The 288,358-nt window shown below is 40.7% G+C and overlaps 1 protein-coding gene across 4 annotated transcripts; it reads right to left on the reverse strand.

Annotated features, from left to right (window-relative positions):
- Nucleotides 1-7,147: 7,147 nt before the first annotated feature.
- Nucleotides 7,148-203,383, reverse strand: LOC122559658 (fatty acyl-CoA reductase 1). Of its 4 annotated transcripts, none has more exons than XM_043709498.2 (12): nt 203,280-203,383; nt 140,823-141,046; nt 89,269-89,435; nt 87,318-87,497; nt 48,987-49,164; nt 34,093-34,137; nt 31,681-31,799; nt 29,114-29,181; nt 14,903-15,074; nt 13,848-13,977; nt 9,719-9,846; nt 7,148-8,110 (listed from the first exon to the last, which is right to left on the reverse strand). In XM_043709498.2, the coding sequence occupies exons 2-12, from the start codon at nt 141,009-141,011 to the stop codon at nt 7,948-7,950; spliced, it is 1,539 nt and encodes a 512-aa protein (XP_043565433.1). In that variant the 5' UTR covers nt 141,012-141,046; nt 203,280-203,383; the 3' UTR covers nt 7,148-7,947. The 4 variants fall into 4 exon arrangements, with proteins under 4 accessions (XP_043565433.1, XP_087853358.1, XP_087853357.1 ...); XM_087997232.1 differs by lacking the exon at nt 203,280-203,383 and adding an exon at nt 201,559-201,579; XM_087997231.1 differs by lacking the exon at nt 203,280-203,383 and adding an exon at nt 199,938-200,012.
- Between the last annotated feature and the right edge of the window lie 84,975 nt (nt 203,384-288,358).

The following is a 288,358-nucleotide window of genomic DNA, read 5'->3' on the forward strand; positions in this document are numbered from 1 at the left end:
GCACTTCATGATTATTGAGGTCAGAACCACTGGCTTTCTTTGGTAAGGGGATGATGGTGGTCTTCTTGAAGCAGGTGGGGACTTTGGCTTGTAAGAGGGAGAGATTGAAGATGCTGGTGAATATCTCTGCCAGTTGGTCTGCACAGGATCTAAGTGCTCGTCCAGGGACTCCATACGGGCCCGTCGCTTTCCTTGGGTTGATTCTCAGGAAGACCGATCTGATGTCTGCAGCGGTGACAGTGGGTACAGGTGTGTCCGGGGCTGTGGGGGCAAGCATCACCGCGCTGCTGGCATTCTGCTCAAACTGATCATAGAAAGCTTTGAGCACATCAGGGAGGGATTTTTTTTTTGTCTGCTATCTTGCTCTGCTTCAGTTTGTATCCCATAATGTTGCTTAGGCCTTGCCACAGACGGTGGGAGTACTGATCCATGTGCTCTGGATCTTGCGGCTCCTCTCGCAAGTTGTTCCAGTGCAGCTACAACACTGACTTCTACCCAACATTGTAAAAAATTGCACATTATGTCCTATACACAAAGAAAAACAGGAGAAGTATAATCTGGCTAATTACCACAGCACTACTCCACCGTTTGATGGTTATCTAACAACAATGAGTCAGAATACAGAAGCTTGGTCACATGGTGTAGTGAGAACAATCCCCCTCTCAATGTCGGCAAAACTAAAGAACTGATCATTGCCTCGTACCTTAATGAATACTGCCAATGGCTCTGACCTCCATAATCATGATTTGCTTCAAGACGTTGGTCATAGCCCATGTCAATTCTAGTCTTCTATCAGTAAAGTGATGGAAGTGTCATCAAACACACTTGCTTAGCAATAACTGACTCAGGCACCCAGTTTGCATTCCATCAGGGCCACACAGCTCCTGACCTCATTACAGCCTCAAACATGGACAAAAGAGCTGAATTCCAGAGGTGAGGTGAGGGTGACTGCCCTTGACATCAAGGCTGCATTTGACCAAGTGGCATCAACGAACCCTAGCAAACCTGGAATCAGTAGATATCATGGGGGAAAAGCTCTCCCCTGGCTAGAGTCATACCTGCCACATAGGAAAATGGTTGTGGTTGTTGACAGTCAATCTTGTCAGTTCCAAGACATTTTTGCAGGAGTTCCTTAGGGTAGTGTGCTAGGTCCCAAACATCTTCAGCTGCTTCAATAAATTCATCAAATAAATTCCGTGTATGCTCAAATGTGAAGCATTTATCAAAATGCTGAAAATCAGCTCGCAAAAGAACCAATTATAATGAAAGCAGTCACATTTGGTAAGTGCCAACACACTAATTACCATGGAAATACACTTGTAGTAATTAGTGTTGATGAGTATTAGCTTCAGCAATAATCACAGATTTAAGTTTGTAGTTAGACTCAACATAGAGTCATAGAGAAGTACATCATGGAAACAGACCCTTCGGTCCAACCTGTCTATGCCGACCAGATATCCCAACCTAATCTAGTCCCACCTGCCAGCACCCGGCCCATATCCCTCCAAACCCTCGCTATTCATATACCCATCCAAATGCCTCTTAAATGTTGCAATTGTACCAGCCTCCATCACTTCCTCTGGCAGCTCATTCCAAACATGTGTGAGAAAAAATTGCCCCATAGATCTCTTTTATATCTTTCCCCTCTCACCCTAAACCTATGCCCTCTAGTTGTGGACTCCCCGACCCCAGGGAAAAGACTTTGCCTGTTTACCCTATCCATGCCCCTCATAATTTTGTAAACCTCTATAAGGTCACCCCTCAGCCTCCGACGTTCCAGGGAAAACAGCCCCAGCCTGTTCAGCCTCTCCCTGTAGCTCAAATCCTCCAACCCTGGCAACATCCTTGTAAATCTTTTCTAAACCCTTTCAAGTTTCACAACATTGCCAACTGTTAGATCTATCTGTAGTTAACTGTAAGCATGCATTTAAAATGACAATTGAGAAACCATTGAATGTGAAATTTTTTTGGTTATGTTTTTCCTAAACAAATACTCAGTGGCACTCATCCACGTAGTCAAGAGTTTCCTCCGTGTTGCACTGTTTGTTTTTGAGTTCATCTCCTAAAGGCCAAACTAGTGCACAAGATTATTTAAAGATTGGCTCAACATTAGAAATTAAGCGTCACAAGGGTTAGAATAGAGCCAATACCACTTTCCAGAACAGGGGAAGTGAAATATCATGGAGTAGAGTACACAGGGAGAAAACGTCAGGAAACAGTGAAGCAGAAGATGCAAAGTGACAGAAAACAGGAGATCTGTTTATCTCATTCACTCTGTTTTCACTAATGCTATTCACGCCAACTATTTGTGGTATCATTGGGTATAACAATTTTATATAGCTTGAAAGGGTAGGTGCTGAAAGGCTGATTCTCTTAAAGTCTAAACTTAAGAGTCACAGACTGTCATTTAAGACTGTGATTCTAAGAACTATCCACTCAGAGAAGTGAAACTTTAGAAAGTGCTGAATACGCTGTCGAGGGATTGAGGTAGACAGCTATTAAAACACGAAGGAGATTGAGGGACAGATATGAATATAGGAAGTACCGTTAGTAAGTTTGCAGATGACCCCAAAATTGGTGGTGTATTGGTTAGCATAAAAGATTATCTCAGAGTACAGTGGGTCCTTGATCAAATGCATCAAGGACTGGCAGACGGACTTTAGATTACTGTGAGGTGTTACATTTTGATAAAGCAAATCAGGGCAAGACTTATTAATTGTAAAGCCCTGGGAAAGAGACTGAGGGGTGCAGGTGCATAGTTCCTTGACAGTGGAATTGCAAGTACACAGGGTAGTGAAGAAGGTGTTTGGCATCCTTGCCTTCATTGGTCAGTGCATTGAGTATAGTATGTGTATAAGTACATACAGCAGCAGCCATGTTGCAGCTCTACAGGACATTGGTGAGGCTGCCTTTGGAATATGGCATTCAGTTCCTCTCCCTGTTTAGGCAGAGGTTTAAGGTGAGAGGGAGAGCATTTAAAAGAGCAACTTTTCCACGGAGAGGGTGGTGCATGTATGGGATGGTACAGCATTTAAAATGCACCTGATGGGTATATGAATAGGAAGGATTTAGAGGGATATAAGTTAAATGCTGGCAAATGGGACTAGATCAGTTTAGGATATCTGGTTGGCATGGACGAGTTGGACTTAAGCATCTGTTTCCATTCTGTACACCTCTCTGACTCTGTATGAGGATAGGACAGTAAACTGAAGTTGAGGTACAAGATCTTATTGAATATAGGAATGAAGAAAGCTCTCGGGACCAAATGAACTATTTCTTATGTTCTTATTATAGAGCTTTCTCCTGAATTCTCTATTGGATTTATTTTTGACTGTTATATTTGTGGTTATAGTTTTAATCTACTCCATAAATGGAAATAAGTTTTTAAACGTGCTTTCCGAATTGTGACAGATACCTATTACATCATCCCTCAACCACCCAAAAAACCCTTGGTCAGCTTCTCCTGATAAATATATTCTTTCAATTCTGGTATCACTCCTGTGATTTTTTTTTGGTCTAACACAAGATTCAATACATATTTAACATAACATCTGTTTTTCAATGCCGACTCTGTTAAAATGCTTTTGCTTTTTATATAGACTCATTAAACTAAGTTGCTATCTTTAGTGAGTGACATATCTGTTTGCTTTTAGTCATAATTTATATTTGTTATCCAAGCAGGATACAATGGCCTATTCTTCAAACAAATGTATTATGCATTATACTTACATTAGAATTCATTTGACATTTACACATTCCTTCTGTAGACTTATGGTCTAAGATTTGACTAAGGTCTGGTCAAGTGAAAAATCTGGACAAAGACTTTTTATAATTATATACAGATATGTTAAGGAGGCTTCAGGACTTTAAATTCCCTTGTGCACTACTTGTAGCACAACTAGTCATTGACAGATTTCCATCAAATTTCTCTTTGGACTACTTTCACAGTCATTGACCTAGTTATTTTAAACAGGTTAATGACTTTGTTAAAATACTGCACACACAAATTGGACACAAACATGCCAAACTGGACACTACAAATAGCTCTTGGGTATTGCAGTCTTTATGATTACTTCCTAAGGGAACTCCTTAGCAAATTAGTCTTCCTGTTTATTCACAATGGTTCTGCTTGATATAACATGACTTTGTTGCTATCATATTTGGATTTCTCTCTGAAGACATGTAGGTGGAAAGGCCAAGATACGGTACTGGTGTTTTATGGTGTCATTCTCCAATTAAATAATTGATTCACAGGGGTATTGTGCAATGCAGAGATTCAGGAAGCAAACTGAATTTTCCAAGGGGAAATAGCAACATCTAATTAAAAATGTAATTTATAAGATAACTAGAAATGCTGCAAAAGGCAGGGAAGAAAACCTGAGTTACTCTGCATTAACTGATTCCTTATTCCATACTTTCTTCCTCAACTACATCTTTATACATTAACAACGCAAAGTGAATTTGTTCCACCAATGACAACCACATGTCCAGCTATCTAAGCTGAAGTTATGGAATTTCCTTCATGACCATCTCCTTTAAAATATAATTTTTTTTGTCTGATAAGAATCCTATGAAGCACCTTGGGATATTTTATTAAAGGTGTGTTATTTGTGCAAATTGTTATTAGTAAGAATAAATATAAAAATAAGTGTGAAGGTTATTCTCATTATGTTTCAATATTTTTTTTCAAATATACGTTCTATTCATTACCAGAGGTTAAAGTAATAATTTTATTAGCAGACAGAAATTTCTTTGAACATATGACAAAAGAACCAGACCTGCAAGAGAGCGAGGAAGCCCACGTACGTGAGTAAAACTGCTTAAATAAGCACAGAATGCTGGTGAAAATGGATGGAATCTGAATAATGTACACTCTGGCTTGGAAAACTGGATGTTGAGTAGTCAAAATAGAAGCCCTTTAATGGGTTCACTAGATATTGCTCTATTATAAAATAGCACAAGAAATCTTTCCTTCTACATTCACAAAAAATGCCAACCATTTAGGGATGGTGAAATATATAATAATTTGACTCATTTTTGCATTTGAAGATCAAGCACCATGAGTTGCTTGATTTAAAAAAAAAACTCTTACTATTTCATTCATTAAAAATCTAGGAACAACTGATTTATGAGTGAGCAGTTTTGATTTGGACAGACCACATTCCAGATGCTGCTAACCTCCATTAAACTTTGCACTTAAAGTGTGCTTTTACTGAGAATGTTGGCCATATTTTCCTGACTTTAACTGGAAGACCTCTGATTAAATGAAGTAATGCTTAACATAAGCTGAATCAGTCAGATCCCAAGTGTTCTATTAAACAATGTGGACAATTGGGAAGTTTGTAAACCACACAAAACTGCAAAATAGGTTTGAAATAAAAAACTTACTTTATTCTCTTCTTTCATAGTAGTACTAGACCTTTGTTCTCAGTCAGGAGATGTTGAGATCACTGAAATAACTTTGCTTGCAGCACAATTGTATTATATGTTTGAAATCATTCAAATTTCATTTGAAATCAGGACACATGCCACAAGTAAGACTACAACTTGGTAATGCATTGAGAAGGCAGAAACCTTATACTTCAAGATATGAAATCAATCTGTCTTTACAAAATAATCTTCAAATCCCACTGTTAGAAGAACTCTTCCCTCATCAAGGTTGTGTGAAAAACATAATTAACATAATTCATGGTTACTTTGTTGAAGGATGATTGATGAGTGAAAGTTTCATTTTATTGGCCACACAACATTCTTATGAATACTTAGATTAGATTAGATTACTTACAGTGTGGAAACAGGCCCTTCGGCCCAACAAGTCCACACCGCCCCGCCGAAGCGTAACCCACCCATACCCCTACATTTACCCCTTTACCTAACACTAGGGGCAATTTAGAATGGCCAATTCACCTGACCTGCACATCTTTGGACTGTGGGAGGAAACCGGAGTTGAGGACTTGCATCATCTTCCATTATAATGAATTGCCATACATTCGTCTTGAGGACCTTAATGTTTGCAGGGACATTTATGTTAGGAAGTTACATGCTAATTGAATCTCTGCTGCCTCTTGCTTAAATGTGTGTGTCTGTCTGTGTCTCTGTCATACAGTGAAAACAATTACCATAGTTCACTTTAGAAACTCTCAATCTACTAGAAATACTGGACAAGCAAAGAATGCTCATAATAACATGATGCTAATATTTTTTGTTACAAGTATCAAAAGTAATATTTAATTTTTCACCACTTGTGTTGGAAGAAATGACATTAACATATCTGGTTTTGATTTCCAGCTGCTCTACACATTGCAATTAAGAGGTTTATAAGATTGTTTTGGGACGGTGACTTTAAGGTATAAAAATGAAGAGGGTCATGTGACCATTTTGCAGTCTGTCTGCGAGCAAGTCGGATGGTTTGAGTGTTCAAGACCAAAGTAGACCCAGGTCATTTTATTGGGAAGGTGGAAGGTGTTTACATTTGGAGACAATGGCAGTTCCCTGTAAATTAACAGTGGGTAAACAGGGAATTTCCAAAGTTCCAGAAAAGTGTTGAGAATATTAGGTTGTAAACAGTTTTGCTGAAATTCTTTATGGTTTGCCGCACAGGAATGCAAATGGACTTGAAAAATTTGTAAGTAGATCAAATGAAACTGGAAGCTTTAGATAAATAGAGAAGATTCCAGGAAAACTTGCACTGTGAAAGACAATTCTGGGGTTAAACATTTTTAGACTAGGAGAGAAAAAAAATCAGAAGGAAACCTCTAAGACCTAAGAATAACTTTTGGACTATTCTGGAAGAATTGAATGTCTGCTTAAAGGACAGTACAATGTATACCTCAAAGTGTTTTTCTTCTGTTTGAAGTTCTAATCTATTCTGTACTCTAAAGTATAAATTGCTTCCGAAAATAGGATTTAGTGAACTGCTTTGAAGGCATTTACTGTAAAAGACTCAAAAGATGGAATCTTGTTGTGTCATCCTTTCAACTATTAACTGTGAGTTTGAATTCCTCTTCTAAAACTGATTCTGTCTCTATGAAGATTATAACACCAGACATACTTCCTTTCTGTTTTATCAAGAATCGCCTTGGCCAATCATAAAGTCTTGAATACCTCTCCTCTAATGATTCTCAGTCAGGCACATGACACAACAGAATTTGTTTCACATATCAGTTCTTTTTATTCTGTTGTCATAAAAATGTGATGTGTTGCTGCTAAGGTCTCCAGTTGTTGGCATGTTGGCAAACTTAGGGAGGGGGGAAATGGAGGTGTCCTGCAAGAAATAGGAGCAAATTCATATGTTTTGGTCAAGTGTCAACTTTTATATACATTTGACAAGTGTAAAACACCCAGAAATGTTTAATAAGCTTTCTTTGCCATTTTAGCACCAAGAAGTAGAATGTTACTGTGTTATTGCTGGAAAGTGATTTCTTATTACATTAACTGTACAATAGGCCTCGAGCCGTATTCACAAAGATAACTGGATGCAAAACCAGTCATAAATGTATTGGGACTAATCAACTCTATACACTGTGCAGGTTCCTTTTGTGAATAAGGGCCCTGCATCCAAAATATCATGATGCAGAAGAGACAATTTTGTACTTTACAATCCATTCCAGCAATTACCTGTAAAATCAAGCCAGGGTATTGCATGACAGTGTGTAGAAATACAGACATTGAAAAACTCTCGTTATGTTATCAGTTTGAACAAGGTGGTAATGCTAGAAAACCAGAAGGTCACACCAGCATACGCTTGGTGTGAAAATACTATTGTTCTTTATTTTAACATTGGCAGTGTGTAGTTCGGTTACGTTGGAATGCAGAGTCATAGTATTTTCTTTACGATGGCTTGGGAAGTCTTGTGGCCTTTTTGGGAAGGGAATATTCCAAAAGGTTGCTTGTCATTTGCAGCAAATTGATGTCCTTCAATTTGCAGTAAGCCATATGGGGTAGGCCTCAGTGCCGGAGAGTACTGGATGCCCTGAAGTAGGACAGGAATTTGTAGCACAGGCTCACCACAAAATACCAGATGTGGCGAGCCATTTGTGATCGAGCAATAAAAACACGCCAGATGACGACGAGGAGAATTGTGTTGAAGGCATAGCGGATGTTTCGTAGCCTGCAAAAAAAAAATGTTGCAGATGTCAATGCACCTTCCTATGCCTTTATGAGTAGAAACTAAGATATGAATTGGTACTTGCTCAGGACACCATTTTGTGAATTATCCACAATTCAGATTGTTACATATTTGCATTATTTTAGTGGAAGTAGTTTGACAGGTACAAATGTTACTATCCTGCACCATTTCCGACGTTTCTTCTTACAACAGTGAGTTATCTTTTCAAACAGGTCAGTCTCTGGAGATGCCTTTGCTGCGTGTAAAGCAAATTAGACTAATTTTAAAGTGAGCCTGAGGCATTACTTCTGAGAATTATTTGCTCATTAAGTGTACTTTTTTTTAAGCTTCATCTTTAAAATTTCATTGCGCCACTTTAAGTTGGCACATTGTACTTAATATAGCAATCCTGATCATTAAATCTTCTGCCCCAATGAGAAAGCAGCCTCCACTTCTCACTAGCATTCAGTCTCCACACCTAAACCATTAATTTGACGATGCTTTCTTTTCAGATACTGATCATAAGGTGTTCAAGAGTTGAATAGAGAGACATTTCTGCCATCTTTACTGCCAAATAGTGTTGCTGCCCTGGTGTTAGGAGAAACTATTTCATCAACATATACATAATATTATGAAATGGGAAGGGGAGCAGTTTAAAGTCATGCCCATGAGGGAAGCACGAATTTAGGCCTTCAAATTTTAAGACATTGAAGAGGCAGTTAAATCCAAAACCTGTAAAGATAGGAAGATTCTGGAATACTCCCAGTGCTGGAAACTAGTGAGTTTAAGAACAATGAGAGAAAATTGGTCAATGCATGGCTGCAGAAATTGTGAAGACGTAACGGCTTCATTCCTGGAACCAGTTCTAGGTCAGGATGAACCTGTACAAGATGAACATTGTTGTATACAACAGGGCTCACGGTGAGGTTAAATTATGCTGTTGGGGGGGAAAATGGGACACCAAGCCAAAGGATGACTGAAGAGAAACATCATGTATAAATGACTGAGAAAGACAAATACAGCATTAGAGTTGCAATAAAAAAGCACAAGTGATATGAGAAACGATTTTTCATATATGGCACTGATCAAATAATCTATTCTGCATTGAAATGAGGAGTGGTCACACGTTCGGATTAATTTATATAAAACTGAGGAAAATAATGGAGCAATTATACCACTAGATGCGTACTATAGGCCAAAGCAAGAAGGTGATGCAGGCAAATTGCGGGGATATTCATGAATTATGGGGACTTTGTTCTTGTATGCGAGTTTGGTTTTGATATTACTGTAACTTGAGTACAGGAGGAGACTTCCATCTGTGCTGTAACATTTTATTTGAAGAAGTTAACTATCACTGAATGTATAACCTTGGGGTGTCTTACCATCAACTGCTTGCATATCAAAATTATCTTTATATTCCTGTTATTCATTTTAATCACTTTCTTTGAGAAGAAAACTGAAACTAGCCTACTTTCTTTGGGTGTCTACATCAAAAATGAAATGCTAGTTGAGATGGTGAGGATGTGACCATACATTATCAGTTTCCTGTTTGATCAAAACAAGTTTTGCAAAAACAAAAGATAAGCATCTAGTGAAGATGTTTGTACTCACTTCTTTAGATGCTGTCGTGCTGCTGGAAGTCCAGACATGTCTTCATTAAGTACATATTTCTTAGTTCCTATGCAGTAATTCTCAATGTATTCTGGCCAATGAAGCTGGCGAACATCAAAATTGAATCCCTGCAAACATACAATAAAAGTTGACCTTACTGCCCCAATTCAAAATTCCCTTTATTCACCTGCTGCAGAAAGACTCAGGCTGGCAATTTCTTTCACGAACAACTTTGTTTAAAATCAAATTTTTGGATTACACTTTCATTTTATTTTGTTTGAACCTTTGGATAGGATTACCATTTGCATAGAAATATTTGCTTATTATGAGAAACAAGGACAAACTACAATTCATTCTATGAATTCAGTGTTGCTGCTGTAAACTGGCTACATTCTTATGACTTCTTACCCACAGTTTGCAGCAGTACTCAATCACAACATCTGATAGCTAGCATTACCAGTTTTCCAATGCATTAGAACCTCCTGGAATCCAGAGAGTTCTGGAATATTTCAACCAATGCTTCCACGAACTCCTCCTGCTACTTCCTGGTGACATGTCTTCCTTTATTCCCATTAGTTTGTCAAGTACTTTGTCCCTTATCATAGAGACGATTACAAGGTATTTCCTACCGTGAACACCTCGCTTTTATCTTTGGAATTTTTATTGTGTCTTCCACCATGAAGACCAATGCAAACTATTGGTTTAAATGATGTGCTATTTCCCTACTCCCTGTTATCAATTTCCCCAGTTTCTTCCTTTAAGGGTTCCACACTTACTTTAGCTATTCTCTTCTTGTATATCCGTAAACGCTCTTGCTGTTTGTTTTTATATTTCTTGTCAAAATTAGTTTCATAATCAATTTTCTCCCTCTCTATTAGCTTTTCAGTCACCTGTTGCTGGTTCCTATAAATTTCCAATCTTCCGGCCTACTGGTTTTTGCTGCTTTGTATGACTAAATTTTTGAGTGGATATACTCTTTAACTGTCTTTCACCACTGCGGGTGGTTCATCCTTCTTATCAAGTCCTTTTTGACTAGAATAAATGTTACTGAGAATTCTGATATATCTACCTAAATGTCTGCAACTTATCTTTCCTTCAGCCCATCTTCCAGTCCTACCATTCTATCCAAAGGAAAACAGGGACTGCTCCTGCTATTGCAGTCAGCATTCATCCTCAATTAATAACTCACTTATAAATCACCTGATCATTTATCTCAGTTGCTGTTGTGTCACCCCTTCCTGTTTACAAACTGGTTGCCGCACTTCCCAAGAGTAAAGGAATTTCAAAAGTAATTCATTGATTGCAAAGCATTTTTGGATTTCATGAGGATTTTTGCTTTTTGCTGCACACTTCTAACTGTAAAATATTTGTTTTAAAGCCATTTTATTTATTCACCTCCCCATATGCAAATATTGTGTGCAGATAACCCTATTTAACCAGACTTCTCAGGTGTAACACAGACCTCAATCTGTTGGTTTTAGTAGTCAATGGGCTTAAGAACTGGTTTGATGTCTTTCCATGTGTTTATGGTAAGAGAGAAGCGAAAGTTGAATATCCAGACAGCTTAACCAAAAAAAGCATTTACATAAACTGTCTCCTGTTGAACATTAAATTAAAATGGTGAACTGATATTTAATAGATGTTTCTAACTGTATGATCATGTGACTACTCAGTTATAAAAGAAAAGGTTACTGGATTCCCTGATAAACATATTTCAGAGCAGTGACATTTGCAGTTCATGGATAAGCCACTAGATGGAGGTTCTTGTAAAATTTAGTTTTACATTAGATTACATTCCCTTACAATGTGGAAACAGACCCTTTGGCCAAGCAAGTCCACACCAACTCTTCGGAGAGTAACTCACCCATTTCCCTCTGACTAATGCACCTAACACTATGGGCAATTTAGCATGGCCAATTCACCTGGCCTGCGGGAGGAAACCCACACAGACACGGGGAGAATGTGCAAACTCCACACAGCCAGTTACCCAAGAACAGGAATCGAACCTGGGTCCCTGGTGCTGTGAGACAGCAGTGCTAACCACTGAGCCACCGTGCTGCCCTTTCATTGATGAATCAATCCAAGGCAGTTTGTTTCAGTGTGTCCAATTTTTCTCTGTCTCATATTTAAAAAGTCACACTTCACTATTTAACTTTTTTCTACAGGCCTGCAAAACCTACTTGCAAGTTTTTCTATGTCAAACATGTTATATAAATAGAAATAGTTATCTGGACAGCCCTGTCCCTTCCCAGTCCAATGCTGTGTTCTTGGGCAACTCCCAGCTGCACCCTATAGCAACACCATAGTTGTTCCCATTGTTCATGGGACATTAGTTGAGGTAGTTTTCACCTTTACATCTCCAGGTGTGAAACTATTCAAAAAAATATTAAAACTTATATATGCTACCTTTTTAATAGCACTTTGATGAATTTTGAAACAAATTATTTAATCAATGAGTTACTGCTATTTTTTAAGGATACAATAGATATATATTTGTTCAAATGATGGATAGTTGTGTATGTGGTTGATTGTTGGAAATAACTTTCTGCAGATTGTACTTCATGACATGTTAAATGGGTAGCCAGTTATTCTACTATTGAAGATGATACAATTAAGATCTCTCCAAATATTGTTTTGGGAGAAGATGAAGTTTAATTAGAACATTGTTCTCTCTAGAAGCTGCCATAATTTCTTCATCAAAGGAAAATATCATCTCAGACAGATCTTCAGTAATAGTGGGTTCCATTTATTAAGGTATCCTTACATCACTGTACACCAACATTTTCTTCCTTGACATCATCGCTATTATTTACAACAGCTGCCTCAAAGCCGATTTATTTTAGCATGCCTTGCCAAAATATTCAGTCTGAATCAATTTTTGAAAGTTTAATACTTTCGTCTAATTCAGATTTATAAAATCAGCCAATGGAAATAGAAATTTGTTTTGCAGAAGTTAGTGGAATGTGTAATGAAATATCTTCCAGCATTCAAAAGGTTAATGGCTTTTCATGCTATGAACAAATGTTGTACTGATTTCCCTGCAAAGATGGCTCACTCAGCTGTTCCACCTTCCATTGCCTGTCATGTGCCTGAGAAATCCATTTTATCCAATGACAGCAGCAAATGAATAATTTACAACATACTGCTGTTGCTAAGGATGGCATTCCATGCAGCTTCACAGAACTGTGGATTCTAAACGCCTCCCTGCAAATACTCCACACTGCAAGTATGTATATATTAATCTCCAAGACAATGGATGAATTTGATACACTTGATATTGAACCAAAAAAAGCACAATAAATGTATTCATTTCAATACTCCATTTGAATGTTTTAAAATCCCCACAATGGCTTATTTTTATTTGATAATTATTAATAATTACAATTATAAAACTAGCCTTGGCATCTTAATTTGATGCTTATTGCTGGGAAACATTAGTGCTGTTATTTGATGTACTCAGCATTGTATCCGAGGTGCAGTGAGTTAATATTATTATTTAGAGTGGTTACTTTCCTGGGATATTTTTGGGTTCAGATACGAGCATTTCCTGTCAGCATGACAGAGTAGAACACAATATATGTGACACTGCAGGCCACACTATATAACTAGTGACCTTGTGCTTATATTTGTATAGTTACAGTGCTGAAGGTCTGGTTGTGTATAAATACATAAAGTGCATAACTAAGGTAACATGAATTTTGATTTTTCATGCAGTAGCTAACATCAGCTGGGGAGAACCACCAATAGTTGCTAACACCATGCAGGTACAGTCAATAGAATGCCGTCGAGCCACATCAGCTGGGGAGAACCACCAATAGTTGCTAACACCATGCAGGTACAGTCAATAGAATGCCGTCGAGCCTTTCCCACCGCCATCTCTTGAATGTAATTTTCATATGAAGGTAACAGGTCCAAAAGCATCAGACTTATACATAAATTTCAGCTTCCAAGGTAACATTAAACAAGGTGCCTATACTACTCATGAGGTCCTGTTAAAGTGAGTATGGAAGTTATGTCTTCAAGACAGATCAATTTACAGTAGTGGTCACCTTCCTACTTAGTCAGCTATTTGAGGGTTAGTATGGATGGCTGCTCACCCTCCTGCATGGTGGTTACTATTTGTGCTTACCCTCTTATCCTCGAGGCTGAGTTGACTCAGCAGCATGTTCATGTTCTCTGAACTCCAGTCCCAGGACTTGCTGCTGAAGTACTCCAGCAGCATCATGGATTTATGAAGTCTGTTGAAAATCTTCATCATTCTGCAATTGCATGTACAGTTATGTAGAGCTTCTGTTCAGTTACTCAATCCTTACATTGTAATCATTAGTTGCTTTGATGGAAATTAAAGTTCATGCGTTGCAATGAAGTTACATAATATTTTCTGTAAGGCAGGATTACATGAAAATTATTATTTTTGACTGATACTTAACTAACAGCTGAGATGTTGGGATGGAGAACTGTGTAGGGTTGAAAAAGCTGTATTTGCCTTTGTTGTTTCCAGTGCTTAGGGTGAAGCCAGGTGGCCCATCTGGCTTCATTCCTTTGTTCAGACTTTGTACCATCTTAATACAATTGACTGCTTACTATATATTTCAGAGGGCAGTGAAGAGTCAACCACATTACTAATTGTCTGGAGTCAGATGACAGGTTCCCTTCTCTAGAGGACATCAGTGGATCAGATGGCTTTTTACAACAATAAATGGTTACATGGTTACAATGTCATCATTAGGCTAGCTTTTAATCCCTCTTTTTTTTTTTTGAAAAGGTTAATTTCAAATTTATCATTGTGGGACTCAAACTCGTCTCTCCAAAATATTAGCATGTGGCTGTGGATTACTAGTCTAGTGGCATTATCACTGCATCCCTAGTAAACTGTAAAATCTGACTTGGGTAAAATGTAGGTGTTTTCTTTAGAAAGGAGGTTCTACACTCTCTTTCTTTTGTGCATACATGCATGAGAGAAAGGACAGAGATAGTTTTTACTTCATGATTATAAAACTCAATAAAATACATTAAGCTATCAGTTATTTAACTGAGTTGTTTTCCAAAGAATGTTGAGCACATGGCTTTTAACTATAAGACCTAATTATCAATGTTATCTTAAATACCATTTTAAGCAACTTGCAAAATTTTTGTAATGAAAGATTCTTTTTAATTCGGAAAAGGTTTCAAGGGTTTACTTACCGTGGTTTCTGCCCCGTTAGCCTCAGATAAAGATCATAAACCAAAGCAGGAGCTTTGTGACTGACAGCAATCCAATACTGATTAATCAAGTAGTTTGATGTAATATTTGCGTTGGGCCTTCTAAAGGCCTGATCCAGAGGGTTCCTCTTAAATGTGGAAATGACATGGTACTCTAGGAAAAGCAGGAAGAGAATCAATTAATTTTAGTATGATGGGCTATACGTAATAATTTGTTCAGGAGGTTGAAGGCTTGCTTTCTACTCAGAACAAAGCAGGGTGGAAAATCAGGTCACAGGGATTTGTGTTTTTCCAGAGAACATGGTTTCGCACAAAAATATTGTGCCATATTTCACATAAACATACTCAAATGTACAACTAGTACAGCATATAGCATAAACTGAGACAAACTAAAGATAGATTCTGTAGATAATTTCATGACCTCATAATGTTTGAAATAAAAATAATTAAATACACTAAACCTACTCACTATCATAACTCCTTTGACACATCATGATCTCTGAGATGGATAACTCTGTTTGGCTAAGTCTTTAAAAATCAAATATTTAAAGCAAATAGTTGGAAAATTATCCTTTAACCAAATGTTATTTAAAATAGTTCCAATTCTTAAAAAAAACTTTGATCATTTTGTCTTCTTACAAATAAAATGTTAAGCATGCCCATTAGGAAGACTGACCAACTTTCCATCATTTAATTGAAATAAGTCGCAGATTATTTTGATTACAAAGAAACCTCTCCATCCATTTTAATTTATGTATTGTATTCAGGTGAGTACAATCCTTGAAGCTTCCTTTTTAAGGAAAAAGTTGTACAGTCCATGGTTACATTTATCTTCTGCCTAATGGAATGGTTAAAAATGTTCACGACAGGTTAAACAAATTTGGTAGTTAGATGATTCAGCTCCATCCTCAATTGGCTTCGAGTTGATCCCAGCTTAACTGCAGTGGACAGAGGCTGACACAACTTCAGAAATTGCTCCATTGGTTGCTTTTAATTCATTTTGTAGAGGTTAGGTGCTATTAAGTTCCCGAAGAAGAACCACTATACAGAAATATACTTTCTTTTGGAAACAAATCTTCCCCTCAATGGCAGCCCCAGTCACCACAGCTCTAATACAACAGACTTGCTTCTAAAGCCAGCTTCTCCATCTCCTTCAGGTAACATCCCCCTGGAGCATGGATAGTCTATCCCAAAAATATTAAAGCCATAAAAATCAGTCAAGGTCAGTGCTGCATCATTGTGGCAAGTGGAAGTTCTGCCTTGCCCATGGTGCACTGATGTTAGAGTTCCTAATGCTTAAACAATTGAGAACTTCATGAAACGGAGGGTACCTCTCCCAAGTGCTGCTTCCAACATCCAAGGATCAGCAACTTAATTTTGCCATCACAGAGACCCTCACCACTATCAGGTCAAGTTACAACTGTGTGCTCTGCTGGTGGGAGGGGATTCCAGAGCTGGGAATCAAAGGGAATTCAGCTTTGGATACAGTTGCAGGGGTTTCTGAAAAGGTGTGGAATTCCTCAGTATCCCTCATTGATTGGTTATGTCCTCCTGTCCTCCTGGCTCACGTGTCTAACAGCTACATGAACAAATATACTCCGGGGGACCCAACAAAATTCAAAATCATTGATTTAGGTTACATGATCAGGCATCAGCTGGTGTGCTATTGTGTGATCTGGATATATCCACGAATGCCTCTAACCAGAGTTGGCAAGTCTCATTCTCCAAAACAGAAAATCCAAGCTATTTAAATGATCATATTGAAAACTGATTAATCCAGAGTCAACAAGGAATTCTATCAGTCAACAATAATGACTCAAGCGGTGACTCAAAATCTTTGCAATCTCTATATAATACCAAAGCTTTCATTTTTGTGATACATTTGGATTTACTGCTGATGTCCATACCACTTTGAACATGAGTTCCACTCACCCTGTCCTTCTGATAAGTGAAACTGATCTTCCTTTGACAGCTTAATGGTCAGGTGAGTAGAACCAAACAAAAGGAAGATTCACAGTTAGTTTAAATTAACACTTTTTCTGCAATGAGCCTTCCAAAAGGAATGCAGGTTATGTAGCAATTGTCAGATATTTTCTAACATTTGGATCTTGTACCTTAAATTCTCGTTCCCATATTTGGGCCCACCAGTACTTTATACATCCTTGATTAAGTGAGCAACGTGTTCTGAGGATTCTGCCAGATCTGAACTGAATCATCTGCATGGAAGTGTAGAATAACTCGGGTGAATTGCCTTATGAATTTCCTTCCCTTTGCTATTCTAGTGGCTCAGGTGAGGTCAGCAAATCAATAAATAATGCACTCTAGTGTGGGTTTGATTAATCACATAGTAGATTTACCAGTAAATTTGAAGTTCATGAAATAAAATGGGCATTGGCACCAAGGCTTATGTTGCCTGAGTAACAGAAAACAATGTCATGTGAATTATTGTTTTCTTGTATTGGAGGAAGATGTATAGCACGGTTCTCCAAGGGGTGGATTCTAAGACCACTGATTACCTTGATATTCATTCATGACTTAGGCTTAGGCAAATGACATAAAACTTGGAAGTATTCTCAACTTTAAGGAGGATGTGACAGACTTTAACATGACCTAATTGTTTCAGAAAAAGGTTTAGAAGTATACATTACAAAAGTAAGGAAGCTATGATTATTCTTCATAGAGCACTGTTTTGCCCTCAACCGGAGTACTATGTTCAATTCAGGGTACCCCACTTCAGGAAGGTTGAGAATGTGAGTGCAGGGAAAGGTTTACAAGAATGGTTTCAGATGAGGAACTTAAGTAATGCGAATAGGTTGGTGAAGCTGGGTTATTTATCTTCTGGAACAGAATATTGGGAGGGGATTTAAGAGGTGTTCAAAATCATGAGTTTGAACAGAACAAATAGAGTGAAACTATACCCATTGGCAGAAAGGTTGAAACAGCAGGATGCCAAATTAAGATGATTAGCAAAGTGGCACAGGGAAAAATACTTTTCAATTAGTCACATCATTCCTGAATCAAGATCAAAAGCTCATCAGAAGACACAAATGAGCCAAGGCACTTGAAACTATATGATCTGTGAAAATTTCTTTGCTGATACTGTTAAGAGATTTCCAGTTGATTTGGTGTCGAGGTTCCAAACTTGGAAAAGCAGAGGAATTTGGAGAATGAACTCCAAAAAACAGGATTTAAAGATTGAAAATACAACTGGTAAGTGATGATGAGCATGAAATGGGATTGCAGGTCAGAGTTGCAAGGATGGTGAAGACTATGCAAAAAAGGGAACAGCATGGACTGGTTTTAACTAACAATTAAAAGCGGTTGACAGAAAATGCTGGATGAGCGTGTAAAGTAGATACTCAAAGTAGCACTACTAACCTGTGTGGTAGTTGCCTAGCTCCTTCTAACCCATGATCACCATCAAAATTGTGCAGGACAATGATCAAATAGAAGAATTTCAGAAGTTAGGAATAAACTTAACAACTGTCATTATGTAGGCTGACATGTCTCTTAGGTAATGTGCAAGAATCCCCCAAAATGTCTATCTACATTATTACAACTAATACATTCCCAACAGATCTGCAACTAATTTCTTATCCTTCAGTGCATCTGTGCTACTTGAAGAAAAATAGGAAAATATAAAGAGCCAAATGATCCAAAAATATAGCATAGCCCAAAGCATTTTAAAAAATGCCATGCAGGAGACATAATTTTCTGAACAGATGTTGTAGGTAATGTTTGGTCATAGTTAAACAAGATGCTAATAGCTAAAAATTAGGAAATTAAACTAAATAATTCTGCTGGATTGACCATAATTGATAAAATGCAGTACATTTTTGCATATATGGGAGCATAAGTAGAAAATGGCAATCAACACAAATAGATTCTTTCTGTCCATGAAACTAATTTGTAAGAGAGTGGCTCTGAGATAAGCACTGTGTATGCAATAATACCTTTTGATACATTTAACACATTGAGCCAACACAGCAAAGTGAATAATAATTACTCGATTGTGTTATGAATGTGACTTGCAATAGTGTGTATGCATACTTTACAGTTTATTCAGCTAACACACTGTTTCTGATTCTTTGAAAATGGGTGACAAGACAGAAAAGACATATTTAAGCAGTATTTTCTAAAGCTATATTATTACCAGAAACAGCTAGGTTGAAAAGGGAAGTGTTAAACAGGCTGTTCCAGGCATCTGTGCCTAGGACCCTTCTGTTTCTTATACACATAAAATAATTTGTATTGTAAGTTCCAATTCAAAGTAGTAAAACTGAAAAATTGCACTCGGCTGTGGAGGAATAATTATTCTGTGAAGAGAACATGGACTAGTAAATGGGAATAAATTCCAATATTAGCACATGTAGTATACTCCTCGCTGGAAACAGGAAATACCTTGTATCCTCCAAGCTTGCCATTTTGACAATGGGCTAGCTAAATTGTCATTCACAATGTTCTAAAAGCAAGAAATGAGAGTAAACCCAGCAAACAGGATCCTTGGACTAAGATTTGACTGGCCCCTGGGCGGTGGGCTACAAGCCAAGATGGGGGTGGGCGGTGTTCAAATGCCAGGGAGCGATATCAGGTCACCTCACCAATGCTGTCCCACTACTGAGCTATTTCCCCAGCAGCAGGAAATGGAGTCACTCCACTGGATTGCAGCCAATTTACAGAATGTTCTGCCTTACTGTCAGTTTGTCAGTGGAGGAGCAGAACCTCTGTCACAAGGGAAAGCCACCATGTCCATGGAGGCAGCTTTCATAAAGAAGTGGGTATTGGTGCCCTAATTTCAGGAGGCTCCAGAGCCCAGGAAGGAGTCCATTCTACCTCTCCCATCTCCCCTCCCAATCTCCAAACCCCCTCCACAAAGATGGCGATGTTGCCACTGGAGGATTTACCCTTTTGAATACTGTGGCCTGCCCTGTTTGGTCCTGGCACACACACAATCCCCTAACCCTCGAATACAAGGCACTCTCTCGCTCTCCTTGCTGCCTCAGCAACATCTAGCTCTCTCAATAGCACAGCCAAGGCTGCAGAGCTAATAGCCCTCTGAATGGGCAGCCTGCCTACTGTCTTTAATTCAATGGCAGGCCTAATAGTAGCTTCTTAATTGACTACTACTGAGAAGGTGAAATTAAGGTCTCACTGCTATCATACACCCTGGACCCACATTTGGATTAACCTTGTGCCAGGAAGATTCCCAGTCGAGAGTGTGGTTCTGGAAAAGCACAGCAGGTCAGGCAACATCCAAGGAGGCTTCTGCTCCTCGGATGCTGCCTGACCTGCTGTGCTATTCCAGCACCCTACACTCAATTCTGATCTCCAGCATCTGCAGTCCTTACTTTCTCCCAGAAAGATTCCAGTCCGGTTAAGCTGCATATAGGTTCACTTCTGATCTCCAGATGTCCGTGTATTGGGTCAAGAAGAATTTCACCATGGCTCTTCAGACAGCACCTTTCAAATCCCAACCACATCTAGAAGGTCAAGTGGAGCAGATACACAGGAACACCATTATCTGCCATTCTTAGAGTTCCTCTCCAAGCCACTCAGTGTCGCGACTTGGAAATATAATGCCGTTCCTCCAGTGTTGCTGAGTCAAACTGCTGGAACTCACTCCCTAACGACATTGTGTGTCTATCTACAGCAGATGGACAGCGGCAGTTCAAGAAAGAAGTCACCACTTCTCAAGGGCAACTAGGGATGGGCAATAAATGCTGGCCAGCCAGTAATTGGTACACCTTGTGAGTGAATGTAAAAATAAATTTTATTAAAAACCTTCAATACCTGCATTCAGGCTTGTGAACAGAAGGAGAGCTATGAGAACAGAAATACAATGCAGAAGAAAGCAGCAAGGGTTATCTCGCAGAGGATGAACTATGAGAAACTAACATATAAGCTTGAACTTTCCTTTCTCACTTTAAAAGGAAACCCTTTTAGTGCTAAAGAAATTTGTAAAGGTCTACAATATATAAAGCAATGCAGGAAATAGAATGGAAAGAAAAAGATGGAGTTCACAGACTCAGAGTAATGAAGGGCAAATGCTGAGAAGATGCAAGGAAACCCAACATCTGAACTCGGTTACTGAAAAACGCAGAGTTGAATTTCACAAGGAAGATGTTCTGCTTGCCACTTCCCCCCACCCCCCCACCCCATTCAGAAGTCTGTCAATAGCCTGACCTATACAGTGCCCAGTCTGTGACAATGATACACTGCAGAGTAAATAAGCAGAGATTGGGAGCTCTGCCCCTTTATGGCTGCCCTCTATCGCTGCCAGCCAATCTAATTGGCTGATAGCTCCAAGAGGATCGGAACTCAGTGATGGACACTGCTAGTTCTGCAAGCAGGCACACCGAGAACTCTAATGAACCAAAGAGGGTGGTCATGGGTTTCTCGGGCAGGGAGGGATCAAGGCATCTTTGGGAGAATAGTGAAGGATTTGATGTTATTGGAGAGTAATCAGGAAGGAGCAAAGGCAATGTTAGAGGAGTGTGAGGAGCACCCACCAAATGATGTTATCCCCAAAGTCACTTTAAAAACCAGCTTTTTCACCCTCGCCTGTCTGTCCACACCATCCATTTTATGATGTGGGCAGCACAATCTTTGGGTCAATTCCCTTGTTAACAAGTTCATAGTCATAGAGATGTACAGCACAGAAACTGACCCTTCGGTCCAACCCGTCCATGCCGACTACATATCCCAATCCAATCTAGTCCCACCTGCCAGCACCCGGCCCATATCCCTCCAAACCCTTCCTATTCATATACTCATCCAGATGCCTTTTAAATGTCGCAATTGTACTAGTGTCCACCACTTCCTCGGCAGCTCACCCCATTTATATACCACCCTATACGTGAAAAAGTTGCCCCTTAGGTCTCTTTTATATCTTTCCCCTCTCACCCTAAACTTATGCCCTCTAGTTCTGGACTTCGCCACCCCATGCCCCTCATAATTTTGTAAACTTCTATAAGGTCACCTCTTAACCTCTGACTCCAAGGAAAACAGCCCCAGCCTGTTCAGCCTCTCCCTGTAGCTCAAATCCTCCAACCCTAGCAACATCCTTGTAAATCTTTTCTGAACCCTTTCAAGTTTCACAACATCTTTCCGATAGGAAGGAGACCAGAATTGCGCGCAATATTCTGACAGTGGTCTAGCAATGTCCTGCCACATCATGATCTCCCAACTCCTGTACTCAATACTCTGACCGATAAAGGTCTGATCAATCAATTGCCCATTAAGTTTTTCTTTCAAAATGATGGGTGAGGGAGGCTCCTACCTACTGTATTATGGCTACCAGCTCAGCCTGGGCAGCAAGTCCACTGGTGAGTCACCAGTCACATTTACATGATCCCTTCGAATACACACCCACCAGGGGACCATAAATCAAACCCATAGCTCAGACAAGGGCACAAACACATTAGAATAAACAGGATGCAGTATAGGGATGATAATAAGATTGAAAGCAAATGGTTGAGAGGAAATTTATCCAAAACCACCTCATGATCTTTAATGTTAAACTACTTGCTGAACATTTGATGAGTTATTCCCTGAAATACACAAAATACTAACAGAGAAAGCAGTTTCTGAAGTGTATTTATATATTAAGATTGATTTTATTTTTTTCTTCAAATGGAGTCATACAGAACAGAAACAGACCTTTCAGTCCTACCAGCCCAACCCAAACTAAACTAGTTCCACCTGCCTGCATTTGGCCCACACCCTTCCAAACCTTTCTTATTCATGTACTTATCCAAATGTCTTTTAAACATTGTAACTGTACTTGCATCTACCACTTCCTCTGGAAGTCCATTCCACACACAAACCAGTCTGTGTAAAAAAAAAAAAGTTGCCCCTCTTTTTTTTTAATATTTCTCCTCTCACCTTAAAAACATACCCCCTAGGGAAAAGACACCTGATGACTGGTGTAAATGATCTGAGATGACAAAACATGCTGTGATGGAATTTGTAAAGCTGTCAGTCCAGATCTTCCTTGTGTCAATGTGACTGTCCAAATGAACTCCTGTGGACAAGTTTAAACATTTTCAGAGTTTATATATTAGGTAATTATCTGAAGGAACTGGACAGCTATGACAGTTTAAAGATGCATACAGTTTCAGCAAATGGCGATTTATTGTTGGCTTCAATTATTACCAAATTCTAGGGAGAAGGAAATAATGACCACAAGTTTTACAATCCATTACACATGCTTAAAATCACCACCATGTTTCCTGTTACCCAGTAATGCTGGACTGCTTGCTGACTGCTGGATTGGGCACTGCTCAACATTAATGAGGTGATGATGATGTTGGAAGATGTGATAACTGATGCCACTCTGTTCTTATTGCTTCATTTAAAATGATATTTTTGCCTTAAATGCCAAGAGTGAAGAGCAACACCATTAAGAGATTGGGAGAAGTGTCAAGGATCTCGTGAAGCAGACTGTAAGGGGTATGTAGCAGGTCAGAATCTCCATGGAACAGAGAATGAATCAGACAAGGGCATGGTGTAGCAGACTCGAAAAAGGATGCAGCAAGTTGGGATCTTGGTGGAGCAGATCATGAGGATTTTGAAATAGAATGGGAGCTATGAGTAGCAAGATTAGAGTGGTGCTGGAAAAGCACAGCAGGTCAGGCAGCATCCGAGGAGCAGGAAAAATCAACGTTTCAGGCAAAAGCCCTTCATCAGGAATGCTCCTCAGATGCTGCCTGACCTGCTGTGCTTTTCCAGCACCACTCTAATCTTGACTCTAATCTCCAGCATCTGCAGTGCCCACTTCTGCTATGTGTAGCAAGGCAGAGTGTGAAGCAGACTGGAATTACAAGTGTGAGGCAGAATGGGGTCACTCTAAAGTAGATTAAGTTCACTAAAATAAGGAAGAAAAAGAAAATCGAAAAGTGACATCACGGGAAGATCTTGTGTTGGCTGACGAGTAGGTATTGCAACTTTGTTCACCTTTCTCCATGATGTGGAGTTGCCGGTGTTGAACAGGGGTGTACAAAGTTAAAAATCACACAATACCAGGTTATAGTCCAACAGGTTTATTTGGATATACTTGCTTTCGGAGCGCTGCTCCTTCATCAGGTAGTTGTGGAGCAGGATCATAAGACACAGAATTTATAGCAAGATTACAGTGTCATGCAACTGAAAGTTCTGGGATTTACATATTAATGAATCAAAACCTGCAACCCATTCTAAAAGATGAAACACTTAACAGCAACCCTGGTTTGTTCAATATATCGTTTCAGTTGCATGACGCTGTAACCTTTTGCTATAAATTCTGTCTTATGATCCTGTTCCACAGCTACCTGATGAAGAAGCAGTGCTCTGGAGGCTAGTACTTCCAAATAAACCTGTTGGACTACAATCTTGAATTGTGTGATTTTTAACTTTGTTCACCTTTCTCCAGTTAACTTAAATGCAGCCAAAAGCACTGGCTTATTGCTCTACAAGAGAATTAGTCCCAGCTCTTTTTAGGTTTAATCTGTTTAGTCTGTAGAAGACTTGTATCCTCTGGTGATGTCAATGCCCCACGATTATAAAACCTTTCTTTGCAACATCTTCCTAGTCATGCATTTAAATATTTATTTCTAGGCACGTACTGGGAATAATCTGCAGATTATTATTTTAGAGATCTTATTTGCCAATTTCCTCCTTACTCCCTAAGTTCTGACTGTGACACTACTTCCCACTTTTTTAACCTGTGTTCTTGATATTAATGTGAACCATGCCTACTGGCTGTTCATCCTCCCCTCTGAAGCCATTCACTGAAACCCCTCATTCTGGAACCAGGAAAATAATGTGCCATCCTGGATTCAGGTCTGCAATCAGAGGAATGTCTGCCTTCTCTTTACTGAGTCTCTTATCCAGATGCTTAAGAATTGACCGACAGGTTTAGACAGTACATTTGGATAGGCTCGGGCTTGGAGGGCCGAAGAAAGAGCCTGTTCCTGGGCTGTAAATTTTCTTTGTTATCATTATTGCTCTTCCAGTCTTTCATTGCAGGGAGGTGACTCCCAGACCGGAGGCCATCACAAGGAGAAGCCCTTAGCAGCCTGGAGATGAGGCCTCTTGGTTTGAAGCCCATTGCGGTCTAGAGGCTTGGCCTGGAGTGGTCTGGAGACTTGGCCCGGTGTGGTCTGGAGACTTGGCCCGGTGTGGTCTGGAGGCTTGGCCCGGTGCGGTCTGGAGGCTTGGCCCGGTGCGGTCTGGAGGCTTGGCCCGGTGCGGTCTGGAGGCTTGGCCTGGTATGGTCTGGAGGCTTGGCCCGGTATGGTCTGGCGGCTTGGCCCGGTGCGGTCTGGAGACTTGGCCCGGTGCAGTCTGGAGACTAGGTGCCAGCACGAACTGGGGAGGAAGGACTGTAAATTGAGTACTGTCCTTTTCATTTTTTCTTTTTATTCTTATGTTGGACTTTTCTTTTCTATTTTATACCAAATACTTAAGTATTTGTACCTAGGCATCTTGTACCTAAGATAACACCGTAAGTGGTGACATTGCAAACTTTTCACTGCATTCATTCACTTGACAATAAAGCAAATCCAATTCAATACTTCATGTGCCCCTGTAACAACTAAGCTAGAAGTGGTGCCATGGACTTGGCTCAAGATGTATCCCTGAGAGGGACCATCACTGTATTCAGACTGTACTGTATTCAGACTGAATGCTGGTTGGAGAATGAGATGCACTGAGTGGACCTCTGCACTTTTTTTTTCTTGACTGCCTGGTAATCACCCAATCTCTCTTTCTCAGCAAACTCTTTGGCTGTGAGGTGACCACACGCTACACTGCAGTGACCACACTGACACACTGCAGTGCTGCTCAAGCTAAATGCCCAGAGCTCAAGTTGCTACAGTTGACAATAACTCCTGCACATATGATCCAGGATACAGGAAAAGACCTGGAGTTCCCACATGAAAGAAAGGGGCATTTAAGGAATCATGGCTTTCCTGCCATTCCTCTATTAGACAATAATAGTTACTACTTAAGTCAAGAGTTGTTTACTTTTCTTCTGTCAGTCCAGGGAGATAAATTGTCCTGTCATCTGCTGCACCTGTTTTTGGTAGATGTCATGAGTTTGGAAGGAACCTTGGTGCATTGCTGCAGTGTACGCTGTAGATATTAGATACTGCTAGTATTGTGAATTGGTGGTAAAGGGACTGAATGCTGAGCATTGCAGATGAGGTGGCAAACAAGTAGGTACTTTGCCCTGGAGGGTATCAAGTATTGAGTATCATTAGAGCTGCATTCATCCAGGCAAAAGGGGAGTATTCCATCACACAACTGACTTTTGCCTTGTAGACAGGTGAACAGGCTTTGGAGAGACGTGACTTGCTGCAGTGCATTACGTAGTAGAATACACTGCTTCCCATGCATATCAATAGAAGAGGGAGTGAATGAGACTTATGGACGGGTTGTCAATTAAGTGAACTGCTTTTTCCTTGGTGGTGTCAAGCCTCTTATGTGGTGTTGGTACTGCGATCATCCAGAGAAGTGAGGCAGAATTCCATTGCACTCCTGAAATGTGCCTTTGAGTAGCTGACAGGCTTTTGAAAAGCCAAAGGGGAGTTCATTCCACAGAGTCACCAGCCTACGAACTGTCTTTGTATTCACAATAATTATATAATTTGTTCAGTCCCAGTTCCATTTCTATTCAATTATAACCTTCAGAATTGTATGTTATAACCTTTAACAATAGTAATGTCAATGAATGTCACAGGGAAATTGTTCGACTCCATCTTGTTGGAGATGATCATTACCTGGCAATGCTGGCATGAATGTTCCTTGACATTTACCAGCCCAATCCCTAATATTGGTAATAAAAACAGAAAGTGCTGGAGAAACTCAGCAGCTTTGGCAACATCTGTAGAGAGAGAAAGTATTAACTTTTCAGGTCCAATGACTCTTCGTCAGAACACTGTCCAGTTCTTGGTGCTGCAGGCTTGGAAAGCTCTTCACTGTCTGAGGAGTTGTGAATGGTGCTGAATGCTTTGCAATCAGCAAACATTAAGATGAAGAGAAGGTAATTGATAAAACATTTGAAGTAGGTTGGGCTCAAGACACAACCCTGAATAACTCACACAGCAATGTTCTGAGGATGAGATGATTGACCTCTAATAACTACAGCCATCTTCCTTTGTACTGAGTATTTGTCTGAACAGTGGGGTGATTTCCCCTGTCTCACATTGATTTCAATTTTGCTAGGATTTCTTCATGCTGCTCTTCATCAATTGCTGCCTGTCACTATCACCTTCCCTTTGCAATTCTCTGCAGATTGAAGTCCTCAGCTGAAACCTCCAGAGCAGAACTCATATGCACTTACGCAAGCTGGCATCTGTGTTATTCTTGTTTTATTCTGTGACTGTGGTGCCCTTCTCCCCAGTGTCTCACTATATTGCAGATCTCTCTTCTCCAGTACGCTCTCTGTGACATGCACAGTGTCAGATTCTGGGTTGCAGACTGCAAGCATAGAGACAAGTGAACGAGTGACTTTGCTGTTGCGTTGGTCTCTTCCATTATCTGGACAGGTAAACCATGAATCTCAGGAAGGAAAAAGCCTTCCAAGGATAAAGTTGGGGCGCGGTGAAGGGGAAATGTAAAAGGTACATCCTTACATCAGCTGGAGCTTGTAAAACAAAAAAATGAAATGAGAGAAGCATGATTAGGCATGAGGATGTCATTATCTTCAATTTATGCTGCTAGCCACAGCTTCAGCAATGGTGTTTCCGATAATGAATATCACTTTCTCCTGGATGGGAGCTAGGTCAGGCCCTACATTTAGTTGCCTTTGCTTGTGCACTACCTTCTCCTGCAAAAGAGAGGGAAGTAGTGAGTACAATGTTACCTGTTTCAGTGATGTCACGCTTGAACAGCTGGTAATATGCCTATGCTGTGAGATTTGGATGTGAGAAACGTCGATTCTCCTGTTCCCTGGATGCTGCCTGACCTGTTGCGCTTTTCCAGCAACACATTTTCAGCTCTGATCTCCAGCATCTGCAGACCTCACTTTCTCCTCGAGGATTGCAACAGTGCCAAATGTGTGAGAGTTAAGAGAAACATATAAATCTTATGTAAGTGTCAAGAATTGATTGAGATTTTAGGAGCTGAGCAATGAAAGTGTGATGAATTGAGAGCATGGGGCTCATGCTGACATTGGAGGGAAATGGCATTTGAAGATGCACTCTTTTACCTTGACATATGATTATTAAAATTCTTGTAGGACCACATCCAAATCCTTGGTGCTATATTCCTGGCATTCACCTCCGTGGCTCTTTTCTCATGCCTCCTTTTCTCTCCATCCTATCAATACAGGTCATCCCTCCTCCACCAAGACCTCCAACGCAGCATCGGAAAATCTTGGCACATGCTTTCATCCATAGTCAGCCACTGACCTTATTAGCACAACATTATTCTGAATAATCTCAGTACCTTCAGCAACCAGAAAGCCCCTTAAAAAGTACAGTCTAGCTTTAAGAACTGCTGGCACATAAGAGTACGAGGTCCTCTGCCGATGCACATAGCCCTGAACAATGTAGTTGGTGCTGCACACAGAAATTGGGATTTATGAACAAACAGTACAAGCTTGCACACTACCTCCGTTACTGCATTACACTAAACAGGTATGTGCTCATTGGACATTATGATCCCTGTATTCATTTTTAAGAGTTATCACTTTCTTTCCATGTCTGCATTGTGGGAAAGGTTTACTTCTATTTGTTGTGTCAGGATAGATTTTATGCTGAATGGATCTTAGCATTTGCTGTGCCCATATTACTTGTCTTAATTTTCCTCTGGCCAAATCATTTCATTTTAGGGGAACCTGTTACTTTGGGGTGTAGTTAGGAGGGAGGGGGGGATTGGAGATTTTAGAATTACTCTAGTCATTACTCGGACTATAAGTAATCTTAGAAAATGTATCGACCATGTTGATAGACAATACAACTTACCAGTTTGCCCAGATATTGAGTTAGTAAAGATATTGCACATTCTAAGAAGACTCACCACATTTTCTCATTTTTGGCTACACTGTAGCATCCATTATATCAGCCAAATAACTAACTGATACATTATTTAAAATTGATTTTAATTAATTGGATGATGTGGATGGCCATACATCAGAAAACAATTCTGGGGAAGAGGTTGTGCCAACTGGAAATCATTAGTCTCGTTTTAACTTACAAACTCAAATCTTACCAATCTCTCCCCAGTGAAACGGGTTGATGCCTCCTGTCGTACAATTGTAAATAAGGGTAGTTTTTGGCCTGTAAAAAAAAAAGGATAGCAACAGAGTCAAAGAAATGTGTATTCGGAGTGTAGGTAAAACTGGTAGAGTTTTTCATCTGGACACTGGATAATCAGACCAGTGGCTGATCACAGTGCTTCTTGTGGAAGACCTGCTAACAAGCAGGAAGGTTCAGCACTGCTGGTCTGAGGTCACAGTGAAATGTGATGGACTATTCAAATGATCCTGAGATGTACAGCAATGTAAATGTAAGCAAAAGAAGGGATTAGCAAACAAAAGGTATCATTTATATCTCCCCAATGCATCCCTTCTCATCTGTATACAATGCTGTCTTTTAAAAGTAGGGTTTGTTTTCCTATCCTAACTTCAAATGTATTTTCTACATTCAACTATATCTGGCATCTCTTTGTTCATCTTCTCTATATTCTTCTACCTTCATCATCAGATTAGTATATTTCAGTCTTGTCTCCCAAAGTATTATTTACGAATAAATTTGATACAAAATATTGTAGAAAGATTGTTGAATTGAATGTGGAGACCTACCATTTCCAACTAAAACTTACTAAAATTATTTGCAGAGGAAAGGTGATATCTAACTAACCTAGTTAATGTTTTGAGAAGGTTACTAGCAGGGTGTATTTACCAATGTTGTCTATCCAACTTCCAGAAAAAAGCATTTTCTGAGTATCTGCTTGAGAAATTATTAGAAAAATAATAGTAAATAGAACTGGAGGTAATCTCATAACCATTACAACATGGTTAGAAATTAGCAGACAGATAGGCTAAAGTTTTTGCCCTGTGATTAGTGAATGTAATAATCCTGTCCTGTCGGAAATTTTATTGGGATCCTCAGCTTTTCACCATACCTCACCTCAAAAAGATTAGGGTAATTGGAATAATCAAAGTTAAAAATCACACACCAAGTTATAGTCCAACAGGTTTAATTGGAAGCACACTAGCTTTCGGAGCGTCGCTCCGAAAGCTAGTGTGCTTCCAATTAAACCTGTTGGACTATAACCTGGTGTTGTGTGTTTTTTAACTTTGTACACCCCAGTCCAACACTGGCATCTCCAAATCTGGAATAATCAAGATTGAGATTAATAGATTTTTTTCAGGTAAAGTATCACAGAATTCAGGAAAAAGACAGGGCAGTGGTGTTGACCTACAGATCAACCTTGATTTTAGGCTTTCAGGGATTGAATGGCCTAATTCTGTTCCTACAATCCTATTTCTTTTATGCTGCTTCCACAGTTCATTCCCAGTGCATGTGTTTACCAGTGTCACTGAATCCTAGTTCGTCAGTCAACATAATTTCCCTGGCCTTTAACTTCACTGTATGTGAACCACAGAAGCTTTCTCTTACTCACACTTTGCCATTTGCCTTCCACTTATTCATCCACCCTTCCTCCTCCTCTCCTTCCTCATGCACCCCCAAATCTCAGGTCTAATTATTCTCCTTCTCCATTAATCTAGCTTTCACCGAAAGGCATACTTGAGTTTGGATCTCTAATTGCAACATCATGTCAAATCACTTAGTTGTGAATTAAAAAGAAACTATTACAGAATGCTGTAGAACAACAATGCTTGAAATGGTATAAAATGTTGTTAAAATTATTTTAGTGCGGGATTTGGGAATTGTTAGCAGGGCCAGAATTTGTTGCCCATCCCTACTTTCCCTTGAACTGATTTGGTCTGGAGGCCATTTCAGAAGGCAATTAAACAACCACATTGCTGTCTGTCTAGAGTCACATGTAGGCTAGACCAGGCAAGAATGACTGGTTTCTCAATTCAATCAGCTGGGTTTTGAAGACAATGGTAACACGGTCACCATTAGGCTAGTACTTAATTCCAGACTTTTTAAAAATTGAATTCAAATTTCACATTTACCATGGTCCAATTCAAATCCAGGTGCTGACATAGCCTCTGGATTCCAAGTCCAGTGACATTACCACTAAACCACAGCATTTTTCTTTCACCTTACATTTATGGAGATTGAAAAACCAACCAAACATTAGTGGGCACTATGTCTGCAACCACAAGGGTAACTGTGGCTCAACTGTACTTTTTTAATTTAAAACAGAAGGCAGCTGGAGAAGAGTTATTATTTGTTACAAGTTTATGTCAAAGCATTTGCTTAATCCAAACAGCAGGGAAACCTTACGATATGTTTAAAAGAGGTAACCTCAGACAAGCAGCTCTTATTTCTACTACCCTTTAATAAAGTGCATTAATTCGGTTTCTCCCAGAGAATGCTGAACTCCTGTCAAATATTGCATAGAACAAGGCAATAAAACCTGTCACCATTAAACCTGAAATTTTGTTCCAATTATAACAGTTGATGAATGACAAGATGATTTACATTGGCAAAATTCAAGAGGAAAAGGATACTTATAGCTACAAATCAGTTGAGCCACAGTTACCCTTGTGGTAGCAGACATAGTGCCCACTAATGTTTGGTTGGTTTTTCAATCTCCATAAATGAGTACTAGATACAGAGAGAAGCATATAGATCTCTCACCTGTGAACTGCTGTATACCAGCCAGCTGCAAGCGTGAGATTAACCACTACATCAACAGGGATCAAGTCAGCCACTGCATCATTAGTAGCTCTCATAGTGCGAAGAATCCCTTTGCCAGCCTGCAGAAAACAACATATTTATAACATATGTAAAGAGTCAATTATAAACTGGCCTATAGTCAGTCCACCTCAGTACACTACAAAGTTTCATCACGCGCTGACACTGTATGATATTTGGTCTTCTTTGCCCCCTTATCTCTATCATTTTCTGACAACCCTCTCTTCACACCGCAAAATGCAAGACTAAGCGATAGAAATGTGACATGATGATCTTTGATGTAGCTGGAGTAGCAGAGGGTGGGTGCAGAGTCTGATCTCTCTGTGTGAACAATGAGGTTCTTTGGGCTCTGTTTCAAATTGAGGTGGAGTCAGCATGGCTGAACAGTCAGAGGAAACAGAGATCGTGTTGTTGTCAGCATTACTGTGGCTTTTACAGAAATGAGGGCCAGGAGTGTGTGGTGGGTATGGTTCGAAGTTAGGGACGGAATTCAGGAACTAGGCAAAGAGAATTGGTGGCCAAAGAGTTTCAGAGATTAGAGAGATCAGGGAGTGTTCCTTAAATGTGAGATTAAGATGAACACTCTTTGTGCTCCTAGCTCAATATTCAAGTTAGCTACTGCAAATAAAATCCGGTTTTCTTGAGTTCAATTGCCTCTGATGTCAGTTGCCTCAAACCAATTTTGTAGTGGAGACTTCATGGTTATTTCATGGGCAAAGGACATAAAAATTGTTTTAGACATGTACCCTGCATTTCGTTTCCTTTCCCAATAGTCAGTATTTCATGTCCAGCCAGGAAGCTCTGAACGTATCCCACCTGCTGCATTGAAGAGCTCATAGGCTGTTTAGCATCTTGAAAACGGGTGTTGTGTGGCCAAACTTATAGATATATTATCTCATGAAACTAATCTTGATCTTTATCATGACTTTGTAACTGAACAAACTAGTTTTCTTTTCTTGGCTGTATGACTGCAAACATACCTCTCAAATCTTGTCAAAACTCGCACATACTTCTCATTTAAAGTGTTGTCCTGACCTATTTTATAACAATCCTAGTGACTTTTTTTTATAAAGGCAAGCTACCTGTGATTTACATACTATCATAAACTATCATCTGCACCTCTCAATGATTCTCCAATGTGGTATTCTCTCCTCATTCCATTCTTACATCTCTCCAATCTGGTTTTAGATTTAACCATCAGTTATGTTCTGTGAGGCTGTAGTCTTGACTCAGTGTTCCCCATCACTCTCAATTCTGCCTTCTTTGACAGTGTTGATCAGGTTATATTAACTCATTGCATACTTTCTATCATCTGCATCCTTTACTTTTGCGGTTTCACATCTCCATGTTCCAATGCAGTCACTACATCCCATTTTGTAGGGTTTGCAGTGAAGCAATTGAATCCATGTGTTTTGGAATTCAAACAAGTCTAACAATAGCTCATATGACTAATTTCCAGGTTGGTGGGGATGTCCCCTGAAGAGAGACTGGGAGCAGGCACAAAAATGGAATTGAGGCGGAGATGAAATCAGTCATGATCATATTGAATGGTGGAACAGGCTTGAGGGATTGAATTGCCTACTCCTGCTTCTAGTTCTTAATAGAATTATTTTTAAAAATTCTAAGGAACCATATAAATTATTGTACAGAGGAGCCCAGACAAATTATAATCAGTCTGCATGAATTTGTTAAATCAAGGTCAGGTCTAATTAACTTGATTTCTTTTGAAGAGATAATAAGGTAGGCTAATGGTATCAAATTTTATGCAGTCTCAGGTGGATTTCAGGAAGGATTTTGACAAAGCCCTACATGGAAAACTGATTATAGCCATGGGTTTCAAGAAAAAAATGGAATGTTAGATCTAAAATCAACTTAGTAGCATGAGGCAAAGGGTAATGGTTGAAGGGAATTTTCACAACTGGAAGGTTGCTTCCAATTAGGTCCCACAGGGCTCAGCATTTGCTTTTCATAGTATGCACCAATGATTTTAACTTCACTGTAGGGAAAATTATTAAAAGGTTTGCATGTTGGTCATGCTGCCGATAGTGAAGAAGAAAGGTGAAAATCACAGGAAGATATGAATGGTGTGGTCAAGCGAACAGAAAAATGACAAATGGAATTCAATCCAGCGAAATGTGAGGTAATCTTTATGAGAGAGCAGACCAGGTGAAGGAACAGACAGGACATGATGAAAATGAAAGGACAGGTGAAGAGAACATCAAGAGCACTGCTTTGTTTCGTATTTAAATCTGAGAAGGACAGGAAACTTAGCCATGCGATATATCACCTGTGAATTCAATAATTCTTAAGATTTATTTATTCATGAAAACACAACTAAAAAGATAATTTACGTACAGCAATGAAAAGCCCACTTGGTCCATTGAAATTGTCAATCCAACCCTATTTAATAAAAAAAAGTGCACAGTTAGATTTTTTAAAAATTCTATAGTCTACAATTGATTTTACAATGGTCAGCAAGGCATTCTTTACCAAATGTTTTTATAGTATTTTCACAGTTTCCACAGTAAGGCATAAGTCAGTACGAGAAGCGAGAAATAATTTGAGAATTGATTTTCGTCCCACTATAGAACATTACCTATTTTAAAAATTACAACAAATTAATTTTCGGATGTAATACAGAAGGAAGCTTACTAAAAGCTGAAAATATTCTATTTTCAAAGGATTATAAATGCAGGATAATTCATGAATGTGATTCAGAAACATTAAATATATGCTTATTTGTAAATCCTCTTCACTCTCAGCTTTCATCCATAAACGTTTCTAAAGGTGTAATGGAGACAGAATGAAATCATTTTTTCATTGCAGTGAGAAGTAAAAAAGCTTGACAGGAATATTATCTAGCTTTGTGTATTGAATGACTTGTGGATATCAGCACAAATAGTTTTGGAAACCATTTTTAGTGAAAAGTGTATGATATATATTAAACTCATACAAAAGATTATATTACATCTACTTGATGATATAAGGCTGACTAATTCAAATAGAGAAACTCTAGGGTTAACTTTAAATAAGATGAATGTTAATCTGTCTCTCAGAATGTCTGGTAGAGAACTTACCTCAACAAGCTCAAATCTCTCACCATTGAGAGAACAGTTCACTGCCACTTTTATGTTCTTCATGTTACCAAAGGAACTCACTTTGATTTTACTAGGTGTAACCCCAAACTTTAACTAACCTTCTCATGCCTGACTGTTGATATTTTTCTCTGGAGAGTGTTGCAAAAGACAAATAACTTTGTATACAGAAAATAACATTCTGTTTCTGTGCATTTTATTTAAATTTACATTGTTAGCTACAACATAGAAATTGTGATCAGGGAGAAGCAGAAACATGCGGAGAGCAAAGCTATAATATTTCAAACAACAATCATGTGCTGTATCAAGTACATAAACCATACAATAACACAAGGTCTGTGGTCGGAAAGCATTGCTTCAGGCTTCAGAATGTTCATCTATTTCCGCTTCTCCACCCAGGGTTTCCCTACAATGTGTGCCTTGTATGACCGATGATGCATCAGTCTATCAAATGCCATACATTTGATTATTAATGTTGTAGTGATTGTAACAAGGTCAGCCAGGTAGATCTCACAGAATATGAGTTCCCTAATTGGGCTATTAATCTGGTCCCGTTAAGAGCCTTGGCTGACAGGTAAGTGCCAGGCATCCTGCCACTCGAAGAGCTGGGTCTGAGGGACCTGGGTCAGTGTCAAGGACTTTCTACATGTAAATAAAGGATAACTTGCTGACAGGATATCGCCTCTGTGCAGTTATTTCAGTGGTGATGAGAGTAAAGCACGCTCCTGAAGACATTCACTCACAATAGTCATCTTTGAGTTGGGGTAAGCATTTCTGGCATCATGCCGTTATTTGGGAAGCTTGACTCGTTCAATCCTGCTGTTGAAGAATGGGCACAGTATGTGGAAAAAAACACCCTATTTTGCAGGCAAATAACATGGGGGCAGATGAAAAGCAGCAAGTAATTTTTCCTGACAGCTTATGAACCGGCAGCTTTTCAGTTATTCGGAGCCTAATGTTCCCTGAAGCTTCAGATACTAAAGCCTTCCTGACTCCAAATATGACTCCCAAACCTTCCTTCTCTATACGGGCATATTTATGCTCTGCATTAGCCAAAATCCTGGATGCATATGCTGTTGGGCATTCCTCTCCATTGGCCACCTATGAGCTAATACTACCCTGATGCCATATAGGGAGGCATCACTTGTCAACACCAGATCTCACTTGGAATCATAGTGTGCCAACACCTTAGAGGATGATAGCTGTTTCCCCACTTCCCTGAAAACTATGGCTTGGCTATGCCGTAATTTCCAACACTGAATCTTTTTAAGAGTTGATGCAAAGGTGTCAGGATGGAGGCCAGGTTATGTATGACCTTTCCATAATAATTCACCAACCCAAGGAAAGACCTACGCTCCAGTACAGACGTGGGAACTGGGGCACCTTTGATCATCCTCACTTTATCTTTCAACAGGTGTAACCCGGTGTTGTCAACTCTGTAGCCCAAGTAGGTCAGTGGGGCGCTCAGAACACACATTTTTCCCTAATAAGGCTTACACCCACCTGGGAGAAATGTCTAAGGACTATATCCAAGTTCTCTAAGTGCTCCTTACTGGTCTTCCCTGTTATTAGCACATCATCTGGATAAATGCCAACCTGTGGTAGACTTGGTAAAATGTTCTCCATTGTCCGCTGAAAAATTGCACAGGCTGACGCTACCCGAAATGGCAATCTAGTATTCTGGTACAAACCCTTATGGGTATTAATTGTGGTATACTTCTGGCAATCTTTATCTAACTGCAATTGCAAGTTGGCATGGTTCATGTCCAGCTTTGTGAAGGACAGGTTTGCATATAAATCCTCCATATGAAGAATTGGGTATTTATCCAATTGTGAACTGCAGTTTACCACTTGTTTATAACGCCCACAAAGGTGAACTGATGTGTCAGGCTTCACAATCGGTATAAACGGTGCTGCCCATTTCACAAACTGGACTGGTTTGATGATTCCCTTACTCTCCAGCCTTCTAATTTTTGTCTCTACTTTTCCCGTAAGGCAAATGGCACTGAGCAGATCTTTCAGAATCGCAGAATTGCTTCCTGGTCAACATGCAAGGTGGCCTTGGCTCCTTTGATAGTTCCTGTATCTTCCTGAAAATCTTCTAAATATTTAATGTCACTCAGGCAGACATTTTCTAATCAAAAAAATGTTGAGCCAATCTAGGTGAATCTTCCTTATCCAATTTCACCCCATTAAGCTTGGGCCCGAGCCTTTTACTACAATCAATAGTAACTGAATCAGCTCCTTCTCATAAGAGACCGGAAACAAAGTTTAACCCTTAATATGTAAAGGTTCTCTGGTCTAGGTTCTCAAACTAGCTGAGGTCTTGTACAAACCTAAAAGTTGGAGTCCAACAGAGTGAATGTTGTTAGAAGGCTGGTTCTGCGATCACTGAAACAACCACACTGGTGTCAACCTCCATTAGAGCCAGCTGACCTTTTAACCAGACGGTTATTTTGCTTGGTTTTGATTTAGCTTTAAATTGCTCAACAATGTAACTGTTCCAAACCAGATCTAGGTGGACTTTCCAGGGTGTGGACTCTCCTGAAAACCAGCCAATGAGCCCACTTACTCAATTTAGATTTAGTGGGTCTCTTGCTGTCTTGAATCCACATACTGGCAGCAACTAAAAATGACCTGCCAGCCTAGATCCGAAAGAAAATTTTAGCTGTTTGGCTAAGGCTTGGCTTTATTTTGGGGTTTTGCTATGGGCTGACCTCAGAGTCCCTCTGTTCAGGATATGTCCTGTGTAAGGCTATGTAATTGCCTTCATTCAAGTTGTTGTGGTTATGATCGCCGAGCTGGGAATTTGTGTTGCAGACGTTTCGTCCCCTGTCAGGTGACATCCTCAGTGCTTGGGAGCCTCCTGTGAAGCTCTTCTGTGATGTTTCCTCCGGCATTTATAGTGATTTGTATCTGCTGCTTCCAGTTGTCAGTTCCAGCTGTCCGCTGCAGTGGCCGGTATATTGGGTCCAGGTCAATGTGCTTATTGATTGAACCTGTGGATGCGTGCCATGCCTCTAGGAATTCCCTGGCTGTTCTCTGTTTGGCTTGTCCTATAATAGTGGTGTTGTCCCAGTCGAACTCATGTTGCTTGTCATCTGAGTGTGTGGCTACTAAGGATAGCTGGTCATTCAAGTGGTGATCCCCAAGCTCAACTGGACTGCCGAGGGTGTCTACTTCATACTCATATGTTCCACTTACTGCATTTCCTGATAATAAAGCCAGTTGTAGTCCAGTTGAGCTTCAGGTGGTAGGCAGTTTTGCATGGGTACATCATTCATCCCACACATTAAATCAGCATTTCATTAAGGGTTAAACCAAAGTCATGTGCTTCTGCTGGTCATCCTAACCTAGTCAAGAATCCCAATACGGATTCCCCTGGTTCTCAGATTGCCGAATAAAAACTATAGTGTCTCAAAATTAAAGGAGGCTTGGGATCGTAATATTCCTTAACAAATCCGTCAACTCTTGAAAGGTTTTAGTATCTGGAGCCTCAGGGAAAGTTAAGATCCTAATAACCGAATAAGCTGCCGGTCCACAAGCTGTCTGGAGAATTACTCATTGCTTCTTATCTCCCCCAATGTCATTTACTAGGGAAAAAATAATGCATTCTTTCCACATACTAGGCCCTGTTTTCAATGGTAGGATCGAATAAGTCAAGTTTTCGAAATAACAGCATGATGCAAGAAATGCTTACCGTGAATCAAAAACAATTATTGCGAGTGAATTTCTTAAGGAGCGTGCTTTTCTTTCATCACCATTGAACTAACTCCAGACAGGCTGATCTCCTGTCACCAAGTCACCCTTTATATAGATGTGAAGAGTTCCTGACACTGATCCAACTCTCTCAGAGCCAGCTGTCAGTGACAAGATGTCAGACATTCCTGTTTTAACAGTCAGCCAGTGCTCCCTGATTGTTAATCTGGTCCAATCATGGAATTCATATTCTATGATGTCCACCAAGCTGACCTCATTACAATCACTACAGCCTTCACATTATGAATACCTTCTATCATGTTATGTGGCACTATCACCATGCTAAATTAACAGACTTTGAACAGATCTAGCAACTCAAGACTGGACATCAATGACACACTGTGGGCCATTAACAGCAGCAGAATTGTACTCCAGCACAATCTGTAACTCATGGCCTGGCATATTCCCAACTTAACCATTACCATCAAGCCTGGGGATCAACCCTGGTTGAATGGAGAGTGCAGAAGAGCATGCCAGAAGCAACACCAGGCATACCAAAAAGTGAGGCGTTAATCTGGTGAGGCTACCAAACAGAACTGCTTGCATGCTAAACAGCATAAGCAGCAAGTGATAGACTTAGCTCAGCAATCCCACAGCCAGTGGATCAGAGGTAAGCTCTGCAGTTTAGCCACATCCAGTCATGAATGGTGGTGGATAATAAAACATCTCACAGGAGGAGGAGGCTCCACAGAGACTCCACAAATATCTGTCCTGTCCAGGAGCAGCGGGAGACAGAACGGAGGTGACGTGGAGACCAGGAGGGTGCCAGGAAGGTAAGGACTTAGTATATATTTGGGCAGTGGCTAAACCTGAGATACTACACATGTAGTATCTCCCTCCCATGCACCCGCCTCCTCTAACCAGAAGAAAAGGACTCTGTAAGGTAAGTTTTTTATTTTTTCTTTATCTTTTCTTTCATATATTTAAGTGCATTATTTGGTTTTAGTTAATTGATATAAAGCTAAGGCTTGCAATGGCAGGGGACCTCAGACCCGTGGCATGTGCCTCTTGTTCAATGTGGGAGCTCAGGGACGTGGCTGAAATTCTTGACTCTTACACATGCAAGAAGTGCAGCTTTTGTTTGACCGCATGACGACTCTGAAGCTGCGGATGGACTCACTGTGGAGCATCCACGATGCTGAGGACGTCGTGGATAGCACGTTTAGTGAACTGGTCACACCACAGGTTAGAATTGCTGAGGGAGACAGTGAATGGGTGACCAAAAGGCAGAAAAAGAGTAGGAAGGCAGTGCAGCCGCCCCCATCATGGCCATTCCCACTACCACTCCGCCCCTCAAAATTCCTCATGCATCACACCCGCCCCTCACATCGTCGCTGATGCCACACACTCAGTGACTTCCGCCACCCCTACTGCCATGGTCACCACCACTTCCGCCCCCACCAACGCCACTCACCTGCATTCTGCTGACACGCCCCCCCCACAGACCCCACTGTCACTATCCCCACCCCCCAGAACCCTGAGGGGAACACTACCCCTGCTCATGACTAAACCCCCATTCCCCCCACCATCACACCCACTCCAGTTACAGGTTCCGCCCCCACTCCCAGCTCCACACCTACACCAGGTCCCAGCTCCCAGCCCTGCCGAGTTTTACCATCCCTCCAGATCTTCCCCTCACTGAGGACGAACGATCAGTCCTCAGCAAAGAACTCACCTTCATCCCCCTCCGTCCACGAATCAATGAATTTAATACACGCCATGACGTCAAACACTTCTTCAGTCGCCTCCGCCTCCGAACTTACTTTCACAATCAGGATTTCCGCCCACCTTCCGAGGACCCCTTCACCCAGCTCCAACACACTGCATCCACCTGGACACCCCGCGCTGGCCTATTACCTGCCCTCGACCTCTTCATTTCCAACTGCCGCCGGAACATTAACCGCCTCAACCTGTCTACCCCCCTCCCCCACTCCAACCTCTCACCCTCACAACGCGCTGCCCTCCAATCTCTCTGCTCTAATCCCATTCTCACCATCAAGCCAGCAGATAAAGGGGGCGCAGTGGTAGTCTGGCTCATTGACCTCTACACCACTGAAGCCAAACGCCAACTCGAGGACACCTCTTCCTGCTGCGCCCTCGACCATGACCCCACCCCCCCCACACCAAACCATCATCTCCCAGACCATACAGAACCTCATCACCTTAGGAGATTTCCCACCCACAGCTTCCAACCTCATAGTCCGGGAACCCCGCACTGCCTGGTTCTACCTCCTTCCCAAGATCCACAAGCCTGACCACTCTGGCCGACCCATTGTCTCAGCATACTCCTGCCCCACTGAACTCATCTCTACCTACCTCGACATTGTCCTATCCCTAGTCCAGGAACTCCCCACATACGTTCGAGACACCACCCACGCCCTCCACCTCCTCCAAGACTTCCGATTCCCCGGCCCCCAACGCCTCATCTTCACCATGGATATCCATTCCTTCTACACCTCCATCCGCCATGACCAGGGCCTCCAAGCCCTCCGTTTGTTCCTCTCCAGACATCCCCAACAGTACCCTTCCACCGACACTCTTATTCGTTTGGCCGAACTGGTCCTCACCCTTAACAATTTCTCCTTCGAATCCTCCCACTTCCTCCAGACCAAAGGGGTAGCCATGGGCACACGTATGGGCCCCAGCTATGCCTGTCTCTTTGTTGGCTACATAGAACAGTTGATCTTCCACTCCCCATCTCTTCCTCCGCTACATTGATGACTGCATTGGCGCCACCTCGTGCTCCCGGGAGGAGATTGAGCAATTTATCAACTTCACCAACACATTCCACCCTGACCTTAAATTTACCTGGACCATCTCTGATACCTCCCTCCCCTTCCTGGACCTCTCCATCTCCATTAATGACAACCTACTTGACACTGACATTTTTTACAAACCCACCGACTCCCACAGCTACCTGGATTACACCTCTTCCCACCCTACCTCTTGCAAAAATGCCATCCCATATTCCCAATTCCTCCGCCTCCGCCGTATCTGCTCCCAGGAGGACCAGTTCCACCATAGAACACACCAGATGGCCTCCTTCTTTAGAGACCGCAATTTCCCTTCCCACGTGGTTAAAGATGCCCTCCAACGCATCTCGTCCACATCCCGCAACTCTGCCCTCAGACCCCACCCCTCCAACCGCAACAAGGACAGAACGCCCCTGGTGCTCACCTTCCATCCTATCAACCTTCGCATAAACCAAATCATCCGCCGACATTTCTGCCACCTCCAAAAAGACCCCACCACCAGGGATATATTTCTCTCCCCACCCCTTTCCGCCTTCCGCAAAGACCGTTCCCTCCGTGACTACCTGGTCAGGTCCACGCCCCCCTACAACCCACTCTCCCATCCTGGCACCTTCCCCTGCCACCGCAGGAACTGTAAAACCTGCGCCCACACCTCTCCCTCACCTCTATCCAAGGCCCTAAAGGAGCCTTCCACATCCATCAAAGTTTTACCTGCACATCCACTAATATCATTTATTGTATCCGTTGCTCCCGATGCGGTCTCCTCTACATTGGGGAGACTGGGCGCTTCCTAGCAGAGCGCTTTAGGGAACATCTCCGGGACACCCGCACCAATCAACCACACCGCCCCGTGGCCCAACATTTCAACTCCCCCTCCCACTCTGCCGAGGACATGGAGGTCCTGGGCCTCCTTCACCGCCGCTCCCTCACCACCCGACGCCTGGAGGAAGAACGCCTCATCTTCCTCCTCGGAACACTTCAACCTCAGGGCATCAATGTGGACTTCAACAGTTTCCTCATTTCCCCTTCCCCCACCTCACCCTAGTTCCAAACTTCCAGCTCAGCACTGTCCCCATGACTTGTCCGGACTTGTCCTACCTGCCTATCTCCTTTTCTACCTATCCACTCCACCCTCTCCTCCCTGACCTATCACCTTCACCCCCTCCCCCACTCACCGATCGTACTCTATGCTACTTTCTCCCCACCCCCACCCTCCTCTAGTTTATCTCTCCACGCTTCAGGCTCTCTGCCTTTATTCCTGATGAAGGGCTTTTGCCCGAAACGTCCATTTCGCTGCTCCTTGGATGCTGCCTTAACTGCTGTGCTCTTCCAGCACCACTAATCCAGAGTACAGGTGTCATCTCCCTCCAAAACAGGTATACCGTTTTGGATACTGTTGGGGGAGATGGCTCACCGGGGAGGGCAGCAGTTGCCAGGATCATGGCACCACGGCGGGCACTGCTGTTCAGAAGGGCAGAAAAAAGACTCGTAGGGCCATAGTCATAGGAGATTCTATTGTGAGGGGAGTAGATAGGCGGTTCTGTGGCCGAAAACAGGACTCCCGGATGGTATGTTGCCTCCCTGGTGCTCGGGTCAGGGATGTCTCCGATCGGCTGCAGAGTATTCTAAAAGGGGAGGGTGAACAGCCAGTTGTCTTGGTGCATATAAACACCAATGATATAAGTAAAAAATGAGATGAGGTCCTGAAAGCAGAGTTCAGGAAGCTAGGAGAGAAGTTAAAAAGGAGGACCTCAAAAGGTAGTAATCACGGGATGACTGCCAGTGCCAAGTGCTAGCCAGCGTAGAAATGAAAAAAAATGTGCAGGATAAACACGTGGCTTGAGAGATGGTGTAGGAGGGAGAGGTTAAGTTTGTTGGACATTGGGACCGGTTCTGGGGAAGGTGGGAGTATTACAAATTGGGCGGTCTACATCTGAACCAGACCGGAACCAATGTCCTTGGGGGAGTTTTTGCTGTTGCTGTTGGGGAGGTTTTAAACTAATGTGGCAGGGGGCTGGGAACAAGAAGAGAAGACAAGTAGCCAGCAAGGTGGAAACTGGAAACTGTAAGAATCGTGAAGACAGCATTAATATGGGGAAGAGTAGGCAGAAAGCAGACGAACGCAAAAGGACCATGGCCTGAAGTGCATCTAATTTAATGCAAGGAGTATAATCGGTAAGGCAGATGAACAGAGGGTTTGGATTGGTGCCTGGGAGTGTGACGTTATTGCAATCACAGAGACTTGGTTGAAGGAAGGCCATGATTGACAACGAAATGTTCCAGGATGTAGATGCTTCAGACAGGACAGGGAGGGAACTAAAAGGAGGGGGAGGAGTTGCATTGCTGGTCAGGGATGATATCACGGCTGTGCTAAAGGAGGACACTATGGAGGGCTTGAGCAGTGAGGAATTATGGGTAGAACTGAGAAATAAGAAGGGTGCAGTTACATTGTTGGGGCTGTACTGCAGGCCTCCCAACAGTGAGCGTGAGGTAGAAGAACAAATAGGTAAATAGATTATGGAAAGATGTAGAGGCAATGATGATGGGAGATTTTAATTTTCCCAACATTGACTGGAATACACTTAGTGTCGGAGGTCTGGATAGGGTAGAATTTGTAAGACGTGTCCAGGAGAGTTTTCTAGAGCAGGATGTCTATAGTCCGATGAGGGAAGGGGCCATATGGGACCTGGTGTTGGGGAATGAGCCAGGCCAGGTGGTAGGAGTTGCGGTGGGGGATTTCTTTGGGAACAGTGACCACCATTCTGTAAGTTTTTGAATAATCGTAGACAAAGATGAGACTGGTCCTTAGGGAAGAATACTAAACTGGGCCAAGACCAATTATATCAAAATTAGGCAGGAGCTGGGAAATGTGGATTGGACACAGCTATTTAAAGGGAAGTCCACATTTGATATGTGGGAGGCTTTCAAAGATAGATTAAAGATAGTGCAGGAGAGGCATGTCCCATTGAAGGCAAAAGATAGGAAAGGCAAGGTTCGTGAACCGTGGATGACAGGAGAAATCGTATGACTAGCCAAGAGGAAAAGGGAAGCGTACATAAGGTCCAGGCAGATAAGAATGGAAATGGGCCCTGGAAGAATATCTGAAAAGTAGGATCAGTCTTAAACGAGGAATCAAGCGTGCTAAAAGGGGTCATGAAATATCATTAGTGAGCAGAATTAAGGAGAATCCCAAAGCCTTTTATTCTTATATAAGAAGCAATTGGGTAACTAGACAAAGGATTGGTCCACTAAAGGATAATGAAGGAAGGTTGTGTATCGAACCTGAGAAAATGGGTGAGATTCTGAATGATCAGTGTTCACTGAGGGGAGGGACATGATGAATGTTGAGATTAGAGATAGAAGTTTGATTACGCTGGATCACGTTGACATAAGTAGGGAAGATGTGTTGGGTAGGCAAGAGGTTATTAAGGTGGATAAATCCCTAGGACTGGATGGGATCTATGTCAGGTTGCTGAGGGAGACAAGACAGGAAATAGCTGGGGCCCTGACAGATATCTTTGTGGCATCCTTAAACACAGGTGAGGTGCCGGAGGACTGGAGGGTTGCTCATGTTATTCCCCCTGAACAAGAGTAGTAGTAGGGATATTTTGGGTAACTACAGACCAATGAGCCTGACGTCAGTGGTGAGAAAGATGCTGGAGAAGGTAGTGAGGGATAAAATCTATTTATATTTAGAAAAGAATGGGCTTATCGGTGATAGGCAACATGGGTTTGTGCGGGGGTGATCGTGCCTTACCAACTTAATAGAGTCCTTTGAGGAAGTGACCAAGTTGATAGGTGAAGGAAGGGCTGTAGATGTCATATACACGGACTTTAGTAAGGAGTTTGAGAAGGTTCCCCATGGTAAACTAATAGAGAACGTGAAGTCACATGGTGTGCAGGGTGTTCTAGCTAGGTGGGTAAAGAACTGGTTGAGCAACAGGAGACAGAGAGTAGTAGTTGAAGGGAGTTTCTTGAAATGGAGAAAGGTGACCAGTGGTGTTCCACAGGGATCAGTGCTGGGGCCACTGTTGTTTGTAATATATATAAATGATCTGGAAGAGGGCATTGGTGGTCTGATCACTAAGCTTGCAGATGACACCAAGACTGATGGAGTAACAGAAAGCAGAGACTGTCAAAGAATACAGGAGAATATAGATAGACTGGAGAGTTGGGTGGAGAAGTGGCTGATGGAGTTCAATCCAGGCAAATGTGAGGTGATGCATTTTGGGAAGTCTAATTCTAAAGCGAATCATACAGTAAACTTTGGGAAAAGTTGATGAGCAGAGAGATCTGGAAGTTCAAGTCAATTGGACCCTGAAGGTGGCTGCACAGGTGGATAGAGTGGCCAAGAAGGCAAATGGTATGCTTGCCTTCATCGGGCGGGGTATTGAGTATAAGAGCTGGCAGGTCATGTTAAAATTTAACACGATGTTGCTTCAGCCGCATTTAGAATACTGTGTACAGTTCTGGTTGCCATATTACCTAAAGGATGTGGATGCTTTGGAGAGGATGCAGAGAAGGTTTACGAGGATGTAGCCTGGTATGGAAGGTGCTGACTACAAAGAGAGGTTGAGTAGGTTAGGTTTGTTTTCATTCGAAAAAAGGAGATTGAGGGGGGGAACCTGATTGAGATCTACAGAATCATGAAGGATATAGACAGGATAGATAGAGATAAGCTTTTTCCCAGGGTGAAGGATTCAATAATGAGAGGTCACACTTTCAAGGTGAAAGGTGAAAAGTTTAAAGGAGATACACACGGCAAGTACTTTATACAGAGGGTGGAAGGTGATTCGAACGCGTTGCCAGCAGAGGTCGTAGAGGCAGACATGGTAGATTCATTTAAGATGCATCTGGACAGATGCGTGAATAGGTGGGGAGCAGAGGGATACAGATGCTTAGGAATTGGGCGGCAGGTTTAGACAGTACATTTAGATTGGCTCAGGCTTGGAGGGCCAAGGGCCTGTTCCTGGGCTGTAAATTTTCTTTGAGGATGGAGATAAACAAAGAACAATGATGGAAGAGCCCAACACATCAGTGCAAAAGATGAGGCTGCAACATTCACAACATTATGCAGCTAGAAGTGCCAAGTGGATGATCTATCACAGACTTCTCCAGTGGTCCCTGGCATTACAGATGCCAGTCTTCAGCCACATGGTATCAGGAAACAAGGAGGCACTGGATATTACAATGGCTATCAGCGCTGACAACATTCTGGCAATACTACTGAAGACTTGCGCTCCAGAACTTACTGCTTCACTAGCCAAATGATTCCAGTACAGTTGCAACACTGGCACCTACCCGACCATGTGGAAAACTGCCCACAAAATGTACTGTACACAAAATGCATAACTAATCCAATCCGGCCAATTACTGCCCTATCACTCTACTCTCATTCATCGGTAAAATGATGGAAGGTGTCATCAACAGTGTTATCAAACAGTACCTGCTCAGCTCAGTGATGCCCAGTTTGGGTTCTGTCAGGGCAACTCAGGTCCTGACCTCATTATACCTTGTTTCAAACATGGACAAAGAACTGAATTCCAGAGGTGAAGTGAGAATGATAGCCTTTGACATCAAGGTCACATTCAGTCAATATGGCATATAGAAAGATGGTTGTGGTTGTTGCAGATCAGTGATCTCAGCTCCAGGAATCACTACAGCTGTTCTTCAGGGTAGTGTCCTAGGTCCATGCATCTTCCGCTGTTTCATCGATTACCTTCCCTCCATCATAAGGTCAGGAGGGAGAGAAGCTCAGCAATGATAGCATAATGTTCAGCACACCATTTGCAACTCCTCAGATACTGAAGCAAATCCAACAAGATCTAGACAATATCAGGTTTAAGCTGACTCGTGGCAAGGAAAATTCATGCAGCATGAATATCAGGCCATGACCAGCTCCAATAAGAGACAATCTAATCATTGCTCATTGATATTCAATGGTCTTATCATCATTGAATGTCCCACTATTAATAACCTTAGGATTATCAATTGACCAGAAACTCACCTGGACTCACCACATAAATGCAATGACTAGAAGAGCAGGTCAAAGGCTAGGAATACTGTGATGAATAACTCGCCTTCTGACTCCCCAGAGATCGTCTACCATTTACAAGGCACAAGTAATGCGGATTACTCCCTACTTGCCTGGATGGGTGCAGCTCCAACAACATTCAAGACACTTGACATCATCCAGGACAAAGCAGTCTGCTTGGTTGGCATCAAATCCACAAGCATCTATTCTTTCCACCACTGACAGACAGTAGTAACAGTGTGTGCTAACTATTGCTGAAATTCACCAAAGGTTCTGAGACAGCACCTTCCAAATGCACAGCCACTTCGATCTTAAAGGACAAGGGCAGCAGATACATGGGAACATCACCACCTGGGAGTTCCCTTCCAAGTTACTTACCATCCTGACTTAGTAAAGGAATGGCAATGTGTTTCTGTCACTGGGTCAAAATCCTAGAATGCCCTCCCTAAGGGCACTGAGGGTCAATCTACAGCACATGGACTGCAGCAGTTCAGAAAGGCAGCTCACTGCCATCTTCTCAATAGTAGATTAGATTAGATTAGATTACTTACAGTGTGGAAACAGGCCCTTTGGCCCAACAAGTCCACACCGCCCCGCCGAAGCGCAACCCACCCATACCTCTAGATTTACCCCTTACCTAACACTACGGGCAATTTAGCATTGCCAATTCACCTGACCTGCACATCTTTGGACTGTGGGAGGAAACCGGAGCACCCGGAGGAAACCCACGCAGACACGGGGAGAACGTGCAAACTCCACACAGTCAGTCGCCTGAGGCGGGAATTAGGGAGGGGCTATAAATGCTGGCCAGCCAGCACCACCCATGTCCCAGAGTGAATGAAAAAAAAGGATATGCCTATGAAACGCTGAACAGAAAACTGAAAAGTGGGATTAGATTGAGTGGTTACACACTCTCTTGCATAGATCAGCCAAATGGCCTCATTTGATGCTACAAGTTCCTCTGATTCTATCTTTATGCAATAATATATGTTATCAGAACAGACAAGCTTCAATTTATTATGATACAATCCAAATGGGACCATGATCAAACAACTGCAAGACTTACCAAGTTTCATCCTGAAAAGGAACATTAAGCGAATTCCTACATTGTCATCATTAAGAAAACCATCTCTGAAGGGCCTATTTATTCATGCACACCAAATATTTCTCCACAACATTTCTTAACTCCCTATAAAGTACAAGTCTGCTAAGGCTTGAACACATCCATATTCAGAAAAGCTTTATCACCTGTCTCAAACTCTGTAGAAATGAGTAACTTACTCCACCTCATCTCCAGTGACAAAATGGCTTCTGTGACAGGAGATCTAATTCAATAGGCATGATATTAACTCAAGTATAATAGAAGCATTTCTCATTTTAATGTACCTCTCTTCTTACTTCCACCCAACTATCATCCAATGTCTATCAGTGTAATAACAACTAAGATGTATAAACAATTTTTTAAAAATTCATTCTTGGGATGTGGCATCACTGGCTAGACCAGCATTTATTGCCCATTCCTAATTCCTTGTAGCTTTAATTTAAGCTACAAATTGCTAAAGGGAAAACAGGATGATAAAATACATTATATAAAAGAACATCACTTACTGGAAATGGCTCTTGCCAACTTGCTCCAACAATAGATGGCCTGATTATGGCAATATTCAAATCCTCACTCTCTTGCTGCACCACATACTCTGCGAGTGCCTTTGTATAAGTGTATGTGTTTGGCCAGTCTCCAATCAGTTTGGGGGTGATGTCTTGGATCATGCTATCATCCATCCACCTTGGAAAAAAAAGATTCATTATATACCATGAGATATGATAAAAGGATTCCTTACTATGGCTAACCATTACAGACAATTGGTTAATTAAATACAGGAGAGATTGGGGATGGAACAAGGAACATTCTGAATTTTTCATTCTTTTAGTGATGGAACAAGCAAAAGCACAACAAAAATAAAACCACATGGAGACATGGGAGGGATAATGCAAAGGCAGATTATCCCTATCCAAGAAATGCCGAGAACAGTAAATGAATGCACTTAAGACCACTTTGCCAATTTTTTCCATTTTCACAGTTGGAAATGTAAAGAAAATCATTTAATAGATTTTAGACAAGCAAAATTATTGAGACTGTTACAAAGTTCAAATGTCCGTCAGAACTCAGAGGATTAAATAGTTGAGCTTAAATGGCTTATGACTTTACATCACAAATGAGCCTGAATGATTAATACACTTGCAGTGAAATTGTGAGATAGAAATTTTATAAAAAGGAAATTCTAATATAATTTACAAAACATCATGTATTGAAAACCTTATACATTTCTTCTTTGTTAAGTGTTTGAGGGGAATGATGGTATTGTGCAAACAGCAGTTTAATGGCTAATTGCAGAGCAGACAGTGGAATGTGTGACAGTGAATTTCCTGTGCTGAGCTGACTGAGTCTCAAATGAGACGTTCCACTAAAACTTCACAAACCTAACCCAAACCTAACCTCAATAATGTCTCGCTATGAAATTTGTACCTCAACACCGTCTTAATACTTTAGAGTTACGATGATTTTGAGTCAGTGACTTCTCCAGCAAGCTTCTGGTTTTTAACAGAAACAGTATTTCTGCCCTGATATGCCAGGTTCTCTTGGGAAAAAAATCTCCTTAGCAGATTTAATCTTGCAAAAGCCTGAAGAAGCTAAATTGAATAATCCTTGAAACGGGCGTGTAGATCATGAAGCATGGTTAACCCATGCCTATGCAAAGGGATGCAAGCAGCATGAACTTCACAACCAACCATAATAGAACCATGTAGCCACTCTAAACCTGAAATTGAGTGACAGCAGGAAAATAATGCATTTGGACTGGAGCAAGGGCTTGGAATGGTGAAGATGTGTTGAAGTGCAGGAAGAATCTACAAAAAATGACACTGCAAGCCAGGCAATATGTCTCATTGTTCCCCGATGCCTTGTTGCGGTAGTGCACAGAAGGAGAAGAGCTCCTCCTCACTCAGGAGCTGGGGGAATCTCAGTGGAGATGATGAGTAGATAATCGAAGCAAGTAACTGTTGTGGTCATCACCAGCACTCTAGCCCTGAGCCCTGGATGCAGTGCAGAAAGGAATTTGATGACCTTACACAAGACAGCAAGGTCTCTGAATGTATATCACATTCCACCAACTGCACCACTAGCCTTACCCAATGATGTATTCATCACAGCTTTCACTCACCTACCAACAATTCCTACCAAAAATGACTCATTATTCACATTCTTAGACTCACCTAACACATGGCGCTGCTGCAAGCTGCATATTCATATCATGCATCCATTGCTAGCTACACAGCTGTGGCAGGTACATCACTCAAAAACATTGCACCACATTCACAGATAGATTTCCTCTCTCCTGCAGGGACAAAGTGGTCCATCGGAGGGAGCAGAGGCCACCTAACTGTTCTGGGTGAGTGAAAGAGCAGGCAAGCCTGCCAGTGCTCATCCTTTTGCAGCAGATAATGCTGAGCATCACTACAGTGGCTGTCACTGAGGTAGTGGCTCACAGTGTGGTCAAAGCCATCAAGAATGGTTCTGCCTAATTCAGTTTATTGACTTTTTTCTCAGAATCTGTTTTGATTTACAATCTGCAAACAGTGTAATGACAGACCTCTTGGTTCCCTTACGCCAACTTTGTCCCATGCTTTCATTCTTTTAGATACCTTAGAGCTATACCCAAAATGAACAACTTCATATTTTCCCACATCATTCTTGATTTGCCAATTTTTCACCTACTAACATAACCTATCAATAGCACTCTGTAAATTGTTTGTATCCCTCTTGCAAATTGCCTTTCTACCTATTTTTTCATCTTCTGCAAATTTGGCAACAGTAGATTTGTTTCTCTCCTTTCAAGTCATTAATGTACATTTTAAACAGTTGTGAAGTCAGTACTGATCCCTGTAGAACCCCACTGGTCACAACTCACCACCCGGAAAAAGATTCCCTTATCCCAACTCACTGTTTCCTGCCCTACAGGCAAATCTCTGTCTATGTCAGCGTACTACCTCAGGCACCATGGACTCTTCTTATGTTATGACTGACCTAGGCAATGTTTGCTGACACCGACAACTACTGTCAACTGTGCGCACTCATTCAGGAATGCACAGTTCCAAATACTGATGTCATCATCTACCCTTTACTTGAAATGTCATACACTAATGTATTACTGTACATTTGCAGTGCTGTGTGCAGGATTTTTAACCAGGCTTCTGATGGAGAGAGGGTACGGGCATGGATGGAGACCCCTAGTTTCAGCAAGAAGGGCATAGGGCTCAGAAGCCAGAGGTTGGGAGCAACAATGGAAGCCCAGGGCTCAGGAAGGTAGGGGAGAGACAAGGAGAGTCCAGAAGCCAGGAGGCCTCTTGTCCATCTTTCCCTTCCGCACCCACCCCAGCTCTCCACCACTACTCCCCCAATAATCCCACCCCACCACCATCTTCCCCTCTTGTTCTTTCCCTCTTACTGGGTCCTCCTGATCTATCTCTCTCCCCACTGGTGCTGATCTCTCTCTCTCAACACATGGTCCTGAGCTCTAGACCCAATTTCTCCTAATCTCCTGCCCTTTGGCTCGATCCCTTTACCACCCCATCCTGATGTCTCCTCCCACCTCCCTTCCACCATCTTGATATCTTCCACAGCCCCGTCCTGATCTCTTATCCTCATTGCCCCATCACATTTCCCATAATCTGCGCACACAAAATTAAAAATGGCATGTAGCACACATGCATCAGTGTCAGCAAACATAGCCATTGACTTAACCTTCTGTGAGGTCCCTTGTCAAATGGCTTCTAAAAGTCCAAATACAACATATCTATTGTTTCCCCTCTATCCACTCTGGTTGAGACTTCCTTGAAAAATTGTAATAAATTAGATACAATTTCCCTTTCAGGAAGCCATACTGACTCTATTTGCTTTGATTGTGATTTTTCAATGTTAGGTCTATATCTACCCTCCCTTTTCGAATAGGGTGTCACATTTACAGTTTTCCAATCCTCCTGTACTTTTCTACAATCCAAGGATTTTTGGAAAATTACAACCAATGTATCCACTATCTCTATAGCTACTTTTTTTTAGGATCCTACAATTCAAGCCATCAAGGCCAGGGGACTTATCTCTCTTTAGCACCCTGAGTTTGTATAACACCCCATTTCTAGTGATGGCTATTGTACTTAATTGCTTACTTGTATTCTTTAGTATTAATGGGATGTTCAGCGTTTACATCAACAGAGCCGAACGCAAGGTCAGTGTTAGTTAAACTCAACTCCTTAGCATGTCACCAGTCCCCAGCTCAATCTCCAGTGATCTGCACTTGCAGCATTGTCAATTTGCTCCTCTCACTCTGCCCCTTAACCCAGATGGGAAGAACATTTACAAGTCTTACTTGGCACAATTAGCAATTTATTAGAATGTTTTTTTTTCACTTCTATGTTTACTGGCAAGCCAAACTTTACCTTTCTGAAATTGCACAGCTCTCTGTCACCTCGAAGCAGAGGCAAATTGAAATTCTTCCAACTGTCATGCAAATCCTAATTTCCAAATATTGTACAATCAAATAACAGCACATCAGAGTAATGTATGGGTCTATTGTTGACCATTGAAAGATTTTGCAGTTCCTATCAGATGTGCATGTCGAGTTGTATTCTGGTAAATTTGTCAGATAGGACTTACGATAGCCATAGTGGAATTAATTTAACACTAGTGCAATAAATATTTTTGTTTCAGCAGGCCATTAAGAATGTAATTCTCAAAAATCAATTTTATTTGGCTTCTCTCAAATACTTTAATCATGTAATTGTTTGACATCAATATTTGATAGCTTAAAGTGGTTGTAATATTCCTACTTGAAAGAAGAGAACTCCGCATTTGGGAATATTTCCAAGCATTAAGGCTACCATCAGACAAAAAAAAATCCATTTCCTTCAAGGATACTATTAAATGAAAGTAATCATGCTGAATGTTGCCAGTGGCTGTCAAAGTCAATGTTACCTTCAATATTTATTTACAAAAACTGATCTAGATTAGCACTGGGGCACTGCTCAGGCCCTTGCTACACTTGTATCGAGCAGGTCTATCATGCATTCCTTCAGGACAACAATGTCAGGAGAAGGAAACAGTGGCCCGGATATTCTGATGGCTAGTCAATGGAGCAGCACAGACTGGATTTGCAATGTCAGGACCCTGCAGAATCCCAGATGCACTAATTCCCTTTTCCAGAAACCTCCAAAAGAATTAATTGAAGCTGGAGAATTCAGAATTAAGACCCAGGCATGTTAATAGTCAATCAGGAAAAGTTAGACAATTTAAAGACTCAGTCTAACTCCTAGGTAATTATAAAGCAGACCCTCTAACTAAGAGACACCCAAGTATTGCCAACTACACCTGGACCTCACACGTATTTTATACATGCACCCTTTCACAGGGGCTGTCAAGGTTTTTGGCTGTGCTACTTTTAAATCTGTTCTACATTTCAATCTCAGAACACTGCCAAAGAAGGCATAATTTAACTTATTCCGATAATCCTGCTCCATAAGGAATGACCTGTGCTTGTCATTTCTGAATGAGCCAAGACTGCATAACAGAAAAACAGGAATGGAATGGCAATCTGAGCATGGTCTGAACCAGTATCAATTGTAGCTATCTTGCCACTCAGGCTTTCCGGCCTAATTCTGTGTCATGCACAAGGCACATGCATAGGGAATAAAGCTCCATTCTGGAACCTACCAATGGCAGGAGGGTGATGATGTGGTTATCAATTTCAGAGAACAGGTCGTGACCTAAGTACAGGAAGGAAGCTGCTATAGCACCGATTATATCTTTAAAATGAGGCTTACGATTTGGGAGGACAGGAAGTCTGACACAGCAGTCAAATGTCAAGATCCTGCAGCTTTACCGGTAACTGGCGAAGGTATCGGGACTGCAAACAAACCAGCAGCATAGAAATGTTTGCAGCTCCCACAAAAACACAGAGCTGAAATAACGGAAAGAATAATGGAATGCTTTGAAGCTGAAAATATACAAGGGCTATAGTCAAAAACGACCTACTTCAAGCTCCCCTGACTCTTGCCAAGGATCACTTTGAAAGCAGCATTCCCTGACCAGTACAATTCATGGCTTGTGGGTGGATTAAGGAAATGGTTACAGCTGACACAAAAATACTTTTGAGTCCTGACACTGCTTCTTGCAAATATTTAACCGTCACTCTCTCATCTCTGGTGAGGGGACTAGCCACCTAAAATAGACTCTGACTGAAAATTGGAACTATGGTCTTCCAGTTATAAAACTGGTGTTTCTATTTCAATTTCCAACCTGTTACCACACCATTTACAGGAATTAACATTATTGTAGTAAGTTAAAAATCAGCTCATGATTTAAACACCTACATCATACAGGTCAGCATTATTCCCCAGAAGATTCCATGATTTTTATACTTAAAGGCATTTGATTATTTAACACAGTGAAAGAGTTCTTCTAGCAGTACGGGATGGCACGATGCACCAAAATGTCTTGATACCAAAGTAGATGCCATGAGCAGAATCAATGCTTCAGTTTGAGGAAGCTTACACTATAATCAGAATTATCCACTTTACCATTGATATTTCTTACCTGAATTGATTGGGGCAGCACTGTATAATATCACAGCTCACTGGGGTAATGTGTTGGAAATCAAGTCCCACTATCCCCTGATTCATCACAAAAGTCGAAGATCTTAATATAAATTATAAAATTCTTTACCCGATTTTCAGAGCCAGATTGATAGAAAGCACAGACCTGTTTTCTGTATTTAGAAAGTATTACTGTTTATTACAAGTAAACAGTTGTATCGGCTTATATCACTTCTATTTACAACTCCAATACACTTATAGACTCCTCCTGCACATACACAGACAGTGACAGATGTATAGACAGAGAGAAAAACACATGGACCAAAGGAAGAACTGGCAAGTTAGTTCTTGCTGATCTGAAAGTTGTTTCTTGACTTCCCATTTCTAAATGCTTTGCAAGAGGCACAGATTTACTGGTTTACTTTTAATTGGTAAATCAGAGAAACTACAACTCACAGCTTATAGCAATTGCTGAAGAAAAGATTAACAGCTTTCTTCAGGTTTAACATGAGTTTTGACTGCAGAGAACAGAGAGACACTCCCTGAGATAGTGGAGAGTAACACCCTTCTCTGTATCTTGTTCCCAGCCCTAAGCTTTTAAGTTCCTAATAACAATCACACAGTTGTTGACACATAAAAAGGCCCCTTATCATCAGTAACCAGTCTCTAATCCATAGACCAATCAACATGCTACAAAATGTCTGAACTATGACCTGGTCTTGTTGTCATAATAATTTTATGGCTGGTCCAGTTCAGTTTCTAATCTGTGATAATCTTTAGAATGTTAATAGATGGAAATTTAATGATGGCAATTCCATTAAATGTCAAGGGGACATTATTGAAATCTCTTGTGTTGAAGATGGTCATAGCCTAACAATTGCGTGGCATAGTTGTTACTTGCCACTTACAAGAACAAGCATAAATGTTGTTCATGTCTTGCTGTATATGGTTTGGTGCTGAATGGTGCTGAACAATGTGCAATCATCAAAGAACATTTTCATTGCTGAACTTACAATAGAATGCCATTGGTGATTCATCTCAGCTTTCTGCAAAGGTCCCTAGCATCAGAGATGCCAATCTTCAGACAATTTAATTCACTCTACATAATCTCAAGAAATGGCTGGGGTCACTGGATACTACCAAGGCTATGGGCCTTGACAATATTCTGCCAATAGTACCGAAGGCATGTGTTCCAGAATGTCTGTGCCCTAGTCATGCTTTTCTAATACAGTTTCAACATTGAGATCTGTTCGACAACATGGTAACCTACTCACTAATGCTCAGTTTAGGTTTCAGCAGGGCCACTCAGCTCCTGACCACATTACAGCATCGGTTCAAACATGGGCAAATAAGCTAATTTCTGAGATGAGATGAGGTGAGTTGAGGGGTGACTGCTCTTTACATCAAAGCCGCATTTGACCAAATGTGGCATCAAGGAGCTCTAACAAAGCTGGAGTCAATGGAAATCAGGGAGAAAGCTCTCTGCCATTTGGAGTGATACTTGTGGTTGTTGCAGGTCAGTCATCCCATGTCCAAGACTTCTCTGCAAGAGCTCCTCAGGATAGGGTCCTTGATCCAACTATCTCCAAATGCTTCATCAATGTCTTTCTGTCCACCATTAGGTCAAAAGTAGAATATTCACTGGTGACTGGACATTGAACAGCATTTGCAAATCCTAACACTGAAGCAGTCTACGTCAAATGTAGCAAGACGTGACAATATCTATCTTTGGGCTAACAACTAGCAAGAAATATTCACAGAACATAACTGCCAGACAATGACCATCATCAACAAGAGAGAACCTATCCATCACTCATTGACATTCTACAGAAAGGCGAGGTCACGGTAATCATGGAGACTTCAATATGCAGGTGGACTGGGTGAACAATGTTGCTGGTGAATCTAAAGAAAGGGAATTCATGGAATACTTACAGGATGGCTTTTTGGAACAGCTTGTGATGGAGCCCACAAGAGAGGAGACTATTCTTGACTTAATGCTTTGTAATGAGCCAGACTTTATAAAGGATCTTAAAGTAAAGGAACATTTCAGAGGCAGTGATCATAATATGGTAGAGTTCAGCCTGCAGTTTGAAAGAGAGAAGGCAAAATTGGATGTAATGGTGTTACAGTTAAATAAAGGTAATTACAAGGGCATGAGAGAGGAACTGACAAAAATTGACTGGAAGCAGAGCCGTGTGGGAAAGACAGTAGAGCAACAATGGCAGGAGTTTCTGGGTATAATTGAGTACACAGTACAGAGATTCATCCCAAAGAAAAAAAAGATTATCTGGGGAGGGATTAGATAGCCATGGCTGACAAAGCAAGTCAGGAAATGTATCATAGAAAAAGAGAGAGTCTATAAAGTGGCCAAGAGCACAGGGAAATCAGAAGATTGGAAAGGCTAAAAAAACAAACAGAGGATAACAAAGAGAGAAATAAGGAAGGAGAGGATCAAATATGAAGGTAAGCTAGCCAGTAACATTAGAAGTGATGTATTCTTTCAATACATAAGGAACAAACGAGAGGCAGAAGTAGAAATTGGGCCACTCCAAATTGATGCAGGAAGGCTAGTGATGACAGATTAGGAAATAGCTGAAGAACTTAATGAATACTTTGTGTCAGTCTTCATAGTGGAAGACATGAGTAATATCCCAACAATTAAGGAAAGTCAAGGGGCAGAGTTGAGTATAGTATCCATTACAAAAGAGAAAGTGCTAGAAAAGCTAAAAGCTCTAAAACTTGATAAATCTTCTGGCCCCAATGGGCTACACCCTAGAGTTCTGAGGGAGGTGGCTGAAGAAATAGGAGAGGCATTGATTGTAATCTTTCAAAAATCACTGGAGTCAGGGAAAGTCCCAGATGATTGAAAAATCCCTGTTGCAAACCCCTTGTTCAAGAAAGGATCAAGATAAAAGATGGAAAATTATAGGCCGATTAGCCTAACCTCGGTTGTAGGTAAAATTCTAGAATCCATCATTAAGGATGAGATTTCTAAATTCTTGAAAGTGCAGGGTCAGATTAGAACAAGTCAGCATGGATTTAGTTAGGGCAGGTCATGCCTGACAAACCTGTTAGAATTCTTTGAAGAGGTAACAAGTAGGTTAGACCAGGGAAACCCAGTGGATGTTATCTATCTACACTTCCAAAAGGCCTTTGATAAGGTGCCTGATGGGAAGCTGCTGAGTAAGGTGAGGGCCCATGGTGTTCGAGGTGAGCTACTGGCATGGATTGGGGATTGGTTATCTGACAGAAGGCAGAGAGTTGGGATAAAATGTTCCTTTTCAGAATGACAGCTAGTGACAAGTGGTGTCCTGCAGGGTTCAGTGTTGAGGCTGCAGCTGTTCACTTTATATATTAATGATCTGGATGAAGGGATTGGGGACATTCTGGTGAAGTTCGCCAATGATACCAAGTTAGGTGGACAGGCAGGTAGTTCTGAGGAGGTGAGGAGGCTGCAGAAAGATTTAGACAGTTTAGGAGAGTGGTCCAGGAAATGGCTAATGAAATTCAACATGAGCAAATGTGAGGTCTTGCACTTGGAAAAAAGAATACAGGCATGGACTATTTTCTAAATGGTGAGAAAATTCATAAAGCCAAAATACAAAAGGATTTGGGAGTGTTCTCTTAAAGGTTGACTTGCAGGTTGAGTCCGTGATTAAGAAAGTGAATATAATGTTGTCATTTATCTCAAGAGGGTTGGAATATAAAAGCATGTGCTACTGAGACTTTACAAAGCTATGGTTAGGCCCCATTTAGAATACGGTGTCCAATTTTGGGCCCCACACCTCAGGAAGGACATACTGGCACTGCAGCGTGTCCAGCGGAGATTCATATGGATGACCCTGGAATGGTAGGCCTAACATACGACGAACGGCTGAACATCCTGGGATTGTACTCATTAGATTTTAGAAGGTTGAGGGGAGATCTAATACAAACTTACAAGATAATGCATGGCTTAGAAAGGGTGGACGCTGGGAATTTATTTCTGTTAGGCGGGGAGACAAAGACCCGTGGGCACAGCCTTAAAATTAGAGGGGGTCAATTTACAACGGAAATAAGGAGACATTTCTTCAGCCAGGGAGTGTTGGGCCTGTGGAATTCACTGCCACAGAGCACAATGGAGGCCGGGACGTTAAATGTCTTCAAGGCAGAGATTGATAAATTCTTGATCTCGCAAGGAAATAAGGGATACGGGGAGAGTGTGGGTAAGTGGAGTTGAAATGCCCATCAGCCATGATTGAATGGTGGAGTGGACTTGATGGGCCGAATGGCCTTACTTCCACTCCTATGTCTTATGGTCTTATGGAAGTTCAATGGCATGACCATCACTGAATTCCTCACTGTCAACATTCTGCGTGTTACCATTGCTCAGGAATGGAACTGGACTAGCCTGGATGAGGGAAAGAGGGATAATCCAGGAAACAACAGACCAGTGAGTCTCACATCAGTGGTTGGGAAGCTGCTGGAGAGAATTATTATGTATAGGATTTACACATTTTTGGAAAATAATGGTCTAATTAGGGACAGTCAGGCATGGCTCTGTGTAGGGCAGGTCGCGTCTTACTAACTTGACTGAATTTTTTGAGGAGGTGGCAACGGTGATCGATGAGGGTAGAGCAGTGGATGTTGTTCACATGGATTTTAGTAAGGTTTTTGACAAGGTCCCTCGTGATAGGCTCATCCACAATATTAAGATGCATGAGATCAACAGTGGCTTAGCCACATCGACTCAGAATTGGCTTGCCCATAGAAGGAAGAGGGCACTGGTGAAAGGGTGTTTTTCAGGCTGGAGGTCCTTGACTGGGGGTGTTCTGCAGGGATTCATACTGAGACCTCTGATGTTTGTGATATATATAAATGAATTCAATGAAAGTGTAGATGGGTGGCTTAGTAAGTTTGCAGATGATACAAATATTGGTGAAGTTGTGGATAGTATAGAAGGTTGTCATAGGACACAGTGGAATATAGATAACTGCAGATATGGGTGGAGAATTGGCAGATGGCGTTTAGTCTGAGTAAGTGTGAAGTGCTGCACTTTGGGAGATAAAATGTTAAGAAAAAGTATGGCAGGACTCTGTTCAGCATTAATATACAGAGGGATCTTAGGATTTAAGTCTATAGCTCCCTGAAAGTAGCCACGCAAGTAGTTTGGGTGGTAAAGAAGCCATATGGCATGCTTGTCTTTATTGGTCAGGGAATTGAGTACAAGAGTCAGGATGTCATGTTGCAGCTTTATAAGACATTCGTTCGGCCACACTACAGTACTACGTTCAATTCTGGTCGCCACATTCCAGCAGGGAGGTGGAGGCTTTGGAGACAGTGCAGAAGAGTTTTTCCAGGATGCTGCCTGGATTAGAGAATATGAGCTATAAGGAGAGGCGAGAAAAATTTGGGTAGTTTTCTCTTGAGCAGCAGAAGCTAAGGGGAGACTTGTTGCCTGCCTCCCCAACAACACTCAAGAGGTTTGACACAACCCAGGACAAAGCACCTGCTTGACTGGTTCCACATCCATAAACATTCACTCACTCCACCACTGTTACTCAGGAGCAGCAATGTGTACCACAGACAAGATGCACTGCAGAAATTCACCAAGGCTCCTTAGACAACACCTTCCAAACCAACAAGCATTACCACTTAGAAGGAAAAGAGTAGCAGATACATGGGAACCAACTTCTGCAAGTCATTCATCACCCTGACTTGGAAAAATATTGTCAATCCTTCACGTCACTGGATCAAAATTCTTGAACTCTCTCCCTCATGGTATTGTGGGTGTACTTATAGCAAAAAGGCTACAGCAGTTTAAGAAGACACCTCGTCACCATTTTCTCAAGGACAACTAAGGAACAGCAATAAATGCTTGCCCAGCCATTAATACTCACACCCCTTGAATGGATAAAATAAAACAGTAAAGATCATTGGACTGCAAACACTAACCTGAGGAACTCCCACAATGCTGTCTTGGGACTGACATTACTGACTTCTAACAACTACAACAACCTTTCTTTTGTGAGTACGAATACAACCAGCAGTGAGCGCCCCTTGATTCCCATTGACTCTAATTTCATTTGGACTCCTTGATCCCACACTCAGTTGAACGCTGCCATGATATCAGAAGCCTCTCATTTCACCTTTCGACTAATGAGGTCAAAAGGTGGATGGCCTTGGTGGAACCCAAATTGAGCAGCAGTACTGTTAATAACCCCTTCTATCACTTTGCACATAATCAACAGTAGATTAACAGAGTGGTAATTGGTCAGAGACATACTTGACATTCTCTTACTGGACAGGAAATGGGCAATTTTTGACATCCCTGCTTGACACCAGACATATCTAGCAGATACATCCTTTTGGACTCAGCCAGCTCAGTTAGTAGTGGTGCTACCAAGCCACCCTGGGTGGTAAACATTGAAGCTCCCCTCCCAGAGTACATTCTGTGTCTTTGCCACCATCTATGCTCCCTCCAAAATGTTCAACACGGAGATGTATTGATTCATCTGTTGAGGAGGCCGGTTATCCTTGCCTCTGTCTGACTATTTCCATGAGACTTTGTCAGGTCTTCCGTTAATCTGGGTTAATTTTCTATTGACTGTATATCACTGGCATCTCTGATGGTTCTGCCCCGCACAGGCAGGGGATACACAGAAATGGTGATGGTGGTGGCTAGGACATTGTCTCTAAGGTCTGATTCAATGAGTATGTGTATGTTCAGCTGTTGTTTGATGATCCTATGGGATAATTCTCGAAAATGTCAGCATAAACACCCTGATATAAATAAGGACAAAATTACAAGATTAACAGTGCTAGATTTGCCACTGTTATTTCCACTGTTCAGTGTTCTGTCCAGTTTTATTCTGTTGCCTAGATTTTGTAATGGTTTGAGTGGATTGATAGGCCATTTCAATGAACAGTTAAAGTCAACCATAGTTATATGGGTCTGGAGTCACATGTGGGAGTGATCAGGTAAAGACAGCTGACTTCCTCCCCTAAAGAATGCTAGGGAATCAGATAGCGTTTTACAATAATTGTTTCAAGGTCATAATTGAACTAGTTTTTAACTCCAGATTATATTAATTGAATACAAATTCCACCAGGTGCCCTGGTGGCATTAGCATTAGGCTGGCACTCTGGATCACTAGTCCAAAGACCTTGCCATTGCATTGTTGAGCACACGTAATAGGTGTGAAAGGCATGTGTTGGAAGGCTATACAGTTTTCCTAACAGCATCTTGATCCTGTGACCCCAGGTGAGTTTACCATTACCAATCATCTATGGTGATTGACAAATATCAAATACTCACAGCATCCTCCTCCCATGCATTGTCAGGGGAAGTGGTCAATTATTCAGCTCAGGACTGGGAGGGAACCTGACATCAGGACCAATTCTAGGTTCTGATCCAACAGTGCATCGATGTCAAACATGTCACATTTTTTAAAACCGAAAATGGTCAAACTGAATCAGAGGCAAATGCAGTGTCCCATTAGAGGCAGCGAGCACAGGATGGAGATAGACCCAGTTACAGGGTATGTTTTTAAAAGACAAACAGTAATCATTACTGGGCTTGCTGCTTCCTAAAGGAAAGGAACAGAAAGAGGAACAGAGAGTCAGTGGTCTCATGATCCACACAAGTGATTAAATGCTCACTTCTCAAATACTCAAGCAACTCTTCTCAGGCAATGGTGACTTTGTGCCCCTGCCTGAACAATGTAGTTTGACTATTTCTTTTTATATAACATTGCTCATCAAGCAGCCACAAACAATAATTGCTCCCTACCGCTGTCCCAAAAGCTGTATGCTGACATGTCCTCAACCATTTTCTCTTCTCACCATTAACTGAAATTTTGATTTTGTCCCCCTCAAAGCTCATCAAGATTAACTGCAAGTTAAAATGTTTCTGGTTATACCCTTTTAACTCCCTTTAAAAAGCTTCTGCATGTCATGGAAGAGTTGGAAGACTGACATGGCAAAGTGGGCACTATTTTCAGAGATTGCTAGCACCAGACTTCGCCCCATTGAAAATTCTGTCCATGACATTCAATCTTGAGCTACCTGCTTTACTGCAGGCTATGCCTTACCAGTATCTTCTCTCCTCTATTGAATTCTACCATCATTTGGCCATATAAGCATGGTCTATTCCTTCTCAATGTGTTTCCAAACTGATTAGCACAATTATCGGTTCTACGTTTTCAAATAGCTTGTGAACGATGTGGAAAATATAGCTTGTATTCTAGCCAAAAGATTAAAAAGTACATCAGATAAATCAGCAGGTTTCTTGTATAATATTTTTTAAGCTTATGAGACATAAGTTGCTTACAGTGAAAATATACGTACTTCATGTAATCCCCAACATCCCTGTGGCTCATAGCTTCCACAGACTTAAGAGAAAGATTCGAATGGATTTATAGCGAAATTGTTCAAGATAAAAGAACAACTCGCATTTATACAGTGCTATTTATGACTACCACATACCTCAAAGAAAGTCAGAGTCAATCAAGTCATTTTGCAGTTGTGACACAGGAAGCAATAAGTACAGATCCTGTACTGATTTAGCATTCAAATGCTGTCAGGAAATATTTCACCACGCAACAGCCAGCTTTAGATTAGGCTCTCATTTCTCTCCAGGCTGTGATACTTGGGCTTCTAAACATTTTATGGGCAGGGTGGTTAGTATTTAATTTGAGAAAACTGCAATTGTTGCATTGTTGAACAGAGAAATAAAATTCTAACACATGACATGAAGAAATTCTAAAAATTTACCTTGGACCAAAGTTTTATTCATCTGATCTAATATTGCCTAATGTAGTTTGGTGTCACATTTTATTTTATAATGGTCCTATGAAATATCTTGGGGGAGGGGGAGTGCTCATTAAGTTAAAGGTGCGATGTAAATGTAGATTGAGCTATTTTGAAAAACTTTCTAAGCACATTTGAAAGTGTAAGGTTCCTCAATTACTTCAGAATTATATATGTGCTGTTTAAAAGCATTGATAATATCGCTTAATTCATAACTACAGATAAGAACCATCATAAAGATTTGCTTCTTATTAAAGAATTGGATAAAGTTCAGATTTGATAATGTCTGTTGATCACATTTCTACAATAACGGAAATTAAGCATAATGCAACTCACAAAGCATTACAAAACTTGCTTCTAAATGATGCAATTAGGTTATGGTCTATTTAACCTTTCCCTCAGGAGTGTAAGATACTTAATGGCAATGCTTCGGCGATGTTTGAAGGTGATCCCAAATGCTGGAAAATATTTAAAGCTTAAGAATTGTAAATACTTTTAAAAATAACTTTAGTTGCACTTCGCATTGAACAATGGTTTCAGCTTCCCATTAATACAAAATGTCTGCAATAGCAATGATTAAGCTGCTATGACTGAATTTAGGACTGGATTTTCCCTCTGGGAACAGCAAACAGAGGTTAGGGCTATTTTAGGTGCTGAATCTGTCCGGAAAGGAAAATAGTTGGTTTTAACAGCATTCACAGGACAGTTCTCTGTCCTGACAGATTCTAGAAGGGAAGGTCAATTAGATGCTTTCCAGTTTAAAGGAGGAGCAGAAAGTGAAAGCAGGTAAATGAGGGGGTTCTTGGATGTGTCCTCTCAACATTTTAAATATTTATGTAAGAGCACTTTTGCGGCTAGGCCACTAGCATATGTTGGAGGGAGTAGTGTGGAGTTACTGTCACCCAGTTCACTGGTCTGGAAACCACTTTCAAGGAGAAACTGCTCACACTGGGGATGGAGCTTGGGAACTGGCGTGCCAGCAAACAGGACTATTTCAGTTTCCACCCATTTCCGATCCTGGCACCAGCAGCGTTCAAAAATCCAGTCTCCAATCCACATCAATTTGGCTCTCGGTAACTGCAGTGTAGCCACAACTGGCATGAAATAAACAGTTTATTTTAAGAAAAAAAAACTTTTAAATGATCCACAATAGATGGTTGGACCACATCAAAGTTAAAATTTTAGTTGAACTTTGTGTATATGCATTTTGATGGAATTACAGATGTTTGGTTTCCTTAACAAAAATGGACAAAAACATTTCCTTAATAAATCTGGCATACTCATTTAAGTTAGAGATAAAAACAAAACTGCAGATGCTGGAATCCAAAGCAGACAAGCAGGAGGCTGGAAGAACATAGCAAGCCAGGGAGCATCAGGAGGTGGAGAAGTTGATGTTTCAGGTGTAACTGTTCTTCAAGACTGGGGGGGTGGGTGTAAGGGGAGCTGCAGATAAAGGGGTTGGCAGGGGCAGGATGGTCAATAGACAATAGACAATAGATGCAGGAGTAGGCCATTCTGCCCTTCGAGCCAGCACCACCATTCATTATGATCATGGCTGATCATCCTCAAATCAGTATCCTGTTCCTGCCTAATCCCCATAGCCCTTGATTCCACTATCCTTAAGAGCTCTATCCAACTCTTTCTTGAAAGTATCCAGAGACTTGGCCTCCATAGCCTTCTGGGGCAGAGCATTCCTCAAGTGGGGATAGGTGCAGACAGGTGGAGGGTATGACCTGGTTGATCAATGAATGGAATGAATCCGACTGGTGACAGGATTTGCAGACTATGCATCACATTAAAAAAACTATTAAAACTACATTCTCATAGAAAGTTAAAGAGAAAAACGTCAAAAGAAAAATGAATTTAATGTAAGTACATTCAAGTGAAACTGAATTTGTTTCATTACTGCATATGGCTTTGTTTTAAAGTTTCCGTCATGGAAACTTTCCAACTCAGCCTCATTTCATGGTCGTAACACAAATTTTGGCATGGTCCTACATCTCATTCTTCTTGAATTTCATAACTGACCTCTTTTAACATTGCTCTAACTTCTGGGCAATGATTCAGAAAATCAGATAAGCAGCTTACCCAAAGCAGAAACTGCCTGGTCACTACTTTTTAAAATTACCTACAAATGCTTGTGAATCTGAAAATCTTCGATGCTGTGCTTAATAATCAGTTTTAAAAAGCCTACTCACAAAGCTATTTATACCAATTAATAATCCAAAGCTATTTATACCAATTAATAATCTAACTTGTCTGACACGTTGCTTACCTGCTGACTCTCATCTCCTGGAAAAAGGTTTTGGGAATTATATTCTCAAAGTAACAGTCATAACACGTCAGTTGAAATCTGATAGTATTTTGTTTATATTTCACGCCACTCTGATGTAATAAATATAAATTAAACTTTCTAACATGGTTTGATCTTCATAGGAAAAAAGCTCAGCAAAAGTTCTCTTGGTTTACACATCCCACAACACTCAGTTTGGTCAAAATCATGAATTTAGAGTCCAGATATTACAAAGACTGAAGGAATCGAGTCAAATATGGGCAGGGAAACCTCCCGCTGATTACATATTGTAGCCCCCCTTGGCTGATGAATCATATACCTCTTGAATAGGATTTGGGTGGAAAAAGCACAGAATGTACACTGGTGGGGGATCCAATGTTCCCCACCAACAGTAGTTCAGCCACATTACTACTGACCATGCTGGTTGAGTTCTCAAGAACGTAACTGCCACACTGGGTTTGTGGCAGGTGGTGAGAGAACCACCAAGAGGTTGAAAATTCTTGACCTCATCCTCACCACAATAATCTGTCCATTATTATCCCATTAAGTGCGATGACTGCACTCCTTGTAGAGATGAAGTTCAGTGTTCAGGCCGAGATAATGCTCCATTATGTTGTGTGGCATTATCACTATGCGAAATGGGACAGACCGAATAATCTAGCAACTCAAGATTGAGTTGATGAGGGCCATAAGTAATAGCAAAATTGTACTCAGACACAATTTGCGACCTCATGATCTGGCATAGTCCCCACTGTACCATTACCAATAAGCATAGGAATCAACACTGTTCAATAAAATGTGCAGGATGGCAAGTCAAGAATTACACCAGGTATATCTACAATGAGATGTCAATGTGGTGAAGCTACAACACAGTGCTATTTGTAGGCCAAACAGTGTAAACAGCCAGGCTTAAGCAATTCCACACTGATGGATCATATCTAAGCTCCGCAGTCCTGTCATTTCCAGTCATTAATGGTTGTGGACAATTAAATAACTTATTGGAGGAGGGGGTTCCACAATCATCCCCAGCCTCAATGATGGAAGAGTTCATAAAATTGGTGCAAAAGATAAGGCTAAAGCATTTGCAAGCTGTGCTAACTGGAAATACCTGGTGGATGAACTGTCTCAGCCTCCTCTGAAGATGTCGGTTCTTCAATAGATTTAATTCACTGTACACGAAATAAAGAAATGGCTATTGCAAAGGCTATGGAACAAGACACCATTCTAGCAGTAGCACTGGAGATGTGCGATCCAGTAATTAATATGCCCATAGCCAAGATGTTCCAGTACGACATCTTCCCAACAATGTGGGGAATTGCCTAGCTATGTTCGGTAACAAAATGTAGGACAAATCAAACCTGGACCAATTACCGCCAAACCAGTCTGCTCTCCATCACAGTAAAGTGATGGAAGAGGCTCCAATAGTCTTATCAACATTTGATGAGCAGTAACTTGCTCACTGAAGCTCAGTTTGGATTCCACCAGGACCACTCTACTCCTGACCATATTACAGCTTTGGTTTAACATAAACAAAAGCATAAAATTCCAGTAGTGAGGCAAGAGTGACTTCTCTTGACATTTGACCAAGTGTAGCATGAAGGAGCCTGGCAAAACTGGAACTAATGGGAATCCTAACCCTCCTATTTATCTCTCAGTCCCCTTCTGCTTCCACATACCTGATGAAGGGCTTATGCTCGAAACACTGACTCCCCTGCTCCTCAGATGCTGCCTGTCCCGCTGTGCTTTTCCAGCACCACACTTTTCGACTCTAAATCTCTGGAGTCAGACCTGTCACAAAGGAAGATGGTTGTGGTTGTTGTAGATCAGTCATCTCAGCTCCATCATTGCAGGAGTTCCTCAAGGTAGTGTCCTAGACCAAACCATCTTTAGCTGTTTCATCAATAACCTTCCTGCCATCATTAGGTCAAAAGTGGTGATGTTCATTGGTGGTAGCTCAATGTTCAGCACCATTTGTACGCACCTCCTCAGATACTGGAACAGCTACCAAATGCAGCAAGACCTGCACTTTGAGTTGACACAAGTGGCAAGTAATATTTACAACCACACAAGTACCAGGCAATAGCTATCTCCAATGACAGACAATTTAAACACCACCCTTGTCATTACCATAACTGAATATCTCACAATCAACATCCCACAATTAACATCCCAGAGATTACTGTTAATCAGAAACTGAACTGGACTAGCCATATAAATACTGTGATTACAAGAGCAAGTCAGAATCTAAGAATCCTGCAGGGCAGTAACTCATCTCTTAACTCCCCAAAATCTGTCCACCATTTACAAATCACATGATAGGAGTGTGATGGAATACTCATCACTTGCCTGAATGAGAGAAGCTTCAACAACACTCAAGAAGCTTGAAGCCATCCAGGACAAAGCATCCCGTTTGATTAGCATCACATCCACAAACAACAATTCCCTCTAAAACTGACAGTCAGGAGCAACAATGTGTACCTATCACAGGATGCATTGCAGAAATTTACTTGTGCTTCTTAGAAATGTCCCAAACCCAAGATCACTTCCATCTAGAAAGACAAGGACATGGGATACATGAAACCACCACCGATAGCAAGTTCACCTCGAAGCTACAGCCCATCCTGACTTGGAAATATATCACCATTCCTCAGTATCACTGGGTCAAAATCCTGGAACTCTCCACAGTGGGAGTACATACATCAAACAGACTGCAACAGTTCAAGAAGGGAGCTCAATACCACCTTCTCAAGGGCAATAGGACATTAACATCACCTAGCTAGAGATGCCCAGATCACCTGATTGAATAAAAAAAGGTCCAGAGCCTCTACCATTCTGATTTAAAGAATTTGTATGAGCTCCTAAATAACAGTGATTCCACTAACTAGTATCAGCTATCACTCAGTTAGCAGCACCTTTGATCCTAATTCACAGATCCTGGGTTCAAGTCCCACTCCACGGTTTGTGTGCAAAACTCAAGGCTGACCCTTGTGTGCAATGGTTCTGTTCAGTTGGAGGTGCTGTCTTTCAGTTGAAACATCAAAACATGGCCTCATCTATCTGCTTGGGTAAATGTAGAAAGGTTCCACAGCACTATTTCAAAGACGGGCCCGGCAGTTACCCCTGTTGTTCAGGCCAATCCTCAATCAACATTCTAGTCATTGTCACATTACTATTTGTTGAGTGCTATTTTGCTATTGTACCTACTTCATAACAGCCACTACAGTAAGTACTTTGTTGGCTGTAAAGAACATTGAGATACCAGGTGTTTGTGAGAAGTGTTGTATCATGCAAGTTTTTCTTCAAGTCTCCAGCAGCAGAAAGTCAAAAGCATTTTACATTAGACTTCCATGCTAATCTCCTTAAATAGCACAAGTAGGTACATGTCCACCTGCGCACTTTTTAGTTCTGTGAAGTTCAAAACAGTAGATCAAATGGTGAATCTGCACTTGACACTAATTGACATTATGATCCCCTCCGCACCCCATTCCATGTGATATTTAGCCCATCCAGCTGCTGTCACATGGAAAGGACCCCAATTATGGAGCTGAATTTTGCAGCCATTGTTTCTCCTTATCCTCCTTCAACAGGGTTCAAGGTAGATTGTTGCAAATGACTGGATTGTATTGGATGTGTGACAGGGACCTGCTGTGGATATGTGATCCATGAGTTAAAGTCATCTTCTATCTGAAATTGTTCCATTTTAGCTAAAAATTCCTGGACAAACATATTATTGTGTCGTCTGGTAAAAACAAGATACTATTTTAAATACTTAACAAAAAAAGTTTAACCACAAATTTAAGATGGTCTTCATGTCTCAGCACAAACATGTGATTGGCACCCGTGTGAATTTGCTGGCTGACAGCACTGTTACATTTAACTGGCCTCTGTGTGACTTCATCACCAACTGACTCTAGGTGTGTTAGATGCATGTCAAACCCAGAGATATTTCCAGCTGTTTACAACTGCCATTTTGCATTCACAACTAATGCAAACAGTTTGAGGTATCTTTATATATTATCTAAACAACGTGTTCAGAGATGCGATTACACATCTCTAGAGCAAGTGCAACTTCTACCTGTGCCTCCTTGCTCAGAGATAGGGGCATAACCACTGCATCGCAAGAGCCGTTAAGGCCCCTTTCTCCCTTAAAATCAGGGATTTTTCTTTTCCAAATGAACCCATTCAGAGATGTTATTACACACCTGAGAAGCAGGTGGAACTTGAACTGAGACCTCCTGTCTCAGAGGTAATGACACCACCACTACACTACAAGACACTTAAGGACCCTTTAATCATGTACAACCAATCAACTGCTCTTTCTTTCAATTATTGACATCATCCTCTGCACCTCTGTTTGTCATGAGCTGTCCTTACACCTTCCACACCGATCAAGAGCATCCAGTTCATTATATTATCCACTTTTTCCTCTATCTTTCTCTCTTATATTTTCCATCAGTCTTTCTTATCAATTAATTTTGGGCATGCCCACTAGATGCTCCGATGATGTGACTAAATATTATATCTTTTTCTTTTTGATATTATGTGTTGTGTTATGTCTCCTGGTCAGTACATCAATATAACTTTAAGAGACAGACTTATGATATCATCACTGTATCATGGCATGTGATCTGAGGGTATAAAGGTCTCAGTCTCCATGTTACCAGGGATCACTTGAAGCATGTGTTCCTGGAAGTGTGCTGCTCTGTTATAATCTAATTGCTTAGTCTTAGCCTAGGTGGGGAGGTAATGACCTAATGGTATTATTGCTAGACTATTAATCCAGAAAGGCAGCTAGTATTCTATGGGCCTGGGTTTGAATCCCACCACAGTGAATTATGGAATTTGAAATCAATAAAAAAAGATCTGGAATTAAGAATTTACTGATGACCATGAAACCAGTACTGATTGTTGAAAAAAAACCCTCTGGTTCACTAATGCCCTTCTGGGAAAGAAATCTGCCCTCCTCACCTGGTCTGGCCTATATAGAGTAATGTGGTTGACTCTCAACTGTGCCCTGAAATAGTCTATTCAAGGGCAGCTAAGGAAGGCAATAAATGCTGGCTAGCCAGTGACTCCTACGAGTGAATTAGAAATAAAGAGTCCAGACACTCAGATGCCTGAGAAATATAAGGGTTTGGATGCAATAGTTAGCTATAATAAGAATCTGCTGGGTTCTTCAATACCATGATGTCCACACCCACTTTCTTAACTTACAAGGGACAGCACCGCCACATCAGGTAAAATGGGCGGCACGGTGGCACAGTGGTTAGCACTGCTGCCTCACAGCGCCAGAGATCCGGGTTCAATTCCCGCCTCCGGCGACTGACTGTGTGGAGTTTGTACGTTCTCCCCGTGTCTGCGTGGGTTTCCTCCGGGTGCTCCGGTTTCCTCCCACAATCCAAAGATGTGCAGGTCAGGTGAATTGGCCATGCTAAATTGCCCGTAGTGTTAGGTAAGGGGTAAATGTAGGGGTATGGGTGGGTTGCGCTTCGGCGGGTCGGTGTGGACTTGTTGGGCCGAAGGGCCTGTTTCCACACTGTAAGTAATCTAATCTAATCTAAAATACCTGCTGCACACAAATTCACATTAGTAACACTAATTGTCTCTTGTCTCCAGCCATTTTCAATATTTCCTCAATAATCTTTCGATCTGTTTATATGATCCCTAATGACCTGGCATTTCTGCCCACATATGTCGGCATTATTTAGTAATCATTCCCAGGGAGGTCTAATAACTCTTTTAATAAACTACAAGTTTACATCTTGGTGTCAGACACGGGCCAGTTCCCAAACGCAATGATTATGAACAGTAGTTGGAGTTGTGCAGGGTTTCTGGTCAGTGATGCATCTGTACACTATTTATGTTGCTTCAAAACAACATTTGATTTTCATTTAGCAGTCTGTGAGAAGTTGCATCCAAGGGGAATAGTGAATACTAAAAATGATTTCTGTTAGTTCTTTCATGGATAATATTTGCATTATCAATTGGCTTTGCTCCCTGCCAAAAACAATCATAAGGGAATAAACCTTTCATATAGAATCTTATCAAAGTCAGAGAAAGAGTCCATTTAGTTTACTGTGGCTGAGACATCTCTAGAAAGAACAGTTGATTTAATCTTGGCCCTTTATGGATAGTCCTGTAATTTTTTCTCCTCCAGCATTTAACCAATGCACTTTAAAAAGATTGAGACTACTTCCAACATCCTTTCAGTCACTGCATTCTAGATTATGACAATTTACAGAATAAAGAAACACCAAAGGTGGTAAGGACAAGTCAGGGAACTATAGGCCAGTGAGCCTGACGTCGGTGGTGGTCAAGTTGTTGGAGGGAATCCTGATGGACAGAATGTGCATATATTCGGAAAGGCAAGGACTGATTAGGGATAGTCAACATGGCTTTGTGTGTGGGAAATCATGTCTCACAAACTTGATTTTTGAAGAAGTAACAAAGAGAATTGATAAGGGCAGAGTGGTAGATGTGATCTATATGGACTTCAGAAAGCTGTTCAACAAGGTTGCCCATGGGAGACTGGTTAGTAAGGTAGATCTCATGGAATACATGGGAGAAGTAGCCACTTGGATACAGAACTGGCTCAAAGGTAGAAGACAGAGGGTGGTAGTGGAGGGTTGTTTTTCAGACTGGAGGCCTGTGACCAGTGGAGTGCCACAAGGATCGGTGCTGGGTCCACTGCTTTTTGTCATTTATGTCAATGATTTGGATGTGAGCATAAGAGGTACAGTTAGTAAGTTTGCAGATAACACCAAAATTGGAGGTGTAGTTCACAGCGAAGAAGGTTACCTCAGATTACAACAGGATCTTGACCAGATGGGCCAATGGGCTGAGAAGTGGCAGATGGCATTTAATTTAGATAAATGCGAGGGTCTGTATTTCTTAGTAGGACTTATACACTTAATGGTAAGGTCCTAGGGAGTGTTGCTGAACAAAGAGACCTTGGAGTGCAGGTTCATAGCTCCTTGAAAATAGAGTCGCATGCACATTGGACAGTGAAGAAGGCGTTTGGTATGCTTTCCTTTATTGGTCAGGATATTGAGTACTGGAGTTGGGAGGTCAGGCTGCAGCTCTACAGGATATTGGTTAGGCCACTGATGGAATATTGCGTGCAATTCTGGTCTCCTTCCTTTTGAAAAGATGTTGTGAAACTTGAAAGGGTTCAGAAAAGATTTAGAAGGATGTTGCCAGGGTTGGAGGATTTAAGCGAATATTGAAGGGAGAGGTTGAATAGGCTGGGGCTGTTTTCCCTGGAGTGTCAGAGGCTGAGGGGTGACCTTATAGAGGTTTGTAAAATCATGAGGGGCATGGATAGGATAAATAGACAAAGTCTTTTCCCTGGGCTGGGGGGAGTCCAGAACTAGAGGGCATAGGTTTAGGGTGAGGGGGGAAAGATATTAGAGACCTAAGGGGCAACTTTTTCACACAGAGGGTGGTACATGTATGGAATGAGCTATCAGAGGATGTGGTGGAGGCTGGTACAATTGCAACAATTAAAAGGCATCTGGATGGGTATATGAATGGGAAGGGTTTGGAGGGATATGGGACAGGTGCTGACAGGTGGGACTAGATTGGTTTGGGATATCTGGTTGGCATGGACGAGTTGGACTGAAGGGTCTGTTTCCATGCTGTACATCTCTATGACTCTAAGCCTTATTTCAACTCTGGTTGTTTTGCCATTTTTAAAATGTATATCACTCTAGTCAACAGCCAACAAAGTAACTTTATGTGAAGCTCTAATTAGCCCAAATATAAATTTACTGAAAAGAAGGGCTCAGTCTTGCTAAGTTGAAACTTTATTGCTGGAACAGCACAGCAGGTCAGGCAGCATCCAGGGAACAGGAGATTCGACGTTTCGGGCACAGGCCCTTCTTCAGGCCAGTGATTACAATCCATGGCCTGTGCCCGAAACGTCGAATCTCCTGTTCCCTGGATGCTGCCTGACCTGCTGTGCTGTTCCAGCAATAAAGTTTCAACTTTGATCTCCAGCATCTGCAGACCTCACTTTCTCCTCTGTCTTGCTAAGATCAAGCAAAAGGAACACTTGGTAAATGTAATATAATTTAGTTTTGCATTTTTCTGCATTTGTGATTTACTCCAACAATGAAGTAAATGAAATTGTGAGAGCAATGAAAAGAAACTTTGAATGTAAAACAGAAAATGTTGATGAAACAATAAGAATGCATCTTTGTTAACTTATTGTTTTCAATTTAATCAAGATGTTTGTTGTGGTAGTGATGGATTGTAATCACTGGCATCAAAAGTATGCTCAAATATGTCCTGAAATACCTGAACCTCTCGGATTCCATACAGAGGCACTCCTTTAACTCAATCAGGTAATACATCTTCTCATCAGAATACTTCATGCTTTACACTATAAACAACACGAGAATTGATTGAATTTGTTGCCACCGTGCACTGTTTTTTACAACTGAGTTGAATTAAACTCCATTCATGCAGAGCAATCAAAATTGACTTCAGGAATAGGGCTGGTTTCAAAGAAATTAAAATTGTTTGTGGTGTGGGTTTTGTCTCCAGCAGGGTATTTTACCTGATATAGTAAAACTTTATGTTACCTCCTCCAACAGAAGAAACTAAGCATGGATTTGCTGCATTGAGGCATGTAGCAGGTTTATTACAGATGAGGATTATGTACATGGTTTCTTTTGCTGACACTGCAGAGTGAGCATGCTATTCCCTGCAACTAATCACATATACATTCACAGATGCAGCTGTGAATGGAGAGAGAGTTGGGGGTGGATCGGGAAGGCGGGGTTGAGAGATATTGTCCTCTGGTGTGTGGAGGCAAATATATTAAGCTTGGTGGGGGGAGGGGGGATGCAAGGAGAGAGACATTAGAGCGAGGAACCATCAAAGGGAGAGGGTTACAGGTCCAGTGGAGGGTCTGGGGAGGGGAGCTTGTCTAATGAAGGGGAGGAACAGATTGGGGGATGGGGGGGGGTGAATGTGACCCCTATGTTCTGGACAACCCCAATCATGTCTGTTCTCAACGCCCTCAGAAACCAGTAGTTCCTCCTAACCCCAAACCTATCCATTTTCACCCACCCACTCCAGCCCGTTGTGTTCTCTCCCCACTAGCCCCATCCATTTTCTCCCTCCCCTCACCCCGCCAACATCCGAACCAGTCAACCATTCTCTCCCTCTCGCTGGCCATATCTCTTTTCTCACCCCTAACGTAACTCTGTCAGTTCTGTCCACCCCTCACCCCCTGCTGGTCAGTTCCCATTTTATCGTTGTGCCTGTTCTGTGCACATGCACAGTGTAGACATTACACATGGAACAATGATGCACAGGATTTCCAAACGAGAATAGTATGCACAGTGGCCCTAGCATTTCTAGTGTCAGCGTGCACTGTCTCCACTGCCATCTTAGGCAATGTGTTCCGTATTTCCACTACCCTCTGGATGAAAAATAGTTCCTTCAGATTTCCTTTGAACCACCTGCTCCTCACTTTGAAATTATGCCTTCTGGCCTTAGATATATCCGCCAGAGGGAAAAGATTTGCATGATCCACTCTGTCCATGCTTCCCATAACTGTGTATACCTCAATCAGATCCCCCTCTCAGCGTCCTCAGCTTCCATCCGAGGCCACATCGGGTGCAGCGGATGCAGTAAATGATGTGTGTGGAGGTGCAGGTGAATTTGTGGCGGATATGAAAGGATCCCTTGGGGCCTTGGAGGGAAGTAAGGGGGGAGGTGTGGGCGCAAGTTTTGCATTTCTTGCGGTTGCAGGGGAAGGTGCCGGGAGTGGAGGTTGGGTTAGTGGGGGGTGTGGACCTGACGAGGGTGTCACAGAGGGAGTGGTCTTTTCAGAACGCTGATAGGGGAGGGGAGGGAAATATATCCCTGGTGGTGGGGTCCGTTTGGAGGTGGCAGAAATGGCCTCCTCTATATTGGGGAGACAGGCCACCTACTTGCGGAATGTTTCAGAGAACACCTCTGGGACACCCGGACCAACCAACCCAACCACCCCGTGGCTCAACACTTCAACTCCCCCTCCCACTCCGCCAAGGACATGCAGGTCCTTGGACCCCTCCATCGCCAGACCATAGCAACACGACGGCTGGAGGAAGAGCACCTCATCTTCCGCCTAGGAACCCTCCAACCACAAGGGATGAACTCAGACTTCTCCAGTTTTCTCATTTCCCCTCCCCCCACCTTGTCTCAGTCCCAACCCTGGAATTCAACACCACCTTCCTAACCTGCAATCTTCTTCCTGACCTCTCCGCGCCCCCCCCCTCCCCCCTCCCCCCTCCCCCCACTCCGGCCTATCACCATCACCTTAGCCTCCTTCCACCTATTGCATTTCCAACGCCCCTCCCCCAAGTCCCTCCTCCCTACCTTTTATCTTAGCTCGCTTGGCACACTTTCCTCATTCCTGAAGAAGGGCTCATACCTGAAACGTTGATTCTCCTGCTCCTTGGATGCTGCCTGACCTGCTGCGCTTTTCCAGCAACACATTTTCAGGACTGCAGTAATCGTCCTTCTCAGGAAGAGCGATTAGCACCCATTACTACAGCAATGGATTTCCATGCAGCCATTAAAACTGACAATGTCTGCACTGAAACTAACAACAATCACGCTGAAATTAACAAAGGCTGTGCTGGAACTGACAATGTATCAAAACTATCAACAATTCTGCAATGATTGCCATAAAAAGTCATGTTACAAAGACAATAACCTCATCACTGACATATTGTATCACAAGATGTATAAAAGTATCTTGACATGTGCTGTGGGTTGAGAGAAGAATCACAGCTGATCACTGTGCTGTTGGTGTCTCTCCCCGGAGCTCCGGTATTTTCTTGTACAATAAACTCTGTCACTGAACCCTGACTCTGACTCGGAGAGTGGTGATTTTCCCCAGAAACTTCCAATCACAAAAACAATCCTCCATTATTAACTTTTGCTCCCTATTTGCAAACCAATTTTGGAGTTAGTTTGTCAACTTGCCTTGGATCCTATGGGCTCTTAGCATTTTGATCAGTTTTCCATGTGGGACCTGTTGAAGGCCTTCTTAAAGTCCAGTTAAATACCATCCATTGGCTCTCCTTGGTCTACACTGCTCATTACTTCCTCAAAGAATTCTCGACGAGCGGTCAAGCATGACCTCCCCTGAAGAAACCATGTTCACTCTGCCCTATTTTACCATACACTTCCATGCATTCAGAAGTCTCATCCTTCACAATTGATTCCAGGATCTTACCCACAACTGAGGTTAGGCTAGTTGGTCTGTAATTTTCTGTCTTCTGCCCTACTCCCTTTTTAAACAGGGCTGTTACTTTAGCAATTTTCCAGTCCTCTGAGACCGTCCCTGATTCTAGTGATTGCCACTAGTGCCACCACTATCTCTTGAGCTATCTCCCTTAGAACTCTGGAATATAGCCCATCTGGTCCAGGTGATCTATCCACCTTCAGACCATTCAGTTTTTCTAGCACCTTCTCCTTGGTGATGGTTACCATACTCAGCTCTGCCCCCTCATTCTCCTGAAGGTTTGAGAAAATACTTGTGTCTTCCACCGTAAAGACAGATGTGAAGTAATAATTCAATTCCTCAGCTATTTCCTTGTTTCCAACTATTATCTCTCCTGTGTCATTTTTCAGCAACCAAATGTCCACTTTTGCCCTTTATATATCGAAAGAAACTCAGTAGCAGCCGGTGACAAGTGGTGTTCCATAATGCTCAGTGTTGGGACGACAACTTTTCATTTTCTATGTTAACGATCTGGATGAAGGAACTGAGGGCATTCTGGCTAACTTTGCAGATGATACACAGGTAGCATTGAGGAGGCGGGGAGGCTGCAGAAGGATTGGGACAGATTAGGAGAGTGGGCAAAGAAGTGGCAGATGGAGCACAACGTGGGAAAGTGTAAGGTAATGCACCTTGGTAGGAAGAATAGAGGCATGGTTATTTTCTAAATGTGGAGAAAATTCAGAAGTCTGAAGTGTAAAGAGACTTGACAGATCGAGTCCAGGTAAACTTGCAGGTTGAGTCAGTAGTTACGAAGGCAAATGCAATGATGGCATTTTTGAAAGGACTTGAATATAAAAGCAAGGATATACTTCTGAGACTCTATAAGGCTCTGGTCAGACCACATTTGGAGTGCTGTGTACGTTTTGAGGCCCGTAACTCAGGAAGGATGTACTGGCCCTGGAGAATATTCAGAGGAGGTTCATGAAAATGGTCCTAGGAATGAAAAACTTAACATTACCAGGAATGTTTGAGAACTCTGTGTTTATACTTGATGGAATTTAGAGGGATGATGGGGAATCTAATTGAAACTTACAGAATATGGAATGGCCTGGACAGAGTAGATGTTGGGAAGATGTTTCCATCTGTAGGAGAGACAAGGACCCGAGGGCATAGCCTAAGGGTAAAGGGAAGACCCTTTAGAATGGAGATAAGGAAAAACTTCTTCAGCCAGAGAGTGATGAATCTATGGAATTCACTGCCACAGAAGGCTGTGGAGGCCAGGTCATTGAACATATTTAAGACAGAGATAGATAGGTCCTTAATTGTAAAGGGGATCAAGGGTTACAGGGAGAAAGTGGGAGAATGGGGTTGAGAAACTTATCAGCCATGATTGAATGGCAGAGCAGACTCAATGGGCTGAATGGCCTAATTTCTGCTCCCATATCTTATTGTCTTCTGTGCATACTCATAGTTCCACCACTGCTGGACATTGGTATTTGAGGTAGAAGATTTCAGGAAGACAATATGAGCCTGGATTAACAACACAGTATGATAATACAATTGCATGGAGTGTGAGACAATGCAGTGTGGGACAGTCTCTTGTAGGCTGTGCCACCTACTAAGATAGACATCTTTCAGGAGGCATAGTGATAATATGTAAGCACTAGCTCCTGTGACAATTTAGCTTTTGATGCGTGTCATGGTTGTCAAAGCTTCTGCTTGCCTTATATCATCAGGATGGTGCGTGTATGTTATTACCAATATACACCTTCTAAAATCTATCTTTTGCTTCATTGACTCTGAAGTTCACAATGTTTTTGTTTGTGCACCATTGTTCTTTGCTCTCAGTGTTGTAGGAGAAAGTGAGGACTGCAGATGCTGGAGATCAGAGTCAAATAATATGGTGCATGAAAAGTACAACAGGTCAGGCAGCATCCAAGAGCAGGAGAATTGACATTTCGGGCGTAAGCCCTTCATCAGTGTTGTAGTCTTGTTGTCCACTTTTGCACTGGGGCTGGCTTGGCTTTTGGAACTAAATTTGTTACACATGTACATTCTCTAAGTCCTGTGGTGACTTATGTTTTACAGATAGCAAGGAAAGCTAGACAGCATTTGGGCAGGTGCAAAATACTATCTGTTGAAGCTTTGTTGGTTGGTGCACTTTGCTGGCAGTAGCAATACTGCTGGCTGTAACTAAACTATGTGATTGTTGTTGGCCAGTCACTATACTTGTCTCCATCCTCAAGTAATGCATCAAGGTTCGGTGCTTTATTTTGACTAAAATATCATTCCCAAACACTGTAAGTGGCATAGAGGCAATGAATAAATGATTTTAATGTGAATATAGGAGGTATAGTCACTAAGTTTGCAGATTACACAAAATTGGCGGTGTAGTGGACAGTGAAGATCACCACGCAATACAACGGGACCTTGATCAGATGGGCAAAAAGGCCAAGGGGTGGCAGATGGAGTTCAACTTAGGTCAATGTGAGATGCTTCATTTTGGAAAGGCCAATTAGTGCAGGACTTAACCACTTAATGGTAAGGTCCTAGGGTGTGTTGCCGAACAAAGAGACCTTGGGATGCAGGTTCATATTCCTTGAAAGTGGAGTCACAGATAGACAGGGTAATGAAGAATGTGTTTGTTACGATTGCCTTTATTGGTCAGTGAGTATAGGAGTTGGGAGATCATGTTGTGGCTGTACAAGATAATGGTTAGGCCATTTTTAGAATATGCATCTAATTCTGGTCTCCTTGCTATAGGAAAGATGTTGTGAAACTTCAAAGAAACATAGAAAAATTCAAAGCAGTCAGCATGATTTTAAGTGCCCAGTTATAAACTTGCTAATCTCAAATCTAACATCTTCCTCATGATAGATATTAAGCTGACTGGCCTATAGTTTCTTGTTTTCTACCTCCCTTTCCTTCTTGAGTAGTATGGTTATATTTTCTACTTTCCAGACTGATGGATCTTTTCCAGAATCTAACAAATTCTAGAAAAATAACAGCAATACATCTACCACCTCACTAGTTTATTCTTTTAAGAACCGAGGACGAAGTCCATCAGAACCTGAGAATTATCAGTCCATAGTCCATCAGTTTGCACAACACTACATCCCTATGGAGTATAATTTCACCAAGTTCATCTCGTCCTTTTACAGATATTATTCGGACATTTTTATAAACTCCACAGTGAAGACAGAAGCAAAATATTGTTCTTTGGATCTGCCATTTCTTTCTTATCTCTTATTAACTTTCAATCTCACCCTCTAGAGGATCAATCCATTAATTTTATTTACTCTTTTCCTTTTTAGATACTTACAGAAACTTTTGTTGTCTGTTCTAATATTTCCAGTCTGCCTTCTCTCATGCTGTAATTGTTTTGTTCTAATTAGCCTTATAGTTATTCCTGTCCTTTGTATTCCGCCCAGTCATCTGACCTGCAATCTTAACCCCAACCTAGAATATCATTCTGCAAAAGTTTCATTACAGTATTTCCAATCCCTATACCAGCTATCCTTGTCTGCTTTCTAAACATTTGATGTCACTCATTATAATTTATGACCAGCTTTGTGTTCTTGAGCTGCAATTGATAAACACTGACTGATACTCTCTAGATTCATTTTGCTTAGTACCTTTATTGCTGAAACAAAGATAAAATATTCATTTCATCTGTTTAATTCAAGGTGCATCCAAAAGAAAAACAAATACAGATTACCCAATGTTCCATTTATCTCCTAAATTACTTTAAGAAGCAATTGATCATAAAAGGTGTCTAAAATGTTATGGAGGAGAAAGTGAGGACTTCAGATGCTGGAGATCAGAGCTGAAAATGTGTTGCTGGAAAAGGGCAGCAGGTCAGGCAGCATCCAAGGAGCAGGAGAATCGACGTTTCGAGCCTGAAGAAGGGCTCATGCTCGAAACGTTGATTCTCCTGCTCCTTGGATGCTGCCTGACCTGCTGTGCTTTTCCAGCAACACATTTTCAGCTCTAAAGTGTTATGGCATTACTCATTTGTTGGCCACAGATATGATTAATAAAACTACACTACAGAATATTTTCTTCAAACTGCTGACTTCTAAACACCATTAAAAAACAAATTTTAATATTATCAATTTAGAGAATGAAGTCAATATTTTTCCTGCTATGTGATGAAGTCTACTTCCAGCATCAGTGACAATGTAACCTCCAGGAGATCTCATTTCCAATACACAATTCTGCCCAGCAATAGGGGAAGAGCATTTTGGAAGGTTTTCAATATGTTAATCAGCACAGTTCAGGATCATTGAAGAAGAGTTCAAAGGACACAGGCAATTGGAGAAACAGACAGACATATCTAAAGGTAGACCACTTAGAGGTTGTGCATGTGTGCACTCATGCGCGAGAAAAAAATAACTCTCACTAATAGTTCAGTTAAGCTGAGACTAGGGGGTTGTAAAGCCCACAAGCAGCATATGATAGATGGAACTGAGCAACTTTGGACCTGTGCGGAATATCCAGGAACATTAGTAGCTTTGGGAAGCTCGCTATCAATCAATAGCTAGACTTAGGACTGGAGTGCAGTTTTGGCGACAGGGGAGGGGGTTATTGATCCAAGAGGGGAGAGTGATCAACAACTGGAATGGGAGTAATTGTTGAAGCAGTTCATAACAGATTGACTTTGAGAGCCCAGAGCAACAAAATTAAAGAACTGTAATCTCTTGAGAAATGCAATAACATTTGACAATCCACTACGTCATTAATATCTGAAAGGAATTGCTAACAAATCTGTGGGACCGCTCTTTATCACATTGTGGTGTACTCAATCATAGTCCATTACCCACATATACATGCTACTTCTGACAGTCAGGTCTGGGATGGTAACAACAAATAGTACTCATCAACTGCTGTGGTTCCTCAGGGTAGTTTATTAGATCCATGCAGTTCATAGGATTGTAGGACAAGAAGAAGTCTATTTAGCATATCAAGCCTGCTCCGCTATTCTAGGCCATTGTTACGACACAGGGTAAACCCCTCTGCTAATTGAAACCAGAAACAGAAAAGCTCACCTCGCACCGTAATGTGCGCAATTTTGAGGGGCAAAGAACTATCCCAAATATCACTACTTAAAGAAAAAAATTAACAAGTTTATTCTTTAAGTCCAAAAGAGAACATTAAACAACAACCATTTATAACTCCTCTCTTAAACCTATTTTTCCCTCCCACTCTACAATGCTGGTCCGATAAATTCCCTCTTAAATTTACAGCAAGTCAATTTTCAAAACCAGTTGTTGTCTTCAGATATCAAACTTCCTCTGTAGATTCCTCTAGGTCATCTCCGGTTTTCTGCTGCACAACTTTCTTATGGACAGGTACTTTTCAGAGAGCTAGTCAGCTGGCAGTCTGTTGGTGCTTGGTTGTTCTTTGCTGTTCTCCCCAACTGTTCAAAATACACGATTTTATATACCCACAAAACATTGGACCGGCTCATTGGTCTGATTTCATCCAAAACAGTAAAATTCAAATTCAATTGGATTTTGGTATCTGGGGCATAATTTAAACTGCTTGGCCAAATTGGAATTTGGACGCAGCTCCAGCTATTTGTTTCACAACCAAATGTTACATTTTAAAATTTTTCAGCACACTCTGTGCCAGCCAGAAGTTTCAGCTCCCTTAAAGGTACAGTACATGTCTACAACTTCATAACACCATGCATTATCCAACCCACTACCCTTTGACATCATTAATATGAAGAATTCTATCAATCACTATCTTTGACATTCTCCATGACTGACCCTCCACAGCCCTCTGACATAGAACATTCCAATTAATCACAATATCCCGAGTGCATGACTTCCTTCTGATCTAACTCCTAAATAATTAGCCCTATATTTGGAGACTGCATTGCCTGGTTCTAGACCACCAACTCCGCCCCCATGACAGCGGAATTATTCTTTCTGCATTTACGCTGTCTTTACGAATTTTGTAAATTTCATTTATATACCCTCTCATTCTCCTGTAATTTCAGGCCCAATCTTCACAATCACTTAATTCGGCAGGTCTTCCTAAAGCAGGTAAAGCAGAACTCTCACTAACTCTCCAGCTAACTTGCTGATACTCTTGTCACCCCAATTAAATACCATTCAGTGTCTCTTTTTTAACAGAATTCAGAACAAATTAGAATCTTGGGTACAATCCTATTAACACTGTTTTAAGATGAAGACCTGGTTAATCCAATGACTTCCACATCCAAACCCCAGTGGTGCCTGAGGATCCCTATCTGCATGATCTTCATAGGAGCAGACAATTACCAAACAGCTCCACATATATCATCTAGTGGAGATGGTGATGGATGGGCTGCACAGGTAGAAAGGCCAAGTAGAGGACCCAAGGCTGTGGGTATTTCCTCCAAGAGACAGGAGTACTGTCAATAAAGGTGGAGGAGTACAAGGGACCTCCAATTGGAGGCACCCTCTGAAGAGGTCTGAAAGTATAAACATTAAGTATGGCGTATCTATTGGATGTTGGATTTCAATCATAGCTTGATTCCTTTGATTCCAGCAGCTACAAAATGGGGTATGTCAATATGGAGATGTCAATAGTGTTACACTTCACTGAGTTAAGGTACTGGAAAACAAGTCTTCACAAAAGTTAACAATTTTGTTTGCAAAATTCTCAATTTAGCCTGCTTTTAAACTCAGGTTGACAATAAGCACAGAAGAGGTTGCTGTATTTAACATTGATTCTTATTGACTTCATATAAATAGATTCTAGCTACAGACAAACAATTATGAACCATTGACATGTAAGTTTACTAGGTAAAACTCTAAACTGTTATAAACCTCCCTCTTTACACATGTATATACACACACACACACACACACACACAAAGATGGACAAAACAAAAACTGAGCGTTATGGTCAGAAGGAAAGACTGGGAAGGCAGCTCAATGGTCACTGTCCACAAGTTTCAAGGAGATGTTCCTTTTAGCTTGTCAGGACTTCTTGCACCTCAATTTTCTTTCTCCAGTTGCATACACTTACTTTCAGGAGGCACACAGTAACTGGTTCACAGTTATGAAGTATCTGACTTATTGATGAAGAGCCATAGCTTACATTAACTGATGGTGAAAAGTAAATTGACTTTCTTCAGGTTTGAGGTATTTTATGAAAAAAAAATGCAGAGAAAAGAACTGCTACTTCTTTATTGGAGGTTTGATGTCTTCTGCCAAACATTCATAACTAGAAGCTGTTAACTAGTTGGAAGCCAATCAAATAGCTGTTAGCAAGCAGACTAGCTTTGTCACTGACAACTGGTTACTATTTTATGAACCAATCAGCTAATTGTTGCCGGTGAATTTCCACTGTAAGAACACTCACTGGCTCCAACTTGTCTGATTAAATTCCCTACAGTGTGGAAACAGGCCCTTCAGCCCAACAAGTCCACACCAACTCTCCGAAGTGTGACCCACCCAGACCCATTTCCCTTTGACTAATGCACCTAACACTACGGCCAATTTACCTGACCTGCACATCTTTGGACTGTGGGAGGAAACCAGAGCACCCAGAGGAAACCCATGAAGACATGGAGACAATGTGCAAATTCCACACAGACAGTTGCCCAAGGCTGGGTCTCCAGTGCTATGCGGCAGCAGTGATAACCACTGAGCTACTGTGCCATCCTGCTTCACTGCCTGACCAAACATTTGCATAAACAACACTAACAATGAATGTCAGGTTAAAACATTTCAACTTTATTTTAACAATTGCAGCAATCTTTTCCAAAATCCTTATTTTTTTTTTAGAACAGTCCTTTTCTCATTTCAGTCCACACTTAAAAATACAAAAAAAAGATGAAATCTTCAAAATAGTTCCTGGCCTGCTACTGGAAGCCATCTTCAGTCACCTATTAAGTTTCATAAGAACCAGGAGTAGAAGTAAGGAATTCAGCCCCTTGAGCTTGCTCTGCCACTTGATTCGATCATGGCTGATCTCATCTCAGCCTCAACTCCACTTCTATGCCCGCTGTCCAGAACCCTTCAGTCCCAGTGTGGGAACCATGTCATTAGGATAGATTCTGGCCACTTCGCCACTAAGGTGGGCACTTAACTATCCTCATCAGCTACCCAATGGGCAAGACTGCTCAGAGATTTTGGGAGAATTGACTTGACACAGAGACCTCACAAACTCCTCATTCTCCACTTTCAAAGCTGTCCATGTGTGGCTCTTAGGATTTATTTTATGCACTTTGCAGGAGAGAGTATGTACTCACATAATATCATTTTTGCTGGGAAAGGACTGTAAGACTATTAAAGCTCCACCTGCCATTCAACTGTAGGCTTACAGAAATATTCGTTCCTGTGTCTCTTCTAGCATGAGAGTTCTCAATCGGACCCTGAATGAAGGCTTCTATTACGTGATATTGTACTGTATATAAAATACTCCCTGTAACATCCAATGAAATGAAGGCCAGTATCACATCAGTTCAAATCATTTAATCAGATCCAAATAAGCTTCCATAACATGCATAACCTATCATATTCCAAAAGATGAAGCAAAGTTAGGTTAACTGGCCAGCAAATCACAACAATACATAGGAATCTGACTAAAAGAGGAGACGGCATTGATGAGTTTTATATATGATGGTGCAATATTTGGGTTTCTATTGGCAAAATTCACTTGTCTAATGCTATTCTTTAAAGATGGGCTTTTGAATCCAAAATGGCCACCACATTCTAGATGCACACTTCTGGCAGGCCACACATTATTTTGGGCAGCAAGAGTAAATAGTCCTATGCATTCCCTTTGATGTCTGTTGCAGGTATTTTTGCATTTCCTAGCATTCCTATACAGTTTAGGTTTGAGTATAGGAGTTCAGGAAGGGCTTATGCCCGAAACGTCGATTCTCCTGCTCCTCGGATGCTGCCTGGCCTGCTGTGTTTTTCCAGCACCACATTTTTCAACTCTGGTCTCCAGCATCTGCAGTCCTCGCTTTCTCCTACTCCATCTGCCCTGGTCAATTTGAAACTCAGTTGCATTCATATTTTGTAAACCATGTACAGACAGCACGAGTTAGAATGTAGCCTGTTTCCCTGGTGTCCTGAGTATATTCCTTTCAGCCTACCCTCCGGACGCTGCCTATAAACTGGCTGTCACTCCACACCCCTCATTAATAAAACCCTTTGTTGCCACTAAAATCTAAAATTGTGTCTGCTTTCTATCAGAGATGAGATTGCAGCTGGAATATGCACCGACCCTCTAACTTCCACCTCTTCAGCCAAAATCTACATAGTATGTGACTGGCAGAAAACTGTATATGTTCCAATTTCTTAATAATTCTGAATAATTAACACACCACACAGGTTACACTTGCATGGAATTTGAATATTATGTTATCTCCAGTTAAATCTCTTCCCCTGTTTTACTGATGCAGCTTACTTGTATTGAATGAGCTTAATCTCTCTCCATTTCTTCCTCATACTTTATTCACCTACTATCCCCATTTTATTTGCAGCTTAAAGCTGTTTAAGATGGCTTGAAGAGTTGAAGTCAACCTAAATGATTTAAAGCAAGTTATACTGTGCAAGTGAACTCTGATGTGATACTGAAAATTAAATGTTCTTACCACATATCCTACAAAATATAAAAAATATAAATTTGCAGAACAAATGCAACTTTGCTGTATAAAAAAAATCAACATGTTTGGACATAATATGACACAGCTCCTTATCTGATGAAACTTTAACCAGACTTTCTGAACCTGGGGTAAGAATACCACCACTACACCACAAAAGCCACTATATAACTTTATTCTATGATTGTAAAACACTATTAAAAAGACAATCTGCTTACATATTATTTCACAATACAGATCAACAAAACAAGGTAACATTTGATAGACCAGCATCCCATTGCTGCTTTCCATCTTTCAAGTTGGCTGATATTTAAATTCCTGACAAGAACATGCAAATGAAGCTAAATAATGAAACAATTATAAAAGTAATCTTACTCTAAAGAGTCGATGAGTTTCTTTGGCTCTACAGGTGGAGGGTATATGACCTCTTCTACATGGTTCCGGTTGCAGTTTGCGTAAGCAGTGGAAATGTGAATGAAGGCTTCAAGCTTCTGCATCTGCTGGGCCAGCACTAACAGTTGCTGTGTAGCCACCACATTCAGCTGCAGGGCATGTCTGTGCAGGGCAAGAGCAAAGGAAAATAGGGTCATGGAGAGGGAAAACTAGTAAGGTAAATGAATGTACAAGCGTTCAGCCTATATGACAACATACTATTTTCTTGTGATTCCTGCGAAAACATATAATTATATCCTTTGGTTAAAATAATGCCATTACAAAACAGAAATCAATTGATTTGTCAAACCAATGAGCCTGAAAAGATAAACGCAACTCTGAAACTGCCAATCTGCCTTCAATTTGGCAAAACAGTGCAAATTGAAAATATTTGTGATTATGATTAAGCCCAGTAATGGCAAAAGGTAACCCTATAAAGTAAAACAAAACCATGCAAGCTTAATTCCCTTACTTCACTGAAAATGTGATTTCAGCTGCAGAGCTCTGAGGTGCCACCAATGAAAATTTTAATTTGCTCCCCATCAGCCCCCTAGCCATGGGATGAAATACTGGAGAAGAGTCCTCACTGGAAAGTAGCTCTGTGCCTTTTTAATAGCTAGCTATCAAACAGCATTAGGAAACATCTACTTCTGATGAAAGGTAATCAATGTGAAAGCTTTAATTTTGTTTCTCTCCACAGATGCTGCCTGACCTAATAAGGTTTTCCAGCACCTTTGTTCATACAGCATTAGAAGTCTGGGAGCAGGTCAAAAATGTGCCTTCACTCTGCAAGAGGTTTTTAGAATTATTAAGATTAAATAAAAATAATTTGGAGCAAATGTTGACATCACATCACCATAGAATAAAATCATACTGATCTAATATTCTTGTGGACATGCATGGATTGGTGCATTTCTTCATGAATGGTTGGAGTATGCTTCAAATTACTGGCTTATGGAGAGTTGTGTTTTCATTATTTTCTGTAACAATGATTTTACAAAATATTCTGCAATGATAACGTTGCAACATATTTGGAGGGTTTTGTTTCCCCCAAACAACTGTAGAAGTAAAGGACACAGAAGTAAAGGAATTGCTACAGTTTGTCAAAATACAGAATTAGTCTTAATATTTTAAAATACTGCTCTAGATAGTATCATCTAATTACTCTCTATGAAATACCTTTTCATGAAGTAAACATGCCTGATTTCAATCATGCTATCATTAATTGTGTGATGATTTGGAGATGCCGGTGTTGGACTGGGGTGTACAAAGTTAAAAATCACACAACACCAGGTTATAGTCCAACAGGTTTAATTGGAAGCACACTAGCTTTCGGAGCGACGCTCCTTCATCAGGTGATTCCTGATGATCAGGAATCAGGTGATTCATCACTTGATGAAGGAGCGCCGCTCCGAAAGCTAGTATGCTTCCAATTAAATTAATTGTGTGGTACTACTGGATACCACAATTGCCTGCAAAGTAGTTGTTGCAATGTTTAACCTGTGTTTAGAGAGGCTGGTTAGCTAAATTAGTTAACTGGGTGTTGTGTCATCAAGAATAACATCAACAGCGAGGGGTTAATCATTAATCCAGCTGAGATAGGAGCTTTACCTGTTGCCCTAACCTACAATAAAACTGCATCATAAACTGTGAGCTGGTGGCTCATGAATAATGGAAGATGCTACCTGAAGAACAATTCGCATTTATGGTGTGCTATCGTTAGGGGAAGTAGTGTCTGTGGGAGGGCAACAAATTCTAACCAATTATTCCGATGGTCACAAACAGATCAGAACCAGCAATAACTATAAAAAGTTATCAATACAGGAAATTAGAATTTAGTATAGCATTTTCTTTCCTTTCAAATCTGAGTGGATAGATTAGAAAAAGGACCTACTTTAAAGGCTCGTCGAATCGTATGGTAGCTGCACAGTGGAAGACAACATTAATGCAGGAGAGCAGATGTTCAGTGTCCTTTGAACTGATGGCCAGGTTAGGCTGCATCAGCTCACTGCCAATAGGAATAATCTTCTTCTGAAAATCTTCCCTCACCCTATCAAACAACTGCAATAGAAAGAAAGATTAAAATAGTGGCTACATTTTAAAAACTTTTTGCGACAATTTTGCTTCACTCAGTGTACGTTTTTAATATGGTGAACTTCTATGAAGTTGAAAAAGTGATTCTTAACCTGTTTCCATGGGTTACGAACATTTGTAATTTTGGCTTTGAAACTCAGTGCAATTTGATTTAAGGCTGGAGTAATACTGCATTCTTTGTGAATACATCATCCTGGAGGAGTTTAATGCCTTGGGATATGACTGCATTCAATAATCTTCAGGCAGGACACATTTTTATTTGCAGGATATCGAAATTCATCTTGAAGCTATCAGAAAATGAAGCATAACTTTGTCCTTTAGGAATATTCTATTTTTCAACACCAAGTATGATTCACTATGCACTGGAAATCTCAAAGCTTTAATCATTTAAAAATCAGCTGTCATTTATAACAAATTAAAATAAGCACACACAAAAAAAGTTAGGAGTCTAGGAAAATCTAGAAGTGTATATACACTGTTGATTTCCTCAGTTTTTAAGCTGCAATAGTCTAAACTCTGAGGAGGGTTTTAATGAACTGCCAGTGTTGGTCATTACCCTACCAACATTGAGTACAACTTCAGGACAAGATGCAGCAGAAATCAAGATTAATGCAAAATTCCAAGAAATTCCTGTCCTTTAATGCTCCACAAGAGGCTGTGCTATGAACCTGAGAAAATGGGTGAGATTCTCAATGATTACTTTGCATCAGTGTTCACTGAGGAGAGGGACATGATGAATGCTGAGATTAGAGATAGGAGTTTGTTTACTCTGGATCACATTGACATAAGGAAGGAAGATGTGTTGGATAGGCTAAATAATATTAAGGTGGACAAATCACCAGGACTGGATGGGATCTATCCTAGTTTGCTGAGGGAGGCCAGAGAGGAAATAGCTGGGGCCCTGACAAAGATCTTTGTAGCATCCTTTAACACAGGTGAAGTGCCGGAGGACTGGAGGATTGCTAATGTTGTCCCTCTGTACAAGAAGAGTAGTAGGGATATTCCAGGTAACTGCAGACCAGTGAGCCTGATATCAGTGGTGGGAAAGTTGCTGGAGAAGGTACTGAGGGATAGAATCTATTTATATTTGGAAAAGAATGGGCTTATCAGTGATAGGCAACATGGTTTTGTGCAGGGGACATCGCGCCTTACCAACTTAATAGAGTTCTTTGAGGAAGTGACCAAGTTGATAGGTGAAGGAAGGGCTGTAGATGTCATATACACGGACTTTAGTAAGGCGTTTGAGAAGGTTCCCCATGGTAAACTAATAGAGAAAGTGAAGTCACATGGTGTGCAGGGTGTTCTAGCTAAGTGGATAAAGAACTGGTTGAGCAACAGGCGACACAGAGTAGTAGTTGAAGGGAGTTTCTCAAAATGGAGAAAGGTGTTCCACAGGGACCAGTGCTGGGGCCACTGTTGTTTGTGAAATACATAAATGATCTGGAAGAGGGCATTGTTGGTCTGATCACTAAGCTTGCAGATGACACCAAGATTGGTGGAGTAACAGAAAGCAGAGACTGTCAAAGAATACAGGAGAATATAGATAGACTGGAGAGTTGGGTGGAGAAGTAGTTGATGGAGTTAAATCCAGGCAAATGTGAGGTGATGCATTTTGGAAGGTCTAATTCTAGAGCGAACTATACTGTAAATGGAAGAGCCTTGGAAAAGTTGATGAGTGGAGAGACCTGGGAGTTCAGGTCAATTGTACCCTGAAGGTGGCTGCACAGGTGAATGGAGTGGTCAAGAAGGCGTATGGTATGCTTGCCTTCATCAGACGGGATATTGAGTATAAGAGCTGGCCGGTCATGTTAAAATTGTACAATACTTTGGTTTGGCCGCATTTAGAACACTGTGTACAGTTCTGGTCACCACATTACCAAAAGGACGTGGACGATTTGGAGAGGGTGCAGAGAAGGTTTATGAGGATGTTGCCTGGTAAGGAAGGTAGCTATGAAGTGAGGTTGAGTAGGTTAGGATTGTTTTCAAAGGAGAAAAGGAGATTGAGGGAGGACCTGATTGAGGTCTACAAAGTCATGAAGGGTATAGACAGGGTGGATAACGATAAGCTTTTTCCCAGGGTGAGGGATTCAACAATGAGAGGTCACGCATTCATGGTGACAGGAGAAAAGTTTAAGTTGGATACATGTGGAAAGTATTTTACACAGAGGATGATAAGTGCCTGGAACGCACTGCCAGCAGAAGTAGTAGAGGCAGGCATGATAGATTCATTCAAGGTGCATCTGAACAGATGCATGAGTGGGTGGGGAGCACAGGGATACATTTAGGATTTGGATCGGCACAGGCTTGGAGGGCCAAAGGGCCTGTTCCTGGGCTGTAAATTTTCTTTGTTCTTTGTTCTGTGGCATCCCATTCCCTACCTCTTTGCATCAATTGAGAACTTCTCTTTTACAGTTCTGCCCATTAGAACTCTCATCTAAAACAAAACTGTTCTGTTCCATAAGATGCAATCGGGATGTAAACAATAATCTGAGAAATAACTACCGCAAACAAGATTTATTGAATGCTATTAAATGACAATGCTAAGATTTAATTGAGAGTTTTCAAACTAATTTTTCTCAATGTTTTTCATAACATTTCAACTTCACGCATATGTGGGTCCAACCTTTATTTTTCTGTATGTAATTGTTCAAAAATGATTCAATTTCAATGTTATTCAGGCCATCTGTAAGAATTCTTTCAGTGACTAGTTGCTTAAATACTGCAAATCCCCACTACCAAACATCACCATCTACAACATGTTGATGGGACACAAATTATCACAACAGGTTGCTCTGCTAGACTTTGCTTGAGGCCAGCAGTGAGTAGTCTTGTTTTGCCATTGATTGTAATTTTCATATAAACATCTTTAAAAACGGATGCTTCATATTTACACTAAACAGCTTGTTCGGGTCACTTGCATTGTATATAGTAAGTCAAACACAACTGTTTACTTTGTTCTTTGAAGTCATTTTGGGAGATACAAAATCAGCAATTAAATATTTCAGATGTTAATTACAGTGAACAAGTAATAACTTATTTTTAGAATAGTTAAGCTGGTAGTGAAAACCACCAATCATGAATAAGCTAAAGAAACCACCCATATTTGAACCTCTGCTGATACTAACTGTCCAGTGCCCGCCTGGAATTCAAGATTCCAGAGAGACAATCATAAAAATGGTTCAGCGTCAAAATGAGCTGTGGCATTTAGGCATGCTGACCCTTATTGTAAAGAGGGCACAAACACAACACTTTCTGATGGCTAACCTACACTTGAACTTGATCAGAACACAATGTTCTGCCAGCATCTGTGACTAATAATTTCACAAAGTTCTTCGAATGGAATTGTTTGACTCATCGCAGAAACAGGTGTCACGGAAACTATTCAGACTTGAGTATGTGTTCAACTCTAGACAAAAGCGAATGAGGTCACCTTCATATGAATGGGAAGGGCAATACTGCTCTACAGGACATTGACGAGACTACTTTTGGAATATTGCATACAATTCTGGTCCCCGTTGTATAGGAAGGATGTTAAACTTGAAAGGGTGCAGAAAAGATTTAGAAGCATGTTGCAAGGACTGGAGGGTTTGAGCTATAGGGAGAGGCTGAGTACCCTAGCACGCCCTGGAGCTTCCAAGACTGAAGGGTGACCTGAAAGAGGTTTATAAAATCATGAGGGCCATGGATACAGTGAATGGCTAGGTCTTTTTCCTAGGGCTGGGGGTGTCCAAAACTAGACAGCATGTGTTTTAGGTGAGAAGAGATATACTGAAAAAGCACCAGAGGGGTAACCTTTACACGCAGAGGGTGGTGCATGTATAGAACATGCTGCCAGAGGAAGTGGTGGAGGTGAGTACAAGTACAATTAAAATGCATCTGCATGGGCATAGGAAAAAGAAAGGTACAGAGATAAATGGGTCAAATTACAGCAAACGAAACTTGGTCAGATTGGGGTGTCTGGTCAGTGCAGATTATTTGGACCAAAGAGTATGTTTCCATGCTATATGATTCTAATGCCTATCACGGTGTATTTTTGCTTCCTTACTAACTACTATACTAAAACTTCATCCCTTGGTTAATTGTCTTAGATTGTGCAGTCATGAATACTGCAGATCAGCACTGTAGCTAGTCTTAGGGTCTCTAAATTAAGAATGGTCAAAAAGTATCCAAGACACACACTCATGGGGGAAATGGGTGGGGGAAGGTGAATTTCAAATGGGCTCTCCCAACCTAGCCTAAGATCCTGTAATCATGATTTGGAGATGCTGGTGTTGGATTGGGGTGTACAACGTTAAAAATCACACAACACCAGGTTATGGTCCAAAAGGTTTAATTGGAAGCACACTAGCTTTCAGAGCGCTGCTCCTTCATCAGGTGATACTGTCCTTCATCAAGACACTATCACCTGATGAAGGAGCGTCGCTCCGAAAGCTAGTGTGCTTCCAATTAAACCTGTTGGACTATAACCTGGTGCTGTGTGATTTTTAACTAAGATCCTGTACGAAGTGTATTAATAATCATTTGTAGCCATTTGCAATTCCTTACAACTTTCAGAAATCTCCCACTGAAGAAACTCCGATCAGAATGTCTCTTAACTATGAAGTTTCTCACAATCAAATACTCAACAACATTTAGCTAACACCTTTTCACCCACTAATATTTACTGCTCAGTCTCATATGGTATATCATCAAAGTACCGTAGACCTTTTGCATGCCCAAAAAAAATCCAGAAATGTGACTTACTCATCATAAGTAATGATTTGGAGGTGCCAGTGTTGGACTGGGGTGCACAAAGTTAAAAATCATACAACACCAGGTTATTGTCCAACAGGTGTATTTGGAAGCACTAGCTTTTGGAGCACTGCTCCTTCATCAGGAGGTTGTGGAGTATAAGATCGTAGGACACAGAATTTATAGCAAAAGTTTACAGTGTGATGTCACTGATATTAAATATTGAAAAAGACCTGGATTGTTTGTTAAATCTGTCATCTTTTAGAATGAACATGTTGGTTTCAGTTCTTTCATATGTAAATTTCATAACTTCCTTAAAGTTACATTCTCAAGTGAACTTTAACAATAGGTGCCATGTTTGCCCAGATAATGCATTGAAGGTGTGAGGTACCCTGTGTGAGGCTGTCTGACAGGCATCCATCCATGATTCATGACAAGCTGCAACAAGACACAAGGTTAAACAAACAAAGGAGCAGTGATTATCCAATGTGAGAAATGCATTGTTTGTTGCTCCTTGGGATTTAAACAACTGCTTTACTTTACTTTCACTATCTTACAAAGTAACTGAAAACTGGTGAGCAGAATTTTTTAACTCTGCCTATTTGAATACTGTGCAGTTGAAAAGTATTGAAAGTAGCAATACTTTTGATAGTTGACAATGAAATTCTAAGGCCTGAGCTCCTAACTGGAATTAAATATGCATAATCATATGATGTTTTCAGAATTAGCCAACCTTTCACTAACTGGAGTGAATTTCATAATTCCTTTGCCCATTTCCCAGTATTGATTATCCTTGTCTCTGCTAACAACAGGTAAAGAAAATTAGTGTGCTCCTATGTTGCTAAAATTTAACAGGTTAATGAATCACTACGCAATCAAATCTTAAGAAAATGCTGGAGTCATTAGCATTTAATGCAGAAGCTTGTGGCAAAAGAAAACAAGATTTTGGAAGATATAGTATGGTGCAACTTTCAAAAGCCTCTGTCATTTTCACAGTTTTTATTTCCTTGTTAATAAATATCTGTAGCGGCACGTGAATAGCATTGGTAGAAACACAGCAAGTATTAGATTTCAGCATTGCATTTAGCTAGAGAAATAAAGAGGAAACATTTAAAAGGCATCTGGATGGGTATTTGAATAGGAAGGGTTTGGAGGGATATAGGCCTGGGGCTGTCAGGTGGGACTAGATTGGGTTGGAATATCTGATCAGCATGAACGAGTTGGACCGAAGGGTCTGTTGCTGTGCTATACATCTCTATGACTCTATTTGCAGCAAGTCTACTGTTATCTGAAAAGAGAAAAGACAGGTCTTTTTTTTTCCCACTCAGGAACCTTATATTTCATACAGAAATGACAATATGTTCTCTTCTCACATACTTTGAAGACCCGTAGTAATTTAGGATTACTTAGAGGGAGCAGCCAGTCAACTTGATTCTGATTCTGGGCTTTGGAAAAACTGAAATAACTTCAGTATGATATTATAGAACAAATAATGTATGTTTTTACTGTAAATATACTCTCAGACCACCACTGATCAATTTTCTTCTGGTTTTTGAAGGGACAAAAAAGCAGAAGAGTTGTGCGGTGATTTTGCCAAAAGATAGCAATTTGCTGTATTTTGACTTCATATAACACATTGTAAATACACCATTCATTTTTCTGATGAGTGCACAGCTTTAAATAATGAAAATGGAATTGAGCCTAACTTCTGAAAGGAAAGTATTATTTAGCAGGCAGTGGAGCATCTCTTAATATCATCAATCTCAGGAGTAGTGCAATATCAACAGGTTTAGTTAATTATCGACCCGACATTTCTAAAGTCTCAGTTAGTTCACTGATTCTTGATCAGCAGTTTAGTTAAATATGCAGCTAAACTATTTGTGTTCTGTCAATTTGCATAATTAATTAAAGCAGATTAGTGTGACACCAGGAGATAATCCCTTAAAATGGCACTGTGCCTGAAGAAGAACATTAACCCTGGTATATTTCTAACAAAAGTTGTTTCCTTTATCTTTGTCAAATTATTTACTAATGCATTAAATTGTCCAGCATCATTCATTAAATAGCTTTAAAGTTAATACATAGCAAACTCCTTATTTTATTTGTAGCAGAATTTCAGCATCAAAACAAAGAGAATACAAGGGAAGGCTCCTCCTTCAGGGAGTTTCACATGAAGTGGTATCTGGCTGACTGAAATTCCAAATATTCCGTCTGTCCACCAGAATTAACCTCACTTAAGAATGTATTATTTCTGGTTCACATTTTACTCTCCTTTTCCTCCCCCTTTTTTTTCTGGAAGTGATTGTCCATGCTAAGATATGACACGACAAATGCTGATAGCCCTGCTGCTATATTGGCCAAGTAGCCATTCTTTAGGTTGAGCTCCAGACCCTAAAAGCACACACATCCTAGGACAGGCGAAACAAAGACACGCACGAGAATTCTTAGAGGCATGGCATTCTAAGCTGAACTCCATCAATAAATACATCGATTTAAACCCTATCTACCTTCCCTTATAAAAAACTGGAAATGACATTACCCTCCTGAAGAACCCACCCAGACCCATTCCCTTACATTTACCCCTTCACCTGACACTACGGGCAATTTAGCATCTTTGGACTGCACATCTTTGGACTGTGGGAGGAAACCGGAGCACCCGGAAGAAACCCACGCAGACACAGGGAGAACGTGCAAACTCCACACAGTCAGTCGCCTGAGTCAGGAATTGAACCCGGATCACTGGTGCTGTGAGGCAGCAGCGCGTGCCACTGTGCCGCCCACAGTGCTTCACCAGAGACTCTCACTGATGATGTTACCTAGTATGGTGATGAAACATATGAAAACAAACCATGTAGTGTCCTTGAGACCCTTCGGGTATCGCTTCTCGGCCTTTTGGCTAAGATCAAGTGTCTGTTCTTATCAGGACAGGGGTCGAGTTGCGAGTCATCAGAGCTAGTGGAGATCATCGCTGGATCGTGATTGGACGTTGGAGGATTGTTTGGTTGTGCTGACCTGCTATTGGTGGATCTTCATGCTGGCTTCGGCCTAACGCCAATTCAGGGACCAGCCAACCTCAGAGCTATGGCCTCAACAGCTGCCCGCATCCCTGGGCAGGGGGTTCGAAACACAGTCCGGGTGACTGTGAAGAAGGTAGAGGGTCGTACACCGGTAGATTCATCCTGTTTATTAAGAAGGTGCTGCTGGGATGCTGTGGGTTCGCTGCAGCGGACGTGTACTGCCTGCAGGATTTCCCTGGGGCAGGCTACTTTGATGTGACCTTCAGGAGTGTGAAGCAGTGCGAACAGCTCCTGAAGGTCTTCAAGGAGAAGGAAGGGGAGCCGCTGTTTTCCATCTTGTCGGCAACCCCATTGTGTATGCTCCCTGCACAGAGGAATCGGGTTGTTACAATCCATATGTACAACCCCTATGTTCCAGCAGCTGATGTCCTGACCTTCTTGGGAAGGTACGTCCAAGTTGAGGGAGAAGCCACTGATGTGATCGACCCCTTTGGGATCTGGACCAGTAAGCGGCAGGTCAGGGTAACTCTGAGGGTCGATGGCAATGGGAACATTCTCCACCCATCCTCGAGCTTCGCAATTGGAGGGAACAGAGGCTACCTGACATATGCAGGGCAGCCGAAAGTGTGCTGAACCTGTGGGAAGTCGGGACACGTGGCGGCGGACTGCAAGGTGACCATCTGCAGGAACTGCAAACAGGAGGGTCACCTGACTAAGGACTGTCAGGAAGAAAAGAGCTGCAACCTGTGCGGAGAGGCGGGCCACATGTACAAGACCTGCCCAAGACGGGGGGGGCCCCACTTACGCACAGATGGCTGGAGGTGGCAATGCGAGCCGTAGACCCCCAAAGACCAGTAAGGTCCACCCAGACAGCAGGGAAACAGAGTCTAGTGGCACCCAGAAAGAAGAACAGGCCGGAGTGAAGGAGGTGGCAACCAGCGGAGAGACACAGCAGCTGATCCTAGCTCTCGCTGGGCAGATGGAAGCAATGGAGGAGAAGGTAATCGAGCAGACAGAGAAGTGGATACCTGTTAAAAACAGGAAGAGAAAATCCGGCCAGGCCCCCAAAGCCTACCAGCAAAGGGGGAAAAGACAGCTGCACGAGGGAGGGACGGCCAGCTCTTCGGATGGGGAAGACGGGCGCACAGAATGTCATCACCACCAAGAAGAAGAGACAGAGCACCATAGATAAAGAGGAGGGCATTTCCTCCCAACCAGGAAACAACGGACCCCCCGAAGTCCACCCTCCACCCAGTGAGAACCAGGGGGTACCCACTGCCCCACAACCACAGACAACTGAGAGCTGCGATCCTCTGACAGTCCCATTGTCAGACACAGAACTGGACGGTGCGGACCATTGCCTTGGCTCAATGACTCCAGAGAAGGTAAACGACCACATTGAGAGCCTGGATAGCTACCTCAGCCCAGCGAGGGTTCAGCAGTTCGTGCTCACCAAGGGGATGCAGACAGCTTCCCCAGAGACAGGACAGTCAAATGGACAATGGTAACCCCATAAACTGGGATTAAAAAGGTGCATTTGCTATAGTATAACAGGGCACCCACTCAGTAGGTGGGTTCTGCTGAAGCCATAGCTAAATAATAAGAGACTGGATGGTTAATAAAGGGAACTGTAAATAGGATAACTGTAAATTCGAGTAATTCAATCTGTTCTTTGTAATGTTAAGACATGCAATGTATATATCTATGAATGACATGACAAATTGTACAAGTACGAAAGATTTATTTCTATGAACAAAGTATATTTTGAAATTAAAAAAAATATGAAAACAAACCTTCAAGCTCAGTGAGTTAATATACAGACTTATCATCAATCTGAGCTACAAATCTCAAAAATCATTAACCAATTATAATAATAAATCAAATCAATAGGGATTTTCAGGCATGAATTGCTGAGGTTTGAAATATGCAGAACTCATCAAAATGTTTTTGTTCAAGAACAATGGTAGTAAGAATATCAAATGTGATTTGTTGATGTAACTCAAAAACAAAGAGTGGAGTCATTAGCAAAAGGGAAAGAATCACACATCACAATAAATGAGTATTCTTGCTTCAGACACAAGTATTCACTGGAAGTAGGCTATAAAAATTATTTATGGTACATTCAAGCAAGTTCCAGATAATGTCAAAACTGAGTCAGTTCAATAAATCAGTCACACTGTCACCACACCTAGAATCATGGCAGATTTAATTAGTTTGATTGGATAGACCAGGACAGCTCTAAGCCCTTTGAAAACCACTTTTTTTTTTCTTGGCAGTCCTTATGTTTATGCTGATGACCAAAAAGCCTGAATTTTATTTTATGAACAATCCCATTACAACACTGCTGACAACTGACCTCAAGTAGCACAGAGTCAATGATATCTCATATAGCTCTTCACTAGACAGAGAGAATAAAAGTTCCAGTCGAAAGCAGGGACACTCAATAAAGCCACACACACTGAAAATTACTACAAAACACAATAAATACTCACAAATGAAATACTGATTTTCTACTTCACAAGTTCTATTTTTCCCTTTACTACACATGAAAAAAATGTCTCCTGACTATATGTAATTTTGATATCCATATATAAACTTAGACAAAACGATCAGTTTGATCATTTTTTTTTAATTCAAAAAGCATAATCCCTCCATTCCTGAGACCCCTTTTCTTCTATTCCAAGTTTCAGACAAAGCTGAAGGAGTCAACTGCTCTCAGTGCCAGGAGTTGTGCCCAGTGACTCTTCTCATAACTGAAACTTTTATTGCAGGCAACATCCTGGGAATCTCATCTGTATCTTCTCCAGTGCAATGACGTCCTTCTGATAGTGCGACAACTAGAACTGCATCATATTCCACCTATGACCTAACAAATGTCTTGTAAAGTTGCAACAAGACTTTCTTGCTCCTATATTCTATGCCCCAGCTAATGAAGACATGCATCCCATATGCATTCTTTATCACCCTATTGCCCACTTTTTGAGTAGGCTTTTTTCCAGCCCTCGCAATATGTCCTCTGGATCAGCACGACATTTTTAATGAGCTTTATGAAACACTTAGATTATTTTTCTACATTAAATACAGGATATAAACATAAATTCTTGATCACACCAGATTTCCAGCCATTTTCCTTTATAAATTCAAATAATTTTGAGCATTTGTGGTAAATGTCAAACTGAAGATTACAGTAATTTTATAAAACAAAGTACCTGAGATATTTTGTTATCACAGCATCAGAAAATTGTTAAGCGCACAGAATGAGGCCATTCAGCCTATTGTGTTTGTGCCAGCTCTCCAAGTAAGCAATTCTCCCGATGCCATTCCCCCATATTCCCTCAATAAGTTTGACCATTCTTCCTTTTCAGATAACATCTCCACCACATTCAGATTGTGCACTCCAGAGCCTAAATCAGTCTTTTGCATGAAAAGGTTTCTCATGATGTCTCCGCTGATTTTTTTGTCAAGTACATGCAATGCGTGTTCCTCTTGGGCCTTCTACCAATGAGAACATATATTTTCCCTGTCTATTCTATCCAGGTACCTCATGATTTTCAATATTGCTATCAGTTCTTCTCCAAGGGAAACTGACTGGAAACGTATGGGCTATAAGTGAATTTTCTCATTCCTGGAGCAATTCAGATTAATCTTTTCTGCAGTCTCTCCAATATCTTCACATCCTTCTAAAACTATCCAGTGGTGTCCAATAGGACTAGGGACAGAAATAACAGATCCCAGTGTTACCCCCCTGCCCCTACCCAGCACAGTGGACATACTTCTGACCTAAGCACAGTGGTCCTGCCACCAACTCAGGCACAGCAGTCCAGCACCTCAGTGGTAATGTCCCAGCCCCCATACCAAGCACAGTGGCTCCCTTAGAGTCCCGATTGACAGTTATTAGGCCCTAAAGTACCCACTGTCCCAGACCCGGGTGCCTAGAACTGGCTACCATGCACCAGTTGACACCAAGTCAATGCTTTGTACTCTATAGAGTAAGTAATAAAGCCTAGGATAATATATGCTTTCTTAATCTGCCTTGCCACCTTCAATAATTTGACTACACATGTGTCCAGAAGTGGCTACTCCTTTATCCTTTCAAAATTTCACCTTTTGTTTCATATTGTTTGTCCATATTCCTCCTGCCAAAATTAACCACTTCACATTCTCTGCAATGATTTTCATTGTTCATGCAGGGACACATTCCATCAATCTATGCCCTTTTCAAGTTCTACGCTATCCCCATGGCAGCTCAAAAAGTTCCCAAGTTTCACATCATCTGTAAACTTTATAACAGTCCTGTACACAAAGATCTAGGTCATTAATTTAAATCAGGTAAGGCCAAGGGTCCCAACACAAACCCCTAGGGCCGTTCACGACAAACCTTCCCCCAGTCCAAAAATAAACCATTAACCATCACACACTATTTCCTGTCACTCAGCCAAGTCTGTATCTGTGTTGTTACTCTCCCTCTTATTCTCTGAACTATATCTATGCTCAATTATGTTGTGTGCCTTTGTATCAAATGCCTTCTGGAGATCCATGCAGACTACATTCACAGCATTACCCTGATCAATCCAATCTATTCCTTCAGCAAATACTCCAAACTACGTAAACACAATTTGTCCTCAACAAATCCATACTGATTTTCCTTAACTAACCTGCAATCACCCAATTAACTATTAATTTTGTAATGCTGAGAAATAAAGTCACATTATGTTGAAGTTTTTCGTTTTGCACTCTTCAGGCTTTTTCATCAGAAAACAAATATCAAGGAAAACCCACGCTGAACAGTGCGTGAGAGGCAAGTGATGACTGCTTGTCAAGTAAATTGATGGGGAGGGGTGTTGCCATAGAGAATGCGCACATTAGTGTTAATTGACAGTTAAGAGCCAGGTTTTGCTTACATTTGACATCAGACAGGTTGACTCTGAGTGATCACAGCATTACCTCGTTAAATGAATCAGTGAATGGCAGTCACCTATTTTGTTGAATTGAAACAGGCACAATGTTCTTTTGGAGTACAAAGAATACGGCCCTCCAACTAATATATGTAGCCTCTAATGAGCCCAACCAGATCAACTGCTCTTTCCTATAATTTTTACTAATTATATGTACACAGAAGATTTTGGGATTCCCTTCCATGTTAGCTGCTATGATTTCTGTTTACTCTCTGCCTATATTATTCACCTTGTCTGTCCTCCACTGAACCTGTTTTAATCAGCCTGGTTGTTGATTTATTATCATTGTGGCTTCTGTCACAAGCAGACTTTCTTCTTCTACATCTTAATCTTCCACTGTTTGACATCCAGGAACTTGTTTGTTATATCTCTCTGCTCATGGAAACACACCTTGATTGTACCCAGGAAATAATCTTTAAAAGAGAACCTGTTGTTTAGATCCTGTTATTATGGACCGGAGCAAATTCCCTCAAAATATATTAAGAAGACAGTCCAGACCCTAACCTTTTCTTATTTTAAAGGTATGTGCAAAGCGTTGCATTCCAGATGCAATTTGATTGGGCAAACTACTTGACTTTAACAGAAACACATTTTATTTTTACATGTCAGTTAAAATACAGATAAGGTGAAAACAAAAGAAAAGGAAAAGAAATGGTTTCACTGTAACTCTATCAAAATGCTTAATAAAATATCGATTAACTACTACCAATTAGCTGTTTCAAAATAGTAACATCCCGTAAACACACCCTTGGCAAATGCAAATTCAATAAAGCAGGTTGTCTCATGTGCACTTCTCTCAGCTGAGGAAGGGAACCCCAGTTTCTGGCTGTAATAGAAAGAGAACTAAGAGATTCCACATCCAGCTTCAAGACCCCAGCAACTGCTGAAAGTCAAAACTAAAAGTCCTGGATGTGTGGGAGCTTGACTCCACCCATTCAGGTGACTTCCATTATATCAACCTTAAAAAAAACCCAAGGCCTTTACTTTGAGCAGACCATGCAATACGTCTGTCTCAACCTTTCCTCATCAAAAAAAGGACAAAATACACCTCTTAAAGGTAGATAGTATCATCACCACTCTTTTGTCTGCCAAACTCTGATTCTATTTTATCTGGCGCAGATCCTTTTTTAAGCACATCAGAGTTAATTATTCTTACAATAAATTGTTCTTTGTCCTTTTTCAAAGCCAGCTTAAACTTTATGATACAATGTTATGTTTAAAAAGGTCCAATAAAAATAAAATCTACACAATATACTTAAAGGTCAAAGTCTCTTGAGGAAACACACCAGTTCATACTATATGAAGTTCCATGAAAATATAGTAGAGGTTGTGTTTTGCAATTTAGTAAAATGCTGAATTTTGAGACAGGAGGTTGACTCACACATCACAAGTAAACCAGAGCAGATGTCAGGAACAGGGACTGTAATGGACAGTCCCTGCTCAGTTTGCCCAAGTTCTGTACTGAAGTATAAATGGCAGAGAGTGTGCAATGTACTAGTAAGCATTTCACCACATTGTGGATTGCCTATTGAAAGCTTGGAAAAAAGGGGCAAGAATGAGGGACATAATGACATGATGACGGGCTGAGCAATTTACACAGCATATACAAGGTGCACCCAAGGTGCAAGTATGGATGACTGTGAGTGAAGGACAAAAACTTCATGCTGTTTATCCACCAAGATTTTTTTTCAGAGGAAGAAACAGATCACGTACTGAGGTAACACCCAAATTGTAGAACACGGTAACTTATCACACAATGGACTGCTTCTAGAAAGTATGACCCTAGCTGTACTACAGCTCTTTTCTGGGAAAAACAAATTAAACAGTATAAAATGTAGTCTTTCCTTGGCCTACAAGTGCTTGAATGGGACTTGAACCTAGAGCTTCTGCCTTAGAAGCAAGGAAGCAACTCATTGCGCCACAACACCACTTCCAGCTGATGATACCAATGCCAAATTTGGGATTCATCACTGTCCATATATTTTCCATTCCCTCTGTAACGGCACTATGGGTGTGGTTAAATAAGAAGTTAAATATTTTATATAGAAGTAAAATTTTCTCTGGGATTGAGTATGTGAAAATGATACTTCTGAGGAAAAAGGGTTGAATTTGTGTTTATGGTTTATATTAAGATCCTTTCAAATTGACTAGCATATATGTATATATATATATATATATATATATAGCTGTTATGTGTGTAATAAACTTAGGCTCTTGTGTCAACTTCAAAACATGATCTAACGAGCCATGTTTCATTCTAGAATCTGATTTGACCAGTATTAGCATCAGCTGGAATCACAATAATACCCTTACCTCACCACTACCACCCACAATTGCTTCATTCACTCAGACTTGTTCTCTGAACTTCCTTACATTGATGATGTATACCTTATTTTTGAGATGGTTCACCCTGTTCTAAATCCCACTTAAAAACCTAATCACATCACTCACTCAGATTTAACAGGCAGTGGGTCTGGCCTGCAACCAACATATGGATCACCAGATTTGTCCTTGGGCTGCTGGCCAATGAAGCTTCTTTTCTGGATCCCTGGTGTCAACTGGAAACTCTCCTATAGTTTTCCCTTTCCCTGTTCATCCTCCCTTCCCTATCTAACTGCATCCTGTCAACTCATTTGCAGAGCCTGCCAGGCTGACCTCAGTGAGATTCCATACTTCCTATAGGTTGTGAAGCATCCATTATGCTCTTCCATCAGTAGTACCGGCAGTGGTTGGCTGCTCAACGGCAAGACTTTGTCCTGGAGAAGGACCAAATACTTGCTTCATAATAATTAAAGACCCTATGGCTGAAAAATTAAAGTGGGGTCAAGCAAGGCTCACCACTGCATTTAAAGAATTATAATGAAAATGTCCAGATTTAGGAAGTAATAATGAAATATAAAGTTACGATATTTTTGGGATAGCTCTGTGCCCATTACATTCTGTAACTTTGATAGTGGCTCTTAGTTTTGATTATACTCTTCACCAATATACAGCAATCAGGAGAAAGCCAGTACTGTTTATTTTCTAGCAGCTAACTCCATGGGACAATGATGAACATATGAAGACTGACAATAAGAATAGATCATTTAAATATTGAGACAATGTAAATTCTATACTGTACTTCAAAGTAGTCAGATCAATCTGACAACATTTAAGGCTGCATTCTTGCAACTCAAGTTCGATTTTCTTCCATAATAATTGCAGAGCACGTTAGTTCCTTTCCAGAGCAAGAGAATGAGTTTTGTCAAAGCAAAACGCAACATAGGCCAAATTACAATTGATGATAATAACAGATGAATAATTAACAGTCAAGTTCAATGACATTTCTTTATCTGTGATCCGCCATTAAATAGTTTAACCCTTCTGACAGAGAAATATCACACAAACATGTTAAGTATTCATTTACTGTTATTACCAACAGTAACTTCTAGTCTCACCTGGTTGACATTGTTTAAAATGCACAGCAAATTGCTTTGCAACCAAACAAATAAATGTTTGTACGACTCTTAAATAGAACTCAATTCTACTGTAATTTCTCACCCATATCCCCTCTGGGATTATTTATTTAAAATTATTAAGTTCATTATTTAAAATAATTAAGTTAACATTTCCTTAATGCATATAATCACACACACTTCTTGTTTTAGGTAGAGAAAGGATACATGTGGTAGTGAGCCACTGAACCAGTTTTGTTTGTAGAATACACTTGAAATTGAGATATACATAGCTATTAGCTGTAAGAGATATCAAATGACAGGGAGATAGGATGTACCTAGGTTAAGATCTACTGGATCCTGAAAAATTATACGGAGTCCATGCAAACACATTTACTCCTGTTATAAACAGATCTCCTTTCTGCAACTGTAGAACTTTATTGTGAGCAATTGGTTCCAAAGTGTACGTTTTACAATTTTAGATCTGAGTGGACAGTCTATAGCAGGAAACAATGGAGCAGTTGCATTCTGGTTTTGCTACTGGATTCCAACTTGGATAATAAAAAAGCAATCACTCAACTTTGAATAATACACTCTGTTTACTTGATGCACTGCAATCAGCGCAGACACAATATTGCAGGAATGTTCATGTACCAGTGATTTGTGAACACCCTGCAGCTGACGCTCCAGCACCAGGCTGAACCATCTGTCAAGGAGCAATTTAATCATGTTCTTCCCCAAACTACTGGCAGCACATTCATAAATTACCAAAGTGCCATAGTCCAATGTTAATCATCCAACACAGCATTTATGACCAGCTGAGTTAAACTCAGCAGAAAATGGTATACAGACCAGATTCTTGTTTATTTTTTGGCATAAACAAATTGTAGATTTTTACAAATAGGCAGAATTTGTGCTATTAAAAGCACAATGTTTTCACTTTCTACTAGATTGGTAATCCGCAAGGGAGTTCAGACCTACTTGAGCAATAAACCAAACATGATTCAAACAGAATCATCATCTGGGAATATGATCAGTAAGTCAATGGCTTGCTCACACAATGATTCTGAGGAGAGGATCGAGGAATGATTCTTGCCAGATGACTTTACCTTAACATTGTCATCTTTTAGCTTACTTTACTTTTCTCTTTACAGACCACTGACCCTTTATTTACTTCAGCTCAGACCTGCATACCTAGGTTATTGATATATTTCACCAAGAAGGCAGAATAGTCCAATGAAAAGACAGTTTTGTAATGTACTGGTACAGCATCTGACAATTTGTGTACCAACTGAGAAAGAAGTTATTTCTTCTCTGTCCCTTTCCTCTCCATTCACTTCAGGGTTAAGAGCATCACAATTAAGACCAGGATTCATTATCATGTCTTAGATGATACCAGCTCTCAATCATTGTACCCATCTTTTATGAATATCCTGTTCCTTCTTACTTATTTTAATATTCAATTTTAATATGTTAATCGTCCATTTGATATATGAAATTGCAATACTTGTATTTAATGAAATATAGTTGGTTCTAATATAACACAATAGTCCCGTTCTCATACGATCTTGTGTTATAAGAAAATTACGCAATGGCTGCACCATTTAAACTAATGGGGACTGGATTGCATTATAGGAGAAAGTGAGGTCTGCAGATGCTGGAGATCAGAGCTGAAAATGTGTTGCTGGAAAAGCGCAGAAGGTCAGGCAGCATCCAGGGAACAGGAGAATCGACGTTTCGGGCATAAGCCCTTCTTCAGGAATCATTGGATTGCATTATAGCCAATACGCATAAGGAAAGTTCATGTTCTACAAATAACTATCTAAATTTATCAATCGCGCTAAAGCCCATTTGCTGAAGAAACATGTGTTATAGCAGAACCAACTGTAAATCTGTAGCATGAAGACAACATTGAGGTTACTAGCTTGTCAGAATCTGATCAGCAAACATCATAATTCTGCCAATTAAAGATGTGGATTACTACTTATTGAGAATTGATAAGCAGTACAAGATATTACAGGCAGTTACAAAGCAATCCATAAGGTTGATTCCTACTTCGTGGCAGTCCCTCAGCATCCAGGATGACTTGCTCCAATCCCATTTTATGGACTTACCAGCCATCTCAGAATCCAATGTGTGATCTGCAGACTCTGCCAGATGCCAGCATGTGATGCTTGGAGAATTTGAGAGGCAAGTTATTTGGAGGTTTGTGCACTCCCCTGACACATTGACTTTGTTTTTGCATGTTCCTGAGGTATGCCTCTGCATTCAGCACCTTCTTGATTTTGGTCAGTGGGTATGTTTTATCTCTTCAAGGATGCTTTGAGGACATTCTGAAAGCAACTCATCTATCTCCTAGGAGTCGCCTGTCATGAGTTCTAAGTACAGAGGTTACTTCAAGAGTCTTGTGTCAGGCATATGAATAACAATCAGTGGCTCAACGCTGGGCATGTTGGCCTGGGAGTAGCTTCTGCTTTTGGACCATCTTTCTTCCCAGTGGATTTGGAGAACCTTGAGAGGTACCACTGGTGCTTTGAGATGCTTACTGCAGTTTCCCCAAAGTCTCTAAAGCATTTAGAATAGCAGGGATCCCTGCTGCCTGGTAAACCATTTTCTTAGTCTCTTCCTCCTTGCAAATATTGTTTCCTACATACCCCCTTCTCAATTATCATTCTCATCCTGAAAAACAATTTATTAACTGTTCTTCCAGTGGTTGAGGTCCCAGGTCCACCACCAGCCTCCTCTCCCTTAGTTACTGTGGATAGACCAGATGGACTGACTGTGGCCCACTGCCTTCAGCAACCTAATCAGACAGTCATGTCTATAGCTGAGAAGTGCCCAGACACCTGGTTGATGGCTGTAACTGCATTAGCCACGCCCCTGGTGTGGCTACTATAGAGGCACAGGACTGGCTAGAACCGAGTCTCTGTACTACTATGGGAGGCTGCCTTGACTTACTGTGCTGGAACCCTCCGACAGTGGCTTTGGTGAGGATAGTCCTCCGGTTGCCAGCTAGTTACACATGGAGAATGTTCACTACGTAAGCCATTGGCACATGATGCAGGTCTCAGACTGATCACAGAATAGAATCGCTACAGTGTGGAAGCAGGCCATTTGACCCATTGAGATCACACAAAGTCTCCGAAGAGCATCCCTACCTTATTCCTGTAATCACATACTTACCATGGCAAATCCACCTAACCTACACATCCCTGGCCAATTTAACATGGACAATGCACATCTTTAGACTGTAGGAGGAAACCGGAGCACCCGGAGTAAACCCATGCAGAGACAGGGAGAATGTGCAAACTCCACACAGACAGTCACTTGAAGCTGGAATCAAACCCGGGTCCCTGGTGCTGTGAGGCAGCAGTGCTAACCACTGAGCCACCAAGATGTAACACACAGCCACATGACAAGAAATGCAGCCCCTATTCTGAGGACTGCTGACTAGGAATGGAGGCTGCCTGATTGTATGACTGCACTAATTGGCAGGGGAAGGCAAGGTAGGGATGCTGCCAGCATACAGGAAGGTGCTAAGCAAGTGAGCGCTAACAGATCAAGTGAGCTGCTTTGAGTTGCACCTGGTCCAATGCCACTGTTCAAACTGTTGCTACTGTAGCCTTTCAGATGTAATTGTCAGTGCAACTCTGTGCTTCCTAAGTAACCTGAATGTGCATCAGAAGTCCCAAGATGGTTGGGAGGGTTTGGCAAATGTTGGATGCCAGCATCCTTCAACAAGGGATGCTTGCAGCTACTCCCTGTGGATTATGCCCTGAGATGCTCTTTGATCCAATGCAACATGGCAAGCCTTCAGAGCAAGCGACAAGCTGAATATGTCAGGTACCCATTCTGATTTCCATGACAAATTTTCTCGAGGTCCAGTTTGTTTGATAAGGTAGAATACTGAATATTAATGAGGCAAGTTGGCCTGTTAACAAGGTGTTTAACAAACAATAATCCCCAAACTTGGCAACTCGCCACCGCCTATTGAGAAACTCATCATGTCATTTGTCAAAAGCATAAAATGGAGAGAGATAATCCTGACATTGAGATTGTCTTCACTGGACTTCGCGTCCAATTCGACCATAAATCCCACTGTCGCCATATCGCTCAGACCCCTGTAAGGTTTGGCCCACTATTCTTCAAAGATTGATTCCTTTGGTGGCTTAATTTACTTTGACAATTTATTCTTTTAACCAAGTTAGTGCACAACCCTTTCGAAATAACTTTTTTTTCATAAAATTCAGTGAAATTTGTTTGTTTAATATTATTGAAGGAGGTTATACAAAAATGTAAGAATACAGATTCTCTCTCTTTAAACATTTGTTGTAAACATTTTCAACCCTGAAGTCTCTTTCATTCTTAATTCTCAATAGCATTTAGTCTGCACTTCCCTTTAAAAGTGGGGGAAGGTGAAATGACAAAATGCAGGCAATTTTTTGTATAAATTCTAAGGGGCATGTAATCCTTTCTGTACTTCGTTCGGGTGCTGACATCCAGACAACAAAAGCTTAATATCTACCTCATTAGAATAATTGATAATATTTTGATAAATAAACAGAAATGCATTAAACAATTTAAGGTCTGTTTATAAAGAACAAAACACAATATGAATCAAGTTTCAATGACGTAACTTTTGTTTCAGGTCTTGTCTAAGCTTAATACTCAAAGGAAACGCATGGTACAAACTTTGAAAGCTGCAACTGTGCTGATAAAATGTTGTGATCCCAATTACATATAAAATATTTAAGGAATAATTAATTTAAAGTAATAGATACTAGTGAAGTGATCATAAAATTTTGATTTCAACAAAGCAGTTAATCTTATAAACTGTTAACATTTTAGCTTTCGTGGTTTAGAATAGTTATCTTAATCCCTCAATGACTCACTGCCCAGTAGACACTCAATTATTATAAGATACAAAACAGAAGTTAAACGGTCAATTTATTCTGTTTTCTGATTTTCCAATGTGGAGGATGAAGGCAGGCCATGACAATCAGAACATTCAGATGTAGATTTTTCCCTTCTGCACTTGTACATATTAAAACTGCCAAGTTGCAAAAGAAGATAGGAAATCAAGCAGAGGAGATTGCATGCCTGTGACCTTTAACCTCAGGGTGAAAAAGAGTGGCTCAATAGTTAGCACTGTACCTTCACAGCACTAGGGACCCAGGTTCAATTCCAGTTTTAGTGACTGCCCGTGTGGAGTTTGTACATTCTCCCTGTGTCTGCAAGGGTTTACTCAGGGTGCTCCCATACTCCAAATATGTGCAGATTAGGTGGGTTAGCCCTGGGAAATGGTGGGGGAGGGGTGGGGGGTGGCAGTTTCTGGGATAGGATAGAGGGATGAGTCTGGACTTTGCTCTTCAGAGAGTTGATGTAGCCTCCTGATGGGCTGAACAGCTTCTTTCTGCACTGTAGAATATATGATTCTATGAAAACCAGCGGACTATGTCAGGCACACTAAAATCTTCCTCCATGAGCTGCCACCTTGGATGAGTTATGTCCAAACACAATAGAAAATATGTCCCTCGCACTATTGGCTTAAAGTAGCATCCAGCCATTTCAGGAAAACAAGACATCTATGACAAAGCCACTAAGAACTAATCTAGTGTTTCTTAAATAAATGATAACCTAATCAGAACTGTGTCATCTAAACTTCAAAATGGGATCACAGTGTACATTTACCTGTCCCCTACCATTCCCCTATAAACCACTATAGGACTAGATTGTCAAATTGTGTTTCTTTCAACAATAATTTATGAATTTGGAATTGAGACACAAACAACTTCTGGATTACCTCCAATTTTATGAGATGACGCTAACTTCAAAGCGATGGATTTATTCTGTTTTGTGCTTTCTTATTTCTTAGTACAGATTCTCATGAATAATGCTTATAATAAATACATTAGTTCACAAATGAGCATCAAAACAAATTAACAATAGTGAAAATAACCTATCTGAATATCAGTCATTAGGTATAGAAATATTGTAATAAAATTTTGATATAATACATCCACTCATTAAAATTATTACCACCTTGCCTCATAGAATGATGCCATGATCAAAACATTTCATGCACTTGGAATAATTCTTTACACTGACATTAAGAAATGGCTGAAAGCACTGGAAAACTTCAAAGGCTTTGGGACATTGATAATATTCCAGCAACAGTACTGAAAACTTGTGCTCGGGAACTAGCTGCGCCCATAGCCAAGCTGTTCCAGTGTAACTACAACTCTGGCATCTACCTGACAATGCGATGCAATGCTCCAGTATGTTCTGTCAATGAAGGGAAGATAAGTGCAATTCCTGCTCCAACAGTCTACTCTCAATCATCTGCAAAGTGATAGAAGGTCTCAACAGTGTGGGCAGAAAATTTATGACTAGTTGGAGTCAGACTTTGTACAAGGATCACTTGCTCAGAAATAACCTGCCTGTTCGCCAAAGCTACTCAGCTGTTGATCTCAATCCAGCCTCGTCATACAAAAGCAAGGACAAAAGAACTAAACTCCAGAAGTGAGGTGAAAGTGACATCAAAGCAGCATTTAATCAACTGTGGAACCAAGGGGCCTAAATTAGAGTAAATGGGAAATGGCAAAAAGCTTATGAGTAGTTGGAGTCAAACCTTGCACAAAGGACAATGGTTTTGGTTATTGGTGGTCAATCATCTCAGCCCTAGGACATCTCGATTCCTTGAATAGTGTCCTAAGCCCAAACATCTTCAGCTGCTTCACAAATTACCTTCCCTCCCTCATAAGGTCAGAAATGGGAGTATTTGATCATCATTGTATAATGTTCATGACTTATCTCCCCAGTGCCTCTACAAAGCATCTCCAAGGTACAAGCCAGAAGTGTGATGGAAAACTCTATCCACTTTCCTGGATGGCTGTATCCCTAGCGATACCTAAATGGAACAACATCATACAGGACAAATCAACCCATTTGATTGGCACCCCATCCACCACCTTCAACAGTGAGTCCCTTCACTACCAAAGTAGATTGGCAGCAGTATGTACAAGATGCACTATATTAACTCCGCAAGGCCATTTTGGAAGGAGCTTCCAAAAATGTGATCTCTACACTTGGATAAGGGTAGAAATGTATGGGAACACCATGATGTGCAACTTACCTCCAAGCCACCGTTATTTTGACTTGGGTCTGTATGCTCAGTCCATCCCTGACACTGGTCAAAATCCTATAGCTCTCTTACTACTAACATTGTGCGTATTAAGTATACATTAAGGACTGCAGTGATTTAAGATGGCAGTTCATCACTACCTTCTTAAAGGCAACTAGGGATGGCCAGTAAATGCTGGATGAATTTTAACGAAAAAGATTGTGAGAACCATTTGTTAACACAGAGTAATAAAAAAAGGAACAAAATTAAAAGTAGGAGCTGTTACATCAACATTTGTTATACAATAAAGAATTTCACAGAAGAAGAAGAATAGGAATATCTACTTTGCTTTGAATCCATTAATCTTTGAGCTAGTGCCAAATTACCTCAGTTGACAGGAATATGCAGCATATGGTGAAATCGCAAATTTCCAATAAAAAATTAAATCTTTGGAGTAAATCTATTTAAACCAATTACAATCTGGCATGCGTCCAAGTCAAGGGATGTTTTGCTATATGAATGACATCACATCAGTTATTAATTATCAGTGGTAATGAAAGCACTGTGGCGTTAGACTAATTTGTCCACTGTGTTTTCACAAATTACAAATCCTGGTGATTTCAGATTTATGTTATTCTCAAGAAAGTACTTACTACTAATATGCTGAATCACCTCCCAATCAGTCCCTTGGAACAGAACTTCTGATCTAATCAGATGCTTCAATCTATACATTCATACATTTAATGTTCCACAGTTCCTGTTAAAATGTTAAAGCAGTTAATCTTGTCAGCCTAGGACTTGACAGTTTGCATTATTTTCTTGCAAAGTCATTCCAAGTTGTCAACATTTTTTCTTGTAAAAGACTGTTGTTTATTAATGTTCTAGATTGAAAGCCAGGTAAGAGGTATAAACTAGACTAAACAATGATAAAAATATAGCTGAGTAATTTCTTAGAAAGAAAAGAAATGAAAAGTCAGTCTAAAATGATATAATTCAAAGTGAGAGATGGAATGTCATAATACGACTCTTAAGAGTGTAATTATTTTAAGTATTGTGGTGCTTTCATAGACATTATTGTGAAAAGCATTTTGCCATGTTACTTCTGACTTGCATACTTAATGGCTTAAATTTTGCAATGAAGCTTTTGGCATTCCATATTATTTATAAGTGTTACGACACAGGGTAAACCTCTCTGCTAATTTAAACCCCGACCCACAGAGAAGCTCACCTCGTGCTTTAATCTGTTAAATTTCGAGAGGCAAAGAACTATCCCAGAGGTCACCATTTAAAGTAAAAAGTTACAATTTTATTCTTTAAATCCAACAGAGAACATTAGAACCATTATTTACAACTCCTTTCTCTTAAACCTATATTTTACCTCCCACTTTACAATACTGGTCCAATTAAAAAAAAACCCTGATTAAGATTTTCTAAAAAGAAAATCACATTTCAAAATCAGTCATCTTTTGTCGATTCTCCTTTCTAGATTTTCCTGTGTAGATTTTTCCCTAGGCCTGCTTTGGTGTTCTGCTGCACAAATTTCTCATAGACAGACAGCTTTTCAGCTAGCAGTCTATACTTTTTGATGCTGGCTTGGCTGTCTTTGCTGTGCTCCGTCTAACTGTTCAAAATGTCTGGTTTTATACCCCGAAACATCAGATCATTTCATTGGTTTGCTGTTAACACGGCAGGAGTTACTCTATCTGTCCCAGTTTTAGAGCTAAGAGCAGCAAGGAGGGGACATGAAAGGTCCTTAGTTGGTAGGATTAGGGAAAACCCTAAGGCTTTCTATAGGTATGTCAGGAATAAAAGAATGACTAGGGTAGGAATAGGTCCAGTCAAGGATAGTAGTGGGAAGTTGCGTGTGGAGGCTGAAGAGATTGGGGAAACACTGAATGAATACTTTTCGTCAGTATTCACTCAGGAACAGGACATTGTTGTCAATGTGAATACTGAGTCACAATTAAGTAGAATGGATGGCTTTGAGGTATGTAGAGAAGAGGTGTTGGAAATTCTGGAAAGGGTGAAAATAGATAAGTCCCCTGGGCCTGATGGCATTTATCCTCGGATTCTCTGGGAAGCAAGGGAGGAGATTGCAGAGCCATTGGTCTTGATTTTTATGTCCTCATTGTCTACAGCAGTAATGCCAGAAGATTGGAGGATAGCAAATGTGGGTCCCTTGTTCAAGAAGAGGAGTAGGGATAACCCTAATAACTATAGGCCGGTGAGTCTCACTTCTGTTGTGGGCAAAATCTTAGAGAGAATTGTAAGGGATAGGATTTATGAACATCTGGATAGGAATAATGTGATCAAGGATAGTCAGCATGGTTTTGTGAAGGGCAGGTCGTGCCTCACAAACCTTATTGAATTCTTTGAGAAGGTGACTAAGGAGGTGGATGAGGGTAAAGCGGTAGATGTGGTGTATATGGATTTTAGTAAGGCGTTTGATAAGGTTCCCCATGGTAGACTACTGCAAAAAATACGGAGGTATGGCATTGAGGGTGAGTTGGAGGTTTGGATTAGGAGTTGGCTGGCTGGAAGAAGACAGAGGGTAGTAGTTGATGGCAAAGGTTCATCTTGGAGTGCCGTCACTAGCGGTGTCCCGCAAGGATCTGTTTTGGGACCATTGCTGTTTGTCATTTTTATAAATGACCTGGAGGAGGGGTTAGAAGGTTGGGTGAGCAAGTTTGCGGATGATACGAAAGTCGGAGGAGTTGTAGACAGTGAGGAAGGATGTGGCAGGTTACAGCGGGATATAGATAAGCTGCAGAACTGGGCAGAAAGGTGGCAAATGGAGTTCAATGTAGCTAAGTGTGAGGTGATTCACTTTGGTAAGAGTAACAAAGAGATGGGGTATTGGGCTAATGGTCGGATACTTGGTAGTGTGGATGAGCAGAAGGATCTTGGTGTCCATGTACACAGATCTCTGAAAGTTGCCACCCAGGTAAATAGTGCGGTGAAGAAGGCATATGGCGTACTGGCTTTTATTAGGAATTCAACAGGTGGGAGTGAGGACTGCAGATGCTGGAGATCAGAGCTGAAAATGTGTTGCTGGAAAAGCGCAGCAGATCAGGCAGCATCCAAGGAGCAGGAGAATCGACGTTTCGGGCATGAGCCCTTCTTCACAGCAACACATTTTCAATTCAACAGGTGGTCCAATCTGCACTGTCTTATCTGATTATAAGGAAGTGACGACTGCAGATGCTGAAGATCAGAGTTGAAAAATGTGGCATTAGAGAAGCACAGCAGGTTAGGAGAATTGATATTTCATGCATAAGCCCAGCATCCTGATCAAGGACATATGCCCGAAAGGCTGATTCGCCTGCTCCTCGGATGTTGCCTGACCTCCTATCTGATTATGCTCAACCTCCCCACCTGCTGTTGGGAGACCTATACATTTCACACCGTAACACTGACTGTGAGACAGTAAACTGTGAATTGCAAGTCTACTGCTCCTTATACAGCCTGCTGCCCTTACATTTGACTGACTTCATTGGAATGGGGAAGTAGTTAGGATTTACAATAAACAGCAATTTATCATTTATCAGCCAAGTGAAAATTCCAACTGTGGAGCTCAGAGTAATCATGGTTGGACTGTAACCAGAGACTCATCTCAACACGTGCCTAATAATAGAGCCAGTACAACTATATCATTCATTGTAACTGAATTATGATCATTCTGATTTAAGATTACAATTGGATAAACCATTCAGAATCGGTTGTATTACCTGCTGCATTCCTTTGTTTTCTCATATTCTCCTGAGCCTGTGCCTATTTCAGGAACCTTGTCAGTTAGTGCGGTTTCAGTTTATTTTCAATGGTTGCTTTGGATGGCACACTTGGCAGCTGCAGCCTAACTGAGGAGGGGAATTAACATCCTGCAGATCTGCACAGGCCACAGCTATAAAGTCTGAATTGCTGGCTGATAGGGGGGTTGTTGATAATTCATTAGCATCTGACATACTGGTAGAAGAGGATTGCTAATTCTCATTGGAGTCATTCTTGGATGTTTAAACAAGTGATGCTTCTGACCAGGTATCACTGTATCATGTCCGAGAGTGTAGTGCTGGAAAAGCACAGCGGGTCAGGCAGCATCTGAGGAGGTTCCTGCTCCTCAAATGCTGCATGGCCTGTTGTGCTTTTCCAGCACTACAATCTTGGCTCTGATCTCCAGCATCTTTAGTCCTCACTTTCTCCTCTCTGTATAATGTCACAACTACGGAAGCTGTGGGGTTTTTTTATTTATTCACAGGATGTCGGCATCACTGGCTACGCCAGCATTTATTGCCCATCCATAATTGCTCCTTTGGAGGTGCTGGTGAACTGCCTTCTTACACTCTGCATTCCATGTAGTGCATGCACACTATTCTGTTAGGAAACAGATTCTGGGGTAAAGGTTAGTCTCCTATGGTTGAGAATCTTTTGTGTGTGAGCTCAATTGTTGTTTGAAATGTTCAGGAGAGAACCCATGGTTAGACGTGGATAAAAACCAAGAACAGGGAAAAGATGGAAATATTTTCACCATCTTTTCTCTCTTCTTCCATGGTCCCTCTCTGCCATTTAACTCCAATTCTCAACCTCCTTCTCACTCAAACCCAAGATCTTTACAAGATTGGCTTGTCTTCCATTACTTCAAGTCCCCTAATTCACAACTGTTATATCCCAGCTCGTCAGTTCCCGGCTTTAGTGAAATAGAGATCTCTTTATTCAGCATTTATGATACGAGAGAAGTCCCTCATAGCCCATTGATCCAACTGCAAGAGCATTTAATTCAAGACATAAAGGGAGTTCAATCTGAATGGAGTGTTGCTAATGCACAAACTGCCATCACTTACCTACCTGCAAATCCAGTATTTTATATTGTAAACAAACTTGGTGCATAATAGCTGTCCATAGAATGTAATTAGCAAATGGCTGATGCATCAAAAAGACATTAGCACCATTATGATATAAATTATTTGGAACAATCAAGTACCATCTAAATTTTGCAGCTATCCATTTGCACACTATAGCCAAAAATGTAATTTTTAAAAATTCATCCACAGGATGAGTATTTCTGGCTAGGCCAGCATTTTATTGTCCATCCCTAATTGCCAGAGTGCAGTTAAGAGTCAATTACATTATTAAGGGTCTGGAGTCACATGTAGGCCAGCCCAGATAAGGACAATAGTTCCCTTCCCTAAAGGACATCAGTAAACAAGTTGGATTCTTCCAACAATCAACAAATTTCATGATTATCATTAGACTCTGAATTTCAAATTCTGCTATCTACCATAGCAGGATTTGAACCCAGGTTCCCAGAACATTACTGGATCTCTGGATTAATAGATTAGATTCCCTACAGTGTGGAAACCAGGCCCTTCAGCCCAATAAGTCACACCGACCCACTGAACAGTAACCCACCCAAAACCATTCCCCTCTAATTAATGCACCTAACACTATGGACAACTTAGCATGGCCAATTCACCTGACCTGCACATTTTTGGACTGTGGGAGGAAACCAGATCATCCAGAGGAAACCCACACCAGACTCTGGGAGAATGTGCAAACTTCAGACAGACAGTCGCCCGATGCTGGAATCAAACCCAGCCCCTGGCACTGTTAGGCAGCAGTGCTAACCACTGAGCCACTATGCCATCCCAATGATAATACCATGAAGCCACTAGACCATAGTCTAGTGATAATACCATTAATTTCCCTAATTTAAATGTTTAGTAGTGCATTATTGAATTGGATTCCAGAATCCAAAGTGGAAATTTGGAAATAATGATGATTTCATGCATTAGACCAGTAGAGAACCACAAAACAATAAAACACAGAAGGGCACCTTGCAGACTTTCATCCATGTACCATCTCTTTGCCAGAACAATCCCACTCCCCTGCTCTTTCCCCATAGCACTGTAATATTTTTTCCTGATCAAGTATTTACCCAATTCCCTATTGAAAGTTATTATTGAATCTACTTCTTTACACTTTCAGGTAATGCATTCTGAACTTGCTGTGTTCAAAAACATGTTTCTACAGTTGCCTCTGGTTCTCTTGTTAATCATGTCTAGTTTCAGCTGAATGTGTGCAATGGTTCAATCTTAGGATCTTTGACTTGTCTCAACATGTCATTAGAATCTCAACTGATTACTGCTTGAAGCTCTGTTATCAGTGTGTTTGCATTGTCTTCATCATTTCAAATTATGACAACTGTTTAAATTTAGCACTGGTCATAGAATTTTGTCAGGGCAGTGACTGTCCCCCTGCAACCCAGTCCCAAACATAGGGCTAAAACAGACTAACATCTGTTGACACGAGGAAGTGAACAGTTACTTTCTATGGTGTGCTACTCTACGATTGTATCATTCGGTGGGTTTGCACCAGGGCAAGATGGACTTCAGTAAGTGGGTGAGAGCTTGGAGCTAAAGGTTTGGGAGTCCATTTATGCATGGGCATATGATTTGTTTTAGGTCAAAAGTCAAGGTTAACTTTTATATGAGTTCAAATAATACCAAACATATATGGGACATTACATATACACATTGAAACATATAAATATGCAAATTAGAAGCTGGAGTAGGCCACTCAGTCTCTTCAGCCTGATTCTCCATTCAATGAGATCACCTCAGCTTCACATTCCAGCCTTGCCCAATACTTTTCCGACATCTGCTTCACGGGAATGTATTTACCTGTACCTTAAAAATATACAAGATTCTGCTTGTCACATTCTGTCATGATCTGTGAAGCAGCATAACTATATATATAACTCATAACTGACCAACAAAATAATCCAGTTGCAGATCTAATTCATAAATTGAAAGCTATTAAATTAATAGTAAATGGAAAGGATAGTAAGTTTATCTTGGTATGACATCACACTTTAACAAGGTTGTGCGAAATATACATTTGAGGATGAAGAAACTGACATGTTGGTATCAGTTTTAAAACAGATTGTTAAATTATTGCATTTATGAATAATCAGCAATCATAGTCTAGCTTTTATGTTTGAATTGAATTGAATTTATTGTCACGTGTACCAAGGCACAGTGAAAAGCTTTGTCTTGCGAGCAATACAGGCAGATCACAGAGTTAAGTAGCATAGATAGTAAATAATAGGTAAACAGCAGCAAAAACAAAAACACAGGTACAGGCGAATGTAAAGAGTTTGTGAGCCCATTCAGTATTCTAACAACAGTAGGGTAGAAACTGTTTTGAAACCAGCTGGTGCGTTTTATCAGTGCCCTTCCTTCTATAAGATCTGTCTATTACAAAAGTAGCTTTTTGCCTGTGGACTTGAATTTCCAGAAACATTTCAGCATGCACAGCTTACGTGGCAACACAGCAAGCTGCATTGTTGTGATGCTTGCTTCTATTTGGAGTACAAGATTTTCATTCTTTCATGATATGTGAGCACTGTTAGTGAGGACATTGTTTATTGCCCAATCCAAAATGCCCTTGAGAAGATTATTCTGAAGTGATGCAGTCAACATGATACAGGTACATCAAAGTGATGCTTGGAAGGGATATTCAGGATTTCATCCCAGTGACAGTGAAGGACAGGCAATGTAGTTCTAACTCAAGTTGGTGTTTGGTTTGGAAATACCGGTTTCCTTCTCCGCTCATCCCAATTATATTTGGTGATACTTCCATATGATTGCTGCTTCTAGATGGTTGGGGATTTCTATTCACCCTGTCTGTGCCTCTAAGAATCTCAAATACCCAAATCAATTCCCCTCTCAGCTTTGTCTGTTCCAAAGAAAACATCATGAGCTTAGCCAACCTCTCATTGCTAAACTACTCCATCCCAGCCAATATCTTAAGTGGCTCTTCTCTGCACCCCCTTCAATGCAATCACATCCTTCCTATAGTATAGTGACCAGAACTGCACACAGTACTCCATCTGTGGACTAACCAAAGTGTTGTACAGCTCCAACATAACCTCCCTGCTATTATAATCTATGCCATAACTGATAAAGACAAGTGTTCTATATGCCTCTTAATTATCATATCAATCTATCCAGTCACCTTCAGGGATTTTGCACAAATACCCCAAGATCCATCTGCTCCTCTGAGTTCCTAGTGTCCTACCATTCATTGAGTGCTCCCTTGTCTTGTTACTTCATCCAAAGTGCATCCCTCACACTTACCAGAGTTAAATTTCACCTGCAACTGATCTGCCCAATCCATTTACAATCTTCTTCCTCACTCTCAATCATCTAAGCCAATCTTTAAGTCATCTGCAAACTCACCTACCAGCCCCCACACTCTCATCTACATTATTTCTGATTAAAGAACCCGTTGTTCAATTGCAGTCTCCAGTGACATAAACAGCCTTCTACCACCACCCCACCTCCTGTCACTTCACTAAGTCAATTCTGGTTCCAACTTGCTAAGTTATCCTGGACCCTGTGTACTTTTACCTTCTTCATCAGTTTCCCATGTGGAACCTTGTCTGAGGACTTGCTAAAATCCATATAAACTAGATCAACTGCACTACCCTCACCATACATCTGGTTACTTCCTCAAAACATTCGCTTGAATTGTTAGGCATGATGTCCCCTTGGCAAGGCATGCTATCACTGACCAAATATTACATCTCCAAGTGAAGATTAATTGTCTCCTTCAGAATTTTCTCCAATATTGCCACCTCCCTTGTCTCAAGAGAGTCATTAAGAATTTGGGTTAGAACTACAATAACTTCCTCCCTTGTCTCCCACAGCAGCCTGATATAAGACCCACCTGGAACTGGGGATAGATTCATTTATAAGCCTGCCAGAACCTCCAATACCTCCTCACTCACTACATCAAACTGCTCAAGAACCTTACAGTGCCTCTTCCTGAACTCTGTATATCCATCCTCCTTCTCTTATTTGCCAGTGTTTTTTACATAAATCCCCACATGCCCTCTCCTGCTTCAATTGCTGCCCCAAAGTTCTCTAATCACCCCCGCTTCTGGTTTCTCTCATGTCCTGATGCTTCCTCACACCATGCCCAACATTATCTCATATCCTCACATTCTCTGCCTCTGTTTTCATCACTGTCCCAATGTTTCTGCAACATTTGCAATAATTGTTGGAGTGGGTGGTACTTGGTAAATAAATTATCTAAACATTGCTTGCCAATTCTGACGCTGCTGATGCAACGTATATCAGAGCATTTAGAATTTCAAAAGTTTTAACTAAAAATATCCATGTGAAATACCCTCACAAATTCTCAGTAATAAAATAAATCTGCTAATCTTCATGATTAATCAGACAATAACCGATTTCATTCAGTCGGACTATTGCGTGCAAATCTGGTCTCCTTCCTATCGGAAAGATGTTGTGAAACTTGAAAGGGTTCAGAAAAGATTTACAAGGATGTTGTCAGGGTTGGAGGATTTGAGCTACAGGGAGAGGCTGAACAGGCTGGGGCTGTTTTCCCTGGAGCGTCGGAGGCTGAGGGGTGACCTTATAGAGGTTTACAAAATTATGAGGGGCATGGATAGGCTAAATAGACAAAGTCTTTTGCCTGGGGTCGGGGAGTCCAGAACTAGACGGCATAGGTTTAGGGTGAGAGGGGAAAGATATAAAAGAGACCAAAGGGGCAACTTTTTCACGCAGAGGGTGGTACGTGTATGGAATGAGCTGCCAGAGGATGTGGTGGAGGCTGGTATAATTGCCACATTCAAGAGGCATTTGGATGGGTAATGAATAGGAAGGGTTTGGAGGGATATGGGTCAGGTGCTGGCAGGTGGGACTAGATGAGTTGGGATATCTGGTCGGCATGGACAAGTTGGACCGAAGGGTCTGTTTCCACGTTGTACAACTCTATGACTCTATGACTCTATAACATATATCTGAAGGAAAAGTGAACAGAATTCAGTTAATTTCTACATTCTAGTTATTGCATAATGTTCAATTCATCCAGGTACAAATATTATGTCTTGTGTGAACATTCTATGCCTCAATTCACATTTCTTGCCACAAGAACATGAAGAGCAGGGGAATATTGAAGCAATGTCTTGTGGTAGAAACATGAAAATACTTTACATCATTTTACTCAAACATTGCTCCTGTTTTAAGTGTATAATCGCCCTGTTCTCAAATTGGAAAGCAAGGGTGAATGAAGGTTGAAAATGGGTCAAAGCTCAATTGTTAATCAACTCCACTCGTGCAAGATGCCAGTTTTTTAAAAAATAATTTGTGGACCTTGCTTTCTGTGGAACAGATTTTTGTTCCTTTCCTGATAATTGTGGCTTAACAATTATCGGAATCTAGAATAATGATAGGCTAAATTTCCATGGTCATCTACTAGCAGGTCTGCGTGGGGCGGAAGGGCAGATCCATAAAATTCCTCAGCTGGTCCTCCCTGCATCCTTCAGCCTGTCCTGACTTACCAATTGTTTGATGGGGTGCAGCAGAGGCAGTGCTGTGCCACAGGCCAGACTTAGACAAGGAGGAGGTTGGAAGAATGCAACAAATCAGGCAGCATCAGGAGGTGGAGAAGTCAATGTTTTAGGTGTAACCCTTCATCAGGACTGGGGATGGGTGTAAGGGGAGCTGCAGATAAAGAGGGGGGTTGGGTAGTTAGGGATAGGTGAACACAGGTAAAGTGTATGACCTGGATGGTCGACGGGAGGAATGAATTGGTTGGCAACTGAAAGGAAGGGTCAATCAGAGGAATGGAAGAGAGGGGGAGGGGGTTAGAAAGGGAGTCGGGGGATTGGAAAGGAAGTTATTTGAAATTGGAGAACTCAATGTTGAGTCTCCCCAACTGTAGGTTGCCCAGGCAGAAGATGGTGTTGTTCTTCCAATTTCCAGTCTGATTTGTTGTGGCAATGGAAAAGGTCAAGGATGATCATGTCGGAAACAGAGTGGGAAGGGGAATTAAAATGGGCGGTGACAAGTCAGCCTCTGCGGGCCCAGTGGAGATGCTCGGTAAAATGTACCCTGAATTTACAATTTGGTCTCACCGATGTAGAGAAGACCACATCAGGCTGAAGGCAGCCCTCCACTCTCACTCCCAACAGAGACCCTTGGCCATGTATGGGCTGCCTTCCAACCAATTTCAACTTTGAAGGTTGGTAGGGGCAGTTTGCCTTCCTTTCTGCATTGGCCATATGTCCCCTTACCCAGGTCTGCCTCTGAGAGGGGGTCTCTCCCCACCCTCAGCCTCACCATCAAAAGAAACAAGTCGCTTGCCGCATGTGTCCCCCGCACCTACTTAATGCTGGACTCTAGGACTTGAGATCTGGAGATTGCGTGTAGTCCCAGTTTTAGTTACCTTTGCTGTTGCTGAGACCAAAAAGCTGCCAGCTAACCAGATTTTTTAGTCAATCTTGCAAGTGGAATTTCCACCGAAATGAAAGTTGCATCTTCAGTCAATTATCTGGAGCATTAAATACCTGCAGGGCTGTTGTGATCAGCACAAGTGGAAAATACTACATCTGAAAAAATCCTGCCTCACTTCTCTATAAAAGATACTTTTCTGTCCTATGAATACTATCTAAACTATTACAACAAAGCAGCATAACTGGGCCTTGCTGTTATGAAGGTGTAGGTGTGTACTCTACCTTAGAGAGAGAGTGAAAGCTGGCAAGGACTGACTGAAAGCACAGAGTGTGCTGAACAATTTAAAAATGTAACATTTGGTTGTGAAACAAATATCTGGGGATGCATTGCCATGATACACAACAAACTTGAATTTGGGCAATCAGTTTAAATTATGCCCCAAGAAACCAAAATCCAATCAAATTTGAATTTTAATGTTTTGATGACATTAACCAATGTGACAGTCCGATGTTTTGGGGGATATGAAATTGGGTATTTTGAACAGTTGGGGAGAATGGCAAACAGCAACCAAGCACAAATCGACTGCCAGCAGACTAGCTCTCTGAAAGGTACCTGTCCATAAGAGATTTGTGCAGCAGAAGACTGAAGATGACCCAGAAAAATCTACAGAGGAAAATCTACAATGGAGAATTGACACAGCTGGCTGGTTTTGAAATTTGAATTTTTTTGTAAATCTTAATCGGGGATTTTGTCGGACCAGTATTGTAGATTGGGAAGTAAAAGACAGGTTGAAGAGGAAGGAGTTCTAAATAGTTGTTGTCTAATGTTCTCTTTTGGACTTAAAGAATATAAATTATTACATTTTTCTTTAAATTGTGACCTCTGGGATAGTTCTTTGTCTCTCGAAATTTAGCAGATTACAGCACAAGGTGAGCTTCTCTGTGTGCCTGGTTTAAATTGGCAGAGGGGTTTACTCCGTGTCATAACAATGTGAAGACATCTTCTTTGAGATTTGTATTAAAATTTTTGTGGATGATGGAGAGAATACGTACAGCACAAAACACACATTTCTAAGCCCAAATTCCTTAGCTAGAGGGAAAGGCTATAGAGTTTTGCTGTTAAAAAGAAACATTAAAGACAGTACAAGGGGGTAACATACTGTACAATTAATTAAAATGAAAACATTTTTCTTTCCTGAATGGTTTTAATTGGTTGACACAAAAATAACAGTCTTGCATTGATTTGATTTGTAACAGTTTGAATCCAGATCACCGTCCTTTGGATAATAAATTATTCAAACAGCCCTTTAAGGTGCTGTATCAGAAAGGAAAGACCTTTAACTCAACAGCTGCCAATAAATTCAAGCTTTTTTTGTTAGAAGTAATATTTAACACTTCATTTATTTTTATGCTACTTATGCAGAAGCTATCAAAAAAGCCAGTGCCTGCTTAGATTACTGAAAAGGCCAGAGTTTAGTGTTATACCCATGGTCACAAACTGGTACCAGGGAAACAGAGCAGCAAGAAGCAGCAGTGCCAATATCATAAACAGGGCTCTAACCCTATACAAAGCCAGTCTGTTCAACACTTGTCTAGCTTTCTGCAAGCAAGATGAGAAGTTCCTGTCTCTTCTCGTAATAATACTGACTAATTTAAGGGGTATATGAAATCACAACAGTGCCAAAAGACTGTATTTCACCAAGAGTACATAATACATTATGTTGCAGCATAATCAATTAAAACTCATGTGACCAAGGACACTTTGTCTGCATCATTTATTTTTGTCACATTTATCTGATCAACATTTCTCACTCAGAAAGACATAATTATAGCCTGGCAAGTCTACAAAGGCAGTTTCATCGTAAATTCATCAATTATAATGCAAATTTACATGAAAAACATTTAAAAGATACAACAATAATGACACTGATTATGTTTGAACATCATGGTTCTGAAAGGATGAAATGGACATTCTGTGATGTGCACGCAACATTTACTTTCCTAAAGGAGCCATAGTTCATTCGAAGGTTCACTTTTTTTGTCATTGGTACATTGGAATCAGGATTATCTTCAGTTAGAATACTGTATTCCAAAATAATAATGTAACCCACTGGATACATAATTACAATGTACTACTTATTGATTATAGAGGGTCGTATGGCACAGTGGATAACATCTCTGCCCTGGGACCAAAAGCTCTGGGCTTAAGGACTACACCACGACTTCAGAGCCAAGCATGGTGTATTCATAATGTATATTCATGACCATAAATCTCAAGAGCCTACAAATTCTTCTAACATATGCCAATGCTGAGTGGTAAGAGTGGGAGAGATTTCTGGTGAATCATATGACTGGGGGATCTGCCATCAATATCCATAACCCATGACTATAACATGAATACAAGAAGTATGTGGTGTCACAGCAACATGGACACACTGATTGATCTGCAACAGGGACGGGGTGTGCCATAGGTTTTCATGAGTTGGTCAAGAGCATGACTGTTTGGGGGCAGAGAAAAGATTATGTCCAACCAAAGGATATTAATGGTCATGTTATTACTCACTCTACTTAGGAAAAATTCAGGAGCAGCTCTGGCAGATGCCTTGGTGTCGGACTTTGTGCCAGCTGGCCTGGTCCAGGAATAAAAAATGACAAGGGACTTGAGGAAAGAGTGAATTAGGCATTAGAAAGGGAAGTGTGAACTATGGGTAATGAACTATGAATACTGTGCCACTATTTCTATTTATAGAATCCTTACCTAAAGCCAAAGATCAAAGTAATTAATTTACCAGGTCATCCAAACCCCACAAAATACATCTTTGAGATATATAAAATTCAATTTCAGAACTGTACCATTGAGTCTTATCATGAAGTTTCCATCTTCCACTTACTGTTCAGGTCAACACAACAGTATTATAACTAAATTCACTAACAGGTAAAGATTTTTTTCCCTAATTTACATTAGTCTATTCCTGTACACATTGCATTAGAAAATGGAAATAAAAGATGAAAAGAAACATAAAGAGTAATTGTAAGCAAGTTAAAGCTGATCCAATGCAATTGGATGGCCACTTCTGTTTTATTAACTGTCATTATCTACTGCTGCTCCTACATCTACATCCTGACATAAAGTCAATCAATCGTATCTGTTTGCCTACATAAACTAATCTTCCCCTATTTACACCAAGGGTTTCTGTCTGATGGCATAATAAGTACACTAGAATAAGAACAAAGATAGTCTTGAGCAGACATCATTCATCACTGAGTAACCCCTCACTTTCAGCATTTGTACTGACCAAGTGAAAATATCTGAAGAATTATGGGATTGTTCAATTTGAAATTTATGCACATTGTCATCAGTCATACAATGGAGAAGATAATACAATACATGCAACTGTTTTTCTTTACAGTGCTAGAGGTATGCAGACAATTGTATTTACATCATTCATTGTTATGCATCTGTTTATCAGTGGGGGAAGAGTGGGCAGAAATTAAGCTTCATCGATGCCACTCAAAGGTTAACAAACCCCTCCATAAAATGGAGGAGTGCTTTGAGATACACACAGAATGGAATACGACTGAAACCATTAATGGCAGCAACATCACAGGCTGGAGATCTAAATTCTGTGACGTTACTTTGGAGGCCCTTTGTACAATTGTGGACAACATGAAACCTTCTTTCCTCTAGGACATAGCTGTAGTGCAATGGATGCCAGGAATTTAACTCCCAGCACTTAATTGCAATACAGGGACAAGTTTCATAAACTCACCATCATTGTTGCAGTTAAATTATTGCTCACTTATTCACTGCTCACAACCTTAACAATCCCCTTCAGTGTACCTTCTTCCTCTCACACACTGGGCATTCCATTTTCACTATTACTTTCCCACACCTTTTATGTCACACAGTGAAGATAAGCTATTTGACGAAAAAGACATTCTTGAAATATCTTACGACACTAGGACCTGATGAGGTGTACCCTAGAACTCTGTGGGAAGATAGGGAAATGATTGCTGACCCTCTTACTGAAATATTTATATCACTGATACTCACAGGTGAGGTGCCGGAAGACTGGAGGTTGGTTAACGTGGTGCCACTGTTTAAGAAAGGTGGTAAAGACAAGCCAGGGAACTATAGACCAGTGAGCCGGATGCTGGTGGTGGGCCAGTTGTTAGAGGGAATCCTGAGGGACAGGATGTATATTTATTTGGAAAGGCAAGGACTGATAAGGGATTGTCGGCATGGCTTTGTGTTCAGGAAATCATGTCTTACAACCTTGATTGAGTTTTTTGAAGAAGTAACAAAGAGAATTGATAAGGGCAGAGTGGTAGATGTGATCTATATGGACTTCAGTAAGGTGTTTGACAAGGTTCCCCATGGAAGACTAGTTAGCAAGGTTAGGTCTCACGGAATACAGGGAGAACTAGCCATTTGGATACACAACTGGTTCAAAAGGTAAAAGACAGAGGGTGGTGATGGAGGGTTGTTCTTCAGATTGGAGGCCTGTGACCAGTGGAGTGCCACAGGGATCGGTGCTGGGTCCACTACTTTCTATCATTTATATAAATGATTTGGATGTGAGCATAAGAGGTACAGTTAGTAATTTCGCAGATGACACCAAAATTGGAGGTGTAGTGGACAGCGAAGTAGGTTACCTCAGATTACAATAGGATCTGGACCGGATGGGCCAATGGGCTGAGAAGTGGAAGATGGAGTTTAATTCAGATAAATGCGAGGTGCTGCATTTTGGGAAAGCAAATCTTAGCAGGGCTTCTACACTTAATGATAAGGTCCGAGGGACTGTTGCTGAATAAAGAGACCTTGGAGTGCAGGTTCATAGCTCCTTGAAAGTGGAATCGCAGGTAGATAGGATAGTGAAGAAGGCATTTGGTATGCTTTCCTTTATTGGTCAGAGTATTGAGTACAGGAGTTGGGAGGTCATGTTGCGGCTGAACAGGACAATGGTTAGGCCACCATTGGAATATTGCATGCAATTCTGGTCTCCTTCCTATCGGAATGATGTTGTAAAACTTGAAAGGGTTCAGAAAAGATTTACAAGGATGTTGCCAGGGTTGGAGGATTTGAGCTATACAGTGAGGTTGAATAGGCTGGGGCTGTTTTCCCTGGAGTGTCAGATGCTGAGGGGTGACCTTATAGAGGTTTATAAAATCATGAGGGCCATGAATAGGATAAATAGACAACGTCTTTTCCCTGGGGTGGGGAAGTCCAGAACTAGAGGTCATAGGTTTAGGGTGAGAGGGGAAAGATATAAGAAAGACCTAAGGGGCAACATTTTCACGCAGAGGGTGGTACATGTATGGAATGAGCTGCCAAAGGAAGTGGTGGAGGCTGGTACAATTGCAACATTTAAAAGGCATCTGGATGGGTATATGAATAGGAAGGATTTGGAGGGATATGGGCCGGATGCTGGCAGGTGGGACTAGAGGTTGGGATACCTAGTCGGCATGGACAAGTTGGACCGAAGGATCTGTTTTGGTGCTGTACATCTGAATGACTATGACACTCATTAACAATCCCTTCCATCCTGCAGAAGAAGCTGCGTACATTCTGAGGCAAAGGTTACCACATGAAGGTGGCCAGGTACAAGGAAAGCTTGGTAGAAGGATGCTTGTCACACTGATGGTGGCAGCCAACAATGACGGAAACATTGTGCAGGCTTCTTCTTACCTAAATCTGTTTTCCTCTTACCTCTAGCGCTTTTATGCACCCTGCAAATGATGTTAGCATCCAGTTCTTTCTTTGTTCTCCCTTCACATCAAAAGTTGGCTCTCTTTTTAATTTCAGGTATTGAGACAATGGGTGCCCTGAACTCAAATTAGGAAAAGGAAGTCAGACTTCCTGAATGTGCAGCATCACTTGATCTGACTCCAGTACACACCAGTTCAGAGAATGGCACCATAGAAGCTCTATAGTTTAGGAAGTAATGAACTTGCCTTCACCATCAAAAACCTTTTCTCCACAGTCAGGAATAAATTTCCCAAGTAGCAAGACAGACCAATCTCGAAAAATAAACTGGCAAATAATTGGGTGCTGAGTGTAAGAGTCCTGCAAATCAGTGGTTCCTCAGTAACACAGCACACTTCAATGAAACAAACAATTCCACAACATGCCTACACTTTTCAGCTGAATTAATTGCTCATAAACATACATTTACTTGCATTTACTGTGGTTACAGTCTTACTAGAGAGGTTTACAACATAATGCATGCAACAAGCTAAAGAAGGATCAAATGCATCAATGTTTCATGTTTCTTTTAAAATGATTTTCATTACCTTTGTACGAAGTTTTGTGGCACACTACTTTAAAATAACACTGCAGGACCTATCCACTCAGTCAGGACAACATTTGATTGACGAGTCACAGTCACAGAAATGTACAGCATGGAAACAGATCCTGTGTCCAACCCATCCATGCCGACCAGATATCCCAACCCAATCTAGTCCCTCCTGCCAGCACATGGCCCATATCCCTCCAAACACTTCCAATTCACATACCCATGCAGATGCCTTTTAAATGTTACAGCTGCACTAGCCTCCACCACTTCCTCTGACAGCTCGTTCCATACACGTACCACCATCTGCGTGAAAAGTTGCCCCTTAGGTCCCTTTTAAATCTCTCCCTGCTCACCTGAAATCTATGCCGTCTAGTTTTGGACTCCCCGACCCCAGGGAAAAGACTTCGTCTATTTATCCTATCCATGCCCCTCATGATTTTACAAACCTCTATAAGGTCACCCCTCAGTTTTCGATGCTCCAAGGAAAACAACCCCAACTTATTCAGCCTCTCCCTATAGCTCGAATCCTCCAACCCTGGCAACATCTTCGTAAATCTTTTCTGAACCCTTTCAAGTTTCATAACATCCTTCCGATAGGAAGGAGACCAGAATTGCATGCAATATTCCAAAAGTGGCCTAACCAACATCCTGTACAGCTGCAACATGATCTCCCAACTCTTATAGTCAACGCTCTGACCAATAAAGGAAAGCATACCAAAAACGTTTTTCAGTATCCTATCTACATGCAACTCCACATTCAAGGAGCTACAAACATGCACTCTTTGTTCAGCATAATTCCCGAGGACCTTACCATTAAGTGTGTAAGTCCTGCTAAGATTTGCTTTCCCAAAATGCAGCACCTCGCAATTATCTAAGTTAAACTCCATCTGCCACTTCTCAGCCCATTGGCCCATCTGATCAAGATCCCATTGTAATCTGAGGTAACCTTCTTCACTGTCCACTACACCTTCAATGTTGGCGTCATCTGCAAACTTACTCACTATATCTATTATGCTCACATCCAAATCATTTATATAAAAGACAAAAAGTAGTGGACCCAGCACCGATCCTTGTGGCACTCCACTGGTCACAGGCCTCCAGTCAGAAAACAACCCTCCACCACCACTCTCTGTCTTCTACCTTTGAGCCAGTTCTGTATCTAAATAGTTCGAACTTTGTTAACTAGTCTCCCATGAAGAACCGTGTCGAACGCCTTACTGAAGTCTATATGGATCACGTCCACCACTCTGCCCTCATCAATCCTCTTTGTTACTTCTTCAAAAAACTCAATCAAGTTCGTGAGACATAATTTCCCACGCACAAAGCCATGTTGACTATCCTTAATCAGTCTTTGCCTTTCCAAATACATGTATATCCTGTCCTTCAGGATTCCCTCCAACAATTTGCCTATCACCAACATCAAGCTATCTTTCCCTGGCTTGTCCTTACCACCTTTCTTAAACAGTGGCACCACGTTAGCCAACCTCCAGTCTTCCAACACTTACCTGTGACTATCGATGATACAAATATCTCAGCAAGAGGCCCAGCAATCACTTCCCTAGCTTCCCACAGAGTTCTGATCAGGTGCTGTGGGATTATCCACTTTTACGCATTTCAAGACATCTAGCTGTCCTCCTCTGTAATATGGACATTTTTCAAGATATCACCATCTATTTCCCTACATTCTATATCTTCCATTTCCTTCTCCACAGTAAACACTGGTGCAAAATACTCGCTTAGTATCTCCCCCATCTCTTGTGATTCCAGACAAATGTTGACATTTGAGGGGCCCTATTGTCTCCCTAGTTACCCTTTTGTCCTTAATATATTTGTAAAAACCCTTTGGATTCTCCTTAACCCTATTTGCCAAAGCTATCTCATGCCCCCTTTTTGCCCTCCTGATTTCCTCTTAAGTCTACTCCAAAATTTACCAAGCATTGAACTAGTCCAATATCACAAATGATCCTGTAATAAGTTTATTTAAATACTTAAATCAGCAATTTAACTATTTCTGACTGGAACCCTATTGTAAAACACCAAACATTACACTTCTGACAAAATAATCGGCAGCCTACTGCTTTATGGTAGATGATAGATGTATTTAAACAAATTCCAAGACAACCTTTTTTGTGACAGTCTTACTACTGTTAACCACACTGCATAAAGCTCTCAGCCGATGGATTATTATAGTTCTACAATGAATTCACACCTGAGTAACCCTTAATATCTCCATCACCTGCTTCCACATTTCATTCGGTCTCAGACATTCCTTCGAATGCTGGTAAATATGACCACCCACTCTTAGAACTTGAACTAAATGCTTAGAGGATCCAGTGAAAGGCTGTACTGTGGATAATCAGGAAAAACTTTCAACTGGCTGTGAAAATCTCACACCGTTGTGCATGGAGTACATTGAAAGCACATTCAGCTTTTCACTCCTTCCATTAAAATTCATGTGTACAGGTCGCTCTGTTGTGTTCCTCTGTAACCTCGCACTATAGAAAATCACATTATGGAAAACTGCTAACGGAAATCGCGCTTTAGAAGATTACTAATAGAAAATCACTATACCTGTTCAGTAAAAAGTTTGCATTATCCAAACAAGCACAATTTGACAATCGCATTACAGCCAATTTGTGCTGACAATATGTGCATTATAGCTGAATGAGCTGTAGTCAGCAAGAGTGTGATGCTCCGACACACTCTTCTGTAAAATAGTGTACAGATTTATAAAACAAACATGGAGAAACTTTCTGGACTCAAAATGTTAACTCCATTTCTTTCTCCACAGATGCTGTCAGACCTGCTGAATTCTCTATATTTATTTCAGATTTCCCGCATCATTAGTATTTTGCTTCTATTTGAGTACAGATTTATGACCTCGTTACTCTCACTTCAGCTGTTGTTCCTTTGCTGAGTTATTGACACAGGCAGGGCTGAAGAAACCCTGCCAGGATCCTGTGTTATGCATCAGTTTATTTAAAAACAGGATCTTTACATGATTATTGGTGGCTAAATACCTGTTCTGTCAAATAGAAAATTACATTTGGCACAAAGCGCTATTGAAACATTGCCTGTTCACACCTGGTCCAGAGTGTCTGATTGAAAACAGGGCAAGTCACAGGAGCGTATAAGATCATACGAACTTACTGCACTATTTGCAGAATGAAACTTCTCAGAATGGTCAGTCCTATCACCATTTTAATAAGCTTCACCCTACCTTGATGTTTTTAAAATTTGTGCACGCTCTTTCTCCAATTACTCCTTATACTTTCTAAGAGCAGTGATCCATGCTGTGATATATTTCCTCAGCTAACACTCATCCAGGAAGTGTTGCCAATCCAACTTACTGGTTTTCTTGACAATCGTAACCACATGTATGTTATGAAGGTTTTTTTTTTGGAAAATCATAACAATATTAAACAATTAAAAGATCAAAGTAACAATCAGAGATTTACACACTTCAGTAAATATCTTGAACTATTCTGAACTCCGACTTTCAGGTCAGACAAAATGCTTGTCTCAATTCCAGCATAGTAAGTTCTGTACAAAATAAATGCCATAGACCCTTAAAACTGACACAATGTATCAGAGTTCTTGAAGTAATAAAAGTATAAAGTGAAACTTAATCCATGTATTTGATACCACTTGTGATTTATTTAACCTCATAAATGTTATTCGTGTATGGAAAGATAAAAGAAATGCATTACAGTCCAATAACTGACTTTTTGATTGATTTTCGATTGATTAGATTCCCACTTGTTTCTGTCTCCCGTCTTGCCTTTCATTAATAATACAATTCTGAACTATACACTGCTGTTTCTCCTAAACTGCAGATTCCATAACCCCCACAACATGTCCTTCAGCAGGAATTAATACACTATTGAAATCAGACCATCTCCTGCTCCAAATTCTTTTCTCTCAGTATCACAAAGCTGTAGAACCCCTCCCCTGAATTTACTCTGACTTGTTCATTGCATCTCATAATGAAGACAGTTGATGCATTAATTGCAAGCTTCCAAACTCCCCCTAGATTCTGGAAAATTCCCACGAGATTGGAAAACTGTGAATTTGGCACTTTCATTCAGGGAATGACAGAGACAGAAAGCAGGAAATGCAGGGAGAAAGCCTTACATCGTCATTGGCAAAATTCTGCAGCCTATTACTAAGGATGTAAGAGCAGGACATTTTAAAAAATCATAACACAATCAAACAAAGCCAACATGATTTTATGAAATAGAGACTGTACTTGGCAAATATAGTGGTCTGCGAGGGTATAAAAAGTAATCTGGATAAAAGGGAACTTTATATAGTAGATGTAGTATATTTGGATATCCAAATGAGTGACTTGCTAGACCATTTCTGAGGACAGTTAAGAGTCAACCACATTGCTGTGATTTCAGAGTCACATGAAGACCAGACCAACCAAAGGATATTTTTGAACTATTTAGACTTTTGGGACAATTAATGACGGCTCTCATGGCCACCATTATCAAAATCAACTTTCAATTCCAGGTTTTTAAAAATTAAATCAACTGAACTAATTAACAGAATTTAAATTCCATGAACTGTCATGGTGAGATTTGAATCCATAGTACCAGGGTACCAGTCTGGGTACCAACCTGACGAAACTCAGCAGGTCTGGCAGCATCTGTGGGAAGAAAGCAGTGTTAATGTTTCGAGAAACTCTTCAGAACCCAGACCTGCTGAGTTTCTCCAGCAATTTCTGTTTTTATTTCAGATCTTCAGCAACCACAGTTCCTTGTTTTGTATTAGCCTGGGCTTCTGGATTACTGGTACAGTGACATTACCACTACACCACCATCTTCTGAAGTGTCACCTCATGGGATATCTAAAACTAAAGGGCACAGAACTACAATAAGGAGTCTCCCTTTTAAGGCATAGATAGGAGGCATTTCTTACCGCAGGGTTCATTAAGGGCAGAGAAGGCTAAGTCTATGAAGATATTCAAGATTGAGTTAGACTAACTCTTGACGTACAAAAGAGTGAACAGTAATTGGGTACAGAGTCTATTTAAGACCACAATTAGATCAGCCATGATCCTCTTGAATGGTGAAGTTCAAGAAGCCAAACGGCCTACTCTGTTCTTATTACAACAAAGTGGGTAGTTTGCAGGATTCCCATTTCCATCTAAATAAGCCTTGCACGCAGGGTATTTCCAAACAGGTTATGGTAGTGGAATAGCAGAAAGTCAAAATAATCAGCAACATAATCTTGCTACATTTGTCAGGTATTTACATTCTGAGCCTGGCCTCATCCAATTTAGGAGAAAGTGAGGACTGCAGATGCTGGAGAACGGAACGGAATGTTTCAGAGAACATCTCTGGGACACCCGGACCAACCAACCCAACCACCCTGTGGCTCAACACTTCAACTCCCCCTCCCACTCCACCAAGGACATGCAGGTCCTTGGACTCCTCCATCGTCAGACCATAGCAACACGACGGCTGGAGGAAGAGCGCCTCATCTTTCACCTAGGAACTCTCCAACCACAAGGGATGAACTCAGATTTCTTCAGTTTCCTCATTTTCCCTCCCCCCACCTTGTCTCAGTCCCAACCCTCGAACTCAGCACCACCCTCCTAACCTGCAATCTTCTTCGTGACCTCTCTGCCCCCACCCCCACTCCGGCCTATCACCCTCACCTTATCATGCTCACCTTAACCTCCTTCCACATCTCGCATTTCCAACGCCCCTCCCCCAAGTCCCTCCTCCCTACCTTTTACCTTAGCCTGCTTGGCACACTATCCTCATTCCTGAAGAAGGGCTCATGCCCGAAACGGCGATTCTACTGCTTCTTGGATGCTGCCTGACCTGCTGCGCTTTTCCAGCAACACATTTTCAGCTCATCCAATTACCTTCCTTCTCTCTCAATGTTAGTGATGACATAGACAATTCATTTGGCATAATATTTAATAACAGGCAAATGAGAAGCATGAATGAGCAGATGATCAGAAATATATAAGACAGTGCCTCTCACGTCTGCTCGAGTATACTATAGTTTATCAGCTATTCCTTTAGACATCTTGCCATGATGTGCTAGCTTTTGCAAAATTAACAATAGGGATTTGGGAAGCTTCATATTAAGACAAACATTTTAAACAATGGCTGAATTCGAGCAATGCAATGAATGGAAACGTTTTATTTCCTCTGTGAGGAAGGAAATGTTGGAGGAAATGAGTTATGGAATGGTTTTTGAAAAAACAGAAGAAACAACGATATGTACAAGTTATGTAAGGTTTGTGAAGGTTTGTAGCTCAGGTTGAGGTTTAGGGTGTAGGTTTGCTCACTGAGCTGTAGGTTTGATATCCAGACGTTTCATTACCTGGCTAGGTAACATCATCAGTGGCGACCTCCAAGTGAAGCGAAGCTGTTGTCTCCTGCTTTCTATTTATATCTTTCTCCTGGATGGGGTTCCTGGGGTTTGTGGTGATGTCATTTCCTGTTCGTTTTCTGAGGGATTGATAGATGGCATCTAGATCTATGTGTTTGTTTATGGCGTTGTGGTTGGAGTGCCAGGCCTCTAGGAATTCTCTGGCATGTCTTTGCTTAGCCTGCCCCAGGATAGATGTGTTGCCCCAGTCGAAATAGTGGGTTTTTTTCATCCGTGTGCAGGGCTACGAGGGAGAGAGGGTCATGTCTTTTTGTGGCTAGCTGGTGTTCGTGTATCCTGGTGGCTAACTTTCTTCCTGTTTGTCCTATGTAGTGTTTGTGGCAGTCCTTGCATGGAATTTTGTAGATGATGTTGGTTTTGTCCATGGGTTGTACTGGGTCTTTTAAGTTTGTTAGTCCGCTATGTAGATGACACCTTTGTCATCACAAACGAACCAAGATAGAAGACATATTTAACATCATCAACAACACCTTCACAGGCATAAAGTTCACCAAGGAGGAAGAAACCGACAACAAACTCGGATTCCTGGAAGTCACAGTCGAAAGAAAGGAAAACGGAGAACTACAAATCTGCGTATACAGAAAACCGACAAACACTGACCAAATACTTAACTACACCAGCAACCATCCCAACACACACAAACAAAACTGTATCAGAACACTATTCCAACGAGCCACCACACACTGCAGCACAGACGAATTTCAGAAAACAGAGGAGAACCACCTATACAACGTATTCAAGAAGAACGGATACTCAAAAAATACAGTGCGCAGATTCCTCAAGAACAAACCACGACAATCAGACCAAACACAGTCAGAAACCCTAACCACCTTACCATACATCAAAGAAATTTCAGAAATGACAGCCAGAATACTAAGACGCCTTGGAATCCTAGTAGCACACAAACCCACCAACACTCTCAAACAAAAACTAATAAAACTTAAAAGACCCAGTACAACCCATGGACAAAACCAACATCATCTACAAAGTTCCATGCAAGGACTGCCACAAACACTACGTAGGACAAACAGGAAGAAAGTTAGCCACCAGGATACACGAATACCAGCTAGCCACAAAAAGACACGACCCTCTCTCCCTCGTAGCCCTACACATGGATGAAAAAAACCACCATTTCAACTGGGACAACACATCTATCCTGGGACAGGCTAAGCAAAGACATGCCAGAGAATTCCTAGAGGCCTGGCACTCCAACCACAACGCCATAAACAAACACATAGATCCAGATGCCATCTATCAACCCTTCAGAAAACGAACAGGAAATGACATCACCACAAACCCCAGGAACCCCATCCAGGAGAAATGTATAAATAGAAAGCAGGAGACAACAGCTTCGCTTCACTTGGAGGTCGCCACTGATGATGTTACCTAGCCAGGAAACGAAACGTCTGGATATCAAACCCACAGCTCAGCGAGCAAACCTACACCCTAAACAAGTTATGTGATTTTTAAAATTAATTTGTAGGATATGGATGTCACTAAGCCAGCGTCTATTGTCCATCTCTAAATTGCCCTAGAGAAGTTGGAACTAATGTAGATCATTTGGTGCGTGTACACCACCATACTGCTCAGGATGGAGTTCCAAAGTCATCTGAGCAGTAGCAGTGAAAAATCTCTGGTGTCGTTCCAAGTTGGGATGATGTGTGACATGCATGGGAAATGTGCAGGTTCCGATGATCCATGAACTGCTGCTTACCATTCTAGATGGTACAAGTTATGCATTCGAAAGGTTGGAATGAAATTTGGTGAATTTCTGAAGTGCATCTTGTAGATGGTACATACTGCTGCCCCTGGTTGTCAGTGATAAAGAGAGTGAAAGTTGAAAGTGCTGGGTGGGTTGGAGTGTTGTTGCAGTTGCACCCATCCAGGCAGGTAGGGAGTATTCCATTACACCCCTTCGAGATGGTGGAAAGGTTTTGGGGAGTCAGGAGGTGAGTTACACGCTGATGAACTTCTAGCCTCTGACCTGCTCTTGTAACCATTGTGTTTATGTGGTGAGCCCAGTGAGTATCTGGTCAATAGTAACCCCAAGGATGTTGACAGTGGGAGATTCAGTGATGGTAATACCATTAAATGTCAAGAGGCAGCAGATGGATTATTGGTCATTGCTTAGCGTTTGTGTAGCATAAATATTACTTGCTACTTGTCAGCCCAAGCCCAGATGTTGTCCAGGTCTTGTTGCATTTGAACATGGACTGCTTCAGTATCTGAGGACTTGTCAATGGTTCAGATCTGCAGTTCTCAAACTGGAGAAGCTACAAAGCAAGGCTACTCACAAGCTGAACCACACCACCAGTATGAGGTACACAGAGCTGAGTAAACACACAACCAACATATCAGATCTAAACTCTGCAGTCTTGCCACATCTTGTCAAGAATGGTGGTCGACATTTAAACAGCTCACTGAAGAAGAATGCTATACAAATATTCCCATTCCAATGACAGAGCAGCCCCACAGATGAATGTAAAATAGAAGGCTGAAGTATTTGCAACCACCTTCAGCTTGATGTGCTGAGTGAATAATCAATCACAATCTCCTCCTGAGGTCCACAGTTGCCACTCTTCAGCCAACTCAATTCATTCCACATGATAACCAAGAAATGTCTGAAGGCACTGTGTGTTCTGACAACATTTCAGTAATAGAACTGAAAACATGTGCTCCAAAATTAGCTGCAACCCTCGACATCTATTCCAGTATTCAAACAAAAATGGTTACCTGGCAAAGTGGAAAATTGCCCAAGTATGCCCTGTACATAAAAAGCAGGGTAAATCCAACCCAGCCAATCATCACTGTATCATTCTGCTCTCAATCTTCAGCAAAGAGATAGCAGGCAAAGTCACCAACTGTGTTATCAATCAACACTTACTTAACAATAACCTGCTCAGTGTTGCTCAGTTTGAGTTCTATCAGGCCCACTCATTGACCTCATTACAGCTTTGGTCCAAACGTGGACAAAGACCTCCACTCCAGAGAGGGAGTGAGGATGGCATAAAGGTAGCATTTAGTCAAGTTTGTGGCTTTAAGAAAACAGTCAATACTGCAATCAATGATAATCGGGGGAAAACATTCTACAATTTGAGTCACACTTGACACAAAGGAAGATCCTTGTTTTTCTTGATAGTTAATCATCTTGGCCATAGATCATCACTTACAGGAGTCTTTCAGGGTAATAACCTAGGCTCAACCATCTTCAGAAACTTGATCAATAACCTCCCCTCCAATTTTAAATGGGAATGTGTCAGCAATCCAAATGCAGCAAAGCTTGAACAACCTTCAAGCATGGGCAGCATGGTGGCTCAGTGGTTAACTCTGCTGCCTCACAGATCCAGGGACCCAGATTTGATTCCAGCCTCAGGAAGCTGTCTGTGAGGAGTTTGCACATTCTCCCCGTGTCTGCATGGGTTTCCTGCAGGTGCTCCAGTTTTCTCCCACAGTCCAAAAATATGCAGGTTAGGGTAGATTGGCCATACTAAATTGTGCATAGTATCCAGGGATGTGCATGGGAAATGCAAGGTTATAGGGATAGGGTAGGGGGGGTGGGTCTGGGTGGAATGCTCTTTGGAGGGCAAGTGTGGACTTGATGGACTGAATGGCCTGCTTCCACACTGTAGGGATTCTATCATTCAATGCACATAAAAGTGAGAGGTAATGACCATTTACAACAAGAGACAAACCAACTATCACATCTTGACATTCAATGGCATTACTGTCAATAATGGGCACACCACTACCTTAAAGTTCCTCTCTAAGCTACACAGCATTCTGACTAGAAAATATATTGTTGTTTCTTCAGTGTTCCTGGAACAACCCTGGAACTTACCTCCTAACAGCAGTGCTAGTGAACCTCCAGCATATGGACTACAGAAGTTCAAGAAGGTAGCTCACCACCACCTTCTCAAGGGAAATTCGAGATAGGCAGTAAATGCTGCTTCAGCCATCAATACCCATATCACATAAATAAATGAAGTAAAAACTCTGTTATATTCAGCATTCTCACCTATTTAATGTTGACAATCTAGTAAAATGGTATGTCAATTCAGAAACAGAATGAATTGTCAGACATTAGAGACCAGCTGCATTTTTCCAAGGTTGCTTTTATATTACCGTACCTTGCACTTCATCATGTCTGTGACTCTTGCCTGCATTGACTGTCCAGCTTTAGGCCTCACCAAGATGTAGATCGCTTTCACCTCAGGGCAGGACCGCAGGAGTTTCTCCACAAGTACTTTGCCCATGAAGCCAGTGGCTCCTGTGATGAGCACATTTTTTCCTGCATAGTAAGCAGCAATCGATGACATCGTGGCCAACCTTTATTTTCCCTCTCGCAGTATTCCTTAATTGAAAAGATATTAACAACATGAGTACAACTTAACATATATATCACTTGCACACTTTTAGTTCTCCTTCCTTCCCGCAGAGAGGATGATTCATAAGCATCTGCCATGAAATCATATAGGTCAATCAGAAAAAAAAGTTTGTTTTCTTAGTTCCTTCCTCCTCTGCTGTTTGAAATTTTTCTGAAAAACTGACCAACGATCAATAGGCAGTTAAGAATGGTTAGTGAAGCAGTGTAAATGCACAGGCTGAAAATACTGGGCTGGAGGTTGTATATCCAAGTTCTGGCAAACTTTCTACTTCTTTTTTGCATTAAAACAGACTGTAAAAAGAGATGGCTAAGAGAATACCAAGAGATTACTAATAAGAATAACAGGAGAAAGCTTTATTATATGAATACATTATGCAATAAGTCAGTTGGATATGCATGTATGAACAAAAATAATTCATCTATTTGCAATGTAAGCAAAAAGGCAAGAAATTAGCTGGGTTGCAGATGTTACATAAGATATCAGCATTATACAGCATTACTGAAGAATCCTGTCTACAACAATGAATCTTGTATTTTTTACTGAGAAGAAAAACATTGGTGAAGTTTAAGACCTTTTAATTAATATCACTGTTACTCTTACAATGTAATTACCATATATACTCATTTAAAAGTCAAACTTTTAGACTTTTTTTAAGATTTAATTTATTGGGACAACTATTTCATGGCTACTACTTTTGAGGGGCTGAAATTCATGCTACCGTCCAAAATACCTTATCATTAGCAGGAGCCCAACTGGTCTCCAAACAAATAAAGTGAAAAACATGACGAATTACAGTAATTACCGGATAAAGACGATAGAACCAAGCATGAGTTAGTAAGCTTTTATTTATACATACAAAAGGTGAATAAGAAATATAAAACAGCTTTAAATCACAATTACATGGTATACTTTAAATTAAACATGTCAAATATAAAAGTTCATTGAAATCCTGCAAAATCACCCTGTTCAACATCCTCAGCACTGAATAAAGCTTCATAATCATCAGGATGAATGATATCATTGCATGAATCCGCTTCATCTTCGCTGTCCGTAGTTAGAGGTAGCACATCATCTACTTCTTCTTCTTCATCTATGTCATCCCATAGATAATCACCCTTTGTACCAGCCAATGCATTCGAAATTCCACATTTCTTGAATGATTTAGAAAGAGTATCAGCTTTTATTTCCTTCCATGAATTAACAATCCATTCACAGATCAGTGGCAGTGATAGAGCCCACATAGTGCCACCTTTCGTGTATGTTTTTTCTCCATGATGCATCCAGTTATTCCACTTCATTCCCATCATGTCCCTAAATGGCTTATTGATGCCAACATCTATTGATTGCAAAACACTTGGACGTCTGCTGGGAATTGCAGCTACGTCAGTGTTACGTGATCAGATGTTAACAACAACATTCTTCACTAGATCTGATCTAATCTGTTCCCAGGGGAACAAACTCTTTTCCTTGTGTAGTCCACCAGGTTGTAAATTCCAAATTGATCTTATCCATTTTCTTTATTCAACTTCATTTATCGAGTCTTGTGGATGCATTTGACAACAATTCCCTTTGGAAATTTCTCCTCTGGCAAAGTTTTTCTCTTAAAATCAGAGATTGGTTTTAACTTAGCGCCATCAGCCATACAAGAAAGAACTAAAGTAAACCTACTTATCTCATGGCCAGTGGTTTTCACCAATATTGTTTTTTCTCCTTTTAGGTTCAATTGTCCGGCATGTCGAGAATGATAGGCGTTTCGTCCATTTTTCCAATGCATGATAGGAGCCTTCAGGAGGCCGAGAATGGTCATCTGGTGCTCCTGATGTGATCTTCTCTACATCAGGGTGACCAAACATAAACTAAGGGAACGGTTTGCCGAACATCTCAGCCGGGCTAACTGGGGCTGACTCAATCCCCCAGTCACTACCCATTTTAATTCCCCTTCCCATTCCCTTCCTGATATGATCATCCTTGACCTCCTCCATTGCCACATTGAATCAATTTGCAAACTTGAGGAACAATACCTCACCTTCTGCCTGGGCAGCATACAGTCTAGAGGACTCAACACTGAGCTCTCCAATTTCAAATAATCTCCTTTCCCATCCCCCGACTCCTTTACTAGCCCTTCCCCCTCCATTCCGTTCCTCTCAGTCACCTACTGGATTCATGCCTTCCATCGACCAACCAGGCCGTAGCCTCTACCTGTCTCCCCCATCCCCACCCCCTTTATCTGCAGCTCCCCCTACACCCAACCCCAGTCCTGAAGAAGGGTTACACACAAATGTCGACTTCTCCACTCCTGATGCTGCCTTGCTTGCTGTGTTCTCCCAGCCTCCTGCCTGACTACCTAGGTTTACCTCTGTTGGCACATTTTCCTTTCAGCATTGTCTGAAGTTGGTTTGATATCTTTTCCAGTCTCTCAAGTTTCTCAGAAACACAAAATCTTGCTGTTACACAGTTATTTGTCTTCTCTGCAACTTTAATAACTTTCAGTTTAAACACTGCTGTATATTGTTTGTTTGTTTTTTGGAGGGCATTTTTACACAAAATATTGAAGAAATTTCAAAACCTCAACTAGGTATGTGACTGTATTCCACATGGTTGGTTGTCACCTGACTCTAACCTGATGCATCCTAAATCTTTGCAACAAACTGGTGTGAATTGTTCAACAAATCACATAATAGCAGGAAAATAAACATGCATTTCCTCATTGTAACACTTATATACAGGATGATACCTTGACTTAGAAATGTTGACCTGTTAACTGGGAAGAACTAAGGATGACTTTTACATGAGATATATGGAAAATTCCAGATGTATTTAGCCAAACATAGGGCTCAACTTTTACAGGAGATCGGCTATCACTTGAGTATATATGATACATTGATTTCTAACGTACACTCTCTGATGTTTTGAGGTCCATCCCAGAAGCCTGCGTACCCACAGAAGCTTCCAGGTGCCTAATCATAACTGCTACTGCACACAGGTACTGACGGTTGAGAGGGAACATTCACTCAGGACAACTCAGCAATTCTAAGCAGATTTGAAAAATAATTAGTGAGCGATCTATATTTTTCCCACAGTACAATGGACCAGGAGTTGAGATGACTCTATAGTGAACAGTGGGCCGAATAGAATGGGCAATTTATTTTGTACAGTTTGCCATTGACAGCATTCTGTTTCACACGAATGATGTTTATCAATAATTGTTGTCAGGAATGTACTGAGCATTTTGGTTCAGAAAAAAATCCCTCAAACTATTATTTGGGTAAGGGAGTCACAACAGCTGCTGGGCTACATCAGGTGGGGGTAGAAGCACATATGCTTGGTGCTATCATCTCACTTATCTGATAGTCCTGTTGGGCTGAATACTTTGGGGCAGCACATTGGCTCAATGGTTAGTACTGCTGCCTCATAGCACCAAGGACCCGAAATTCTCGGGCGACTGTGTGGAGTTTGCATTTTCTCCCCGTGTCTGCGTGGGTTTCCTCTGGGTGCTCTGATTTCCAAAGATGTGCAAGTTAGGTGAATTGGCCTTGCTAAGTTGCCCATAGTGTTCAGGGATGTGTAGGCTAGGTGTATTAGTCAGGGATAAATGCTGAGTAGTAGGAGAATGGGTCTGGATGGGTTACTCTTCGGAGGTTTGGTGTGGACTTAGGCCAAAGGACCTGTTTCCAGACTGTAGGAATTCTAATTCTAATTCGAATGGCTCTTGCTCTTGTCCAATCAGCACTAAATTCTGTTCTTAAAGGCAGTCTGTTCCTCTTAGAAGGACAGCTACATGATTCACAGAAGGTCACTGCTGTGTTTATGAACTGGAAAGATGGAACATCAGGGCTGACAAAGGAGTCCAGGTCAGCCCTCAAACTACATTCACCAGTAAATGAATTCATTCCAAAAGCCCTAAATCGCTTGTGAAAAATCAACCAAAGAAAGACTGGCCCATTTGGATGGAGAGATAGAATCCCTGACAACTGCAGCTTCAATCAGATGTTCTGTTTCTCCCATGCATGTTTCTCAAGCTCATCCAATCAGGGATTCCCCAGATTCCCGCTCCTGCAGCTCCTCACGAGAAAGAATCAGGTACTGGAGAAATGGCAAGATCAGATGGGAAGAGTGTGTGATTGGATGAGCTGGAAGTGTCACTTTGGCTAATCCAGAGCCAGGCAGTGAACAGGCAGCAGAGCCCCAAGTGTTAGCTAGAGATGGAGGTAAGCAAAACAGTGGGTGTACGAACTGAGTGAGATCTCATCTTGGAAACAGAGTTTGGGAGTTCCAGTTACTATAAATTAACATAGATTCAAAGTTAAAAGAGTTAGTAATGTTGGTAAGTTAAGAGTTAAAAGTGTTGGTATTTGTGCTATCTTAATCGTCTAAACAAGAAAACCTTTAAAAACACAATACAGAAGGTAACAGCCAACTTTCTTCCAACAAAGGACTTAGTGGAAAAGAAAAGTTGCCTTCAAAAATCTCCCTCAGGAAGCTTTCGCAGAGAGCACCTGAACAAAAATACTTTGGTGCACAGCCATAGATACTGCACAGCAGCCCTGATTGATATAGGAAGACAGAAAGAGAGATGACAGTGTTCCACTGGGTCTAGGAGGCCCTGAAGGAACACCCTCAAAGGGGCTTGACATTACGCGTTCAGGGAGATCAATTCCCATCATCTAGACTCAAAGATGTAGCAGCATACCACAGGAGATCCAATGGAATAGATGGGTACCAAGACAGTGAACACATCTTCAAGACAGCCCCTACGTATCATTCTACCAGCCACTAACATTGTTCAATGAACCATAGCCCATTACTCGCCCAGCAGGCGACTTGACTCCCTAGACTCAGGTCTACTATCCAACTACCTCCATTCTCACTGCCTCCACAGACTTCCAATCGTTCAGCTGTGACAAGCAGATTATTCAAGCATAATCACACTTTTTTTCTTCATTTCTGTTGCAGGGCAAGCTGGAACACATACAGGTGAGCAGAGGAAATCTGTCTGGGGACAAAGCTGTACAGGCATGGCTCTCAGTTTAACAGTTCAGCTGCAACAGAGCCCAAGCCAGCAATGGAAGATGAGAATGATGAAGATAACAGCAAGTGACTGTCTCATGCTTGTTCTCAACTCCATGCTCACTCTCATTTTGTCATATGACATGATGGTCAAGTTACTAAGATCACACTCTCCACCCAATACCCTTCCCTCTTCTAACCTTCCTTTTGCGATTTTCTGATTTCAGACATCCTAGAAGTGCCACCTGCTCAATCTCAAGGATAACACTATGTCATTTGATTGGGCACTTATGGTGACCAGCAATTTCACATCCCGGACAGGGTGGTACAGAGTTGTGATGTACATCAGTAGGCTGCAGTCCTACCAAAGGAAAAGAATGATTCCTGTTCCAGCTCACGGGAGGTCCTGCTGCAGAGGAGCCAGTACATGGGGTGGTGTAAAGTACAATATTGTTGGGCAATGTAATCCAAGGTCCATTGGCTGGCCTGCCAACAATCTTCTGACACTGCAATTTGATAGAGGGTAACACTCAGAGCTTGCTTCCCCTCCAACTTCTGATCCATCTCCCCATCATCCTGCAAGTGCAGTGGCACTGCAAACGCAGCCCTCAACACTGTTGTGTGGCCAGGTTACCTGATCCTCTCCACTCTGCGGACAAAGTAACACACCCTGCTAAATCTAGGAATGCACTACAACACCTTCACTTCAGAGTATTTTCAGAAACTTTTAAATTGCAAAGTTCTTCACAATTATCTCATCTCAAGATAGCCCTTTAAGAGAGGTTCAGGTTGAAATCTTTTGCAGCAGAATGCTTGTTCTTTGGTGATCAGCCTTTGAGATTCTGGGATGTAACTACAGCAACAATTCAGCAGCTTCTGGTGCCTGAAAGTTGCACCCACACGTGTGTGTTTCTCAACATAAGGGCTGTACAATTCCAGCGTGTAATAGATCAGAATTATATATACTTAGACTTTTACATTAGTTCATTAACACTTGGATTTTTTGCAGACTTACAAAATGTGTGGCTTTAGGAGGTTTATATTTTCAAACTGGTGAACAACACAATAACATTAGTGCATTTCTCCTGGTAAATGTGAACAAAGAAGGTATGGGAGTCATGGTCACGAAGTTGTTATTTGTTGAATTGAATAGTAACTAAAATGGGAAGGATGACAAGGTTTATGCTCTTAACATTCTAATAATGGCATATTATTTTGTAAATCTACCAGCTTTTGTTATTATTTTAACCTCACCAGTAGTAACAGCAAGGTGTGAATGTAGTATACTCCAAGTACCACTTGCTGCAGTATCTGTTTACATGCCAACTATTTTCATTGTGTTTCTATAACACAATGTAGCAATTCCATGAAAATCTCAACAGAACCGAGTAAATTGAAATTAGAGACAAAAGCAAACTGAATAGCAGCCACTGATCAATATTTCAAGAAACATTGTGCAATCAGAACCAACAGTGAATCAGTTAAATTATCATCTTCAGAATCTGATAGTGTTTTGGCACATATATTAGCAGATTTATTCCCACCTCTGACATCCTATTTTAAATGCTCAAGTGCACAACATGCAAACAAATGGCAGAATCTGCAGAGAATACGCTTTGCTGAAGATCAGCTCAGCAAGGACTGCCCATGCAGCATTTACAGAACCCAACATGCTGAAACTTAGAATCAGACGTCAGTCCTGAATTACAACACAGCTTGATTACAATAATTCATAGCAGGTTTACATTTTAGGCTGGCGTGCTTGGCATTACTGAGCAGTCCCCATACACACAAATTTGTATGCAAATACCGTGGCTATGGAAACCGCGTGATTTGTCCTGGACAGTAAGAAAAGTCGTGCTGTTTATTCCCACAACTGAAGCAGCTCAACTTGCTGAACAAACATGATGCAGATGAAATAATCACAAGAATTTAAAATGTAAAACAGCTAACCACACTCCACTTACAAAAGTAAAGTTAAATTTTTGTGTCACACAGGAAGTCACTGCAGCATCCCATTAATGCCATTCAACAACATTACTGAGCTGCTTTTATTTAATAAAAATTACAATGTCACTTTTTTGGTTCTCATTTTCTCTGAGATGACTCAAAAAGCAAGATGACCCACACCACCATTATAAGTCAAACACATACCCAGTTGCTAGGAGGAGCATGAAAATAGCTTGGGAGAATTTCCTGCCGCCCCCTGCAGAGCTTCCATTCTGTTATTAAACACTTTTCAAGGATAAAGTGCTGATTTCTTTAAGTTATATTGCAGCATTTACTTTTTTCTAAAAATATGCAAAGCTCATAATATATAAAACAATAGTTGTTTTAGAAATAACTCCACAGAGGCCAGTATCCCATCATCAAGCCGCCCTTTATTTACATATGGAGAGTCCTTGACACTGATCCAGCTCCCTCAGAGCCAGCTCTCAGACTGAACAGGATGTCTGACACTCCTGTTCTTATCTGTCAGCCCCAATTAGGGAACTCATATTTTATGCAGTCCTCTTGGCTGACCTCCTTACAATCACCGCAGCTCTAACCAAGTTCTGCTCCCGTTCTTCCACCAGAAGTTGTGATTAACTCCTGGGTTACAGTTCACAGTGCCACATGAAGCTATCAACCACATTTCATCCTCACCCCACATACACATACAGCTACCAATATTTGGCCTTCATATATTAACTTACAGCAGAGTAGGTGTTGATAGCCAACCCTGGTCCAAACCTTTTTCCACATCCACACTTCTCTACTTTTCAGTTGAGGCTGCTGGACAGCAACACTAACTGCTGGGCCTACCTGATCTTCAGTGAATCACTGATTTCATATTGTTTACACATCCAACAAATGCTAATTTTTTCATTAATGTCTCTGATTTCTTTCTTTTGTTGATTCATTCCTTCCAGCATGATAAAACCATAGCATGTTTTCACTGTTTTTGTGTTAATAAAAAAAGTTCACCCAAAGGAATCTGCAGAAGGTCACTAGTGTTTTTGTTAATGCAGCAATTTCAGTAAGGTTTGCAGCATTACAAAGATACAACATTACTTCAGTTTCCTTTCTATTTGCAACTTTTTTTATTAACAATGGAGATGACAAATTCTGTAATTGTAACTAATTCTGATGCTGTTTTTGATTTTTCACACTTGAAACTGTAAGAGAGCCAACAGTATAATTTGTATGATCCAGCAACTATATGGTATCTCCAGATATCGACCACCTTGATCCAGGTTCTTTCCAGCAAGATATATATTTTGATAAAATTTCTTTGTTAAGGTATTTAGGCATTTCTACATTAAAAAATATTATTAGCATTATGAATCACAATCAATGGTAAATTATGCAGCCATGGTCACAAATAGAGATAGTTATCATTTATCACAGCTGCCTGCACACAATTTCCATGCATGTCACATCCTGGAATACGTTTTTCATTGCACTCTTTGGGTTCATTTTTATTAATTCATGGATGTAGGCATCACTGACTCGACCAGCATTTAATTGCCCATCCTTAATTGCCCAGAAGGCTGGAGTCTGGGTGTGTCTGGAGTCACATGTAGGCGAAAGCAGATAAGGATAGCACATTTCATTCCCTAAAGAACATTAGTGAACCAGATGGGTATTTTCCAACAATAAGCAATGGTTCCACAGTTATCATGAAACACTTATTTCCAGATTATTATTGAATATAAATTCTACCATCTGCCAGGTAGGATTCGAACCCAGGTCCCCAGAACATTGCCTGCTTATCATTAATAATGCCACCAAAAGTTTATGAATGTAAGGATTGAGTTATATAAAAAAAAATAAAAGCCATGTTCAGTTGATTTTATGTCCATCAGTCTACTTTGATCATCAGGAAAGTGACAGAAGGGGTAATCAAAAGTACAATCGCACAGCATTTACTTAGTAATACTCTAGGAGAAAGTGAGGACTGCAGATGCTGGAGATCAGAGCTGAAAATGTGTTGCTGGAAAAGCGCAGCAGGTCAGGCGGCATCCAAGGAGAAGGTGAATCGACGTTTCGGGCATGAGCCCTTCTTCAGGAATCAATTCTTCAGGAATTCCTGAAAAAGAGCTCATGCCCGAAACGTCGATTCTCCTGCTCCTTGGATGCTGCCTGACCTGCTGCGCTTTTCCAGCAACACATTTTCAGTTAGTAATACTTTTCCTACTGACACTCAGTTTGGGTTCTGGCAGGGCAAATCAGCTCCCGACCTCATTACTGCCTTGGTTCAAAGATGGACAAAAGAGCTTGGTTCTGGACATGTGGTGACAGTGACAGCGCTTGACATCAAGGCAGTAGTTGATCAAGTGCGGCATCAAGGAATCTGAGCAAAGTTAGAGTTAATGGTAATCAGGTAGAAACTCCCTATGGTTAGAGGTATACCTGGCACAAGGGAGATGATTCTGGTTTTTGGAAGTCAATTATCACATTTCCATAACATCTCTGCAGGAGTTCCACAGAGTAGTGTCCTTGGCCCAAACATCTTTATCTGCCTCATTGAAGACTGGTTAGAGGAGGGATATTAGCTGAATATGTTAGCTAAACAATTTTCAGCACCATTCTTCAATTACTGCAGTCCATGTCCAAATGTGGTAAGACTTGGACAACTTCCAGGCTTAAGCTGAATATTCCAGGCTTGAGCAAGTAACATTCATGCCATAGAAATGTCAGACAATGCCCATCTGCTATGAGACAATCCACCCACCACCTCTTGACATTCAAAGGTGTTACTATCTCTGAATCTCCCATTATCAACATCCAGGGGATTACCATTGACCAGAAACTGAATTGGACTATCCATGTAAATACTGCAGCTACAAGAAGAGATAAGAGGCTAGGAATGCTGTAATGGGTAACTCACCTTCTGACTGCCTAAAACATGTCCATTACACACATGACCCCCAAGTCAGAAGCATAATGGAATACTCTCTACTTGCCTGAATGAATGCAACTCCAACAACACTCACGAAGCTTGACACCATCCAGAACAAAGCAGCCTGCCTGATTGACAGTGCAATCATAAACACTTACGTCGTCCGTCACCAGCACATGGTAGCAGCATTCTGTACTATCAACAAGATGTAGTGCAGAAATTCAACAATGCTTCTTGGACAACATCTCCCAAAACTACAATCACTACCATCTAGAATGAAGAGGGAAGCAGATGCATGGGAACATACCTTTTGCCAGGCCTTTTTCAAGCCAGACACTATCCTTACTCAGAATATATTAGCCTTCCTTCACTGTCACTGGGTGCAAAATCCTGGAACTCCATCCCTAACAACTTTATGGGTATTCTTACACCAAACGGACTGCAGCAAGTGCAGAAAGGAGTTCACCACATTCATGGATGGACGGACGGACGAACGAACGAAAAAATGCTTATAAAATATCTGAAAGAATAAGGCAAGTGCGAGACTCCTAACTATGAATATCGCTCATTATAGAAGCTACTGCAACAAAATGGACACGAAGGAATTGTGCTAATACAGTGAGACTAATTAATTTCAATTTGTAGAGAACATATGAATGATATTGATAACATGGAAGTAATGTGTTACAGAATGGCCAGTAGACACTATATAATGGAATTCTGTGATGGAAAATACAAGAAATAGGATTAACATCAAAGACCATGCTGTATAATTTGTAAGTACAAACAACCATGTTTGTTGTCTTTCTGTTCTCAGGTTATTTGTAAGTCAATGTTTTAAAGAGAGATAGGTTTTTAAGATTTATTTACACGTGGTTAATTTTCTTCAGAAGATAGTGGAAAATGGAGAATGTTTATAATGATTTTATAAATAGGGAATAAAGGAGGAAACATTTTGACTTTAATCAATTATTTATTTCATGCAAAAATAAAAAAAATTATCATGGGTCTAGTTATGAACTGTACCTCATTAATATGATTCCATTATCATAAACATCTGAGGAGCATAAACAGATGAAGAAAATAATCTGCAATTTAATGAAATTAAATAACTAATTATATGGAGTGCATCAGCTGCAACCATCTAAACCATTATTAGATTAGCAGTGACTATGAAAAAATAAGAGGAAATATATTGACAAGTAGTGTTTCTCAGAATGTTGTCCTTGAAGATCAAAGAGGTGTAAATTAACATCAGTGACTCATTTCTTGGACACTGACTGAGCATTTGCATGCTGGATGGTAAAGCACAGCACAGCTTGAGACATGGAGTACAATTTGAAAGGAGTTCAATCTAAATGACTAAATTCAGAGCTTGTGCACAAAACGTAAGGCTTCATTTTACAGTATTGCGGAAATGTATTATTTAAGTAACATCTTACACATTAAATTTTAAACAGAGGTCCCATGTGCCTGGTCAAGTGGATGGAAAAGATCCTTGGCACTATTTCAACAAAGAGGAAGGGAGCTATCATGGGTGTCCTGGCCAATATTAATCCTGCAATCAAAAATGTGAACATATGGACATTATCACATTGATGTATGTGGATGCTTGCTGTGCACTTATGGTTTGTTTTACCTTCTACATTACAATACTGACTGTACTTCAGAAGTATTTCATTTGCCAGAGAAATTCAGTGGTCATGAAAAATGTTTTACATATGTAAGTCTCTCATTTCTCTTTTCCTTAATGATCTTATGTTTACTTTACCGACCTTACATTTCCTTGAGTTCTGAGTTTGCTGCTCCTTTCTATGGGTAAATAAAAGCAAAATACTGCAGATGCTGGAGATCTGAAATTAAAACATTAAGTGCTTGAAAAACTCAGACGATCTGCACCATCTATGGAGAGAGAAACAAGAGTTAACTTTTTAAGTCCAATATGACTCTTCTTCAACTCAAAATATCTGTGACTAACCATATGGGGTGAAAATCCTGGTTAAAGAAGATGAATAAGACTACTCAGAGATTCACCATGCCGTGTGGAAACAGATGTACACATCAGCCAAACCTGGTAGAGCCCATAAACTCTCCTCTCTGAAAAACACTGATGTAAAATATGGTTATTTATGACAACCTGGCAATTTTCATGGTTTGATTTTTTTCCTGGTAACAAAATTATTGAAGTCAATTTCTCAATGTGCCATGCTAGGATTAACCTATAACCAGTGGACTACTGGTACATCATCATAATCATTACATGACCTGACCACCATCATCTCAAAACTCAAATCCCAGGGGAAAAGTAAGCACAAACAAATTACTGTTGACTCTCAAGTAATCTTCTCTTCTGCATAAAATCATATTTAGATTTGGGCAAATGACATTTTGACAAAATTTACTTTTTGAAAAATCCAGACCAAAGAATTCACAGAGAAAAATGAAGGTGAAATTGAAATAGCATTTCAGGGTCAATGTTGCCTGTGTTGTGTGTATTTTGACATTTGAATAACCAAATTTATTGCTCATTCAATATTCTGAATGAATTACCTACTTAGGATACTAAATAGAACATCAGTTTTACCAAAAATGATCAAATTATCCGTAAATTAGAACTGTAGTAAAAAAGGCACTTTCAGAGATTTTTCATTTCATTCTAAATATTTTGCCAGCCTTAGAATAGCTGCATCAAACTGACTGATATGAGACTTGAAGGTTAACCATGTCCTAAATTCCTTTGTAGCTAAAATGGCAAAGAATTCAATTTACAAATGGATATGCAAAATATAAAATAAATTGACTCTTTTGATATCAGAACCTCTGAAGTATAATTGGATTTGACCGTTAGCTTCTGTAAGATGTGGTTGCAAGATCAAATGTTGTTCTGCTCAAGCATGTGCCAAAAGGACCATTACATAATGATGGACAGATATTTTTATCATTCTTTTTAAAGAAGAAATTCTAAATCAGGAAGCAGTGCAAGCATTTCCTGAGCAGAAACAGTTAGAAATAGGACTTTAGTTCTAAAAATTCTTTGCCACCTGCTTTAATCTGAATTATTTGATTGTAATACAATACTTGCCTGTATTCTCATTTACCAAATATTTCCACTTAAGTTACTGAAGATGAAATTGTGAGATCAATACCCTTTAGCTGGTGTCTCGCAGTACAGCACCTTATTCCAGACAGCCTATCACTAAGAAATGGAGAGAAGCAGGAAGCAGATGGGTGGCACCAAAATATATGCAAGGATTAGGAGGTAGAGCAGATTTGGATGAGACACCAGTGTCACTTGCAGCACAATAAATGAGCTGTACATATGTAGGTTTGTAACAAACTAAATTGGCAGCAATGACAAATATGAAGAAACTGAAGTAAAAGAGAATGGATAAAATACATACAATGAACTAAAATATTAGAGAAAGAGCCAAGCAGTTACAGATCTAGGTGGTACAGCAATGAGATATGCAATGTTTATATTACTATATTATCAGCACTCCATTTTATTTATACATTGTGATTAGTCAGTAAACTAATCAGTAAATTTACAGCATATTGCCATTCATTTTGCTAGTTTTATTGAAGGTGAGCACAGCGACTGTTTCCAGAAGTTAGTGATAATGCTAAAGGTTCTTCTCCTGTGTTAGCTCATGTGCAAGATTTTCATTAGTTTGTTTTATTAGTGTTTGAAAGCCATTGGGTGCAATTACTGTGTAAAGTACTCAGGAAACCTAATTTTCTTTGGGGAAGACAACGATGTATTACTTTGTTATGATACAAAGTGCAAGCACTTCATTGAATTATTGACAACAAGACGGCAACAAATTAAGTTGGAAAAATAGGTTTGGGAACTTGTGAAAGATGGTGTCATTTTACTGGAGGACCTGGATTCAGGGGTTTCACAATCTGTTGTGTGACATATAAAAAGTAAAAGATAAAGAATGCAAAAGCCATACATTAACCCCACAAAATGAAAGCCTTTTTGCATTTTCCAATGTGGCCAGACTAAACAATGCAATGACATTTAGGATATAATCCCAGCAAAACGTTAAAAATAATTCCCGCATAGTATCAAATTCCAAGTTATTGCAGTGTTTCAGTACATAGCAATGACCTGATTAAGACAACCAAGGTACAATGCGAAAACTAATTGCCTGATACAAATTGGGCAGAATATTTTGTAATATGGGGTTTTTATTGCTGATTCTTTATTTGTGATAATAGCTTCTGAAAGATCTTTTCCAGTATGATTATAATCAACATTATTTTAGCAAGGCGTTCGATAAGGTTCCCCACAGTAGGCTATTATACAAAATGCGGAGGAATGGGATTGTGGGAGACATGGCAGTTTGGATCAGTAACTGGCTTGCTGAAAGAAAACAGAGGGTTGTAGTTGATGGAACATGTTCATCTTGGTGTCCAGTTATTAGCAGCGTATCGCAAGGGTCGGTGTTGGGTCCACAGCTGTTCGTCATTTTTATAAATGACCTGGATGAGGGCTTAGAAGGGTGGGTTAGTAAATTTACAGACGACACTAAAGTCGGTGAGTTGTGGATAGTGACAAAGGATGTAGTAGGTTGCAGAAAGACATAGATAGGATGCAGAGCTGGGCTGAGAAGTGGCAAATGGAGTTTAATGTGGACAAGTGTGAGGTGATACACTTTGGCCGGAGTAATCGGAATGCAAAGTACTGGGCTAATAGTAGGATTCTTGGGAGTGCAGATGAGCAAAGAGATCTCAGTGTCCAGGTACACAGATCCCTGAAAGTTGCCACCCAGATTAACAGGGTTGTTAAGAAGGCATACAATGTTCTGGCCTTTATTAATAGAGGGATTGAGTTCCGGAACTAGGAGGTTATGCTGCAGCTGTACAAAGCTCAGGTACGGCCACACTTGGAGTATTGTGTGCAGTTCTGGTCACCGCATTCTAAGAAGGATGTGGAAGCTTTGGAAAGGATGCAGAGGAGATTTACTAGGATGTTGCCTGGTCTGGAAGGAATGTCTTATGAGGAAAGGCTGAGGGCCTTGAGGCTGTTCTCGTTAGAGAGAAGAAGGTTGAGAGGTGACTTAATAGAGACATACAAGATAATCAGAGGGTTAGATAGGGTGGACAGGGAGAGCCTTTTTCCAAGTATGGGGACGGCAAACACGAGGGGACACAACTTTAAAGTGAGGGAAGATAGGTGTCAGACAGATGTCAAAGGTAGTTTCTTTATTCAGAGAGTAGATTAGATTACTTACAGGCCCTTCAGCCCATCAAGTCCACACCGCCCCACCAAAGCACAACCCACCCATACCCCTAACCTAACACTATGGGCAATTTAGCATGGCCAATTCACCTGACCTGCACATCTTTGGACTGTGGGAGGAAACCGGAGCACCCGGAGGAAACCCACGCAGACACGGGGAGAACGTGCAAACTCCACACAGTCAGTCGCCTGAGGCTGGAATTGAACCCGGGTCTCTGGCGCTGTGAGGCAGCAGTGCTAACCACTGTGCCACCGTGCCGCCCAGAAAGTAGTAAGGGTATGGAATGCTTTGCCTGCAACGGTAAGGGTCACAAGGCTTCATCTGTATAATCAAGGTTAAAATGGGAAAAGCAAAATTAATAGAATTTATTCTACAGTAACTATCTATAAATAATAAAAAATACTTATTCTATGCTCGGGAAATTTTAGTTTGATACCTATTGTCACATGCACATTAATTCAAATTAAAAATGAAAAAGAGTATTCTTTTAATTAACTCACGCATTAAATTGAAAACTAACATTTTAGTTTATGATATGGCCATCTCCCTTTTTCAATATGAGAGTCCCTTTTCTAAAGATATCTTTAAACATCATACATTTTTTTGATTGGCCAGGAGAATGTGATAAGAAGAAATTACATTTGAAGGTGGTCATAAAAGATAGTCTTGTGCATGTCTATTCAGTAGCTTCAGCATCAGTACTCAAATTTTATTTGTACTTATTACTAGTGAACAGCAAAATGGTATAATTGTTGAAATTAAGAAATGACTACCATCACAACACTAAAATTTTAATAATCTTTCAATAAGCTTGATGCCAGTGCAGTGGGAAAAAAAAACTGTGAATGTTTGTGAAACACGTGTTGTTAACTTCTTCTATTAGGAGGACATAATATGTGGGTTTTGGTGAATAAAGCTTGAGTGATTTGACAATTCCCATTCTTAACTCTGCATGCTAACGGCTGCTGAGCTATTCCAGTAACAGAGCATGAGCAATTGTTGAGTACTATCAGAGTTGTGACTGTGATGCTAATGCTAAACGAATCTCAAAAACAATCTGTGGCAATTATTTGGAATTTATAGAATAAGCTCAGTTACTGACCATAATTAAAAGGTTTTACCTTTTTTACCCTCCATTAAGCCGGAAGCAGTTTGTGCAATTAGCTAGAAAATGAGTAAATTTTCTCATTCATGACTATTTCTCAAACCTGACTATTCTATCAGGTTTCACTTACATAGGTCACTGTTTATTTCACAGATGCAAAATAATTATTCCACTTCCCATGATGCATAGGTTTCTGAATTAGTATCAGTGTCCAATGACCAAAATATACCACGTAGTAAGGATCAACTAATGTGCATTACACAAGTAACAATCAATGATCCTCTATGAGAAAACAGAATCTAATCATCACCTTTGATGTTCTACAGCATTGCCATCACCAAATCCACCATTATCTACATCCTGGGGGTTACCATTGATCAGAAATTTAATTGGATCAGCTATATGAAACTGTAGCCACAAGAACATGTCAGAGACTGGAAATTCTGTGACTGCTAGCTAACCTCCTGACTCCCAAAGACTGACAACCCTCTACAAGGGAGAAGTGTGAACTACAATACAATCCTCTCCACTTGCCTGGAGGAATGCAGCTCCAGTAACACTCAAACAGCTCAACACCATCCAGGTCAATTTACCTCTGTTGAATTAGTTCCCATTTACACTGAAATATTCACTTCTTCCACCTCCGTGTACAACTGTGCAACCTGCAAGATACACTGCCCCACCTTAAGGGTCCTTCTTCTGAACCTTCCAAACCAAACTATTACAATGGGCAATTTTTGTATGCAAAGGGTGGTGTGTATATAGAATAAACTGCCAGAGGAAGTGGTCGAGGCGAGTACAATTACAACATTTAAAAGACATTTGGACAGGTACATGAATAGGAAAGGTCTAGAGAGCTATCGGGCAAACATAGGCAAATAGGACTATGGGACTAAACTTCAGTTTAGGAAAGCAGGTCAGCATGGTCGAGTTGGGCTGAAAGAGCTATTTCCATGCTGTATGACTTTACGAGTCTATGACTATGTGGAATATCAAGGACAGCAGAATCATGGGAACACCACTCCCTTCTCTTAATAAAGATTAGAAGGACCATGTTCCATTCAGTTTCACATCCATGTATTAAAGAATTATTTCAGTAAAGAATAAATTACAGTTTAAATATGGAAATAATGATAGGTTTAAACTAATTGCAAAATGTAAATAAATTATTTCCAACAGTGAAACATTCCTTCAGTACTGCACTGCAGTGTTAGTTTCAATTATGTGTTACATTTCTGACTGTTAAGCACTGACCAATGAGCTTCTCGGCTGATCACAGGTTTCCACAGTGGTGCTCCGCTCACTCGAAGCTGCCACCACTAAAATAAACTATTAGTCCAAGCCTACTGTTCAGGGGATCCAACAGTGGGATGGTAAGTCTTTTATTTTTGTTTCTCACAGAGTGGTCACAGCCAAAGACAAGAGAAGGAGCATGTTTTTCATAAGCAACCCCTTTGCCCCCATCCATGCCTCTATTTGCCCCCAGCTTGGGTACATTCCAATCCCTCCAATCCAGCACCCAGCATTTTTCTCATCTTCCATGAGGTAGCAAGTTGAGGTCCTTATGTAGCTATTAACTGACTTTAGTTGCTGCGGAGTTAACAAAGTTTCTGATGAACTATATTGCACTTGTTTAGTGAAGTGACAAGAAAGGGCTGAGTATTTCTCCAGGGCCTGCTCTTTGCCCTTATCTCCACTTCTCTTACCACCTCCAGGGAATGGACAATAACGTCTATAATATTTCACATCATGGAAGGCTAGTCAGTCTATTATATCTTTGCAGGCTGTCCATTTAGTCTCTTTCCTGCTCTTTCCTCAAAGTCTTTTAAATCATTTTCATTTATTTATTCATTTCCCTTTCAAAAGCTATTGTAGACTCTGCTTCAACCATTGTTTCCCCTGGGAGATTCCATATCCTAACAGCCCTCTGCATAAAAACATATTGTCCTTTGTTCTATCGGCAATGATTTAACTCATACTCACTAGCTGTTGACTTAAACGGCAAGGAAGAATACTTTGCTTCTTTTTTTACCTTAATAAAAACCTTTTGACCTTTACAGACTGGACTAGAACATGAGTTACAGCATTATACATAGACCTGTATCATTATAGTTATACCATAACATCTACACTTCAGATGCTACCATGACAGTAACAAATAAACTGCAATATACAATTACAATCACATCATTAAAAGATGCACGATGTCTTTCAGGTATAGCAGTACAGGCTGCAATCTGAATAATCACTCCAAAAGAGAGTACTCTGGACCACTAGTTACATGTCATTACAAACTGCACCAAACGCATTAGAATTAAACCATTTTACACAGCATGACAACACTACACATAGACTGTACTGTATCATCATAGTTACTGCCTTACTGACTATGCAGTACTATTACAGTTACTGCATTACAGACTTAGTACTTGCATATGAACAGACAAATTAAGAACAGGAGTACACTATTCAATTCTTTGAGCCTGCTCCACCATTCAATAAGGTCATGGCTGATTTAATTATTGAACTGAATCATTTATGGTCACGTATATTCAATGCAAAATACAGCAAAAAGTATGTATTGTCGCCATGCATAGATGACTTCTACATTAACTTAAAATAAAAGAAAAAGTAATGAAAGATAACTTAAAGAGAGTCCAATTTTTCCTTCTCTGTGCGACAGTCCCGCTCCAGGCGTTCCAGCCCACGCCATGCCACCGCCATGGCCCACTCCACACCGAAGCAAGAATCTCACTCCAGGCTTCACAGGCTGACCGACTCTGTAACCACATTGCCCCTAAGGATGCTGCCACCACTCTGGAGTCCATTGAAGCTGCCTTCCTACTAAACAGTTCTCTTTATCAGGCAAGTTCGAGTGAAAACTAAATAAAACTGAGAAAAGAAGAAGGGGAAGAAAGGAAAAAGAATTTTAAAAAGCGGATGAAGAGGACAAGCCAGTGCACAGGAGCCCAGATGCTGCCTACTCTGCTGCCGCCATCATGGACTTGCTCTAATTCTCACCTATCCCAATTACCTTTCGCTCCTTGCTCATCAAGAATCTAACCATCTCTTCCTTAAGTATATCCCAAGAGTCTGCCTTTTCAGGAAGAGGCGTTGCAAAGACCTCGGAGAGAAAAAAAAATTCTCCTCATCTCTGCCTTCAATGCACGACCCCTTATTTTTAAATTGCGACCCCTAGATTCCGTCGCAAGGGGAAACATTCTTTCCACATCCATCCTGTTAAAACCCAGCAAGATCGTATAAGTTTCAACCAAATGACCTGTTATTTTTCTAAATTTTAATGGATACGCACCCAGCCTGCTCAAGCTTTCTTCATAACTCAACCTGCCCATTGCAAATATTAGCCCAATAAACCTTAACCGAACACTATTTTCTTTCCAATTTTTGCATTAGGGCACCCAAATTCCTTTGCATCTGCAAGATCTAAATGCAATCTAAATCTAGATCTTGAAGATGCAAAGGAATTTGGGTGCCCTAATGCAAAAATTGGAAAGAAAATAGTGTTCGGTTAAGGTTTATTGGGCTAATATTTGCAATGGGCAGGTTGAGTTATGAAGAAAGCTTGAGCAGGCTGGGTGCGTATCCATTAAAATTTAGAAAAATAACAGGTCATTTGGTTGAAATCTGCAGGGAATATGTATTTTTATCAAAAATGGAAATTTTCACATCAATTTGTCAGACATTTGCCCACTCACAACCTATCAATGGGCTAAATTTTCCCAGACCCTGAATGGTGTATGCAATGGCAAGTCAGTTGAGAAAATACAGTGAGATCAGGAAAATGAAACTCTTTAAGTTCAGAGACAATATCCAATTTCACATTCAAGATTTGACTGACAAGGTGGGAATCTCACTACTGAGCACCAAGAGACCTATTTGTATGCATTAATATCTCATTATTACCTACTCTTAGCTCACAGATATGAAGTTTGCTATTTTACCACAAGTCAGAGGGAAGTTGGTGACAATTTCTGACATGGAAATCAGACCATGTGCTGTTTTTGTTCCTTTGTGCCTCAATCTTCACTAATAGCCCCCAACACCCACAGGGTACACTTGATAGGCAGTCAATGCTGCTCCTCACGTCCAAGGAGTTCGGCACAGACACTGTGCATTGTAATGCTGCTGCCAGGCCACGTACACTCAGGCACACATCTCATGCACTACGGAGGGGGAGTCTCATGGCTCTGAGCATGCTGTCTCAGTTGTCACTCACTGTGTAGCTATTCAGATGCTCACAATATCTTTGCCTTCCCTTGCTGCCTCATTCAGAACCCCAGAACAGGTTCACAAGAATTGAGCCTTGTCTTGCCTTTTACCACAGACACGAGGTCAGGCAGCTTGTCTTGATTACCAGCAATACTTAGTCAAGGGACAGAAAGTGTTGCTGCACGGCATCATACATGTTTAAATCAATCTCATGCCTACAGCATGTGCCAGTAGCTCACACAATAATACACTGCATGTGCTTCAGCTAAATGGTCATGTCTCACAGTTTAAAATAGACAATAGACAATAGATGCAGGAGTAGGCCATTCTGCAATCAGTATCCTGTTCCTGCCTTATCTCCATAACCCTTGATTCCACTATCCTCAAGAGCTCTATCCAACTCTTTCTTGAAAGTATCCAGAGACATGACCTCCACTGCCTTCTGTGGCAGAGCATTCCACACACCCACCACTCTCTGGGTGAAGGAGTTTCTCCTCAACTCTGTTCTAAGTGGCCTACCCCTTATTTTTAAACTGCGTCTCTGGTTCGGGACTCACCCATCAGCGAAACCATGCTTCCTGCCTCCAGAGTGTCCAATCCTTTAATAATCTTATATGTCTCAATCAGATCCCCTCTCAGCCTTCTGAACTCAAGCGTATACAAGCCCAGTCGCTCCAATCTTTCAGCGTAAGATAGTCCCGCCATTCCGGGGGAATTGACCTCATGAACCTATGCTGCACTCCCTCAATAGCCAGAATGTCTTTCCTCAAATTTGGAGAACAAAACTATGCACAGTATTCCAGGTCCGATCTCACCAGGTGCGATCTCACCTGTATAGCTGCAGAAGGACCTCTTTGCTTCTATACTCAATTCCTCTTGTTATGAAAGCCAGCATGCTATTAGCTTTCTTCACTTCCTGTTGTACCTGCAGGAGAGTCCAGGGAGCAGGCCACGGTATATCCTGCAGGTGCAGGTCAACCAGTCTTGGAATTCATGGTAACTCTATCAAGGAATTGCATAGAGACAGCCCAGGGTTCCGATTAGTTATCAGTCAGGGCCATGCTTCCAAGTTAGATAGAGAGTTGGCCATATTCCAAGATGTCAAGCAATGCTGGGTATTGGAGAAAGAGTAGCCTTCCCCCCAGACATGGTTTTAACAAGGTATAATATTCCAAGTTGGTTGGAAAAATATGGTGAGATCAGAAAATTATATTTTTGATGTCCAAACAAAACAGTCCAACTCTGGTACCAAATCTTGAAAAATAAGACAAGAATCGTGCAATAATGAGCAGCAACAGTCCTATCAGTATTCATTTGCCTGCATTAGCATGCCATTAGTAGCTAATCTTATCTCACTAATGTATAGTTTCCTATTCTCCCACACGATGATAGACGCAAACAATTCACAACACAAGTGGGCAACTGGTGACTTCAGCTCATTGTTTGCTTCTCTAGGTCACCATCTTGGCCAGGAATCTCCAACATCTCATGGTATACTCCATGGGCAGGTACACCCTGTCATGAAATTTGGCATCAGATACGGACCAACTTCTCTGCATCACCATGGCACATCTCCAATCCACTTATAATACAGTTCTGCATTTCAGTTCTGCACCTTGGAGCACATGAGTATTTTTCACTATAATACTGCTTCCAGGATATTGTACAAAGGGACAAGCATCCTCATCTTGGATCGGGCTACAATACACCCTCAGTTCTTGCATGCATTTTTGGTGCTCACTGATGTTTCATATACTCGGATGTTCACAGCATCGCTGCCTTGCCTTGATATTTTGCGCTTTGCCAGAGTTTAGACAGAGCTTAAAGGCTCACTCTTGAAGTATAACTGTGAGTTCCATCCATCCTCAATTAAAACGTGCACAATGGAAATGAAAATGACTGCTATCCCTCCCAGAGTGAGCATTTTATTTTGTGAGACAGACTGTATTGGGGAGAGGAGAGGAGAAGGGACAAGAGGGGAGGGAAGGAAAGGAAAGAGGAGGAAGATATCACAAGTACTATTCTCTTAACATTAAACAGCTGTGCACACAGTACAGATAAAAGACATCTATTATCACAAAATGTTCACACATTTACCTAATTGTTAACTAAAACTCAAGAGCACAAGCATTCTTCACCACATCATACAAAATTATGATGGAATATCGCTAGGCATTGTGAGGAACAAGCGATTTCTACAGCCTGCAAGGAATTACCTTAGCTGCCAATGTAGCAGTCACCTTCTGAGGGCCCCACACCTTACACAAGCTGCAGGAGCTGCTCACGTTGGTCATACAACATCCACACCATTATCCTATATGCAGTGCTGCATTTCTTGGGTAATGTGGGTTTGTAGGTTGTCATGGGGTTGGTGTGGAGAGGGAGGTTTCCACATTATTGCTACCACATGTACAATTTTCTGCAGTATATGCATCATAAGGCTTCAGCAATTGATGTCTAAAATCGAGTAAACAATATGCAATTCCCTGGAGGGGCATCCCACTGGGACATGGGGACCTCCATGTCCCATGAAGGACAATGCTCAAATATTATTGGTGTGTGCTGCAACTGCTGAGTGATTATGTTACTGAGGAGCTACCTGTTTCAGATAACATCCACATAGAACTGTCTCCAGTGGATCCACAAAAAGTATCAGATTTCCATGCAGGTTTTTGTGCAGACAGAGGATGCCAGCTGAGCGTCACAACCTCTGCTTCAAACAAGTGCACCATAATAGGCTGTGGGATGGACAATGGGGATCTATATGAATCACAGCACTGGAATGATGTGGATGTTCTTCAGATAGAACAATATGTTCAGCATCCTAAAGTACAGCAGTAAAGGTTGAAGTGGCACAGAAAGGAATTCCATGAAGTTATATTTCACTGATTGTAAATGTACAATCAGGCAGCACAGTGGCTCAGTGGTTAGCACTGCTGCCTCACAGCGCCAGGGACCTGGGTTTGATTCCAGCCTCAGGTGACTGTCTGATGGAGTTTGCACATTCTCCTTGTGTCTGCGTGGGTTTCCTCTGGGTGCACCGGCTTCCTCCCACACTCCCAAGGTGAACTGGCCATGCTAAATTGCCCATAGTGACCAGGGATGTCTAGGTTAGGTGCATTGGTCTAGGGTAAATATAGAATAAAAGGGTAGGGGAAAGGATCTGGGTGGGTTACTCTTCGGAGGGTCCGTGTGGACTTGTTGGGCCAAATGGCCTGTTTCCACACTGTAGGCATTCTATATATTTATGCTACTGATCCCATCAACTAATCCCAACTGCAAGATCAGTTTAACAGTTTGATATTTCTGTGTAATTCATACTTGTTAATAAAAGATTACAAATAGACAGAAACCTTCGCAACATCTGTTGCTTCATAATTTAATCCTGGCAAAGTATCTCATGCAAGCATTGGTGCTATGGAAATAATATGACTCAAACAAGGCTAGGAAATCATGTGATGCAAAGGGGTCTCCCATTAAGACAAAGAAGGGGAGAATTATTTTCTTTCAGAGACATGTGAAAGTTTGGAACCCTGCCTTAGAAGGCAGAGCCATTGAATACTTTTAAGGCAGAATTAGGTCTTGTTTCGCAAGGGAATCAAAGAATATAAGGGGTAGGACAAAGCACAAAGTGGTCATGATCTTATTCAATGGCAAAGCAAGTTCAAGAGGTAAAATATTCACTTTCTGCTCCTTGGTTACATGTAATGCAACCAGTCTGCCCTGCTGCTGTCAATGCCAGTGCCTACTTCCAAACAGTGACTATAATTATGCCCAGCTCCTGAATGTGGTTTCCCAATTTGTTACAGTTCCGAAATCACAAAAATCCTGGGTGAAGAGGGATAAACTAGCTCTCCTTCTTTATTCACCCACCACTTAGGTTGGTCACAGCAAATTAATCTAAAAGTATCTCCTATTTCTTGCTTAATTTCTCCCAGACGCAAATGAACTTTATATATTGAAAGAAGCCAATTTCAAAAGGCTTTCTTGAACTAACCAAAAGACTGAGTTTATTAATTACTACACACATGAAAAGGAGAAGTAAGTAAAGACATCATAGTCCCAGAAGACCACAGGGCTACTCACTCATTAGGGAGGGAATGACTGGTCATGGTTTATCCTCAGGCAAAGGAAGAGGTTAAGAAGGAGAGCCCTTTGTGGTAGTCTTAGCTGATTTGGGAATTGAACCCATGTTCTGCATGGTAAAGCAACTACCCAGACTGACTTAAACAACCTCCGGAGAAAACATTCATGTAACATACATAAACAAATCAGAAATAAAATGTGACTCCAAAAGATAAGAGTTTTTCCTTTAAAAGAAGATACACTGTCTCTGAACTGTTCACGCATCACTTTGGACCATTGGAGTTTTTTGGTAGAGTTGACATTGGCAGTTGAACAGTCAGCTTCATAATTTTAAGACTCACAGAGCAATTAAGATTCTGTATGCTGATTACTTCAATCATGACTGAATTCCAGCATTAAGAATGAAAGCAAGATCTTTTCTTGTCCTATTTCTCTTTTGTCTGCTTGTAGCTAATTGTCTTCCAACATTCAGAATAAAAGGTCTTTACCTACAATCCAAGGATGAATAAGAGAATATCTCTCTAATTATCACCTTCATGGCATACTGTTTCATGAACCTAGGCTGATGCAAATGAGAATGTTCAGATCTACTAGCACACCCCGGTAGAGTTGAAACTGACTTTTTAACCCCTGTCCTTGTGTATTCTCCAAAGGAAAGAAATATGAAATGTGTCTGTAGTTTGGAATGTTATTTGCAACGGGCAGTTTATTGTTCAGCAGGAAGTCGTTCTCCCCCTTGCCATCTTTGTAGTCACAAGAGGTTACACTCCAGTCTGTTTGAAATTTCTTTGACGCCTTTAGATGTTATATCCCATCAATCCCACATAGAATTTATGTCAGTCAGTCCGTGAATTTACATTTAAGGTTATTTTGCTCTGTAGCAATCCTTTTTCAAAATAAACCACACTTTGGAATTAAGGTTAAAAACTCGCATGGAAATTTTGTGTTCCAAGCCCCACCTTCGTAACACTGCTGCTTCCATTCCAGTAAGCCAAGGATGTAAGCTCCCCAGTGGTAGATTGGATGCCCCTCACCCAGACCCTCACCAAGCTTATATTTTCCCAGTCTTTACAGATATCAGAGCAAAGTCACAATAGTCTATTGCAGTGCTACCCAAATTTATGAATGGGAAAGGCATTTTACAAAACTCATTATTTATTGATTGCCAATTAACCTTTCATCTTCCATTAAGAAAGAAATACCATATAGAGGGGCTATCATCTGGCTTAACTAAACAAGTCAAGGAAAGCATTGGATTGAAAGAAAAGGTGAGCAGTACTGCAAAGTTTAATGGTAGATCATGGGATTAAACATTGATTTTAGAAACCAGCAAGGATGCCAAAAAAAAGCAGAAACAGAAAATCATAAAAATGACGTGAAATATTAAATCAAGAGTTTCTGCTAGCATTTAAAAAGGAAAGAAGTAATTCAAGTGAATATTTGTGCCTTCGAGAACGAGAATAGCAAATTAATAACAGGACAATATAAAATGGTAGGAGTATTGAACAGGTATTTTGTGTCAGTATTCATTTCTAAAGATACAGAAAATATCTCAAGAATGCTTGAATATGGAAAGGAAAAAGGAACTAAAAACTACAATCCCAAGGGAAAAGGTACTAGGAAAGCTATGAATATAAAAAGCTTGCATGTCCCCTGGATCTGATAGCCTACATTCATGGTCTTAAAAGAAGTGGCTGCAGACATAGGCAAAGCATTAGTTTTGACCTCTAAAAATTAGTAAGGTCCTAATGTATTAAAAAAAAATCGCAATTCAAGGAAGATGAGAGATGGAAAGCATGAAACTGCAAGCTATCTAACCTAAAGTTAATCGCAATGAAATGTTAGAATTCATTATTCAGAATGGCATTTAGAAAATCAGACCAGAGTCCGGCAGAGTCAACAAGGTTTTGTGAAAGGGAAATCATATTTAACTAATTTATGAAAGTTCTTTGAGCAAGTAACAAGCAAGTTGGATAAAGGGAGAACTTTTGGTGTGGTGTACTTTGATTTCCAAAAGGCATTCTATAAGGTGCCACTTCTTTGGTTACTTCACAAAATAAGAGTTAACAGAATGTGATGTAACACATGGATGGAACATTGATTAGCACACAGAAAGTAGACAGCAAGGTGGCAGATGGCATATTGGTGCTTGTTACCAGAGGACTAGAATATTACAGAAGTGGAGATTTACTGTAGCTGAATGGGACATTAGCAACAGCATCTGCAGTATTGTGTGCAGTTTTGGTTTCCTTACTTAGAAAAGCTAAAAATGAATTATAAGTCATTGAGAGAAAGTTAACTCAAGTGATTCCTCCAATGAAGGGGTTAGACAATAAGGAAAGGTTGGACATTTTAGGCCTATACTCATTGAGATGTATAAGAACACAAGGTGATCTGAATGAAACATACAAGATCCTGAAAAGACCTGACAGGGTGGATGCTAAGGAATGCTTTCCTTTTATTTAGGTGTGGGGGGGGGGGGGGGGGGGGGGAGGTTGGCAACCAGAATTAAGGGACATAGGTTAAGTATGAGGAATCGCAGATTCAAAACTGACACAAGCAGAATCCTTTTCTTTCTCAGAGAGCTTTATCAGAATGTTTGGAACACTCTTACAGAGTTAGCAGTGGAGATTAAGCCTTTAAGAATATTCAAGACTGAGCTTGACAAATATTTGATCAACAGTGGAATCAAAGGTTCTGGGCAGGGATGGAGGGCAAAAGAGGGTGAAATTGAGTTGGAGCAGTAGTTAGATCACCATGACCTTAAAAAATGGCAGAACAGCCTGAAAAGCAGAATGGCCTACCCCTGCCCCTAAATTTTCTGTTGTATTTGTAACCATTACTGAATGACTATTCAAATAAAAGTAAAATACTGTAGATGCTGGAAATCTGAAATGAAATCACACATGCTGCAGAAACTCAGCAGGTCTGGCAGCATCTGTGCAGAGAGAAACATTAATGCTTAGACTCTGGTATGAGTTAAGTTGGGTTAAAGTCCAGCAGGTTCTGAAAAAGAGTCATACTGGACTCAAAATGTTAATTCTGTTTCTCTCTCCACAGGCCTGCTAGAGTTCTTCCAACACTTGTGTTTTCATTAATAAATCGCTACTAACAATTTGTTTTGGATGCCTCACTCAGCATCTTTGTTCTGTCTGTATAAATCTTTCTTTGAGATAGACTGAGTTGCTGGAAGTCTTGACATCATCAAGAAGCTGCAATCCTCTTTTCACATTCTATCCATTGTATCCCAGATACCCAACTTGAGCCAACTTTGCACACTAATAGCCTTACAAGAGAAGCATTTTTCAATTCATGTGGCTTGTCACCAGTTATAACTGGTGAGCTAATTAGTAGATCTGAATTCAACGGAGTTTGTATGTTTTTGCTGGGGATAGTGAGATTTGGCTATTTTAATTAGGTCTGTGGTGGTTACTTATGGTACAAACATTTAACAACCCTATTTAAACACAAGGAAGTATCATCAACTAACAAAAGGAGAGATTCAAGGAAGAAATGCTACCTCATATTCAATGCTGAATGAATATACAAATGAAGCTCAACTTTCACACCTCACTGGGGAAGTTAACCTTGACATTACATGTAAACAGTGGTTGTGCCCCTGGAGTCTGAAGATGCAGGTTCAAATCTTATCTGCTGTGTAGGTGTGCCATGAAACAGCCAAGTCAGTTTTCTTTAAAGAAAGAACCTGGAAGTTGGTAAAGATCGGAAAGGTCTTGACCAGGACAAATATCTCCCCTATCATATGACCAGTCAGCTACTAGTTCAGGTTTTCATTTCAGTGATAGTGATTACGTTGTCTCCAAAATCAAGGAATAAAATAATTTATTCAATGTGTCAAATCGATAAAATGTATATTTTTGCATCCATTAAGCCACTAAGTTAAAAAATAGTGTCAAGGGAAATAATCTTTAGTTTCAAGCATAAAGAAAGTGGAAATATATTTCATGCATCAAAACTAATCATAAAATATGTTATTACCTGAGTCAAGATAAATTTGTTTTATTCTCCAAAGGAATTCATAAGATTCAGTATTAATTTTGTTTTTATTTGTTTCCACATTAAATATCAAATCTTAAGTAGTGCACCTTTTTAATTATCCCTTGCTTTAATATTCTTCCTTCAGCCATAAAGCTTTTAGATCCTATATATAGATTTTTCACTTCTACTCATGACACACACTTGCCTTGACATTACTGAGCGCTGCTCCTTCATCATTTATAAATTCTGTGTCACTAGCTACCTGATGAAGGAGCAGCGCTCTGAAAGCTTGTATTTCCAAATAAACCTGTTGGACTATAACCCGGTGTTGTGTGACTTTTAACCCCAGTCCAAAACCAACACCTCTACATCATTTATATTACTGCACATAACAAAGTTCATTCCCACAGGAATGGCAAAAAACGAATCAGTGGGAATATTACTTGAGTGCTGTAACACTTCAGAAACAACTCCGAACAATGAAACAAAAATTCTGTCAATCAATTGCTCCATGTTCCTAAATGATAGGTAAAGGACAAGGACTACACTACAGTTGTTGTGAATGTGATGTTTTATACAATGATTATGTTTTGGGCTGTATCTTTAACAAGGTAAAATGGAGTTAAGAAGGTGATATAATGTGTTTTCCATTCTGGGTAGCTTGCTTATCAAAAGGACCAAGTTTGGCAGACAGGATGGAAACCCATTAAGCTTCACGGAGGACAAGCTATAAGTGTTCACCTGAAACAAAGGCAAAGAGGGATTTTTTTTTAAGGAAAGAGACTTAAGTCTGTCACTGACACGAATGGTTGCAGTCTTTGTTGTCAACATAAAGGAAAGCGTTACCTTTCTGTAAGATACCAGGCAGAATGTGGGAGGGTGGATGGTCTCTAGTTGAAGAGATATATTCTACAGCACTGCAAAGACTTTGGAAGAAATCCTCCAGCAGTGACAACAGCAGAAATCACTTCAGTGGTAGCTGGTCAGGGAAGTTTCCAAAAACTAAGTGAAGCACCTTTTGAAGGTCAACTTAAAAAACTTATAACACTTGCATTAAACACGCTAATTTTACAAAGCATTACAATAATTACCACACCATGATCTTCCTCTTTTTCAGTTCTCTGCTCAAAGGCAAGACCACAGCAAAGCACTGTATTTCTTTACTATGGGTAAGGTGGGAAAGCAGGCTCTCAAGTTGACTTAGCTGGAACAGAAATTGAACCCCAGTTTGTTGGTGTTAGTCACAGGCCTCCAGTCTGGAGGCTTGCGACCAACAGTGTACAACAAAATACAACAGGATCTTGATCAGATAGGCTAAAGGGCAGAGGAGTGGCTGATGGAATTTAATTTAGATAAATGTGAGGTGATGCTTTTTGGAAAGGCAAATCAGGGCAGGACTTATACACTAGTAAGGTCCTGGGGAATGTTGCTGAACAAAGAGATCTTGAAGTGCAAGTTCATAGTTCCTTGTAAGTGGAATCACAGGTGGATAGGATAATGAAGGTGGTGCTTGGTATGCTTGCTTTATTGGTTGGTGCATTGAGTATAGGAGTTGTGAGGTCATGTTGCGGCTGTACAAAATAATTATTAGGCCACTTTTGGAATACTGTGTGCAATTCTGGTCTCCTGCTGAAGGCAGTTGTGAAATTTGAAATGGTTTAGAAAAGATTAACAAGGATTTTGCCAGGGTTGGAGAATTTAAGCTGTAGGGAAAGGCTGGATAGAATGGACTATTTTCCTTCGAGCTTCGGAGGCTTGGAGGAGGCGGGGGGGGTTGACCTCAGAAGTTTATAAAACCATGACGGGCATGGATAGGTAAATAGACAAAGTCTTTTCCCCAGAATGGGAGAGTCCAAAACTAGAGGGCATAGGTTTAAGGCGAGAGGGGAAAGATTTAAAAGGGATCTAAGGGGTAGCTTTTTCATACAGAGGGTGGTGTGTGTATGGAATGAGCTGCCAGAGGAAGTGGTGGAGATTGGTACAATTACAACATTTAAAAGGCATCTGGATGGCTATATGAATAAGAAGGGTTGAGAAGGATATAAGGCAAATGGTGGCAAATGGGACTCGATTTACTTAGGATATCCTGCATCTCCTCCTGTAATCTGGACATTTTTAAGATGTCACCATCTATTTCTCTATCTTCCATATCCTTCTCCATAGTAAACACTGATGCAAGATACTCATTTAATCTCTCCCCCATCTCCTGCGGTTCCACATATAGACAGCCTTGCTGATCTTTAAGGAGTTGAAACTTTATTGCTGGAACAGCACAGCAGGTCAGGCAGCATCCAGGGAACAGGAGATTCGACGTTTCGGGCACAGGCCCTTCTTCAGGAATGAGCCCTGAAGAAGGGCCTGTGCCCGAAACGTCGAATCTCCTGTTCCCTGGATGCTGCCTGACCTGCTGTGCTGTTCCAGCAATAAAGTTTCAACTTTGATCTCCAGCATCTGCAGACCTCACTTTCTCCTCTGATCTTTAAGGAGCCCTATTCTCTCCTTATGTGCACTTTTGTCCTTCTTGTACCCTTTGGATTCTCCTTAACTCTATTTGCTAAAGCTATCTCATGTCCCCTTTCTGTGCTCTCAATTTCCCTCTTAAGTATTCTGCTCCTGCCTTTATACGCTTCGAAGGATTCACTCAGTCTCTGCTGTCTATACCTGACATATGCTTCCTTCTTTTTCCTGACCAAACCCTCAATTTTTCTAGTCATCCAGCATTCCCTGCTTCTACCATCCTTTCCTTTCACCCTAACAGGCACATACTGTCACTGGACTCTCGTTATCTCATTTTTGAAGGCTTCCCTTTTTTCAGCCCGCCCTGTAACTGCGAACATCCACACACAATCAACTTCTGATAGTTCTTGCCTAATATCGTAAAAATTGGCCTTCCTCCAATTTAGAGTTTTAATATTTATATCCGGTGTATTATTTTGCATCACTATTTTAAAACTCATAGAATTATGGCTACTGGCCCCAAAGTGCTCTCCCACTGACACCTCAGTCACCTGCCTTACTTTATTTCCCAAGAGTAGGTCAACTTTTGCACCTTTTCTCGAGGTACATCTACATACTGAATCAAAAAACTTTCTTGTACACACTTAACAAATTCCTCTCCATCCAAGCTCTTAGCACTATGGAAGTCCCAATCTATGTTTGAAAATTATAATTGCTTACCATAACCACCCTATTATTCCTACAGATCACTGAGATCTCCTTACAAATGTAATTCTCAACTTCCCACTGACTACTGGGGGGTCTTTAGTACAATTCCAATAAGATGATCATCCCTTTGTTACTTCTCAGTTCCACCAAAATAACTTCCCTTGTCGTATTTCCAGGAATATCCTCCTAAGTACAGTCGTAATGTTATCCCTCAAAAAAAAGTCACTCCTCCTCCTCTCTTGTCCCCCTTCCTATAGCATCTAATTTCTGAAACATTAAGCTGCCAGGCCTGTCCATCCCTGAGCCACATGTCTGTAATTGCTATGATAACCCAGTTCTATCTTCCCAACTATGCCCTCAGATCATCTGCCTTACTTGAGGTCTGGAAGAGATAAGAAATAGTTAGGTCAAAAGAAAATAACAACATCAAAATGTGGACCTTATATAGCTGAGAGCAAGCAAGCACAAGGATGATGAGACACAGGATTTGATGTAAGTAAAGGAACAGGCAACAGTGTTTTGAATAGCCTCAAGTTTACACAGTATAAAAACTGGGAGACTTGCCAGAAATTCTTTGAAATAAAGTCTAGAAGTACAAGTGACATAGGTGAGGGTTTCAGTGGCATGTGATCTCAGATAAGCTTTTCAATTTTCCATGAAAGGTTTTAAAAAGGTGTATAAATACTTTTCAAGCCATGATATATGACCCAAAGATACTTACTGTCTTTTGCTTCCTAATCTTACAGATACTCTTTTGCAAGCATTTAAGATAGGTATGTCAATGTATCTGGACATTAGAATGCTACCAATGGTATTCAGTAATAACACAAGAGGATGGCCACTGGTCATGGCTCAGTTGGCGGCAACCTCACCTCTGAGGTGGATGGATGTGGTATCAAGTCTCACCCCGAAAACTCCAATACTGAAATAAGGATTGATGCTCTAGTGCAGCACTGAGGGGATGCTCTAGTGCAGCACTGAGGGAATGCTACACTGTCAGTGATACCATCTTTTAGATTAATCATTTAACTTCTGTCCTTTTAGTTGACTGTGAAAAATCCAATGTCACTATTTCAAAGAGGAATCAGGAAGTTAGACATCCTGCCAAACGTTTATCCCTCAAACAACATCACACAGAAACAGATGGTCTTGTCATTATCGCACTGTTGGGGAATGAAAGATGCCAACTCTTTGACTGGCTGGATGGCTAGAATGTCAGGACCATAACCAGCTTATAACTGGTCGATAACTTGCACAAGACAGCTGTGGGCAATATGCAACTTAATAAAAGGTAAAATATTAGCCTAGCATCCTTACAAGGCACTAAGCCTGCTGACATAGAAGGAATAATATTACATGTTCAACTAACAGGAGAAGGGTACAAAGGAAACATTAGATCAAGGTGTAGGCTTCACTGTTAGGGTCTTGTTACTCTCAATGTCAGAACCTGGCATAAATAGTTCAGAGTGCGTTCTCTCCATCTATTTTTCTACCTAAACTGGGGCAGTTTACATTATCAGTACCTATATTCCAACATTACTCCCCATGACAGAAGCAAGGGTCAGGAACCTGAGACTGCTACCAGAAAAATACCTACGCCAGAAGAACTTTACTTACTGAAGGATTTAAATGCTCAAGTAGGTACAGATTACGAGGCATGTCCCTCTTGTCTTGAGCATCATAGCCTACATGAGATGAATGAGAACTAACTGCTTAAATTTTGCTGCTGCCATGATCTTTGTGTAATTAACACTTTTTTTCAGAATACAGCATACACAAGGTGTCATGGAGACATCCAGGATAAAGGCTTTTCTGCAGCTGGATCTGATCATCACTAGATGTGACTACCTCAGCAGCACTCTCAGCAGTTGTAGGTACCACAGCACTGACTGTAATACAGATTACACCCTGGTCAAGAATGTGGTGCTGGAAAAGTACAGCAGGTCAGGCAGAATCCGAAAAGTAGGAAAATCAACGTTTGGGCAAATGCCCTTCATCAGGAATGAGTACCCTGTTGTCCAGCAGAGTTAGGTTGCAACACTTGGAGTATTTCTTTCCATTCAAAGCCATCCTCATATCAACGTCATCAGTAAATCCTGATAAAAAAAAACCCACTTCGGTGAACAGGCACCAAACTGCATTTTACCACAGACAGCAGATGTGAAATCATTTGACAAAACCATTGGGAAGGCAAGTGCAGGATAGCACTTTTGTTTTGAGGCTATATCACTGTGATGGAAGCATTCACTAGGAGGCATTCATAGTAACAGTCCAACAGACTGCTATTTGGAGTGTCAATGACAACAGGTTACAATTTTGTCCAGATGTACTGTGACACAGAGATTGCTAGTGGCATGTTATTTAAGGATCATTCACATTTATTTGTATTTCAGGTCCATTAGCAAAGTAAATGGCTCCACTGAAATAAGTCAGGGAAGGTCATCATTGGCTGAAATAAATATTAGGAAAGATGGATGGAACACTACCTTGTGTAGTGTTTTAGGCAGAACACTGTCATCAAGAAACTCTGGATCATAACACCATAAGAAGCAGGAGAAAAATAGACCATTCAGCCCATTGAGTCAGCTCAACCAATGAGATTAAGGTTGATTTGATAATCTTCAAATCCATTTTCCTGCCTTTTCTCTGTAACTTTTGATTCCCTTACTGAATGAAAAAATGTCTACCTCTGGGTCATTAAGTATTGAATATATTTAGTGACTCAGTCTTGACAGCTGTCTGTAACAAAGAATTCCACAGATTCAATACCCTCTGTCAGAAAAGAAAATCCTTCGTACCTTTGTCTTAAACATTTGACCCTTATTCCGGTTCTCACATAGGGGGAAGCAACCTCTCAGCATCTACCCTGCCAAGTCCCCTAAGAATCTTTTTTGTAGTTACCATAGAAAATCTGCCTGTTATGACACAACTGAATAACAGACCCACAGAGTAGAAGATTAACAAAGCTTTTGACTCGCTTATCATGGACAAAGTTCCAGATGTTAATGCTATAACTCATCAAATATGGGAAGCAGGCACTCTTTCTGTATCTGCTGGAATGAATTGGATGTGCCCAAGGATATACATTATGCAAAGATTGGCATGTTCTAAAAGAAAAGGTAGGAAACGTACTTGCCCATGTTGCCCTTATTAGGCTGTTAAACCTGACTGAATGTATCTGTTACTGTTATGGTTTCATAGCTAGAAAATGTACAAATGGTATGATCTTCTCAACCCAGAAGCTACAACAGAAATGCTGTGAACAAAGGAGACTGCTATACATTATCAATCTCACGAAGGCATTTGACCATCTGGTCTACTTAAGCTTCGAAAGAAAACTGGCTGTACACCAGTGTTGCTCAATGTGATCCCTTTTTTCTGTTTCAACATGATGAGTAAGGTCAGCTAGGATTGGCCACATCAGAACATTTGAGATCAGCAGTGGAGTCAGAGTTATGTTCTGGCACCAACACTCTTTGGCATTTTTGTCTACTTACATTCTAAAACTGATGGAAAGCTGATCAACCTTGCTCACCTGAGATTCGCAAGAAAGGTGCGCCAAGTGCTCATCAGAGGTTTGCTCTCTACTGATGACATTTCACTAACATTTTCTTCCTTTTACTTGCCTGGAGAGTAGCAGCTGAAGGAGAACGCTTCCAGCAGCAACAATGCCACAGCTCCACCACAGCCTGAGCAAAGAGCAGGTCCTGAGCTGACTCCCTCAGCCCAGACTCGCAGGCTGGGCAGAGGCTCCAGGTCCACAGATAGGCCTGGCTGCCTGAAGGAGCAGAAGCAAATGAAAAAGGGACAGACAGCAGATCAGAGGCAGCTTCTGGAGGAGCACCAGATGGGGAACAGATGGCTTCTCCCAACCCAGCAACATGGTGGCTTCCAGCAGCCTGGTAGGGTGGTCTCACCCTAGCGGCATCTTCAGGGTATTCCATTGTTCCTTAATTGGCTTTCCCCAAGCCCAGGAACTGTTAACTGAACTGTGATTAACTTTGTCTCAATTTTACATTTTTTTATTGTTATTATGTATCACTAATGTAGGTGCCACAGTGTGGCAACTTATAAAACTTTTCACTATATTTTTCACTTAAAAGTACATGTAACAATGAATAGCCATAATATTCGACACTGGAGAATGCCGTCAATCAGACTCTCTCTTGCCTGTGAAGAGTTTTTTTTCACCATCAGTATCAAGACGACAAATGTCCAGGATATTACTACACCATCATCTACCAATATGGAAAATGTTGTTGATAATTTCACATATCTAGGAAAATGTTGATAACTTCACATATCTAGGCTTTACAATCACCAGCAGTGGGTCACTTAATGCTGAAATCAATGCACAGCAGCTGTTATGTACAAACTGACTAATAGACTGTGTAACATCAGCAACCCATCTGAGAACATAAAACTGTACCACACATCCATCTTCAGTGTAGTCCTTTACAGTGCAGTCGTTTACAATGTACACTCGGCAGGAGAAAATGCTGAACAATTTCTTTCGTCACTGTCTCAGATATATTCTTGGTATTGCTTCACAGGATAAGGTTACCAACACAGAAGTCCTGGAGTGTGCTAATTCCATCAACATACACTCATTGGTAAACTAACAAACCCATGTTCATTAGACAGATGATGGTTATATACTGAAAGGTCTTCAGTACACTCACCAACCTAGGATAACATCTCAGATATCCATAATTCTGCTATACACACATTTGCAATGGGAAATGAAGTTGACAGATATTGACATTGTGAATTAAGAGACAGTCACTGTGACCTCTGGAGGCTGACAGTTTGGAAAGACATTGGAAGAGAACATTAGTTGAAATTAGAAGCTCAGCTGGAAGAAAAAGAGTGCAGAGAAAATAGAGGCCAACAAATTGTAGACTTTCTCAGCCTACTGCCTTCCTCAGCAGCAAAGGGGCAAAGATGTCATGTCAGAAATGGGTTCCTGAGTCACACCAGGCAGAGTTGAACACCACAGCAGAAGCCATCATCTTATGAGATGGAAAGTTGCTACTTAGCTGTTTATGGCACTTTGCTTTAAACAATTTAGATGCCATGTTTCCTGCAATACAATAGTGACTATGCTTCAAAAGCACCAAATTGTTTGAAAACCCCTGTGGAACATAGTGATGAAAGGTGGTGCCTTATAAATGGAAGTCTTTCCTTTTTATAATGGAATAACTGGTGGGTTACATCACTTGGATTAGTTTAGAGTAAACCTGGAGAAACAAGGTTAAATTTCAAATCAATGACCCTTCATCAGTTACATTAGGTAACCGGCCCAAAATATTAATTCTGTTCCTCTTTCCACAAATGGCGCCAAAGTTGTTGACTGTTTCCAACCTTTAGTCCCAGATGACCAGCAACTCCAGTATTTTGATTTTGAACTTTGGACGATGTGTTGACTGCACTGAACTCTAGCAATTCAGGTGTTCAATGAGATAGTACCAATCTTTATACAAAGCCTCCTTTACTGAACAGCCCACACGTTATTTTCAATTTCCCAAAAGGCATCTTGTTAGTTGAAACATTAAGGCAGGGCTTCATTTACCTTTGATGTTCAGGTGAATATCAAAACTCCAATGTATATCTAATTCTTCTAACATCCTGTTCCATATCCATGTATTAAGTAACATCTCCAAAAAAGATATTAATCAGTCAAACATTTAATTTCAGTTTATAAGACCTTGCTTTTTCTGTTAGATCGTGCTCTACTAGATCTTGCAATTGAATAAATCCAATGTCACATTTGCTAGTATACATTTCAAAGAGTATCTTTGTCCTGTGATGTTTCTCAGATAAATAATTAAGATTTTATATGAGATATTTACATGTGTTGGTCCCTTGTTCTCTCTTGCAGGTGGTAAGGAGGAACTGAAGTTGTGCTTTGTGTTACAGATTTTGGAAGGCACAGATGCCAGCTAACCATCAGGGTCATGTAAAACATAGCACTTGAAATTCATGTAGGCATAAAGATGCAGGACTAATTTAAAGGTCATTGGTCCCTTTGGTCCATTGCAATGTGGAAGCAAGTTTTATTTTTAGTCATACTTCAGCGCACTATTGTAATCTGAAACATTTCAGTGGGGCGCTGCTTACAAATAGATGCTAATCTATTGCTTATGAAGTGGAAACAACAGAAATATCCAATAGATGACACGATTCTACTGGCCTCATTTAAGGTGCCAGGCTTCCAAAAGCAAACAGAAATTCTACCCATCTCAGTAACCACACAGAATTCCAGAAGTTGCCTGCCCACATGTCAGTCATCTAGTCATCAACAGCTAGACTCCTGGTGACTCTAAGTAAATTGTTTTTGTGTGCATTTTGGTCACCCTAACTGCAAAGGGGATCACTAGAAATAGATGTTAGGACTCGAGTAAAATGTCAAAATTAAAATGGGACATGACTGAGGTGCTCATATGATGGCTCATTAGGACAGCAATTTAGAGCTGAAGACTGGAATATAAATTCAGAAAGTCACAGAGCAAGATCAAATTCCCTTCCCAGCAGAATATAAACAGTCTTAACCCTGACAAAACAAGAGCAGGATGAAGATATTTGAGTTTTGATTGAAAGACATAAGGTTAAGCATAAATGTTGAATATCTAAAAAACATGATTGTTTTAAAGCTATTTACATCATATAGAATGCAACTGTTCAGAGCCAGAGGTGTGGATCATATCGGGTTAATATACTTGACTTTCTTCATATATTACGTGTTTCAAAAGATTTTATCTTCTTGGAAGTTAGCTGTTGCTTGTCAACTCCCTCAGGATAGTACAAAATGTGCATGACCTGTGGAAATATCAGATTTGATCGAACAAAAGCTTTCTCTTATTGAATATTTTATGTCGTGCAGATGCAGTTCCATTTGGGAAAAATGTATTTGTAATAAACACCATTCATGTTATCAAATTGAAAAAGCTGGAAACATTTCTCTGGAAAGCAAGGGAGGAGATTGCAGAGCCATTGGCCTTGATTTTTATGTCCTCGTTGTCTACAGGAATAGTGCCAGAAGACTGGAGGATAGCAAATGTGGTTCCCTTGTTCAAGAAGGGGAGTAGGGATAACCCTAGTAACTATAGGCCGGTGAGTCTCACTTCTGTTGTGGGCAAAGTCTTAGAGAGAATTGTAAGGGATAGCATTTATGAACGTCTGGATCGGAATAATGTGATCAAGGATAGTCAGCATGGTTTTGTGAACGGCCGGTCGTGCCTCACAAACCTTATTGAATTCTTTGAGAAGGTGACTAAGGAGGTGGACGAAGGTAAAGCGGTAGATGTGGTGTATATGGATTTTAGTAAGGCGTTTGATAAGGTTCCCCATGGTAGGCTACTGCAAAAAATACGGAGGTATGGCATTGAGGGTGAGTTGGAGGTTTGGATTAGGAATTGGCTGGCTGGAAGAAGACAGAGGGTAGTAGTTGATGGCAAAGGTTCATCTTGGAGTGCAGTTACTAGCGGTGTTCCGCAAGACTCTGTTTTGGGACCATTGCTGTTTGTCATTTTTATAAATGACCTGGAGGAGGGGCTACAAGGTTGGGTGAGCAAGTTTGCGGATGATACGAAAGTCGGTGGAGTTGTTGACAGTGAGGAAGGATGTGTCAGGTTACAGCAGGATATAGATAAACTGCAGAGCTGGGCAGAAAGGTGGCAAATGGAGTTCAATGTAGGTAAGTGTGAGGTGATTCACTTTGGTAAGAGTAACAAAAAGATGGGGTATTGGGCTAATGGTCGGATACTTGGTAGTGTGGATGAGCAGAGGGATCTTGGTGTCCATGTACACAGATCTCTGAAAGTTGCCACCCAGGTAAATAGTGCGGTGAAGAAGGCATATGGCGTACTGGCTTTTATTGGTAGAGGAATTGAGTTCCGGAGTCCTGAGGTCATGTTGCAGTTGTATAAGACTCTGGTGCGGCCGCATCTGGAGTATTGTGTGCAGTTTTGGTCGCCATACTATAGGAAGGATGTGGAGACACTGGAACGGGTGCAGAGGAGGTTTACCAGGATGTTGCCTGGTATGGTAGGAAGATCGTATGAGGAAAGGCTGAGGCACTTGGGGCTGTTTTCATTGGAGAAAAGAAGGTTTAGGGGTGACTTGATAGAGGTGTACAAGATGATTAGGGGTTTAGATAGGGTTGAGCATGAGAACCTTTTTCCACGTATGGAGTCAGCTATTACGAGGGGGCATAGCTTTAAATTAAGGGGTGGTAAGTATAAGACAGATGTTAGGGGTAGATTCTTTACTCAGCGAGTCGTGAGTTCATGGAATGCCCTGCCAGTAGCAGTGGTGGACTCTCCCTCTTTATGGGCATTTAAACGGGCATTGGATAGGCATATGGAGGATAGTGGGGCTAGTGTAGGTTAGGTGGGCTTGGATCAGCGCAACATCGAGGGCCAAAGGGCCTGTACTGCGCTGTATTTTTCTATGTTTCTATGTTTCTATTCAGCATGTCAGACAGTGATTGTAGAGGGAGAAACAGTTAACATTTCAGACCTTTGGCCTTTCATCAGAAGTATTTGTTCATTCTATTCTGCAAAATATACAAAGGCTAGTGTGGTTACCTGATGAAGTTCATCAAATTGAGAAGTTAACATTGTTTCTCACTTCATAGATGCTGCCTTCCCTGTCAATTATTTCCAGAATCAACAGTGAATTGTATTCTGCTTTTAACTTTATTTCACGTTGTCTTGGCCTGGAAGAATTCTTTTTTGACTGAGAGTTGCAGAATAATTTTTCATGGTCCATATAGGGCTGAAATGTTATTCTTCTGTTGAAAGTCTTATACTTGCAAAAATTTCTCTCTCTTCCTCTTATTATCCACAAACAGCTGAAGCAATAACTGCATGTTATATAAAACCCATCTTAGGCTTTCATCCTCTAAACCACTTTCATTCGGTCAGTGCAAAATTTTGGCCAATACTGAAAACTTCCAAAACATTCCAGCTGACTGAAGTCTCCACATGGTGCAGTAAGGGAGGAGGGGCGTGGGGGCGGGAGTTGCACTTGTAAAACTGCTAGTCAACACTCAACTTAAAAAACTGAGTTAAAAATGTATTGCCTTGTCAACAGATAAAAGCCCTGGAGTCAGCCTAAATTTGAATAACATGGGGAAAAAAAGAATAATTATAAGTGAATGAGGAAGATGAAAAAACAAAGCCTTTCAAATAAGTGTTGAAAGTTGATCTTAACATAACTTTCTCTTGTAACCAGTAGGTCATGCCTACTAAAAGAAGGAATTATTCTTAATCAGAAATTCAGTTTTCCATTTACAATGGCATTCATTTATTTTCATTCACAGAACTGCATTGCTCTCTTGCCGAGGGACTTTAAGGAAATGATAAAAGAAAAGCTTTTAGAGAAATAATGTTGAAAAGTGGAAAACAAAACTAGTGGATGAAGCAATTAAACATTGGATAACCAGGTAGAAACCAGAGATATATGCAAACATCATAACAATTCAAATCACTAGTGTCTTCTGCAGCTATAGACAACCAAACTTCTTTTGTAAAGACAACAGCTGTTTCTTCAGAATATTTCTTTTGCTGCTGAAATGAATGGAGGAAATTCATGTTGCACTCTTCCTGATAAGTGGAATTTTTTTTTTCAGAAACATTCTTAAGGAAAGATTATTTCCATCTATTATCCCAGCACATGAAAGTGGTAAAGAGATTTTTGGATAGACATTAATATAACTACAGTAACCAATTTAAAACAAATATTCTTAGTTAGATATTTCAAAAAGACAAGACAAGAAAATTAGGGGCAGCGGCATGAGTCGTACATATCTTTGTAATGTTTACGAAGATGCGTTCTTCCTTTTAGTAGAGTTAACTTACCAACACTTGTTCTGTGACTTCTACTACATCAGAACATTGAGAAATAGCAGTTGGCAAGTAGTTCCACAGCACCATGGAAACCACAACAACACTCAACATGATCACATTCAGAAGCAAAAAGGGGCAGAGTGCATGGTTGGGTAATTGGACAGAGCTGCTCCCATTCCACTGGCACAATTTTGCTGCAAATGAACTTTTTGTCGCAGTTTTGGAGAAGTACAGCTGGAAGAGCTCCAAAAAATGTCTGCTTAACTGCTAAATTCATTTGATTTTAAATTAGCATTTTCCTCTATACACATTATATCAACTGAAATATGTATTACAAACAAAATTTAAAGAAGAATAAACATTCAGATCTGAACTTTCCCATAAATCTTCTTTGTCATATGGCCATAGTTATTTTTTATTCTCCTTAGATCTCATTATAAGGCATAACCTTTGTTTACTGGCCAGGATAGGAAAATGCACTTTAATCTTACTTCCCTGGATCAAAGTTCTCAACTTTGATGCACCATCCTTCCCAAACACTTCACATTTAGGTTTGGGATAAAACCACTAAACTCCAGCAAGTTGTTCTGCCACTATACATACAAAAGATTTGCAAAAGATTCTTCACTATATATCTTCTTTATGTCCATACAATGCTGCTAACTTGTAAGTAATTTGGTAATATTATTGTAAGATTGCTTTGCTTTTCATTTTCACAGAAAATCACAATGAAGCAATATCAACTTTTTCTTTGGTTAAAGATTTTACATTTTAATAAATACAAACACCTAGGTAATATAAACACTTCACCCAAATAGATAAGTAAGGAGAAATTGACTAAAACAAAAGGATAATGGCTATCACTTATTCTGGCATCGGATAACTTGTTAGCATCTCCTACAGTATTGCAGGAATTTCAGTCGTATTATAAAGAGAATCAATTCACTCAGGTGCTGAAAGGCTAGTTTGAGTGGGATACCAAGAGGAGAGTTCGATTCCTGTATCGGATGAGGTTACGATGCCTTCTCAACCTTTTTGCTTCTGAATGTGATCATGTTGAGTGTTGTTGTGGTTTCTATGGTGTGGTGACTCTCAGGTTAACTCACTACTAGTCATCCCTCTCTGAGACAGCAGCCCTATGGGATTACAGTGACTCTCTGGAATATCATGTCAAATTACATGATCATAATGATGCATGACTGCCAGTATTTTTGTCATTAGTTCAAATGGATTGCAAATTCCTGGAGTCCTCACATGAGCAGAATAAGGTAAAAATTTAAAATTGCTGTCAGCAATTCAACATTCCTTCCGATTTGAGATCCAACAGACTGCAATTCCCACACCATTAGTGAAGAAACAAAACTTCCACTTATGTGCAATTAGTCCCACTAAGTAATATTGAACAAGTTAAACTCTGTTAAAGAAAGTGTCTATTTCACTGAACTAGACTTACAATTTATAATAAATTAGTCCTAGTAAGCTATATTTGCAACTGTGAAATGTAAAGTGGTGTACGAGATTGGGGGGAACAGATCAGAAACTGAAGTGGTTGAGATGATTGAAACGCCAGCGGTGTAGAGCACAGATTGTTGGAAACTAGGGGAATGGGAGGGAGATGATGGAAATTGTCACAAACTGGTGGAAGACAAATAACAGCAGGAACCGATGGAGAGAGAATATCAGGGACTGCAATATGTTTGATTGGGAATGTGAAGAACTTGAAGGAGCAGGGTAGGGAACATCACAGATGGGAGTGGTCAGGAAATTTCAGGAACTGGAGGAGGGCAGAAAGTATTAGAAACTGGTGGGAGTGCTAGACAAAGTCAGGAATTAGTGAGAGAGAAATCAGAAATTCATGGAGAGGGAAGGTCAGGAACTGGTGTAGAGTTTGGGGAAGGGAGTGTGAAGTAGATGGGGAATTGGAGAAAAAGACAAAAACAACAGTGGTGAGGAAGAATATAATCCAAGTCGAAAGTTGTGGAGGGGTGGGACACAGCATCATGCCTGAGGGATTGTCATCCAGAACTAACATGCTCTGTCAGATCTGTGTCTCATTCTTCCAATCCTACCACTTGTGCACCTGCAGTACATTCTTACTCTCCCCTCCCACCAATCCTGATGGCATACACTTGACTATGAACAACAGGGAATTGATTTCTTGGAAAGTTCAGTACACGGACATTTCTGGAAATCTGCTATCTAATACTAGAAATGCTCAGCAAGTCAGGCAGCTTTTATGGAAAGATAGACAAAGTTAACATTTCAAATTCTGATGAGAAGCTATTGACTCAAAGCATTAACTCGGCTTTTCTTGATAGATGGATGCTGCCTGACCCCTTGAGCATTTCCAGCATTTTATGTTTTATCAATCAACTGATGACTGGGAGGATAAGACAGGGCAGGCTATGCAGGTCCATTTTAGAATTTTCTTGCTTCAATAGTCGCCTGTCCATATGAACAAGTAGATGTTATTGCTTTGGGAGTACTGGAGTAGGTTGGCTTGGGCCACAGGAAGCTCTCTAATTCATTGTTTTGCTACTTTTCAGCTGGGATATTTGCTATGCCCAGTGTGAGTGTGCTGACACAAAGACGGACAACATTAACCACAAGAAGTAAATATTTATGGAACTTAGTTAAGTAGTTTGTTTTACAGCATTTTAATTTCAAAGTTCTTAAAGACTGTGAGGCAATCAAAATTAAGACTGGAAAAACACTTTGGCCTCAATGTGAAAATATCACCCAAACTCTCGATCCTCCTCTCCAATAAATGCATTGTATAATAAATAGCACTACATTGGACTTTTACTCGATTTACATCTTATCTCTTGGGATTTCCAAAAATGCCTATGGTATAAAATAGAAATTAAGTTTGAAAATAAGAAATCAAGAATAGGATTCATGTGAACATAGTGTTTTTGAGTCCAGTTTACCAATTCAATTTCAGAAGTAGAGAATCATTTCCTTGCAGTTTAACCAACTGATCAGAGCCAAGAGACAACAATTTGGAATTATATATCGGTTGGAATCTTCCCAGGTCCTGAACTATGTGGGCCACAGCAAGTCACATGTTGGAAATCACTTGAGAAGTCCAGCAGGGACCTATCAATGTTCCATTTTCCAAACATGTTTTGAATGGCAAGATGAGATTCTTATCTTTTTAATAGGGAGATTTCCATTCTCCCACCTGCTCAACAGAAACTAGATGCCAAAAAGTTCAAAAACCAGAGCAGGTATCTTGTGACTCCAACTCTCCACTTGTTCCTCTAGGTTTCCATTTTGGGACATTTGGCATCACTGTTCACGGGCAGTGACTGCGTTCACCCACTATATCCACAGATCTTGGCATCCAACCCTACCATCCCTGATCCACGTACATGCAATTACATACTAGCACTTCTCATTACAATGTTGCTACAAGAACAGTTGTGTGCTGGGCCAGCCACTCACCTCAGGAATGGGCCATGGTACATCTCAGTGATCCTCACTCACTTTCGGCCTACCTGAATGCTCACAGCATCTCTGCCTTGCTGTGTCATTTTGCACAGTCTTCTTTCCTAAAGCTAATAGGTTCACAGTACATCTGTCTTGCCTTGCCTTTTAGTGCAGACTCAAAGTGAAGCAGCTTGTTATGGTTGTCAGCAGTCACTAGTCAAGGGGGTGGGCATATAGCTATATAGGACATGCTACATCAATGTCACATTTGGATTCTATGCCAAATGTGTTCCAGTCAAATGGTTGTGGCTCAAACTCTCAGAGGCAGAGTCCTCAATCAAGTCAAGGGTGACACCCTGCAGACAGAAGGCCAGCACAGCAAGTCAAGGACAGGTCAGATAGCAGTCCATGGTCTGTGACTCTGTCAGTCAGTCATTTGGGTGGTTATGATCAGAGGACTCTCCTTGTAGGAGCTAAGGAGTTACTTATTCAGCACACCCCTCCCATTTTGGCTTTTTCTTGTGGGCCATTTTTTTCTTGGAATGAAACAAAGTGAATGATTGAGTGAGTTGTTGGTACTGGTGCAGGTAAAGGAAAGTTGGTGAGGTATTCCCTGTGAGTGACCTAAGAGGTACAGAGGTCATACAGTGTTAGTGTGTAATGGGATTGGATGGATGTCAGCAAATGAGCGAAGTTAAAAATTGGAGATATAGTGGAGAGTGAAGAAGGTTACCTCAGATTACAACAAGATCTTGATCAGATGGGCCAGTGGGCTGAGAAGTGGCAAATGGAGTTTAATTTAGATAAATGTGAGGTGCTGCATTTTGGGAAAGCAAATCTTAGCAGGACTTAAACACTTAATGGTAAGGTCCGATGAAGTGTTGCTGAACAAAGAGACCTTGGAGTGCAGGCTCATAGCTCCTTGAAAGTGGAGTTGCAGATAGATAGGATAGTGAAGAAGGTGTTTGGTATGCTTTCCTTTATTGGTCAAAGTATTCAGTACAGGAGTTGGGAGGTCATATTGGGGCTGTATAGGACATTGGTTAGGCCACTGTTGGAATGTTGCATGCAATTCTGTTCTCCTTCCTATCGGAAAGCTGTTGTGAAATTTGAAAGAGTTCAGAAAAGATTTACAAGGATGCTGCCAGGGTTGGAGGATTTGAGCTATAGGGAGAGGCTGAACAGGCTGGGGCTGTTTTCCCTGGAGCATCGGAGGCTGAGGGGTGACCTTATAGAGGTTTATAAAATCATGAGGGGCATGGATAGGATAAGTAGACAAAGTCTTTTCCCTGGGGTGGGGGAGTCCAGAATTACTGGGCATAGGTTTAGGGTGAGAGGGGAAAGATATAAAAGGGACCTAAGGGGCAACTTTTTCATGCAGAGGGTGGTACGTGTATGGAATGAGCTGCCAGAGGAAGTAGTGATGGCTAGTACAATTGAACATTTAAAAGGCATTTGGATGGGCATAGGAATAGGAAGGGTTTGGAAGGATATGGGTTGGGTGCTGACAGGTGGGACTAGATTGTGTTGGGATATCTGGTTGGCGTGGACAAGTTAGACCAAAGTGTCTGTTTCCATGCTGTACATCTTTATAACTCTATAACTCTAAGATGTTGCTTGCAACAGTGAGAGTGGTAGAGCATCAGCCTTAGTGAGTGGTCGGTGCAGTAGCAAAGCTACAGTGAGTGTGAGGTAGCTGAAGGAAGATAGTGGCACATACCCTGCAAAGCAGAGAAGATCAATAACTTTCTTCCCAGACTGCTGACGAATCCTCCAGGTTGAGACCATACTGACCCAGGTGCCAACATTGGACGAGGCTGGCAGGATCTGGGGTCATGTCATCCTCTGCCAGTCGTAGGGAAAGAAGACAACCACCCTCTGCATCATTCCATCCACCATGACCTCAAGGTTCCCAACTACAAGATGGGATGATGATTTCCTAGATTTTGACTAACTGCTGTCTGGAATCTACTGAGGTCTCAGAAGTGGCAAGTGCTTCCACCTACAACCAGTGAGAATATCATGCTGGTATTGGGTGAGACATTGTTATAGGGTCAGGGTACATGGTTAATGAAGTGAGCTGGGACAATAGCATGAGAAAACTTGACAGACTTCATGGAGAGAAACCCTCTATGGAACTCAACAATGGATTCTCCATCCACAAACAAATTAAAAGTTGGAACTAATTCTCCAAGTATCTCTCTTAATAATCTGACCTAAATAATCTGACCTTCCCCTCAAAATATTACCAAGAAAAGACCAGGTAGATAAACTATTTCCACTGGTTAGGGATTATCGAACTTGGGCCCGTAGTCTAATAATTGGGGCCAGACCATTTGGAAAAAATGTTATGAAGAACTTTACGCATAAAGAGTGGTAGATGTTTGGAAAGACATTTGTAGATGTTCACAAATGACAGTGGATGCTGGATCAGTTGAATATTTTAAATCAGGGATAAATAATATTTTGTTAAGGAATGGTATTAAGGGATCTAGGCCAAAGGCAGGTGTGTGGACTTAAGCCACAGATCAACCATGATCTGAGTGAATGATGGAACAAGCTCCAGGGGCTGAATGGCCTACTCCTGTTCCGATGTTCCTGTATACTGTTAATCATTTATCATAACAATACAAGAACTGGTTAGAAATGAAAGACATTTCTACATAAGAGGAAAGGAAATTGCTTAAATCAATGGACCTTGTAAAGACTGTATGTTTTACTAACAAGGACTGCTGAAGGGATTGCTGCACATTTCAAAAGGAAGTTTCTGATTCTCATTACATGTGGTATTTACATAGCTGTCTGTTCAAAGAAGTTTAGTTACAGATGGGCTGGCATGAAGGGGTGTGTACGAATTGAGAATCAGCCACCGACAAGTAGCTGTTTGATAACTGGCCACCACTTTGCCGATCAATGACAAATGTTTCCTGCTTGCCAAAACTTGTGACAGGCTCCTAGGGCAGCTAAGTGGTTTGTGGGTGTGTAAAATATGATATAGAGGTATTTGGACCTCTAGAAAAGGAGACCTCTCTCTCTCTCTCTCTCAGGAGCAGGAGAGTTGACGTTTCGAGCATAAGGTCTTCATCAGGAATGAGGGGGACTCTCCTGCTCCTCTGATGCTGCCTGACCGGCTGTGCTTTTCCAACACCACATATTTTGACTCTGATCTCCAGCATCTGCGGTCCTCACTTTCCCCAAAGTATGACAACCTACATATTCCCCCCTTCAGTAAAGAACCCTGTAGCCAATTGGTAGTGCATCTGGTATCAAATACAAGTATTGAAAAATAGAACAAACTGAAATAACCTGCCTCTAAAACTCCTCCTTGTATTGTGCATCTTATACATTAAAATTCAACATTCTCATTTTACAGGATATCATTTAAAGTCATAGAATCATAGAGATGTACAGCACGGAAGCAGACCCTTCGGTCCAACTCATCCATGTTGACGAGATATCCCACCCCAATCTAGTCCCACCTGCCAATACCCGGCCCATATACCTTCAAGCCCTTCCTATTCATATACCCATCCAGATGCCTTTTAAATGTTGTGATTGTACGAGCCTCCACCACTTCCTCTGGCAGCTCATTTCACACACGTATCACCCTCTGCGTGAAAAAGTTGTCCCTTAGGTCTCTTTGATATGTTTCCCCTCTTACCCTAAACCTATTGCTCACATTTTATTTGAATGATAATATGTGGACATTTTGTTCGTGAAAATGGTAACATATTCAACAAGATAGTTTTCAAGTTAATTCTACCATTTACCAACAAACAAAAACAATCAAGGTGATAGTGTAATTTCAATTCAGTTGATACACTGTTTTTAAAAGAGGAACTGTGTACATTTAAATTGCCACATTGTTGCAGTTACTTCCTTTTATGTGCTAACAAATTAAAGCCTAAGTCAGTCAACCGGACTCACCCATGTCAGCCAATACAAACAGTCAGAGCTTTATGTGAGAACAAAGTTTTGGGAAGGAAGAATACTTGGGATCGTGCTTATTTCCTGAGTCATTTCCTAATCATAAAAGGTTGTGACATCTGCCTTAGCAAACTCTTGCCCAGTGTGTTCTGTCTCTTTAGATGGATTGGGAAATTCATGGTGGGCCACTGCCAAGCAAGTGGTCTAAGTAAAAAAGTAGCTCATTGTCAATGGAACTGAAAGATCCTTATGTGTAAATGAACGATGCAATGAAGGATCACGCTAAAGTGACAAGGGTGATTATAGGATTAACAATTGACCTCTACAGCATCTGTACTTTCTTGTTGGAGGTCCCATTACTTCTCTACATAGCTATCTATTAGACTAGTGAGTGTGTATGTCACTATGTGTGACAACTTTTTACTTTACTTGTTCACAGGATATGACCAGGCCAGCATTTATGTCCTCCATCGTCTCAACTGCCCTTGAGACGATGGTGGTGATCCTCCTCGTTGATCTGCTGCAGTCCATGTTGTATAAATCCACTCTATGGAATATCTTACAGCATTACCCATAACATAATAGGTGGTATTTATAATGATAGAATTGTGACATCTAATGCACAATGTTGTTGCGATCAAGAAGTGTGTTAATATTTTGAACACAATTTGCCGCTCAGTGTATATAATTTAATCAATCTGTTCCAATGCATTCTGATTTAGGGGACACAATGGTTAGCACTACTGCCTCACAGCGCCAATGACCCGGGTTTGATTCCGGCCTCAGGTGACTGTCTTTGTGGAGTTTGCACATTCTTTTCATGTCTATAGGGGTTTCCTCCGGGTGCTCTGGTTTCCTCCCACAGTCCAAAGATGTCCAAAGAGGAGGATCAAAGGTTAGGTGGATTGGCCCAGGGAAATGCAGGGTTACAGGAATGCAGTGGGTCTGGGTGGGATACTCATCGGAGGGGTGGTATAGACTTGATGGACTGAATGGCCTGCTTCCACACTGTAGGGATTTTGTGACACATCTCTGAAGTAAGTGGGACTTGAAGCCAGGCCTTCTGGCTCAGAGGCAGAGACAAAAGCACTGCTCTGCAAGAGCCCAACAAAATGTTATTGCTTGCTTTTGACCAAGGGTCTGTGCACTTGTAAACTACAACATTACAGAAACAGAACACCGACTCAACGTAAAGGCACTGACTTTCAAATAGTGATGTGCTAAAATGGCATACAAAAGATGCATGGTACCCAACCAACAGAGAACACCTGCTTAAAGAGAATGAATTAAGCCATTACTTTTTGCTTCAGGAACATAAATGAAAATAAGTAATGTATAAACAAGTTTATTTAATCTGTTGCAATACATTCTGCTGATCAAAGATAATCTCAAGACCATTATGGACAGTCATGTTAGAATGCCATTGAACAAAGCAAATTTTGTTCCTCTGAGGCTTTCATACTCAGAATGATCACACAATTGGCATTTTCAATTACTTCTAACTGAACAGCAGCAAGTATTTATCATATGCATGTTTTAGTTTTAATTTTATATATACACACTAGAGCTTCACACACAAAGTTATGCCTACATACTCCTGCAATTCTGGCAGGAAGAGAAATGGGAGAGAATGCACTTGAAACAAACTTTAAAGCACCATGTTTGCTGCACTTCCTGTATTGTGCATACTTTCAGAACACCTTTATAGTTATTCAAATAAGAGGCAGTGGACTGATAGTTATAGATAAAACTGCTACCCATCAGCAGGAGAACACTGGATGGCAAGGTTACATCAGTCTCCGTGATTGTTGACTGCTGTCACATTCATCACCATAGTAGGGAAGTTAATAATTTGAAGTTGCATCCTTTAAAAAAGGTTTATTTAAACATCAATTTATAACAATTAAACAAGCATACAGGAGCAGAAACACATTTTAAGTCAGCTCATCTCTGTTCTTGTGCATTGTGTAAAAACAATCACAGATGCAATTTAACTACTTAACTAATCTAAAGATGACAGCTCCAATGTTCACTGTACTATAATGTGCTCTTAATATTATTTTTCTTAGAAGTAAATAGATTAGAAGGACTTTACTGCTGTTATGTATGAAAGGTTAAGATAATAAATTTCTTGGTTGTCATGCGCACAATCATTACAGAGTCTTTCCCTACCTTTGCTGCTCTTTTGAGTAAGATATATCTCTAAAGTTTCAACCTCTTTAATAATAAGTGAATCAATAAATCTTACCAGAATAAAGAAATTTTTAAAAAATATTAACATCTTCCACTGCTTGTTTTTCCGAATTGTTGTGTATTTCTGATCAGCCAAAAGCTTTTTCATTTATTTACAAGATTCGGCATTACTTATATGATACTTCTTACTGCCAATCCCTAATTGTGCTTGAGTAGAAACTGTTGGTGATGCTCCTTTCGAATAAAAATGAGAAGCTTGCTAGGCCATTTCGGAGGACTGTTGAGAGTTCACCATATTACTGGAGTCATATATGAGCAAAATCAGGTAAGGACAGCAGATCTGCCTCCCTAAAGGAATTGAGGTTTTATGAAAATTTGGTACCCATTCATGGTCACCATTAATGTTACTAGACTTATTTCAGATTTTAATTAACTAATTGACCGAATTCAAACTCCCCAGATGCTCCAGTGGGATTTAAGCTCATGTTTCCAGATCGTTAATACAGGCCACTAGATAATACTAGAACTACTCCAAACAGCAAGCTGTTGCTTCTAATATTATTGTGCAGCAGAGTCAGCAATTCCCTGGATACAATGAGATAGCTATACTGATATCCAAAGGTAAATAGAGATTGATCCATGGATATGTCACAAACATATCATTTCCTCTTTGTTTCCAACTTCTCACAATTAGTAATTCCTCCAAAATAGTTTCCTTGACAATACCACAACAATCACTGTAAAAAACATTGACAGCATTCATTTAATGCAATATGATCAGTGCAATTAACCAAAACAAATTAATCCTAACAGTGTGAAAAACATACAAACACCAGAACTGGGCGCATAGACCATACAGCCAGTTGAATCAATATGATTTAATATGATAATGGTTGATCTTTGCCCTCTAATCCAGATCCCTATTTACTCCCCATACGCCTCAATGCTTTGAGTGAAATCTGTTTCAGGAATCACAATTTATCAAACCAGAATCTTATCATCATTCACTTTATCAGGCTCCTAACTATGCTCAAAAATAATCCATTACTATCTACTATTTAAGATAAGTATCATTCAGTTATAAAGTAGTGCAGTATTACCACAAACGTAATTTGCAGTGGACTGTTCAGGTAATTATCACCATGGTCACTTGCACATTAAGTGATTCTCTGTGGAGGTACCAAGTAGAGGCTAGACTGAACCAGAAGAAATGACATCTGGGCCACTTTCATATAACCCTAGCAACTAGCTTCAGATTGATAATAGTGAGACATGGGAATCAGTCATATATTCTCAGGCATAACATATTGTACTGGCAGTACCAAATGAAATAGAAAGGTATCACATCAGTTTGATAAGAAAGCAAGTAAACCTCACATTGTCTTAGTAATCATAGTCAAAGTCAGATTTGTGTTAATATGATTCCTGTACATGCATGTTGACCAATAGCTGGTCAAGGTTCTGAATATGGCCTTACTGCTCCTCTAATGCTGCCTGAACTGCTGTGCTTTTCCAGCACCACTAATCCAGAATCTGGTTTCCAGCATCTGCAGTCATTGCTTTTACCCACCTGTAATTTTGGTCAGCGTAATTCCTGAAGGGGGAATTAAATTTTCTGTAGGGTATAGCCAGAACCTGAGAGGCAGGTGTCTACTATTTCCACTCCAGCTGAGAAAAACACAAGTGCTACTTTATGTATTTTATTCCACAACTCTACCAGCAAGCCAAATAGCATTGCTGCTGAGCATCTCCAGAGAAGTAATTTTCATATTCTTTAACTTCACCTCAGTTATGGTTAGCTCTAACAGAGTGTGAGGGAACATTGACATTAATGCTTGATCAGCTGACCTCAGATTGACTTGTTGATCCAAAGCAGCCCTCAAAAACAAACATGAAGCATGGTTGAGTTTGAAGATTCCAGAATTGCACCACAGTTTATGGGAGGGTAAACAGGAAACTTTCCCACACAACACATCCACTAGAATAGCATAGGCTAGCCCAGCTTCCTGCCAAACCCTGCAATAGGCACATCACACAATGGGATCAAACCCACGAACCAAGGTCCCATCTGTTGAAGATAGACAGTACCAGGGAGTGAAGAAAAGAGAAAAACACTAAAATTATTTTTAAAATAAAGTGAATGGAAGTAAAGTGGCATAAAAATACAGAAATCAATCAATAGAGTGATTGCAAGAGAAAGAGAAAGGGCCATGCATAATTGGAGGCAGATCGATTAGTGAGATAGATGAAAGAAATAGACAAAGAGGTGAAATAGACAGACAAAAGTGAAATGGTAGAGTGAAATGTACAAAAATAGAATAAAAGAGGAAGCCCATATACCATTTAATTTAATCACTTACAGCTTACAAAAGGTAAGAATCCAATGTCTCACTTTAACACACGCTGCAAAATTTATGCGCTTTTACAAATTTCCTGTTGAATAGGGGAAGTCAAGATGTAATGCACAATTTTACTAATGCTTGCACCAATGTTAAAATGGAATACTGTATATTCTACCCCATATTATAAATTATCTCAATAATATGTCTCCAGGGAAACAAAATGGAGTATTCAGCAAAATAAATGTTGCTGATACATCAGCCTTTTCCAATGCTATTGTTCTTTGTTCACACAAGTTTGAGCCCTGGTATTCTTCACATAGTTATAAAATTTGTTGTTTCTAAAGTTGTTCAATGTTCCCTGCTCCCTCTAACATAATGACTGCATTATGAGCTATTGGTTGGGATTCTGTCCTCAGCAGTGAAGGAATGGCATCCACCATGCATATGCATGGACTTATCAGTGCAGAGTTTGACCAACTACTGTCTGTTTCAATGTGATTCTGGAGATAATCTGTGACATTGCAATAGGACAAGTAACAGTGAGGGTCATCAAATAAGCATATTGTAGTATTTTCACTGCAATATGCAGACTCTAAATCAGTAAGTAAAAAACAAAGAATGAATTATATTTGAAACATTCACAGAGATCAAAGTAAAGATTGAGAAATGTAGATCGAATTCAGGAAAATTGATGAGAGAAATAAAGAAGATATTTTGAAATATGTTGTTTTTCAATATTCTCCATAATTAATTCCCATGTACGAGAATGAAACTCCATTTTGCAAAATTACATTTTCAGAATCAGAGAGGTTGTTCAGCAATAATGATCAGATATTACACCGTTAAAAACTCACTTACACCCACACACATTAGCCTTAACTTTTTCAGGTCTTTAATTAGTCCAGGACTAGTACTTAGTTCAAGCTATTACACTGATTTCAGTGTTATGCTTATCAGTGATAACTATAATACTACACCATCTAGAGGAGCAGCCTAACTTTAACAATTTTGGATTTCCATCTTTAACTATGGAAAAGAAAATGCTTCATTATTAAAATTTGTTGAAGATTCAGTTTGGAGAATTTGAATAGTGGTTTATTTGAAAAGACTGCAGAGATGCCAGAACTGTATTTTTTCAAAAATGGTCACTAAAAGGATATGGGGACTTTTTTTAAAAATGACTTGGAAGTCACATGGCTTCACCTAATTGCTAATTAACTTATCTCACATGCGTGGTCTCTGCCTTAGCTTGGTTATTGTTTGGAGTTTGGTTGGGGTATAGCCTGCTGAGAGGAAGTAGTTACCCAGCTCATCCTCTGCCTTATTGAGATTACTCCTTAGTGAAATCTGTCTACATTTGCCAGCACACTAACAGAAAGTTATCTTTTCATATTTCATATCATGCCCTTTTTTCCTTCAAGAACAATTATATGGTCAACCGATGTTTTCACATCAATCTCTGCAAAAACAACCTTTTCTCTCTAACTTCTAAATGCTATGTATGTAAGTTGCATTGTTTAAAAAGGTAAATATTTATTCTTTCCTATTTCAAACTGTGTGTTAATCAGCTTTACATCTTTGTTGAATAAATTTTTTTATAATAAATCAATAATTTTGCTGTTTATTAAAGAAACCTGGCTGATGGACGGTTTTTGTTCTATCCACATTTAAATTTATGCTGTGATTGTGCAGCAAGGCGACTAAAAAGAGAGACAGTGCACTACTCCAAATCTTGGACATAACACAACATTGGGAACTCATCCAGGATAACCCAAATCCAGAAACGTATAATTGGAAATGGGATAATACCAACTGACAATAAAAGGAGGAAAGGCAAGGTTTCTTATGAATTAGAATGAAGCTTAGCATTTAAAAATGACAACTATCAAGATTAGATTAGATTATTTACAGTGTGGAAACAGGCCCTTCGGCCCAACAAGTCCACACCGACCCGCCGAAGCGCAACCCACCCAGACCCATTCCCCTACATTTACCCCTTCATCTAACACTACGGGCAATTTAGCATGGCCAATTCACCTAACCTGCACATTTGTTTTGAACTGTGGGAGAAAACCGGAGCACCTGGAGGAAACCCACGCAGACATGGGGAGAACGTGCAAACTCCACACAGTCAGTCAGTCGCCTGAGGCGGGAATTGAACCCAGGTCTCTGGCGCTGTGAGGCAGCAGTACTAACAACTAATTTTGTTAAGTTTGTTAAGTTTGTGCAGCAACCTGGGATAGATTATAATTCTTTGAAGAAAGAGTCCACTGGAGCACTGCTGAATATATTGGAACACTTGCAGTTAGATAAATGTCAAACACTAAGAAACCTTAAAAATCAGAAATTAGTGTACGTGAAGCTGAAGACTGAATGAGACAGTCAGAAGGAAAGGCAGAAATGGAAGGAGCGAAAGTCACATTTGGCATAGATTCAGTTGGAAAGGAAGACCGGAGATCTAGAGATTCAAAGACAGGAAAAGAAAAGAGAATTTCATATAGAAGAAATAGAAAACAGCATTCAAGACACTGGAACTAGAATTGCGAAGGAAAAGAGAAAAAGAAGAAAGAGAGGAAAAGGAAAAAGCTAGAATTTAAAAAAAAAGACTCCAAGTGGAGTTCTAATGAGGAAAGATCTGACTCAAGCCCAAAGGCCAGTTTAAAGTTGTACAAGCCCGCCCAAAGTTTGGTGAAAATGACAAAGGCATTTGTATTTATTTTGAAAATGTAGCTAGACAGGGAGATGACCAAAAGAAAACTAGTAACTGCACATACAAAGTAGGCTAACTGGCAGTGGTAATGAGGTTTAGGCCATCTTTCCAAGGAGGCTGCTACAGACTTGAAATGGGAAAAAGGCTATTTTTGGTGCATGCGAGTTGGTCCCTAGAGCTGACAGGCAGAAATTTCAGAACTTTCGAAAACAGCCTGATCAGAATTAGAATTTGAGAGCACAAAGCAAATTAACTTTGAATGTTCGATTGGCGCATTAAAGATAGAGGTTTATATAAGACCCTTTGGAAAATAAATCACCTGGAATTGAAAAATTCACTCGCACCATTCATAAGAACCCACACAGACGATCAAAAGGGTACAACAGTCAGACAGGCAGATGACATAGAGTCATAGAGATGTACAGCACGGAAACAGATCCTTCGGTACAACCCGTCCATGCCGACCAGATATCCCAACCCAATCTAGTCCCACCTGCCAGCACCCGACCCATATCCCTCCAAACCCTTCCTATTCATATACCCACCCAAATGCCTCTTAAATGTTGCAGTTGTACCAGCCTCCACCACTTCCACTGGCAGCTCATTCCATACACGTACCACCCTCTGCGTGAAAAAGTTGCCCCTTAGGTCCCTTTTATATCTTTCCCCTCTCACCCTAAATCTATGCCCTCTAGTTCTAGACTCCCCAACCCCAGGAAAAAGACTTTATCTATTTACCCTATCCATGCCCCTCATGATTTTATAAGCCTCTATAAGGTCACCCCTCAGCCTCCAATGCTCCAGGGAAAACTGCCCCAGCCTGTTCAGCCTCTCCCTGTAGCTCAAATCCTCCAACCCTGGCAACATCCTTGTAAATCTTTTCTGAACTCTTTCAAGTTTCACAACATCTTTCCGATAGGAAGGAAAACAGAATTGCAACATTCCAACAGTGGCCTAACCAATGTCCTGTACAGCCGCAGCATGACCTCCCAACTCCTGTACTCAATACCCTGACCAATAAAGGAAAGCATACCAAATGCCTTCTTCACTATCCTATCTATCCATGACTCCACTTTCAAGGGGCTATGAACCTGCATTCCGAGGTCACTTTGTTCAGCAACACTCCCTAGGACCTTACCATTAAGTGTATAAGTCATGCTAATGATTGATAATTATGAGCTGTCCACAAATCCAGACCCGTTCTCTATTAAATCTGAGAAGGATGAACAGGGTTCAAATCCCACCTGCTTCAGAGGTGTGCAATAACATCTCTGAACAGGCTGATTTGAAAATTATCTAGAATACAAGGACAAACCTCCCATGTTAGATTATGTGTCCTACGTCCAGGGAACAAGCAGCTCACAAAATCCGACAGTGGCTCAGAAATGTCCTAGGACTTTACAAACAAACTCAAAGAAATGGGCCAACAAGCAGGTCAAGGCTTACAGATTTCAACCAGCAGATGAAGTGTTAATATTGCTGTCCTAATAGAGCAAAACACTGAGAGCACAGGCAGTCAAAAGAATTGGGAAAGCAAATTATTTGACTGACATCCTGGATCAACAAATGACTGTGTGACATCAGAAAGTTGAAGCAATCCCACTAGGAAGAGGATAGGTAAGAATAAGGATGGTAGGTGATAAGAACTGAAGATGAAAGGAGCTGCGAGGATGAAACAATGTGAAACAACTAGTTGGGGAAGAAGAGCTTGTCAAAACTGAGAATTTCAACAAGAGACCTCATTAACCAAACTTCCCCTCAATAAGACAAATACTGGCCAGCAACAGAGCCTGTTTTTGTTTCATTTTCTTTCTGCATTGAATTGTGATGGTACAGTGACTCCAACATCTATCTGACTATACTCCTGTATGCTCAACTCCTCCCCCCGTCAGGCTCACTATCGCTATCTGACTATACTCCTTGTGTATGCGCAACTCCTCCCCCAGTCAGGCTCCCTGTCACTATCTGACTATACTCCTTGTGTATGCATAACTCCTCCCCCAGTCAAGCTCACTATCACTATCTGACTATACTCCTTGTGTATGCACAACTCCTCCCCCAGTCAGGCTCAATGTCACGATCTGACTATACTCCTTGTGTATGCGCAACTCCTCCCCCAGTCAGGCTCACTATCACTATCTGACTATACTCCTTGTGTATGCACAACCCCTCCCCCAGTCAGGCTCACTATCGTTATCTGACTATACTCCTTGTGTATGCACAACTCCTCCCCCAGTCAGGCTCAATGTCACTATCTGACTATACTCCTTGTGTATGCGCAACTCCTCCCCCAGTCAGGCTCCCTGTCACTAGTCATGCCTTGAGATTTGTTCATTAAAACATTAAAAACCTATACTTCCAAATAATGAGGCATGGCATTAAAGAAAAGGAATTAAATTATGTTTTAAAAACAGACTCCTCATGTTCAGTGGATTTTGTCGATAGTTCTGACACCCCAATCCAAAAAACGTGTTCTTCTCCATGATGTGGGTGTTTCTGAAAGGTGGTTTAGAAACCATAACCATTGTATTTTGCAGAAAATAACTTTAACTTAAGTAAGACTTTTCATAAGCCAAAGATTTATTTTACAGTTCAGTTACTACTATAATGTAGAAAAAAAATCAACAATAAATTTGCATTAAGCAAGATCCTGCAAATGGTAATGAGATAACTAACCTGCTAATGTTGGGATGAGAGATAGATATTTACCAGGATACTAAGAAAAACTCTTCTGCTCTTCTTCAGAAAATACCTTGAGATATTTTACAACCATCTGTAACAGCAGACAGGACTTCAGTACAATAGTGCGTTTGAAAACAGCATCACCAATAGTGCAGCAACCATTCACTCCTATTGAGTGTCAGTTTGCATTAAGTGCTCAAGTCTATAGAATAAGGCTCAAGTCTTAATGCGTTTTGTTATTTCCAACCACACTACTTGAATGCTGTACTGGCTGTATATGATTGCAATGTTCCACAAAGGTGAGTTCATCCAAAACTCTGCTTTATCCCGCATTGTATGAAATGTCTTTCACCCATCAGCTTGTGTATTGCTGAACTGTCTTGATTCCTGGTCTTAAAACTCTCATTTTTTTAAATTTACATTTTTGTATTCAATTCCCTCCATGGCCTGAACCCTCCTTGTTTCTGTAACTTCCTTCAGAGCAAGAACCCTCTGAGAACTCAGCATTCATCTAATCCTGTCTATTTGTACATCCTCTACTTCCTTTACCCCTCCCATATGTCCTTCTAGCCTGCTCAGCCATTCAAAAGAAATATGACTAATCGGATTGTGGCCTCATCTCTCCATTCCTGCTCACTTCCAATAACCTTTGACTTGCTTGTTAGTCAAAAATCTATCTACTTCTGTCTTAAAAATATTAATTGATCCTGCCTCCACCATTCTCTAGGAACGTGACTACAAAGATTCACAATCCTCAGAGGCCCCTCTTCACCTCAAGATATACTTTAAAATCACCACTTTGATTCAATCTTTTGTCATACCAAAACTTATATTCCAAACTATGATTATTTAATATAATTGCCCCTTTCTGTTATATGTTGAGGATACTTACTGAGGGTACCCATATTCATATGCAGCAGGCTATGAAAATAATTCAAACTGATTCATTAGTCTAGTGATGATGAAGTCTTGCACAGAGATGCCAAACTTTGTACGAGATGTCAAACCAAGGTGCCATTTGCCTTCTCTGGTATTATGTAAACAATCCCAGAACAGCAGAGATGTTATCTCAGTATCCTAGCCAACAATTACCATACAATCAACATGAAGGTATGAAATATATTTGTTAAAGTAATATTTCCAGAAAGGATAAGTGGCTGCAATATACCACTAAAGAAGTTTTTAGATCAAATTGCGTAAGCCCCAACTAACTTACTAGTACATGATCTTCACCCTAATCGGTATTTGTTAATAACAACACAGAATGCAAGTTTCTTTTGCAGCGATGGGGCACATCTCGGAGAGAAACTTCCAGATCTTCTGGAATTCACTGTGTATGTGCCCTAAGTTGTAACTTGATTTGTACGTGAACAATAATGAGGGCTGCTTGCCTCGCCGCTATTTGTACAGTAAACGCAAAATTATAAATCCGCCTCAGCGGACCAAATACAGACTAAAGTGTAATGGAGTTACATTGAGCGGCTAGGGACGGGCCATTGCAATAAATTATAAAAATTATTTAAACACTGCTTACTGGCCGAATGCGTCAGTATTATGTCACCCACGGGAAGAAACTGTCAAACAATTGGATACACAGCAACTAAAATTACAGTACCCAAAATTGAAAGGGGTGGTGCTCCTTTGTAAAAGGAGTATTTCCTTCGGCCAGTTCCTGAAACGACAGTTAAAAAAAATCGTGTCGACAAGGCGGCAAAATGACATCCAAGCAGATACATAATCAGTGCCGAGGAATGTCTTTCAATGCTGTTTCCACACGCTCAAAATGAATTCTCGAGTTTAAAGAGAAAATGAAACAGAACCGAATGTTACATCTGCGATACCAGGAGGAATCTATCGCGCCTTCCTCTCTGTCAGACAACATTTGCAGCTCATTACAAGACCCTGAAGTCTGGAGGCACCGCCCCATTACAGAGACGCAGCCCAACTCAATGCGAACATGCTGTGAAACGCTCAAAGCTCGATTTGTTTACAATGACACTTTTTAAAATCGCGTTTATTGCTTCGTAGAGCGATGCTTCTTTTATATATACTCGATGCTCTGAAGCAATTGAAAGAAACGTGAGAGCACGTTTCTGTCTAACCACAAGGTTATGTTAAAGTACTGAGACGTGTGCCAACAACCCAAAGAACATTAAAACAGCGGTTCGGCTCCTATCCGCCCGCGGGTAGGATGTGTCAGCACTGCATCCGACCTGGTGCAGAAGTATACGCTCCCTCTTCCGTCTTAGTTCTAATGCTGGGCAACCTTTCCGCTAACGCTTGTTTTATTAGATTTCAAACAACTTCTCAAAGCAAAAGGGCGCCTGATACACTTCGTGCCAAAATTAACATAACTTCACTTCGATTTTTAAAAAACCCCAGCATTTCTGACTGCTAGGGTGGGGTGGGAACAGTCTTTACAGTGTGTGAAGGCGGCCAGGGGCACATGGGCCGAAACTTCCTCTTCGGCCACTTGCAATTTGTGCAAACTGTCATCTTGTAATTTCATATCATTTACTTTCCATACAAGAGGGACGGCAGGGTGGCTCAGCATCAGGGACCCGAGTTCGATTCCAGCCTCGGGTGACTGTCTGTGTGGAGTTTGCACATTCTCCCCGTATCTGCGTGTGTTTCCTCCGGGTGTTCCAGTTTCCTCCCACAATCCAAAGATGTTAGGGTGGATTGACCATCCTAAATTGCCCATAGTAACCAGGGATGTGCAGGCGGGGTGGATTAGCCATGGAAAATGCAGGGTTACAGGGATAGGGTGGGATGCTGTTCGGAGGGTGGATGTGGATTCGATGGGCTGAATGACCTGTTTTCACACTGTAGGATGGCATATCATTACTGAAATGGTGTTGGGGAGGGGGAATGATAGTCAAAATGATTAGTGTGGATGGGACACAAAGATCAAATATAAACATCTGCAACACTGATTTTCAAATATAATGTGGTCCTGTATGTCAAAAGAAATGGCAGAGCTATCCGACAGCACATGATGTCCAGCCATCTGCAGAGGCTCCCCACCCGGTCTCCCAGACTTCCTAAAGCAATTCCCCTGAAACATCATCGCGGAGGCTTTTATGGTGTTTATTTTTTCTAGTGTCTCTGGTCCTTATCGTGTAACGGGCATTTCCTCATTTTTAAAGAGATGATTAATACAATAACTGAAGGCTGGGCAGCCTGTATCCCTTTACATATCCTAAGGCACCGTAACTGCATCCAATCACAGTATTGCTGGCTTGCAGAAGAAGAAGAAAAATAACAAATGACAGCTTGGAATGAACAGGTGAGTTTCACACGAGGAAAGGAAATAAAGGCGGTGATGGCGCTTACCGTGTGCATGGGTCGCTGTGTGCGGAGCTGCTGTGACCTGATGTTGCTTTAACATAAGCCAGCGGCTGTGAGAAGCTTCGAGCGCCCGCCGGTGCCGAGGCTGCTGCTGTTTCCAACGCCCCGACTCCTCCTCCCGCAGCGCAGGCGCCTCTTATTCATACCAACCAGGATCCATCAAGCAGTATTCAAATAACTCTCTCTTTTACAGAAGACAAGCATGCCCGCATTCGTTTGTTCTGGGATTTGTAGTTTTTTTTTTGCAAATCAAATCGTGCACTATTCTCCATACCGTTATGTGTGTGGCGGGAGAGTCTGATTTGAAGAATTTCACTGTCATAAACCTATAATGTCCAAATAGGTTTTAATCACATTTAAAAGTTAAATCATTAATACTAGCCATCTGCAGAGCTTTGCGATGGCATTAGATTGCTGTGGTAAACGTTATATGATGCACATGTTGAGTACTGAAACCAAGCATAGACTTTTTGCTTGAAAAATGTCTATTACAGGGTCTTTTGACAAAGAGGAATGGTGCCAAACACTTGCACTTGAATCAAAAACACAGCATGCAGTGAATTATTGCATTTTCATGTGGGCTTCAATGACAAATAATCAGAGTCATATAGCACCGAGACAGACCCTTCAGTCCAACCAGTCCATGCTGACCATCATCCCAAACTAAACCTTGACTCATATCCTTCCAAACATTTCTTATTCATGCACTTATCCAAATGTCTTCTGAACATTATATCTGTATTCACATCCACCAATTCATTCCACATACAAACCATTCTGTGTAAAAAAGGTGCCCACGTGTCTTTTTTTTAATCTTTCTCCTGTAAGAATAATAGGGTGGTTATGGTCGGGGATTTTAACTTTCCAAACATCGACTGGGACTGCCATAGTGTTAAAGGTTTAGATGGAGAGGAATTTCTTAAGTGTGTACAAGACAATTTTCTGATTCAGTATGTGGACGTACCTACTAGAGAAGGTGCAAAACTTGACCTACTCTTGGGAAATAAGGCAGGGCAGGTGACTGAGGTGTCAGTGAGGGAGTACTTTGGGGCCAGCGACCATAATTCTATTCGTTTTAAAATAGTGATGGAAAGGATAGACCAGATCTAAAAGTTGAAGTTCTAAATTGGAGAAAGGCCAATTTTGACGGTATTAGGCAAGAACTTTCAAAAGCTGATTGGAGGCAGATATTCGCAGATAAAGGGACGGTTGGAAAATGGGAAGCCTTCAGAAATGAGATAACAAGAATCCAGAGAAAGTATATTCCTGTCAGGGTGAAAGGGAAGGCTGGTAACTATAGGAAATGCTGGATGACTAAAGAAATTGAGGGTTTGGTTAAGAAAAAGAAGAAACCATATATCAGGTACAGACAGGATAGGTCGAGTGAACCCTTGGAAGAGGAAAATAAAGTAGGAGTATACTTAAGAGGGAAATCAGGAGGGCAAAAAGGGAACATGAGATAGCTTTGGCAAATAGAATTAAGGAGAATCCAAAGGGTTTTTGCAAATATATTAAGGACAGAAGGGTAACTAGGGAGAGAATAGAGCCCCTCAAAGATCAGCAAGGCGGCCTTTGTGTGGAGCCACAGAAAATGGGGGAGATACTAAATGAATATTTTGCATCAGTATTTACTGTGGAAAAGGATATGGAAGATATAGACTGTAGGGAAATAGATGGTGACATCTTGCAAAATGTCCAGATTACAGAGGAGGAAGTGCTGGATGTTTTGAAATGGTTAAAAGTGGATAAATCCTCAGGACCAGATCAGGTGTACCTGAGAACTCTGTGGGAAGCTAGAGAAGTGATTGCTGGGCCTCTTGCTGAGATATTTGTATCATCGATAGTCACAGGTGAGGTGCCGGAAGACTGGAGGTTGGCAAACATGGTGCCACTGTTTAAGAAGGGCGGTAAAGACAAGCCAGGGAACTATAAACCGATGAGCTTGACCTCGGTGGTAGGCAAGTTGTTAGAGGGAATACTGAGGGACAGGATGTACCTGTACTTGGAAAGGCAAGGACTGATTAGGGATAGTCAACATGGCTTCGTGTGTGGGAAATCATATCTCACATTTTTTGAAGAAGTAACAAAGAAGATTGATGAGGACAGAGTGGTAGATGTGATCTATATGGACTTCAGTAAGGCGTTCGACAAAGTTCCCCATGGGAGACTGATTACCAAGGTTAGATCTCATGGAATACAGGGAGAACTAGCCATTTGGTGGTGGTGGAAGGTTGTTTTTCAGATTGGAGGCCTGTGACCAGTGGAGTCCCACAAGGATCGGTGCTGGGCCCTCTACTTTTTGTCATTTACATAAATGATTTGGATGCGAGCATAAGAGGTACAGTTAGTAAGTTTGCAGATGACACCAAAATTGGAGGTGTAGTGGACAGCGAAGAGGGTTACCTCAGGTTACAACAGGATCTGGACCAGATGGGCCAAGGGGCTGAGAAGTGGCAGATGGAGTTTAATTCAGATAAATGCGAGGTGCTGCATTTTGGAAAAGCAAATCTTAGCAGGACTTATACGCTTAATGGTAAGGTCCTAGGGAGTGTTGCTGAACAAAGAGACCTTGGAGTGCAGGTTCATAGCTCCTTGAAAGTGGAGTCGCAGGTAGATAGGATAGTGAAGAAGGCATTTGGTATGCTTTCCTTTATTGGTCAGAGTATTGAGTACAGGAGTTGCATGTTGTGGCTGTACAGGACATTGGTTAGGCCACTGTTGGAATATTGCGTGCAATTCTGGTCTCCTTCCTATCGGGAAGATGTTGCGAAACTTGAAAGGGTTCAGAAAAGATTTACAAGGATGTTGCCAGGGATGGAGGATTTGAGCTACAGGGAGATGCTGAACAGGCTGGGGCAGTTTTCCCTGGAGCGTTGGAGGCTGAGGGGTGACCTTATAGAGGTTTACAAAATTATGAGGGGCATGGATAGGATAAGTAGACAAAGTCTTTTCCCTGGGGTTGGGGAGTCCAGAACTAGAGGGCATAGGTTGGGTGAGAGGGGAAAGATATAAAAGAGACCTAAGTGGCATTTTTTTCATGCAGAGGGTGGTACGTGTATGGAATGAGCTGCCAGAGGATGTGGTGGAGGCTGGTACAAATGCAACGTTTAAGAGGCATTTGGATGGTTATATAAATGGGAAGGGTTTGGAGGGATATGGGCCGAGTGCTGGCAGGTGGGATTAGATTGGGTTGGTATATCTGATCGGCATGGACTGGTTGGACTGAAGGGTCTGTTTCCATGCTGTACATCTCTACGATTCTGTGACTCCTCTCACTTTAAAAATATGTCCTATTGTCTTGAATTGCCCAACCCGAAGGAAAAGACACCTGCCCTTCACTTTATCTATACCCCTCATTATTTTATAAACCTCTACAAGATAACCCCTCAATTTTCTACACTCCAGTGAAAACATTCCCAGCCTTTCCAGCCTCTTCTTATAACCCAAGCAATCCATTCCAGGCAACATCCCAGTAAATCGTTTCTGAACCTTCTCTCACTTAATGGTATCCTTCCTTTAACAGGGTGACCAGACCTGGACACAGTACTCCAGAAGAGGCCAAACTATCAAGCTCACCATGACAACCCAACTCCTATACTCAAAGGTCTAAGCAATGAAGGCAAGTGTGCTAAATTCTTTCTTAACCATCCTATCTACATCTGATGCAAATTTTAAAGAAGTATGTACATGAACCCCTAGATCTCTCTGTTCTACAGCACAACTGAAGGCTCTAATCTTATTTGCACAAGCCCTACTCTTGTTTGTTTTACCAAAATGCAATACCACACATTTATCCAAATTAAACTCCATCTGCCACTCCTCAGCCTATTGATCCAATTGATCAAGATCTCTTTGTAATCTTAGACATCCTTCTTTACAAAAATATTGAAGTACTTACCAAGGGGTGGATTTCATGAACTCGAGGTAAAAGTGATAACCAAGTGACTGACAGGCATTTCAGCCTGGTAGATGCCAGTGTTGTAGATGTATTTAGAGGCACACCCAATTCTGGAGAATATGTCTTCAATAACTAATGCTGGACTGTTGTCAGGGCCCATAGTCTTTGTGTGCCTTCAGGCAATTCTTGATAACTCGGAATGAGCTAAATTAGCTGAAGCTTAGCATCTGTGATGTTGGGAACCATCTGGAGGTTATAGATTGGGGTAAAGTAACACTTGTGTTGCTATACATTTGCAGCTGTACATCATAGATTACACAATGCGGGTGAAGTGGGATTTGCGAGTTAAGGGTGGGTACACCACCATACCCCCAGTAACACAGCTGGCCACAACTCTGGTGTTGGGAATCATTGGAATTGCCATTACTATCTCTCCTCATGAGAGAGGGTATTCAGCCTTACCTGTCCATCAGTTTAGTTGCTGCATCAAAAACAGAATTTGGAGGAGAAACTCAGCAGGTCTGGCAGCATCTGTGGAGAAAGAAAACAAAGTTAACAGAAATGAACTGTTCTGAAGAAGGATCACTGGGCTTGAAATGTTAACTCTGTTTTCTCTCCACAGATGTTGCCAGACCTGCTGAGTTACTCCAGCAATAATCTGTCTTTGTTTCAGAATTCCAACATCCAGCATTTTATTGAAATTAGTTGCTGCAGTTGTCTATTATGGACCACCTTGACCTGAAAAAGTGAGGAAAGTGCGTCAATGAATGTGTTAATGTATTTAGATGATGCACCGAGATGGTAGTATGTGCAAACTTTGAAAAGTGTCTGGTTTTCAGCAGTGTTATGTGAGAGTAATGTATGAATTAATGAGATGAGTCACAGTCACAGTGGATGGAGGTCAGTTAGCTCAGTTGTTTAAATGGCTGGTTTGCAGTGCTCAATTCCTACAACTGTTGAAATTACTTTTAACGCTTCTCCTTCTTAACTTCTTCCCTCACCTGATCCTCAGGCTAAACCACCACCAGCCATCTGTATCGCTAATGAGAGAGCTACCTTATGATCCAGTGGATTAGGGTGACTTTACCTGTACCATGGTTGATACAGATGGTCCAGGTTTGGCTTTCAAAGTGAAGATAACATGTTCATCATCTAGGGTGGTTACTACAGCGCTTATGATCCTTAGGTGACATTAAAGCCGATCTGTATCTGGAAGGTCCTGCTGCACTCGGATTAGGATGTTGCAGACTTTTACCACATAGGTTTGGATGATTTGAAAGCTTGGGATTTCCTCACTTTGAGTTTTCTCTTTGCCTCTTATGGGCACCTTCTTTGGAAGCATGTTTGCTTTATTCAGCTGAGCACATGCAATGATCCTGTTTCTATCAAGAATTGACTTAAAAGTCACAACATTCCATAATGTCCTGGTAGTGCTTCCTTTAACCATCAATATAGTACACACCAGACTTGACCTTTACATAGAACATTCACTTTGGTATTCCAGCTAAAATCAGTTGTGACTGTCTCAATATAGGGTGGATACTTAGTATGTCAGCACAAGTGAACTCCTCAGTGTTTGGTATTTTGTCCTGTCATCTGATGTTCAGAAGCTTCCTGACATGGCACTGGTACACAGGTTGAGATCTCAAGTATGCAGAACGAACTGCACAGAACAATTGCTCTAAAGACCCATAGTTTGATAGGTCCACTTACTTCTTTTCATTCTCAAACTGGTGTTTGATTTCTGCTAAAAGGTACATTTATCTTGACAATTCTCATACATGCCTTGTCATCAATAAAGACACTGAGAGCACATTCTACCAAGATAAATGAATTTATCCACTGCTAATTTGGTTCTGGCTGAAATAGGCTGAAGCCTTTGAACAAAGTAATGTCTTGCATGGAACAGGCTGATCCATTACTTCAGTTTTCTTTGTGGAATTCCAAAGGCTGCATTTGGCACATATATTAGCAAACACATCCATGCTACATTGCATTTACATCTCTGACACAGCAGCCTGAGCAGTCATTGGCAAGTATGAAATCGTGAAGTCTGCCCTGTACTTGGAACCTTTCATCTTTGCCTGAAGTTTTCCCATCAGAGCATATTACCTGCTGTTAGGGCTGCCCATGGCTGAAGCAGAATATAATGTCTGAAAGTGGTTCTTTGTTGGCAGAAAATAGCTGAAGAAGATTTTTAGCTGAAACATGAGCTTCTATAGTTGTGCAATGCATCCTCATATAACAGAATTATTCTCCAATACATGAATGATAGTTTAGTAACTCAAAGCAGGACACATACAGGCATTGCTGATGGTCTTAGGGACCCTGGAAAGAGTGGAAATGAAAGTTAACCTCAAAAAGGCATGATAGGCCAAAGTACGGTCTAATATTTGGGAAACGATATAAGCCAGAGCATTAAAAACCTCCCCAAGGACAGGAAAGCATCTATTGTCAACATGTCCCAGATGATTACTGTAAGAGAAATTAGGAAGGTGATGGGGTTATTTAATTACTGCCGCAACTTTATCCCACAATTTTCAGCCATTGCTGAACCCATCTGGGGGTTGGAAAAATGAGGGTCCTCCGGAATGAGGGCCAAGACAAGAAAAGGCATATTAAAATCTAAAAGATGGACTTGTGGCAGCGCGTGCTCTTAAAACCTTTCCACCTATTTCACAGCAGCAATGAAAACCTTTACAGTGCTAAAGTGGCTCAAGAATAGGGAAGGGATATGCTGTAGCCTATTATCCAGCATGAAAATTCCCAGTAGTCCAGGGACTTCACAGATGCAGTAGATTGTGCAATAAAGGAAAGCGAGCTTCTCATTATGTCGGGACAAATAGTGTTACACCCCAGATGCACTTTAGTGAAATTACTGAATACTGGGAGATTAAAAACTGAATCAGATTCTAAAGGAGCAATATGGGAGGCCATACTACTACCAAAGGATAAATCAGTTAGAACAACCTGAGACAATAAACACAATGCCACAGAAAATATACTAGTAGAAGGGGAACCTCATCATTGTTAGGCAGAGATGGATCAGGTTGCTATAGAGGGAAACGCAGATGAAGCTTTAAATGACCCAGACCTGACTTTATATGTAGACCAACTGAGACAATTCATTGACTGGTATTTTTGAAACTGCTGGGCTGTCATAGGTCACTGGGAGTGGGAGGGAAGGGGGGGAGTAGCAAAAGACAGTTCAGACCCAACTCTTTCAATCAGGTAGCAGAACTTATAGCGCTGGGAGAAATTTTAAAACTAGCAGGGGACAAGAGAGTAAACATCTACATAAACAGCTATTCTGCCTTAGGTATGGGTCATGATGGTATAGAGTGGGAAAAGGATGGCTCCTCTGCATTCTGATGAGCCTGACAGCCACTCCAAATTGGACATGTGGCCTAACACTATTCAAGGACCATGAACTCCACGAGAGCACAATCGTCGGGGGAACCGAGTTGGAGTCACAAAAAGATAGAATATAACGATCCTGCTGGATGTGCACTAGGAAGCAAAGAATCAGCAAGCAGTAAGGGACTTAGAATGTAAAGGGACTGCAGAGCTTTACAAGCCCACACCACCATCAGAAACAGAGTCCTCATTCAACCCCAGATCAGGCAGGGTTTGCCCCATAATTACATAATCATGACCAGTGACATAGTCACATATATAGATATGGAAGGTAAATGCTGTTGGAAACATTGGACCCAACTAAAGACCCCAACTTTAAACATAGAAATGATAATTGACAGACCCTAAGATAGAACGTGTAATAAACACCATCTGGTACATGATGGCATACCAGAAATGGAAGAATGAATTGGAAAACAGACGGTTTGGGGCTTTGGGAATAATGTTAGCACGTATAGGGATCTGGAACATTTTTAGATAGCTTACTGGTCGGGCACAGGCTATTGGGAATGAAGTCCAGATGTAAAGCAAAAATGTGAATAACAGAGGAGATAGAAATGATAAGGATGTGAACTACAACCCCTGGATTACCCAGGAGGTTAATGGCCCATTCAGGAAATGTGCCATTCCACTGTCAAAGGGAGATAAACAACAACCAACAGAGATTAATGTCAGATGAGTATTGATAACCCCCATCAGGAAAAGAAACCAGTATGAATGGCTATAATGGAATTAGTATTCAGGAGCTTAGGACAACTGCTGGAGAGAATGTATGAGGAAGTACAACCAATTGACAAAAAGACATGAGATTATGGGGCACGTTATAATGTGTCGCATATGACATGCATACCAGGGAACAAGGACTGGAGTACAGGTCGTTCTGCTATAACTCGTATTTCATTAATGCAAATTCGCTGTAACACAATTGACATATTGAGGACACTGTTTCTAAAGCACGAAATTTTAAAACACGTGTTGGCTGTAATGTGATTATATTAGCAGCACTTTAAGCACTGTTTCTAAAGCGCAATTTTTCTATAATGCGGGGTTAAACAAGAACGCAACCATCGCGTTATAGAAGAACAACCTGTAATGACAGAATGTATTTTAATACATGTGCCATGGCGTATCTGAGAAAAGACATAGCATGTGTACAGTGGCGTACAGGCACACCTGCTAAGTGTTTATCGAGAAAGGCGATGGAAAAGGCAGATGGATACATTTTGAAGTCCTCTGTGCCCTCCGTCTGGACAGTGGACTGTAGGATATGCAAGGAGGGAGGTAGCAATATGTGGATATTATAAGGATGTAGGGTGTCAGTTTTATCATTATATGTATTTCTCCCCTGCCATTGCCACACCACAATCTTGCTCCTCTTTCTCACAGTTCCAAAAGAGTTGAAACATCCAGAACTAACGGAATGTTCCATTAATGGAATAATCTTGCTAAATGAGGGAGAGGTATTGTAAGATAATGTAAAAAGCATAAGACCATAATATATAGGAGCAGAATTAGGCCATTCAGCCCACCCAGTCTGCTCAACCATTTGATTATGATTGATAATGTTTCTCAAGTCCATTCCCTTGTTTTCTCCCCCAACCCATGATTCCTATAATAATCAAGAACCTATCTATACTCAACAGCTTGGCTTCCACAGCCCTCTGTGACAATGAGTTTCACAGAGTCATCATATTCTGGCTGAAGAAATTCCTCCTTATCTCAGTTCTAAAGGGTTATCCCTTCATTCTGAGGCTCTGCCTTCGGGTCCTAGCCTCTCCTATGAGTGGAATCATCATCTCCATATCCACTCTATCCAGATCTCTCAGATACCTCCCCCATCCTTCTAAACCTTATTTAGTACAGACCCAGAGTCCTCATTGCTCTTCATATGGCAAACCTTTCAGCTCTGAGATCATTCTTGTAAAACTTCTCTTGACCCTGTCCAATGCCAGCATATCATTCCTTAGATACAGATGACTCCAAAACATTTCAAATACAATCTGACCAGAGCCTTATACAGCCTCAGCAGTACTTCTCTATTCGTGTTCTAGCCTTTTTGAAATTAATGCTAACATTGCACTTGCCTTCCTAACCACTAACTGAACATGCATGTTAACCTGAAGAGAACCCTGAACAAGGATCCTAAGTCCCTTTGTGCTTCTGTTTTCTGAAGCCTTTCCCCATTTAGAAAATTGTCTATGCCTCTATTCTTCCTACCAAAATGTATAATCTCACACTTTGGCACATTGTATTCTATCTGCCACTATTTTGGCCACTCTTCTAGCCTATCCAAGTCCTTCTGCATTCTTCCCACTTCCTCCACACTACCTATCCCTCCACATATCTTGTGTCATCTGCAAAATTAGGTACAATCCCCTCAGTTCCTTCATCCAGATCATTATTCTATTATCAACTTTTTGAAATTCTTCAGGAATTGCATTTCTGGTGATAATCATCAGTACTTTTCTAGGCAACAGAAACATCCGAAAATTACACTTTCAACATTTTCTAAGATTACTCCCCAGTTCACAGAATTACTCTTCTCCACCTATTCTTATAACTCAATTCAGAGATAGAGACAATCTACCTCTTTGACACATTTCATTACCCACTCAAAAGATTCATTTGTTTCCTGTATGTCCTTGAACACTGCCATTTTCCATGTCCAATGCCCTAGATATGTTGCAAACTCCCATAATTGTGCTCATTCTTCCCACAATTCCACATTTGAAACTGAATTAGGCTTCTGTCCCTGACACAGCATCACAATGCTCCTATTCGAATTTACAGCCAGCATCCTATGTGACTGTGACCATAGTGCATTATCGAGTCCCATCTTTCTTGAGTGACTGTAGATTTTACCATGATTAATCACACCATTCTCCTCCAAATTCTCTCCTTCATTGTTCAGTTAAGTGAGATTGCGTTCACCTGGATTTATCCTTATTTATAAAATTGTAGCCAGAGAATCTCTTACAATGGTTTCTCATTTTGTTTCTATGCTATTACCTCTTCAGACATTACCAGATCTCCTCACCCTAATGCTTACCTTCATGCAGCTCCAAGGGAACAATGTTCTAAAAATGCAACATCAGCTTTTGTATGTGCATTGACAGGATCTGTGCTACTTCACCATAATCTCTCTCAACTCCTCCATTAATTCTATGCTGCCAGTCAGCTAGGTAATATACAGTACTAAAAGTAGAGAAATTTCCTCCAATTAATCCTTGAAATTACTGTCATGATTTCATCCTTTTCCATACCCTTGTATACTCAACATTTTGAAATACTTCCTGAATTGCTTTTCTAATCATATCTTCAGATTTAAGATTTACTTACAAATTTTCAAAGCTATTGTTTTGGACCCCTGCTATAAATTCCAATCCCTCGCCACCAATGGTGCTGGTTAGGTTTCTGAAAAGAAGGTTAAGTTATTGCTTTCTCAAAGCATTTGGAAAGTCACTTTTATGGTGACTGCAGCCATCTTAGTGCAGTTCCATAATGAATAGAAGACATATGGTAAAATGAGGAATTGAGCATTACCAGGTGAAAGATTGCACAGGATACAGCTTACTTGCCATTATTATCTCAGCAGTATATAAGGAGAATAAAACTAACAAAGTTTCAAAAGTATGTCAATAACTCTTGTCTTAGTCTGGTTTCTTCACTCCAATTGGTGAATATGTTTTTCATCTTGAAAGATCCCATATAAATGTAAGCTTTTTGGTCTGATCTTCCTGTGATTTTCATGTTGTTGGATATTTCGTGACAACTGAAGGAAACTGAACCAGACCTTAGGAAACATTTCCTCTGAAGATATTACCTGTGCTATAGAAGCACAGGAACAGAAGTGAGCAATTTATCCTCTCAAGCCTATTCTGCCATTGGAAAAATAATGGCGGATTTGCAACCTAACTCCATATACCTGTCTTAGCCTCCTATCCTTTAATAACTCTGGATAACTAAAACTCTGACAGTCTCAGATTAAAATCAATAATCAATTGAATGTCAACGTGTGTTTGCAGAAAATGATTTCAAAATTCTCCTAGCCTTTCTGCTCAAATGTTTCCAAATTTAGTTCCTCAAAGATCTGGCTTTAATTTTTAGATACCACCACCAATCCTAAACTCCTCAACCAGCAAAAACAAAATTCTCTCTATGTAACATATGTGTTCCTCTTAATTATTTGATGACTTTGATCAAATTACTTTTCACCTTCTAAATTCTAAGAAGTACTTTTTTATGCAGTCTGTCCTCATAATTTTATGCTTGCAGTGCAATATCATTTTAGTAAATCTATTACCGCACTTCGTCCAATGATAGTGTAATCGACAGAGTAAAGTGAATCCACAACCAATGAATCAGATCAAAGCTATCACGTTTCTTTAATAGACACTAAATAATTAGTTTATCTGAGTAAGTATTTTTTGACAATAAAGATGCAGAGTTTATTTTAAACAATTGGATTATGCATTAAAAAACAAAAAAAAAGAACTGCAAATACTGGAGATCTGAAACCAAAATAGAACTAAACTCAGCAGATCTGGCAGCATCTGTGGGGAGAAAGCAAACTTAAAGTTTTTAATCTAGTGACTTTTCAAGTTCTGATGAAGTTTGAGTTTTGAGAAGATTTGTAGCTCAGGTTGAGGTTCTGGATAAACAGATATCTGATGAAGAGTCATTGGACTCACAGCATGAACTGCTTTCTCCCCACAGATGCTGCCAGATCTACTGAGTTTCACCAGCAATTTTTCTGTATATTGAAATCAGTAATAAAAATGCACGCACACAAGCCTGAGGAGAAGCAAAAATGGAAAACTCTATAGTGTTGACTTTAAAGTACTTTGGTTAAGTAATAGCTACATTCATGAAAAAGGTATGTCATAGATTGCTCAGTGATGTTCTGATTCCAAGTTAATTCTAGACACACAACAAGCTGGGGCACTGAGGTGTCTTCCTGGAACAGTTATAATCGGCTGAAGCCCTCTTATTTCATATAGTGAGGTAGATTCTAAAAAAAAACTTCCTTGCGAAGCCTCCACATGTAGCAGACTGATTCTGGTGATCTGCAGTTCTTTCACTTGACAGAGAAATGGTCCAAAGAAATAGAGAGGAAGATGGACTGTTGCTGTCCAGGCTTGTCAAGTTCTCTCTCCTCGTATTCAAAAGGGTCATGTAATGCTCCTCTGAAAGTTTTCTGGCTCTATATCTCTATCAAAGTTCTTTGCAAATCAGAATCTGGGCAATCCAAGATGGAGGATAGGAAAAATTTCTGGCTGTAACAGCTGCTCCTTTTTTGAGGTATTTTAGGTGTTGGAGGTTATTTCCTCGAATTCCAGGTGCAGCAATTACTATTTTATATGCTGTTGCATTGTTTTGGAATTTTGGAGAAAAAAAGTCAAAATAACAGCACTTTTAAAAGGGAGAAAAACAGATAAAGGAAGCACGTGGTGAGGTCAGTGCAGGAGAGAGAGAGAGAAAGAAACCCACATTGTTAACTGACAGAATTAGCAGTTACTGCCTTTGCTGTTGAATTCACGTATCGAAGTGGTGGAGGTTAGTACAATTGCAACATTTAAAAGGCATCTGGATGGGTATATTGAATTGGAAGGATTTGGAGGGATATGGGCCAGGTGCTGGCAGGTGGGACTAGATTGGGTTGGGATATCTGGTCGGCATGGACTGAAGGGTCTGTTTCCGTGCTGTACATCTCTATGACTCTAAGTGTAACATTATTATGTCATACTCCTTAGCAAAGCGTTCATTTTTTAAAAATAAAAATGAAGATTTAGGTTGGTTCACAGAATCCTTAAAAAAAATATTTGGATTATATCAGTGCATAACAAAAAGTATGGGCTTTGACAATGACCAGACTATAACATTGAAGACTTCAGCATCAGAACATGCCATGCACTGTGCCAAGATATTGAAGTACCACAACAAAACTGTGATCTACTCAACAATGTGAAAATTGCCCAAGTACATCTTGCTCATAAAAAAAAAGAACAAATCCAATCTTTTTAGTTTAGTTCTACCAGGACCATTGAGTTCCTGATCTCATTACAGCCTTGCTATAAACTCGGAAAAAGATGTAAACTCAGAAGGTGAGCTGAGAGTGAGTGCTCTTGACATAAGCCAGAATTTGACTGAATATAGCATAAAGAAATCCCAGCTTGTCCCCCAGTTGGAGTCAAACTAGCAAAACAGATGGATGTGGTTGTTGGAAAGCAATCATCTCAGCTCCAGGATACTGCTGCAGAAGTCCCTCAGGGTAGTGTCCTGGTCCCAAAGTTATCCACTGCATCATCAATGAACTTCCTTCTAGTATAAGAAAAGTATGGATGTTTCCTGATGATTACTTTTTTTAATAGGTATTTTATTGAAGAAAAAGGAAATTGTTAAAGTTTTTTTACAAAATTATAAAGTAATACAAACAAGTATAAACACTAATATACAATTAAATATATTTAAAAAGAAATAAATAATAAACAAAACACAAAAAAGAGCAAAAAACTTCTATTTTATCTTACAAACAACCAAAACATAAGATAGGATATCATACATTATTAGCGAAAAATAATGAAATAATTAAATAATTAAGTACATACTCAAAATGAATTAACATCAAGTCATAATAAAACCCGTAGTTATACAGAATTCCTCCTCCTGGGGGACCAGCCAGAACCACTACCACAGCCAGACAAAAGCCCTTGACAATATGGCCGAGATATTTGTGTCGATATAGTTCAGAAAGGTCTGCCATATTTTATAGAATAGTTCAGTTTTTTGGTGCACCATACTTGTGAGGAAGTCAAGGGGGATGTGTTCCATGATTAACCTGTGCCAATTCGAAAGTCCTGAAGGGCCCTCAGATACGGAGCTGGAAATGTGTTGCTGGAAAAGCGCAGCAGGTCAGGCAGCATCCAGGGAACAGGAGAATCGACGTTTCGGGCATAAGCCCTCAGATACCCAATTCACTTTTTCCTTGCACACAAAAAGAGAGAATGGAAAATACATTCCTCCCGTGCACATCCAAGGAGGGAAAATTTGAAAAGCCCAGGAAAAGAGACACTGGATCCAATCTTATCTCTGTTTCCAAGATTTCTGTCAGAGCATTCGCTACTCTGTCCCAGTATCTACAGATCTTGTGACATATCCATAAACAGTGTGCCCACTTCTATTTTGCATTTAGGATACATTGGGGATATTCCTACCCTAAATTTTGCATGTCATTCTGGTGCTATTTGAGCCCTATAGAGTATCTTTAATTGAATAGCTTGAGTTCTATTACAAGTTGAGATCTTTCTGCCATTTTCCTAGATGTCTTTCCACATTTCTAGATGGATTTCTAACCCCATTTCCAGGTTCCATGTTTTAAACAGTCGTTCCATGTTTTCGATACCTTGTTATATAATGAGCATAAAGAATACTGACTGAGGGTGGACCCATTGGCCATAGCACTCTTCTGTCCCTATCCGATTTGTAGGGACTGTCTAATAATGTAGTCTTCTATCCTTTGTCGCTTAGTAATGGAGCGCCTATCAACATACGCTGTCTCAGCTGCCTTCAAGCGAGCCTCAAGCAGGTGCTGTTGTTCTCCCTTTTGTCTTTTCTGGATCGCAGAATATGAGATGGTCAAAACCTCATGCATAAGCCTTAATGGTCTCCCACATTGTCGACAGGTTACAGGCCATACCTGAATTAATTTCCAAAAAAGTTTTGAATTCCTGAGAAAAATATTTTATAAATTTGCTATCTTTTATTAAGGAAGAATCCGTACGCCAATGTTGGGGGCCTGTCCCATCATCCCTAGTCTTAACTTCCATATATACTGCGGCATGATCAGAGATTGCTATATTACCTATTTTGCAGGACAATATGGAATTCAAAAGGGTCAAGGGAGAAAAAAACATATCAATTCTAGTAAGACACTTGTGTGGGTTAGAGTAGAAAGTAAAGTCTTTGCCCTGGGGGTGAAGGCACCTCCACACATCTACTAGCCCTAGCTCCTTATTCAGATTCGCCAATTGTCTAGATCTAAGAGATATACCCATAGTACTCTTGAGTCTATCTGTCTCTGAGTCCATAAAGTCTCCTCCTATAATTGTATGGCGGGCCCCAAAAGCCATCAACTTGGAGAAAGCTTCCATTACAAATTTGAAGAGGTGTGCCGGGGGTGGGGGGGCAATAAAGATTCAAAATCCCATACTCCTCTCCATTTATTAGGGCTTTGATCAGTATATAGCGTCCAGATTCATCTTTTATCTGGCTTAAGATTTTGAAAGGAAGATTCTTACATGGTGGCACAGTGGTTAGCACTGCTGCCTCACAGCGCCAGAGACCCGGGTTCAATACCCGCCTCAGGCGACTGACTGTGTGGAGTTTGCACGTTCTCCCCTTTGTCTGCGTGGGTTTCCTCCGGGTGCTCCGGTTTCCTCCCACAGTCCAAAGATGTGCAGGTCAGGTGAATTGGCCATGCTAAATTGCCCGTAGATGTAGGGGTATGGGTGGGTTGCGCTTCGGCGGGGCAGTGTGGACTTGTTGGGCTGAAGGGCCTGTTTCCACACTGTAAGTAAGATAATCTAATCTAATCTAATCTAATCTACAAATGAGAATGACCACTCCCCTACTTTTTGAACTAAAAGATGAGAAGAAGGCCTGGTCAAATCCATCCTGTTGTAGCTTTAAGTGCTCTTTGTCAAGTAAATGTGTCTCCTGTGAGAGAGCTATATCAACCCTTTCTTTTTTGAGGTTTGATAATATCTTCTTCCTTTTAATTGGTGAATTACTCCCCTTGACATTCCAGGTGCACCACCTAAGCGAATGGCTAGCCATGATCATCCAGGCAAGCCCGAGATCCCCCAGGAGGAAGAACCCCACCCAAAACACCCTGAATAAAGACCATGGAAAATTCACAAAAGCAAAAATTCTTTAAGACATTTACATCAACACAATTAAAAACTATTCCTAAGTAAAAAAAAGTACAAAACACATTTGAGAGGAGATTTCCCCCTTGCTCCCAGGGGGCGTAACTACCTGTCAATAACCTCTCCTAACTAGTGCCCCGCCCTCGGCCCAGGCATTATAAAATGGAGTAGACAAATTTGAGTATTCTATAAAACCAAAGTTGAAAGTGAGTGATCTACCCCCCCTCCCCACACCAATACCTGGGTGCATTTAGCAAACATAATACAAAATATAAATATATAAAACTACAAAGTTACAATCCCAGCAATTATTAGAAAACTAAATAAGATGAGAGAAGAAGAGAACCCCGCTCTAAAACAAAAGTAGGACAAAACAACAAACCCCTCTCCCACACAAATCAAATAAGCCGCACAGCCTGTAAAGAAAATCACATAGTGAATAACAAATAAGCCCTCCTCCCCCTCCCGGAGAAGGTAATGAACAAAAAAGGATGGAGAAGGAAAAAAGGGTAAACCAGGAGGGCGCAAAATAAAATCATTATCCATACGGTTTAAGTCTCACGGTCTATTTAAGAGAGTCCAAGAATTCTTTAGCCTTCTCTGGTGATCCAAAATTGTATACAGATCCTTTGTGGCTGAATATCATGGTATTCAAACAGATGAAAGACTCAACAAACAATCAAGGTATTTTTCAATGTATAATTTCAGTTACATCACACTGTAAATTTTTGCTATAAATTCTGTGCCTTACAATTGTGCCCTCCACAATCACCTGATGAAGGAGCAACGCACCGAAAGCTAGTGCTTCCAATTAAACCTGTTGGACTATAACCTGGTGCTGTGTGATTTTTAACTTTGTACAACCCAGTTGATTAGTTTAAGGTAGGTGGGGGAGAGAATATGAGTAATGCATATTGCCTGCCAAAGTGTCTGGGTCCAGCCAACACCTTTGATAGAAATACTAACTGTTTGATACAGACTCAATACAAAGTGCTAATAGCTAGGGCTGCAGTAATTGTCCTTCTTAGGAAGAGCAATTAATGCCCAATACTACAGTAATGAACTTCCACATAGATGCTGAAATTGATAATGTCTGCACTGAAATTAACAAAGGCTACGTTGGAACTGACAATGACTGCACTAAAACTATCAACGATTCTGCAATGTTTACAAAAGACAGTAACCTCATCACTGACCTATTATATTACAAAATGTATAAAAGTATCTTGACATGTGCTCTGAGTTAAGAGAGGACTCGCAGATGACCACTGTGCTGGTGGTGTCTTTCTTTTCCCGGAGCTCCTTGTACAATAAACTCTGTCGCTGAACCCCGACCCTGACTCCGAGGCCAGTGATATTCCCCATAACAATTGTCGCTGCAAGCAGGGTTCTTTTTACTGGTGTCTTGGTGGCAGGCCACGATCGGGGTAAAAGCCAATTTGTACCTGCAAACTGGAAGAGTCAGATCGGGCCAAGGACCTGGTTTAAAAGGTGTATAAATTTTAATGTCTAACTTGCTACAGTACTGAGTTAAAAAAGTTAGGTGCATGTCTGTGGAGAATAAATGTTGGGTGCTGTTTGTATTTTTAATTTACAATGTGGTGAGGAAGGGGAGCTGATCACTCTGAGCAAGAGCCAAACCTCAGTGGAGTGCATGTTACCAAAGTGGGGAGCATGGACACTGACAACCAGCTACCCCTATTCATGAGGGTAAGAGAGCGGGGAGAATTTACATACCCTGCAATAAGAGGAGGGAGGAAATGTGAAATGCTGGTAGACACAGGAGCGGCCATATCTATCACAAACTTACCCTTAGACCACATAAATAAAATGATTCACTTAACTGGGATAGGAGGGGATAAAACATCAGCTTACCGAAGCAAAACTACCCTTGTAGAAATAAACGATATATAGCTCCCCATGAAATTCTACATATCCCAAAAAAATGAGGGCACCATAATGGGCAATGACCTTATGAGAGAATATAATGTTCTAATTGAATGTGCGAAAGGGAAATTGATTTGACCCAGACAGGACAGTCGAAAGATCAAAATTGGGAAACTTACTACTCACCTTGAAACTATTAAAGTGACTACATTCACCAGTAGGGACTGAAACCTTGAAAAGGGGGGATTCGGAGCCATCTGCGCCTCTATCCCCAGAGCCTGGGCAGAAGTAAAGTTAGACACAGGTCTAGTTCACATAGACCCCATAAGGCTTCCCAGACCAGATTATAAGCCCCACAAACAATACACAATAAAACCCGAAGCAGAAAAAGTAGTTGTGGAGACATTGAAAGGACTAGTGACCGGGAATCCTGAAAAAAACCCACAAGTACAACTAATTCCCCAACGTGGCCAGTAACAAAGCCTGATAGGTATTATAGGCTCACCACTGATTATACAAGACTAAATAAGGTCACCCCCAAATTGCACCCCTCTACGATTTTAAATGGCTTGACCCCCAAACACAAGATTTTTACTATTTTAGACATAGCCAACGGGTTCTGGTCTTTCCTGTTACACCCTGAGTCCCAGAATAAATTTTCTTTTACAGTAACGGACAGGCAGTGTACATGGACTCGCCTGCCACAAGGGTTCCACAACAGCCCCATTATTTTTCACAGGGTAATGAGGACATTCTGAAGAGAGTAGATTTACCAGAGAGTAGCACTGCCCTCCAATATATAGGTGATATGCTAATTGCCTCAGAGTCTGTGTCAGGACACGAGGAAGCTTTATGTCTAGTATTACAGGAATTGGAACTGCAAGATTAAAAGTTAGCCCCACAAAGTCACAAATTGGCAGAACGTAAGTCTTATACCTGGAACATCTTATATCCCAGGAACTCAAAGAAATGCCCAACGACTGTAAAAAGGCAATCCACAGATGCCACGACCCGCCACTGTCAGGGGAGTCAGAAAGGTCATGGGGCTATTTAACGACAGTCGGAGCTTTATATCCGAATTCGCATAATTGGCTGAACCAATCCAGAGATTAATTAAAGGAGGCAAGCCTGCCTTGGAGCCTGTAACCTGGGGGCCAGAACAGGAGAGGCATACAGTCAGCTTAAAACTCGACTCATAATGACCCCCAGGCTAGGGCTGCCAGATCCCAGCAAGGATTTTCACATCTGCTGTAATAATGAGGGAGGTCACCCAAGACCATGGTAGCAGGAGTAGGCCCATAGGGTAGTACTCAACTACAGAAGGGCCAGTAGTCACTGGGTTGCCCTGCTGCATAGCAACCTTAGACTGTGCTGCTTGGGCCATTAGGGTAGTGAGCCCATAATAATGACAGAGAATGTTATCCTCCTCTCTAAACACACCCTAGTAGAGATGAGACACACAGGGAAACTGAGGGCCGTCTCCAATATGAGAAGGGCAAAGTGTGAGACATTTCTTTTATCCCCAAATCAGTCCATGGTAATAGTTAGGAATACGGGAAAAAAACCCAGCTGAGGGAATTCTAGACACAGGGGAACCGCAAACTGTGGGGATATAGATAGGGATGAAGATGGGGGGAGAGTCAAGGATACCCCTCCAGACACAGACGAGGAGACCCTCTTCATGACCCGGGTCATGAAAATATGTAGCAGGGTTGCCCCGAACAGGATGGGCTGTGGTGAATGATAAGTTAGAAACAGTTATGTCTGGAAGGATTGATGGAAATCAGTCCGCGCAGGTAGCAGAACTGGTAGCACTCACCAAAGCACTGGAACTAACAAAAAGAAAAACCATTAATATATAGATAGACAGTCAATATGCCTTCAGTGTAGTCCATGACTACATGGTGGCGTGGGGTAGAAGGGGGTTCTCAACCGCAGAGGGATTCTCTATCAGACACCAATTAAGGTTTCAGGCCCTATTGCGTGCCAGTGCACAGCCAAAAGAGACTGCATTAATAAAAATAAAGGCCAATCAAAAGGAGCCAACAAAAGACAGCCTAAATTGGCTAAAATTCAAAGGAAATCAGTACTCCTTCAGATGCATGGTTTGTGCACAACATAACCCAGGGAGACCCATAAAAGTTAGGATGGGACACCAGCCAGACCAAGGGGACCCTGGGAACACCTTCAGATAGTTTTTACAGGGCCACTACCACCTTCCTGTGGGAAAACAATTCACCTGGTGGGTAGAGGCATTCCCGACCAAAAGCTGCACTGTGACCACTGTAGCCAGAATATTAGCGGAGGAGATAATCCCTCGGTGGGGGGTACCCCTCCAGATCAACACTGACCATGGGATGCATTTTACAGGAAAGGTCATGAAGACTGTCTGCCAATTACTCAGCATTAGACAAATATTTCACATTCCCTATCATACCTCACGGATAGTACAGAGAATGAATAGAACACTGAAAAATACTTTAGCTAAGGCTATGCAAACCTCAGGCAGAACATGGGCTGAAGTGCTGCCAGCCATACTAATGAGATTAATAGCCACCACAAATCAGGCAACTGGACTAACACCATATGAATTAATGACTGGGCGAGCAATGCAATTGCCAGAGACAATAATTACAGGTGGCACCGAAGTGGGTCCACTAAAAGACAAAATTGGGCAGTCTGTGATAGAATTAAGCGCCCTATTGAAAGGGATGCGGAAATCTGTAATTGATAAACAGGATAAAAAGGACAAGGCAGGGAAACTCGAAATCTTCCCTGAGGTCCCAGCAGCAAGAAACCATGTCCTGGCGCGAGCATTGCCCGACAAACCAGGCTTTGCCCCAAAATGGAATGGGCCATAGGACGTGGTAATAAGTGGGGACACCTGTACCTGCACAGATATTAAAGGGAAAGGCACATGGAAGCACTGGACCCAACTAAGACTGTTTAAAGACTTCTGCGACCAAACTAATGTCATTGACCATTCCCCAGGTGCAGACAGGAACAGCGGACAAGACGGTCATCCTGGACGGAGTACCAAAAACAACAGAACAAACCACACAGAAGCATGACTGCACCTCCTGACAAAAACAAAGACCTCAACTGCAGAAATGTATATACCTGTATGTATTTTAGTGTGTTTAAAGGTCGCGATTGTCAGGAGCACGTCAGGATTTGAAGATAACCTCTTCTATAAAATCCACCTAAGTTTGCATGGAAACCGAACTGTCTGCTACCCACGGGTGTGATGAGTAGAATCCCTATTTGTGGCCACCTTGTGACCTGTATACAGTAGACACCTCAGGACCACCGTGTAAGAGGCAGATAGGAAAATGCAAACGGGGACTGCAGAGTAGATGTGTGCAGCTGGGCAGGACCACCAGCCCATGGGGCTGGGTCCCCCATTTAAAACCCGGTAATTATCAACTCTGTTTCACAGGGCAGGGATGGGGTGCATTTATGCCCTGGTTCCCAAAAATGACTCATGCATCCAGACACAATGCACTTATCAGCACTCTACCGTCACTAGGGGACAGTTTATCTGCACCTGCAGTGAGCAGGCATGCTTGAATGTGACCGTGGGCAGACAATTCATATGTGGTCAGTGCAATGGCACCCATGTCTGCTCTGCCACATGGACGTATCCGTTCGATGCTTACCAACGTGGGGGGACACCCAAGGGATCAGAGGTGATATGGGTGAACAGACAAACGGAAGGACAGGACAATGTATGTTACTGAGCAGCGAAGGGATTTGTTTATCTACTGTAGGGGACTTATGTGACAGACGCCCCAGATCTCCCAAACCTGTTCGCGGTAGGGACAATTGCACCACTTATTGTACCATACCCCAGCGGGGAACATGTCTAGGGAAGGATAGTGACCCGTTCCATCAGCCCAGAGTTCTGTGCTGATTGGCAGATCCCCACCTTTTTGGGGTCATCATTAGGATATGGATTCTTGGGAAAATTACGTTGTATGTGGCCTGACTATCTTAGGCAATAATACCTCAAATGCTCTGGAAGCAATTAATACAGAATTCGCTGAACTCAGACTTTACACACAACATCACGTTACGAGGTGGATGTCAATTAGCACAGCAATGGGGAGTTTGTACAATTATTGGTGACAATCGTAACACCCATGTTGTTGATGACTCTTATTACAGAAGCCATCAAGAATATCTGAGACTAGCAAGATAATTTTCGACAGGGAGTCACAATTACAGACAGCTGGCTAAATTGGTTGATAGGTAAATCTTGGGGATCCTATTCAGCACACAAGATAGTTCTCTTCATTGCCCTCATGCTGGTATATTGAATGGGCCTCGGGTGTTTAAAGCTCTGATGTAAGGCGCTACTGACGAGAACTGTGCCAACAGCAAGTGTCACCACGGAAAAGCCCCCAACAAAATTGGCACTCCGTGATACCCCTCGGGAGGAGAAGCTCCAAGAGATGACCTAACTCTACATGTAAATTGGGTGGTCTGCAGGGAATCTCTGAAGTCACCTCCTTGATCACAAAGAGGGGAGTGAAGTGGGAGATGGCACGGGGCAGGGTGATACTAGTCACACGGATACACAAGACGGCCACTGAGCCATAAGTTGGCCACTTGACAGACAAAATGGCCGCCGGACCACAATATGGAGAGAGACAGCAGAGCAAACACAGATACTGCCTGGGGCCACCAGAATGCCAGCACAATGCACTCACAACCTAGTTGATTAATTTAAGGGGGGGTGGTAGAAATGCCAACAGTTTGATATAGACACAGTACAAAGTGTTAATAGCCAGGGCTGCAGTAATCATTCTTCTCAGGAAGAGTGATTAGCACCCATTACGACAGCAATGGACTTCTGCGCAGACGCTGAAATTGACAATGTCTGCGCAGAAACTGACAATGATTCTGTAACGTTTACAATAAACAAATTATGTTACAATGATAGCAACTTCATCACTGATCTATTATATCACAAAATGTATAGAAGCATCCTGACACGTGCTCCGAGTTGAGAAAGGATTTGCAGCTGACCACAGTGCTATCCTGAAGAAGGGCTTATGCCCGAAACGTCAATTCTCCTGCTCCTCGGATGCTGCCTGGCCTGCTGTGTTTTTCCAGCACCACATTTTTCAACACTGTGCTGTTGGTGTCTTTCTCTCTCCGGTATTTCCTTGTACAATAAACTCTGTCACTGAACCCCGACTCTGACTCCATGGCTGATGATTTTCCCCACAACATTGTAAAAGAACCTGGGAGAGATGTCAGGTAAAGAGAGTTTTATCTTTACTTTATTACAATGTGTGCTACAATGTCAGTGATGACAGATCACATGAAACTAGAGCTATAGGCTAGGCAAAAGTGAGGACTGCAGATGCTGGAGATCAGAGTCTAGATTAGAATGGTGCTGGAAAAGCACAGCAAGTCAAGCAGCACCCAAGGAGCAGGAAAATTAACATTTTGGGCAAAAGCCCTTCATCAGGAATGAAGGCAGGGAGCCTCTGGGGTGGGGCGATAATGGGAAGGGGGTGGAGCTGGGGAGAAGGTAGCCAAGAGTACAATAGGTGGATAGAGGTGGGGATGAAGGTGATAGGTCAGAGAGGAGAGTTAAGTGGATAGATGGGAAGGAAGTTGGCAGGTAGGACAGGTCATGAGAATGGTGCTGAACTGGAAGGTTGGAGCTGGGGTAAGGTGGGGGGAGGGGAAATGAGGAAACTGGTGAAGTCCACATTGATGCCCTAGGGTTGAAGTGTTCCGAGACAGAAAATGAGACGTTCTTCCTCCAAGCGTTAGGTGGTGAGGGAGTGGCGGTGGAAAAGGCCCAGGACCTGCATGTCCTCGGCAGAATGGGAGGGGGAGTTGAAATGTTGGGCCACGGGATAGTGATATTGATTGGTGCGTGTGTCCTGGAGATGTTCCCTAAAGTGCTCTGCAAGAAGGCATCCAGTCTCCCGAATGTAGAGGAGACCACATCAGGAGCAACGGATACAATAAATGACACTGGTGGATGTGCAGGTAAAACTTTGATGGATGTGAAAGGCTCCTTTGGGACCTTGGATGGAGGTGAGGGGGGATGTGTGGGTGCAGGTTTTGCAATTCCAGTGGCGGCAGGGGAAGGTGCCAGGACGGGAGGGTGGGTTGTTGGGGGGTGTGGACCTGACCAGGTAGTCACGGAAGGAACAGTCTATGCAGAAAGTGAAAAAATGTGGGGAGGGAAATATATCCCTGGTGGTGGGGTCCGTTTGGAGCTGGCAGAAATGTCGGCAGATGATACGGTTTATGCTAAGGTTGGTAGGGGGTTAGGTCCTTATTTTGGTTGGAGGGGTGGGGTTTGAGGATGGAGGTGCTGGACATGGATGAGACACACTGGAGGGCACCTTCAACCACGTGGGAAGGGAAATTGCGGTCTCTAAAGAAGAAGGCCGTCTGGTGTGTTCTGTGGTGGAACTGGTCCTCCTGGGAGCAGATACTGCAGAGGTGGAGGAATTGGGAATACAGGATAACATTTTTGCAGGAGGTAGGATGTGAAGAGGTGTAATCCAGGTAGCTATGGGAGTCGGTGGATTTGTAAAAGATGTCAGTGTCACGTAGGTCGTCATTGATGGAGGTGGAGAGGTCCAGGAAGGGGAGGGAGGTGTCAGAGGTGGTCCAGGTAAATTTAAGGTCAGGGCGGAATGTGTTGGTGAAGTTGATGAACTGCTCAACCTCCTCGCGGGAGCACGAGGTGGCGCCGATGCAGTCATCAATGTAGTGGAGGAAGAGGTGGGGGGTGCTGCCGGTGTAACTATGGAAGATGGACTGTTCTACATAGCCGACAAAGAGACAGGCATAGCTGGGGCCCATGCGGGTGCCCATGGCTACCCCTTTGGTCTGGAGGAAGTGGGAGGATTCGAAGGAGAAATTTTTAAGGGTGAGGACCAGTTCAGTCAACCGAATGAGAATGTCAGTGGAAGGGTACTGTTGTGACATCAGGAGAGCAAGAAATGGAAGGCTTGGAGGCCCTGGTCATAGCGGTTGGAGGTGTAGAGGGATTGGATTTCCATGGTGAAGATGAGGCATTGGGGACTGGGGAAATGGAAGTCTTGAAGGGGGTGGAGGGCATGGATGGTGTCTTGAACGTATGTGAGGAGTTCCTGGACTAGTGGGATAGGACAGTATCGAGGTAGGTGGAGATGAGTTCGGTGGGGCAGGAGTAGGCTGAGACAATGGGTCAGCTGGGGTCGTCAGCCTTGTAGATCTTTGGAAGGAGGTAGAGTTCCAATTAAGAATCCTCTCTGACCATTTTATGGAAACAGTTATGTTTAACAAAGTCTTTCACTGATCACTCACACAATTGTATCATCTCATATTATGCACAAATACCTAATGTTAAGTTCCAATATCTTCCAAACTCTTAAACAATTCAACTATTGCTTCTTTGTGGATGGCAATTTCTTCAGGCCTGTCGATCATGCTGTATATTGTGATGTTTTATTAAGTAAGAGGTTTCCTTTGCATTGCAGCAAGTGAGTTGAGACTTGTGAAATTTGTTTCTACTCAATGTGCTGTGTAACAATTATTTGCATAACCATAACATGTTTTTTGTAATAGAGTTAGAGTTTTTAAAAATGTTGTAATTGTACCAGCCTCCACCACTTCTTTTTAACATTCTGTGTAACCTGTTGCGATCTCTACTAATGGTACTAATGGTCAAGTCAGATTCAAGAATAAAATCTGGCTTGTTAGTTTTTTTTGTTTAGTTAGTTAACATGATGGTTAGTCACTGAAAGATATCCACACAAGGCTGCAGATATTCAACGCAAGGGAAAAATTTAGAAGACATTTAGCAGGTTCAAAACACACAGCAAAACAAGGTTTCAATAATTTTCCTGACAAGATCAGAGACTCAAATCCAGAGAACTTACACCTCTGTTTTAACCTAATAAAATAAATTAACATTGTAAACTTAACACTTAGCTGACTTATTACAGAATTTCTTTTTCTGGAGAACTGTGGAAACAATTCAGTCCTTCCCAAGTCTGTGAACATGAAGTTGTCACAAATCTGAGAGCTAAAACCTTCTAAATTTTAATAATCTGCAGATTTCAAACCAAACTCTTCTGTTTTGGAAGCTTGAGTTGACTGGTTCCCTCAAATTCCCCAAACTCCTTCAATGAGAAAAACTAAAGCTTCCTTATTCACTCATTTTACATTTTCTGACTGAAATTAAAATTTTTGCTCAATCTTCTGTCCTTCTCAACTTAAAAACAAAACTCATAACGTTTACTCATTTCCCATCATAAACCCAACAGTATTAACATCTTTTCATTAACACTACAGGGGTCTGTAGACACCCCTTTCTGACAAATGCTGGAGTTAGGTCACTGTGTCAAAATAGATCCTTGACCATTTGTTTTGTAAAAGGGAACCCATCACAAAAATAACCAACACCTACCTGCCTCCATTTTGAAATCCAAAATTCCAAAAATGATATTAGTACATCACACAATATAAAACAATTTATGTAGGACAGACAATGACAAACTATTTCCTTAAGAGATATGAAGCAAAGGATATTCAATGGAGTTCAGGCACAGTTCAACCATTATCGAGTTGTGTGGCAGAGCAGAGTCAAGCCCTTATGAACCTGCTTCTGTATTCTTATGTCATCTGCCTTGAAAATATGCAAAGATCATTATTACAAGTTTGTTGGTCTGAATCATACTTTATGGTCACCAATAAGAGTCATATTTCTTGAATGATTGTAACATGCTTCACTCCCAATTTTTGTGCACTTTCAATTTTTTTCTATCCCTTTTATTTAAAAGAGATAATTGAATTCAAGGTTATTAGATCATGGCACCAACAAAAAATTGACTAATACACTTGTTAAGGTCAGGAAGCAATCTAGGTAAAGGGTGAAACAGTTGGAAAAATACGTAAATTAATTACAAAATTATCATTTAATCACACACTCATAATTAGTTTGGAAAGTTAATTTAACAGTACAAAACATGAACAGTGAGGTACTTACATTGGTGCATGGAGTTATACAGGTGGAAAACTTTACAACTCACCCCCATTTGAACAGCCAATACACTCATTCAACATATTTACCTCTTGTCTAGATTAGAGTGGTGCTGGAAAAGCACAGCAGGTCAGGCAGCATCCGAGGAGCAGGGAAATCGACGTTTCGGGCAAAAGCCCTTCATCAGGAATGAGGCAGGGAACCTCCACCCTGAAGCACCATTCTAATCTAGATTCTGATCTCCAGCATTTGCAGTCCTCACTTTCGCCTATATTTCCCTCTTGTACCCATGCCTCTCAGTAAATCCCAAAGAATGGTGCCATTCTCCCCTCTCCACACAAGTCATTAGGAGTACTCACACCTCATTGCTTTCTCTCCTTGTAGAAATGAGCACACTACCTGTCCAGACGCAAAAAGCCAAAGTGACAGGCACGTTAACTGCTATTGGCAAAATGTTCCCACCTGGGCCACTGGGAAGGAGGAGATCTTTTCCAGGAGGCTGCAGAGGTCAGCCATGAGTGCCTGAGCTTTGTGAGACACCAGCACTCAGATATATACTGAGGGAGCTGATCCTCTGCCTGGAGGCCATTGGTCTCTTAAAGGCCATGGTTGAAGCTCACCAGTGTAATCAATCAAATTCAGTTCACTGAAGAAGCTATTCTCACTGTGCACTCATCTCTGTGACCCTGACAACTTCTGATCTTGTAGTAAAACCATGAACCTTTTGAAATCAAGGAATTCATAGTTAATAAGACATTGAATTGACTTTTAACTACATCAATGGCTTTTCCATCGGACCTACAAGGTATCCTCAAGAGATTGAGGAGAAAGTGAGGTCTGCAAATGCTGGAGATCAGAGCTGGAAATGTGTTGCTGGAAAAGCGCAGCAGGTCAGGCAGCATCCAGGGAACAGGAGAATCGACGTTTCGGGCATAAGCCCTTCTTCAGGAATAAGGAAAGTTTGTCCAGCAGGCTAAGATAAAAGGTAGGGAGGAGGGACTTGGGGGAGGGGCGTCGGAAATGTGATAGGTGGAAAGAGGTCAAGGTGAGGGTGCAAGGTCAGACTGGGGTGGGGGCGGAGAGGTCGGGAAGAAGATTGCAGGTTAGGAAGGCGGTGCTGAATTCGATGGATTTGACTGAGACAGGGTGGGGGGAGGGGAAATGAGGAAACTGGTGAAATCCAAGTTCATCCCTTGTGGTTGGAGGGTTCCTAGGTGGAAGATGAGGCGTTCTTCCTCCAACCGTCATTTTGTTGTGGTCTGACAATGGAGGAGTCCAAAGACCTGCATATCCTTGGTGGAGTGGGAGGGGGAATTGAAATGCTGAGCTACAGGGTGGTTGGGTTAGTTGGTCCGGGTGTCCCAGAGGTGTTCTCTGAAACGCTCCGCAAGTAGCCGGCCTGTCTCCCCAATATAGAGGAGGCCACATCGGGTGCGGAGGATGCAATAGATGATGTGTGTGGAGGTGCAGGTGAATCTGTGGCGGATATGGAAGTTTCCTTTGGGGCCTTGGAGGGAGGTGAGGGGGGAGGTGTGGGCGCAAGTCTTGCACCTCCTGCGGTTGCAGGGGAAGGTGCCGGGAGTGGAGGTTGGGTTGGTGGGGGGTGTGGATCTGACGAGGGAGTCACCAAGGGAGCACCCGCATGGGCCCCAGCTATGCCTGCCTCTTCGTAGGATATGTGGAACAATCCATCTTCCGCAACTACACTGGCCTCACCCCCCACCTTTTCCTCCGCTACATCGATGACTGTATCGGTGCCGCCTCGTGCTCCCACGAGGAGGTTGAACAGTTCATCCACTTCACCAACACCTTCCACCCCGACCTCAAATTCACCTGGACAGTCTCAGATTCCTCCCTCCCCTTCCTCGACCTTTCTATTTCTATCTCAGGCGACCGAATCAACACGGACATCTACTACAAACCGACCGACTCCCACAGCTACCTGGACTACACCTCCTCCCATCCTGCCCCCTGTAAAAACGCCATCCCATTCTCCCAATTCCTTCGACTCCGCCGCATCTGCTCCCAGGAGGACCAGTTCCAAAAACGCACAACCCAGATGGCCTCCTTCTTCAAGGACCACAATTTCCCCCCCGACGTGGTCGACGATGCCCTCCACCGCATCTCTTCCACTTCCCGATCCTCCGTCCTTGAGCCCCGCCCCTCCAACCGCCACCAGCACAGAACCCCACTGGTCCTCACCTACCACCCCACTAACCTCCATGTACAGCGCATCATCCGCCGTCATTTCCGCTACCTCCAAACGGACCCCACCACCAAGGATATATTTCCCTCTCCTCCCCTATCAGCATTCCGTAAAGACCACTCCCTCCGTGACTCCCTCGTCAGATCCACACCCCCCACCAACCCAACCTCCACTCCCGGCACCTTCCCCTGCAACCGCAGGAGGTGCAAGACTTGCGCCCACACCTCCCCCCTCACCTCCCTCCAAGGCCCCAAAGGAAACTTCCATATCCGCCACAGATTCACCTGCACCTCCACACACATCATCTATTGCATCCTCTGCACCCGATGTGGCCTCCTCTATATTGGGGAGACAGGCCGGCTACTTGCGGAGCGTTTCAGAGAACACCTCTGGGACACCCGGACCAACCAACCCAACCACCCTGTAGCTCAGCATTTCAATTCCCCCTCCCACTCCACCAAGGATATACAGGTCTTTGCACTCCTCCATCGTCAGACCACAACAAAACGACGGTTGGAGGAAGAACGCCTCATCTTCCGCCTAGGAACCCTCCAACCACAAGGGATGAACTCGGATTTCACCAGTTTCCTCATTTCCCCTCCCCCCACCCTGTCTCAGTCAAATCCATCGAATTCAGCACCGCCTTCCTAACCTGCAATCTTCTTCCCGACCTCTCCGCCCCCACCCCAGTCTGACCTTTCACCCTCACCTTGACCTCTTTCCACCTATCACATTTCCGACGCCCCTCCCCCAAGTCCCTCCTCCCTACCTTTTATCTTAGCCTGCTGGACAAACTTTCCTCATTCCTGAAGAAGGGCTTATGCCCGAAACGTCGATTCTCCTGTTCCCTGGATGCTGCCTGACCTGCTGCGCTTTTCCAGCAACACATTTCCAGATCCTCAAGAGATTTGCAAACTGCCCAGGAAAAAGCTGAAGACAACAGCATCACACTGGGATGCAGAATTATCTTCAGTTTCTCTGATTTTCCCAACCTTCTGGAAATTGCCTCCACTCGGCTGGAAAACATTTGCCCTAAAAGCAGACAATCCGGCCCAACAGGTTCTTGCCAGCATTTTCACTCCACATGTACATGCTTCCACCTACATAAATCTAACCCCATTATTATCTCCTTCTGTCCCTTTATCCCCAACTGCTTATCTAATTTACCTTTAAATGCATTGATGTTATTGCCATCATTACTTCTTGCCAGCGCATTCCACATTCCAATTTTTCCTTAGGTAAAGGAGCTTATCTTTAATTTTCTGTAAGATTGAGTAGGCCATTCTACTTTTATGTCCTTCAATTTTAGACACACTGAAAGTGAGAACTGTATCTGCATGACCAACATACAAGCCCTTTCATACTTTTAAGATCTCGATTTGATCACCCCTCACTCTTCTCTTTTCCAGAGAAAAGAATCAATCTGTTCAGCCTTTCCTGATATGTTTATTCTCTGAGTTCTCACATCATTCTTGTGAATCATTATTATCTTTATAGTCTTGGTTTCCATATTATTGTACAGTGCTACAAGTGTGTTCGAACCATCACAGCTTAATATAATTTCTCTACTTATCAATTCTTCCCTTCCAAACATGATCTGTGATTCTTGTTTTTTTTTTAATTTTATTGAAGTGCATGCCTATTTTTTATGATTTGTGTACCTAATCCCTTAGGTTCTCTAGCTCTTTTATCCCATTTGGACTCTGTCTATCAAATCATGAAGCAACTTTCTTACTCTTCCTAATAAAATGGACCACTTCAGAAAACTCATATTCAAACTTATTTGTCAATTATATACTCATTCTGAAAGTTACTGATATCTTCCTTCATGTTGTCAGGTTCTTCCTCTGCATTAAATATACCCTCAAATCCTCTGGGCAGAAGGTAAATTCTGGAAACTAACGGAATTGCCAGAAAGATTGTTCTGTTCATCATTTTAGCTACATTTCAGAAAGCCTATCTGCATATCAAAACTGATAAAGACAATTTCAAAGGCATTGGGAGTTGGATCATGAGATCATCCCAAAATAAGAAGCTGTAAATTTATAAGCCAGACAACAGAAAAGACCCCAAAACATTATAATACACTTAATCAGTTTTCTACACCTTGAGGACTATGTAACACTGTAAAAAGTGGCAATGTTGCAAGTTTTAGAGGCACAAAGATTGGTCAAAGAAACAAAATCTACCCTCATTACAAAAAATAATTAATAACGATCTAAGCTTCTAATATTTGTAAAGATGTCTTAATAGGAATGCAAGGTATTTTGTCCAAGTTCAGGACTGAAAAATCAGCAAATATGATTGAAAACTGAAGATATTGTAAGCTAAATTTAGCCAAAGAACATCTTCACACTTGTTGAATTATGGAACACACTGCCACCTAGTGCAATCAGTACTTACTCAAATGAAGTTTTAAAAAGGATAGTGTATTGATGGTTTCAGCAGACGGAAAGGATTAAGGGTTGAAAGAAAAATGAAAAATGATCATATTAAATCCTGAAATAGAATAAAAACAACCAAGCAAAAATTGCCTCTTCTTCCTACACATTTTTTCCTGTCTTTTACATTTTCTGTTCTCTTTAGGCCATGTTCTTCATATGCATAACTGACTCTCCCTATGTTGTCTTGGTATGAAAGGCAGAACAACAGGTGTGTCTTCTCTGAAGTCGATATGCTCAGCATTGAAGCACCAAAAACTCAAAATGAGTTCCATTTAATAGAATGTATTGTTTGTATGCCTGACAACAGATTCCTGATGCAACTGCTATATTCAGGACTCCGTCATGGGCAAGAGACTCCCAGAACAGCAAAAAAGCTCTGGGATTGTGCCAAAGCATCTCTAAGAAGGTAAAACAAACCCACCAGCTGATGGGAGACCCTGGCTTGTGACAAATCAGAATAGAGAAGGTTCACATGGGAAACCAGTGAACTGGGTTTTAACCTATCCCCAAATGGCTGGGAGTCAAGTGGAATTCAGAAGTAAGGTTACTGGGCATGAAACATTAAATAATCATAAATGCTGTCAAACTTGCTGTGTTTTTCCAGCAATTTCTGTTTTTGCTTCTACAGATGGTGAGAAAAGAGAAAGGGCTGAGGCTGGTGCAGTGGATAAGGGGAACAAGTCAAATAGTCAAGGCAGACAAGAGCTTGGCAGAGATTGAGGTAAGATTGATAACTTAAACTGCATTTACTTCAATGCAAGAGGCCTGACAGGTAATGCAGATGAACGTAGGGCACAGTTGGGAACATGGGACTGGAACATCATAGCTGTTGCAGAAATGTGGCTCAGGGACAGACGGGACTGGCAGTTTAATGTTCTGGGGTATAGATGCTATAGGAAGGAATAGAAAGGGAGGAAAAAGAGGAGGGGGAGTGGTGTTTTTGGTCAGGGATAACATTACGGCTGTGCTTAGGAAGGATATTCCTAGGAGATTGTTCAGTGAAGTTATATGGGTGGAACTGAGAAATAAAAAAGGGATGATCCCGTTGTTGCGATTGTCTTATAGGCTCCCCAACAGTCAGCAGGAAATTGAGAAGCAAATATGTAAAGAGATCTCAGATATCTGTAAGAATAATAGGGTTGTAATGGTAGGGGATTTTAACTTTCCAAACATAGACCGGGACTATCAAAATATTAAGGATGGAGAGGGAATTGTTAAGTGTGTACAAGAAAACTTTCTTATTCAAAATGTGGATGTACCTACTAGAGAAGGAGCAATACTTGACCTTCTGTCCAGAAATTAGATTAGATTACATTACAGTGTGGAAACAGGCCCTTCGGCCCAACAAGTCCACACCGACCCGCCGAAGCGAAACCCACCCATACCCCTACATTTTTTACCCCTTACCTAACACTACGGGCAATTTAGCATGGCCAATTCACCTGACCCTGCACATCTTTTGGACTGTGGGAGGAAACCGGAGCACCCGGAGGAAACCCACGCAGACACGGGGAGAATGTGCAAACTCCACACAGTCAGTCGCCTGAGGCGGGAATTGAACCCAGGTCTCAGGCGCTGTGAGGCAGCAGTGCTAACCACTGTGCCACCGTGCCGCCCACAAATAAGGCAGGGCAAGTGAATGAAGTGTCAGTGGGAGAAAACTTTGGGGCAAGTAATCATAATTCTATTCGTTTTAAAATAGTTATGGAAAAAGATAGTAGTAATCAAAATGTTAGAAGTTCTAAATTGGAATAAGGCCAATTTTGTCAGTATGAGACAGGACTTTCAAAATTTGATTGGATGAGGCTATTCGCAGGTAAAGGGATGTTGGGAAGTGGGAGACCTTTAAGAATGAGATAGTGAGAGTTCAGGGACAGTATGTTCCTGTTACAGTGAAGGGCAAGGCTGAGAGGTGTAGGGAATGCTGGGTGACTAGAAAAATTGAGACTCTGGTCAAGAAAAAGAAGGAGGCATATATAAGATATAGACAGCTGGGATCGAGTGAATCCCTAGAGGTGTATAAGCATAGCAGGAGGGCAAAAGGAGACATAAGTTAGCTTTAGAAAATAGAGTTAAGGAGAATCCAAAGAGATTGTATAAGTACGTTAAGGGCAAAAGAGTAACAAGGGAGAGAACAGGGTCCCTTAAAGATCAATGTGACCATGTATTTATCGACCCATAGGAGATGGGTGAGATACTAACCAAATATTTTGCGTCAGTATTTACTGAGGAGAAGGACATGGAAGCTTGACCAAAATAAATAATGATACCTTGAAAAGAATTCATTTTACAGAAGAGGTGCTGGACATCTTAAAATGCATATGGATGGATAAATCCCCGGGACTTGATTAGGTATATCCCAGTACATTATGGGAAACCAGGAAAAAGATTGCTGTGTCTCTTGCTGAGATATTTGCATCATTGACAGCCATGGATGAGGTGCTGAAAGACTGGTGGCTGGCTAATGTGGTCCTACTATTTAAGAAAGGCTGTAAAAAGCCAAGGAACTATAAGCTAGTGAGCTTTACATCAGTGATGGGTAAGATATTGGAGGGATTCTGTGTGGCAGGATTTACATGCACTTGGAAAGGCAAGGACTGATTAGGGATAATCAGCATGGCTTTGTGGATGAGAAATCGTGTCTCACTAACTTGTTTGATTTTTTTTGAAGATGTGACAAAGATGATTGATGAAGGCAAAGTGGTAGACGTCAATATGGACTTCAACAAAATGTTCGACAAGGTTCTGCATGATAGACTGGTTAGCAAGGCTAGATCACATAGGATCTGGGGGAGCTAGCCAATTGGATACCAAATTGGCTTGAAGATGGGAGACAGAGGGTGGTGATAGAGGGTTGCTTTTCTAGAGCCCTGTTGACCAGCATTGTTGCACAAGGATCAGTGCTAAGTCCTTTACTTTTTGTCATTTATGTAAAGATTTGGATATGTATATAGGAGGTATGATTAGTAAGTTTGTATATGACAGCTAAACAGATGGTATAGTGGACAGTGAAGAAGATTACCACAAAGTACAAAGGGACCTTGATCAGAGGGGCCAGTTGCCCATGGAGTGGTAGATGGAGTTTAATATAGATAAATGTGAGGTGTTGTATTTTGGTAAGGCAAACCAGGTCAGGACTTATACAGTTAGTGGTAGGGACTTGGTGAGTGTTGTCAAACAAAGAGACCCAGATGTGCAGGTGCATACTTTGAAAGTGGAGTTGCAGGCAGACAGCGTGGTGAAGGAGGAGTTTGGCATGCTTCCCATCATTAGTCAGAACATTGAGTTTAGGCGTTGAGATGTCAAATTATGGTTGTACAGGACATTGATAAGGCCACTTTTTTAGAATACTACGTACAATTCTGGTTGTCCTTCTATAGGAAAGAGGTTGTTAAATTTGAAAGGATGCAGAAAAGATTTACAAGCATGTTGTCAGGACTGGAGGGTTGAGTTATAGGGAGAAGTTGAATAGGCTTAGACTTTTTCCCCCCGTAGCATTGGAGGCTGAGGGTGATGTTATAGAGATTTATAAAATCACGAAGGGTATGGATAGGGTGAATAACCAAGGTCTTTCTCCTAGAATGGGGTGTCCAAAACTAGAGGCCATTGGTTTAAGATGTGAGGGGAAAGATTTAAAAAGGACCTGAAAAGTGACTCTTTCATACAGAGGGTGATGCATGTACGGAACAAGCTGCCAAAGGAAGTGATGGAGGCTGGTACAATTTCAGCATTTGAAAGGCATCTGGACGGGTATATGATAGGAAGGGCTTAGAGTCTAAACATAGATACAACTCAGTTCATTCTTCCATCATCATGGAGAAGATGACAGGCCTGCTAAACATGAGGCTCTGATGCTTTGACAAAGCATGCTGTGCCTTCATAATTGAAGTAGGCAAAGAAGGGATGTGATGGACTCTAAAGAGCTGGCAGAGGGGCAGCAGTCTTCCAAGGAGGAAGATGAGCTAGAGTTGTCTATGCAGTTCTGGAATCCAGATTATAGGAGGAATGTGATTGCACTGGAGAGGGTACAGAGGAAATTTACAGGGATGTTGCCTGGGCAGCGAGTTTCAGTCATGAAGAGAAAATAGACAGAATGGGGAGTCTTTTTCTTCGAGTAGAAGAGATTTAGAGGGGACATGATTGAGATGCACCAATCATGACGTGCATATTAGGAAAGACCAGAAGAAACCTTTCCCCTTGATGGAGAGACTAACAAACTGGAGGCATATATTTAAGGTGAGGAGCTGACAGTTTAGAGGAGATATGAGGAAAACCTTTTCCACCCAGAGGGTGGTGGGAATGTGGAACTCAGTGCTTGCAATGGTGGTAGAGGCAGAAACCCTCATAACACTTACAAAGTATTTAGATGTGCACTTATGATGCCAAAGCATTCAAGACTATGGGCCAAGTGCTGAAAAATAGTTTTAGAATAGGTAGGTGGTCGATTTTGACCTAAGGAGATGCAATGAACCGAAGGGCCTTTTGCTGTATATCTCTTTGACTCTATGAGGACATTGAGCAAGAGGAACATTGCCTTCAGCTTTACACAGCAGTATAACGCAGGCACGCCAAGCCAACCAGGATTTAATTGACATTTGGTTCTAGGAGATGTGAACTCAGTGCAATGATCAATCGCTGACTGTAAGTGTATTCCTACTCAAAAGACAAGCAGTTCCTATTTACTTCAAAAAGCAAATATAGTTTTTGATTGATTGAATTTTGTTACCTTTTGCTGTTACTGAATAAATGTGAACCTTTTCAACAACATGGGCGGCACAGTGGCTCAGTGGTTAGCACTGCTGCCTCACAGCGCCAGGGACCTGGGTTCGATTCCACCCTTGAGTGACTGTGTGGAGTTTGCACATTCTCCACGTGTCTGCGTGGGTTTCCTCTGTGTGCCCCAGTTTCCTCCCACATTCCAAAAGATGTGCAGGTCAGGTGAATTGGCCAAGCTAAATTGCCCATAGTGTTAGGTGCATTAGTCAGCGGTAAATGTAGTGAAATTAGTCTGGGTGGGTTACTCTTCGGAGGGTCAGTATGGACTTGTTTGGCCGAAGGGCCTGTTTCCACACTTAGGGAATCTAATATAAACAATTTGAAGGCTTTCCAGTATGTGTTGGTCCCCCATTGAACAATCAGAAGATGTTAGGCTACACTGTGTGTTGGGAAATCTTAGCACTCCCTTAGGCAGGGTCCTAAGACGGATGACATTAAGAATACGTAACATTTTGTGGCTTTGTTCCTAACTAGCAGTCCATTGGCAAATGTGCATTTGCATTTGCAATGAAGTGTTAGCTAGGCCACCTATTTGCCCTGAGAATCATTTATTTTTGGTTCCCTTCCTGCCACATGGATGGTGAAGGAAAACTCTGGCTGGCAGTGCTTGACCATGTGCTGGGCTTGATTTTGAAAATAGCACCGAGGCTGGGAATCCTGGGAAGTCCCAGCAATGGTGAGTATTTCCACCTGTGGTGAGAAAGAAGATAGGACAGATGAGGCACCAAAGAGATGCAATGCATAGCTAATGGAAGATTTGCAAAAAATTCAATGAGTTTATCAGATTCTCTGCTGGTTACATTAATTCAATAGCTAAAGCTAATTCAATAGTAATTGATGCAGCAAAGAAAAATTTTACAATTTAGGGTGTTGCTCTGGTGAGTTAGAATAGTGTGATTTAATTATTATATATCCATAAATTTGGGATGAATGTTTAAATTGTGACTCCCATTACATTATCAACCTGTTTCCATAGTAATTTAACACCATGAGCCTAAACATGCACTCTTGACACAGCTTGTGCATTGAATTTATGGCAATGACACACAGAACATTATCTATCAGGTCCTTTAAGTATTGTATTGCTGTTATATTTCCAATACATTTTGCAGAAAGCACTGGTTACCATTGTTGTTGAGGTTGCAGATTGTAGGAGTGCTAATGAAGAGGTGGTATACTCGAAACAAAACGAGCAGATTGTGAGGTTAAACAGCATTTAGCACTGATTTGGTGCCAACGTCCTCTTTTGTTTTGTAAATGCTTTTCTGAATTTGGAAAAAACTTTTGCCTGCGTATGGAAATTTGCATTACCATCACATAAAGCAATCATCATGGGACTTCTAGTTGAGGTGCTCTTGACATCTCATTGCTGCTGAAGAATGGGTGGTATCACTACATTCAGTGGTTGGAGGCATTTACAAAAGTTGTTGGATTCAGAAGGAAGCAATACTGGACAATGACAAGGAGGTCACAGATGTGTAGAGGCTTGTTAGCAGAAAGCCTGCTTTCACTAATGAGGGCTCTTTTTTACAGTTCTTCTGAGGTTGCAATACAACTGGGATATGGAGTATAATTGGCAGACAGGTGAAGCCATACGCACTGCAAGATGCAGAAGGATTGTGAACAGAAATTCAGCCACAAAGGTCTTTCAAAAACAATTGGTAAAAATCTTTGTCCTTAGGAGAAATAAATCTAAATCAAAACCAAGAGTTAAGAAAAACTAATGCCTCCTTCATTCCATGATTTGAAGTTGAATGATAATAGAGACTTATTTCTGCCTGCAGCCTGCTTTGATGGATGGTAATTCAGCTGTTAGAAATCCAGTCCTGATTAAAAAATGTTCTTATGGAACAGACATAAAAATATTTTGAAGTGCTTAGTGGATGAATGAGAGGGCAAAAGTTTCCTCCTCTGAAATTACATGTAAAATCTCACTGGACTAGCATTTTTAATTGTGAACTGCATACTGCATTCCAGTAACTAGAGAAGTAACTAGAGAAATTAATTGCTTGACATTTTGCATGTACATTTCTAAACTGTGGATTGATCAGCAAAATCCATTTTCTATGTAATTATGCAGAGGAAAGTTCTCAAGCTCACAATGATGTGTTATTTGTTCATGAGATTTGAGTTGTCACTGGCAAAGCCAACCTTTATTAATACTTGCACAGATTTTGTCCAGGTGACCATTTATAAATTCTACTCTATTTTACTTTTTATGTCTAAGGCTGCAGGAACACATTCTGATTCTCAGTGCAACCAACCAAATCACAAATACTATCTAACCTGCTCGATCATCTAATCTGGCCAAATGCTCTCACAGATGATACAATTTCTTCTAAAACCTGTAACATTGAAGCACCATTGCACCACATTCAGCATTTAGATCACTCAGACCATATTAATTGCAATTGACTTCAATTCCACTCATAACTATGCATTTATTCAGGTCAAGCAGATATCAAATATACAGGGAAATTTACATTCATGCAACTACCTAAAGCATCATTGCTGCCCTGTCAGTTTCTATTCTGCTGTTTCGGAACTATTGTTGTATTTATTGGATACAATGCATTAGCTATTTTTATAGCATGAAATCACAGGGCATGTGTTGAGGGAGATTATATAATAAACTTACAGTTTGTAAAATTATAGTTCTGATCTGTGCTTTAAGGAATTTGTGTGTTAAAGCATTTGAACACCAGGGAAAAAACCCACAACAACCTTTTCTGGCTACGTACACATCTCAATGGTAATGAACTGTTTACAAATTTCTACATGCCAAGGGATAATTAACACAACTATTAGATGTTTCTTGTATTTAATTAAACCAAATACACAGTCTTGAAAATAACAATGATAAGTTTGATCTGATTGTGGCTTGAAGTTCAGTACAATGAAAGGACGTTGGGATATAAGTGCCTCTTTCAAAACAAATTGGAAGTTGGAATTCCACCACAAATCATGGAGATATTGGAAGTTAGAAGTAATAAGTTCAACAATTTCTTTTTAAAGTACTCCATATCTAAATCTATTAAAGCAGCAGACAAGCTGGACTGATTTTAACAGCTAGGCCTCATTAACATCTTATTTGCAAATCTCAGCCACTGGAATACTGGCTGGAAGCAACTGTTTGACCATTAAAATTAAGTAATAGGAAGCTGTTTTGTAGGATATTGTCATGAATATAAGGATGGAAAAGTATAAGTATTGGATGGAAAATCCCACAAGGGAGGAATCCCAAAGGCATAGAAGTCCATGTTTTCTTGGTAGAGCTTAAAAGATCAACCTTGCTCGTCTACTCCCATAAACAAATTAAAAAATAATAAACTTGCTTTACTCGTCCGTTCTTGCTAAAAAAAGGCTAACATTACTCCCCTACTCAAACCTCAGTTAGAATTACACATCTAGCCCCAAACACATCAACAGAACTGCAACTGGAGTTCAATCCAGGCAAATGTGAGGTGATGCATTTTGGAATGTCTAGAGCGAATTATGCAGTTATCAGAAGAGCCTTGGGAAACGTTGATGAGCAGAGAGATCTGGGAGTTCAGGTCCAATGTACCCTGAAAGTTGCTGCACAGGTGGATAGAGTGGTCAAGAAGGCATATGATATGCTTGCCTTCATCGGATGGGGTATTGAGTATAAGAGCTGGCAGGTCATGTTAAAATTGTACAAGACACTGGTTCGGCCACATTTAGAACACTGTGTACAGCTCTGGTTGCCACATTACCAAAAGGATGTGGGTGCTTTGGAGCAAGTTTATGAGAATGTTGCCTGGTATGGAAGGTGCTAGCTATGAAGAGAGGTTGAGTAGGTTAGGATTGTTTTCATTAGAAAAAAGGAGATTGAGGGGGGACCTGATTGAGGTCTACAAAATCATGAAGGGTATAGACAGGGTAGATAGAGATAAGCTTTTTCCCAGAGTGAAGGATTCAATTGCGAGAGGTCATGCTTTCAAGGTGAGAGGTGAAAAGTTTAAGGGGGAGAAGCGCGGCAATTGTTTTACACAGATGGTGGTAGTTGCCTGGAATGCATTGCCCGCAGAGGTAGTAAAGGCAGGCACGGTAGATTCATTTAAGATGCGTCTGGACAGATGCATGAGTAGGTGGGGAGCAGAGGGATACAGATGCTTAGGAATTGGGCAGCAGGTTTAGACAGTGGATTTGGATCGGCTCAGGCTTGGAAGGCCGAAGGGCCTGTTACTGGGCTGTAAATTTTCTTTGTTCTTTGTTTTTTATCTGCATGTTTGAAAATGGACACTGTTAATTGGGGGAAAGTGTCTTCATAGTTGACTGGATCAGGACTGGACTGGACTAATTCACTGAATTAATTCATTTCATTTGACAACATCCAGGTTTGGCAAGTCAAAACGGAGTCATGCTTTTATGTCACCAATACATTCCTTATAATATATACAACACAATACAGCACAGGAACAAGCCTTTCAGCCCATCAAGCCTGCACTGATTCCAATCCTTATTTAGACTGACTATGTATTGCCCATGCACAGTTTTTATCCCTCTGTTCTCCTCCCATTTATGTGTTTATCAAGATAAACCTTAAATGTTACTAAGGTGCCTGCTTCACCACATCGACTGGCAGTGCATTTTCAGGCACCCACCACCCTCTATGTGCAAAATGTTCCCTGCACTTCTCCCCTAAAATTCCCTGTCTCACCTTGAACCTGCGCCCTCCTGTAGTTGATCTTTCCAACCTGGGAAAAAGCCTCGGGCTATCCACCCTGTCTAGGCAGCTCATAATTTTGTAGACCTCTATCAAGTCGCCCCTCAGCCTCTGTCCTTCCAGTGAAAGCAATCTGAGCTTATCCAAGCTCTCCTCAGAACTAAAACCATCCAGACCAGACAATATCCTGGTAAACCTTCTCTGCATCCTTTCTAAAGCATCCATGTTCTTCTGGCTGTGAGGCGACTAGAACTGCATGCAATATTCCAAATGTGGCCTCACTAAAGTTTTATAAAGTTGTAACACAACCTGCCAACTTTTATATTCAATGCCCCAGCCAATGAAGGCAAGCACGCTGTACCCCTTCTTCGCCATCTTATTCACTTGTGTTGCTGCTTTCAGGGACTTGTACATCCCTCTGTATGTCAATACTCCTTAGGGTTCTGCCATTTATTGTATATTTTGCACCTGCATTTGATCTTCCAAAATGCATATTGCAGTGAATTAAAAACATCTGGTAACCTGTTCCAAATTTCAATAATGAGAAGGATACAGTTTCCTTTAAGACCTAATAACTTGCAAGATGTTGAATCTTTGAATAAAAAACTGTGGCTAACATTTGAAGAATGTGTGCATAAATGACAGCAATTATTCATTTCTGTTTGGCACAAAACAGGAAATGTGGCTCAGCTATGACTTACAAAAGAAATTAGGGATAGTATTAAATCCAAAGAGAAAAGACATAAAATTGCCAGAAATAAACAGCAAACAAGGACTGGGAGCATTTTAGAATTTGACGAAAGAGGACAAAACATTTGATTAAGAAGGGGAATAGAGAATAAATGTAAAACTGCAGGAAACAGAAAAATACTTGCCATAAAAATTTCTTTAAGTATGTGACAAGAAGATTAGTAAAGACAGCTGTGCAGTCAGAAACAGGAACAATTAAAGTGGAGAACAAAGAACAGGTGGAAGAGTTGAACAAATACTTTGGTTTTGCTTTCACAGAACGGGGCACAAGTAACCTCCTGGAAATGTTAGTGTTAGTCAAGAGTTTATTGAGAGGGAGGAGTTGAAGGAAATCAGAATTAGTAAGAAAATGTTTCTGGGGAAATTAATGAGGTTAACGCTAATAAATCACCAGGGTCTGATAATCCACATCCCAGAGAACTAAAGGAAGTGGTTCTGGAAATATTGGATACATTGGTGGTCATCTTTCAATATTCTATCGACTCTAGATTTGAAGATGCCAAATGTAAGCCGACTGCTTAAAAAGGGGAGAGAAAAAAACTGAGAATTACAGATCAGTTATTGTAATGGGGGGGAAATACCAGAGTCTATTGTCAAATATGTGTTAACAGACCATTTGTAAAGCACTAATGGAATAGAATAAAGCCAGCATGGGTTTATGAAAGGCAAATCATGCTTTATAACTTGACAGGTGATTTTCTGAGGATTAATTAGGCTCAAAGGGATTAATGGCCCACTTCTGGTCCAAGTTTCTATGTAAACGTAATAATAATATTGAAAGCATAATATGAATAAGCTATAAATAAATCCTCAAACTTCCTCTGCATAAAGTACAGTTCTCCCTCACCTTCCCAACACCAATTTCTGCAGAACATGTCAGACATGGCCTCCTCCTCTTTTTTCTCTTCGTCATCCACATTTATTACATTGATGGCATTATCACAAACAAGCCTTTAGTTTCCACACATGCACAATGACATCCAGTTCAGTTTCTCTCAATAAACCAATCCACTGCCTTTCTGTTGTCAGATTGTTTGTCCAATGTCCAGTCATGTGATATGTTACAATTTCCTACAGTTAAACATTGGGAAATCTAAGGCCATGCTCTTCAGCTTCTGCCAAAAATTCCATAATCTTGATATAGCTGCCATTCCCTATTCCAGAAATTGTCTTTGATTGGATCACAACGAGCCTGAAAAGCTGGGTGGAATTTTACCAGCTTATTCCCTGGCCAAACAGCAGGTCCAATAATGGACTGGGTACCTGAATGGTCAGGGGCAGAGTATGCTGTGGCTGTTTCACCAAACAATGGCATTATCATGCCACCTCAACATTCCCCAAACAACTAGGAAGGGCAGATGAAATAACATACTGAATCTACCAAACGACTGAATTCTAGTTAAAGCATGATGACAATGGTTTGCCAGAAGTTGGGTTTTTGAAGCTTCTGCATCACAAGAATGAAGAAGAGACTAGGAAAGACTACTTTCCTGGTTTCTCATTCTTATTTGGGTGTTATGCTGCAGGATCTGAGGTAAGGCAAATTTTTCTTTGGTCAGAAGAAACAGAATAACCTCTGAAACCATTCAGATGTGGATGGAAATGGCCAAGAAAGTCAAAAGCAGAAAGATGGTCCTTCCAAACTGGCGTCAGTGCATCATGAGGAAGTAGTGCCTGAAGTGATCAGATGAATAGTATAACATGTCCAGGTACCAAGCTCACTCTGAGTTTCCTTACACAGCATTACTCAGGACCACAGATGTACAGTTGCACCTATTCCTCTGTCTATAGGTTTCACACATTTCTATTTGATCAGCCAATGCTCTCATTTTCACCCACAAGCTACTGCTTGTTTGCATGCCCAGTCACCCTTCATAAATATTGATCTTCCCTTCTGTTCACAGAAACTATAATGAACACTCACTGTGCTCTGCTTTCTCTCCTGACAGCAGAAGAAAAGCTCTGGGAAAGGCAGAAACCTTGAGGATTGGGAGGGATGGGGTGGGGTCATGTGAGTGGACAGTCTTCCATTAAAGGACATGTTATTGATCACTGGCAATGTGTGTCCATCTATTCCACTGAGGAGGTCTTATTCTAGGATACCACTGATATCAGCAGTGTCTTGCTGTCGGTGGGCTTTCACTTCCTTTCAGCTGCATTTCTTTGTCCATCCCTATATGCCCTGTGTACAGCCATGTTGATGAAGAGAAGGTAGCTAATGCTGCCACTGGAGTTGCTTCTTCTCTTGTCCGTTAACACAGCTGCATCAGTGTTTCCCATGCTGTGGTGAATGTAGGTTCCAGTTGCTTGTAGTAAGTGAGTGAAGTGGAAAACCAGTGAAATGCCTTCCTGTCAAGCATTGGTAGCACTCTCTGAGAGAAGAAGTGTAGAGAGCAGTAACCTCTGACCTGGAGAAGGCTGTTGCTGTTTAATTTCACTGGACAAAACCTTCTCAGCTTGTTCTGTTGAAGAAACTCTTCTCACTGTTTATTCACCCTTCACAAGTTGCTGACAGATCAGAAAAAGGTATTCTGGCTGTTAAAGCCAGAATGATAACCTAATACAATATTTAACTTACTTAGCTTAACTTACAGCTAACCAGGGATTTCTGCTTGCCTGCAAATCCACACAAACAAAACTTAGAAATAGATGGGATGATCAGGATACCAAGCCATAATCACCTTTAGGAGATTTAACTTTCTGCAAGCACCCAAAACCATCACATTGTACCTGTGAGGATTCCACCCATTAACTGTGTTTCTTTCTACAGAAACGCTACCTGATATTTTGAATGTTTCCAGCATTTTCTGTTGACTGTTCCAATATCCTCCATGCTGGCCTTTTATTCGCTCCTCAGTTTTTTGATCTTATCTAGAATTCTGTTCATATTTTATTTCTCAAACTTCCACAAGTACACATTTGGAATCAGTCATCCAATGCCTTAAATTTACAATTCTCACCTTTATAATTAAGTTTCTCTGTGCTATTACTCCTCTGCAGACCCATCTAGCACAGAAATCCATAAAAAGCCTCTTTGTCCAACCAACTCCACTTTCTTGTTTATTCCTTGAATTCAGCCTGCCACTCAACCTGCCCATTCTTTACACATATTTCATTTAATTCCTCATCCAAATGATGAAAAGTAATGGTTTCAGAAGCCATTTCCTTCTGAATGTTGTTTGCTTTGCTAACGAAATGCAACTAGTGAGCTCAATCACAAAAAAGTTTTGTGCAATGTATTGATGTAAGTGGCTACAATGTAAGAATGTAGCGTTTCAGCAGTACCAACTATTCAAAATTAAAGGTTTGAAAATATTGCAACTGTCTAAAAATGATTTTTTTAAAAGTTTTCCTTTATCAGCATGTCATTGGAAAGGCTCACAATCTCCCGGGAAAAGAAGAGAAGAAAAATATTCTTGACAGATGAGAGTTGTCATTTTGAGGAAAATTCTTTTTAATGGTTAAAATTGTTAAATAATCTGCAAATCCTCAAATAATAATTATTATTCAACTTAATTGTTATTTTAAAATAACACAAAGTAATTCCTTCTAAAATAACTACTCCAAGTCGCTAGTAGATGTTAAATGCTAAAGTAAAATTGAATAATAGCCTCTGAATATTTTAGGTTTGAGCATGCATCAAACCTACTCAACTTTATTTTATAATGCCTCAGCCATTTTAGAAAGTTCAAACAGGACGATTGTTCCTCTGTTGAATTTTATGACACATTCGAGTTCAGTGCAACTGTCTGAGTGCCAAAGTTATTTTTCCAACTTTAAAATATTATTGAATTACCAAACTTCATTCAGTTTTAGCCTAATTAATAATATATTCATCTCAATTAAATGCATTTATATTGCCTGCAAAATTATGTTTCATGCAGCAATATCAGGTTAATGTCAACCCTTTAAGTCCACACTTTAAAAAGTCTTAAGTACAGAATACAAAAGCTGCATTTACACCATTGTATTATGGTGGTTTCTTTCTATCAAATTGTTTGTTTGTAAGGAACAAGACTAAATTGCATAGATACAGTTATCTGCACTCAGTGTGAACATTTGCATTCCTCTCAGTGCATGACAATCAGTCACAAATTGGTAAATTAATTTACTTTAATGACTTCAATTTCATATTTATACAACATTAACCAGGAACTCTGATTAGATTACTCATTTTAAAATAATCTCAATTGCCTGGACATTGAGAGAAGAAAATTATAATTGCCAATTGTTCCTGTAATCATTCAAAAACATATTTTAATTAAAAGACAAAGATCATTTTGTGATTTTATTAATGCACTATCCAACCAGATTTTGACTAAAGATTTAAGTTAAAAATATTCTTTCTTCTTTGGCTATAACCGTCCTAAATGAAATTAGTTTATGTGAGTTACAAGGTAAAAACAATGACTGCAGATGCTAAAAACCAGATTTTGGATTAGTGGTGCTGGAAGAGCACAACAGTTCAGGCCTGAATTGCTGTGCTCTTCCAGCACCACTAATCCAAAATGTGAGTTACAAGTCAGCTCTTAGCAAGTGTGTGAATGACACACAACTGTTACCGATGCAATATTCGCTGCTAAATTTTAGAGGTTTAGAACTTAAAAGGTTGGCAATTTTCGTTTGAGCCTAATGCTCTGGCGGAAAGACTTCTGAATTAAATAGGAGAGCTGCCCTCTTAAGCAAAGTAAATCTGAAAATCCAGACATAAAGATTTTGTGACATTTCTGAGTACAGGAGAATTCTCCTTGATCTTGCCCATGTTTATTCCTCAACTAATATAAGCAAAACAAAAAAAAAGTCATCTGATCATTATCTCAGAACTGGGAAGGAACCTTGATATCTACAAATAATTAATTACTTGATAAACCATGAAAATCATGAAAAAAGTCTCAAAAATTCCCATTTAATTAAACGTTTTACGAAATATAAATTTACTAAGCACTCAACTTAACTCAGCTTAACCTTTCAAGAAACATTCATTTCCCTGTCTGCTAAATAATTGTTATTAAGAAGTTTTGCTAATAGATGATCATAGAAATTAAAAAATAATTTGGTGCGATTGAATTTGCCTAAGCTGGGAATGACATCAAGGATCTGACCTTGCAAGTAATTTCTATAGTAATAATTCAGCCACTATTTCTACTGAGGAACCTAATCAACTTCTGGTCCCCATTATCAGTTTTTCTCCTTCATTGGCTTACCATTATCCATCCCTTTGTTTGCCTGTTTGTCCTCTCACTCCTTTACCACTCCCCTCCACATTTTCAGCATACATGTCACCTTCTCCTAGCTACAGTTAGTTCTGATGAAGGATCACAGGACACAAACTGTTAACTCGACTTTCTCTCTATGGTTGTTGCTGAGTTTCTCCAGCAATGTTTGTTTTTTACTTCCAGCCTTATCTCACTCAATCATATTGCATAGAATGTAAACTTACTCAGTGGAGAAAAGTTGTATTTTACTGTGAAGTGCTCAGTTTTGAGCTGTAAAATATATTTTTGAGAAAAATGTACTGAAAAGTTGTTAGCACGAAGCACACAAGCAATAAACACTTGCCAACAATCATTCCAGTTATATTGATTTTGATGTCTCAATACAAGTTATTTGAATATCTTTAAATTTAAAACCACAGTTGCAGTTTAACCTAGGAACAGTGTAAAAGGGCAACATTATGATTGGAAAATGTTTCTTTTCCTATAGGACTAATTGTCAGGAGTTTGACTTTAATGTAGAGTCACAGGAAAGATTGGATCTTATAGATGTTCTTTTTATGAGGTTATGAGGCTCTGATCTCCAGCATCTGCAGTCCTCACTTTCTCCTCGATGTTTCAATAACAGTCAACATATTGCAGATTGAACATTCAATTCAGTTCTCTTAAGAAGTGGTTCATGGGCAAGGACAAACATATCTCCAAAAGAAAGCTGTCAATGAATTTGTTTTATCAACAATTTTCTCTTACCTGATGTAATCCACTTAACTACACCTAAAATCAGTTAGTTTGATTCACTTTTATGCCATTTTCCCTTCACTATCTTTTATTCTCAGTTGGCCATCCCATTAACTGCCATTCTATCTGATTCAGGAGATCTGGAGAAACCTTATTAAGAAAAACATTTCTGCAATATCTTCAAAACAGACATTAAACATTAGTGTGTGGTTCCAACAGTGTAAAATTCTGCGTGTTTGCTCTTTCTTAACAAAAATCATTTTTTTCTCATAAAATAACTAGCCAGAGTTTGTAGAATCTTTCCTTTTTGATGTAGAGTAACTTATTCCTGACTGCTTCTAATTCAATTGCACCTTTCAGAACCTCCTTAGAAAGTCTATTAATGTCTCATTCGTATTTTCCATCACACACATTCGTAAATTTCCAGTATAGCTTCCCCTTCTAATGCTCTCTTCTTCTCTGTCAAACTGTCTATCAGTGGAATTCTAGAATATTCCAATGCCATTGTAACTTCCTGCTTCACCTAAAAATTACTCAACATCCAATTAATTATAATCTTAGAATACTGCTTCTCAGTTTCTCAAACTGCAATTCAACTTTACCTCAACTCCAGTGCATCCCACTTCTAACACAGTTAGATTTTGGGGGTTCAAGACCACAATTTCCTACATATAGGCAGTTGACCATTTCAGCAGTTTTCAGATAATTTACAAAGTTAATCAGTAGTTTAAATATGATACATTAGTTAATTAGACCAAGAGGAGTAAACAATCACTGACAATTGAATAGTTCACCTTTACCAGAAAATGAACATTCATTTGGTATTGAGTGTGTCAATCTCATTAAAGTTGCAAAAGCAGTAATCTGCTCTCGAGCTGGTATACCTTTTCCTGGGTCTTCCCTCAATCTTTTCCCGTTCATCTTCCTACTGAAGAAGACAATTGCTGATGAGAACAGACATCTATAATCACAGCCTGATGAGAACTGTCCTCTGACCCTGAGAATTTGACAGATAAGGCCTATTTTCATGGACTAGTAATCACTGGACAGACTCCCAGGACTGACAGTGGCACACCCCAAAAAGACTTTGAGAGACAAACTGATGAATGAATAGACTCTGTTCGAGGAGGCATAGCTTTAAATTGAGGGGTGATAGATATAGGACAGATGTCAGAGGTAGTTTCTTTACTCAGAGAGTAGTAAGGGTATGGAATGCTTTGCCTGCAATGGTGGTAGATTCGCCAACTTTAAGTACATTTAAGTCGTAATTGGACAAGCATATGGACGTACATGGAATAGTGTAGGTTAGATGGGCTTCAGATTGGTATGACAGGGCGGCGCAACATCGAGGGCCGAAGGGCCTGTACTGCGCTGTAATGTTCTATGTTCTATAGACTCCTGATTGGTGTCTGTGCAGTTCCCTGACTGACATACCATGACTTGCCAAACTGACCAATCTCCCATTTGAAACCAGTAACACAATGACCGTTGAGCAACTACTCACAATGTCAGAATGATCATTGTCCCCTTGCCTAACTTCACCTGAAGGTTAGTTGTCACTCTTTTAAGACCAAAATGGCACAGTATCTCAGAAGCTGCATTGATAATTAGGTACATGTAGTGCATAGAGTTCTTTAACATCGTGACCTTGGTGATCCTAGTAATTAAGTTTAAATAAATAGTAAAGTAAGCCTAGTCACTGCTGTAACAGTAAGGGAAATCACATGCTACACAGGAAATACAAGAGAAACTCAGTTTTATAGGGACATCAATTTCTAACACTTGCCCTCCCATCAACCCTATTAACTTTCACATTTTTCACATATCCAGCCAAGCCATTTATTTAACTGTTTATCTCCCCACTTTATCACCTGAGCCCCAGGCATGCTGCATAGTCATGCCAGACATGGCATCGCACTGTTCCCTCATTAAAGCAGGGTGGTGCTGACCATCAATAACCCTGCTGTCTCCCACACTAACCCTTTCTCTCCTATGCTTTATCATTTTGTCCTGTTATATATTTAGTTACCATCTTCCACAAGATTTGCCCCTCTACATCCCAGCATGTTGCTCTAATCTCCACAATTGAGTTCCCCAGATTTCCGACCACAGTATTGGCCCCTGATAAATTCCTTTGATTCCATTGGACAGATTCCTAGGACTGACCATGTCCTACCTCACTGGCAGACTTTGAGAGACAGCCCCAACAATGAATGAACAGATCCCTGATTGATATCTGTGCAGTTCCCCAACTAACGTACCGCAACTTGCCAACTTGGTTAAACTAAAAGTACAGGATTGACCACAGCACACTTTCTGGATTGCAGAGATAGGGACCAACTGATCCTGACCACCCCATGTGGCTGTCAGATCATGCCCAGCCCCTTAATGATATCAGATGCAGCCCTTGAAATGTAGTGTAAGGATCCCTTGACTGATCCCCTGTCATCCTTGGCTTGACTGAGGACTACTCCCATTAGATTTTGAGACATGGCCATTTGGTCAAATTTACCATATACGTTACTAGCACGTGGTGTAGGTGTGAGATTGTGTGATGTGTGATGCCATATTGCAAAATGTCCACCCAGTGACTGATTATTGCTAAAAATGATGACTAGCTGCCTGGCTTTGTGTCTATGTTAAAAAGCAAGGCAAGAGAGAAGGTACTGTGAGCCTATGAGCTCTAGATGAGGGGGCAATGTGCAAACGGCAAGGCAAGGCAGAGATGCTGAGAGATCTAAGTATGTTCAAATGCTAAGAGAGCAAGTGAGGAGGCCTGAAATGTATCCTGGTTGAATCCATAAGATGGGTCCTGTTACCAGAGTGCAAAGTGTCCTGGCAGCAGCATTACAAGGAATTGAGTCGGTAAAGTGAGGCATTGCCGAGCAGAACGTTATTGTAAGTGAATCCGAGATGTGTCATGGTCATGTAATGTGCCAACCTCCATGGATGGAGAATGTGTGTTGTCAAAAAAGTATGCCCAGAGATCTTGTTGACTGTTGTCCATATGGAGGCCTGGAGGAGCAAACGACAAGCTAGAGTTGCTAGGCATCACTCTGACTTTCATGTCAGGAACGGTCACCGTCTAGTTTCCCTCTGACACATGGGAGAATAGGAAAGTGGATATCAATGCAGTGCGGCTACCAACTAATGTCACACAAATGCATACAGTTAGGTCTCTCGCTGCTCACAAGTAAGATTCCCAACTTGCCATTGAAAACGTAGTTGCAAAACTGGACTTCTTTCCTAATTCTGAGAACCTCACTTCTGCCAACTGGTTGCCATTGCCCACATTGTTAGGGCTAGGGAGATTCTGCTGTTAGTCCTCTGTAGGTCTGCTGTTATGCCTGTTGCTTGCCTAATATGTCCCAAGAACCTATTAGTATATTTTGAGAACTCACTTCTCTTGTTCAATCTTTGTTCAGCTTCCCACAAAATGTTTGGAACTGCTTTTACCCTTTCATCATTTTCAATTACAGTTCAACTTTGAAGTAGAATATCACACGTGTGACAGAAATACACCTTCCAATCTCTCCAATATATTTGTCATTGTCCTTTGAAATATGTAAGGTACAGAGTGATGGCAAAGATAAGTGGTTAAAGCAACACCATTCAAATGATGTAAGAAATATTAAATAGTTTTGATTCTTCACCCAATTATAATGGACAAAGTCCTCTAATAGCAGACTTAAGTGGAAATTGCTGTTCTTTAAGTTTCATCAAACTTTCATCCACGGATTTTCCAGAACAGACTTTTCACTGTAAGGTTTTATTTAGTTAAGCAAGGCCTACACAAATGCTTATTGAATTTCAGCTTTGGAACTGGTACCATTCCAGACACCAATCCATCAGTTTGGTTACTTTTGTAACCTTGGAATCTCACGTTTCAGCCTTTCTAAAAGTGGGTGCAAGCCTTTTTGCGGTATGAATAAGCAAATTAGCGTGGCATGTGCACCAATTGTTATATGATATACTCTCTTTAGCTTCCACAGGTTACAGAATAATTTTAGGATGTCAATTTGAACCTATCTTTTTCTTTGCTGTCAACTTCATCAATCTTGAAAATAACTTTCAGATCAGTACCTTTCTGTTCAGTGAAGAATGTACTTTAGTTCTAAGTAACAGTTAAAGTCTTGAAGATTACTCTATATATTGTAGTTATTTTTAAACCAACTTACTCAGATATTTTATAACATACACCCACAGCAGGTCAAATCTGAGCCAAGATCTTCTGGAGCAGAGATAAGGACACTACTGTTGCAAGTACATCCTTCCTTAACAATGGAGTCCAAACTGCACATAGCACTCCAGGTGTGGTCTCATCAAAACCCTGTAGAATTGTAGTAAGCCTTCCTTATTCTTGAACACCTATTCCCTTGCAGTAAAGTCCAGCATGTCACTTGCCTTCTTAATTATAATAAATACTTTTCAATATATAAAACTGATTGCAGCAATAGAGAGAAAAATAAAATGTCATCTACAAGTTAAAAAATAGATTTCTCTGAAATGGTTCGGTCCATCTATTACCATCAAATCAGTATTCTGAATTGTTTTGAAGTAATCTCAATTATTTTTGTCCTCTTCTTAAAGGGCATGCCAAACTACCTCCTACTCTTAAAATAAAAAGCAGGCAGACAAGCTGCATCAAGATTTCAAATCTTTCTGATTTGATTTATTATTGTCACATGTACCTAGGTACAGTGAAAAGTTTTGTTTTGCGTGCAGTACCAGCAGAATATACCATACACAGTGCATAAGGGTAAGAATACAGTGAGGAATACAGAGAAGGTGCTCAAAGTGTGAGATCAACGTTAAATTTAAAATTTGAGAGGCCCATTCAGAAGTCTAATAACAGCGGGAAAGTAGCTGTTCTTGAATCTGTTGGTATGTGTGTTTAAGCTTTTTTATCTTCTGCCTAATGGAAGAGGTTGGAAGAGATTATAATCAGGGTGAGAGGGGTCTTTGATTATGTGAGCTGCTTTCCAAAGGCAGTGAGAAGTATAGATGGAGTCAGTGGATGGAAGGTTGGCTGGTGTGATGGACTGGGCTGTGTTCACAATTTTCTCTCATTTCTTATGGTCTTGGGCAGAGCAGCTGCCATACCAAGCCATGATGCATTTGGATAGAATGCTTTCTATAGTGCATCAGTAAAATTCCGTAAGAGTCTTTACAGACACAATAATGATGACAACCAATATCTCTATTTGCATCATGACCAGAAAACGTAGGCCACTATGTTTAAGCCTTAGCCAATGCTGTTCTGATTTGCTTTTCAAGTATTTTTGGAAAGTATCTTATCTGAAACCTACACCTTTTAACAGCCCGGCATGCATTACCCTCAGTGCTCTGCATTCTGGCATTCTTTTCTGCATCTATCTCCAATTTCAAATGCATCCTCAAAAGCCATCTTTTCAAGCAAACTTCCCATACTTTCCAAATCCTGTTCTGTCTACTCTTTGGGAAGTGCCTTTAGATGGTTTACATCTTGAAAGTCAGTATATGAGTACACATTGGTGCTGTTGATCATGATTGAAAAATCAAAAGTGGAAAATAAAGTAATGTGAAATCATCAAATAAGGTATCAATGCATTCACGCACTATATTGTTGGCCAACTACTTAATTTTGCAGGTAGAAAATCAATTTACAAATTACATTACAGTATTGGTGATTATACTTAGTTTTGTGCCATACATTAAATCAACTCAAAACTACCTTTATGTGGACATTAGCATTTTATAATATAGATTCACACAAAGATATGCGAACAAGGCACTTTTTCACAGTTCACTACCCTTTCCTTAAAAAATAATATTTGCCTATTATTCTTGTAGGAATTAAGTCTTTGAAATCAGCAAAGGAAGTGGAAAAAGAAAATCAGGCCAAGAAGTACAAAACCGCTTCTAGTGCAGTGCAAACTTGTGAAACTAGATGCCTCTGTGTAAGTTGCTTTAATTATTCCCGTATGTGATATGGTTTAAGCTGTGTAAAGATTACTGGAAAACATTGTTCCACATCCTTATATTCAGAGTCATATTTAGAGTGTTTTCTTTTAACCTTGCAATCCCTGGAGTCTCTCACGAGAAGCCATTCAAAAGAACATTAGCTCCACCTGTAGGGAACTGAAAGAAAAATTGAAATGTTTTATTTCTTCGGAAAAGATTAGTTATTTATGATTTACTAGCAATATTTTAGAGTTGAGCAGCTTTTCTAAAGTTATAAACAGGCTCATTGAGCTTTACAGGTGAATACGAATAAGGACATTAGGAAAGGGACCAAAAGCATAACAAAAAGGTCAATTCAGAGTCATAGCCATACAGTCATACAACACAGAAACGGACCTTTTGGTCCAACTCATCTATGCTGACCAGGTGTCCCAAACTGTACTCGTGCATTTGTCTGTGTTTTCCTCATATCCCTCTAAATCTTTTCTATGAATGTATCTGTCCAAATATCTTTTAAATGTTGTAATTATATTCATCTTTATCACTTCCTCTGGCAGCTCATTCTATATATGCACCACCCTGTCTCACCTTAAACCTATGCCTTCTAGTTTTGGACTGCCCTACCCAAGGGAAAAGACCTTGGTTATTAACCTTGCCTTTGGAAGGAAAGGACTGAAGTCATGATGTCATTGCAAAACTCCTCAACAAAGTAGTTTTGAAATATAAATCCTTCCTTAAGCCCTCTGTCTGTCCATCTCTCTTTACTAGTATCCTTCTTAAAACTGACTCCATTAATCAAAATCTTGGTCGCATCTCCCAATAATTCTGTTTTTTAGATGTCTTTCTTTTTTGCAAACTTATCCCTCTACACTTGTGTATTCTGACACTAAGGTGTTTGTAATAAATGCACATTCTGTTGCAACCACTGTTGTCAGTTAGAGATATGCAACAGATAATTTGGACATGGCAATACATGTAGCGTAATCTTTATGTTAGTCTTTATTGTTGAATAAATGTTTGCGATGACACAGGGAGAAGTTTTGTGATTGTTGACAAGTGCCATAAAATCTTTCTTACGAGAGTAGACAATCCCGCAGCTTAACATTTCATCCAAAAGTTCAACATTCCCTCTCTAGTAAACTGTTAGTACCAATGTAGATGACATGCTTAAATCTCTGGAATGGGGCTAGAGTTCATTACCTCTATATGTGTTGACTTCACCCACACAGAAACACAAACAGATCTTACAATTTTCACAAGTCTTAGTTGTTTACCTGATCTTTGCTTTTCTCTGTCCTTTTGTTTTTATTGCCCAAAACATTTTCCATTCCCCCACTGCCTTTTTTTAAACAGATAGGAGGCATCAGAGAGAATGGAGCCAAATTGCGTTTGGAGTGGGATGGGCCCTTTTATGTCCTACATTCTCACTTTCCGAGCTTCTAAAACACCCCTTTAAAGTGAATGTATAAATTTAGTTTTATTTCTTTAAATTTTGAATTTTGTTTCTGTACCAATGATGTGATGTCCTCTACGCTGTGGATACCAAAGACATTATGGATGACTGCTTTGCAAAGCATAAACTTTCAGTCCACAATTATAACCCTGAGCAACCTGCCACTTGCTACTTTAATTCTCCACCTGGCTCTCACTTATACTTTTCTGTTCTTAGTCGACAGTGTTCCAGTGAAACTCACCTTAAGTTTGAGGTACATCATCTTTCTGCTGGGCACTTTGCAGCTTTATGGACTCAACATGAGTTCAATAGCTTGAGATAAAAACAAAATAGGCACAGAATTTATGTGTCTTGTTGTTATTTTAATCATTTGTTTGTTTCTTAACCCATTTATTTTGTGTTCAGTTGGCTTCATTCCTTCCATTTGCACACCATCTGCACATTTCTTTTACTTCTTTACTCGTCCAAATACCACTGCCTTTTGCTTTGCAGCAGGAAATCTTGTGTCATATAATCAATTCTGTATTATATCCCATCACCATTCCTTCTGGGTTTTTCTCAATCTCACCCCTTTCTTTGCTCAAAACCTATACATTTTTAACTTTTCTGATTAAACATCACATACCTAAAATATTAGCACTTTTTTTTTGTCTGGAGAGGTTCTGTCTTACCTGTTGAGCACCTCCTACATTTTCTGTTTTTATCACAAATTTCCAAGATCCACAATATTCTGCTTTGATACTTGGATATGGTTTATGGGATGAGCACTGCCCTCAGCAATTCTTTCCTTACAGCCTTTCCCTGTGACGCTTGCTTCAACCATTCATCAACTCCCACTCCCGTACTGTGCCCTATTGCCTCACCGGCCCACTATTTTCCCAATACCTTTCCACTCACATCCCTACCTCCTTCTCTTTGAATGATTAATTTGAACCCTGTACTCTCCACTTCCACTTCTTCATTTTCAGCCTCTTTAGGCTTAAATATTTCATTTTCTCTTCCCCATTCTCAGGCTTTCCCCAAGGATGGACCAACAAGCCAGAGGACTCCTCATTCTCAACTAGTTTAATTCCTTCCTTGTTTCTTTCTGAGTAAAACTCTTTATTTAATCCTTTGTGTCTTGTGTCCTTTTCCTTACCTCTTTCAAAAGAATTGGAAATTTGAATCCCTCACACATTTAACTAATCGACTGCTTCTGGTAACAAAACATGCTGCGATAATTAATTGGAATCAAAATTCAACTTGCGTTGATGGTGGTGAGGCAGTTTTTAAAAATACTTTCTCAACATTCTTTCTCATTGTCTTAAGCTTAAGATAACCTTAAAGTTTATAGAAAACATAAACTATAAATTGTTCATAATCCAAATTCTGCTCCTCCCATATGCAAGCACTTTAAAAACCAAGCTCAGTAAAATGGTACTTCATTTGGGTTTTGTGAAATTTGTCCTCTTATTTTTAGGTTATTTAAAACAAGTGTTAGGACATAAGGAAAAGTATCCTGTAAGCACAGCTGACCAAACAGTCCTGATACATCCTGAGAAATCAGATACATTGCACATGCTTAGACTGAGAAATCCAAATTCAGCTCGAAGATTGAATAGTTTTAAGTATAGCCTTGCTGTAGATCTACAGTAGTGAGTAAAGTGGGTTCTTTATTGAGATATGTCTCTGAAGTCATTAGTATTAAGTTAGCCTGGAGCAGTATTTTGTAGAGGAATGAGACGGTGCTATTTTCTGGGTCTGTGGATTGAAAGAAGCAAAAATGGCCTTTAGTAGAGTAATATGCTCTTCATGTTGGCTGTGAGAGTTTAGGGAGGGTTTAGTGTGTTACTGAGGATTATATCTGCAACAAATGCCGTTGGTTGTGAATCCTATCAGATCGAATGGATCAGTTGGAGTGACAGTTAGAGGCAATTAGGAATTTACAGGAGCTGGGGGTGTGATGGATGGCAGTTATAGGAAGGGAGAAAAGTTGCAGATACAGTCACATAGATGGGTTAACTCCAGGAAAGATAGAAGAGGTAGGCAGGTAGTGCAAAAGTCTTCTGTGGCTATCCTCATTTCAAACAAATATACTGTTTTAGAAAATGTAGGGGGTGATCGATTCTCAGGGGAGTGTATCACCGACAGCCAAGTTTCTGGTATCGAGACAGGCTGTAATGCAATGAGGGGTATGTCATGTTCCAAGAGATCGATTGTGTTAGGGGACTCTCTAGTCAAAGACATAGACAAAAGTTTCTGCGCCCAGCAGTGAAAAATCAGAATGGTGTGTTGCCTCCCTGGTGCCAGGATGAAGGATGTCTCAGAGAGGGTACAGGATGTCCTCAAAGGGGAGAGGGGCCAGCAAGTGGTCATTGTACACATTGGTATCAATAACAGAGGAGAAAGTGAGGTCTGCAGATGCTGGAGATCAGAGCTGGAAATGTGTTGCTGGAAAAGCGCAGCAGATCAGGCAGCATCCAGGGAACAATAACAGAGGAAGTGAAAAGGATGCGAATCTGAAGGGAGAATATAGAAAGTTTGGCAAGAATTTGAGAGTAAGAATATCTGAATTACTCCCGGTGCAACAAGCTAGTGAGGGTAGGAATAGGAGAAGAGAGTAGATGAATGCAGGCTGAGGGCCTGGTGTATGGCAGAAGGATTCACATTTTTGGATCATTGGAATCTCTTCTGGGGTAGAAGTGACCTGTACAAGAAGGATGGATTGCACCTGAATTGGAAGGGGACTAATATACTTGCAGGGAAATTTGCTAGAGCTGCTCAGGTTGATTTAAACTAGCAAGGTGGGAGGGGTCCAGGGAGATAGTGAGGAAAGAGATAGTGAGGATAGTGAGACTGGTACAGCTGAGAAAAGAAGCAAGTCAGGTAGTAAGGGCAGCCAGGGACAAAGCAGAGAACAAAGTAGGACTGATAAATTAAATAGCACTTATTTCAATGCAAGGGGCCTAACAGGGAAGGCAGATGAACTCAGGGCATGGTTAAGAACATGGGACTGAGATATCATAGCAATTACAGGGATGTGGCTCGGGGATGGACAGGACTGGCAGCTTAATGTTGCAGGATACAAATGCTGCAGGAAAGACAGAAAGGGAGGCGAGAGAGGAGGAGGAGTGGTGTTTTTTAAAAAGGATACCGTTACAACTGTACTGAGGGAGGATATTCCCAGAAATACATCTAGTTCCATCCATGGATGGACCTGAGAAATAAGAAAGGATGATCACCTTGTTGGGATTGTATTAAAGACCCCTTAATAGTCAGCCCCTAATAGTGAGAAACAAATTTGTAAGAGGATTTCAGTTATCTGTAAGAAAAATAAGGTGGTTATGGTAGGGGATTTTAACTTTCCAAACATAGACTGGGACTGCCATAGTGTTAAGGGTTTAGATGGAGAGGAATTTGTTAAGAATGTACAAGACAATATTCTGATTCAGTATGTGGATGTAGCTACTAGAGAAGGTGCAAAACTTGACCTACTCTTGGGAAATAAGACCGGGCAGGTGACTGAGGTGTCAGTGTGGGAGTACTTTGGGGCCAGCGACCATAATTCTATTCGTTTTAAAATAGTGATGGAAAAGGATAGACCAGATCTAAAAGTTGAAGTTCTAAGTTGAAGGAACGCAAATTTTGATGGTATTAAGCATGAACTTTCAAAAGCTGACTGGGGGCAGTGTTTGCAAGTAAATGAATGGCTGGAAAATGGGAAGCTTTCGGAAATGAGATAATGAGAGTCCAGAGACAGTATATTCTTGTAAGAGTGAAAGGAAAGGCTGGTAGGTGTAGGGAATGCTGGTTGGGAATGCTCAATTTAGTTAAGGTTCGGAGGTTTTGGTTAAGAAAAAGAAGAAACCATATTCGAGTATAGACAGGATAGATCGAGAGAATCCTTAGAAGAGTATAAAGACAGTGGGAGTTTACTTCAGAAGGAAATCAGAAAGACAAAAAGGGGACATGAGATAGCTTTGGCAAATAGTGTTTTGGAGAATCTAAAGGGGTTTTACATATACACTAGGGACAAAAGGGTAACTAGGGAGAAAATAGGGCCCCTCAAAGATCAGCAAGGTGGCCTTTGTGTGGAGTCACAGAAGACAGGAGTATACTAAACAAGTACTTTGCATCAGTGTTTACTGTGGAGAAGGAAATGGAAGATATAGAATGCAGGGAGATAGATGGTGACATCTTGAAAAGTGTCCATATTTCAGAGGAGGAAATGCTGGATGTCTTGAAACACATAAAGGTGGATAAATTCCCAGGACCTGATCAGGTGTACCCTAGAATTCTGTGGGAAGCTAAGGAGGTGATTGCTGGGCCCCTTGTTGGGATATTTGTATCATCCATTGTCACAGGTGAGGTGCCAGAAGACTGGAGGTTGGCTAAATTGGTGCCATTGTTTAAGAAATGTGGTAAGGACAAGCCAGGGAACTATAGACCAGTGAGCTTGATGTTGGTGGTGGGCAAGTCGTTGGAGGGAATCCTGAGGGACGGGATTTACACATATTTGGAAAGGCAAGGACTGTTTATGAATAGTCAACATGGGTTTGTGAATGGGAAATCATGTCTCACGAACTTGATTAAGTTTTTTGAAGAAGTAACAAAGAGGATTGATGAGAGCAGAGCAGTGGAGGTGACCTATATGGACTTCAGTAAGGCGTTTGACAAGATTCCCTATGGGAGACTGGTTAACAAAGCTAGATCTCATGGAATACAGGGAGAACAAGCCATTTGGAAACTAAACTGGTTCAAAGGTATAAGGCAGAGAGTGATGGTGGAGCATTGTTTTTCATACTAGAGGCCTATGACCAGTGCAGTGCCACAAGGATCGGCGCTGGGTCCATTACTTTTTGTCATTTCTATAAATGATTTGGATGCAAACATAGGAGGTATAGTTAGTAAGTTTGCAGATGACACTGAAATTGGAGGTTTAGTGGACAACGAAGAAGGTTACGTCAGATTACAATGGGATCTTGATCAGATGGGCCAGTGGGCTGAGGAGTGGCAGATGGAAATTAATTTAAATAAATGTGAGGTGTTGCATTTTGGGAAAGCCAATCTTAGCAAGACGTATACACTTAATGGTAAGGTTCTAGGGAGTGTTGCTGAACAAAGAGACCTTGGAGTGCAGGTTCATAGCTCCTTGAAAGTAGAGTCACAGGTAGGTAGGACAGTGAAGAAGGCATTTGGCATGCTTTCCTTTATTGGACAGACCATTGAATATAGGAGTGGGAGGTCATGTTGTGGCTGTACAGAACATTGGTTAGGCCACTTGTGGAATGTTGTGTGCAGTTCTGGTCTCCTCCCTATTGGAAGGATGTTGTGAAACTTGAAAAGATTTACAAGGATCTTTCCTGGGTTAGAAGATTTGAGCTATAGGGAGAAGTTGAAAAGGCTGGGGGTGTTTTCCCTGGAGCATTGGATGCTGAGGAGTGACCTTATAGAGGTTTACAAAATCATGAGGAGCATGGATAGGGTAAAGAGACAAGGTCTCTTTCCTGGGGTGGGGAGTCCAGTACTAGAGGGCATAGGTTTAGAGTGAGAGGTGAAAGATATAAAAGAGAGCTAAGGGGCAACTTTTTCACAGAGAGGGTGGTGCATTTTTTGGAATGAGCTGCTAGATGATGTGGTGGAGGGTGGTCCAATTGGAACATCTAAAATGCATCTGGATGGGTATATGAATAGGAAGGGTTTGGAGGGATATGGGCTGGGTGGTGGCAAGTGAGATTAGATTAGGTTGGGATATCTGGTCGGCATGGACGAGTTGGACTGAAGGGTCTGTTTCCGTGCTGAACATCTCTATGACTCTATGAGTTACAATTCTCAGTATAATATGCAAACTCAGGTGTTTGGGGAGGACTGACAAGTGAGACTTTGAAAGAAAAAGACACCAGAAACAGTACAGAGGATAAATGCAATTATGTTTGCCTGAAATATGCATGTATTTCATTTTGATTAAATTTATTACTTTGAATATTAGAAATTTCACCTGAAGAAAGAAACTTGAAAATGCTTTTCAGAAAGCATTTTGGGTGACTTATGGAAGCCAGGTGATGAAGCTACATTCAGTTTAATATGCTCCAGTATTAATTAACTTCTACTGTACCCCACATTTTGATGCTGTAAGTAATGAAAACATCAAATCATCATGTGTTACTAATGAAAAGGATCCATGGAAAAATGTTAAATTTACAATAGTAAGCTGTATGTTGTAATAACGAAAGAGTTGAATAAGTCTTTTCTAAAGGCCCTGCCTGATTACTAAAACAGGTATTCTCTTCAGGTCAAAAGTTATTGGGCAAGGGTTAATAGGATCACACTACATCAAGAAATTTTGATTCTTGTTTTAAAAATCTGTTCTTACTTTTGCATAATCTGCATTTGATTTGTTATTTGTACTTAAATAGGAAAACTTACAGTAATGTGGAAGCGAAATATCTTTGGTTGTTGTGTAGGAATCTCTCTGCAGTACGGATGAGATGTGAGAGAAATAAAACTAAAGCACGACAGTACCACCAATAAAGAGATCCTATTTAAATCATGACTGACTTACAGAGACAGCTTTCATTCTCAAGATGAACATAGAAATTTTTAATGGGGGGAGTAAATTGGCAAAAGTGTGACAGTAGGAAGTAAGCTTTTATCAACTGGAAACAAGTTATGAGAGACATAGACAGGGTGGATCATGAGAGTCTTTTCCCCATAGCAGATGTGTGTAGGCCAGAGAGCACAGGTTTAAGGTGAGGAGTAAGTGGTTTAGAGGAGATCTGAGGAAAAGTATTCACCCAGAGGACAGTAGAAATATGGAATGCACTGCCTGAGAAGGTGGTGGAGGCAGGTACGCTCACAACTTTTAAACAGAATGTGGATGAGTGCTTAAAATGCCAGGGCATTGCAGGCTATGGACCAAGTGCAGCTAAATGGGATTAGTGTGGATTGGTTTTTGTTGGTCAGCATAGGCATGGTGCATAGAAGTGCCTGTTTCAATGCTGACTCTAGCATAGTTATATGTAAAGTTTTATATTTTTTGTGCATACTGCATCTGTCATAATCACACTTTAAAGTATGCATATCACAATTGTTCTTGTTTGTTTCAAATAGCAGGAACAGAAATAAATTCTAAACTATTAACAGGCAGCATTCTTCACTCATAGTAATTAGCCCTGAATTGACCGAAGGATGGTACAGAAAGGAAAGTATGGAAGGAATTTTACCAAAATAACCTATTTGGAGAAAAGGAGTCGGGTGTGCATAGTGTAACCTGACTGTTTTATGAACAGGCTTTGCCTTGGATTCTTCAAATTAGCCATAGCATCAATATTCTGTATCTAAGCTTTCCAACCCAAGTGGTAGCATGAAGATAATCCACAATCTGTCAAATGAATAGATTTCACTTAAAGTGACCCTGTCAAGGTCAGAGTGGCAGAATTCTACAATGATTTCTGAGGTGTCAGCAATCACAGAAATGGTAAGGAGACATTAGGAGACCCATTCCTTTACCTCCACCCACATTCCGGATCTTTAACCTATTCTTTGAGGTCCTGCTAAAGGAATCGGAGGGAGTAAATTGAAAGGCAGTATCTATTGAATGGGAGGAATTGATTAGTCTATCAAACCAAACAAATCTGGTTGGAAGGTTTCAAAAAGTGAATAGCAGGATTGTGTTCCTCTGAAACTGAATATAGTATTGCAAAAGCTTTAATTATCTTGTGACAACACGATCGGCGAGTAATACAACATACTCATTTACCAACACCCTATAATCTACTTCTTATAAACCTTATAGCAACAATAATTTATCTTTCTCCAAGCACCTTATCACATCCTATCTGAGCAGCTAACACTCGCACTCACACTCACCTCACACCCCACAGACAAATATTATAATCCCATCCTCTCTGCACAATCCATATCCCATATTCATGACTCACTGCATTTTCTCCCTCGTAGAAGACAGTTCATAACTTCTGAGGAAAGTAGACAATTCCAGGGACAGCCACCTTTGCAGCCTCTAAGAAATACATATCCATGGGGTCGACAGTGAGGGAGGTCTCGTTCCATGAGAATGCAGATGTTCACCAATAACCTGCTATGAAAGCTCGTGTCCCATGAGACACTGGTGCTCTTGACGAATCAAAAAATCACATTCTCTTCCTGTGGACCATGTTGGGTAAGGCAGCTCCTGGTACTTCTAGTTCTGTTGGTGTTAGTGGTCTTGATTCCCATCATAGGTACAAGGTGGAGCTTCTGCCATGCTACAGAAAAAGCTGACACGAGGTGAATTGGCTATACTAAATTGCCCGTAGTGTTAGGTAAGGGGTAAATGTATGGGTGGGTTGTGCTTCGGCGGGTCGGTGTGGACTTGTTGGGCCGAAGGGCCTGTTTCCACACTGTAATGTAATGTAATGTAATCTAATCTAATCTAATCTAATCTAATATCAGATAGAGTGAATAAAGCCCAGGGTAGTGAAATAATTCCAAAATGTTGTAAGTCACTGCTGAAGTTGTAACGTTTGGTTCTCCAAGCACAAACCTTTCACATAGGTAACACAGCTGCTACTAAGTTGCACTGTTTACACATTATAAAGACTGTTCTTGCTGACTCCCTAGTGTTCTTTTTTTTTAACCATACAACACAGAGACAGGCCCTTTGGCCCAAACTGGTCCATGCAAACCAAAATGTCTGTTCACGCTAAGCCCCTTTCCCTGCATTTAGCCCATATCCTTCTAAACCTTTCCAATCTATGTATTTGTCCAAATGCCTTTTATATGTTGTTAATGTACCCGCCTCAACTACTATCCGCTGACAGCTTACTCCATATGCCTACCACCCTCTATGTAAAAAAGCTGCCCCTCAGGTTCCCTTTTATTCTTTCCCCTCTAACCTTAAACTGATGACCTCTAGTCCTTGATTCCCCAGTCCTTGGAGAAAGACTGAGTGCAGGCACCCTATTCATGCCTCTCAGGATCTTATTTCTATAAGATTCCCCCCTCAGTCTCCTATGCTCTAAAGAAAAAAATCCTAGCTTGTCCAAACTCGCCCAATAACTCAGGCCCTTGAGTCCTAACAACATTCTTGTAAATTCCTTTTATACTCTTTCCAGTTTAATCACATCCTTCCTATAGTAAGGTGACCAAAACTGAACACAATACTTCTTATTTTGTTGGTGAGTCCCACATGGTCAGTTCACTGGCCAATCACAACAGAATCCTGAGTTAAATTGAAATTTCACTGACAGTTTCAATAACTTACTCAACGTCTCCCTGGCTGGGGGGGGAAGGGAGGTGGTGAGGGGTGGTGTTCCCACAAACATGTCCCTGTTAAACGCAGCAATGAACTGCATCATATCAGATTTCAAGCCTATAACCCTTTTCAAGGATTAAGTAGCCTCACCCACAAATAAACTCACCCCTCTTCTGAGTCCTTGCAGTAAAAATCTTGCCTGTTTCCGCTTTCCTTCAGTTGCTGCTTGTAGTTTGAGATGAATGCTGCCATCTAAGAGTAGATAGTATTCTTCAGACAGTACAATTCGCATTAGGCGAGGATTAAGACAGAATTACTGCCTTATGTTATTATGTAATATATTGTATGCATTGTGTTCTAATGTTCCGATCATTGGAAAACAATGTATCCTCTGACTCACCATAAGCAACACCATAGAACATCTACTAATATACATAAATACCTGTACTGAAATTTAAAATCTAAAAATAATGTTGAACTTATAAAAAACATAGCCTAATCTTTAAAATCTTTTGAGAAAGTTAACAATACATAATATACTTTTCAAAATGGCAGTATGATGGAACATTGATATTTTGTTTCAGCCAACAGTGGACATGGGATCAACCGAATGATTCCAAGAAGAGGGCAAAGAAATGTTAAATGGAGGGATGTTTTACAGATGTGTGTGTGGACATTGAGAGTGTCCCTGACAATAAAACCACCTACTGACACTTATTATCTCTGCTTATGCATGGAAAGTGGTCACTTGGGTGAGGCAACAGAGCCAACCATTTCTAGTCAAGGTATAACATAATGAGAGTTAGCATCTTCAGTTAACAAATTAAGGGAGATTTGAGCGAGTGTGAATTGGCGGGGGGTGGGGGTGGGGGGCAGACTCAAAAAAATCTGTCAGTGATTATGAGTTGGCATGCAAATTTTGTCAATGAATTAGGTCAACTCGTCAGAAAGCCCAAACACATCTCTAACACCCTTCTGTTTCCATTCAGAGTGTTTAGAGTAGATGGATTAGATTTGTGATGTCTGGCTCCAAACCACATGATTTTGAGCCACTTTGGCTGCGGGAAGAAAATCTGCTCTTGTAGTTAAGTCAGAAGAAATTTATCTTTTAATAAGATATTCAGAAAGCAGGAAAGAAAAGGTGTCATTTATACTAAAACCAGCATTGACAGTGTTGATCAAGGATAAACACTTTACATGACTTTGTGAAGATTAGTTTTGGGGTGTGGAAAAGACAAAGAGGTTAAACTCTACAATGGAGTCACAAAATCTGTACCATTAATAAAGAAGAAAAGGTTAATGTTATTTTTAAATTGTTCACTGCATTCTCAGCAGTACAACTCCTTGCTAACACAAGTTTGAGAGACAATGCAACTTGGAAGTCCCAACTTAACCCCTACATTGTTACCTTGCCAACGAAGGTTTTATTTCATATAATATACTGAAAGACATTTAAATAGCTTTTTGTTACTATTGTGTACATTATGCATGCTAACATTTCCTATACATTCTGAAATTGCAGCATAATCAGAAAAAGATCAATTATAGCCACTGTATGGGTTCCTTAAACATTCCTTGCCTTTTTTAAAAATATCATTTTTTGATTTAAAATAATTTATTGCCTGGACACAGAGTTCTGCTTTTCAGATAACAGCTACAAGGTACGAATCTTCTTAACATTACAAGCATAACAGAAATCTATATTTTCATATTAAAAGGAACTTAAGTGAGTACAAATACCATGATACAGGGCACCAAAGTTGAAAAAAGAAATTGTAGCTGGTGTGTTAACTAAATGTTACTTTAGGTATTTGAATGGTACAAAAATGTTGTTTTATTCCTGAATTTGTTGATTTTTTTAGAGATATCATCAGGCTTGCATGGTGATTCATCCAAAGGAAAGACACATTAATTAAGACAAAGAGGCACTAGTAAGGCATTCCCACAACTAACCTGATCCCTAAAATAGTGCAGGGCAACTCTGTATTGCTGTTTAAAAAAAAGAAATGCTGCTTCAATGACCAGGTGCTTGAAATGAGGAAAATTGCAAAAAGAATATAATTTATGGATCTAAGTACAAACTATGCAATCCTGGTATAATAGGAAAGGCTAAGGAAAGCATTTATTGAGGACATTTAGGAGATATGGAGAAAGTGAGGACTGCAGATACTGGAGATCAGAGTCGAGAGAATGGTGCTGGAAAAGCACAGCAGGTCAGGCAGCATCCGAGGAGCAGGAGAATCAGCGTTTCGGGCAAGAGCCCTTCATCAGGAATGAGAGATAAGTGGGGGAGGGGGCTGGGGGAAGGGAGCTGAGTGTGTGATAGGTAGATGGAGGTGGGGTAATGGTGATAGGTCAGAGAGAAGGGTGGAGCAGAGAGGTGGGAAGGAAAATGGACAAGTAGGACAGGTCATGGGGGTGGTGCCGAGTTGGAACTGGGATAAGACTGGGGGAAGGGAAATGATGAAACAGGTGAAGTCCATATTGATGCCGTATCATTGGTGGGTCCCAAGGTGGAAGATGGGGCATTCTTCCTTCAGGCATCAGGTGGTCAGGGAGGGGGCCCAGAACCTCCATGTCCTTGGTGGAGTGGGAGGGGTTGGTGGGGTTGGTTGGTGCGAGTGACCCAGAGACATTCTCTGAAGCACTCTGCAAGTAAGCGTCCTGTCTCCCCAATGTAGAGGAGACCGCATCAGGAGCAACGAATACAGTAAATGACATGTGTGGAAGTGCAGGTAAATCTCAGATGGATGTGGAAGGCTCTTTTTGGGCCTTGGATGGAGGTGAGGAGGGAGGTGTGGGCACAGGTTTTCACTGTTCCTGCAGTGGCAGGGGAAGGTGCCGGGAGGGGAGGGTGGGTTGGTGGGGGATGTGGAGCTGACAAGAGAGTCGCAGCAGGAATGGTCTTTATGAAAATTGGATAGGGGTGGGGAGGGAACTATATCTCTGGTGGTGGGGTCCATTTGTAGGTGGAGGAAATGGCGGAGGATGATGCAATGTATACAGAGGTTGGTAGGGTGGAAGATGAGGACAAGGGTGGTTCTGTCCTTGTTGCAGTTGGAGGGCTGGGGTTTGAGGGCAGAGGTGCAGGAAGTGGATGAGATGCGCTGGAGGGCATCATCGACCACGTGGGAGGGGAAATTGTGGTCTTTAAAGAAGGAGGCAATGTGGTCGAACTGGTCCTCCTGGGAACAAATGCGGCAGAGGCAGAGGAATTGGGAGTAAGGGATAGCATTTTTACAGGAGGCAAGGTGGGAAGGTAGCTATGGGAGTTGGTGGGTTTGCAGAAGATGTTCATGTTGAGTCAGTCACAGTTGATGGAGATGAAGAGGTCCAGAAAGGGGAGAGAGGTATCTGAGATGATCCAGGTGAACTTAAAGTCGGGATGGAATGTGTTGATGAAGTTGATGAATTGTTCAACCTCCTCGTGGGAGCACAACATGGCACCGATACAGTCATCAATGTAGCAGAGGAAAAGGTGCAGAATGGTGCTGGTGTAACTGCGGAAGATGAACTGTTCCACATAACCAACAAAGAGACAGGCATAGCTGGAGCCCATGTGGGTGTCCATGGCTACTTCTTTTGTCTGGAGGAAGTGGAAGGATTCAAAGGAGTAATTATTGTGGACAAAGGCCAGTTCAGCCAAACAAATGAGAGCATCAGTGGAGGGTACTGGTGGGGACGCCGGGAGAGGAAGAAACAGGGGACTTGGAGGCCCTCATCATGGCGGATGGAGGTGTATAGAGATTGGATGTCCATGGTGAAGATGTGGGTAGAAGATTACCCTCCCCTTCAGTGAAGCATTTAGAATAAACTACAACAAACAAAACAAAAACACAAAAAGAAAACACTAGATTTTTTTTCAAAAGTAACATCCAAAATACATACAAAGATTTCAATAACCATTATTTTCTAGTTGTTTCAGTTATAGTGATAGTCATAGAGATGTACTCTGAGGAAAAGTCATAGAAGACTTGAAACATTAACTTTTTTCTCTCCTCACAGAGCTGCTGAGTTTTTCCAGTATTTTCTGTTTTTATTTAATCATGATGGAAGTGGATATAAGAGTATTTAGCACTCATGCATGAGCATGATGGGTGGTGAGGTTGTCCCCATTGATTCAGAAGTAAGAGCAGAGGGTGGGTGTGAGCCTTTGAGTCGACATGCTGCATGTGATGCTGAGCATTGTAGACCATCACCCTTACTGAAATTTATGTGCATTTCGAGTGAATGCAGAGAAAAGATGGTGCCACTAACTCCTACAGATTACAGGAGACCACTGATCTTATTTTTGCACTGTGGCCACTCCTTTTCACAATGTAAACAGTACTGATCCATACGGCTATCTCTGCCCTGGCTTGCTGGATCTGGTAGGGTGGCCACTTGTGGCAGTCAATCCGGACAAGAATTGATCTCCTTTCCTTCACCCCTTCCACCAGTGCCTTGAGATTTTCCAGAAAGCAGAAAGCAGCTTATTTTTCTTCTTTATCTTCTGGTCAGAGTTTAGCGAGCACAACAGTGTTAAGAGGCAATTCTGACTACAGACAGAATCTGAGATGGAGCTTTAAATATGGCACTAGAGACTTGGAAGTCAGAAGGTTCCGGCAGCAGAGAGCATTATCTTGCAATTTGCCAGGTAAAGCAATCAACATACTGTTTTCTTAAATAACAAGCTGTGAAACACAGGATTCTGCGAGACTGGGCCATGGCGGAAATGATGCCTTGAACCTTGCTCGCTCCTTTTTTAAAACTTGAAATGGAAAAATCCAGGCCTAAATTTTCATTGTTCCTGTCATAATGGTAGAAAATGTCCCCACATACATCAGCACAGGCAAATTGGCATGGGTGAACCTTACACCCTATTTGCAGTATACTTGCCTGAATCACTATGAAGGTATAGCAAGACTTGGAAGTGGAGACACATTCTGTTTCCCTATGGTTGTGATTAAGTGAGAAGAAACAGTAGAAACGTTGCAGCAAAACATAGTGACCTCTACACATATTACCTTACATTTCTAGCCTAAGATCTCTTTCTATCCTCTAAATTAACTTCCATCTGAGCACTGAATGCAATATTGTATTCAGAATTCAGCATTTTAAGTCAATTGTGTTGCTATTTACTTCTCATTAATAAATAGAAAGCATACTGCTTCTGATTTCTGGTTAATAACAGCGATGGAAATGCATTAAACATAAGCTGTAATAGCCTTACAGCATGGTGCATAATAGGACATAAGAACATAAGAACTAAGAGTAGGAGTAGGCTGTCCAGCCCTTCAGGCCTGCTGCTCCACTCAATAAGATTATGGCTAATCTTTTTATGGACTCAGCTCCACTTATCTTTGTTTACACCATATCCCCTAATTCCTTTATTTTTCAATAAAGTATTAACCTTAGCTTTAGAAGCGATTACTGAAATAGTGTCAACTACTTCCCTGGGCAAGGAATTCCATAGATTAACAACCCTCTGGGTGAAAAATTCCTTCTCCGTTCAGTTCTAAACCCCTTCCTCTAATCCTGAGGCCATGCCCTCTTGTCCTAGTTCCACCTACCAATGGAAATATCCTATCCAATTCAATTTTATCGATTCCCTTCATAATTTTATATGTTTCTATAACATCCCCCCTCATTCTTCTGAATTCCAATAAATATAATCTCAATCTCCTCAGTCTCTCCTCATAAGCCAATCCCCTCAACTCTGGAATCAACATAGTGAACCTCCTCTGCACCTCTTCCAGTGCCAGTACCTCCTTTCTTAAGTAAGGAGACCAAATCTGCACACATTTCCCAGGTGTGACCTCAACTGCACCTTGTACAGCCGTAACATTACCTCTCTGCTTTTAAACTCAACCCCTTTCGCAATGAAGGAAAAAAATTCATTTGTCTTCCTAATTACTTTTTCTACCCGCAGATCAACCTTCTGCTATTCATGCGCAAGGTCGTTCTGCACAACAGCATGCTGCAACTTCTTACCATTCAAGTAATAATCTATTTTGCTGTTACTCCTAATAAAATGCATGACTTCACATTTACCATCATTGTATTCTATCTGCCAGACTTTTTCCCACTCACTCAATGTATCTATGCTCCCCTGCAAAGTTTCACAGTCCTTTGCACACTTTGCTCTGCCACTCACCTTAGTGTCATCAGCAAATCTTGACACCATACACGTGGTCCCCAACTCCAAATCATCTATATAAACAGTAAATGATTGTGGTCTCAAAACTGATCCCTGAGGCACACCACTAGTCACTGATTGTCAGCCAGAATAGCACTTATTTATCCCCACTCTTTGCTTCCTGTCAGTCAACCAATCCTCTATCCATGCTAATACTCTACTCCTAAGACCATGCATCCTTATCGTATGCAGCAGCCTCATGTGCGGCACCTTGTCAAAGGCCTTCTGGAAATCTAGCTACACCACATCCACTGGGTCCCCGTTGTCCACTTTGCTTGAAATGTCTTCATAGAATTCCAAAAGATTTGTGAAGCATGACCTGCCCTTTATGAACCCATACTGCATCTGTACAACGGGACAATTTCTTTTGAGATGCCCTGCTATTTCCTCTTGATGACACACTCAAGCATCTTCCCCACTACAGAGGTTAAGCTAACTGGTCTATAATTCCCCATCTTTTGTCTACTTCCCTTTTTAAACAATGGCATCACATTTGTTATTTTCCAATCTGCTGGGACTGCCCCAGAGTCTAGTAAATTACCACCAGCCCACCTGTTATTTCTCCCACCATCTCTTTTAGTACCCTAGGATGCATTCCATCAGGGCCAGGAGATTTATTTATCCTTAGCCCTCTTCCATAATAATAATTGTTTCCAGGTCCTCACCAACCTTCATCTCTTTGTCACGCACTGGCATGTCATTAGTATCCTTCATTGCGAAAACTGATACAAAGAATCTTCACAATGCCTCAGCCATTTCATCATATCTCATAACTAACTTCCCTTTTTCATCTTCTTAAGGACCAACATTATCTTAGCCACTCTTCTTTATTTTATATATTTATAGAAACCGTTGCTATCTGTCTTTATATTCCGTGCTAGTTTTTTTCTCATACTCTACTTTACTTTTCATTATAGCCTTTTCTGTTGACTTTAAAGTTTTCCCAATCTTCTAGATTCCTGCTATTTTGGCTACTTTGTATGCCTTCTCTTTCACTTTGATAGATTGCCTTATTTCCTTAGACATCCCTGGCAGATTACCCCTCCTCTTACAGTCCTTCCTTCTCACCGGAATATATTTTTGCTGAGCACTTTGAAACATTTCTTTGAAGGCCCACCACTGCTTGTCAACTGTCACACCATAAAGTCACTGTTTCCAGTCTACTTTAGCCAGGTCCTCCCTCCATCTATCATAGACTCCTTATTCAAGCACAGGATCCTGGTATTGGATTTTATCTTCACACTATCCAATTGTATTTTAAATTCAACCATACTGTGATCACTCCTTCCAAGAGGATCCCTGACTATGCGGTCATTAATTATTCCTGTCTCATTACACAGGACCAGATCTTGGATAGCTTGCTCCCTCGTCGATTCCATCACATGCTGTTCAAGAAAACTATCACTGATACGTTCAACGAACTCCTCCTCAAGGCTACCCTGACCGAGCTAGTTCAACAATCTACATGCAGATTAAAATTCCCCCGATAATAGGAACTTGAGGGAAAAGCAGAAGCAAACAATGAACCAGCTTTAAACAAACATCTGCATTCATCAGCTATTCCTAACATCTGATCAATATTTGAGAACTGCTTTCCATTCTGTACGCCAAATGAGAAATAAGTTTTTCTTTAAGGAGGTGTGGCCATTGATGGTTTGGCCATCATTTGTTGCCCATTCATAATTATCCCCAAGAACACAGGATGAACGGTCGCTCAGTTACTCCTTAGTGGCATAACTTAAGATCCATGGTGACTTTGACAGTCCAGGTTTTTTTTCAATTTTTTGATTCAGAGTTCAAATGAAAGCTGCTGCAAATAATGTAACTTGGTGATGGCCTTTTTAAAGAAATTAATGCATTCCTCAGATATATTTAGGTAGGACATGAACTCCAAGAAGGTATGCTACGGATATTGCATCTTACCCAGTTTCCTCCTCGTCCTCTTTCTTTTCCCACTCAATTCTGACTTCTCTGTTGTTTGCTCTCAACCTCCAGATCAACTAGATCATCCAGATTTGCAATGAAACTATTTTGAAGGCAGCAGAAAAAGATGCAGAAACTTCAATTTTATAAATCAGAGAACAGGCCAGGAAATGCTAAAACATTAACCAATGGCTTGAAAGGGTAAATCAGGAAATAACCAATATGTAATTGATGAGTCATTTAAACAGCAATGCTGAAGGGTCTTGCAGTTTGCTGATCACAAGACAAGTTGGGTATATCAAGACTTATATAAGCATCTTGCAACTAGTATAGGACCCTAATTTAGATATTTTAAAAAGCATTAACCCTACCTGGATGCTGACAGGGCAGCCAGATCAATATGGCATGCTGCACAATTCTAAATGAGCAAATGAGTATATACTGAAATGGACATGGGGATAAAAGAATTCTAGATCTGCTATGCAGGACTGTTAGTTGATTGCTTTGCCAACTGAATGGATTGGCAGAAGGTACTTTGTACAAAACTAGGAATAATTATTAAAATTATTCATTAAGGGAAAGTGGGATTTCCTAGCAGAGCCTGCACATATTGTTCATCCCTAATTGCCATTGGGAAAGTAGTGGTGAACTGCCATCTTGAATCACTGCAGTCTACTTGGTGAGGGTACACCTCACAATTCTATTTGGTAATAGGTAGGGAGTTCCAGGATTTTAAATCAGTAACAGTAAAGGAACATTTCCAAGTCAGGATGGTGTGGAGAGGAACCCACAGGTAGTGATGTTCCTCCCTATCTGCTGCTATGCCTTTCTTATGCTATGCCATAAATAGTGCTTATGGGTTTCTGTCGAAGGAGCATTGGTGAATTTCAAATTATTCTCTTCATCTGGTTAAAAACAGATATTTGTAGTTGACTTCTACCACAGCCTTCTCTTTGCACCCATCAGTGGCAATTTCAATTCCAGGCAGATAGTATCTCATTTATATTTTCTTGATGTGATTGAAAGTTCCTGCCTGAGATAGACTTATGAGCTATTTTGATCCCGGCTGATGTTCTTACTAGACAAGTTAGATCTAAGACTGAAATCTGACATGATAGATCATAGGATGTTTTCCTTCAGTTTTAACAAGGCAGTCTCTGTAGCACACAACGTTGAAAATTTGGTTTTAACAGTAAAACAGAAGTTAATTAAGCAAAAGAAATGAAGGTAAAAATATAAAAGTAGACTATTTATTTCCAACACAAACCTAAAGATTTTGAACACTTTGTGAAATACAATATCATTAAACCCATAAACACGCCTTGACAGGTCCCACAAACATCCTTTCTTTGAGACTTACACCAGAAAATCCTTTCTCTAATACCTCAACGGGTTTAATTTTACCTCAACTCCCACTCTGGAAAACCTGATAGCTCCAGGAAAAAGCCATCATTTGTCTGAGCTTAAATGTACTCAGTTTTAAACAACCTTTTCAAGGCTTTATCCAAATACTTCTGTGTGAGATTATCATAACTCCTTACTTTAAAATAATCTAGTGATAAATTTATCTAACTTTTCACTTTTCTCCCGAACAAAATTACAACTGAAAAACTTCGGCAGAACTACCAAAAATTGAAAGTAAAGCAGAAAATGTCTCTGAGTTATAGGTGTTTTCACTAAGTTTAAAAAGTTCAATACCAGAAATTTCTAACATGACCTTGAAGCACAATTGTTCAGCTTGCTAGGTTGAAAACCCTCCCAACTTAAACAGAAACCCATTATGTCAGAAACTAGCTCTCATAAATGTTTTTGAAAATGCTAGAAAACGCTCAAGTTAATTAGTCATTCCCTCAATCACACAAAAATACCCACATGTCATCAATTCAAAACAAAAATTTAAACTTAATACAAATGATGTTAACATATATATATATATATAACATTAACAGTCTTCCACTGAACTAATTTCCCAAGCCTTTGCTTTTGAAGATGCTAAGTAGATTAATTTAATGTTGTACTCTGTAAGAAATTATTTCTTTCTTGCAATCTCTCCAAAAGAAAATATAACACTGAATGAATAAAATGAACTTGTGCTTCTTTGAGAGATATCAGGGATCTTTTATTTGTAAGCTAACAATCAAATCCTTAAATCATGCACAGTAGAAGAGCCTGTTGAAAAACTCACACTTTATTATCAGTTGTATTTATAGAAAATGACTTAAATGTTGACCATAAATTTTGTTTTAAAAATAGAAAAGCAGTTTAGAAACATTGTTTTGAATAATCTGCAATGGTTTCCTTTCCTTTGCACTATTTTGTATTTCTCTGGAGAGCTACTAGCGGCATCCTAACTGATGCCAAATCTCATTATCCTAACAACTCATTGACTGATTAAGTAATGCTTTGTTTACTTATACATATCCTTCTATAGCCTCAACCTTATCTCACTAATCTCATCCAGAGCCATAATTTTCAGAGGCATCTGTACTCAACTAATTCTGTTCTCGTGGGTATCTGTGATTGTAATTGTTCCACTATTGGTGTCCACATCTGAGCCCTAAATCTCTCTACCTTACTCGCCTCCTTATGTCCTACTTCTGTCCTACTTCTTTAACCAGGTTTCTGGCCATTTGCTTTAAAGTGTTATCTGACTTGGTGTCAACTGTATTTTATAACAGTCCAGTGGAACACCTTGGGATGTTTTATTTTATTAACAGTCCTACATAAATAAATTGTTGAGAGCACACAAAGGGAACATATACACCCATTGAATACATAAATAAATTCAGGCATCAGGAGCATTAAGAAATTAACTTAGAGAGCTGAAAAGCTAGCTTATTTTGAAGAATGATAAATGTAAGGATAGCCTAGTGAGAATTCTGATCAGAGTTAATGCTTGAAGCATTAACTCTGTCTCATTTCACAGATACTGAGTGACCTGCTGAGCATTTTCAGGTCTTTTTCCAATTAAAGGTGGATGGGAAAGGTGGCAAAAAATAGAATTTAAACAGATGAATGTGAAAGAGAGAGGCGAGTGTAGGGAAAATATAGTGATAGAATTCAAGTTTTTAAAATGCTTTATTTCCAATTGTTTTGCCTTTGGGTTAATGTGTGAACTGAAAACTCAAAAAACTGATGTGTGCACTCATTTCCCTGAATAGCTGGTAGCTGAAGGGTGAATGCTTAGCTAAGTATAGTATTTGCCAAGGCAGGTCATGGAATGCTTTTGTTTAAAATAAGATAATCCAACTGTACAAATATAAAAGAGTTGAGCTGAGAGGGGAAGTAAGCAATGTCAGCTCAAGAAAGGAATGACTTCATCATTGAGGTTTGGATCTCCCTTAAGAGGTGCATAAAATAAATTGATACCTGTATCAAAAACAAGGAGCGACATGAAAATTAAGGAAGCATAGTGTCCCACTATGAATTACTTGAGTCATTTTGTTTTACTCTACAATGATTCAAAGTATGCCAGACATCATAGCAAAATATACTAACGTGTACATTTGGCTCATGTTTAAGTAGTATAGTAATTATAATTATTTTCTTAAACAAATCCTCCCAAAGCCTGTCTGGAGTAACACCAGTAAAAATGAAATAGTCCAGAAGGAGGAAAGGGTGACAGCTCTGGAGACAACCAATGGGCAGTAATACAACAATGAAGCCAAAACAAATATTCTCGACTCTGGTCACCACCTGAAGAATGAATGCCTCTGGATTTTTTTTCCAATTTCTTTCCTATGAAATAAATCTTAGATATTTATGTGTGTGCTGGGTATAAACAAAATCTAATTTATCTATTTTAATATAATCCATCTACTAGAAGCCTAATTTAAGTTTTGTTCAAGTTACCAGATTGGACAAGTCAATAAACAGAATAACTTGCAGTTGCTTTTTCTTTTATTTGTTATGTCATATTCAGGTAACATTCAGTTTTGTTTACTTATTCACTTAGTTGTGTTTATTAGTGAATTGCTTCTCAATCTGGTATCATCAGAAATCAACAGTTGCCTTTAGTGCATTAGATTATAGTACCTCCTTCTCCTGTTTCCACACTGTAGGGAATCTAATCTAATCTAATCTAAATAATTTATGCTGAGATCCTAAAATTTGTGTAATTGCTTATTTCTCTTATTGTTAAAGTAGTTGGTGCCCAAGTTGATACTGATTACCGGTACTTTTGGATTGAACTCAATTTAGTTCCTTGCTCTTTCATTTAAGTCTTATCGAAGGTTTGCACTATAGCCTGGGTCTTTGGCTTCTGCTTTTTGTTTTTGCTTTTTCCAAAATAAATTACATGATTTTTAATTTCAACATTAAGTTCCAGCTGCTTTTATAAAAATAATTTGGAGGCATTGGAGAGATTGTGGAGAAGATTTCCAAGGAAGATACGATAAATGTTTGGGAATACACTTCAGGAAGGAATGAATAGTCTGGGACTCTTTTCTCTTGATAGAAATTAACTGATGATCTAATGGAGATCTTCAAAGTCATGAATAGTTTTGCAAAGTGAATTCAGAAAAAATACTTTCTATTAAGAGTAAAACTGTAATTTGTGATTGCAGATAATTAAGGAATCCAAGAGGGAGTTTAGAAGAAATATCTTTACCCAAGTGATGGTGACAATGCTGAACCTGTTACCAGTATATAATACAATAAGTAATGGGAAGCTGGACAAACTACAATAACAGATTTCATGAGGAAAGGTGGAAGGAAGCTCAAAGTGGAGTAAATAAATATAGTGATTATGCTGTATGACCTGTTTTATATCATATCACGTGTGAAATTGAGTTTGTAAATTTAATCATGGGAATGCAGCTCAAAGAAAGGTAAAAGACAAATATTAGGATAGCATCACCTCTGCCATGTATTTTGACTGTCCAAATTTCAGTTTTCCAAATTGAAAGAAAATTTAGGCTCATCTTATTCATATTTGACATTTTTGTAATTGTTAGTTCTTTTTTTCCAATCCAGGGTGATCTGCAAACAAATGCAACACCTTGCAGAATTTCAAGGCAATATAGTCACTCCTTAGAGGCACTTACTATCTTCTTGTAACTTTCTTTTGCAATTAATCATAAATAACTTAATACTGTCATGATAGCTTGTATTAAAATAATAGTGTTTCAAACAAAAAAACACATAGGTCTGACCTCACAAAAGAACCCCAAAGTTTCTCCTTCAGTCTGTAATTTTCTTGACTCAAGGATCAATCATTTCTAGAAAGTGAAGGAAAATATTACATTTGAAATACAATTAGCCATTGGCCTTTAAGGATAATATTTCTATACGTACTAGCATGTTGCCAGCTGGTCCCTGGTTACTGGGTTGAATGTCCTTACTCTAAGCTAAGGCACTTTGTTGTGTGATTATTCACTTCCATGAGCATTGCTGCCTATATAATTTTGGACCCATGAATGAATTAAATGTAATTTTAATTAACTATATTTGGATCAATATTTCAAGAAATTAAAGATTACAAATGTGACTTGCTTAAAAAAAACTATTTAAGCATTGAGTATAGGATGTGCGAGGTAATTTTGCAGCTGTACAGGACATTGGTTAGGCCATTTTTGGCATAATCTATGCAATTCTGGCCTTCTTGCTATAGGAAGGAGGTTGTGAAACTTGAAAGGGTTCAGAAGAGATTTGCAAGGATCTTGCCAGGTTTGGAGGGTTTGAGCGATGGGGAAATGCTGAATAGACTGGGGCTATTTTCTTTGGAGTGTCGGAGGCTGAGGGGTGACCTTATAGAAGTTTATAAAATCATGAAGGCCATGGATAGGGTAAATAGACGAAGTCTTTTCCACAGGTTTGGGGAGTCCAATACTAGAGAGTATAGGTTTAAGGTGAGAGTGGAATGATTTAAAAGAAACCTAAGGGGCAACTTATTCAAGCAGAGGGTGGTGAGTGTATGGAATGAGCTGCCAGAGGAAGTGGTGGAGGCTGGTACAATTACAACATTTAAAATGAATCTGGATGGGTATATGAAGGTTTAATGATATGGGCCAAATGGTGGCAAATGGGACTAGATTTATCAAGGATATCTGGTCGGCACGGACAAGTTGGACCAAAGGGTTTGTTTCTGTGCTGTATGTCTCTATGACTCTATAAATTGGTTCATTGTTAGGAAATCCTGAAGATAGCAACTGACTGCTACTATTACCTTAGCACTTATATTATTTTTAATTTGCATGGCTATTCTTACAAAAGAATAACACAAGTGCTAAATGTTTTGCTATCATTTGGAATAAAACTTCCCTTTTTCTGAAAAAAACTCCACAGGGGTTGGTATCCCATCACCAATTTACTCTTTACTTACACATGGAAAGCCCTTAACCCTGATCCAGCTTCTCTCAGAGCTAGTTCTTAGAGTGAGCAGAACCTTTCACACTCCTGTTTATTTCTGTCATCCAGGGCTCCCTGATTAGGGCTGTTAATCTGGTCCAGTCATGGAACTCAATCTACAAGATCCACCTGGCTGACCTCATTACAATCACTACATTTTCCTTCCAAACAATATGTTTATGTAAAATCAGCCGATTCATTCTCCATTGTTCTGAATACAGAAAAAGAACAAAAATAAATCATATTAAGTCACTGAGTAAATTACTAAGTAAATCTAAACCACTCATTCTCCTACCTTCTCCTCTACAAAGAACCACCCTTCCCATCCAGCCCACAATCTACCCACACTCCAAAAAGACAGTCTAGATTGACATGCTAGTAAACTCTTCAAAATCAAATTCTTCAAGGTTTATTCTGAGAGATATTGCTGTGAAATGTTACAAGCATTCAGTTACCTCACCATGAGTTTTCTGATTTTGGGTGAAGCTTCAACCAATTTATGTAACTTACTGCATGAAAATCTTGTGATTTTTCAGCTTAAATGACTTCTCACTTTCAATGATTATTTCTGTTGTTAGTCTATAGAAGCTGTTGGAAGGGTTTTAGGCTGAGAGCAAATTTTAAAAAGTTTTCCGCATTGGACATGAATTAATTTGAAAACTGCTGAAAAGGGAAACATGCTGACAAAGCTTTTCATCTTGCATTTATCAGGGTAGGTGCAAGAATGCCAAATTTGTGTCTGTCCTGATGAGTGTAAGACAAAAAGCTTCAAAGCATGTTTCTTTTTTCAGCGATACTTGAAATCTGTACTACCAAGTGACTAGTTTAATAAATATAACAAAGCACAGTATAGGATAGGGTAAAGTATAGCACTATGTAACAAAGTGCTTTTTTTAAATAGGAAACAACATATCTATAAATTAGAACACTTTACACTGGAAGGATGTTGGGCTGACTACCTCTGGAATCATTCTTGCTGACTTAGTTTAGTAGATTGTAAGCAATATCTGTAATTTTAAAGGTAATAGCCAAATAACAGTTACAACTTATTTTTTAAAACCTGTTGTGATTCTAGCTGTTATTACTGGACAAGTTAGATCCCACACAGAAATCTGTCTTGACAGATCATACTTTTAAAAGTTTAACAAGTGATCTTTCACAAAAATACAAGCATAATTGCTGTAAATTTAGTCTCAACAATAAAACAGAAATACAGAAAAAAAATAAAATTAACCTATTTACAAAGAACACAACTTGTAAGATTTCAGATAAAAATACAATCCCATCGGATTCCAATATATTCCCTTTACAGTAGTAAATTCCCTTCTCTATCACATTGGAGGGCTTGAATTTTTTTTTTTCAATTCCCAGTCTTGAAATTTTCATATCCTTCCTTTGATTAGTCACACAACTCAGATTATACTTTCTCCACTTCAAAGTACCCCTTTAGCTCTAAGCAAACATTTCTGGTCTGGAACATTCAATTATAACCTTTAAACTGAAATAAGTGATTTTGTAATTATCCTGAACTACCTCCATTCAGGACAAATTGTTTATTATATCAAATTTTAACAAGAACTCCTTCATGGAGTTGGGTATACCCAGGTAGTTAGAGAAATAGTTCCAGGATTTTGGCCCAGTGACAGTAGAGAAACGGTAAATGTAGCTCCATGTCAGGATAGTAGCTGACTTGGAGAGGAACTTGCAGATTGTGGTGTTTCATGTATCTGTTGTCTTTGTCTTCCAAGTCAGGAGTGTGATGGAATACTTGCCAGGATGGATGTTACAGGTTTGGAAGACACTGTTGATGGAACCTTGGAGAGTTGTTGCAGTCTATCTTGTAGATGGACTACAATCCCTGTACATTGGTGGTGAAGGGAGTAACTGTTGAATGTGGTGAATGGGGTGTCAATCAAGTGGGCTGTATTGTCCTGGATGGTGGAGCTACACCCATCCTGCCAAGTGGCAAGTATTCCATCACACTCCTGACTTGAATCTTTCCATTGAATCTCAAAGCGTGATAGCGGATTCTCTCTTCTTAGAAATGGTCATTGCCTAGCAGTTGTGTAGAGCAAATGTTACTTGTTTCTTAAAAATCCAAGCCTGAATATTGTCCAGGTCTTGCTGCATTTGGCCACAGACTGTTTTAGTATCTGAGGAGTTATGAATGCTGAACATTGTGCAGTCTTCAGCTAACATCTCCACCTTTGACGTTATGATAGAGGGAAGTTCACTGATGAAGCAATTGAAGATGTTTTTGCCTGGAACATTACCCTAAGGAACTTCTGCAGTGATGTTCTGGAGCTGCGATGATTGACCTCCAACAATCTCAACCATCTTTGTGCCAACAAGCAGAGTTCTTCCCCTTGGATTCCCATCAACTCCATTTTGCTACAGCTTCATGATGCCACATTTGGTCAAATGCTACCAAAAGTAAAACCTATGAATATTTTTTTTGTTTTGGTTGCTGAATAAAAGAGATCATTTTTGATCTTTGAAGGCTTTCCAGTATGTGATGTCCCACATTGAACAATGAGAACATGTCAGGGTAAACTGAACACTGGGGAAATGGCAGCACTCCCTTAGAGGTTGTTTCTAAAATGGGATGACACTAAGGACAGGTAACCTTGGCTTTTAAATAGCTATAGTTTTAAGAATATGCTCTTCTCTTTGCAATGAAGTGTCAGCCACATGACTTGTGTAACCTCAGAAGCATTTCTTTATGGTTGAGCTCCCCAACCATTCACTATAAATGGTAATTCCTAGCAGGCAACACTTGACTTGATGCATGGCTGTGCTTTAAAAATGGCTCAGCCACTGAGAATCCCAGAAGGTCCTGGCAGGGGTGAGTACTTCCACCACTGGCGAGACGGAGGAGGATGGGACAGGTACCACAGAATTGATGTATAGTTAATGAGGTGTGTTGCAGAGAATAGCCTGAAAGAAATGGTGGCACAGTGGTTAGCACTGCTGCCTCACAGCGCTAGAGACCTGTTCAATTCCCGCCTCAGGCAACTGACTGTGTGGAGTTTGCACGTTCTCCCCGTGTCTGCGTGGGTTTCCTCCGGGTGCTCCGGTTTCCTCCCACAGTCCAAAGATGTGCAGGTCAGGTGAATTGGCCATGCTAAATTGCCCGTAGTGTTAGGTAAGGGGTAAATGTCGGGGTATGGGTTGGTTGCGCTTCGGCGGGGCGGTATGGACTTGTTGGGCCGAAGGGCCTATTTCCACACTGTATGTAATCTAATCTAAATTGACAGGGCTCACAAAAAAACCCCATGAAGCTCATCAAAATGAATATTTTTTCTTACTTTGCTGATTTCTGGTAAAATTCAGTCTACCGTCTGTAAGATATGACTCAGTGGGCATGCTTCTGTTAACCTTTTACATGATAAAAACCGAAAGAATTGCAGATGATGTAAATCAGAAACAGAAATAGGAGTTGCTGGAAAAGCTCAGCAGGTCTGGCAGCATTTATGAAGAGATCTGAGTTAACCTTTTGGGTCCAGTGACCCTTTTGGTTCTGTAGAGCTTTACTAGCAATTTCTGTTTCAAGCTCTTACATGCTCCATCTGTGGGACAGCTCTCACAGTATCAGTCCAGGACCACAGAATGTAATTAGAAGGACTTTGCATGTTCAACCAGGCTTGTGCCATTGTCATTTCCAGTGCCTTGGTCAATGCTGGATGGTCAATCCAGTTTTACTCGTTCATCAGACTGTGTAGTGGTTCGATACAACATAATGGCTTGCTAGGCCATTTCAGACACCAAAAGTCAACAAAGCCATAGATCTGGAGTCACATGTTGGCCAGATTAGGTGATTTTCTTTCCCTGAGGAAACTTAAGAGTATGTGATGGGTTTTTATTGCCGTCAACAAAGACTACCTGTGCTAAATTTTAATTCCAGATTTATTACAAATTGAATTCTAAGTTTCATCAGCTGGAATTGAATTTGAACCGTGCCCCTGAACATTAGCCTCAGACTTACTCTGGTAGCCGCAATATTGATGTGGCTCATCCAATTCAGTTTCTGGTCAACAGCATCCTCAGGGATGTCGATAGTGGGGATTCAGCAATGGGAATGCTATTGAATATCAAGGACCAACAATTAGATTCGCTATTGTTGAAGATTGTCATTGCCTGATACTTCTGTGCCAGGAGAAGTACTTGCCACTTGGATATTATCCAAGTCTTTCTGCATTTGACCATGGACTGTTCCATATCTTGAGAGCCACAAATGGTACTGAACATTATTTAATCATCAGAATACATCCCCTCCTCTGACCATATGATAAAAGGAAAGTCATTTATGACGCAGCTGAAGATGATTAGGCTTAGGACCCCACACTCATGAACTCCTGCGGAGATACCCTGGAGATGTGATGACTGACCTCCAACAACCACAACCATCTTCATTTGTGCCAGATATGATTCCTACCAACATGAATCTAGTTCAGAATCTTTTGCTCGGGCTCCTTGATGCATCAAATACTGCCATGATGTTAAGAGCAATCTCTGCATTTCAGCTTTTTTGCCCATATTTGACCTATTTCACAAACTAACCTGCCCTTCTTCTCTGGTGAAACTTTTCTCCTGCAATGTAAACCTGATCTTTTTGTACTGAAACCTGCTACGGATTCTCTGATCAGTAACACCTGAAGATATAACATGAAAAGGTAAAAGCCGAAATTATTACTGTGAGGCCAGCAGGGACAGTGTTGTTCTCCTTCTTGGTCTTTTTTCTCTGTAGGTCATAAAACCTTAAATTTGTAATCACTTTGTGATAGTCTCCGCAAATATCCACTGGCATAACTTAATTCATATGCTATCATGGAAATTATGTCTTTAGTTCACCATTCCAAATGACTTTCTGATCTTTGAAAAAAGAAACTTACCTTCACAGAACTGAAATCACACAGCTATTTTACCTTAATTTAAAGTCCAAATTCCCAAATAATAATGTGTATCTTTAACACACACAGTACCTGAAAATATCAAAAAGAGAAATTGCTGGGAATATTTCACAGATATCATCTTTGCAGACAGAAACAGGGAATTTTAATTTTTTAAATAGATGAGATGTGAAAATGTTGCAAGTTTGAAAACTGAATCCACCTCAGGATCCCAATTTCCCTATAGATCCTGGATCTTAATCTCCCTAACTGGAACTGTGGATCTGATCTCTGGTTTCCTCCTTCCTCTCTAGTCGTTTGTGCTAAAGGCCTCCATACCCAATAGCCAGCCAGCCTTACAATGTGGCTGGGTGTGGCCAATTAACAGAGAGAAAAAGGAAAACAGTATTCACTTGCTTGCATTAAACTCTGTGGGATCTGAGGTCAGCCTCTTCTTCCAAGTTTACAGAGTACAAAATTGTGCCCATCTGCACATCATCAAGAGTAGCATTTCAAGTCAATAACATTTTGTTAGGTTATTGGCTTGAAGCTTTGGGGAATCTACAAACATGTTGATGGGAGTGTTTACAGTTTGGTAGCCCAGATGTCTAGGTTCCTTGCACTGAATAGAGTTTTAGTGGTTTGTCTCTTACCCCAGAGGCTGAGAGTGGAGGGAGTAGTCAAATCAATAATTCCAATGTGAAGGCGCAATTCTGCAGTACGTGTCTGACGGTGACAGAGCCTGGGAAGTAAAGGGTAGAAGCATGGCCCCCAAGGATTACTGGAAGATACATGCTTTCTCCCTAAGTTGTGCCCGCTCTATATTTCCCAGGTTTCACAAGTTGGCAAATCTTCAAGGTTTGTGTAAAGATTTGTAGCGCAGGTACCAGTTACAGTTGTTGTGGTATGTTCGCCGAGCTGGGAATTTGTTCTGCAGACATTTTGTTTCCTTTCTAGAAAGTTCCCAGCTCGGCGATCATTGCCACAACAACTGCAACCCTGGCACCCGAGCTCCAAATCTTTACACAAACCTTGAACACCTACGGACAAGAGTCACTAAGACAAGCAAGGAAATGGGAATCCTGTGCCAACCGCCTAAGCGCTAGTTAAGAACAACTCCAATTCCTACATGGATGCCAAAGGAATCAAAT

Source organism: Chiloscyllium plagiosum, unplaced genomic scaffold, assembly GCF_037043375.1.
Source record: "Chiloscyllium plagiosum isolate Xiang-an unplaced genomic scaffold, Cpla_swu_hap1 HiC_scaffold_19, whole genome shotgun sequence".
Classification (NCBI taxonomy): Eukaryota; Metazoa; Chordata; class Chondrichthyes; order Orectolobiformes; family Hemiscylliidae; genus Chiloscyllium; species Chiloscyllium plagiosum.

Excerpts from the sequence above, each read along its gene's own strand:
- LOC122559658 (XM_043709498.2), bottom strand. The coding sequence starts at position 141,011 with ATGTCATCGATTGCTGCTTACTATGCAGGAAAAAATGTGCTCATCACA. Across the intron at positions 87,498-89,268 it reads CGATTCGACGAGCCTTTAAA|ACATGCCCTGCAGCTGAATG; the intron begins GTAGGTCCTTTT and ends TGCCCTGCACAG. Across the intron at positions 15,075-29,113 it reads GTTTCACTGGGGAGAGATTG|AGTACCATGTCATTTCCACA; the intron begins GTAAGATTTGAG and ends TGCTTTTCCTAG.